Source organism: Drosophila rhopaloa, unplaced genomic scaffold (assembly GCF_018152115.1).
Source record: "Drosophila rhopaloa isolate 14029-0021.01 unplaced genomic scaffold, ASM1815211v1 contig_3, whole genome shotgun sequence".
NCBI lineage: Eukaryota > Metazoa > Arthropoda > Insecta > Diptera > Drosophilidae > Drosophila > Drosophila rhopaloa.
In genome coordinates this window covers 1765086-2008739 of record NW_025335123.1, presented here as the reverse complement: position 1 = coordinate 2008739, position 243654 = coordinate 1765086, and the positions used below count along the sequence as shown (strand labels likewise).

General features: G+C 39.1%; 35 protein-coding genes across 58 annotated transcripts in view; 15 read left to right on the top strand and 20 right to left on the bottom strand.

Annotated features, from left to right (window-relative positions):
* Nucleotides 1-4105: 4105 nt before the first annotated feature.
* Nucleotides 4106-12059, top strand: LOC108044475 (phospholipid-transporting ATPase IF). The gene is made up of 7 exons (XM_044460986.1): nucleotides 4106-4424; nucleotides 4493-4618; nucleotides 5787-6333; nucleotides 7483-7897; nucleotides 8410-9001; nucleotides 10156-10948; nucleotides 11410-12059. Exons 1-7 carry the CDS (start codon nucleotides 4223-4225, stop codon nucleotides 11894-11896), a joined length of 3162 nt encoding a protein of 1053 aa, XP_044316921.1. The 5' UTR covers nucleotides 4106-4222; the 3' UTR covers nucleotides 11897-12059.
* A 39-nt stretch (nucleotides 12060-12098) lies between these two features.
* Nucleotides 12099-20640, bottom strand: LOC108044478 (serine/threonine-protein kinase ATR). Its single transcript, XM_017123506.2, has 5 exons — nucleotides 20357-20640; nucleotides 18089-20291; nucleotides 17740-18033; nucleotides 12719-17422; nucleotides 12099-12354 (listed from the first exon to the last, which is right to left on the bottom strand). Exons 1-5 carry the CDS (start codon nucleotides 20581-20583, stop codon nucleotides 12229-12231), a joined length of 7554 nt encoding a protein of 2517 aa, XP_016978995.2. The 5' UTR covers nucleotides 20584-20640; the 3' UTR covers nucleotides 12099-12228.
* Nucleotides 20641-21178: 538 nt separating this feature from the next.
* Nucleotides 21179-25274, top strand: LOC108044479 (negative elongation factor D). The gene is made up of 5 exons (XM_017123507.2): nucleotides 21179-21332; nucleotides 21447-22159; nucleotides 22904-23350; nucleotides 23419-23900; nucleotides 23970-25274. The coding sequence occupies exons 1-5, from the start codon at nucleotides 21270-21272 to the stop codon at nucleotides 23999-24001; spliced, it is 1737 nt and encodes a 578-aa protein (XP_016978996.1). The 5' UTR covers nucleotides 21179-21269; the 3' UTR covers nucleotides 24002-25274.
* A 602-nt stretch (nucleotides 25275-25876) lies between these two features.
* LOC108044480 (trimeric intracellular cation channel type 1B.1) lies at nucleotides 25877-31009 on the bottom strand. 3 transcript variants are annotated; one of them, XM_017123510.2, is made up of 4 exons: nucleotides 30988-31009; nucleotides 27226-27544; nucleotides 26891-27163; nucleotides 25877-26822 (listed from the first exon to the last, which is right to left on the bottom strand). In XM_017123510.2, exons 2-4 carry the CDS (start codon nucleotides 27501-27503, stop codon nucleotides 26543-26545), a joined length of 831 nt encoding a protein of 276 aa, XP_016978999.1. In that variant the 5' UTR covers nucleotides 27504-27544; nucleotides 30988-31009; the 3' UTR covers nucleotides 25877-26542. The 3 variants fall into 3 exon arrangements, with proteins under 3 accessions (XP_016978999.1, XP_016978998.1, XP_016978997.1); XM_017123509.2 differs by lacking the exon at nucleotides 30988-31009 and adding an exon at nucleotides 30642-30771; XM_017123508.2 differs by lacking the exon at nucleotides 30988-31009 and adding an exon at nucleotides 30638-30767.
* Nucleotides 31010-31694: 685 nt separating this feature from the next.
* On the top strand, nucleotides 31695-35609 carry LOC108044481. Of its 3 annotated transcripts, none has more exons than XM_017123511.2 (5): nucleotides 31695-32031; nucleotides 34045-34232; nucleotides 34399-34657; nucleotides 34710-34922; nucleotides 34989-35609. In XM_017123511.2, the coding sequence occupies exons 2-5, from the start codon at nucleotides 34045-34047 to the stop codon at nucleotides 35283-35285; spliced, it is 957 nt and encodes a 318-aa protein (XP_016979000.2). In that variant the 5' UTR covers nucleotides 31695-32031; the 3' UTR covers nucleotides 35286-35609. The 3 variants fall into 3 exon arrangements, with proteins under 3 accessions (XP_016979000.2, XP_016979001.2, XP_016979002.1); XM_017123512.2 differs by having other exon boundaries at nucleotides 34031-34232; XM_017123513.2 differs by lacking the exon at nucleotides 34045-34232 and having other exon boundaries at nucleotides 31696-32031.
* Nucleotides 35610-36462: 853 nt separating this feature from the next.
* On the bottom strand, nucleotides 36463-47461 carry LOC108044477 (furin-like protease 2). 6 transcript variants are annotated; one of them, XM_017123504.2, is made up of 17 exons: nucleotides 47340-47454; nucleotides 44762-45580; nucleotides 43758-43862; nucleotides 43629-43704; nucleotides 43447-43556; nucleotides 42929-43063; nucleotides 42352-42511; nucleotides 41993-42296; nucleotides 40713-41927; nucleotides 40461-40648; nucleotides 40138-40294; nucleotides 39806-40080; nucleotides 39118-39403; nucleotides 38852-39051; nucleotides 38495-38782; nucleotides 37794-38023; nucleotides 36463-37339 (listed from the first exon to the last, which is right to left on the bottom strand). In XM_017123504.2, exons 2-17 carry the CDS (start codon nucleotides 45455-45457, stop codon nucleotides 36932-36934), a joined length of 4833 nt encoding a protein of 1610 aa, XP_016978993.1. In that variant the 5' UTR covers nucleotides 45458-45580; nucleotides 47340-47454; the 3' UTR covers nucleotides 36463-36931. The 6 variants fall into 6 exon arrangements, with proteins under 6 accessions (XP_016978993.1, XP_016978994.1, XP_016978989.1 ...); XM_017123505.2 differs by having other exon boundaries at nucleotides 43456-43556; XM_017123500.2 differs by having other exon boundaries at nucleotides 43447-43704; nucleotides 47349-47461.
* An 11276-nt stretch (nucleotides 47462-58737) lies between these two features.
* On the bottom strand, nucleotides 58738-67083 carry LOC108045761 (protein no-on-transient A). Its single transcript, XM_017125179.2, has 5 exons — nucleotides 66665-67083; nucleotides 62612-63812; nucleotides 61406-61717; nucleotides 61281-61345; nucleotides 58738-59312 (listed from the first exon to the last, which is right to left on the bottom strand). Exons 1-5 carry the CDS (start codon nucleotides 66989-66991, stop codon nucleotides 59205-59207), a joined length of 2013 nt encoding a protein of 670 aa, XP_016980668.2. The 5' UTR covers nucleotides 66992-67083; the 3' UTR covers nucleotides 58738-59204.
* Nucleotides 67084-68411: 1328 nt separating this feature from the next.
* Nucleotides 68412-70843, bottom strand: LOC108045763. The gene is made up of 8 exons (XM_017125181.2): nucleotides 70131-70843; nucleotides 69943-70051; nucleotides 69752-69887; nucleotides 69101-69245; nucleotides 68956-69032; nucleotides 68777-68892; nucleotides 68607-68721; nucleotides 68412-68541 (listed from the first exon to the last, which is right to left on the bottom strand). The coding sequence occupies exons 1-8, from the start codon at nucleotides 70766-70768 to the stop codon at nucleotides 68423-68425; spliced, it is 1455 nt and encodes a 484-aa protein (XP_016980670.2). The 5' UTR covers nucleotides 70769-70843; the 3' UTR covers nucleotides 68412-68422.
* Nucleotides 70844-71109: 266 nt separating this feature from the next.
* LOC108045762 (splicing factor U2AF 50 kDa subunit) lies at nucleotides 71110-73521 on the top strand. The gene is made up of 5 exons (XM_017125180.2): nucleotides 71110-71277; nucleotides 71852-72415; nucleotides 72475-72563; nucleotides 72622-72744; nucleotides 72961-73521. The coding sequence occupies exons 1-5, from the start codon at nucleotides 71265-71267 to the stop codon at nucleotides 73420-73422; spliced, it is 1251 nt and encodes a 416-aa protein (XP_016980669.1). The 5' UTR covers nucleotides 71110-71264; the 3' UTR covers nucleotides 73423-73521.
* A 1475-nt stretch (nucleotides 73522-74996) lies between these two features.
* LOC108045760 (1-phosphatidylinositol 4,5-bisphosphate phosphodiesterase gamma-1) lies at nucleotides 74997-83992 on the bottom strand. Its single transcript, XM_017125178.2, has 4 exons — nucleotides 82404-83992; nucleotides 81412-81892; nucleotides 80074-80927; nucleotides 74997-79599 (listed from the first exon to the last, which is right to left on the bottom strand). Exons 1-4 carry the CDS (start codon nucleotides 83706-83708, stop codon nucleotides 78529-78531), a joined length of 3711 nt encoding a protein of 1236 aa, XP_016980667.2. The 5' UTR covers nucleotides 83709-83992; the 3' UTR covers nucleotides 74997-78528.
* A 4042-nt stretch (nucleotides 83993-88034) lies between these two features.
* On the bottom strand, nucleotides 88035-94023 carry LOC108039656 (high mobility group protein DSP1). 3 transcript variants are annotated; one of them, XM_017116725.2, is made up of 6 exons: nucleotides 93347-94023; nucleotides 90046-90531; nucleotides 89809-89967; nucleotides 89579-89742; nucleotides 89283-89457; nucleotides 88035-89220 (listed from the first exon to the last, which is right to left on the bottom strand). In XM_017116725.2, exons 1-6 carry the CDS (start codon nucleotides 93368-93370, stop codon nucleotides 89044-89046), a joined length of 1185 nt encoding a protein of 394 aa, XP_016972214.1. In that variant the 5' UTR covers nucleotides 93371-94023; the 3' UTR covers nucleotides 88035-89043. The 3 variants fall into 3 exon arrangements, with proteins under 3 accessions (XP_016972214.1, XP_016972216.1, XP_016972215.1); XM_017116727.2 differs by having other exon boundaries at nucleotides 90046-90507; XM_017116726.2 differs by having other exon boundaries at nucleotides 90046-90510; nucleotides 93347-94022.
* On the top strand, nucleotides 92492-96783 carry LOC108039657 (HIG1 domain family member 2A, mitochondrial). The gene is made up of 3 exons (XM_017116729.2): nucleotides 92492-92579; nucleotides 96055-96212; nucleotides 96299-96783. The coding sequence occupies exons 2-3, from the start codon at nucleotides 96068-96070 to the stop codon at nucleotides 96460-96462; spliced, it is 309 nt and encodes a 102-aa protein (XP_016972218.1). The 5' UTR covers nucleotides 92492-92579; nucleotides 96055-96067; the 3' UTR covers nucleotides 96463-96783.
* A 2554-nt stretch (nucleotides 96784-99337) lies between these two features.
* LOC108039663 lies at nucleotides 99338-103442 on the top strand. Of its 2 annotated transcripts, none has more exons than XM_017116737.2 (4): nucleotides 99338-99381; nucleotides 99838-100182; nucleotides 100259-100571; nucleotides 102662-103442. In XM_017116737.2, the coding sequence occupies exons 2-4, from the start codon at nucleotides 99845-99847 to the stop codon at nucleotides 102920-102922; spliced, it is 912 nt and encodes a 303-aa protein (XP_016972226.1). In that variant the 5' UTR covers nucleotides 99338-99381; nucleotides 99838-99844; the 3' UTR covers nucleotides 102923-103442. The 2 variants fall into 2 exon arrangements, with proteins under 2 accessions (XP_016972226.1, XP_016972225.1); XM_017116736.2 differs by having other exon boundaries at nucleotides 100256-100571.
* A 103-nt stretch (nucleotides 103443-103545) lies between these two features.
* LOC108039655 (calpain-C) lies at nucleotides 103546-107253 on the bottom strand. Its single transcript, XM_044461197.1, has 2 exons — nucleotides 106129-107253; nucleotides 103546-105226 (listed from the first exon to the last, which is right to left on the bottom strand). Exons 1-2 carry the CDS (start codon nucleotides 106875-106877, stop codon nucleotides 103912-103914), a joined length of 2064 nt encoding a protein of 687 aa, XP_044317132.1. The 5' UTR covers nucleotides 106878-107253; the 3' UTR covers nucleotides 103546-103911.
* Nucleotides 107254-108526: 1273 nt separating this feature from the next.
* LOC108039664 (XK-related protein 6) lies at nucleotides 108527-110476 on the bottom strand. The gene is made up of 5 exons (XM_017116738.2): nucleotides 110040-110476; nucleotides 109829-109984; nucleotides 109527-109657; nucleotides 109050-109202; nucleotides 108527-108991 (listed from the first exon to the last, which is right to left on the bottom strand). The coding sequence occupies exons 1-5, from the start codon at nucleotides 110264-110266 to the stop codon at nucleotides 108603-108605; spliced, it is 1056 nt and encodes a 351-aa protein (XP_016972227.2). The 5' UTR covers nucleotides 110267-110476; the 3' UTR covers nucleotides 108527-108602.
* Nucleotides 110477-110873: 397 nt separating this feature from the next.
* Nucleotides 110874-112381, top strand: LOC108039665 (27 kDa glycoprotein). The gene has a single exon (XM_017116740.2). The coding sequence runs from the start codon at nucleotides 111114-111116 to the stop codon at nucleotides 112023-112025; it is 912 nt and encodes a 303-aa protein (XP_016972229.1). The 5' UTR covers nucleotides 110874-111113; the 3' UTR covers nucleotides 112026-112381.
* Nucleotides 112382-114832: 2451 nt separating this feature from the next.
* Nucleotides 114833-117506, top strand: LOC108039659 (peptidyl-prolyl cis-trans isomerase). The gene is made up of 2 exons (XM_017116730.2): nucleotides 114833-115113; nucleotides 116560-117506. The coding sequence occupies exons 1-2, from the start codon at nucleotides 114856-114858 to the stop codon at nucleotides 116983-116985; spliced, it is 684 nt and encodes a 227-aa protein (XP_016972219.1). The 5' UTR covers nucleotides 114833-114855; the 3' UTR covers nucleotides 116986-117506.
* Nucleotides 117507-117523: 17 nt separating this feature from the next.
* LOC108039660 (WASH complex subunit 4) lies at nucleotides 117524-122389 on the bottom strand. Of its 2 annotated transcripts, none has more exons than XM_017116731.2 (9): nucleotides 122302-122389; nucleotides 121728-122236; nucleotides 121438-121662; nucleotides 120281-121381; nucleotides 119977-120229; nucleotides 118939-119093; nucleotides 118449-118875; nucleotides 118041-118246; nucleotides 117524-117983 (listed from the first exon to the last, which is right to left on the bottom strand). In XM_017116731.2, exons 1-9 carry the CDS (start codon nucleotides 122324-122326, stop codon nucleotides 117543-117545), a joined length of 3342 nt encoding a protein of 1113 aa, XP_016972220.2. In that variant the 5' UTR covers nucleotides 122327-122389; the 3' UTR covers nucleotides 117524-117542. The 2 variants fall into 2 exon arrangements, with proteins under 2 accessions (XP_016972220.2, XP_016972221.2); XM_017116732.2 differs by having other exon boundaries at nucleotides 117826-117983; nucleotides 118037-118246.
* A 1073-nt stretch (nucleotides 122390-123462) lies between these two features.
* LOC108039666 (IWS1-like protein) lies at nucleotides 123463-126546 on the top strand. The gene is made up of 6 exons (XM_017116741.2): nucleotides 123463-123673; nucleotides 123739-124845; nucleotides 124903-125059; nucleotides 125121-125484; nucleotides 125862-126269; nucleotides 126341-126546. The coding sequence occupies exons 1-6, from the start codon at nucleotides 123655-123657 to the stop codon at nucleotides 126461-126463; spliced, it is 2178 nt and encodes a 725-aa protein (XP_016972230.1). The 5' UTR covers nucleotides 123463-123654; the 3' UTR covers nucleotides 126464-126546.
* Nucleotides 126547-130388: 3842 nt separating this feature from the next.
* Nucleotides 130389-131931, top strand: LOC108039662 (lambda-crystallin homolog). The gene is made up of 3 exons (XM_017116735.2): nucleotides 130389-130540; nucleotides 130599-130977; nucleotides 131331-131931. Exons 1-3 carry the CDS (start codon nucleotides 130500-130502, stop codon nucleotides 131859-131861), a joined length of 951 nt encoding a protein of 316 aa, XP_016972224.1. The 5' UTR covers nucleotides 130389-130499; the 3' UTR covers nucleotides 131862-131931.
* A 200-nt stretch (nucleotides 131932-132131) lies between these two features.
* On the bottom strand, nucleotides 132132-134915 carry LOC108039661. The gene is given in 4 exon segments (XM_017116734.2): nucleotides 132132-133019; nucleotides 133022-133625; nucleotides 133774-134463; nucleotides 134698-134915. Coding segments are annotated over 4 exon segments (1869 nt in total). The 5' UTR covers nucleotides 134848-134915; the 3' UTR covers nucleotides 132132-132594.
* A 1400-nt stretch (nucleotides 134916-136315) lies between these two features.
* On the bottom strand, nucleotides 136316-145744 carry LOC108042796 (myotubularin-related protein 4). Of its 4 annotated transcripts, none has more exons than XM_044461057.1 (15): nucleotides 145620-145744; nucleotides 144700-144823; nucleotides 143660-144639; nucleotides 142855-143045; nucleotides 142594-142789; nucleotides 141726-141911; nucleotides 141507-141671; nucleotides 141318-141444; nucleotides 141152-141257; nucleotides 140762-141084; nucleotides 139430-139997; nucleotides 138847-138997; nucleotides 138681-138785; nucleotides 138097-138299; nucleotides 136316-136724 (listed from the first exon to the last, which is right to left on the bottom strand). In XM_044461057.1, the coding sequence occupies exons 1-15, from the start codon at nucleotides 145632-145634 to the stop codon at nucleotides 136535-136537; spliced, it is 3630 nt and encodes a 1209-aa protein (XP_044316992.1). In that variant the 5' UTR covers nucleotides 145635-145744; the 3' UTR covers nucleotides 136316-136534. The 4 variants fall into 4 exon arrangements, with proteins under 4 accessions (XP_044316992.1, XP_044316993.1, XP_044316994.1 ...); XM_044461058.1 differs by having other exon boundaries at nucleotides 145504-145714; XM_044461059.1 differs by lacking the exon at nucleotides 145620-145744 and adding an exon at nucleotides 145266-145366.
* An 88-nt stretch (nucleotides 145745-145832) lies between these two features.
* Nucleotides 145833-149014, top strand: LOC108042801 (endoplasmic reticulum resident protein 44). Its single transcript, XM_017121256.2, has 7 exons — nucleotides 145833-146076; nucleotides 146248-146329; nucleotides 147540-147631; nucleotides 147752-148145; nucleotides 148211-148477; nucleotides 148551-148749; nucleotides 148810-149014. The coding sequence occupies exons 1-7, from the start codon at nucleotides 146020-146022 to the stop codon at nucleotides 148952-148954; spliced, it is 1236 nt and encodes a 411-aa protein (XP_016976745.1). The 5' UTR covers nucleotides 145833-146019; the 3' UTR covers nucleotides 148955-149014.
* Nucleotides 149015-149387: 373 nt separating this feature from the next.
* Nucleotides 149388-153926, bottom strand: LOC108042798 (RNA-binding protein cabeza). Of its 2 annotated transcripts, XM_017121252.2 has the most exons (7): nucleotides 153757-153926; nucleotides 153553-153696; nucleotides 153400-153490; nucleotides 151600-151634; nucleotides 150624-150781; nucleotides 150088-150545; nucleotides 149392-149972 (listed from the first exon to the last, which is right to left on the bottom strand). In XM_017121252.2, the coding sequence occupies exons 1-7, from the start codon at nucleotides 153761-153763 to the stop codon at nucleotides 149657-149659; spliced, it is 1209 nt and encodes a 402-aa protein (XP_016976741.2). In that variant the 5' UTR covers nucleotides 153764-153926; the 3' UTR covers nucleotides 149392-149656. The 2 variants fall into 2 exon arrangements, with proteins under 2 accessions (XP_016976742.2, XP_016976741.2); XM_017121253.2 differs by lacking the exon at nucleotides 153553-153696 and having other exon boundaries at nucleotides 149388-149972.
* A 253-nt stretch (nucleotides 153927-154179) lies between these two features.
* On the top strand, nucleotides 154180-157311 carry LOC108042799 (vesicle transport protein GOT1B). Its single transcript, XM_017121254.2, has 5 exons — nucleotides 154180-154344; nucleotides 154408-154499; nucleotides 154565-154743; nucleotides 156006-156087; nucleotides 157125-157311. Exons 1-5 carry the CDS (start codon nucleotides 154320-154322, stop codon nucleotides 157167-157169), a joined length of 423 nt encoding a protein of 140 aa, XP_016976743.1. The 5' UTR covers nucleotides 154180-154319; the 3' UTR covers nucleotides 157170-157311.
* On the bottom strand, nucleotides 156239-156908 carry LOC108042800 (cytochrome b-c1 complex subunit 7). The gene is made up of 3 exons (XM_017121255.2): nucleotides 156767-156908; nucleotides 156613-156660; nucleotides 156239-156550 (listed from the first exon to the last, which is right to left on the bottom strand). The coding sequence occupies exons 1-3, from the start codon at nucleotides 156804-156806 to the stop codon at nucleotides 156303-156305; spliced, it is 336 nt and encodes a 111-aa protein (XP_016976744.1). The 5' UTR covers nucleotides 156807-156908; the 3' UTR covers nucleotides 156239-156302.
* Nucleotides 157312-159291: 1980 nt separating the features above from the next.
* Nucleotides 159292-167561, bottom strand: LOC108042797 (ethanolamine kinase). 3 transcript variants are annotated; one of them, XM_017121250.2, is made up of 5 exons: nucleotides 167314-167561; nucleotides 164409-164766; nucleotides 160904-161463; nucleotides 160393-160842; nucleotides 159292-159881 (listed from the first exon to the last, which is right to left on the bottom strand). In XM_017121250.2, exons 2-5 carry the CDS (start codon nucleotides 164763-164765, stop codon nucleotides 159800-159802), a joined length of 1449 nt encoding a protein of 482 aa, XP_016976739.1. In that variant the 5' UTR covers nucleotide 164766; nucleotides 167314-167561; the 3' UTR covers nucleotides 159292-159799. The 3 variants fall into 3 exon arrangements, with proteins under 3 accessions (XP_016976739.1, XP_016976738.1, XP_044317033.1); XM_017121249.2 differs by having other exon boundaries at nucleotides 167382-167561; XM_044461098.1 differs by lacking the exons at nucleotides 159292-159881; nucleotides 160393-160842; nucleotides 167314-167561 and adding an exon at nucleotides 164191-164246 and having other exon boundaries at nucleotides 161400-161461; nucleotides 164404-164766.
* Nucleotides 167562-168641: 1080 nt separating this feature from the next.
* On the bottom strand, nucleotides 168642-169904 carry LOC108043569 (proteasome subunit alpha type-7-1). The gene is made up of 3 exons (XM_017122332.2): nucleotides 169680-169904; nucleotides 169385-169614; nucleotides 168642-169324 (listed from the first exon to the last, which is right to left on the bottom strand). The coding sequence occupies exons 1-3, from the start codon at nucleotides 169779-169781 to the stop codon at nucleotides 168907-168909; spliced, it is 750 nt and encodes a 249-aa protein (XP_016977821.1). The 5' UTR covers nucleotides 169782-169904; the 3' UTR covers nucleotides 168642-168906.
* Nucleotides 169905-170517: 613 nt separating this feature from the next.
* LOC108040301 (katanin p80 WD40 repeat-containing subunit B1) lies at nucleotides 170518-181699 on the top strand. Of its 3 annotated transcripts, none has more exons than XM_044461078.1 (10): nucleotides 170518-170865; nucleotides 171668-171795; nucleotides 171860-172077; nucleotides 178252-178593; nucleotides 178872-179007; nucleotides 179084-180148; nucleotides 180215-180339; nucleotides 180716-180805; nucleotides 180861-180935; nucleotides 180995-181699. In XM_044461078.1, the coding sequence occupies exons 1-10, from the start codon at nucleotides 170832-170834 to the stop codon at nucleotides 181227-181229; spliced, it is 2448 nt and encodes an 815-aa protein (XP_044317013.1). In that variant the 5' UTR covers nucleotides 170518-170831; the 3' UTR covers nucleotides 181230-181699. The 3 variants fall into 3 exon arrangements, with proteins under 3 accessions (XP_044317013.1, XP_044317012.1, XP_044317011.1); XM_044461077.1 differs by having other exon boundaries at nucleotides 180212-180339; XM_044461076.1 differs by having other exon boundaries at nucleotides 179084-180339.
* Nucleotides 174029-177201, bottom strand: LOC108040299 (peroxisomal multifunctional enzyme type 2). Its single transcript, XM_044461079.1, has 3 exons — nucleotides 177057-177201; nucleotides 175928-176723; nucleotides 174029-175269 (listed from the first exon to the last, which is right to left on the bottom strand). Exons 2-3 carry the CDS (start codon nucleotides 176634-176636, stop codon nucleotides 174182-174184), a joined length of 1797 nt encoding a protein of 598 aa, XP_044317014.1. The 5' UTR covers nucleotides 176637-176723; nucleotides 177057-177201; the 3' UTR covers nucleotides 174029-174181.
* Nucleotides 181700-182442: 743 nt separating the features above from the next.
* LOC108040300 lies at nucleotides 182443-185408 on the top strand. 2 transcript variants are annotated; one of them, XM_017117715.2, is made up of 2 exons: nucleotides 182443-182915; nucleotides 184814-185408. In XM_017117715.2, exons 1-2 carry the CDS (start codon nucleotides 182473-182475, stop codon nucleotides 185259-185261), a joined length of 891 nt encoding a protein of 296 aa, XP_016973204.2. In that variant the 5' UTR covers nucleotides 182443-182472; the 3' UTR covers nucleotides 185262-185408. The 2 variants fall into 2 exon arrangements, with proteins under 2 accessions (XP_016973204.2, XP_016973203.2); XM_017117714.2 differs by having other exon boundaries at nucleotides 182446-182906.
* A 21410-nt stretch (nucleotides 185409-206818) lies between these two features.
* Nucleotides 206819-210993, top strand: LOC108047527 (CLIP domain-containing serine protease B15-like). The gene is made up of 5 exons (XM_044461457.1): nucleotides 206819-206884; nucleotides 206940-206985; nucleotides 207039-207202; nucleotides 207989-208483; nucleotides 210854-210993. Exons 3-5 carry the CDS (start codon nucleotides 207055-207057, stop codon nucleotides 210991-210993), a joined length of 783 nt encoding a protein of 260 aa, XP_044317392.1. The 5' UTR covers nucleotides 206819-206884; nucleotides 206940-206985; nucleotides 207039-207054.
* Nucleotides 210994-219070: 8077 nt separating this feature from the next.
* On the bottom strand, nucleotides 219071-223226 carry LOC108038347 (polyserase-2-like). Its single transcript, XM_044461067.1, has 8 exons — nucleotides 223022-223226; nucleotides 222921-222966; nucleotides 222704-222867; nucleotides 220274-220781; nucleotides 220184-220212; nucleotides 220077-220125; nucleotides 219517-219650; nucleotides 219071-219458 (listed from the first exon to the last, which is right to left on the bottom strand). Exons 1-8 carry the CDS (start codon nucleotides 223224-223226, stop codon nucleotides 219100-219102), a joined length of 1494 nt encoding a protein of 497 aa, XP_044317002.1. The 3' UTR covers nucleotides 219071-219099.
* Nucleotides 223227-226880: 3654 nt separating this feature from the next.
* LOC108046090 (prostasin-like) lies at nucleotides 226881-231851 on the bottom strand. 2 transcript variants are annotated; one of them, XM_044461065.1, is made up of 8 exons: nucleotides 231645-231851; nucleotides 231544-231589; nucleotides 231327-231490; nucleotides 228051-228548; nucleotides 227945-227992; nucleotides 227838-227886; nucleotides 227324-227457; nucleotides 226881-227265 (listed from the first exon to the last, which is right to left on the bottom strand). In XM_044461065.1, the coding sequence occupies exons 1-8, from the start codon at nucleotides 231847-231849 to the stop codon at nucleotides 226910-226912; spliced, it is 1500 nt and encodes a 499-aa protein (XP_044317000.1). In that variant the 5' UTR covers nucleotides 231850-231851; the 3' UTR covers nucleotides 226881-226909. The 2 variants fall into 2 exon arrangements, with proteins under 2 accessions (XP_044317000.1, XP_044317001.1); XM_044461066.1 differs by lacking the exon at nucleotides 227945-227992.
* Nucleotides 231852-243255: 11404 nt separating this feature from the next.
* The window catches only part of LOC108039147, a 9290-nt gene continuing 8891 nt past the window's right edge, over nucleotides 243256-243654 (bottom strand). The window contains exon 5 of the mRNA XM_017116070.1: nucleotides 243256-243542. Coding sequence (XP_016971559.1) covers nucleotides 243256-243542 — 287 coding nt within the window. The remainder of the gene's footprint in view (nucleotides 243543-243654) is intronic.

Here is a 243654-nt window from a genome sequence, read left to right as displayed (position 1 = left end):
GACAATTGGAAAGACCACGGCCATCGCATGTTTCCGAAAGGGTTGGGCAGCCCATTTGGCCTAATCAAAGCCAGTATCTATCCTTTCCTCACCATGATAGGGCTATTTCTCTTCTCAATTTTGCATCTCCCCGCAGTTCGCAGTCCACGAATTCCGATGAGTTCCAGAGAGCCAGAGAAGCGTTTCTGTTTCCCCACATTCATCACCGAGCACTCCAAAGACCCAGGGGCCCAGGCACTATCAAAACCGCTTTATTGCCTTGATTTCACAATTGAAAGAGCTTTTTCTGGGTGCAAATGTAGTTGATAAACGGTTCTCCGTATTTATTTCGCCAGATATGCAGGATTTCGTCCATTCCATTCATAATCTTTATACATTTAAATTGATTCCTAATTTTAATTGCTTTAATTCCGATATTTACGGAACATATAATAATATAATTTAATTAATTTCCGACAAAACTCAAAAAAAAAAAAAAAAAAAATTAATTAATTTCCAATAATTCCTTTTCATTGTACTATCACATGCGATCCATGAATCACCTTAGATTATGCTAATTTTACGCAGTATGTGCAAATGTTGAAATGAATGAAGGTGGATCTTAGCCCCGAGGAAGTGTTGGATATGTGATATCTGGTCGATGGGTGGACATACCATATTTCTGGCGACCGGACTGTGTTTGAATAGTTGAAGTACTGAGATGTCTTTCCGCGCTCTGATTGCACCCGAGATCCTTGCCAAACAAACCGGTAAACAAAGAGCAAACTTTATTGGCCGAATAATATATATTAGACCGCTATGGATCACATACACATAAAGCCTTGTATTATTGCACACTGAACGAAGGAAAGAGAGACCTTCCACGCGCAAACTGATCTATCGGCAAACTGTCGAAGAATTGTTGATACCGATACCACTAACAAAGCCGCCATACATATGGGCTAGCCTGACGGACCTTTCATGCATGCTCTTACATATATGCCAAACCCCAACCCATACCCATACCCATACCCCTACCCCTACCCATTCCCATTCCCACAGTCATATAAAGAGCCATGCCATACCATACCCTCTCCACGCCCAGACTACCAGGTCTTACCAACTCGGAGATATCCCTAAATACGTGCATGCCAAGTGCATCGCACTCTCCAATAATTGGCATTACCGCTGGCGAATACGATCCTCCCACTAGTCGGAGTACTCGGAGTAGTTGGAGCACCCGGAGCCACTCTCTCGGAGGCTCCACCTGGGGCTCTCGGAAGGGGCTCTCGCATTTGTCGGGGAGATAGTGTCGATAACAATATCTTATCGTTCAGCATTGAACGGACGCACCACACACACGCTCGGCGGGCTTACGGACAAACCAATCTGGCTGAACTGCCACCTCCACTCACTCATCCGGGTAAACATGTCGACGGAGTCCGTGGTGTCCGTGGTCTCCATTGACGCTGGCCAGACCATATCCGCCTGCTGGTATGAATCAAAGGTGGTGACTATTAGCAAATAAGTGGGCAGAAGTTCAACCTTTGCCCTTATAGATATGTACACATGACCGATGTGAGTCAGTGCTGGGATTTCAAACAAATTGGAGAACAGGTCAACACTCCAGACTTTTAGAATATGCCATCAAATTGAATTATTAATTTCTAAAGCAGTTTCAGCCTTAACAACAAATGGATTTTTATTATTATTCCGTGATTTTAGCATTTTAAGTTTGTTTTAAATGGGATTCATGAAAATATTTTAGCGGAATTCCTATACTTGCCATCCCGACACGTAAGTAAACATATTAAATTGTTTAATACAATAATTAAATTGTTTAATACAATAATTTAATAGTCGGACCTGAAAAATACCTCCCACCAACAAAAGCGACTTAAGTGAAGCAGGCAGTTGCAATAAGGACAATGGCCAAAACAAAGGACAGTGTACGGCGTGATATCTTAGGACGAAATGATTTTAACTCATAATCAACATAGTGAAGAAAGGGAAATTAGGCAAGAATGGCTTACAGAAGAGTTACTCTAAACTGTTATTCTGGTGCCAATAGCTCTAAGTCCATGTTCAAATACGACTTCAAAGTGGAAATGCTTTATACTATTAAGTTTCGGTCAATTTTAATGCAAGCAACTTATAGGACTATTTGGATTAGTTGGCATAACTTACTGTCGATTTATCATACCTTTTTACATTTTATTAAAATCTAACGACTTTATTATATAGGTGCCCTAGAATGTATCTTTCCAAATAGGTATATTGAATAATTCAAAATTTGAATGGCCCTTATTTGACATATTGATTGACTTAATTAAGCTATAGAGCTACAAATGTAGGTGAACATAGACTTGTGCAACAAAATATACAACACCAACACGGCGTATTACATATTTCCAGAAGCTTTCATATTTTGCTTAGGGGTTAAAAGGAATTCCCCGTTAAATAAAAAAGTGCACTTTTAAATCATTATCTATTATACTGTGTTAGCCCACAAGTGATATAATAATTTTGGGAACATTACACTAATGGTTGGAAGAATGGCTTTAAGTATTTTTGAACCTCAATATTTGGCTTTCGAATAATGTTAAAACTCATATTACGGTACATGTGTGGTATAACAGTGTACTTATTGAATATCGGCTAAGTTAGTGTCTAGTGTTTTTTGACTAGCATTTTGGTGCTTTTTAGGAACCTAAATTCCTTAAACTTTACTTGGCTTAGAATGTCCTCCAATAAGTACTTATACTGTTTTGTTTTATATATATTATATATCCTTATATATGTATATCTGGGTGCATCGAAAAACGCATAATTCCTGTAACTAATTTTTGTTAAATAAAAAATATGCAACCATTAATAACACTTTCTTTAAATTATATATTTTAGCCACAAATCAAACAGAAGTTCAAAACTTTTGTTTTTATAGGGATTTGCTGCAAATAAAAATGCGTGGGTGATTTCATCACGCAGGGGTCTGTTTCGCCCCACTCTCATCTAGGACACATGTAATTATAGATATTCAGTTGAATTTCCATATATTTAATTTCTGTAATTCTAGTCTCCATTAGGAATTCGAATAAATCTATTCCAAACAATGTGTTTAACCCAAAATCAATCTCGGGATATCCGTAACAGATTTGGGGATTTTAAAACTCGAAAAGCATTATTTACGAAACGGTACGCAAAGTTTCAGTAAAAATTTAAGAAATCGATTCAAGATTTTGCACAAAATATAAAATGGAAATTAAATTTATTTTTAAAAAGCAAATAAAAAATGTAGTTAAAAAGTCAATAATAAAAAATGTTCACATATATAATTTTATTCCCAGTAGTAAATTATACGTATTAGTATCTTATTACGTATAAAACTTGTGCTAACGAACTCAGTATACCCTCTTTCTCTACGGATAACTAGGTATATAAGAATAGAATTTCATCTATGACATCTGCTGGAAAATTTGAAAAACAAATAAGAAATAGATAGAAATTGGATAATAGATGAACTCTCTCTCACCTTCGTACCTTTTTCTTTTTCTAATAAAGGCAATGAGTAGTGGGTATCTGATAGTCGATTAATACGTTTTTCTCTGTGTACAGAAGCAAGGAGTCCAAAACTCAAAGACCTTAATTTATTTTTAAAAACAGCTCCAAGTGCCATTGGTATAATCGAAGTGTTGTGCTGATTACACCGTTGATTAGGGAAGTGTGAAAACAGGTATTAGGTGGATTAGATATTGGAATTTTAAACAGGCGATAGTATTAATCAGTTAATGGTAAGCGCTGATATAAAAGGTTTGTTTGTTGCTGTGAAGTAATCTTACAATTTTTGGCAGTTAAAAGGAGTAGCTGAATTAGAGACATGGGAATTCAAATTCATCACTAATCTGACATGAAGAGTGCATCTAATCTGAGCATGTGTTGGACTAATCGACCACGCCGGAATAGAGATTTCGAAGCTAGTGTCCAGCCATTTAATGGGATACCTCTATGACAGGGCCACTCAAAACCAACATCGCTTTATATAAGCGGAAATGGAAAATTATCTTTATCATACGCCAATTTATGTGGCTATTTCGCTTCGAAATTCAGTCTAACTTTTGCTCCGAAAGGCATCGCGCGTGCGCACCTCCATTCGGTTCCCAGCTACGATGAACCACTGCCAGCGTTTCTGAGCGAACTACAGAGATCGTATTCCTTATAGACAGGGTCCTGAACAGCAGTGCCAATGGGAGCGGGCCAGAAGAAGAAGGGCGATCCCTTGCGGATTCAGATCGGCGGCATTGAGGGCCGGCAAAAGCAGCCCCTTAACCGGGTGACCACCACCAAGTACACTTGGCTCACCTTCCTGCCCCTCAACTTCTACGAGCAGTTCCGGCGAGCCGTCTACTTTTACTTTTTGATCATCACAATCGTTTCCTTCTTCGTGAGTAAGTATGGCTGCCCCAACGATATTGTTCCCCAAAGGGTCGATGCTCACCGCGCACCATTCACACAGATGAAACCATATCGCCGTATGTCTCGCTGATTCCCCTGCTGTTCGTCATGGTCATCACGGCTCTAAAAGAGGGCTTGGAGGACCTATCGAGGTCGAAAAGTGACAAGCTCGTAAACACAGCCAGAGGTAAGAAATCACATGTAATTAAGCCAAAGACCGTAACGAATTTATCATTAAAATTGGAAAATAAAGATTGCTTTTAAATAATTGTTATATATATTAGAAATTATAAATTTGAGTTATATATTATATATATTATCTTATGAAAGTTGACCAGCGAAATTTATTTTTATAGTTTAGGAAAAACAAGAAGAAGATTGCTTCGGCAAGCCGAAGTTTAAATACCCTTGCAGTTATTACAAAACGACTACATTTCGATTTCTATGCCTATATTACTAAAAACAATGAAGCCCTGTCGATTTTGCGCTGCATTTTGCCATCGCTTCTATGTCAGATATATGATATTATTGTCTAATTTTAACAAAACTAAAGGCGTAATTCTGATATAGTAAATAATAACTATATCTCGAGGGAATATTTTGATAAATAGAAAAACAGCAAAATAAAAATGTTGTTTCACATAAATTGTTTTTAATTTTTGATTTTTTTATGGGAGCTAGGGACGGACGGACAGACGAACGGACAGACGGACATGCTAGATTGACTCTTGACCGAAATTACTCTTATCTGATATCTGAATAGCTATTTTTACTCCCTAATGCTGCTGATCAGGAATATATATAGGGTAATATATATAAAGGGTAAAACCCAACCAAAGGGTCTTATAATTTTGATAATAAGTTTGTAACTCAGTAAAGGAGACATTGGCACCCTAAAGCATATATTCCTGATCAGCATCAGGGGGTTAATTTCAAGTTCATTTCGCTGTGCAGATTACAGGTTTAGATTTGTAAATGCCAAGGATCGGACGGGTATATCCTATTCTATATCCTATAGAAACTATTGGTTCCAGCTTGGTAAATATCTATTTTTAAGAATATGTTGGCATATGTTTTGGTGAACTACGATATTAGGGAATAAAGGGAATAACCCTTTTTGTATTAATACCATGAGTTTTATCAAGTCATTCTGGCTATAAGGTTCTTTGCACCTCATTCGCGCAGTATAAAGCTATACAGATCATGTTCATGATATAGCGGCCATAGGAACCAAAGTCTGGCCGATTGGCATTGATCACCTATAAGTTTACGGTATTACTTTGCATTAACACTTCGGATTGCCGAAGATATCTTCCGATGTCGTTTTCTATATATCAAACCCATTCCGTTTCCAGTCACTGTCATCCGAAATGGAAAAGAAGAGGTCATAAACTCCCAGTTTATCGTACCAGGCGACCTTGTGGTTGTGCGAAACGATGGCGATTTGCCGTGCGACCTCGTGCTGCTCCAATCATCTGGAGCGGATGGCAAATGCTTCGTGACGACGGCCAATCTGGATGGGGAGACCAACCTGAAGACCATATCCGTGCCGCCGAACTACGTGCTTTCGCCCAAGGACGGACTCCCGGGCAAGGACTTCATCGTGTGCGAGCCTTCCACCAGCGATCTCTACAGCTTCAATGGCCGTCTGGAGCTGGGAGCTGGAGCTAGCGACGCCCTGCCCCTCACCATCGAGAACCTCCTGCTGCGCGGAGTCCGGGTGAAGGGCACCGACCGAGTGGTCGGATGCGCCATCTACACCGGAATGCACACGAAGCTTCAGCTGAACAGCCGCTACACGGGCAACAAGTCGGCCTCGAGTGAGAAGTACATCAACAGGTTCATGGTGGCACTCATCGTGGGCATGGTGGTGGTGGTGGTCGTCTTGTACCTCATCGAACGGTGAGTGGAGTTCCAGCCCTGGTTATATCTGCCACATTTATAGTGCAGTCCATGATTATAGTATAGTAATATCAAACTTTGGTCTCCCTTGCCAAAACAAACCATCTCCATTTGCTTTTAATCCCTTAGTAACACCTCTAGACCAAACAAATATTGCATATAATATTAAATATAAATATTTAATATTACATAAAACGGCAGAATAAATACAACTAGCCATCATAAGAAGCCGACAATTGAAGAACAAAAAAATCAGGATGATCAATAATTTTGTCTGCCGCTTTTTTGAAAGTAAATAGATTCTTGCGATCAAAAGATATTGGAATCTATGTTGTCGCAAGATCAAAAGGCAAATCAGAAATGAAAAATATAAGCAATTTGAGACTAGGCCTGGTGGGATAAGTCGTAAGGAGTAACCTAATATTACAATAGTCAACAAGATTAATAACTATTACCATTACTACAAATGCAAAAGTAAAAACGTTATAATGCTAGAGCTAGTTAGAAGAAAGAAACAAGATACGTCTTTAGACTATCTATTAATATGCATTTTCGCGCTGACAACATACAACATAGTGTAATTTTTCTAAACAGTCGTTTTCTCATTTACAAAAATTCGATCTAAAAAAAAGCTGATTGTTAAAATTAATAGATTGTTGGCTTAGGCTAAAGTTCCACCTTTGAGTAAAAACAATAGAATTTATTTCCGTTTTTCTTCGATGGTGCAATTTATGGTGGCGGTTCTTCAATTTACCAACGCTTTTTTCAATTCTGTCGTGATCTTAAAGAACCAATCTCTATAAGGTCTATGGAAAAGTTAAAGGAGGTTCTAGAAAATGAGTTCTCAATGACCGATCGCTTAGCCAAAACTGGAGATAAAAAATATGATTGAAATGAAAACATTTAAAAACGAGAATGCACTTTTAACAAATGATACCATCTACGAGTTGTTTTCAAAATCATAGAGTTAAACTGCAATCGAAAATCAAAATTTTTGTTTCTACTGTTTCTAAATCGATAAAAAAAAACCTAGATTCAAAATGAGTTTTATTTTGAGCAACAAAAAAAGATTATGGTTGTTAAAATAACATAAAACAATGGATTATATCTTTCTTCCGTGTTTATTTTAAAACATATTTGTTCCTACAGTCACAAGGAGACGAAGGTTGTGCCAACCATGCCCTATCTGGGTCCTCCCACCAATTTCAACTCCGCGTTGCAAATTTTCGAGGACTTCCTCTCGTTTCTGCTGCTCTTTAACTACATGGTGCCCATCTCCGCCTACATGAACATCGAACTGTACCGCATCTTTGGGATGTACTTCATGCACAACGACCTGAAGCTCTACGACGAGGACACCGACCAGCCTTGCCGAGTCAACGCGTCCAATCTGAACGAGGAGCTGGGCCAGGTCAACATCCTCTTCTCCGACAAAACCGGCACTCTCACCAAGAACCTCATGAAGTTCGTGAATTGCTTTGTGTCGGACAAGGATTTTCAACTGCAGAATACCCATCTCCTCTGCGAAGCCACAGGCGAACAGTTTGACCTGGAAAAGCTAGATGTGAGTACGTCTGAAGCACCACTGACTAATAATGTGTATTTTCATTAGGTTAGCAATCGTAGTTTCAGACCACCAGATTTTATTTAACTACAGTTATGTAAAAATGAAATGGATTTAAACTAAGTATAGTCCCTGATTTAAGTATTTTTAAACAAAAGGTTATTGAAATTGTAGGCATTGCGCAGTGGCGGAACAATTTCTGCCCGATAAAGTATTTTTCCCATATCCTAATATAATATAAACTATCAGGTTTTGTTGCTTTTAAATCAGATAATGGGGTTTCAAATAACAATGTCTAACACTCCTAATTCATTTGTTTAAAGTGGCAGATAGTATTTTTAATTGGTAAGCGACAAAGTGAAACATAAAACTATATTAATGTGTCCATCCATAAGGAACTGTACTATATGATCGTGATAGAATCAATTTCTTTGAAACTTTAATTATAAGCATTTGAAAATCTTGTGATAATATAGTATTCAAACCAAGTTTTCCGTTTCTCTTTACATCAGACGGAAGCAACAGTATTCTTCGAGGCGCTGGCCGTGTGTCACACCGTGGAAGTGCTCCAGGAAGTGGGGGAAAAGGCTTTGGAGCCGCCAGAGACCGTATCAGAACGAAGCCACCTCATGAGTAACAGCATTGTGGACCGGTATCAGGCGTCCAGTCCGGACGAAAAGGCGCTGCTCGAGGGCTGCGCCAACCTTGGTCTTCTGTACAAAGGACGAGACAATAATATCCTGCGCATCTGCCGGTATCCAAGTGCTGAGGAGCTGCAGTTCGAGCGACTCCACGTCCTGGAGTTCAGTTCGGAGCGGAAGCGGATGAGCGTCGTACTTAGGGATCGGAGTGGCACCATCTGGCTTTACTCCAAGGGAGCGGAGAATGCCATCTTTCCGCGGTGCAAGGCGTGTCCTCTTCTGAAGCAAGCCGACGAGCAGATAACCAAGTATGCCCAGAAGGGTCTTCGCACTCTGGCCGTGGCCCGACGCACCCTGACCGAGGAAGAGTTCGGAAACTTCGAGGTGCTCTACCGGAGGGCCAACACCCAGCTAAGCAACCGCAATGAACTAATAAGGGAATGCTACGAAACGGTTGAGATTGGTAAGTCCTTCTTTTGAATAAGGACTCAAGTTGATTTGGGCAGTCAGAAGCTCAACTTTAAGTATTCCGTACAAAAGCACACTGTCGAAAAATTATAAAAGAAAGCGATAAGACGGACATAAAGATATAAGTTTGATGCATAATACTACTGTGCTTAATCAGGTATCGGCCAGGAAACGGTATATTTCAGCAAAACAAACTGTTTATGGTCCTTCAAGCCGAATACAAAATTTCTTAAGTTTTTTAATTATACCCTTGCAGAAGTATTATCAGTTTGGTCAGAAGTTTGTAACGCAGTCAATTTAAAGACACGATATTTAAAACTATTGCGATCTTCTTTAATGTGTGTAATCAGATTAACTTTTTAAAAACCGCTGAACGGACACCTATATCCTAAAGTTGCCATAGGAACATTGGGGTCAAACTATTAAAATTTACTGTTTGTGAAGAAATGTACGTATATCTCCCAGATTTTGTTTAACATAATGTTTTTATTTAATGTTCCAAACAATAACTCAAATCTGATTACAATTGGATTTATACATCCTATATCTGTCTTATACCTACCAATCCGATGGAAAGGGAATGATCTATCCCCATTTTGTTGTATTTTACCAATTAAAGATAATGACATATGGCTAGATCAATACTTTTGTATTTCTTCGTTTTCTACATTCTTCTATACTTTCTACTCATGGCCTTCAATTTAAACTACCATTTATCAAAAAATAGCGCTTTAAGTTTCAGACAAGTTCATTAAAATATAAGGGATCTCGTTCCCTTAGGGCCAAGGATAGTCTTATTTAAATCTTTACCAATTTAAACACAAATTTTTGAATCTTTTGAGTTTTACTCACAATCAAAGCAGTTTTCGTTTGATTATATCATTGCTAATATCAAAATGTTTACAATTTATGCAGTTTAGAAAACGATTTTACTGATTTTTAATCATCAGAAAAAGTGTGCTAGCTTAAATACATGGTTTCCAGAGTCTTTTTTTATAAAATGATTTTGAATGATAAGCACATATTTTCAATTTTTATAATTTTAAATAATATATATTATTCTGTTCTCGTGATCATAGCTTATATGATCGAGTTAGAATGTGATTTTTTGAGCACCTTAAGTCGCCTGAAATACTGTCCCTTTCGCAGAGCTTGACCTGCTCGGCGCCACTGCCCTGGAAGACGCTCTGCAGGAGAAGGTGGGCGAGACCCTGGAGGCTCTGCAAGCGGCTGGTCTGAAGATCTGGGTGCTCACCGGGGACAAAGTGGAGACGGCCTACAACATCGGCCTCGCCTGCCGACACATCCCGCCGGGATCGAAGCAGCACTTCATCGTCGACGTCACTGGGCCGGAGGAGCTGCTGGCCCGCCTGCAGGAGATAGACGCCGCTGATCCGGAGGTCCTGGTGGTGGACGGGACGTCGATCACCGCCCTCCTCACACACACGCCCAGTCAGTTCGCCGATCTCGCCCTGCGCTGCCGGGCGGTACTCTGCTGCCGGCTGAGTCCGCTGCAGAAGAGCGAGATCGTGACGCTGGTCAAGCGCCGCAAGAAGCACATCACGGCGGCCATCGGCGACGGGGCCAACGACGTGTCCATGATCCAGGAGGCCCACATCGGCATCGGGATAGCGGGCCGCGAGGGAAAGCAGGCCGCCCGGTGTGCCGACTTCGCCATCGCCCGCTTCGAGATGCTGCGCCGGCTGCTCCTCGTCCACGGGCACTACAACTCACGGCGGCTGGCGTTCCTGGTGCTCTTCTACTGCTACAAGAACATCATCATCACCGGCTGCATGGCACTCTTCCAGCTGTACAACCTCTTCTCCGCCACCAACGTCTACAATTCGCTCTACCTCTGGCTCTTCGACTTGGTCTACATCTCGTTCAGCTTCACATACCTGGCCTTTTCCGATAAGAAGTACAGCGAGGAGACGCTGCTCAGGTCAGTGAAAGTAGTATGCTACCTAGCCCTAGTGATTATTGCCTTAATGTATTACTGACTGGTCTAAATCATCAGTAGAAACGTTGATAATTGTGGAAGCCTCAATGCTGCCTACTCAACATTTCTAGTAGTCGTAACTATAAAGCATTTAGTGGTCAAGATAAATATGTGTGGAACAATTACCAAACATGTTTTATCTTATACTCGGTGACCACAGTTAATAATAATAATATTAATGAGCTTTCATCAGATTTTCTTTAAATCATTAGTTGTTTACGAGTGGTAACTTTTTGACATCAGACGACTAAATTCTACAACTGTCAGATAATGAGCTTATCAATGAAGTTAGTTATAACTCCAAGCGTAGACTCATTTAAGCTTAATTAATTGCCTTTCTCATTTTTACTGCTTATTTCTTATTCCTTTTTCTTATTTCTTATTTTCTCGATTTGTATTTTTAGCCATCCGGAGCTATACAAGCGAATCGCCCACAACCGACAAGCGTCGATGGGGGTTTTCTGCCTTTGGATCCTCAACGGGTTTGTCCAGTGCTTCACAATCTTTTACTTCACCTACGCCGTGCTCAACGACCAGAACGTCCTCTTCAACATGGGACAGCCTGCCAGCTTCCAGACCTTCGGCACCATGCTCATCACTGTTATCGTGATCGTGGGCAACCTGAAGCTGCTCCTGGTGGCTCGCTACATGTCCTATCTGAACCTCGCCCTGATCTTCGCCTCCATTGCCGCCTTCATGTTGACCACATACCTCTACAACCTGGTCCAGAGTGGGGAGCTCTACGACGTCTACAACCAGTTCCTGGCCTCGCTCCCCTTGTGGCTGTTCACGATAGTCTGCTCGGCGGCTTGTCTGCTGCCCGACTTGGTCGTTAGGGTCGCAAAGGAAGTGTTTAGGAAAACGCCGCCCGCAGGCAAGTCAGCAGCATAAGAAATGTATCCCGAAAATTAACCACTCGAGTTTATAGAAGCAATAAAAACAAGTACAAAAACCGGGTAAAATGCTAATAGTTACAAACAAACTTGTTAAGAACTTTAATAAAAGCATCTAGTTTAAAAATGGGGTAAAAATCGGTGTCTTTGGTGAAGTTTAAGGTGCATAACTAGACACCAGTTAGTTCCTTTTACAAGTAGTATGGTTTTATTAACTTCAAAAATTTGTGTTTCATCCAAAAAAAACAAGAGTGGAACCAGTATTTGTACAACAATCCGTAGAAATAAGAGTATTTGTTGCGAACCCTCGACAGATCGCAACACTTACGACTAAAGAAACGCCCCCCAACCAATGTACATGACAGCCAAATTGTCCACCTTGGTGGCTTCGTTGATGAGGAAGTTGACTTGTCCCTCGGGCGAAAGAGGAATACTGTTGGCCTGCTGCAGCTTAACCTGTAGAAAGATAGTGAAACATAAGTTAAATTCATTTAAATTGGTTGTTTACGTGGTTCAGAGTTTTCTTGATAAATTTCAAATGTAGATGAAGACGCTACCATTTGCACTTCATTGTTTTTACTTTAAACTCAAACTGTAATGTAATCAATTGGATATTGTAGCCTGATCCAAACTATTTTTGAACTTGATTTTAATTCGATACAGAGGTCTGTCGATTTGATTGGCTCAAATTATGGTGATGATCATAAATATAATGTTCGCAAATATCTGCTTTCCTCTGACAGACTATTCAACTAAGTTATAAAATGATTCATTTTGAAATCTCTGAGAAAACATCTGACCACCGAGAAAAGTTGCTTACGTGTCCTTGCAGGCGATCGGCGATGCGCTGCACATCCCTTGTAATCTTGGAGGTTGCGGCGCCAGTTCGGGTCTGGGCTCCCACGTCGTAGACGAAGGGCCTCAGCATGGACATCAGGGTCTTGGTCTCCTGCTTCAGCAGGCGCAGCGTGATCTCGCAGCACTTGCGGTAGCTGCCCTCCACGCCCAGCGGACCCATGGCGGCGATCATGTTCTGGGTGAGCCGGAAGGGGACCACCTCGGGGTAGGCGAGCAGCTCGCCCTGGTTGAACAGGCAGTTGAAGTCCACGTGGACCGCGTCGCCGCTGCCCTCGGCGAACAGGATGTTCTCTCCGTGCCGGTCGCCGAGTCCCAGGATGTACCCCACCATGGACATGACGGCCACGGTGCGGATGTAGGTGTTCCTCGCCTCGTACCAACTGTGCAGGGTAACGAATCGCTGGCGCAGCCACTCCTGGAAGACCGGCGGATGGGCGGGCAGCAGCTTCTTGGTGAAGATCTCCCGCTTGCGCTCGATGGGGTCGTTCAGGGGCACGGCCAGCTGGTGCAGCTGTCGGCTGGACATCACCAGGCCGCGCTGAGCGTACAGGCCCATGCAGATGCTGCGGTACGAGGCCAGGTTGGGCAGCCACTCGACCAGGCCGCACTCCTCGTTGAACGGCAGCACGGCGTAGGTGCGGATGTGGAGTCGCCGCTGTCTGGCAGGTGCATTCTGGTGCAGATAACGCTTGACCAGGCCGTTGAACTCCATCAGACGAGCGTCTCGGCGCAGATCGTCCTTGGGCTTGACCAAAACATCGTAGTCCTGGCCATCGCTGCAGCGAATGGTCAGCTTCTTGGGCTTCGCCGCCGAGCGCAGGATCAGCACCGACTCCTGGAAGCCACTGATGTATATCTGCTGGTAGGGAAACCAGTTTGCCTTCGCCGAGCTCGACGGAATGTGCGACAGCGTCGATGTGTGGCTGTCCGAGTTGAGCGGCAGTGTTGGTTGCATGTACTTCTCAAAGGGAAGGAGTATATTCGAGAACTCCGGCTGTTTGCACAGTTTGCTGAGGCGGGTGTCCAGGTCACTCAACTTGTATGTCCGGTCCAGGGCCACCTCCTTGTTGGTGAGGTCCATGAGGCGCTCCGTCAGCGAGTTAAAGTCGTTCAGCAGTTTCTGGAAAGCGGAGTTCTGCAGGCGGCTGTCCGTGAGCACGAGCTTGCAGCGCTTGATCCTGCTCGACTTGGCCGACTTGAAGTGCGGCAGCAGCATCCACAGGGACTGCTGGGGATACTCCTCCACCAGTTTGATTATCACGTTGCGGAGGACCGAGAACACCTCCGGCAGGGGATGGCAGAGCCGACTCAGCATCTGGGAGTACACCGTGTAGAACATGGCCGTGGGCAACGCGGTGCAGCAGTTCGTCAGCAGATCGTTCATCTTCTTCACCTGCTCGGAGTTCGTGGAGGACTCGGCCGTGTCCAGCCAAAGGCTGATCAGTCGAGGCATAGACTGGTAGACATGCTCGCTGCCGTAGCGCAGGGACCTCGCATAGTTCACCATCACATTGATCAGCATGTCGTCCAACTCGCCGGTGGGCACCGACGGACTGCCCTGCCTGGCCTCGCGCATCTTCTCCAGGAACTGCGCCAGCTGTACGTAGCAGCCCTCCGACTGGCGGTGCACGGCAATGGCCTCCTCGAAGTACTTGAGGACGGCATCCGCGCACAGGTGCATTGACTCGGCGCTGTACACGGCCTGCAAGTACTTTCCCTGAAAGAAGAGGTGGCGTTGCTCCGGTTCCAGCTGCTTGACGTTGCCGTGGCACGCCACGCGCATGATGGACAGCTGCTCCTCCAGGTAGTTCATGGCCATCACCTGGTCGCCCTTTTGCCAGAGCAGCTTGGCGCGCTCGATGAAGAGGCCCGTCGGCTTGTACTCCGCCGCCTTCAGAATGTAGAGTTGGGCGCGCTGCAGTTGGCCAGCGTTGCGGTTGATTTGCGCGCTGTTGAGCCAGATCCTGGCCAGTTCCGTCTGCAAGTGGGGGAGCAGGTGGTCGCGATCCGAGAGGCGGCGCTGAAGCTCCGCCAGCAGATTCCGGCGGAAGCTGTAAATGGACTCCTGAACCCGTACTTGCGGCTGTATGACCTGCAGGCGGTACTGCCAGTCCTCGAAGTACTTCTTCATGAGCTGCTCCTGACTGTCCCGGTCGCGATCCTGTTCGAGCTGCTCTACGAGCTGCTGGCTGCACTGCAGTTCATGGACCAGGTGCAGCTTCAGCACAGCATCGTAGGCATTGGCGTACGAGTGTTGCTGGACTGCAGAGCAGCTGCGCAGCTGCTCCAGCACCGATCCCCGCATCCCGTCCAGCTGCGAGTTGAACTCGGTGCGCGTGGTGAGTGGCCTGCGCAGCTTCAGACAGCCCTGGGAGCACTGAGCCGGCCAGTTGGACTGCATCTCCTCCAGCTCGTCGTAGCTTCCCAGGCGCCAGAGCAACTCCGACTTGCACTCAGCGAAGCACTGCTCCGAGTACTGGTCAGGCAGCCGCTGCCAGAGCCCGTCGGCGATCAGCTGGGCGGTCTTCGGAGTGTCCCTCAAATAGGCGTCGACCATGGCGCGGACGTGCTCCGGCTGCATCTGGTCCGTGCTGGAGAGCAGCTGCTCGTAGGAGGTGATCATGTCCTGCTGCCGCTCCACCAACCGATTAACGACGATGTCCTGCATGACGCTCATGTCGCAACTGCGCACCTGCACCGCTCCCTCCACCGAATCGGGGTCCCTGAGTGAGCCGTACACCTCCACCAGGAACGTAAACTGCTCCAGCAGCCTCTTGGATTTGTCCTCGCCCTCCTCCAAATAACTCTCCAGGTAGCTAAGGGCCCGAGCGTACTCGCCACAATTGTAGCTGGCGCGAGACACCAACAGCTTGGGTATCTGGTTCAGGAACTCGTGGATCTTTCGGTAGTTAGCATCTATCGTTTCCGGCGGCTTTCCGCCGGTGCTACGGCCATGGATTCGCTGCCATTCCCTGAGCCAGCGCTGCAGGAATTCCAGGAGCTCGGCGCACAACTTGCCAGCCAGGCGAGGAACACGACTGGAGTCCTCCTTGCGCTCCAAAACAGAGCTAGTCACGGATGGCTTGATGCCCGCGGCGTACTTACGGGATTCGAATTGCTTGAAGGCGTTTTCCTTAATGGCCCCCAGCTCCTGGCGACTCCTGACTGAGCTCGAGCTCTCCTCGTTGGCGCGCAGGACGACCATGAACTCCTCCTGGATGTGGCTTCGCTGCTCCTCCGTGCACTCGAGCAGTGCGTGCAGGAGTATGTATGGGTAGAAGGTGCTTAGCATATTACCATCCCGCTTGATGCACGGCTTGTAGGAGCTCAGCAGGTGGCGCGTGTCCGCGGATTGGATGTAGTCGATCAGTCGGCTGGCCCAGAGGAAGGCCCACTCCTCATAAAAGTTGTGGGAGTAGTGGCTGCCGAAGAGCGGCTGCTGCAGGCAGGTGCTTGGGCGCTGGCAACTGGTGTAGCAGGAGTGGAGTAGGGGCTCCATCACCTGGCGCATTCGAGCCGGCAGCGACTGCCAGAGCTGTACCTTCTTCTGCTCCTTGGGCGAGATGCCACAAACGGCCAGCGTCTCCTGGATGGCCAGCGAGAAGCTGTCGACGTGCTTCGTCTTCTGCTGGAACTGATAGCCACGGCACAGCGAGGTCAGGGCTAAAACGGCAAAGTCGTCGGACAGAATGTTTAACGGCAGCTGTTGGGGACTGGCGAAGTTGTAGTTCGAGAGTAGGTAGCTGGCATCAATGGCTCCCAGTTCCCCGAGGCACTTGGCCGAGGCCATTTGCAGTTGACGATCATCGTGCTGGCAGCCGGCCATCAGGACGTTCAAAATCTGCTCCAGCAGCGGCTCCAGAGGCAGTTCATTCAGGATCGTGCTGTTAAGCTCGGGTCGTCGCCTCCCAAACAGTTCGCCAAGATGCTGCAGGGCGTACACGCGCACCTGCAAGCATTCGTCGGTGATGTGCTTTTGCAGGAAGCGCAACTGTTCGACCAGTTGCGGCGCCGAATATGATTGTCCCTCCTCCTCCCCCGATCCCTTCAGGTCCAGGTGGGCTGTGTGCCTTCTGACGCACCGTTGAATGGTGGGCGAGACGTTCTCCATGCGCTCCAGGAAGTACAGGTCCGTCATAAAGCTGCCCAGCATTGAGGCGTTGCGCAGGATTATAAACTCATACAGGTCATTGACTTGCTTCACGCTCTCGCTGTCCGCCAGCAGCGGCTGCAAGGTGGCCACAATTCGTCCCAACGACGGTCCCAGCTCCTGCACATTTACAACATGCAGGAATATGTGCCAGATCTTCAGGCAAATGCGCTGGAGGCGATGCTCCTGCAATGTGTGCACAAAGCTCAGCATGGCGATGATCTTGAACCGAAACTGCGTGACGTGCTGAGAGCCCACGAATCGCATAATCTGCCCCAAGCTGTACAGAGTCTCCTCCTTCAACGGCTTTTCAAAAGACGGTTCGCTCAGACAGCTCTCGAAGTATGTGATCACACCCAGGAATCGCTCAGCAATAAAATTGGCAAACTCCGCGTTGGCCGTCTGACTTGAGAGTTCCTCCTCGGAACCGACCGTTAACTGCAGCAGGCTCTGGAAGGATCGCATCACGAACGTGGGGTTCCGGTTGAAATAAATAAGCAGTTCAGCCACCGTTTGCTAGGGATACAAAAAATTATAATATTATCGGATACGCTTGCGTGAAATATACAAAGTGGAGCTTAAATAGTCTGAAATTTGATATTTGAACTTGGCCAGATCGTTTCTAATTTAGTCGTACCAACCGCGAGATCTAGAAACTTAAACACAATTGGGAATGTTTAGTACTGATAGTTTTTACACTGCGAGAATAAGTTGAAAGAACCGGACGGTTGATTTGAAAGATATATGACAGCTTTGATGGGATCGAAAAATAGCGGCGTTACAAACCTCTAGCCAAAATCAAAATACCCTACATAATAAAAACTGCAGCTAACCTTCACATCGGCATTCATTAACTGCTGCAGGCTAGACTGGGTGCAGCTGACCACCAGCTCAATGCAACTGTTGGCCAGCTCCGGTTCCTCGGTGAGGTAGACGTGGGTGTAGAGCCGCAGAAAAGAGGTGGAAAACAAAGTTGCAATGGGTTTCCGCAACTGTTTGGCTATCAGTACCAGAACTCCCTTAGAACGCGGCTCAATAATGCAGTGCGGCAGGACCATGGCAGTCAAAAGACGATGATATTTGCAGGTGAACTCTTGGACGCAAGTGAATCCCAACATTTTGGTAAGCTGAAAACAGAGACGAGGTCAAATGTGTTGGTTGATACGGCGTCAAATTACTCACCGCCCTTAGGGATCGGGTGAAGCGAACGCCATCCGCAAGATATCCGGTCAATGCCAGGCGAACAGCCAGGTCGAGAGCATCGCGCTTGTACCAGTTCCACAGATTGATCGTCTGCAGACCATGGTTGGCACACATCTCAGTGGCCGCCAGTATGGCCTCCTGAGCCACCAGAGAACGAGTGTGCACCAAAAAAAAGAACGTCATTTTGAACCAGTGGAAGAGCCATATTTCATCGACTTCCGTGTGGGCAATGGCGACTAGTATGTGCAGCACACCCCTCTGCTGCACCACGTTTTGCTCTAGGACCGGTTTGTCCAGCATGACTTTGATAGCACCAAGGACCAGGTTGGCCAATTTCTCCATGAAATCTGGCGAAAGGGAACGCATCGCAGGGACCAGGAGCTGGAAGCCTTTCACGCTAACCCTTTGCAGTAATTCAGCTTCCTTAAGCAGCCCCAGAATCACGTTGGGTTCAAAGCACAGCAGATTCAAGTGGTGGGAAATGAAGGCAAAATCGGGATTAAACAATAAATCATTTGCTATCATCAGGATAGAGGCGCTTGAAAAGTCCAGGTTTACCAGTTGCTGCTTGCATTTTCCGAGGTAAATGCCTGGGAGTGTCTCAGGCAGTGGTCTGCATTTCGGGCAGTATAAATCAATGTGGTCCTGGACTTTAAAGACACTTAAAGTACCTGCCTGGGAGCACAGCAGTAATCGGATAACATGAGCGCGCCCCCTTCGACTTACAATAAAGGGCAGGGCTTTCAACAGCTGCTCCGGCTTTATGTATCCTGCTATGTACAACTGCGGAAGGTTGTCACAGAATACCTCCTGTGTCTCGTCCGATTGAATGAGTCTCATGTACTGCTGGGCATAGAAGCTTTGCATTTGAGTATGAGCACTCGAAGGGGTCTCCAAGCGAATGGCGCAAAGGTACGATAATTCCATGAGCCGCTGAAGAATTGCCAGCAGCTGGTGTTGCGTTTGCGACTTCAGGAAGTGTCTGATAAAGGTGACCTGCATCAGGAGCGAGCAGATTTCCAAGTATATGTGGCTCTTGTCTGGGGGGCATTTTGACTCCTGCTCGATCAGCTGCATCGCAAGATTATTCCAGTTAGTGTCCGTCCCATTTATAAGTTCGCACTGCAGCGGCAACTTGGCCAATACTGAGGAATTAATATGGCCTTCGTGCTCAGCTATCTTATGCTGGCTCTGTGAAAAGACGCGCTGCTCCAGCTGTTTGAAGGTACGTAAAATGGCAACCAATTCCGTCCATTTTTTGGGCAATAATTCCTTTTTATCCATTATTTGAACAAGGCCATGGGTCAGGGCTTGCACCACGGCTGTGCGTATCTCAGTCTGTTTGACAGCCATGAGAGGTAGGATCGGCAGTAAATGGGAGTTCCAATGGCCTAACAAAAGCTGCTGCAAGTGAACTAGTTGCTCCAGCGAAGTTACCGAACACTCTAGCTGGCCTTGGACAAAGTCACTTAAAGTTTCCAATAGGCCATCATCTAGATCAATGCCTGCGGGCAAACTAAGAATCTCATTTAGAAGGAGATAGCCAAGCTGCAGAGCCGGACGGCCACGCTGCTGTAGAACGAGCAACAGTTGTTTGGTGGTTTCATTCAGCCGTTTGAGGTCCGGGCGCGTCATACAACTCATCTCCAGCCACTTGGGAACCATAGACCACATGATTGTCGTTGCCTCCAGCGTCTGCTCCGCATAATGGGCAACGTCCGGATTTGTGAGCCAGCTGTTGGCCGACTGCGACCGCAGGACATTGTGGCAGTAGGTTAAGCTGGCCAGTTTTGTGTCCATGTCGCACTCCTTCAGGATTAGCAGGGCCTGATGCAGGCTGGCCGAGAATATGTCTCCGTGCGTGGCATATCCGATGTGATGCGCATGCTGCAGGACCTCCAGAAGACTCTTGGCATACACGTCCGCCTGCTCAATGGGAACCTTGATGTCCTCGAACGCGCACTGCGGATCGAACTCCTGAAGGCAGGCCACATCGCACTGGAAGATGCTCAAGCATATGGTGCGCGAATGCTTGTCGCACCCCTGACTGAAGTCAAGGGCACTCAGCTGCAGGTGAGTCTCCTCCAGGGCTTCGACATAGGCCAGCACCAGACGCTCGTACAGCTTGGGGTGATTGGAACAGCAGGAGCTGAGTATTTTCCTCTGCAGATTGATGCACTGACTGCGGCAGAACAAAGGTGTGCATTATGCTTATAGCTTTTGGCCAATCTGGACTGAGGCTCTCACCTGCCATCTCTGGGCTCACTCAGGCACTTGGCCAGTTTGTTGATCAGCCAAAGCAGGAACGTGTCCTGGAATTTGTTGTGCAGCTCTCGCACCAACGAGCAACTTATCAGGCTCGGCTCCTGGCACAGGATCTCCTCGATCACAGTGTACACCCGGGACAAGTTGCTCCCGTTTCGGTTTACGTGATTGTAAAGGAGCTTCCACATGTCCTTCCGTTGGTTCGACATTTTGCCAATTTTATTTCAAATTCACAACCGCGAGACATTTGTTTACCAATACCGCCATCCGTGGCAGCGATGACACTTTCAATCCCTTTTCTCTCAGCCGATATATATCGCTACCTTACAAAGAACCACAAGAACTGGAACCTTAAATTAATAGCCAAATTCCGCCTACATATGCACATTATACACGCATTATACACAGCCCAGCGGAGCTGTTGGGCTTTTGAAACAGTCAAATGTGCTATGAATCCCTAACTAAATTCCCTGTTTTAAAGAATATCGCTTGGCATGGGGACAACTTCGGAACCAGTTCATACATTAAGCTCAATACAATAAATTAACGGTAGCGTCGTTCACGGAGCGTGTCCTAAAATGCTGAATTTATGGGTCTCTCTGGGTCTAATGATTTGAGAAATTTCATAAAAAATATCACACACTGTTTTACAGAAAATCACCTAATATATTATTTAATTTAATATTTAGAAAGGAAACCACGAGTCCCGTTGTACAAATTTTCTAAAAAATTTGGTGGCATAAAGCAGAGAAGCAATCATGGTGTGTACGGGGCATAACATACTCATTTAGGGATTTTGGAGTTTGCACTTTACAGCCACACTAAAACCTCACGGAATTAATCAAAATAAAAAAAATATTATTATATGTTATTGTAAATAAGTTTTTGAGTGAAAATGGAAGTAGAATACGACGACTCCGGCTGGCAGGGCCGCGCCAAAGCACAGTCAAACCCGGAGGTAACTGGAAATTCGGCGATGCAGGCTATCCCGGTTTCGATGACGCGGTTTAGTGAGACTCGGCATAAACAAATTGATACGTACTAATCCTCGTTATCCCCGTCTCAATTATAGGAAATGCTGGAGGACAACCCCCAGAAAACGATTCAGGAGTGCCTGGAGAAGTTCCTGACACCCGACTACATCATGGAGCCGGGCATATTCACGCAGCTGAAGCGCTATTTCCAGTCCGGAGGCTCTCCAGAGGAGGTTATATCGATGCTATCGGAGAACTATAAGGCGGTGGCCCAGATGGCCAACCTGCTCGCCGAGTGGCTCATCCTGGCCGGCGTCAAGGTGACCGAGGTGCAGGCCATGGTGGAGAACCACCTCAAGGAGATGATACTGAAGTCCTTCGACCCAAAGAAAGCGGACACCATCTTCACCGAGGAAGGTGAGACGCCTGACTGGCTCACAGAGATGATCGACCACTACACGTGGCGCTCACTGATCTACCGCCTGGCCGAGGAGTACCCCGACTGCTTGATGCTCAACTTTACGATCAAGTTGATCTCGGACGCGGGATTCCAGAGCGAGATCACATCCATTTCGACGGCGGCTCAGCAGATCGAGGTCTTTTCGCGGGTGCTCAAGACGTCGATTGTCAAGTTTCTGAACAATCCGGACGACGTGCATGGCGCGATTCAAGAGTGCGCCCGCATGGTCTGCCACGGCCAGCACACCTACGTCTACTCTCAGGTGCTGATCCAGGTACTCAGCCAGGAACAGAAGGGCGGATTCAATATGAAGCGTCTCTCCCAGGAAATCATTAAATACGCCTTGCAAAAGTAAGAGAAGTGATCAAAATATGTGTAGAAAAGTGTAAATTAAGCAGATGTGTGGTTATAAGCGAAGATCGGACGTCTATATCTTATCCTATATCTGACATATAACAGTTATACGCGGATTATTCACGCTGTGTAAAAGATAGATTCTTGAAACTATCCAAATCAATAATGGGTGCACTGCTGATACAAAATTTAGCATAGAACAAATCTATAGGTGCCATAGGAACGATCAGGTCAATTTAAATGTTTTTTTTAATATACAAAAATATAATTTATTTAATGTTGTAAATGGTTTTTAAGATCGTTTTCCGTTTTTACATTTACTAACTAGCACAAATGCCAAGATAGCACTATTAATTTGTGATATAGGTATTGTAATACATTTCCTTAGTACGCCAATTTTGATTTTAAACTAATTCGTGGGCCTCAAGTGAATAAAATTAAGGCCTTTTTGTGATTATTTCAAGATAAAGTTGTTAAGTATGATGCAGATTTGTTTTTACAGATATAACATAAAATATTGTGCGCTCCAAAAAATTTTTTTAAAAATCGATTGGGAATTCTTTGGGTTCTTGCTCTTCTTAAACGCAGTCCACGGACTTTTGATGATAGAATGATTTTGTTAAAGTACTTTCCTTAAACTTTTAATCTTCCACAATAAATTCATCCCTAAGAAAACCTTCACTTTCCCATAAATAACTATTTGTTTTACATAACTGATTATTTGCCTTCTTTTTCGTACAGCAATCAAAATGTGACGCCTATAACAATGGCCCTAAATGGTTCGGCGGTCTACCCACAGGCATGTCAAGCCCTAACCTCCATGCTCACCCGCAACACACTGAACCCCGCTGATATCACCGTGCTTTTCCGGAACTACTCTGGATCCGATCCGCCGCCTATCGACTTAATACGGAACCCTCAGTTCCTAGAGCTGTTAGTAGACGCCCTTTTCCGTTCCGGTGTTAAGATTAACCCCGAGCACAAGCCGAAGTACATGTTTCTGCTCGCCTACGCGTCAGCGGTTATTGACCAGCCAGCCAAAAAGCGGCCCATGACTGAACGCATGCTAAACAAGGAGGAGCTGAAGAGCACCATCCAAGCTATCGAAAAGGCTCACACCATCTGCAACGTGGACCAGGGTTCCACAGAGCTGATCGCCGAGTTGCAGACGCTGTACAATTGTATCAAGTGAGTATGCAGACACTCTAAAGTCCGTAACTGCATCGCTCAAATGTGTACTTTGTTTTTGCATTCAGATATCCAGTGGTGGGCGTTGGTGTGATTCGGTGGATCGAAAACGTGGTAATGGAGCCGTCCTACTTTAAGCTTTCCACCGACAGCTGTCCCACGCACTTGGCGGTCCTCGACGAGGTGGCGGCCGTGCATCCCACCCTGCAGCAGCAGATCCTATTCCTGCTCATTCGCCTGTTCGAGTCCAAGCAGGATGAGTTGGAGATTCTCGTGCAACTAGAGATGAAGAAGATGATCTTGGACCGGATGGTTAACTTGCTAACACGCGGCTGCGTTGTTCCCGTTCTCCGATACATTAAGCAATGCTGTGCCATAGAGGACACAGACATTTCCTTAATCCGGTATTTTGTCACCGAGGTGCTCGAGACCATCACACACCCATATTCGCCGGAGTTCGTGCAACTTTTCCTGCCAATGGTTGAAAACGAGGAGATCACAGGCACAATGCGCGGCGAGGGCGACAACGATCCTGTGTCCGAGTTTATTGGTAAGCTTTTGGTAGACCACTTGTTCGTTTATTCCTTCCTAACCACCTTCGATTTTCTATATATTTCAGTTCACTGTAAGGCGCATTACACGACTGTATAGAATGTAATGTCAAAAAGTGTTTTAAGGCGACTTCCGTTCAAAGGTCTCCAAAAATGTTTCATTTTGAAAAAATAGTTTTTCTAGAAATTGCAAATTAAGAACTATTGAGGGTTTTTAGACGTGCGCCGTGTGTCTTTCTGCCTCGGGCAATGATCTTAATTGAACCCAAAAGATTTATACAAAAATATATACAAAATTATAAGAGCCCTGACAAGAAAACAATCTAAGAAACAACAAAGAAAGCTAACTTAGGCATGCCGAAGTTTACATACCCTTGCAGCCTTCAAAAAAATTAAATATTCTATAAAACGACTATATTTCGATTTTTATGCGTTTGAATAAACATAAGTCGATTTTTCGATCTGCTTTTGATCTTTCTCATATCAGTTAAATGTATATGTCGTCCGATTTTTTTTTAAATTTAAACTGAAACTGTTTGATATTTTTATGTCTAATAATCTAGACTTCTAATATAATTTCGACTTATACCTGCAATAGAAAGAAGACTTTTAATGTGCATTACATAGCTTTAAAACTAAGAGACTGTTTGCGTAGAAGCGGACAGAAAGGAATGCTAGATCGACCCTCCTGTGGTTGCTGATAAAAAATATATATACTTTATGGGCTCAAAAATGCCTTCTCCACTGCAATATTTTGACTTAAACTACAATACCTCTGCAAGGGTATAATGAGATATTAAAACGCGCTTAGTCAGAGTCTCTTACATCAAATTTAATTCATCTTGAGACACCATTTGCAATTGGTTGATTGCCCAAACCTATAAAAGGTGCGGCTTCAAAGCGTTAAAAAAATACCTAAATTATATTTAATTCTTAAATTTTCTTTTAATTATTGTTCATCACCAATTTAATATCTTCGAATCTACAAAACTTAAGTGGTAACATGGAAATCGCGGGCCGAAAACCAGCACTTCCAATCGTTTTTTAAAAAATAATTAAAATCCAAATTGATGTTAAGCCAATTTGGTCTTAAAGTAATTTGTATTTCCAAATTTGCCCATTATTTCCCAAGTCTACAAAAAAAATACAAAAACCATCCGGTGGATTTCATAACTGGTGATGGATTTTACCAATCTATAAAAATTTAATGAACAAAGGACAAGTTTACCCATTAATTTGTCTGATTTTTTCATTTTGAAAGTTAGCTAAGATTATAAAATCCTTTGTTCAATTAGTGATGTAATCTTAAATATGTTTAAAGAATTTAATAAAATTGGTTTAAATCTTTTTGATTGAAAGTGTCCTCCGGCTAATAGTTATGAGAAAAGCACGATTAAAATAATAATAAGGCATTAATCCGATCGAGGCATATTTAACTAATTAAAAAAAAATAGTTTTTATTTTATTCAAAATCCATGTAACCCCTAATATTTCTCAGGAAAAAATTAGGCTTAAAAATCTGTAATTGGTGAGAATCCTAAAAAAGCAAAACATCTGATTCATTAATGCTAAATAAGAAATATAATTGTAAAATAAGAATGTGACAATAGAAAAAATAAATTAATTGTACAATGTAGGCATTAGGATACAATTTTTTGTATATTTCTGAAAAGGTCTTTTATTTCTTTTGGCAAAAAAAGGAGAAAACCAGAGAAATAACAAACTGTTATGATTTCCCTCTTCAGATTTACATACATCATTATAACCTAAATTTTTGATATTTCCATTTAATTACCGCTACATTTCGTGATTGATGTTATACTTGCAATTTTATAAAGAATGCAAATAATTGATGTCTTACAAAAAACACAAAATCCCTTTCCTTGAAAAACAATTTTGTAACAATTCAGGGGCATTAGCTAAGACTGTTCTGCTCATAGCTATTGTTCCCCATTCATGCAAACAAGACAATCAATCAAAATCATAGTTTAATTTTATTGCAAACAATAAACATTCACACCTCTTACAATAGCCTTAAGTTCAGCTTGAATACGTGTTTACAATCTTCAATTATTGATCTATCATTCAGTTTTCGAATGGGTCTTCGGCAAAAACTCTTAAAATGTATTAAAAAAAAAAGCAATGAAACGACTTCAGTGTGAGGCATCAATCCACACTTGTTTTGCACCTCCAATATTTACACATTTCGTTCGTTAAGCAGGCCGCTTTTGCAGCTGCTTCTTTAGGTTACTGACTAAAATCGTTTTTGGCTGTCGTATTAGTTATAGATAAGCTGTATTGGCCAAGATAAGAACTCTTAAATATGGCATCTAAATAAGTCTGTGGTTTCTGCTGTTCGTAAATCCTACCAATTGTAAAACAATACAAATTTTTGAGGGCTAACACTCGGCGTGAAATCGGAGTCGAGGAACAGCTGGCACACCCACCAAGTGCTGTTCCTCAAGAGTAATTTTCACGCCTCACAAAATGTCTTTGGCTTGCGCTTCCGAATCGAATCGAATCGAACCGCAGTAGAAGATCGTTCGACGTCAGTAGTTATGTTATGTTATGTCTATGTGTGCGTTAAGGCGTTAGCTTTGGTTGGCAGCGTTAAGTACTTTTGGGGCTGACTACAAATAGTTTAGTTGTTCTTTTTAACATCTTTGCTGTCGCCGTCCTTGGCCTGCCCGCGGCCCAGGATCTTGGCCAGGCTGTCCCAAATTCCGCCGAAGAAGATGGCGCAACAAAGGTTCTCGAGCGGCAAGAAGGGGTCGTGGATGCCCAGCAGGATGGAAGACAGCTTAAAGTAAACCAGGAATATGACGATGCCGAAGTAAACCAGTGCATGTGGTGCTGAGATCCAGTCGGTCTTCTTGTCCAGCACAAAGATGATCGAGGCCAGCAAGGAAGCCTTGGTGTAGCTGGGGGTACGAACAGGATTGGTCAAGTCAGGATGGCAACGATCACGCGGATATGCCGTAATACTCACAAGGATGGCTGCATGAATTCCATGGCTGTCGGAGTCCATGCTCCCCGGATGAGGCGCTCGATCAGCTTGGTGAATCCCGCTCCGTTGCCCTTCAGAGTGCCAATGATGATCATGATTATCCAGGCGTTCGGATACAACTTGGCCGCATGTCCGACTCCGTCGTAGACCTTTTTTGCCCGGTAGATCTCCTTCATGGCACTGGCGACTATCTTGACGGGCAGGAACTTGGCCACCTTGTAGCCGATGTCGAACGGCGTGTAGAAGACCACGTACCTGCGCGAGGATTGAGAATGGTTTGAATTGATCCTGGATCACCGATCACTGCATTTACGTACCACACAGCTGTGCCCACGAGCAGCTGGCCTGTGTTCTTCAGGGGAGCCAGAATTGGCTCGCCCAGAAGACCGTTGGCCACCATGCCGCCGGCGAAGATCACCAGCATGGTGGAGAGCCAGCAGGCCAGCGGGTGCTTCCGGGAAAACGCCTGCGCGTTGGCGCCCAAGTCCTCACGCACGGCCAGCGCGGCAAGTAGACTGTGAGCGATGTCGAAGAACGGAAACATTTTCAGCTTGATGACCTGGTTGGCCACATCCAAAAATGCTTCGGGGTCCATGATCACAGCGGATCTTGTGTCCTGCCTTCACGGATGAAAATCTATTACAAGAAATTAATATCGTTATCATTTTGTATAGCGACTACGTTCAAGTTTACATATGTATTTTATGAAAGGCTAAATGTTATATTAATAAATAGTGACAGCCAAAATTGTATTAACAACTGTAATGGTTACCGTTGATTGGGTTACCGTTGCAGTTTAATTTATCTCCGTTTTATACTAAATACTAAATTCTATCCATAATCCTATTGCAACAATCTTAAACCCAAATTAATTGTATATTCGAAATTTTGTAATGAAGTAATGGTCATTTTCTCGTCTTCATTGCAAGCTAAAGCTAAAAGTAGATTTTAAACTGCAAAATTCCATACAAATCTGGCCTAAATGTTACATAACTGAAAAGTACAAGTTCTGGTTGTTGATATTCTTTTGTAATTTTTGGGATGATACCCACGAGAGTGTGTAACAGGATCTCAAGACACTCTTACATTCCCGAGATTGCAGATGCGAATATTGACGAATTGGCGGGTTTATTTTCAAATGCTGTTTGAACTGCAGACAGTGCACGCAGAAGATGTGATGTAGAAGTTGTCAGATTGTGTGTTCATGCAGACGAAACATAGAACAAATCCGAATAAAAATTGCGCTGTTTTTGCCGCACCTCCAAAAATAAATTTCACCATGAGGGCTGTTAAAAGAAGCGCGCCGGGTCGGGCCTGACACATGTATATGTACTTATAGACGTAAGATTGTTTATATTAACAATGGTGGTCGGGATAATAGCACTTCGGTTCTGTAATTTATTTTTAAATTGTTCTTTCGGCTCGAACCAATGTGTGTAACAAGGAATAGAAATAGTTTCAGACCCTATAAATAAGGCGTTTTTGGCTCCATAAATAATGGAGCGAAAACAATAATTATCTGTTTAAGATTTGTTTTATTTTTAATTCACTTTATGGGTAAGTGTGATTAGAGTTATATTTTTTTCCAATTCGATTGATTTTCTATTCTTTCAGTGGAAAATAAAACGATTTTTATTTTTACGTTAATAAATGATTACTTTCGCCCCTGCCATAAAAAAACCATATGGGAACACAAGGTATAAGGTATACCAGGTCCTTTCTTGATTTTAATTTCAAATTTTAACTGAAATTTAATTTGCGATTATTTAAATATTCAGGAGTGTCCCTGAAAGCAACTGTTGCGTTCTTTGAAATTTTCTTCTACATTTTATTTTGGAAAATATATACATTTTATATAAATCTACCTATCTTACCTAAATAAATCATTTGAAACCAAAAAGAATATTTAAACTACCGGAATATTTAATTCTGATTTTTGACATAAACATGTAGGCAGGAACAATAGAAAGCCTACTCAACTCCTTTCGATTTATTATTTTTATACCCTTGCAGAGGGTATTATAATTTTGGTCAAAAGTGTGCAACGCAGTGAAGGAGACATCTCCGACCCTATAAAGTATATATATTCTTGATCAGGATCACCTCCTGAGTTGATATAGCCATGTCCGTCTGTCCGTCTGTCCGTCTGTCCGTCTGTCTGTCCGTCTGTCTGTCCGTCTGTCTGTTTCTACGCGAACTAGTCTCTCAGTTTTAAAGATATCGAATTGAAACTTTGCACACACCCTTCTTTCCTTTGCACGCAGTATATAAGTCGGAACGGCCGGGATCGGCCGACTATATCCTATAGCTGCCATATAACTGAACGATCGGAAATGCCATAACTTTGGTGTTTGTAAAGTTAGGAAGTTGGGATTTTCTATGGGTTTTGTATTTGGCTAATCAATCCGACATGCCGAATTTCATAAGGATCGGCCGACTATATCCTATAGCTTCCATATAACTGATTGATCGGAAATGCCATAACTTTGGTGTTTGTAAAGTTAGAATGTTGGGATTTTCTATGGGTTTTATATTTGGCTAATCAATCCGACATGCCGAATTTCATAAGGATCGGCCGACTATATCCTATAGCTGCCATATAACTGATTGATCGGAAATGCCATAACTTTGGTGTTTGTAAAGTTAGGAAGTCGGCATTTTCTATGGGTGTTATATTTGGCCAGCCAATCCGACCTACCAAATTTCATAAGGATCGGCCGATTATATCCTATAGCTGCCATATAACTGAACGATTGGAAATGTCATAACTTTGGTGTTTTTAAAGTTAGGAAGTTGGGATTTTTTATGAGTATTAAGAATGCATCATATGAATAATTTTGGAGAATATAATTTACAGAGTATTCTGCAAGGGTGTATCAACTTCGGCTCCGCCCGAAGTTAGCTTTCCTTTCTTGTTTTGATCTATATTTAAAAAATGTAATTAAAAGGCCTTTAAGACAAAATATTTTCCATTTTAATAATACATTTTAACATGGTCAAAGCCCATTAATGTGTAATAATTGGTAATGTTATGCATACCTTAAGCTTCATTTTACAATTATGTTTTAAATGTTTGATTCAAAAGAACAATTGCGTTTCGCAATTTTATATTTTTTCTTTTCTAAAAGTTCAAAAAAAAATAATCTTAATACACTTATTTTTTAGGAATTATTTGTTATTTGTTCGGAAAGTACACGTGTTTCCTAGATTTTTTGCGATTTAATAACTTTCTTGATCATTAACTGAAATGTGTATACATTTTTAATCAATTGTCTACTCGATATTGTCTTTACAAACAAAAAGATTATACAATCATTAAGATTGTTTAAGCAGAAAAAGCAATGAAGCTCTGAACAAGAGTTTTCAGTTGTTATTCTGGAAGCTCACAAATATTTTATCAGAACCGTTAATAGACCCAATCAATCTTGTATTTGATAAGCCGGATTTACTGTACTAGTATTTTAGCCACAGCTGTGTCTATTATGTAGATATGTACAAACATACATATACTATAAATTATATGGCAAGTGCTGCTCTGCCTGCCTCCTGGCTATTTTTGACCGGCGTAAATTGAAAGATATTTGTCGGTACAGGTACGTACATATGTACGGCCGCGTTTACGTATAATAAAACTATATGTACGTTTGCGGTACGTCAACGAGAGTTATCGGCTAGCATCCTGCGTACACGCGCGGGGAAATATGTAAAAGTAACCAACCAGCAAATTACCTACGTCTAACACGCGAGCAACGGATAGCGGATAGCAGAGTGCAGCACGAACACTGGGAGACTGGGCCTGGTCGGTGGGTCGTATATTACTGCTGCTCTCGAGAACTTGTTATATATTTAGAATATCCGATTTTTTAGAGAACCAGGCTCTCTCTGCCGTCCCTGTGTGAGCAAAATGCCATTATCAAAACCGCCGGGAGTTGGCGTTTTAAACTTAACGGGCAAATGCCCACAAACGTGCAGCATTACGATCGATGTAGAAAACATTAAGAAATAGGCCCTCCTACGGTTTATGCCGCTTGTTTGAGTTATTAATAGGAAGTTACTGTTTACTCTGGTTGGCTTCTTACATAAATTATTTGATTGCGGATGGAGGTAAACAAAGCTCCGCAAAGCTAAACAACTAGATATTAAGTGTGACCGTGGAAAAGCAAATATTTTATAAAAATATACCATTTACACCATAAATGGTGTATTGAAACGAAATATTTAAAAATAAGTCAAATATAGATGAATCTTTAATAAATTTCATCCATAAATAATAATTCGCAAACAAAGGCTGGAGGACATGAAATTTTTTTTTTCCGGAACCTAAAAATTTTGGCGCGAAACAATTTAAATTTACATGCCGGCCATCTTAATTTCTGTGAACCAGAGGCGTAGTTGTAAGAAACGTGAGAATTTGGAAGGCCCAATTAAAAACCTCCATAAAAAATTCTGATCACGTTACTGTTGACTCTTGTCGGTTTTTTTGGAATGATGGATGCTCGATGGTGGCAAGGTGGGAGCACGAGTTTCACATCTGTCAATAATTCTAGCCATTTCACAACATGTGATCTGTGGGATTTGGTTATCAATTTTGGAATCAATTTTACTTCCAGCTCGGTTGTGCAAAAAATCATTCCGATCTTGGTATTTTTGCACTGAAAATGCTTAAGGGTCCATACTGAATTCGATAACACATGCGGCAGTGTACATAATACATTAGACCGTGGAGTGTTGTGTTATCGGTCACAAAGAGAAAGCTATTCGTTACATGTAGTGCATTTTCCAACACTGGTTTTGATTGAGTTCAGTTTTTTGTTTATTCGATATATGTATACAGCATGGTCTGCGCTCGGTCCTTAAATAAAAACTAAATAATGTAATGTTATCATAGACATTCGCTACCCCCTCCACATGTGTAAAGTTCCCGCAGAAAAAAAACACAGCTTAAAAGAAGTTAGCGACTTTTGAGCAGCGAATCTCTACCATATCACGGATTTGATTTATACAAAAAACCCACTCTTACATACGAAAGTATATGTTTATGTATGTACGTACTACTTGGCTTACACAAATGCGTTATTTGCACAAAACCTTGTGATATTAAGGTCAAGATCTGAGGAGAAAAGGTAAGCGATTCAGGTTTTGTTGTGATTTTAAATAGTCTAATCTCTGTTTTAATGACTAACACCTAGGGAAGACATTTTGTTGTACTAGTACTTGTTTGTCACCAAAAAATATATATGTATGTATGTATGTAAATATATATATGTGCTTAAATGCGTGGTGTTTTGAATCTTACGTATGTAGTTGTTAAACCACTTTTAATATTATTCACGTCAACGCGATGAGCATATTTATTCCGTAATTCCACCAACAAATTCCTATTGTGAAAATACCTTTTCGAGCGACTTATGTATGTATTTGTGCCGTATATTGTCTTCGTTCATGAGAGCCAATTTGTCAATAGGCAAAAGTCAACAGTTAATTCTTCTAAGTAGTTGATATTATCACATTACGTGCTGTCCCAGAAATCTCTGTGTTGTATGTATGTACGTAAGATAAATATTTACTCCTTGTATGCTATAAAATAAATCAATCTGAAAAGATGTCCCATATGTATATGTTAAATATATGTATATATAAGTATTAAGTATTTTATACCCGTTGCTTGAAAAGTAAAAGTTGATATGTATTCCGCGAAAATATTTTGCCGGGTAGAGGTTAAAGTATGTATATAGTCAGCAAATCCTGCACCCATCACTAACAATTTCGAAAGCTCGTAACTTCGTAGGTATATAGTAACAAATAAGGAAAATAAGATATAAAAATATATAAATATAGAGGGTATGTATGTAAGTTAATCCCTAATCACTGATTAGTAATCAGGTGCTGATAACCATTGTCTATGTGTTTATATACATATTATACATGCTATTTACAAGCCAAGTTCAAAAGCAACATAACACCTTGTCCAGATCAAGATCAAAAACTCTTCAGATTGTAGCTCTATTTTGTACAGCTTCTATAGAAACTATTTTGTCAAACTAGGTAAATTTCATTGGTCTCAAAATAATTATCTGCAGAAATTCAATAATCAATTTTCGATATGCTGAAAGGATATACAGTGGTGAGCAAATATAAAAACAAGCTCTTTATTATTGAATTTCTAAGCCCATAAAATTAAAACGGATACATTAAGAAAAGTATGTATTTTTATTGTATTATTATATTACTTATTTTATTGTTAGCAAATAAAAGTATACAGCTAAATAAAATAAAAAAAATAAATTTTAAAGAAAAAAAAATTATATAAAACCAAAATAATTCTGCTTGCTCAAATCTCTTAGAAATGCGATTACATTTACATTTAGATCCATATTAGGAAGAGAAAGATAACTTAGAATTATCGAAGCAGATTTGTTAAATTTAATACGTATAGTATAATTTGTGTCTGAAAATGAAAAAATACCTCTAGACATCGATAATAGCATTTGGAGCCTTACTAAAAATGGCTTTTCGACGCGTAATATTGCTAAAAACAGTAAACGGGAGTAGCATAGTTTTAGTATATATGTATATGGTCAGGCGCCCAACTTTTGTTCCCATTTCAAAGCCTAGTAGATCGTATTTAGCTTGCAACTTGTTTTCTAAAACTGATTGGACCTGTTTAAATACACTTGCAATCATCCGATTTCGAATGGAAATAAATTTAAGTGAAGTTAGAGACTTAAAATCGTTGTCTCTCTTTTTTTTGTTAAACTCGAAATACATACAGCTATCACATGAACACGTACTTTGAGTTTTGAATAAACAAATTTACAAAGTGACGAGCAATACGCCTTTAAAGTTTTGAAATTATTATTAAGTAATAGGATTATTCCCCTTAAAGCCAATTTGCCCTATAGACAAATCCGATCTTTTTTTGCAACACTTCGATTTATTAAGTGAATTAAATCCGTTCTTCAAGTTATAATAATAAAAATTTATAAATTTAATTGCTAATGAACATCTGGCAACAATTCGGCAATTCAGTACTGAGTTTCTTTGACAGTTGGTGTTTTATAAAAAGAAAAGCATGTGTCAAGTCGGCTATGTGTATATTTTTCATTTAATTTCTGAACTTAGTGTACGATTTTCAGATGGCTTCCAACTCAACAAAGAAAAGCAAATCCTCTGGTATGCGCATATTGTGGATACCAGGCCGAAAGTCCCATTCCAAGGGCCGATTTAGTACTACCAACAAACACATATCGTACTCGAGTCCTCAAAAAAAAAGCGAAGTATGGTCTTTGGGAGGCAGCAAGGCACAGACCGAACTGATTGACTTGTAAGTAAGGTGGAAAGCTCTATTAAGATAAGCAGTACACTCACACGAACGACCACGAATTTATGTATTATGATTAAAACGAATGTATTAACAATTTGTTTAATACCGCTTAACGCTAAAAGATATGAGAAAAATAAACCTAAAGAAACAACACTTTTATTTTTAGCCCTTCTCCCGAGTTGTCAGGCAATACTCCCTCATCGTCACTGAGCATTGTGGCCACCTGCTCGATGGTTCAAGGCGCAAACAGCGAAGTAGCGTCCTCTGATGACTTGGCTATCGCTTCGGAGTCTGCCACTTTGCCAGCCACACCTGTGAGCATGAACTCACCGATTTTGAATAGCCCCACTTCCGAAACTGGATCTGCATCTACGCGAGCCATGACTTCTCCTAACGTCATTACCACCGTTGTAATACAGGACTTGGTAAGTTGTGCGGTCTTTAATTCGATTGAGTCGAACCTTTGTCTTGTTTTAGCACAACTTTATGAGCCCTGATGACTTGCCCAAAGTGCCCGCTTTGACAGTAGGCGATAGCGAGGTGGTGCTAAACAGCTCATCGGGAACCACAGCCTCAGTAGCAACTACTTCTTCGCCAATGGCCAACCACAAGCCGGGATCCCAGCCAGCCTCCCTTTCCCAGCAAACCACGCCACAGAAGAGTAGATATAAGAATCACAACAACAACCAGGTAATTTGTTGAGACTAAGGGACTAATCTAGTAATTTAACTTATTGTCTCCATCGTACTTAAACAGGAGGATATAAATTCTATCGAAAGCATTTCCAGTTTCCCACGGTTCCAGGGCAACGCCACTGACTTCGAATGGATCGACGAAATGGTGCAACAGCGGAACTGCAATGAACTGATGCATAAAAATAAGCGGAAAAAGTCAAAGAAAGTCGAGGGCATGGAAGCCGATCAACTAGACGGCAAACTCTTTGCCTACAGTAATGACAAGGCTAAATTGAATGGCAAGGGTGATGAAGACGACGAAAAAGTTGTGAAATGCTTGTACTACTCACTTATGTGCTGCGACTGTACTATATCGTAAAGGGTCGTACGAACGAATCCGCGTCCATGTAAAATACCTCTCAACCACCTATGTAAAAATATATTTGATTTTTATTTTATAACTTAGAATAGTCATTGTATCCCGACATAAGACAGAAGAAAAACAGAAGTATTACCCGAATTTATAATGACTTACACGGAACTAACATTATGAACATTCGAATAAACGTCGAAATCTAAATCCAACTACAGCCTTATGTAGTTGATTCTTAGTTTGAATTTGAATAAGTGATCAACACATATGTATATTGAATATGTAGATATTTTCTATTTTTGTAAATAAAACATTTTCTACAAACTTGTACTTTCTATTTAACTTAACTATTTGGATCCAATTATTCATTAAAGCGTAAAAGGCATATAGGTATATAGTACAAGAATTAAATAAACGTTTCCATTTTACCTTAAATCTATAAAAACTACCATATACGCTTAAAATCTTGTTAAATATTATTTCGCTATCAAGTGTGCGAAGACTTTTTTTTTAGTTTTTTATTTCCGCTTTTATGTACGTATTTGGGAATTACAAGGGGTCGCTAACGTTGGCTTACGCGCTTTGAATTTTGAACAATCGCGTTTAAATTTAATGTCGCTTGACCTTGCTGACCTATTTGTGGAAATGCCCATTTGTAGTTTGGCTTTATTAGTAATGTATAGTTTAGCTTAGCTTTAGAGGAACTTGGGCTGTATGGCGATCCACAACCGCAATCAACAAAGCAAATAGAACACCGGAGCTATACGATAAGACGAAAAAAGGTCGCAAGTCAAAAACTAAATTATTAAGAATTATTTGCATTCTTGATCAGTTTCAATAGCCGAGTCTGACCGTTCGTCAGTATGAACGTCGACATCTCGGGAAGTATAAGAATTCAGCATGCAGATTCCACTGCAAATTGGGGCCAAGTCCACGATGGCGCATTTTTCATATCTATGAAATGATTTAGCGGAGCTTGAATGTTTGTTTTGTAGTCTTATCATTAGGTCCATGGAGGCCTGCCGCTAACAAGATTTGAATCCTGTAGTGCGAGTTCTTCAGCTGTAATAAAATATACAAAATATGTTTGGTTTTTTGATAAGCGGATCTACGTGAAGAAGCGCAGACTGATATTGCTATCTCTCCCATTGCGGTGTGGCCAGAAATAATTCGATTACAACAATTGCAAAATAGGATCTGAAGCAAGATCCTTTAAAAGTGTTTGCATTTATTTAAAAAAAATATTAAACTGAAAACATTAAGCCTAAGTGTAAATGTTTATCAAATGCAACGTTTTCCCTGGATTGGATTGCCGATAAATGATCAAATTTGATTTTGGTGTTATCTCCAAACCTTTATTTCTATCCTTTCTATTTAAAAAAGGCTGGAACAGTAAAAACGACATTGTCATTATTCAACTTGACATAACATTTTTCATAAAAATTTAATACAAACATTAAATTTACAAATATATATATAAAAACAATTCACAATCACATATAAATTTTTATCATTTTCAGATGTTAAATATTTCGATTCGCTATATTCCTCAAAGCAAGGTTACAATTTACTAGTCCAGAGCAAAAAAGCCAAGATCAAAGTTCTTGTTGGTACAATTATGTTCGCTGTCGCGTTGTCCATTGATCAATCAATCAGCTACGGATGTTTGTACGGCTTGTTGACGGATTCCTCTCCGTTTTCGTGTTAGAAAGAATATCATCATCAGCGTTCTCATTGCACCTTCTCGGTTGGAACTCTGCTTTCTGCGCTCCTTTGCAGTGAAACTCGATCGCATCAATATCATTTGTACTCTCAATGTAAAATTCGTGTCCATGATCTTTGCCTTTGCGGTCGTAGACTATCCTGTTTATATCTGTGCCCACGTTATCGTCCAGTTCATCAAAGGAATTATCCCCATCTGTATCTTCGTCCTCGCCAATGTTAAAAATGAATCGTGCATCGCTGGTGGGCTTGGCGGACATGTTCTTTCGTCTGCTCGACGACGTGTTCGCTATTTTTCTATACCGTACTGAATTTCTAGATACATGGTTGCTATTACGCTGCAGAAAAAATAGACATTAAAAATCATTAATTTTTTTAAATTCAGCAGATTTAAAAATTGATTTTTATGGTTTTTGGTTTAAAAGAAACAATTTTTTGTTCACTTTTAAATACATTAAAATAAAATCATTTTTTTGCTTAATATTGAGACGATTCAACGATTAGTATAAATCAAAGCAATACAGTCAATTATTTTCTAAGGCTTTTAGTGCAAAGGTTAATAATCAGTTAAGTAATTGTTTAAATTATTAAGCGTCACAAGAATACTTAAACTGTTAATTATGACGCTTAATAATTTAAATAATTACCTATTAAGAATGCTTGAACTGTTAATTATCAGAATTTAAAACGTAACTTGCGCGATAAATGTAAGTTTTGAATTGTAACGAAAGAACAAATTGGAAATGAAATTGAAATTGCCAGTAGAACTGGGACTAAACCTTTGTTTCTAACCTGTAAAACAGCAAAGATGATAGAGAATATCGTGATGATCAAGAGGCAGATGGCCACAGCAATAGCCGTGATTGCCGTCAACGGGGAGTCCAGTCGCAGAACAAACTCCCCCCCGCCATTGCCATTGCCCTCGAATGCTCCGTGCTCAGCGGGACTGCTTTTGAACGACGCACTGCCGCTGCCGATAACAGTACGGCGCTTGCCGCCTGTTGAGGTAGCCTTGCACTCGCCTGGAAGGAAAAATTGACGCAAGATTAAGATTGGATCTAGACGAGAAAAGGAACATGACTAGACAATCTGAAGTTTATGTACCCCTGCAGATATAGTTAATACATTTCGTGTGGAGAGCTGTAGGCTATAATTGTTTCTTGTCCTAGCTTTTAAATTGAGTACACAGAAACAGACACTCATGTCTAAACCAAATTGTGTGGTCATTCTGGTTAATAAAATTAATACAAATGGTTTATCTGACCGTATTAAGTAAAATCCATTTATGCAAAAAATATTTCTTATTAATTTTCTCGACCTCAGAAGTTTTTACTATATCTATAAAAATAGTGCTATATTTACATTAAAAAAGTATTATTATTATATAATAATAGCTAGTCTGTTTAACGAGGTAGGCTATAGAAGCTAAGGCAGACCTTAAACTAACTTCGAACAATGAATGGGCTTATTTGAAGGATAGATGTAATTCTCACCAGTTTCTCCGTCGCAGTTGCAGCAGGGTGCTGACGAGGTCTTTTCGGCGAGCGTCTGGTTCTGACAGCACGACACACACTGGCTGTTCAGCTGGTCCAAGTGGAGCGGAGAGGCGCAGGCTTTGCAGGAGAACTGGCCGGGTCCAAAGCAGGAGCGACACGAGTCGTGGCAATTTTTACAGGTTGCCGTTGTTGTATCATAATACTGTGAGCTCAGACACTCCATGCACAGACCTCCGTCGAGCATCGAGTGCGGCGGGCACGAAGTGCACGCCAACGGGCCAGCATCTTAATAGAAAAACAATGAAACACATTAACTACCATGCCAGTAAACAGCAGTAGGGCAGTAGGTCATACCATTGCACGTCTTGCAATAATGATGGCATTTCTGGCATCCGAAGTCCGACTTATAGAAGCCCTCGGGACACTCTGGATGACACTCGCCGGCGGCCAATTTCCATCCAGTCGGGCACTGGACGCACTGGTTACGCCTCGGCCCGCTGCAGGTGTGGCAGCTTAAATAACACTTGGCGCAGATGCCGCGATCGCTGTAGTAACTAGAATGACACAATCACATGGGATAAATCAAATTTGAATTGGGGGACATGTACGGATTAGCTTACCCATCGGCACAGGTGGTGCGGCATTCGCCGTTTTGCAGCTCCAGACCCTTTGAGCAGTTGCTGCAGTTCGTCCGGGAGACGCACTGGCTGCATGTATGCAAGCATGGGGAGCAGACGGAGCCCGCCTCCATGAAGAAGCCGTCCCGGCAGCCGCTCACGCACCGACTCTGTTCTAGCAGCCGACTAGGTGGGCAGGACATGCAGTTTGTTTCCGCCGGGCCGTTGCAGCTCCCGCACGATTCGTGGCACAAGCTGCAATGTCCCTCAATAAGGCTAAAGAACTCAGCTATAGGAGAAGAAAAATAAGATGAAATTTAATTTGAGATTTTGTATGGAAGACAGTCTTAATCCAATTAAAGGAAATCAATTTTACAACTGGCTCGACAGCAGGTACCGACTTAAAATGATAGAATTAAGCCCATATACAAAAACTACGAACTGAGAATCTAACAACGTTCAATCATTTAATTTAAATTTGATATTTTATCGTCTAATATTTGATAAGACTAAATATTGCCTTTGTCTTGGAAGCCCTGTTATATACATTCATTAATACAACTAAAAACCTTTTCCAATTCAATGGTCTTTTCATTTATATATATAAAAGATTGGAATTTCTGGTTCCAATTATCACACTGATATAGTAACAGAAAAAAATGCATTTAGTACATCCTTTCGGGTCGCTTACATTCACTGCAGCTCTCGCTTCCGGCCACGATGCACTTGTCTCTTTTGTTCAGCGTCCAGTTTTGAAGGCACTCGGAGCAGACTCCGTTGCTGGTGCAAGTCTTACATCCCTCCTGGCAGGGCATGCACTCCAGCCGTTTTTTGTCGGCGTAGAATCCGTCCGGACAGCTAATAAGGCATTTGTTTTGCCAGGCATATCGACTCGAGCGGCACGTGATGCAGTTTTGGTCCGTGGGGCCGTTGCAGGTGGCACAAGTCGAGTGGCAGAAGGCACATCTGGCGATAGCGTTGGTTTCAGAGTTTGTTATCTTCGAAATCAAGCTAATTACTCACTTGTTATCCTCCGTTTCGTACGTGTCCAAGGGACAAGCCGAGTAGCATTTGTGCTCATGCATGACCAAGTGGTGATCACAGCTAGTGCAGTACTCGGGATGGTCCTGGCACGAGGCACAGTTGGGTTCGCAGGGAACGCAGGTTCTGTTCCTGCTATCTGTAAAAGGAATTGGAAGAAAAAAGATTAATAATGTACTAAACTAAACTAACAAAATCGACTTAATCTCTTTCGTACTACCAACATTTGACCAAAAATGTGAATTTGAAAGGGCATGTAAAGGAATATAACAAATTAATTAGCTCTAAAATGTATCGGTTATTACTTTCAAAATACCCGTCCGGGCAAAATTGCAGGCAGACCGCGAGATCGATGACGTGCAGATGGGCCGGGGCACAGGTGAGACAGCTATCGGGTCCAGCGCCAGCGCACGTCTCGCAGGTGTCGTGGCAGGGCCAACAAATTCCAACTTGGTTTGGAAAGGATCGCGGAGGGCACCGACTCACGCAAGTACTGAAAAGAAGAAAAAGCCGTGTCAAACTTGTACATAAGTTTAAATTACTCCGGCGTCGCTTACTTGTCCAGGCGATAGTGACTGCAGGTTACGCACTGGGTGGGTCCACGACCATAGCAGCCCGAGGAGTCGCATTCGGTATCGCAAGAGTGCAGAATCAGCTTGTCGCCATCCCTCGTATCGGGTGCTGCTATCAGTTGCGCAGCGGAGGCGGTTAGTCCAGCGGATTCAGCGGATGCAATGGAAGCGGACACATTTTGGCCGTCGAGGGTAGCTGTTGCAGGTTCCGGATTGGAACCAGCGCTGCTAAATATATTCTGATAATTGAGGTAGCCGGCAAAGCTGTCCGTGTTGAAGTTTCCGCCCTCGTTGGCCGGCTGACCAATGTTTGAGGCTGATGGAATGAGGAATGGGTTAGAGCCGATAGGGCTGCGCAGCTGTGGACTACTGTTAAGCAACTCCGACTTGAGCCGCATTGGCTGACTTGAGGTGCCATAGAAAATTAGCTGCCACTTGGACAGAATGCCTGGTTGGTTGACCCGCCGTCTCCCGCCGTTGATCACCTGCAGGGTCCAGCGTCCCTCTGCCTTCTCTCCCCAAAAGTGGACACTCAGGAAGGGCCAATCGTCGAAGTTGGACTTGACGATGTCACGCGGCCGTTCGAACAGCAGGGTGCTGGTGGTACCCATCGGCGAGGTGAGCAAGATGCGCAGGTTTCCTCGTGGGAAAAATCGAAGCGTTATGCGACATTGCACGTGCTCCAGGTATCGCACCTCGTTGATGGTGCCTGCACACCCATTTACGTCCATATGCGTGGCCAGTGTATAGCCATACGCGCCGTCTATCTTCCGGTCCTCGTTGTTTTCCCGCGACTTGCAGATGTGCTGCGGCGGCACCGACGTCCATTGCTCCGCCAAAGACACCATTGCTCCGGCGTCCATCAATCCATAGCCAAACTTGTGACTGTACTTTCGTTTCACACCGTTTAAAGTCCATCCGCCCTCCTTCTCCAGCGGCGCAGGTCGTGAGGTGTATACCACCAAGTACTGCATGTCGCGCCAAGTCAGTTCCGGGTTTGCCTCCAGCGCCAAGGCGCAGATGCCGGCTGCCAGAGGCGCCGATGCGGAAGTGCCTGTATGTTCCACGGTGCATATGTGGTCAGGCCTCAAGTTGCCGTCCATGTCTACGGTTGCCACGCTCTTGTCATGACCCGGCGTCCCGGAGCTGTAGGTGGTTGCCAGCGTGGAGGAGCACTCCTCCAGGTACCACGGCTTGAAGCTGTAATAGTCCAGTCCAGTTCCCGAATCAAAATAAAATCTTTCAACGACGACTTTAAAGCTTACCCGGCTTGAGTCGCACTCGATATGGATAGCGTAAAGATCGAATTGGTGTAGCCATCGCAGTTGCAGGAGTCTGTATAGCGGCCGCCATTGCCGGAAGCCCACACAAAAATCGAGCCTTTGCCCTGTCGCCCGCTGGTCACTCCATAGATAAATGCTCGGCGCGCCAACGGTCCAGGACCATCGACAGTGGAACCGTCATCCTCTGGTCCCCAGGACGCGCTGTAGATATCGATGTGAGAGGGATTTAGACTTAATGCCTGCGCTTCCACTACATCATTGACCTTTCCGTCTAACATTCGGACTCCTTAATACAAACGATTATTAATACGAAGTTATTACAAGATCACAAGATCACTTACCCCCAATGCTGGCATTGTAGGCCACCCCCACACCGCAATAATTATTGAACGCCACCGCTGCCACTTCGCCGGCACACCTAGTTCCGTGCTTGTTATCGCCATTGTCCTGGGGCGTCGGATCCGAGTCGTTGCCATTTATGTCAAACGAGGCGTCTGGATCCTGTGATATTTTATTAATTATTATAAATAGGTAAACAGGAAACAGTGAATAAAGAAGCTCGACCATTGCTTAACAACATTTTGAGAAAGATTTCCTGATTTGTATTTAAATTGATCATGTTTATAATCAGAGTTTAACTAGATTATAATTTGAGCGAAAAAAAGAGCATTTTATTTCAAAAAATGTACACTGTTTTATGTCTTTATTCTAAAAAAAACACCTAAGACGAGAAATCGGGTCCAATGAAGAGTTTAATACAAAATATTTTTATAATTATCACAAAGACTACATACTCAAATTCCATTAAACACGATACCTTTTTAGTCATCGCTTTACCGTTAAACCTGATTATATATTTTTGGCTTCAATGAGTGTATGAGTGTCTATACATTTTTCAAACTTGTTTGCAATACTAACATAGTTTTGGGCCAAATCCGGGTGGTTTGTCTGGATGCCGTCGTCCAAAATGGACACGACCACGCCTTTTCCCGTGTAACCCTTCTGCCAGGCCGGACCCACATTCATGTCCAAGCCATCCTTGGCACCGCCATTCTTTGGAAACAGGGAATTTAAAGATGTATAAATTAATAGGAATTAGTTAAAAATATAGATATTCAGATAAAGGTTTCAAACAAGTACTAAGATTTTTGTATTTCAGATGAAATTTACAATTAAAAGCAAGAAACATCCCATTCGTTGTTTTTTTTTAAAGAAGGGCAGTTATTTGATATAGTGGTTTATTTTTATACATTTTATATGGACGTTAGGTTATTTGAGTGGATTATTATTTATATAGTTGAACAAATTAAATGTTTCAAAAGAAAATAAGATACTACTACAATGTGAAATTCAAATAAAACATATATAGGTTCAACAATGGACTATAACATATATGAATTCATGAGCATGCATTTAAGTGAGAGATGATTACATACTTTACTCACCAGATACCACTGTTCCTTAAACAACGGATCCGGAAAGATAAAATGAGAGCTGACGTCCCTGTACTCCATGCGCGGTGAGTGCGAGGCTAGCGAAATTGACTCTGGGGAGAATGAAAGATGCGGATTCGGATCGACAACGTAGCCGCCGGATTGGCGTAAAAGATTATACGGACTGTAGGTAGGTAAGTTCTGGTAGGGGCCGTCCCTCTTTCGGCGCACTTTTTCATGTTGCTGCTGCATCCATTTCACCTAAAATAAAATAATTTGTAATCGACTAATATAGCAGACGTTTTAAATCTTACCTCGTTCTCTGATCTAAGGGCTCCCTGATGCTTGCGGCTAGAGCGCAGCGATCTCTTCGACACGTGATGGTGCTGGAACAGGTAGTAGTTATCGAGTGATCCAATCTGAAATGAGAGCAATAAATCATGATTTGGTTGGCTCTTGTGCTCTTCGATTGCTGGGAAATGAGCAAACTAATAATTATACAAATTCGATAAAAATTTAACTTTAAATTATTTAAAGCTGCCATATTTGGTTACTTATTAATCGCAATTTTTTCCAATTTTGTACACCCTCGTAAAGATTTTTTTTATTTCAGTCAAAAGTTTAAACCCTTTCTGACCTTATAAAAAATATATATATTTTGGATCAGCATTACCAGGTTTCTGCAAGCTAGTCTCTTAGTTTCAAAGCTATCTGGTTGAAGATATCAAAAAAATCTTCTTTCTATTGCGGGTGGTATATATGTCGTAAATGGGCTGAATCGAACTTAATCATAACATATTTAACTACTTAACTAATAAATTTATATATGCATATAATCTTAGAGTATACTTTTTAAAATATATATATATGAAATAAAAACATTATCTATTTGTTGGTTCTTAACATGATATAACCGATTTTCATGTAGTTGTTATAGGAAATATACGATAATGAATAGATGTTATATGCGATTTTAAAAATAAATGTTCAATTCTATAAAAACTAAAGGGGTATAAAGCTGTCATAGGAACGATCGGAAAATTGATTGAAAAATCGAAATATGTTCATTGTTTTCAAAACGTAAACGAAAAAAATCGATATGGTCGTTTTTTGGTTATAGCTGCAAGAGCATATAATCTTCGGCTTAAAGGAAAAGAACGGGAACTAAGAGTGGAATCTGACAAATACTCATGCTAAATAAATACACTGAATAAAAATGATAGCTTTGTTCGGGGAGACAAAAGCAACGCGAATATTCACATTTCGTTGTTTTCAGTCACAAAGTTTGCATGGGTAAATATTGGGATAAATATCGTACCTGTCCCTTGTTGATAAATCCGTGTTTGTTAGCTATGACATCTGCGACATGCCTGCCAGCGGGAATGTTAACTGCGAACTCATTCGTGTATATCGCCTCCTCAGGAATACTGCAGGCGCCAAACATATCGACCCCGTCGAGTTCGAGGCTGTTTGGCTGCTGATGCGGGTCAGCATTTTCATCTTTCGCACTGGCATTTGTGTGAGTATTTTTATATTTGTTATCGTATTTGCCTCCACTAATGGTCTGTGCTTGACCTCTGTCACCTCCCAAGTCTGAGTCGACCTTGGAGGAGTTGTGGGAATCAGTTGAAAGGCTTGTTCTACTGTGCGGCACATATGTCGCGCTCTCGTTGCTGAGTATTCCGGCGTAATTCTGAGTCTCACCCGCACTACTCCGTAGAGCACAACTAGTATTTCGGCTTAGGATTACTAAAAATAATACAAAATATATACAGCTCTTTGCCATTTGGTTAAATGTACATAAATAGATTCTATTGAGTTTTGAATCCGGAGTCGCCGTGACCGTCGTTCCAGGGTCGTGGACGTGGATTTGGAGTATCTTTCTCCGCCCGATCTTTCGGTACGGAGGCTCTCCGAGAGAACTGGGGCGTCCACAGCAGGATCCCTTTTCTAGGGCAGACCATTGCTCTGTGGTTCTACCGATGGTTCCTCTGCTTGACCCTGTGTTTGACATATTTTACTAAGTTTAGCTATAGTATTAAGGTAGTTTGATTCTCCCGAAGAGTCCTTTTGCGACGTGTTCCTTTCCTGTTGTCGTACTCATGAATCTATTTTTGGGATCTGGTATCTGACGTATCTGCAAGAATAAGATAATATATTACTCGTATTTTTGTTAATTTTACTCGTATTTTGTTATTGTTTTGAGAGCCCCGAAAGCAACCTTGGGCGGGTAAACGTGGAGTTGCTGCTATAACCAAGATGACGAAGTGAATCATATTATACTGATACTTATGGCTGAAACGCTTCTGCTTACTTATTAATGAGGTGCCTATTTGCGATGTTCCTTTGTTCGACGGGTGACACAACAGAATCATCAGGGGGAACTACAAGTAATTGTTAACAATGACTGACCAACCAACAGCTATTTCTATTTATCAGTAGTTTTCAGCGGTAAATCGGGAATTACCCAAAACAGCTGGAAGATCGAAATGGGCTGCCATATGTTTATATAAACATATTAAGCAAGCCCCAAGTTGTAAAATTAAACTCAGATTCTGTCGGTTCACAATACTTAGATGAATCTGGATGGGTAGCAGACCAAACATTACCTAATCAATAAGTAAGACATTTAATATATGTAAACAGCTTAATTACATGTTCCCTTAAAACAAATATTGAATCTGGTTCTCAATTAAAAAAATGGTCAAAACAAAACAGAATCGATTCACATCAGAGTTGCAAGTAAACTCTTCCTTATTTCAATCGTAACAAGAAATATATACTTTTGTGGGGATAAACAAATGAAATCATTCCCACCACGAAAATAATATTGTATAAATGAACCGTTTGCATATTCCTTGTACTTCCGCAAATAAGAACTTATGTATGCATGTATGTACATACAATCGATGTATACATTTTTGGTCTCTTAATCTACATTTTATGTCTGCATTTGTTTCCCAAATAATATATGTATGTATTTATCCCATATACCGTTATACCGTTATATGACAGTGCAGTACATTAATGTATGTACGTGAGCACATGCATACATAGGTAGACATACATATATACACAAACGAAACTAAAGCAGGCTCGAAAATATTGGGTACTGTTTCATATCACTATTATAAATATATATACATATATATATAAATATATACGTTTATTCCGGTTTTTGTTTTACTGTGCCATTCGTTTATAAAACCTATATGTGTGTACATACATACTTTACTTAGCCGAATATGCACGTCGGTCTCTGAGCATGATTATGTGTACATATGTATGTATGTATGTATAAGCAACTTCAGCTTGTACATCTTCTATTTTCCTTTCTCAATTCATCGCGTGTTGCCAACATTTTTATAAAAACACACAACTCCATTTAATCACAAAATTTTACTGACACTAATTTCTCACTTTATGCACACAATCAACAAAAACAAAAATGAAGCCACATTATTTGGTTGTCCTGTGAAAGTATACATATACATAAATATGTTTTTATGTATTTGTTGCGTCTGATGAATGTATCATTGTGTGTGGCTTAATACACATTCGCAACACTATGCGTAAGAGTTGCCATTTCGATGGCACATACATATACACATATAAAAGAAATCACGTAATGCATGCATGCATTTGTATGCTTCTCTGTACATACATACATCACCATGCATCGGATATGGTAATAACGATTAATGCAATCCAAGCACAGCCAAAGTATTATTAACCATTGCAATGAGCGTATGTTAAATAAGATATTTTAAAATCACATTTATAACAGATATACGGACACGGTTGGTTTAGTATAGCTTTAATTTTATCAACGCTATCGAAACGACTGAAATTGGGACTAGGACTGAGATTGGAATCGAAAGAGAACGCGAGCTTACCATGCGTACATAACATAGGAACTAGCCGAAACGAGTGGACTAAAAGCCGACCGAACGAACAAACGACGCAACCTCGACTGCGCTCCAGCTTAAACTGAACTTTATTTTGAAGTTAATACATATAGCCAACGTTGGTTGTTTCTTTCTCGCTGGATTTGTGCTAACCGCATACACAAACACACGGCGCACGTCACAGTCATACAGAGGTGCAATCAAACATTCGTACATTGGTTTCGTTCGTAGCTTATGTATTAGTACATATTCAAGACCCACGAAAGCACAGCTTTTGAAGCTTTCAAAATAAAATGCAAAACATAACACGCAACCGTGCTGTAACAAAACTAATATGCAAGTATTACGTACGCACGCACACAGTGGAGCCCGTGTACCTGAGGGGTGATAAATACACATTTAAGACGTGTTTCAATAGGAAACGTCGCGCAAACCAAGTTGTACGCTTAAAGCATACATACAAACCAACTCGGTCTTGTTTATATTCATACAAACATACATACATACGTGCGAAGACGCTCTCTAAGCGCTGACATTCAAACTAAAGATAACATTTAGCGGTAGCATCCGTAGAGTAAGGTTTTTGTTGCTATTGGTTAGGCGAGATTAGCGTTTTGTATTTTGCAAATTTATAATGACCTAAAAAAAAATTAATGAAGACGTATGTACATACATGTATACAATCGCAAAATCAAATCCCACATATGTACATATGTATGTCGTATAAGCCTAAGATTTTGGCAAGTCCCATATGTACATTGGTAAAGCCCTGGTGTGCATATGTATATGTATGCATTTACACACATGCACAAATACGAATGTAGTAGAGACAAGAGCGCCGCTTTTAAAAATCTGCTTTACCATTAAACAATTATCAGTGGTTAGGACAGGTTATGGTTGTTTTCAATGGGAAGTAATATACAAACTTAAAGTAGGCACATTTTTAGAGTTTTTGGGTGTAACTGCAATTTGGACTTCGGATTCTAAAAGTAATCATCGAGACTAGCTTAGCTCGGCATCGGGTTTAATAGATTCAAAGTAAGAACTGACTATTTGTTAAGGGTCGATTGAAATTTAATGTTCATGACTTTAGCATTATTGTGTAGGTATGGACAAAAGAATATAAAATGCAAACAAAAATGTTCCTTAAAAACAATTTACCAATCGTGAAATAGGCTCAAAAATATAGGAAAAATTTTACATTTTATTTAATACATATGATATGATAATACCAAATGCTATGTTTTTACGATTTCAAAAATACGGTTTTAGTTTTATAATAGCTGCCATAAAAATCCGAAAGTAACTATGAAAATAGCAGGCAAATAAACTGAGCTTTGTTGTTTTTAAACTTCTCCGAGAATTAGTTTTTTTTATTGACATACTATTTAAATTAGAAGCAATATCCATAGAAAAGATCGGAAGATACTTGGAAAATCGACATAGCTTCGTTATTTTTTAACATATTCGCATATAGTCGTCACTACATAAATACGTTTTTTTTCTTATACAGTTTCAGTTATATATTTTTAATCTTACAAAAATCAGTCATCTATTTTACATAGAGCTGTCATAGATGCAATCGTTATAGGCAGCATCCAGCCCACGCGCAGGCAGTTTATTCGCTCTTTTTGCTTGACCCTGACTTTTTTGACCTTGCCTTTAAAACTGAACTTCTTATTTTAATACCCTTGCAGGTGGTATTATTTTTTAATAACTCCTTAAATAATAGATTGGAAACATAATTGTGTGTCGTTAGATGTTGAACGAATATATATATAACGACCAAAAACTTGTTGTAACTGCCAAATTGCCGAAGTCTTACTTTTTTAATGATCTTGTTACATCTGTATTTTGTATTTCACTGTTTAAAAAAATATATACGTTATACGTTTTACTTCTTCGTGTCTTTAGCTACAATATTGTTAAGGACGGGAAACTTACTCCACTTACTAGTTGTACTTTTAAGTATTTTCAGAATAGGAAATCTATAATTCACCTAAACAGTAAACTTCTTATGTTTTTTGTTTTTATATTTCTACAAAAAATGTAATCATAATCTTTAGCATTTGATATGTACATATATGTACATACATATATTTACCTACATTAGGGCGGTCCAACTTTGTATGAAAATTGTAAGGTCCAAATCCAGCCCGCGTATAATTTTTTGAAAAAAATATTATTTCAGAACTGTGCATTCTATATTTATCACTCATACGCACAGTTACCTATAATCAAAAAAATTAATTTTGACTGACGTGACATGCATTTTTATACCCTTGCAGAGGGTAATATAATTTCAGTCAAAAGTTTGCAACGCAGTGAAGGAGACATTTCCGACCCTATAAAGTATATATATTCTTGATCAGCATCACCAGGAGAGTCGATCTAGCCATGTCCGTCTGTCCGTCCGTCCGTCCGTTTCTACGCAAACTAGTCCCTCAGTTTTAAAGCTATCTGCTTGAAACTTTCCCAAAAGTTGTCTTTCTATTGCAGGTAGTATATAAGTCGGAACGAGCCGGATCGGGCGACTATATCATATAGCTGCCATAAAGTTAGGAAGTTCAGATTTTCTATGGGTTTTATTTTTGGCTAATCAATCCGACCTACCGAATTTCATAAGGATCGGACGACTATATCCTATAACCGCCATATAACTGATTGATCGGAAATGCCATAGCTTTGGTGTTTGTGAAGTTATGAAGTTGGGACTTTTTATGAGTATTAAGAATGCATCATATGAATAATTTTGGAGAATATAATTTATAGAATATTCTGCAAGGGTATATCAACTTCGGCTCCGCCCGAAGTTAGCTTTCCTTTCTTGTTATGGAAGCAATTGCACAACGCCTAAAACTTAAAATACATTTTTTTGTTTTCGACAGTCATATACATAAAAATATGTTTGTTTTGATAAAGGTCTTATTAAAGAAAATAACAAAAAACCAAAAGTTTTCAAAGAAACTTTCCTAATTTTTCGTATCAGGGTTCCCCAAAATACATAGATTCTGAAAATTTGAATATCCGAGGTTTGGCCTTTCTCGAAGTTTATATATATTTTTGGGGGGCTGTTGATTACACATCGAATATGATCTACATCAAAATTATGCAAAACATATCGAAAAGTAAATTCTACATATGTATATACATACATATTTTTCGTTTATTGAGAGAGGGCAGCTCGAAAATATTAATGTTTGGGTTGGGTTTTATACCTTTAATTGTGCCGTTTTTAATTGGTGTTTCAAGTATTTTTTAACATCTTGTGGTATTATTCCTTTAAATAATTAAAATATCTGAAACTAAAATAGCGGTTATGTTACAATTTAATTTAGTTATCACATTATATAGCTATTAAATGTATTTTCTTAGTTTGTTGTTATTTATTTGCATATTCAAAGAATCAAAAAAAACATTTTTGTCATTTTTATAATCTACTATGTCAGTTTATATAAAAATAATAAGTACTTTGTTGACCAAGCCTTTTTATATTTTTTATACATAATCGATATAAAATGTATAGTTGAAATGAAATTTTTTTAATCTGGACTATATCAGAAAACTATTAGTAGATTTGATTTTTCCTTTATATTAATAAAAAGGTTTACGATACGTGGATAACCCCGTATGAGGAGGTACTTATAATATATAAAAAACTATAATATATAAAACTTATAATATATATAAACTAAACGCACTTGGAAATTATATTTTAAAAATGAGTTTTGAAAGTTTGACAACAAATCTAGTTCGCCTCAATGAGATTTTAAGTTAGGGATGTTCGTCTTATGGGAGTTGGACTCAATTTATAATCATATTTAGTTTAAGCTGAAAACATGTAGTTAATTGGATATAGCAAGTTTACTTTTTATAGCTGAATATTTTTGTTGCATCTTCTTTACCTAAAATTCGACATTGTTTGGATTTGAACCCAAATCAATGCACAATTTTTTCGATTGTAACGAATTTTATTAGAAATATATATGAGGAAATAACATGTTTGACCATCTGGAACACAACAAATTTAAGGAAACGGTATGCAAATTAAGTCATAGGGGAGTTCTCGATCAAGATTCAAGTTTTAAAAAAATAGGAATACCTACGCAGCTTCATTTTCCTAAAACCCATTTTATCCAAATCCAAATCACCTAAAAAAATATTGAAGTCCAGAGATCTACTTCTTTGGTTCTACTTATATGGAATATATAAACTTTGACTCACTTTTAACCGTTTTTAGTAACACCCTTAACCACTTGACTTGAAATTTTCTTTTGGTAACGAAATTAGCCATTTTTTAAGCCTGTGCAGGGAAACAGCCCTAATATCTTAACCATCTTTACAAAAATGTCTCCCTTCTGCTCTTGCCAGTTTTTGTTTATTGAGGCTTGATGTTGTTATTAATGAAAGTGCCTCACGATATGCAAGCCACAGTTAAAAATCGAATCAATTCAAGACCAAAGTTGTTCACATTAACAAGAACGCAATGTAGTTTCATAACCGAATAGCGAGGTTTTATTTTTTATTTGCATTTATACCTTAAGTGGCTCACAGTTTTAAGTATGCAAAGTCGTATATTAAATAATGGGAAATAAAGCTGGTTTAACAAAGTTTGTAATTGTTTGTAACTTTATTAATTTTTGCTATTGTGTTGTTAGTAATTGGTCTTTAACTTGTTTCTCCTCTTGCTGATTTTAATGTTAGGAAAAAATCAAATCATACAACATTTTTAAGTAACAAAAACATATGTTTGTAGCTTCTCACCATTCAAATAAAAGAATTTTAATGATCTTTTGTCGAATTTTGAAAGAACTCAAAAAAAAAATTTTGTGTTGACTGTCAGGCAAAATCTGGCTTGAGCTTGCCTGGAAATTCTTTTTGTAAAATGGAAGTCATCAATAATTATTAATGAAAAAAAAAACCAATTTAATTTAAGCATTGACGGCTTCTCCACAAGTACTTATTGGCTTGAAAATATTGAACTACATTAATAAGGTTTATTTTATTGAAAACATTGTCAAACTCCTGAAATTCCAAATCATCGCTATGTCGCATTTAAGTCCAATAATTCCTAACGAAAACAGAAATGTTGTTATGTTTGGAAGAGTAATAATTCCTAAAAGTATGTATTACTATTGATATTCCAAAATAAACCAAAAAAAACAATTAGCTTTATTAAGTTTCATATTGATTTTTTTATTTACGTTTTGTTTTTCATTTAACTGTGTGCTCTTTTTAAAGTTGCCAAAAATATTTACAATTTTTGAATTAAACAAGTTAGTTGATATCTGTTCCAATACGAATGCCATTATATCCAAATGCACATTTGGAAGGGTTAGGTCCGTGGCAAAGTCGTGTGCGGGCTCGTCAAGGCGTTTGATCTCCTGCAAACATAAACTGGATTAGTCAAAATTGTTTAAATTGTTATTTTTTCAAATACAGCTTTTTTGGGGGATGGCTGCAAAAAAATCGGAAAATCGACAGCAAGCCCACGTTGATCGGTTCAAAAACCAAGCAACGTTGATCAGTAGTAATTTTAAGAAACACTTTGAAGCTTAAGTGTTCGTTACATATTAACATAGATTACCTGGTATATTTTAGCGCTTTGCTGTCAGTTGATTGGACTTCAGCTGCGAGCAAAGACACCATATTGCGATCTTGAAAATATTGCTTTGGCCAAAGCTCAAGAGTTTCGTCGAAAAAACGGCTAATCTCTGGCTCGACCCCCAAAATCCGCACGCATTTATTTTGGGAACGATCATCCATAAAACAACAAATGTTTTCAAAGATCAATTTGGTTACTTAAGCGGTTAGCTCTGTACCAATTCCAATTTTGTTTTGTTTCAAGTGGGCACAGGTGCCCAATTTTGCATAGAAAATCTTCAGTGGTTGGTCCCAAATGTGTACGTGTTGTGTTAATCATAAAATATACTTTTTCCAAGCAATTTCATTTTAACTAATTATACTTAGTCCAATCACAATAAATCAATTTTTAATGTTTGGATGACAATATAGTCCAACCTATATAATCTCACTTCGAAACGTCTTATTCAGTGGCTTTCTAGGCTGGGATTAAAACACTAAAATGTGAAAATTCTTTATTTCGATAAAATTATAATGTTTTAACGAGAAGTTAGGAATACAGTTTCTTTTGCAATAAAAATTTGAATATTTAAATAATTCATCTTTATATCGAAAAAAAACATGAGCATTTAGGAATTTAGCCAGATTTTTTGCTTTGGGAGCAACAGGATACAGTCTTCCCATTTTATCCAAATTGAAAATAGCATTCTACGCATAAAATGAATTTACCTGCATAATTTCTATGCATTTATAATCAAAAACATTGAAATGAAATTTGGCCTATCTGGCCAAATACCATATAGGTGGTCAATGGTTCATATAACAGCGCTTTATGTTTCAATTGTCTGATTCGGACCGATCCGATTACAAATTTGTTATAACCTTTTTTTTATATCTCAATTTTTTTTCCGTTGGGTTTTACTGTTTAGTATTACATAATTAATAAGAAAAACAAAAGGTATTTTTCTAAATTAATATTTGATAAGTTAAAGCTCAAACAATAAGATTTTTAAAATTGTTTCAAAAACCATTCTCTTCACTACCTACAAGGTGTGTTTTGAATCATTGAAGAATCTTTAGAAAATTGCAACAAAATTTTTTTATAGTATGTTATGTTTTCATTGGGATATTAACTCGATGGGATTAAAACTTTTGCTAGAAAAACATTGTAGATTAAAATGTATAATGTGGCTTGAAGGCATTTCTTATTGGTCTGCGTCTACGCTGAGTTACAAAATCAAAATTGAGGAGATTGGATTTTGTCTCATCCGACGATAATATGATATGCTTTGAAGTCACAAATTCCATCGAAGAGATGTAAATAAAATGTTCATTTTCGCCCACTGGACTTTCCTCAGTAATTATTGTATTGTCGTTCCGAATATCCATTGTTGAGAAGGTTTTTGTGTAAGCTAACTTTGGAGCTAAAATTCACTCCCTTTTCCATTCTGAAATGAATTTATTCATATACATATTCTTATAAAATTCAAAAACTAAATTTGTACGAATTGTAATTCCGATGACGTCAAAGTAGATATAAAAGTCATAAATAGGTAAAGGATTTTGATAGAATCGATGTGGACCTCCAGAAACAATAAATAACATACCTATACTTTACACTCATATTTAAGATAAGATCAAATCTAAGATAAATTGCAGATTAAAAGTAAATTTTCTCACCAAAACTGTAATAAAATATATACAGCGATTTTACTACATTTTTTTAACAAAAAAAATTTTAAGGATGTCTAGTTTGAATGATCGTTTCTATTCCGAAAATAAGATAAGATGTTTCCAACTCAAGTAGTTCCGATTCAAGAATTCGACAGAAGGTTGGAAAGAAGCCGCACAACTGCAAAACATATGTTCGATTTTTTAATTAAAAAAATTGGTACACCCTTATTTTGTTTCTACATGAGCATTAACATTTGTATCTTTCCACAATATAGTTTGCAAGGTATAGCAAGTAATTATCGCATCTTCCAAACCTGTGCGTTCAACGCTTTCTCAATCATTTGCATTAGTTTTTTATTAATAAAAGGATGTTTGAAGCATAGGCCAATGTACACCCCTAACCCCTTTTCTTCAAATCCAAATCAGATCTGGACAGATGCTCTTTGCTTCTCTTAACCGCATATATTTCTTCTGCAGGGTTTGACTCATGTGCATCGGACTTTGTGAAAAAGCCGAAGACAAAACAAACTTCGTGCTGATCTAAATAAACGGTGGAAAAGTCACAGAAAAGTTCCTGTTAGTGTAATTAAATAATGGCAGAGGCCATCCGATCCGATCCCTAAGTTTTTAATATGCCGTTAAGGACAATTTCCCGAACATCTTTAAACTTGAATTAAATTTTGGTTGTAGTTTATATATTATTCGCATTCGTAATATCAATCGAAATTGATCAAAGTTCCATCTAAAATGATTCCAACATTATTGTATATGATATACGATGCATGCCATCACATTCATTAAATAAACCTGTAAAAAAATTTGAATGTGAAAATAATTAAATTGTTGTATCTGTTGGAAGGTAAATTAATAAAATTTCACAAGGGCAGGCATTACCTTTTCCCATTCGCCATGGTATTGAAATATTCATCCTTCTCGAAGAGCACATTCTTTGAGAACGCGAAAGACGTTGTCATCCCACTTTGTTTATTACACGCCTCAATTTTTTCCCAACAACTCATAGTCAAATTTCCAATTCTTGGTGGTACGAAAAATGTTAAAGGATTTAAAACAATATATCTTAAGTAGATAAACGTTAATTTAACTAAAACTGCCGCTACTGTTAAGTTAACACAATCATATTGGTTATGCTCTATTATACCTAAAAGGTATTTTGTTTTCCATGTTTCAGATTTACTTCCAAAATGTATTTATTTATTGAGTGCTTAATGCTGAAAACTGAGTAAGCATGATATATTAATGAAATCCAAAAATTAATTCTACAGTACTAATGGTTGGCTTATCATCTAAGCGCTAGCAAAATTCAAGAATGAATAAAACGGCTTAGAAACTCATAAATGCCAAAATTGCAATTGCTAATAAGTCCAATACCCAATATGTATATGTTGCCAAAAAAAAAGTTAAATGTTGTTCAGGACTTTTGCAGATCCGAATATTAAAATATATAAACTATACGGCTTTCCCAGGGACCCAGATCCTAATTATTTTGTATTTAAAGGTTGTGCTTGGGTAACATTAATAAGGGTATCTCAACGAAAAGTCGACTTCAATAAAATAATTGCTTTCTCGGTCGGTACAACCACCTTATGCTTTTTCATTTTTTCGCCAGCAAAAATTTTTCCGCTATTTACCACTCAATCACTATGAACAGACGGTCTCGTAGTGACGAAACTTAACGACTTTGTAGGGAAGGAAACTAATACTGTAGAACCCCGTTTATCCGAGGAAATGTGGAGAAGGGGTGCCGGGGATAATTGAAAATTCGGATAGCACGGAAGACATAAAGGATTAAAAAAAATTCAATTATTTTCTACGTAGTTTGAAAGGTGAAATCAAGTTTAGTCGTACAGATATACAAAATGGAAAATGTATTGGCATAGTCTTATATTTGGTATACAAAACATGGCTGAATATAGAGGGCAGGTCACTGATGAGGTTTAGGAAAAACTGTTATTGACCCATTCAGTAACCCGGATAACACGGAGGTTCGGATAATCGAAGGCCGGATAACCGGGGCTCTACTGTATATGAAGCCACAGATTTGGAACTACACTAAAAAGAGTCTAATCAGTCTATGCTTTTTAAATTTTTATATTAACCCTTTTTAATTGTCGATTGACCCCAACATTTTTTAATCATTTACTAAGAAAAATAGTATTTTAAACATAGCTTACTAAAAAAGATTTCTGTTGGTGGTTTTAAACGAAGCGAACAAACTGTATAGCAACGGCAACATCTATGTGGAATCGTCTGATAATGTTAATAAAGTATTCGCATTTAAGGACCATAGTTGCCCCCATTGTCGCGATCAAACTTCTGATGAAAATATCTCTGCAAGCATAGTGTATTTAAATTTTAATAATATATTTAGTACAGATGAGCGCCAGTAAAAAAAGTCAAACTTCCCAAATATAAAACTGTTTGGTCCCTATTAGATTTCCCTATATAAGTTATATTATCCTTAAAAGTCCGTTACGGGTGACTTTCCTCCCAACACATTGAAAAAAGGAAAAAATAATACATGGTCAACATGAAAATTTCATCCATATTTTGAAAAGCCAATTTTTAAATGTTTAATAATTGCAATGTCAAAGCCCTACATTCGGAAATCAGAAAAATTGAATTAAATGAAAATATAACAATTTGAAGTCCAAATTTTCCAATTATAAAAATCTAAACAACATTTTCAAGTTCTCGAATAGTATTCCTAAAATCGAAAAAAGATTGTCAATGAAATGGGTCAGTAATACAGTAATCCTTGGCTAAAAATAAGCCTACATAAAGTTTATTGCAGAGCCGGAACGACCGCAGGAGTCAGAAATAAGTAATAGACAATAGTACCAAATGTTTTTTTCGGAGTATTGTGTATACCCACATTCTTATAAGGCCATTTATTAAATATTTGTCTGTATTTTTTTACGATAGTATTTATTACATTAGATTTTGTATGCTTAGGGTTTGTTTATGTTGATTTGACAAAATAGGAAAGTTGTAGGTATACGCGAGACACAAAAACGAGTTTATACTAAGGGGTTTGTTTGTTTTGGTTTAGGGTCTGCGCATTGGGTTCAAATTGTATTACTTATACCATTAATTTTATACAGGTTTCAAGAAAATTCCAAGTGTTATACGGTTTGTAAGAGAAAACTTTGAAACAAATGCGCAAAGCCTAAAACTTAAATTAAAATTGGTTGTTTTTAGATCGAATTCATTTCCCACCAAAATCTGAGAGTAAGGATTCGGATTTTACCTTACCCTGGACCTCCCCAAAAGTAGTAAGGCATGAAACCAACAAGCATGTTTGATTTAATTTGCAAAACAGTATATATGTATGCTGAAAAATAATTCTAAAATTCGTTTCATTTTCGTCGCATCAGCGTGTTTTAGGAATTATGGTAGGATTCTTATATTCGGACTGTCTAATAAAGAATTTATGAACCCGAATGCCCATATCTTGAAATTTGTTTTCTTCCAACAATCAAACACCATATAGCTATAATTCTTAATCATTTTAAAAATCAAACATAAATAAAACCACATTCTTCTGATTGATTTAGTCAAAAATATTTGACTAATTTGCAGTGTGCCCATCTTCATTAGAAAACAGCCGAACGGTCATTTTTAAAAAAGTAAACTAAAATATAACATTAAATAATATATTGAAATAGCTTAAAAAAATGCAAAACAAATTATTTTAAAAAACTTTTTAATAAAAATGAAAAAATAGAGTCATCAAGTTTTAAAAAAGACAAAAAATTAAATAGTCTGTTTTGGGAAAAACTTTCAAAGATTTAAAAAGCAATTCGGAGCAATTGAGTTTTAAAACTTTGGATTTGCACAAAGTGAAGGAAGATTTAACCCTAATATAATTTTGAAATCATACAATTCTTTAGAAATGGTTAAAATTATAACAAAATACAAACATATTTTTGTTGGGAAAACATCGAATTTTGTGATATTGTCTCTGTACACATTTGTCCTTTTGTGTACATAGAAGGAGACTAATCCAATTGAAAGATCCAGACCAGATGGAGCTTGGGGTCCATGCGCTCATCCGGAATACTCACCGTCGACTTGTTAATGGAATTAATAAAAGCTTTTCATCTTTAAATTCAATGGGCGATTATTTATGTTTCTCTATATATTTCATTTGAATGAAAAACAAAAAAAATTATCATATTACTGGAGAATGTAGTCACTACATACATATATCGAACATTATCGTTATGATTAAATAGATGTACGTAATGATTAAAATATTTGTTGTTTTTTTTTTTAGCAACCCTGCACTTTTAAGCACAAGCATTTTGGGATTCGGATTCTGTTTTTTTGTAAGGGTTTATCCTTTGTATGTCATTATCCATGGTTGACTCTTTATTGTGACCGATTGACGATTCAAATATTTGATAAAATATTTAATCATCGCATATTTGGGTGCATTCGATTAGACGATCCTTTTATGTTAGTTATTTTCTTTTTTCACATTTCGCTCGCGAACAAGCAAAAAGTCAAATGTAAAACGTACTCAATGAGTTAGAGAGTACGTTATTTTTCATCCGGAAATGTATGCTCCAGTGTCTAAAAACGTCGACGTCCCCATGGGACATTATTTCCTCCGCCATTATTTCCGCGTTGATTTCCGCCTTGGTTCATATTGTTTACCCCAAATTCAAAAGCGAAGGAGTCCTATTCAAGCAATGAAATACAATTGTTCAATTGAGAGAAAATGTAATTTATATTTAAGTCCACATCTGATTAAATATATGTGACTGTGCCCCACCATGCCCAAGGTAAAATATATAACCGCATATCCCCAAGACGCATGAAAACATTCCCACCTTCTGATTGGTATATAAAAGACCATTTTACTTCGTTTAAAAAGACTTCAATATTACGATTTCCAAAACATAAATAAATATCCTACAAAAATAGTGCCCCCAATCAAGTCCTAAATGCATCCCAATTTACACACATCTGTGAGAAAAACAGGGTGGCTGATGAAAGCAGCTACCAAAAAAAAAAAAATAGTAACGTAATCATGTTACACGTAGAGAATTCGTTTAAAAATATGTAACAGGTAGAAGAAATCGTTTATGACCCTATGAAATATATATATTCTTGATCAAGCCTCAAAAACCAAAAGTGCTAGAAAGTTGGTAGTATATAGCATGCAGATGAGATTCTGAAGACATGGAAGCAAAATGTATCTTCACACAAAAAAAAGGTCCAAATCGAACAGTCAGTTCAGAAGTTATAAAGAACTTCATTTTGCTGTGGTTGCTGCTGCCACACAAAACAATCATTGAGATTATCTACTCACAAGGCAAACAGCAAACAGTCGTTGTAGAAATTGCACATAGAAAATATTTCTTCGTAAAATTTAAGTGTTTTCCGAACTTAGCTGACTGGCCGATTCTCTTGGAATTTAGCAAAAGGTGTTTTGAATCAAAAGACGAAAACAAGCTTAAATGTGCCTTACCAGGCCCATCATAATCAAAACGGCAACGTAAACAAAACAAATATTCGAATATAGAATTTTTCCACCCTGCAAATAATTAAAGGTACGGAATATGCTCCAATTTGTGTCACAGTGTGGTGTTTAGTTGCAACACGAGGCATTGTCGAACTTAAATTCTTTAAGGAAGGTAACCACTTTAGAATTTCGACATTTTTTTGGACTGTGTAGGGGGATAGACACCTTTTTTTTAACTAGTTTGGTCTCAACAAACCCTCAGCCCAGCATTGTTTTTCAGAATTGCGACAAAATGTTTCCAAAAAGCTGATTTTGATGAATCCATTGCGTTAGCCACCAACTGCTTCGCCAGTTTCGACATTTAAGACACATTTGTGGCTTTCCTTTATATTTAAAACTTGATTTTATATAGCCAAGATTCCAACAATCTTTAGAAAGAATCCAATCCCCTGTTGTCGATTCTGGCGTTATTTTCGAAAGAGAACGGTCTTTCCACGGCTACCCGATCCACGAGTATAAGATCTTTATCCTCCCAATAATTTTGATATATTTTTTAAGCTGTCCAGTACGACTGGTTTGGTTATTCTTGCCCAGAGCTGCCACCTAGTCACATAAGGGTTTATCTTTTATGTGTGGAGGAGAAAATAAAACTCGATCTATCTGTTTACATTTATCCGCACTTTTCGGAAATTGTACTCCAACGATAGGACGAGAACACGCCCCTTAAATTAGCTATTCAAGTTATTTATTGTAGCAATATTCATCAGCCCCCCTGTATTTGAAAGAGAGACGGCTAACCCCTGCTGTTTTTAAAGTAATGTGCACTTCTCAGAAGAAATGGTTAGGTATGCATTCCCGGTTTCAGAATTTGATTTACAGAAGTAGATGCAAATGAAATTTGTTATCCTGGTGTAACTCAGTTCATCAGAAAAAATAAACTTTTGTATACCGTTAATGAAAATTTCTCCCACATTTGATTATTTGACTTCATCCCCATTTCCTATGCAAGGAAAAAAAATCGTATATGTGTCGGAAACAGACCTGAAGAATCGTTAGAGAGAAACTCTATTGTTTATGAATTATGTATTCGGTTATACTTTTATGAGAGCGGTAGACAGAAACTCTACCACAGATCTGGTAATCAAATATTTCGTGAAGAAGTAGTTACGACTTGAACATACCTGTGTATTGGGTCCTCCAGGACCAGAATTGTTTCCAATCATGGTGGAGTTGTTATTGTTATTGCCTATTGTGAAAGTTTTAAATTTCAGCGGGATCAAGGGAATAATGACATTTGTAATCTAACCTCTAAAAACTTCAAATGGTGAATTGCTGTTTCCCCCGAAGTTGTCAAAGCTAGAGTTGTTGCCGCCTCCACCGCTAATAAATCCTTCCTGCTGATCTAGCAAAGAATGAAGCTGCTGTGCCTGCATAAACAGGTTCTTCTTCTCCTGCCGACGGAGAATGTCCTCTTCCTGACGAAGCATGACGTTCTGCATCTCGCCCTGATGACGACGCATTGTTTCTTCCTCGCGCTTGCGCATCTCCTCGGCCTGCTTCTCGCGCATCTCCCATTCCAATTTCTTACGCTCGTTGTCCACTTCGCGCTTTCTCAACTCTGGAACAAAAAAGCATATGCAAATATTAGATAAGAAGAGATTGACTTGCGATCGTCACCTAGACGCCATCATCAACTGTTTAGGCAGAGCCGATGTATACACATTGGTAATGGTGTTACCATCTTATAATATAAAACTATGTAATATGCAACTAATTATTCAACGTAATTACATTCCCATCCATAATAAACCTAACTTTAGGATAAGAGTATGCAAAGAGTTTCAACATTCAAGTTGCTTAAGATTGATCACCCGCTTCATTGAAGACAAAATGAATTCATTAGTGTCTCTTTCAGGAAAATATCTTCTTGATCTTAAGAGACTGTACGCCGCAATGTACTGAATAAATAAATAAATTAAATACTGCGTATCGGATGTTTGTCTCTTCGACGATACAACTTTGTTTATCCTCAACTACCCAGATGATCCCCTACCAGAGAAAAGAAAGATACGCCAATTCCTGGAACCAATCGTGTTTGGTCCGTAAACATTTTTTTAAGCGATCAAAGCAAAGCAGTTCTAGAAATTGTCTCTGCAGATATTATGGCAGAAAATACACTATTATTATGTGGAGATAGTAAATCTCTGATTTGCAAAGTATTAATTCTTCTGCTGGAAAGCAAGCAACTAAATTTGTTCAAATAATATGTACTGTTTAGAATTTTTCTATACTTGACTTTTTTTTTAAAGACGATGTTAGATGGTGTCCCGATAGATAATTTGCCTCGATAATGTTGGGCTTTGTTAAAATCAAGTTTTAAAAGGCATAAATTATATGTGTACCTAAAGCCATTTTAACAATGATATTGATTTAACGTTGCAATCGCCTTAAATGTGAAATGTTAATATGGCTTTAGCTCACCGAAAGTCCGATTTATTCTTGACATACTAACCTTGACGCAAAAGTTCAGTTTCTTGCTCATTGCGAGTGTACTCCATCTGAGCCTCCAGTTTTTCCTCCTCCATTTTAAGCTCTCGCTTAAGAGCGTCCTGCTTGCTTTTGAACAGATTATGCAGCTGCTTCCAGCGCGAACCGTACTCGTGTTCAAAGGAGCTAAGATCGGCAAAACGCGGACCAATGCTTCGCTCCTGGTTAAAGTCCGGCATCTTCTTGTTAAACGCCTTCTCCGGCAGCCCGTCATTGTCGTCATTCACTTCCATCGGGTCCACCAGACACGGACGCAGAGAAGCCGTCAGGAAGAAGCATTTCTCATTGCACAGCCGCAGACAGGCGCTGGCGGACGACTTCTTGGCAAACTCAACTATGCCTTCGCCTGTATGCTTGCCACGATCGTCGACGGTGATGCTGGCCCTCTCGAGGGGACCGAATATTTCGAAGGACTTATACAGCAGCTCGTTCGACACGAACGGGGTGAGATTGCTCACGCGCAAAATGGTAGCGTTGGGTGCAAAACGAACGCGCAACTGGCGCCCCTTTCGCATCGAGCCATCTAGGGCGCGTTTGGCCTTCTCGGCGTTAGGATGGTAGTCGACCTTTAGGAATGTGAAGTTCTTCTCGAGGTTTGAGAATATCTCGCTGATCTCTCCATACGGCTTGAACATTTCGCGCAGCTCATCGTCTGTGATGTCTCCGGTGAGGTTGCCCACGTACAGGCGGTTTCGTCCAGAGAATTTCGTCTCGGTCGGCACATCAACCGGTTCCAGTTCAAACGTGGGTCCAGCTATGCTCCGCAACCGTTGGGCAATGAAGAAGTCTTCCCCGCCACGCGGACCACCGCCTCCGCCGCCACCCATGTTGGAGCTGTTCATACCTCCTGGACCTCCCGAGCGTGGACCCCGGTTTCTGTTGTCGCGCTGCTGATATTGTTGCTGCTGCTGGTGCTGGTGCTGGAGTGCTCCGCCACCACCGCCAACATTTCCACCTTGGTTGTAGCCAACGCCACGACCCCTGAATCCTTGATTATTTCCCGGACCTCCTTGATTTCCATGACCCTGACCCTGTCCTTGGTCTTGATTTGAGCCTTTATTAGCATTCTGTTTCGGTTGGTTTTGGCTTGCAGTTTCAGATTCGTTGTTCTTTGCAGGTACAATGATAACGTCCGGTGTTTTTGGTTTTTCATTATTGGGCTTTTGCTATATGTGTATTATACATTTTAATCAGTACAAAAAATTGATATGTAAGCCACATCTGCAGTACTGCCGATCCAGTTAAACCCACATGGATGCGTCCAAGAACTTGGCATTTTTTGACGTTCTAGTTCACATTTTGCATGGGTACACATTGATCCAATGACTGAATCGGCGCTACAGACGGACCATTTAAATATAGATATACACTTTCCCCTTTTTCCCCTAAAATCAAAGTAACAGTCTTTTAACACAATACAAAAAATAAGCTACTTCTTGAGAGATATAGGATCTCTCTTGTAAGGCTGTATGTAACAAAAAACTGAAGAAAGAGTTTTCAAACACAATACTTTGTACAAACAAATCCATAATCATTAAACCCTATTAAAGCAAACTATTTATGCTGCTTACTTATTTTTTGAAACATGTTAATATGGCTGAATCAATAGAGTTACAAAATTAGTTTCTGAAAAACATTACCATAATGACAATTTTGCAATGTTTTGTTTTCAGAAGTACCAACTGATATTGAGTCCCTCAAATAATATTTAGCATGTTAAATCTTTAAAAAAAAAATGTCAACTTCATTTTAAAAACACCTATTTTGACTCAAACTAAAAAATTAGTCATTTAAACATCAACGAGCTTAGATAATCAATTAACGAAGATGAATAATATAAAACGTGTCAGCTTTGATTGTTCTTATTGCCATAGAATGCTCCTAAAATAAATGCAATTTAGTTATTTCTTTATACATTTTTTTTCATTTTAAGCTTGTTTTTAATAGGTTCCAGAAGGTTAACAAAGTTCTGTTTCTTTCACTGGATTAGTATTTTAGTCAGGAAAATTGATTTATTTGGAAGCTAAATTAAAAACTCAGGAAAAACCATAAATGCAAAATTAACCAAAACAAGACATTAAATCCATAATCTCCCGCCTTTTCTGGCCAGCTTTTTCAATAAAAGTGCCGGCAATTTAAAAAAGATGGACGGACCGATGGGCCGAAAATTCAGTATTAATTTGAAATGGATGTTTTTTTGGTCAAAAAAAAAAGATACAAAACCGAGACTACTTCCCTAATTTATAGGATTGGAGAAGGCTTCTAGTTAATTTAATTAATAGTTTTAAGTTGTTTTTGTTCTTTTCGGAGAAAAAGCCGTATTTTTGTTGTCGATTATTAGAACCCTAAACAATCTCGAGGGATCTTTTTCGAAAAATTATTTTTAATACAAAACATTTTTTTCTTGCAAAAAATTGTTTTTGTTTTTAATAATCATATGTGTATATACATATATACATTTAAATGGCACTAAAACTCATCGCTATGATGAGGTAGAACGTTTGCAGTACCCTTTTATTTTGTTTTGAAATGTTAGAATTTTTAAAAGCTGTAGGAGCTACGAGAAACGCAGTTAAAATTGTAAGCAGTAGTGCAGGTAACAGGTCCATCGACTAGATATCGAAAAATAATATCGAAATTAACTTTCTTCCACGGATTCTTAATATCTATAGTCCTGAACTGGAATCCATCCAAATCAAACACGTCTGCTTTCTTAACACAACAACGAGAAGACGCGACTCCGAACCAAACCATTGTAATAGAAACAACAAAAAGCTGATATCGAGACTCGACATATTAAAGTTCAATATTTGAACGTTCATAGGTCAACGAAATTCTTAGTTAGCTTAAAATGAATATAGGCATTTCCGTCAAGAGGTCAATCAAGCCAAAATTTGAATTATAACATATTTTGTTATGGTTTCGACAAAGAAATCAAAGAAACTTAACGGAAGTTATATATATAAATGAATTGTGCCACCAAATGTTGTATAAATATATATACACCCTTGCAGAGGGTACTATTTCAGTCAAACGTTTGCAAATCAGAAAAGAGACGTTTTCGACTATATAAAGTATATACATATAATATTCAAGATATGCATCACAAAGAGAGTAGAACAATTTAGTCCCTCAATTTTAAAGTTATTCGGATAAAACTTTACAGGTACGGATTGGGCCGGATCTACAGACTATATTATATAGCTTCCATTGAAACAATTGGGAATATAAATGAAAATGATTATATCTGCGTTGTTTTTTATATATACGAATATATATAACCGATTTTTAAACAATTTCTGAATATCGGCTTTAATTTTTTAAAAACCCTTCGACTATATCATTAAACTGCAATAGGAACGATAAAAAAAATTTATCGGAAAATCGACATAGCTTTATTACATGGAAGTTTTATTTATAAAAACTTCTGTTGCTTTAAATTTTTTTACACTAAGAGTTCAAACTTTGTCTGGAAATGCCCATATGTAAATTGATTAGATCAGTCCAGTTTCAAATGATTTATACTTTTTGAAAGAAATGCATATATTTACTAGTATGCTTTAATACACTGTTTATCAACTGGTTGAAATATAATCGTAACGAATTATTACAAAAATGTAATAAGAAAATTTAAAATTTCGACCAATAATGTGAGGTGGAAACCGTACAGAATGTACATACATACGTATGTATGTATGTATACATACGCAAATGCATTTTTAAGAGGATTTTACTGTTAATATTGTATGTATTCGGTAATTTATGTACATATGCCTGCATAAAGTGGGAATCGGGTAATGGTAACACATGTACATACATAAATAATTTTGCAACAGTAATCGGTCAAAGCAGTGTATGTATAGCATTGTACAAAAGTATAATGCGCACACTATCAGGGGCGTCCCGTTTGTATTATTAATAGGTGTATTTATGCGCAGCTGTACCCCAAAATCGTGCAAAGTTCAGAGCAATTGAACAACAATCTACCCAATCTGACACATCTACTAATTAAACTTACATTTACATTAACATTAGTTGCGCCTGGAAAATTCGTCCGGTTTTGATTTCCTCCGCGGTTGCGATTGCGGTTGGCAGCGAAACCACCCTTATTTCCAAAGTTCTTGTTTTGATTTTGATTGGGGCCACCACCACCACCCGTCACACCACCATTCTGGGTGTTTGGCCCAAATCGAGGCTTCTTTTCGGCCGGACTTCCATCAGAAGTATCATTTTGCTTTTGAGCATTATGCTTGCCAATGTTTTTGTTGGGTGGATTAACCCGTTGCTGGCGTTGTTGCAACGGAGTGGTGTTATTAGAATTGTCTAGTTTAACCGCACTCTCCATTTTTAAAATATGAATTTTTAATTAGACAAACAAGACTTTTTTGTTCAAACAACCGTCCTCCAAATCAAACTTGTATTAGATGATGTGAAAAAACATTTATGTTACACATCGATGATTTTAAATCATCGGTGATATCGATATTTGGCAGGCATCATTGCTGTTTTTTATTTTTCTAATAGCCTATTTCCACAGAACACCATATGGGAATAGTTTGAAAAAGCCGATATACCCTAACGCGAGTTTTCTATCGTTATCGGAGTTAACGCAATCACGCTGAACCACCGTTTTATACTAGGCTGTAGAAAAACAGCTGTTCATTGTTTTGATTTTTAAATAGGAGCTAAATAAATCTGGGGAATTATAGTAAAGCTAACAAAACGAGCCTATTACCATTATTATTGGAAGGTCAGCCTTGGAAACGGTTAATTGTATAATGTAATAGGATTATTTTCCCGAAATGTATCCAATATGCTATGGGTCTTCGAATGGCCGTACATTTTTAATTAAATCGTTGATCGTTACGAAGGTCTCAAGAGGTCAAAATCTTATAAAAATGATCTAAAAAGGCCCTCTTGGAAGAATGGGCAAATATTCCAAAAGATACCACAGATAAGTTGATTTCTTCGATGCAAACTCGATTAAAGGATGTCATCAAACAAAAGGGAGCCCGCACAAAGTATAACGTTATTTAATAGTCAATATATTTACATGAAGTTCCTTGCTCGAAATAAGCTTTGACACAAGTCAGTATTTTTAGTTATTCTTAGTTTTAAGTGAAGTTTAAAAATAATGAAGTGCCTTAATAAATGCCAAAATACTACTACTAAGTTTACGTCTGCACGAAATAAGCTGTGAGCTACTACATAACTGATTTCATAAAAATATGCTTTCACATTTTGCGAAGGTGTATTAGAATATTTTCAAAAACGTATTTTTTTAGTTTGGGTTAGGTGACATTTTAGGAAACAGCGAAAAAATAAAGAAAGAAAATTCTTCACCTCCGGTTGTATTGATTTTATTAAATCCCAATTCCTGAAATGGCAAATAACTGAGTATATGCGTATAAGTTCAGAAACAGCAAATCTTGCACATCTAATGAGATACGCACAACTGCGGTCAAAGCAATAACACCAAAAAGTTAGTTTTAAGTATTTTTTGGACAACTGTATGGCATCAAGTGAAAATGAGCGAGATGCAAGACTTGCTGGCAAATAAATATTGTTTCAACTTCTACATGGAGAGTAAGCGAGATGCAAGTCTTGCTGTTTTAAGCACAAACGCATATACATACTTCGAGATACATTCATTTTTAAGATTTAAGAAAAGCCAGATTTAATTTTATATAAATCGGACAGCTTATTTCGTGCACACTTTTACTTAAATTTTTAAGTTAAAAAGTCAATTGAAGATATTAACAAAATAGAGGTAAAATTATATATTTGGCTCGGATTGTATGGTTTGAATTTTGTATACAGACACGTCGATATTATAATGTTTGTGTTTTAAAAAAGCCTTGTCATTAGGTGAAACATCCTTGATTTGAAGGCAATCTGAAAAAATAGATAATTATAAAACTTCAACCATTTATGTCCCCATTTTTATTATATGTATGTACCTATTTCAACACATCCTTTTATAAACCATTTCATACATCCTTCAATCGGAAGATACAAAAGTTTTCTCCGGAAAAACTCAAATATGCTAAGAGTTGCAAAGGTTAGCACCTTAAGCTTTAAAGATTGTAATATTAAAATCACGTAATATTTGGGCAATGTGTAAACTTACAGCAGCAAAAACAATATAGTAGACAAGGGTAGTTGGAAACAAGAACAAAATGGCCGAGAAAAATATTGTTGCAAGATATAACTGCCGATTCATATAATTATGCGACTCTATGCGACCTGAAAGTAACACAATTTTAGAAATGAAAGTAATCCTTGTATCACCATAAGAATTAAACTTGCCTTTTAAAATATTGTAACGGTTGCCTCGAACTACTTGCCATAGTACTGACAGCCCTTTTCTTTCCACATTGTAGAGCCTGTTAAAATTAATGTTGATTTATAAGAAATTTATTTAATATATTTTCTAAATGATATGGTTACTTACACTTTGGTATAAATGTAAAAGCAATGAGAATGTAGCCCAATTATGGATATTAAATCCACTAGGAGCGCTATCTGGAATGTAAGACCCAAACAACCAAACACTCCAATCGCCAAAAAGACTTGTCGTACTAAAGGTTCGATAAAATCTATAAAAGTAAACAAATTATTAGTTGGAACAAAAAAAACGTTTATCAAGAAAGGTAAAATTGCTTCTTTCACCGACCAATAACAATAAAAAAGTATATGTATACATACATAATCGTATGTATTAACAACTTATAAATAGAAATAACATATTACCAACATTATATTGGAAGCACAATCGCCCAACACAAAAAACTCCCAAAACATTTTATAAAATAAATATATACAAAAAATTAAATGACAATTAACCACAAATAAACTTCTACTAAACTAAAAATATCGCAACTAAATAAATTAACTGACGAGCTGAATGGCCTCGAGTAGTTTTAATTATAGAATAGCATATATATTCTTGGTTATCTGCTTGACCAATTTCTTCTTTCTTTTGCAGTCATAAACTTATTATTATTTTTAATATATAATTTATTAGTTTGGATGTAAATTGATATGCTTGTTCTTATAATGATAATATCCTCCAAATGAGTGGTTAATTTTGATTAATGCTTACCCAAAAACGTTGACCACAACTCAATGTGATATTTAAAGCAGTCGAGAAAGAAATTATTTAAATGTATATTTAGCTTGAGACCAATAGGACTTCCTTCTAATACCTTTAGTAGGCTGTATAATTCGTCAATAACGTACTGACAAAATGGTAAATGTAACGTAACAAGTGACAACGTTAAGTGACAGACTTACGTGCGATATAGGTATAAGAAAATCTCCCGGCTGTGTCGCTAATGAAAAAAGTATTAGCATCACTATCATTCCCATTATTCTATCAAGTGCAATGTTAGCCTGGCGAGTTCTGCCAAGATAAGCAAAATAGTATATTTACAAACATTTAGTATCGATTAAATGAATATGGTTTTTTTTCCTTTTATTACCGATTATCACAGGTTGTTTGCCATTCCTTAAAGTGTTTGTAGATAGTCGTATGAATCATTATGATATTGACGAACGCATTTTCTACAATATATCTAAACATTGTAATTGGAGCGTCGGCAATGAGAGTTAGCAGATATAGGACACGCTTTTTTTTAGTATTAGTTGGCCCATGAGTATCAACTGTGGGCTGTGTCAATCTGGATAGCTCCAAGAAGTCGCAATCATTGCTCTCATTATATGCTTTAGGTCGGTTATTTACAGACTCCCCGCCAACCAACAAATTCCGTATAATTTGTTTATCATAGAGAATTAGTTTAATGTGTTTTAGATATTCTGGGGTAATCCCAATGTAAACCAGCGTTATATTAGCTTGACTGCTATTGTACGTAAAACACAGCCGCATATTGAATTTAAGATATTGATTTTGATCTGCATTGAAGTCCCCATTCAGGATAGAACCCAAGAATCGCGTATTGTCCGCTACATGGTTTATGGTTTTTTCACGAAATTCTAAATCTGAAGCTTCAAGGACGTAATACACTACGACATTATCTTCATTTATTTGCACATGGCCGTACAAATTTGTGAGTTTCTTAAGGTAATAGTAGTTGAATGGTAAATATATCTTAATGCTCATAGTAGTCTTAATGACAAAAACACCGGCCGTTTACGAGCAAAACAAAACAATCTGTGCATGACTGAGAAGGTGCGCAATTGCGCATGACGTCACAGTCGTTATTATCTTGCAAGAGCAATAAACGTTGTAATATTTGCATTTTTGAAATGCCAAGTTTTAGATCACTCTTGTGGTTTTTTTAAGTTATTTAAACAACTAGAATTGGATATTGCACCAAAATAAATTAGATCATGGGCTTTTTTCTTTAGCTACCTTACAAAGTGAAATCATGCCGATTAATCGTTGAACGATGTTTTTGAAAATGCAACTGTTCGATAAATCGGAGTACTCTATTCGTTCCATTCCATTGTTCTCCAGTTTTCACGTGTTCTGTTTTATATCGTTTCGCAGATATCTGCATTAATATACGCAATAAAGGGATACATTTTTCATCGGCATTTTATATAGTTAAAATTGTTGTCGTTTATAAAGATATTTATTTTATTTAAATATAACAATGGGATATGATGGTGAGTTAAATGAAGACTGAATACATGGCTCGCATTTAGATGCCCAAGTGTGCATAAATGGATGTATGCGTATACATACATACATACAAGCGTATTTTATTAAGTAAAGAAATGAAAAATGTGCAACCAGATTTGTTTGACAATGCAGAATTGCCTGCTTTGCAGAGTTTATTTTCGATTTATCACAGTTCAATTTCACTTAATGCACTCTGTTAACCGCTTGTAGTATTTGACCGGTTGTTTTTTTTTTACCCCGGCGGTTCACATACATGCATATCAATCTGTACACATGTATGTCTGTATGAATGTCTAACCATATTCGGATACTTTTCCCAGTAGTTTTATTCAACCCGGTGCATTTAACGAAATGATCGATCTTCAACAGCAAACAATTCGTTATTTGCAAAAAGGTGATGTTATCGCAAAGATGCAAGTAAGCGTTCGTTGAAAACATTTGAGTGTATGCGTGTGATATATATGTGAATGTACCAGAGTGTATGCTGAACGTCAAATGCAGTGATGCCTTCGGTTCTGATTAATTCGTAACATTTATTTATAATATCTATCCTTACAGATCGCGAACGTGACCGGGAGAGACGCCGCCATCGTTCCCGCTCCCGTGACCGCCATCGCGATCGCTCCAGGGACCGTCGCCATCATCGCAACTCTCGGCGCAAGCCGTCGCTCTACTGGGATGTGCCGCCGCCGGGATTCGAGCACATAACCCCAATGCAGTACAAAGCCATGCAGGCGTCCGGACAAATCCCGGCCAGCGTTGTGCCGGACACGCCCCAGACGGCGGTGCCAGTGGTCGGATCGACAATCACCCGACAGGCGCGTCGTCTGTACGTGGGCAACATTCCGTTTGGCGTCACCGAGGAGGAGATGATGGAGTTCTTTAACCAACAGATGCATTTAGTTGGCCTGGCACAAGCGGCCGGCAGTCCGGTGCTGGCCTGCCAGATAAATTTAGACAAAAACTTCGCTTTCCTTGAGTTCAGATCAATAGATGAAACCACCCAGGCGATGGCATTCGACGGCATCAATTTGAAGGGGCAGAGCTTGAAGATCAGGCGTCCGCATGATTATCAACCCATGCCAGGTATTACGGATACACCAGCAATTAAGCCCGCTGTTGGTAAGTCACTGCTTCAGTTTCCTAGTCAAAGCCAGCCATCTAACGCGCCCATTTCACAGTTTCGAGCGGAGTTATTTCGACAGTGGTTCCGGACTCCCCTCACAAAATCTTCATTGGAGGTCTGCCAAACTATTTAAATGACGATCAGGTTTGTAAAAAAGCATATATTGTTATTAACAAAATAAAATGACAACGTTTTCTTCAAGGTTAAGGAATTACTTTTGTCGTTTGGCAAGCTACGAGCATTTAACCTTGTTAAAGACGCTGCTACTGGATTAAGCAAAGGGTACGCATTCTGCGAATATGTGGATCTAAGTATCACTGATCAGGTAAGAAACGTACTCAATTGCATTGCAATTAAAGAAAAAAACAACATGGAAATACCGTAAAAATTACTTATAAATAAGTAAAATAAGAAAGATTCCCAGAAAGCGTTCAAGCGTTTTGCAGTGAAATAATTTTTGTTTTTGCTCAATTTTGATTAATATTTAGGAAAACTTTGTTCTAATGGTATTCTCTCTTTTTATTTATTTTATTATTGAAAGTCAATTGCTGGCTTGAATGGAATGCAGCTGGGTGACAAGAAACTGATTGTTCAACGTGCAAGCGTTGGCGCTAAGAATGCCCAGAACGCTGCCAACACCACTCAATCCGTAATGCTGCAAGTACCGGGTCTGTCAAACGTGGTAACTTCCGGACCACCGACAGAGGTGCTTTGCTTGCTCAACATGGTCACCCCTGATGAACTGCGGGACGAGGAGGAGTACGAGGATATATTGGAGGATATCAAGGAAGAGTGCACGAAGTACGGAGTCGTGCGAAGCGTGGAGATACCGCGTCCCATAGAAGGCGTGGAAGTCCCGGGATGTGGCAAAGTTTTTGTCGAATTTAACTCGGTTCTCGACTGTCAGAAGGCTCAGCAGGCACTTACTGGAAGAAAATTCAGCGATCGCGTTGTCGTTACATCATATTTCGACCCTGACAAATACCATAGACGCGAATTCTAAATACAAGTAAATCATATTTCTCACATTCACCGATTGTCCAATAAATATCACACAATAAAAGTAACAATTTACGATCTGACTACGAAAAAACATCAAATAGAAAGGGATAGACGCCTATATCTGCTGCCTTGTAGAGGACCTTGAGGACCAAATAAGAGTGCTCGTAATGGGGTGAAACTGTACACAATTTATGGGAATAGGCCATAAAAATGTGGGTGACATTTTAAAATAAAGAACTAGGTTCTCTTTCCAACTAATTGTTTAAGTGACTTAAGTGAGTTTCAAATATTTATTTTTTTTATTAGTTTGTTGTCTGGCCATTTATCGTTTGGTTTAAAAAAAAAAGTAGATCGATTTCGTACTCTAACCAAAGTTTTTAAATCAAAAAAGAGAAATTACCGGCCGAACCTTTATAAAATATCAAGTTTGTTCACCACGGCTCCTTACTGAAAACTTGGATCTTTGGCATCGTGCAGCTCTTTCCTTTATATCACTGGTCAACAAAAAAAACTAGACTTAACGCTTCTGATCCTGAAAAGAAGTTACTTGTAGATTAATAATTCGAAACAGGAAACTTTCTTTCACGTTATGAGAAAACTTGGTGAAACTATCAAATATTTAATTTTTACGTACTTTTTAATGGGTAATACCAACTAATTTGTATTTCGCCTGGTGCTAAACTTTACCTTAATTTATACTTTACACTTTAATGTTGAGCGAAAAAATTATAAGTGGATTGTTGGTAAATATACATTTTATTAAATTTATTTTAGTCACTTTTTATCATCTGATAATTTCAAAGATTAAGAAACTGGATCGAACTTATTTCTTTATAAACTATATCTATATTTACATAGGTCGGAACGTTACGGATCTGAGCAATAATTGAAAAAAATTATAGCCCTCCATACATACAACATATAGTGATATATGGTTTTAAGTTTATACAAGTTGGAGGCATCATACATAGATCTAAAAAATTTTGGCAAATTAAGAGAAAAACCGAATAATTTCGTTGGCTTTTAACATATACGCATAAAGCTTGATATATACATATAAAACGAATTCTTCAGATGAGGATTTCTAAACATGTCGCTTATAACAGAAAGATAAAGGGAAACAAATGATATTTCTTAGGATGAGGATGGCACACTTTAATTTTCACTACATTATTCCTAATAACTGACCGAATTATTACAACATCCTGTTTTATTCGCAAAATGGGAGTTTAGTGATTGCTAAAGATCTATAACTCTAAAGGTTTATAATACTATTCGTTTTATGCAAATGGCAGATCATAAACAAATGATGTCTCTTCCATAGTATACCTAAGATTTTCGGCAAGACTTACAAGTCTTCAAGTTGACAAACCAATTTCATTTTAGCACGAGTCGAATGAAAAGTTGCTACTCTCGACTGGATTTGCTTACAAAGTGATCACTTACAAGTTCACCCGTGTAGAGCTCTAAAATTTACACTAACATCGGTTGGTATGGATAAATATTTAATTCGATCTAGGGCTTACAGGTTGATGAACCAAAGGCAAATGCAAAAAATTAAAACAATGTAATATATATACATATACAGCTATCGCCGGAAAATATTTATTTGGCATTAAATATTGTATGTATGTACACATATTGTGTGTTTACTGAAAATATTGCGTTTACAAAATAGAGGAATATATATTTTAGACATACGGATACAGATACATACACTTAAAACGGAAAGGGCAATATAAATACATTTAGGGTACTTAAAATGATTAATCAAAAATGTCCGATTTAGATATATGGGTTAAATTAACTGCAAATGCATGACAATTAAATGTATAGAGAAGTATCTAAAAGCACGCATATGGAAATAAAATTCGATAATTTAAGCGCATTCATATGGAATACAGATCTGTTTTAGATTGTAAACCTGTCGATACCCATTTAACTCCGAGAGAATTAAATTCCCACTCATCAAATCGAGAAATGCTTGTAACCGATCTCATATATTTCCTAGCTTTTATATTTAAATTACCAAATACATAAAAGGAAGGCTGTAGTCGAGTGTACCGCCTTACTCATTTATGGCGCATTTTGAAAATTTTAGGTGGGGCCATCTGCCGGACTGCAGTGCCAACACCTCAAACTGAAAACGACCTGCGCCCCGCCCCCGCTAACAGTATTTCGCCCTTTTCCGCACTCTTAAATATTTGAATTTCGTTTTTGAAATATGCAGTGCGTCATAATTAACAGTTAATATGACCTATAACTTCCAAAGCAATTGTGCGATCTGAAACATTTTTGGAGTGTCGATAGATTTTGGGGGCGTGGCTGCGTATGAACCCTAAACTTATGACAGCCAGAGGGACATGGCTTAATTGACTTGTCTGTTGATCCCAATCAAGGATATATATACTTTATGGGGTCGGAAACGCTTATTTCTACCTGATACATACTTTCCAAAAATAAAATATAACCTTTAACTCTTAGAGTAATGGGTATAGTAATGGGTATCTAATTACGTTAGTCGGTTAAGTTTAGAATTGGTAAATCCCGCAGATTAGAGTCAAGCGCAAAGATTTTTTTAAACTAATTTGAGTGGATTGTATTCGTTTAAAAGTATGTATTCTTAATCCGGATCATCAGTAGAGTCGATCAAGTCATGTTTTTCCGTCTGTAAGAAGCGGAATTTAAATTTTTTTGGTTTTATAAGAATGAATGAATGGGAATGCTAAGTTAAATGAATAAATGAATTTAAAAACATCAATGTTCTATAAAGAACCTATAACCAAGTTTGTAATAACATGAATTTAAATAATCTTCTAAAAAATCTTCATATTTTTATCCTTGTGTTATTTAAGTGCAATTTCATTTCATGTAAGTCATCTTCTTCTTAAGAATCGTTTATTCTCCTCAACCAACGAAATTAGTTCTGATAGAGGAAAACCCAATTAACAACTCCATTTTCGAGTGAAAACTGTACCGGGACTGAATATGCTTTTTGTGTATATCTTGAAAACAGTTTATTGGAAATGAAACTTAATACTAGTTTTAGAATTAGAATGTCCAAGTTAATAGTTTGCATTTTAAGGCACTAGTTAACAACTATCACGGGTCAAAACAAGCCATTTTTAATTATTAAGAATTATTTAGAATAACATTTTTTGGTAAGCCAATTAAGAACATAATATATTAGAAGAAAATTAAAATTTGTGCGCGGGTTTTAAGTTGTGAAGGCTTTTCATGATCAGTAAACGAAATGTTATTGATTATTTCTTCTAAAAAAAATGCTGGAAAGAGCTTAGTAATTTTTTTCAAATTTTTTTTTTTTTAAATACGAGCAATGTTGACAGAGATATGACCTTAGAGCAACAAGAATCTGCTGAGTTTACCACTGAAGTTGAAACTGTTATCGCGATTTTCTCGAAAAATTTATATTCGATACAAATGACGATTGATAGTTTTGTCTGTAAAACTAAAGCTTTTAACTTTTTTTGGTAAAAAAATACAATTTTTTTAAACTGACAATCACTAGTTAAATTGGTCAAAATTGGTCACCGTAAAACGCGGTGTTTGTTAATTCAAAAATTCTAAGATATGTGAAATATAATGATATTGTTAAAAAAATGTATTAGTTTTCGTACCAGTAATACATTAAGAAAATGCCCTATTTTTGGAATTTCATTGGGGCTAATCCCTTTATCCCTGAATATATATCTAAATTTAATTTAGATAAAAATATTATATGGTCGGTTAAAGCCTTTGGATAAACAGAAGGTCATCAACACTCCAAGGAAATTGCTTTTTCAGTTATCATTTGGGAAGGGTGTTTACAAATGATATCCGAATCACCAAGCTTATTTCTTATTTTACTTAATTAAAATATAGTAAAGTCATAGTTAAAAATTTAAAGATTTTAAAGGAATTTCCCAAATTTTCTAAAACATAAATTAATTTCTTAGACTGAAAATAAAATGTTAAATAAATGCTTTTGATCTTCGAATCGTATGCTTGATATGTTTTGATTCATATTATACGATATATTCCCAAAATTTGTTCCAGTACAATTCAATTAAAATTGGATTGGAGTTTAGGTGGAAGAAATTAACTTTTAGATTTAAAAAAAATCATTTTAAAACTTTAAAGAATTTGGTTGTCGCAGTGCAACAAATTAATTATTCTTCGGTTCAAAATGAATATAAAACTTATTTAATGATGATCTAAAAAATAAAATTCAATAACTTTTAATAATTGTAGAGCAAATATTTAAAAAATAATTACAAATTTTGAATTTACTGGATCTATGCAAATTGAATGTGCATTGAGTAAGTAAAAGTAAAACTTTCCAAAGTCCATCAAGAATGTACTTGATTACTTCTGATTTTCTATTATTGAAAAGCTGAGTAGTGATTTTAAAACAAAACTCAGGGCTAAGCACCTCTACGGATAATTTTATCTTATCCTTAATATAGTTTGTTCTCCTGAATTAAAGTCTAAGCTGAAAAAGTAGATTTTCGTTTGCCATTTTAAAATTACATGATAAAATGTTGACATGAATTTTTTAAAATTAAAAATATTGTATAAAACGACTTTAGTGGAACTTCGGTTATGTATTTACTTTATATTTTATTTAATAAAACCATAGAAAAACTATAGATTGACGAAAAATAGATTTTAGTAAAAGACTTTCATTCAGATAAACCCTCACATTTAGGAAAAGTAAAACTCATTCGTAGAGATTACAACAATTTAGTTTATGTTTTGATTTGAATGATTTCGATTACTTCAATACTAATAGTATAGTATGCATTTTCATACTCAAGATGTGTATAGAAATAAATATAAATAAAATCAAAACACGTTTCAAGTTTCTTCCTTTTAAAACTAGTATAAGTCGGAGAATCAGGTCATAGTTTGATGGAATTATGTATGTACAGCGATTGACAAATTGCTTTTGCGAAATAGCTTTGCTTTCTTTTAGTTCACAATTGTTTTTCTAACCAATCGACTAATCCACACTTACATGTGGATTTGGAGTCATTGGCCGCACTCTAAATAGAAAGTACAATACACCCATCAATGATCCGATATACTTAACAAGACACGAATCCATTTATGAGGAAGTGGCATTTGCGATCTTGATGTTGACCAGCAAGGACGATAGTTCCAGCTCTTCGCTGAACTTGTTGCGCATGATGACGCTGCGATAGCCTTGCCGTATGCAGGTCAGTGGATAACAGGCCTGTGCGATGAAGTGCGTCTCAGCGAACATGTCCTCGTCCTGCACTTCGAAGCGAAGGATCGCGAATTGCGGATTGCGCACGTTGAACTCGCACGACTCGTTCCACACGGGATTGAACCCGTTTTCGTTGACTTTGGTGCGGTACTTGACGCCGGTGTCGTAGCTCGCGCCAATTATTTCAACCACGATCTGTGGATTGTTTGACTTTCCCCCCCGAAACAGGTGGCGGGCCGCGATAACGCGAATGCTTACATTCACCTCGCTGAAGTTGTCGGTCAAGGGATGGTTGGGGTTAAAGCCATCGGACTTCATGAACGCAGGCTTCAAGATGTAACCGCACTGCCCGTTGTTCCTAAACTTGGCCTGGTTCAGCTGCATGGCCTTGTCACCCGTCTGGTAGTTCAGAGCGATCATCTGTGATCCGATGTTCCAGAACGGCATGGGATTAAAGTTCGACGAGTCCAGCCGCTGACCCTTTGGGTACACTCGACTGATCTGGTTGCGGTGATAAGAGAGGAAGAGCTGCGTGTTCTGCTGGAAGAATTGCTTCTCCGCCTTCGTTTCAGGAAAACTGGACATTTCCTGAAATATCCACGAGTGTTCGCGGAAAGGCACGCTGCGGAAGTAAATGATCAGGTCGGACATCTCCTTGGCCACTCGGGCAGTGCGTTCCTTTTTCCGTCGCTCCGATGCCAGCTGGCTGGCGATGAGGGCCGCTTCCTGGATGGCCTTCACCCACTCGTAGGCCGTCTCTTGGTTGTCAAAACCGATTACGAAAGGATTCTGCATCGTTGGCGTTTGTATCTGCAGCTTGAAGATAATGCCTGGATCGTTAGACTCAAAAAGCGAGGCGACAGCTCCGAATATCTCAATGGAGTCGGTGCGCCCATCGGAACCTTCCTCGTTCAACGAGCTGTAGTCTTCCGTGGCGGAATCAATAACCTGAATAGTGAAAAGAAATAAAACAATTAAATATGCACTAATGGGGTCAGAGAACTTACTTACAAACTTACATTATCTTTATATACTTTTCATAAAACTGTTCTTAATACTAATATTATTTAATGTGACAATCTGGGGATGATGCATTTAGGGCCCATTTCTGAATGTTGGTTAAGATTTGACATTAATTTGCAATTAACATTTACATTCTCAATACAATGTTGGAGTTAATTCTGATTGTCGGTAATCACTTTTGACTTTTGACTTCTAGTTCTTGTTATTCTTTCTCTCAAAGATTGAGAAATCTTGCTAAACACCACAAATCGTATATTATTGAGTCTTATAACTCTAAAGCTGGTGTCTTTTTGATTGTTGGTTACTATAAAGAAGTTGGATATACATAAGTATTAAACGGACAAACAATATTGACTGCAGCTTCACAATTTTATTTTGAAGTATACTTGCAGATGTTACCTTAACGTAGTTTGCCGGCAGATGTTTCTTTATCATTCCGCCGTAGTCCCCAATCCACCACATCGAGTTGTCCCGCTGCACGTTCGTGATGATAGCGTGCTTGGGAAAAGAAAGCTCGTCGGGCTTGTTCGCTTTGTAGCTGTAGAGGGCCTTGCAGGTGACATACTCCTCCAGGTGGGAGCCCATGTAGTTGGAGGCCCCGTTGTCGTCGAGGCTGCCACTGTGGTCGCCCTGGGCGACCTCCGCTAGTGCTTGACGCAGCAGCTCCTGAGAGACCGGGTGGCTGAGTTTAACATTGCGGTAGAGCGGGTTGCGGGTGTAGTAGTTGATAAGCGAGACCAGAGACTCGAAGTTCATCGTGTCGATGCCGTACAGACGACCCTCCTGCATAATGCGACAGTGCTTTATCTTCCGATTGATAGTGAACGAGATCACAAACGCGTTGATGCTCTGCACCGACGGCCTCACAAGGAACGAGCCGATGTCCAGTCTAAATAGACCCTGCTCGGCCTGCTCCTTGGTGGTGTTTGGGTGGAACCACTCCTGGTCCTCGTGCTTCTTCGGCTGCGGAACAGGCTCCTTCAGTATAATCGAAAACTCTGAGCTTCGCAGCATGTTCTTTCGGTAGTAAACTATCAAGGAGTAAAGTGAATCGAAAACGAAATTCTCTACTAAATAGTACTTGATAGACCCATTTTCATGCTTCAACTTAATGCGGCAGTGATTGGGTCGATTTCGTCGCCAAAATGATAGACTATAGTCTCCTACAAATGTGGCCGATTCGCGTACTAAAAATGTTCCGTCCCCAAAATGTTTGTACTGCTTGAGTAGGTCGTCTGCTTCCTTCCTGCCACCTGAAACACATATATTAGATGTTAATCTAAAGATAAAATGAAAAATTCCAATAAATTGCAAATATAAATGAAGCATTCAGTTCTTTAAAAATGTTACTTGAATTACCATTTGTGAAATGGCAGACTAAATACACTACTCAACAGAATTAATTTTAAAAAATGTTAACCATTTTTTGGTGGAGTTTAACTCCATAATATTAACATGTCACTTTTTTTTTTTATATAGTTCGAGTTTTGGTTGACGATTAATTTTGCGAAATTATTGGACTCAAGAAGGGTTTAAGTAATCGATGTCTAAAGCAGAACAACCAAAGCACACCGTAACTTTGGAACAGATATAAAAAAGGAACTACGAATTATGTGTAATAAAATGAAATCGAAACAGGCCAGGGAAAGTAAAATCTGGTCAAAAATATAATAACTTATGCAACTTAACCCAAATACTTCGTTCCAAACAACTTTTTGATTGCTCGGATCAACGCACCTTCCAGCTTTCCATGGAACCAATTCTCGCCGAAGTGCAACTCGTCGTTGGCCGACGTATCCTTCTGTTTCTGCTGCATGTTGCTGTTCAGCGAACACGACGAGGAAAGCCCAAAGTCATCATCCTCCGAGTTCCCGTTCCGCGACTCATTAATCTCGGAGGAGTAGATTAGCTCCTGATGGGTAAGCACGAACTGGTAAAGATTCCAGGACTTGTCGACCGGGTCCTTAAAGTACAGCAATCCCTCCTTGAACACCTTGCGCACATTCTCGCCATCGTTCTCCCCGTGGGCTCCACCACCTCCGCTGGCCAATGAAGACCTGGGGCCCAACGACCCTGTGCCAGAAATCCCATTGCTGATATCGTCAAACTGCGGCAACTTCTTATGCTTTAGGATAATCTTGCGACGCAACTGGTATGGCGAGGGCAAGTGTTTCTCGTTCCGGTCACAAGGTTGGGAAAGAAGCATGTCCCCAAACACCTGAAAACATTGGTGCAATGATATGTGTGTTTTAAAATAAATTATTAGAAATGGTAATGTTAAATTTAAGACCGATTTTTCGTTCTAAAAATTGGCATTAAATTGGAAAGCAAATTAGTTTTACTCAACTGTGTAACTCCATGTCAACTTTAAGAAATCGGCATATAAGAGTTGAGATACATATAAAACTTAAAGACAAAATCGACAAGTGATATTTTTTAGAGTCCGTTGTTCTTGCTAGGAAAAAAAAGCGAAAATTTAAAATAAAGGACATTATTTTGATTAGGTAGTAGTATTAAAAACGGCTTTGATACCTTGGCGCCCAAGGTATTAATTTACTTGTTTTGACTGCTATAACTTGCAAAGATATTGGACAAATTTGAAACTACACATTCATGAATAACTATTTGCAAGTCTGTGAAAAAAAATTGTCGATTGTTTTATTCTATATGTATGTAGGATGGCATATAAAGCAAATATATAGGAAAAGTTCTAAGGAATGTGAGCTCACCTCGATCAAGGCCTGCGCCATGTTGCGCTGCTGCTCCAAAGAGCAGTTCTGCTCGATGGACAGTATCACTGGGTACTCGGAGGTGATGAAGGCGTGGTCCTTTATGGTCTTGATAACGTCCATGAACTTGATCTTGGAGGTCATGGTGTGGCCGTGGAAAATGTAGGGCAGGTTGTCGGGCCCGTTCCAGCAGTCCAGCTCGATGCAGCGGCAGCCCATTCGCAGGGCGCGCGCATAGGCCTCGCAGGAGGACTCGCTGGAGAACTGGTCGCCAGTTAGGTAGGTGTTGTGCGATGAGGCGATCCAGTAGGAGGACAGCGGAAGGTTCATGTCCATGAACACCGAGTCGAACTTGCTGTTCCATAGGTCGTTCTGCTTGGAGAACAGGAAGTCCACGAACTCGGGGAAGGTCAGGTAGGGCTCCTGCACATCGCGCTCCACATCCTGCACGAAGTCCCGAATGAAGGCGGCAATGGAGGCGTTACTGATTTCGCTTGTGCTGAGGTCGCGCTGCTCCGCCTCCAGGAACTGCTTCAGCTCCGCCGGCCGCACCACCAGCTGGTCCTCCGAGTACGGGAAGCCAGCCGCTCCCGATCCAGACAGGATGCTGGCAAAGCTGTTGGGCAACAGCAGCTTCTGGTAGAGCCGCGAGAAATCGTCGAACTTGAGGTCGTGCTTGCGGCGCACGTCCTCGGTGAAGTGCTCCATAAACTTTCCGGTAGTCATCTTGCAGCTGACCCCGGCCAAAAAGAGCTTAAAGTCCTTGATCGTCACCTGCGCCGGCGACTGCTCCGTGGCCTTGGCTGAGTGCGAGTTGACGTTCTCGATTTGGTAGTACTCCCGGCGCAGCCAGCGGTCAATCTGCAGAGGGTATGGAGCGGCCAGCGTGTCCCTGACCATGTAGCGCAGGCCCCTCACCCAGTTGTCCGCCTCGATCTCCGAAAGGGCCACCACCGAGAAGCTCTTCAGCTTGAAGTGGCTGCCGTGCAGGATGACGAAGCACTTGCTGCTCTCGAACCGCTGGCACTCGTCGGCGAACAAGCGGAACTCCTTGGAGTGCTTGCCCACCCGGATCTCCCGGATCTCGCGCAGCTGGATAGCTCCCTCGTAGTCGGTGCGAGGCGTCTGCGTGGCCACCGTGGCCCAGAGCAGCTGCCGCGTCTCCCGTATGAGCATCAGGTGGCGACGGTCCGGCCGCCGCTGCTTCCCGTACAGCTTGGTCACGATGGTCCCCCGCTCCAGCATCCCGATGGTCTGCTCCATCTCGCCGAGCAGTGGGGCACTCATCGCACTAAAGCAGCTCATCGTGTCCGTATCTGTATCCCTATCCCTATCCTATACTACAGGCTGCTACAGGTGGTGCCTTGCCAACCAATCGCCGATGCAAGCTATGGGTTCCAGCGTGTGGAACTGTTCGCAGATCAACTGCGCCCTCTTCCACCAATTTAACGCACAAAGAGCGAACTGCACACCCGAGTTTAACAGTGCAGTATTTTAAATGTACCCAAAAACACCACACAAATAAATAAGATAAGCCAGCTGCTGGAAGTCTGCCAGTGTTGCCAGGTGGCATGGCTCCACAACTACTAAACCAAGAAAAATCATATGGGGCATTCCCCACTCTTTTGAATTGCTATACCTTTGAGTTTTTAAAGAGTTTAAACAAAGTTGTTACAACCCATTCATAAAAACAGCTGATCGACCTACGGAAAGTAAACAAACCGAAATAAAAAAAAATTTTTAAATACATTAATACAATTTCCGCAGATAATGATAATATTGGCGAAATAGTACAGGATGCTTTTCATCATACCTTTGGTGGATGGATGTTGTGCTGACCACCACTCCTCATTAATATCAGTTTTTCCGCCTATGGTTTTCCTCATTGGTCATTATGACTATTTTTATCCTGGACGCTCCAAGATTCCATCCTTATCTTTGATGAAAAAATACTGGCATTGGTTTTAGTTTTTACTTTCGACAAATTACCTTTGAATCAGCTGACTCCTTCTCGATAAAATCCCAAAGAACCTTGCAGAACCTTTACCTGTGTGAATAGACTTGAATTTATTTACCAATCTCACAGCTGCGTTTAAAAATAATATAATTCTTAACAAAAAATAAATTAACACATTTTGAGGAAGGGACTATGGGTTCAATAGTTAATCTGCGTTAAGTCCCAGAGTTAATGACAAAACTCAGTTATTTTATATTGTTTTAGCGGCCTACTAGAAGGATCTTTGGGAATATTATACTTTTTCGCAAGACACAAAAACTGCATTTAAATTAAATCAAAGTACCAGAAAATTGGTATTAGAACGAAGAACAGCTAATGTGTAACTCTAGTTGTGGAATATTGTCAGTGTAAACGGTATTAGCAACAAAGCACCACCCTTTTGGAGGGTGGTCCACAAGGTTTTGTTTTCAAATTAGTCCTAGGCGGTTGATTTACGTTTCTAACCGCACGTACCTATCCAATACTTACCCCATTATTTGTCCGTGCAACCCTAAAATCTTGGCGCGAAACAATTTGAATTTACATGTCGACACATTAATTCTACGAAACAGAGGAGCGAAGTATTAAAGAAAGCGAAGGATTGGGAGGCAAACGCTCCCCAGGCAGCAATTTGTAAAGTTGTCTCATAACATTGAAAAAAAGCAGAAAATGTATTTTTTAAACAGTTTAACAGAGCTAAAATTCTGCTCAGCGGTCTGTTGACTGTTTCACATCCATCAAAAATCCCAGCCATTCCACTGGGATGGTGTTTGTGGGACTTGGCTATGTAATCTCTTCACTTGAAAATCGGTTGGATTGTACATATGATGTACACCGAAAATATTTCTGTGTACTTCCGAATATGATACTTTTAATTTCGGTGTCACTGTGGTACGATGACAGGGGCAAAAGGCTATTTTACAAAAGTCACATATATACACATACATTATATATTGACTTAAAAATAAACTATATGAAAAAATTAATTAATACTGCTGAAACGAATGCGTTTTTATTTTTTTCTAAAGAACAAATAAACATCAAAAAGTTATTGAACAAAAAAAATATGCACATTCTTTGATTATAACATGGTATTCTCTAAACGACTGAATCGCTGAAACCTTCGTTGTCTATCGTAATTCATTAAAAGGCCATGGAAACTCTGTAACATCCACTGATTATTAACTATGATATAAAATAGTCAATAATAGTTTTAACAATAAAATTAAACAAGTTTTGAAGTCCCAAAAAGTTGTTAATAATTCAGTTGTGCAGGTCAACTGTTTGACAACTGAATAGGTCCAATTTTGGATCGTTTCCTGAAAACCTAAAATGAAAATGTTTAAATTTTACCAATAAGCGATTCAGATGTTTAGGGGGAATAACCTTATATGACGAGCAAAAATCAGCCAGTCCCCCTCTCATCTAATATGTAAAAGACCGGAATAAAAGGGTTCCACACAGTAAGAGAGTGTAATATGATATGACCGGAGTTACTTTTCTTTTAAAGTTAATGCATTATATTTTATAAAAAGAAACTCCTCAAAAAATAAAAAAAAATCTTCGGCAAGCCGAAGTTTATATACCCTTTCAGTTTCAGTTGTAAGAAAAATTAAATATTCTATATTTCGATACTTTTGCGAATAGCTTAAAACTAATAAAGTTATGTCTATTTTCGGATACATTTTTCGATCGTTCCCATTGTAGCCCAATGACATAGTCGTAATATTTTTATAAAATTAAAACAGTAATTCTGAAATGATTAAATTTGTCTATATCGCGGAGTTAAGAAACAAAGAAGTTATAGTTGTATTTCATTGTTTGAACAATTGTATTATGTAGATATACGGTCAGGCGGAGAGACGGACAGACCGACATGTCTCTATAGATACTTTTAAATGTCTGATAGAAGAGCCTATGCACTATCCTCTTGGGATAGATACTTAAAACCACAGGGTTTCTATTTAAATGTTAGTTTGTTATGTACAGGTTAGAGAATAAAATCGCATCCTTTTTCAACAGAAAGTTAATGTTAAATACCACAAATTTTGGACAGCACGCGAATGCAAAGAAAGCTTCAGTTGTCCACTTGCAAACAGTATTATCACGCAACACCCTAAGGATCTAGGCGAAAGATTAGCTAAAAACGTATTGTATGACATAAACCATCTGATTGTGAATACAATTTTTTTTAAATACTTGGTTAATCCCCTGAAACCACTTTGGCACATAGCAGTACGCAAAACAACTCATAACAAATTTTCTCTGATTTGCCTTTACAAGCGTACATCTAGCTAAATTAAATTTATTTCAAACTATTTTTACAGTATTGTGTAAATTCTTAGGAAAAAAAAACAAATTCTTAGTGGCTACTACAGTATTGCTAAATTAATTCACACATTTTAAGTTTAGGAACTCGGTCAGGGTGTCTTCCGAGTGTTGTCTGTCTATCAAATATAAAAGCTAAAGCTGTTTATAGTGATTTAACATAAAAGTTCGTCATCTAATATGTACCAAGTATTACTCAAAACGAATAATAAAGACAAATGGATTTGAGAACATATCATTCCATCTAAAAGAATCTCATTTCTAAAAGTTTATTTTATATTAGTTAAGTTCTTATAACAAGCGCACGGGGAACTGGAATTTTCATAGTAATTATTATGAGGGGTTACCGTCAATTTGTAGAAAATTAGGAATTAAGGGTTTAGCCTAGACACTTCTATGAATATAATCTCGGTGGCGAGTTATTCTCTATCAAAATCATGCTAAAAATATATAAATACATACATATACATATGTCGCACTCATAACGTGGGGAGAGCGAAGTTAGGGGTACAGCTAGAAACGTCTAGGTTAACTGACCTTTGACGCATCCATAGTTATAGTTTCAGCTCCTCTCCTATCACGTTATAACCTACCACTACTTAGCTTATACACGCTGTATAAAGAAAAACATGCTTTCGACCAACGTAGATGGACTAACCTTCTATCATGGGCAGAAGCAAGTCGCTCTTTATCTGCATAAGCACATTCGGTGCCTGGAACCTTGGTTTCAAGGCCGACGTTAATCTATTTTTCACTTCGTCCTTCCAACTTTCTTCGTAATTTACATTACTTTACAGTCCTGTTGAATTATATTGTAATATACGGTTTTCTTTTAACATGCCTTCGATTCTCGTTAACTCCTGCGTAGTCTCATCTAATAATACTTCAAATAGTATGTACATGTACAAGTCAGCAATTGTTGCAATGTCCGACATCGTTTTAGTTGCTTCATCCATCAAAACGTTAGGCAACCTTAGATCAACTTTCAGAATCTTATGATCGTGGCTATTATAATTGATGTATATATTTACAAATGAACACAAACCCAAATCTCTCCAAGAATCTAAGTTCAAGAATCGCAAACTGAACTCGCAAATGAAAAAATAAAAATTGAATTTCAATACCTCTTTTAAATTACACGGTTTTAAAAAACGAATAAATACATGTGTAAAGTTAATTCACGCATGTAGAGGCAAAAATAAATAGATCGAGATATTACCCGCCACTGAGTTAAGTATTTAACATTATCACGTTTCATTAAGTTTTTTTTGTTGGGGACATATAAACTCGAATGAGTAAACACATTATTTGTAGTTTCATTATGGTGAATCTAACTTTAATAAATGGGAAATATGTACCAATATTTATAAATGTAGTGGTAACCTTCATAGTTGCTGAGAACGAATGACATCATGATGAATTTCTTCAATTTATAAAATAATTCTCTTATTACTTTAGGAGAAACTTAGCACTGAAGCACAAATAAGGTTTGCAAACAGATTAATGTCATTTTAATCTAACCATACTTAATCGTATTCATCTTAACATAGAACTTATAAAAGGTTTCTTTGTGATTTATCTTCATAATTCATGGAAATTTGATTACTTATATTAAAAAAAAAAATTATATATTATTTATATATATGCATTTACATATATATAATAAGTGTTTTTTAGAGGTTTCACTTCCCGATAACGATCAAATTCCCACAAAAAAACAATTTGTGCTCTGGTTTTCCAATCACAGAAATCTGTAGAGGTTTTCTTCAGTTGGTTTGCAAATCGCTTGAAAAATCCATTAGTGTCACAGAATCTCTTAAGAATTCGGAATACAGTTTTTCAGAGTTTAGGAACAATGTTTTCATAGCCTACTTCTCTTCGGTTAATTTTAAAACTTCTTCAGAAAGGGCAAGAGATTTATGTGGAACTTGGATTTATAGCTAGACTTTGGTTAAAAAAATTTCTGTTAGAGCCATCACACATTCGAGATTCACAAGACCGAAAACGCAATGTTCGGGCTTTTTATGGACCTGTGTTTGTTGTTTACTGCGTTAAAAATGAAAACCTTCCCACCATGATTGTTAGTCTATTTAATCAAAACACGACTGATAGAAGCGATGTCAGATCTGAACTATTTGTGACAGTTTTCTGTTACCGGAAAACGGAACCTCTAAAAAGAACACCCTTATATATATAAATATATATTCAACACACATTGGTCAACCTGATAATAGATCAACCAACGTTATCATTTATCATTTCTCCTTCGTGACAACGACTGTGTGTATAAATAGTGAAGAGTATTTACTGCTAAACCTATTGGTTCTCGTCATCATCTCCATCGCCGTCGTCGTCGTCGTGCTGCTCTTCCAGCTGTTGCTGCTGGGCAGCGGCGGCAAGTAACGCGGCTTTCTGTGCCTGCGCCTGCATCGACGCCTGCATCGACGGTGCGGACATGGCTATTTTCCCGCTCGTCTTGTACTCTGTCATCTCCTGCAATGGAAAAATCAGAGGTCATTTGGCTATCCAAATCACACATTTTGAATAAAACCTACGCGTTCATATCGAGCTTTGTCCCTCTCTGCCATCGACTCGTACTTCTGCTTAACTTCAGGATCCACATCCGACCACTTCCGTCCCAGCTCCTTAGCAATGTCGCCAACTCCGAACTCGGGGTTAAGTGCCTTAACCTTATTTCTTTCGTCATTGCAGAACCAGAAGAACGCAGACCTGTTTTTTTTTAAAGGTGGAAGATAAAAGAATTTAAATCATTATTGATCCATTGCTTCTTCGTCTCGCAGTCACTTCTGCACATTTGAAGATAAGGTAATTGATTTTGCTACGAACTCACAATGAACGTTTTGGAGCGTTTGGGTCCTTGATTTGTTTCCTCTTCTTGCCGCGTCCCACAACCGCCCCCTTGGGCGGCACATAGTTCTGCATTTCCGCCTCGTATCGCTGCTTGTCCTTCTCGGCCATTTCGTGGAAACGCTTCTTCTCCTTGTCCACCATTGTCTGAGGGGAGCACCGTCATTAAAAAAGGATACCCGTTCAGGCTTGCTGGCTAGTCGTGTTACTTACCTTCCACCTCTCGGCACACTTTCGTGAGAACTCTGCAAATATCACGGTCTCATCGGGATGCTTCTTTTTGTGCTCCTCTCTGCAAGTTTGTACAAAGTATGCGTAGGCGGTCATTCGGCCTCTGGGCTTTGCATCTGCCTTGCCCCTGATCATTGGGCTCTGTGGGGTGTACATTAAAATCATGTTAGATGATGGATTGAACCTATTCCGGTGAGAGCACCGCCGTTCCTAGCTTACCGCGGCAGAGTTGATGACGTTCTGTTGCTGTTGCTGCTGTTGCATCTGTTGTTGCTGCTGGTGCTGTTGCTGCTGCTGCTGTTGCTGTTGTTGCTGCTGTTGCTGCTGCTGTTGGTGCTGCAGTTGCGCGGCTGTATTGGCATCGACCTGGCCCTGATTGGCGGCCGAGTACCACCACTGGGAGCCGGGCACGGCGGCTGCTGCGGCGGCCTGGGCCATATTTAGACGGTAGTCATAGCCCGTGGTGCCGGCGGCGTTCGATGTGGCCACCACCTGGGCCATTGTCGTGGCCGGATTCGGAAAACTGCTGGCCATTTTGTATGTGAACAGCTGCTGGGTTCCAACGCCGGCTGTGGTGTTGGAGCTGTTCTGATGTGCCTGCTGCTGATTCTGCTGCACCACCACCTGGTGCTGTTGCAACTGTTGCTGTTGTACTTGTTGTTGTTGCTGAGCAGCCAGTTGCTGCTGATAGTGTTGAATTGTTTGCTGATCAATAGTTGGTTGGTGATGTTTATTATCATTAATAGTGCGATGCCAGTCTTTGAGTCTAAACTACAAATTTTCGAGTCTTAGCATTCTCCCCTCTCTAGCATCGCACTAATTATTAAGATAGTCCTTAATATTATTAATAGTGAGAATTGTAGTGAGTTTACGGGTGTGAATGGATTAGTAAAACATAACAAATAACAAAGGTAGGATGCATCAAAACAGGGCAATATCAATACGAGGGCTTAGCGGATATTTCTTGTCAACCGAAAAGTGGGAACCGGGCTGTTACTAACTCCCCTAAAATCAGGGTTCTGCACGTGAAGAGTTGACTGAGATTTTAAGAGCCAAGGGTCCATCCGAACGGACTAGGCGGAGATTTACAATATGTGACCCAAATGGAGACTACCTAAATCAAGGGTTCGAAGTATACTATAAAAATAACAAATGTCTAGCAGATAAAAGAAAAGTTTCTGCCCAGATGCAGCTAATTTCAAAGCAGTTTTTCCGATTATTCTAAGTCTTATAAAACTACCGAACTGCAAATGAAAGGAGACATTGTTTCCGATCTGCAACAATTCAAAACTTAAATGAATCGAGTTATATATGCATGTTCAGAAACTGTTTTAAACAGTTAAAATATATTATTTTTGTTAAGCTCGAGATTTAAAAAAGGTTTAAAACTGACTTGTTTTTGCGATGTCTCGACTTGGTAGTCAGCAGTTAAACCAACTTGAGGTCACGGTCGGCCTTGATTTAAAATAAATATAAGGCTCGACTTTATGTCAGCTAAGATATCTATGCATTTAAGATATAGGAAAGATAAATTAAACCGATACGAAATCTGCAGATACAGATTTGATATTTAATCATATACACAAATGTCTGTTTTTTTACAAAACCGAGGCTCGTAAGCATAAGTGTCTCCGTTCAAAAAAGCTTATTTTTGTACTCGGTACTCGTAGCTTTGAGGGTTTTAGATCCCATTTGTATTAACAACGAGCTAGCTTCGGCAAACCCTTGCACTCATATATATGGGTTCCAAAAGGTATAAAACAATTAAATTAAACAAAATAAACAGCGAGAATACTGATACTTCCTCATAAACAAAACAAACTTAGCTAATTTTTCCAGAGCGTTCGTATGGCAGATATATGATATAGTTGTCCGATCGGCATGATTTTTTAATCTACTGCGCTAGCAAACGGTTTAGAAACAGACGGGCATAGCTGGATCGACTCGCCTAGGAATGCTGATCAAAAATATAAATGTAGACAAACATACGTTATAAGGTCGCAAATATCAACATCACTGCGTTAAAATCTTCTAACCAAATGTATTTGAATTTTGAGCACATCAAAAATATACCAATTCCTTTTTGGAGGAGAGATTCGATTTAACTTATGGGCTTTAGTTATCCTTTCAATTTTGTATTTTTCAATGCCGTTGTCATCCATGTAAATAAACATGTAGATAATCCGTATACATGTACAATGTTCATCAATTTTATACATTAAACAAATGTATTAAACATTTTCATAGATATATCATATTTTGCGTTTAAATAATTGTCCAATTTTAAATCATTATCTTGGACCTTAGCGTTCTTACTTGATTTGTATACAAATTAAGTATCCTACCAGCTGTTTACGCCGAGATAAAAGCTTTTACATGAAACGGGCATGGAAATGGAACTAACTTTTGCGGAAGAAGAAGAAATCGCACTGGTTCCGCCTTGTGAATCGAATCGGCTTTTTGTTTTCGCACCAGGGCCTAGAGTTTAGAACCAGGGCGTCAGAGAAAAACCATGAATGGTCGATGGTGAATGAACCACACGCAATTATTTAAGCAACCTAAAAGCAGAAAATAGCTGTTTTTCTTGCCCATTTCCAAGACACTGCAGCTCAAAAGCAAAACAAAAATAATTTTCCTAGCATTACGGTATCTCCTTCTTGCAAAAAAAAGTACGTACATATCTGTATATATTGGAAAGGAAGACAACTGAGCAGTTATAATCTTATGTACACACATACATAAAAAATAAAAAGGTATGCGCATAAATATTTGCATGACCAAGTATTCGGTCGTACATTTTTATGTATACATATTTATGTACTTATGTATTTATGCACACATTGGGGAAAAATAGCCCATTTCAGATTACGCAAGCTGTGATTTGATTTGTATATTCAGGTTTTCACATATGTTGTACATACAAACATATACAAACAAACGTGCGTACATCACATTACGGCAACATTTGGCAAACAAAATATAATAAAATTTACAGCCAAGTGTTTGCAAGAATTCACGATTCTGGTATAAAAATATTGGTATATTTATACAAACTAATAAGAAAAATGGCGGACTTAGATGCGCACGCAAAATACAATTTTGATTGTACAGCGTCGTTTTTGTTTGTATGCATACTTACACACAGGAATACTCTTATTGCATTAGTTACTTATTACCTAAAAACAAAGCGACACGATGAAAATACGTTTAAGCATTTGTACATACATATATGTATGTATGTACTTATGTATTCATCATGTACACCGCCATAGGAGAGCGTTTCAAAAATTTCCACTGCAGCAAAGAGCCCAATCAGGTGCCGAAATATCCGCGTAATAGTTTAAGCTTCTTTAGTGTGAATACATGCATTGTAGTTATTAATTATACTGCCGTTTGGCGGGAAAATGATTAAGTTTGGCGAAAACGCGGCAACCCATACAACAACGCGGCTGTGACTGTGTTAGTACGTTTGAGTGTTGGTGTTTTAAATTAAACGCCGTATACCTGCACACAAGCTTACCTGTATTTGATGAAAGTGTTCCATAACTATAACTGTGAGGTATCGGATCTGGTCCGAACGGTTTACTCGTGGATTGGCTTTATTTAATTTCCTTTCTTATGCTGTCTATCACTGCCAGTCTTAAATAGTAACTCAATTGGCCACTCTTTCGTCCCTTCTTGCACAAATAATCGTATGAACGCACCGCACACCAACGCAAGTCGGAGTTGAGTCTTAAGCCAGTTTTAATACTGTTCTACGCAGTTTGTTGTAAGTCGTATTGTATTGATTATTGCACGTATGTACACGCACATATGTGTGTGTATGATAGTGGGAAGAAAAAGGAACACGGCACACGCTAATTTGAAATTCGAAATCTGAATTTTGAAACTCCCAACGCACGGCAACGAAACGAAACGCGTGTTTTTTTTGCAGCGCCAAGCAAACGCGAACGCGGACGGCTAGCTGATTTGTTTTGTCGTTTGTTTTTAGCTTGTAAAAAATAAACAAACAGCGCTGCATACGCTGCTTTATTGTATCGTATCGCTGTGTTTTGTTGGTATCGTATCAATGCGGAAAATATGAGGTTCGTTCGCGCGCCGCTCGCCTGATTGAAAACACACACAGAGAGTACCAACAACGAATGCAAAGGCTATTGAATTGAATAGCCGTCTCTGCCTTACTGTGCTTCAAAATCCAAACGAAACTTCTGTATGCGTTGAATTGTATGCGCAACGGTGTGTATGTGTGCGGGAGAGACCATGGGAGCGGGAGAGTGAGAGCACGGTTCATTCTGAATTGTTGGTGGACTGGGACTGGACTGGACGCGTTTCGTGAGAGCGCTTGCTTGGGCTTACTGTACACTCTCTCTGGGCGGAGGATACATACATATGTACATACACGTGGTGGAGGGAAAAGGCCTTATAAAATTTTGGCTTGTTACTTTCGTGCACACCTACAAACAAACACGAGTATGTACATAAACGCTTCGCACCCTCACCCCTCTTAACTTACATACAAACTATGGAGTGTGGGAAAAATACAAAACTGTATGTATGCATATGTACATACACGCAGTTGTTATACATACTATGTATGTGTGTATGTAGGTAAAGGCACCGAAATAAGTTTTGTTTTTACACAACCTGCAAGCGTACCTTTGAACAAAGCAATGGGAAATTTATTTTCAACATATTTTATTTTTATCTGAAGACTCATGTATGCACATAAGTTTGCACCCTAAATTCATTATTTTATGTATTATTCATGTACGCTTGACATACGAATTCTACAAAAACGATATGCATCAATGCAAACACATCGATACATACCAAGCATATATGTACGTATAGAACACACATAGCAGTGTCTGCTACATACACATTTTCATTTTGTATTGCCGTCTGACTGTACTTCCCAGGTCTCTCTCTCCATCTCTCTTTTTCTCTCGCTCTCTCCCGTTTTAAAAAGAGAGGCATGTTAAAATAATAATAATGCAGCTATGTGTAAACGTATTAGTGAGGGCACAGAAACCCAAAAAACAAATTTTGTAAATTGTTTTTTTTTGAGTAGCTAATTGCTTTAATTAATTAAATAAATTTAATTTTTCGAGATATACTTTTTTATATGTATGTATCTTATATTTAATATTTTTTAATATTGATTCTTAGACGTAGACGTAATGTAAACGTAATAAAAAATAACAGTTTTAAAAATTAAACATTTAAAATACAATTATGTTGCACAACAATAGTATCAATGTTCATATTCACCATACATACATAAGTACAAATATGTATGTACATATAAACCCGTTAGTTGTTATATGAGTTCGTAATTTAAAAAAAATACTTAGGGTATTCCCTAAACGACTAAATTGGTAAATTGTTAAAAATTCAACGAAAATATTCAACGTTAGTGGGAGCAACCATTAGTCTAGATAAATTATTAAATAGCTTACCCCTTGACTAAAATCTTAAAACATAAATTTTGGGACTTAAAAACATGTTTGACTTTATTTTTTATAGTTAGTTTAATTTAGTTTCTTAAACTATTGACAACCTTAGTTTTTTATGACATCATGAACCACATTTCCAAAAAAAAGGCTAAGTATTTATGGCCACTAAATCTTTAACAATATAAAACTTTAAATGAACCAAGAACGAACGCTATAGTACCCGTTACTTTGTCAACTAATTTAATAAAAAAAATGATGATTTTTGTTCACTTTACTATTGTTTTAAAATTTGTTGTTTTTCATATTTGAATCAAAGCAAAGAACAACTGTTTTTCTACAGAAATAAAAATTTTAAACGTAATAGGTTTAAAAACTTCTAAGCCAAATGTTTGATTCGGCTGTGTTCCAAAGATTTTCGTGAAATTTAATAATAAATATTAAAGGAACCGGAATAAAAATCGTTAAAAAATGTTTCTGCAAATTTAGTGAAATGGTTCCTTTTTTTTCTAAAAAAATATTACAAGGTAAGGCCTATTCGACTATTTCATTAAAGTTTATCTGGATTAGTATTACTTTCATAAGCAAGGCCCGTTATTGCGACTATTTCGATATTAATATTAGGTGGCTGCAGTGTGCAAACAAAATTACCACCGAAATCAGCTGCATTTGCGCAGGCTTGGTGTGAACGAACGGATTTTTGTTTGTGTCACGTGCTCATCTCTAATTCAACAATAGAATTCGACTTTGTAGTTGCCATCATTCTATTTACTAGTAATAACAGCAATATGTCGAACAAAATTCAAGTCTCCCTTCCTGAGGAGGAATTGGATTGGATTCAATTACGCCAAGACCTGGGACCTGTTATCGAGGTAGAAACAACGAAGGAAAAGCTTCAGCGCAAGATAAAAGAGAACCCGCTGGTTCCTCTGGGTAAGTTTCTGTCACGCAGCATAGCCGGGGTTATGTAAACAAAACAAATATTTATTTGTGTAATTGTGCATTTATTTTGCATGCAGGGTGCCTGGCGACCACTGCGGCTCTCACAGCTGGTTTATACAACTTTCGCACTGGAAATCGCAAGATGTCGCAGCTGATGATGCGCACTCGAATCGCGGCTCAGGGGTTTACCGTTTTTGCTCTGATTGTCGGCGTCGTTATGACTTACACCGACAAAAAATAGCACTTTTATAATGTTATGAACCAAAATATATAGGTTGAATTTAAATTCTGTTTCGTTATTCTAGCACGTTACAAAAGTTACCACCTACGAATACTAACTTATATATGTAAATGTATAAATATATGTTAACTTTATATATATAGTTTCTAAAAGATACCAACAAATCTTACTTTTGCAATGTGTCGATTATAATATGGGTACTTTATAGTTCGTGCTGTGATTAACCAATAGGTTTTAAGAGTTATACAAAACAAGCACATTAATAAATTGCATAAATCACCAATTAGTTTGACACTCAAAATGTCTCCAACTTATACTTGAGCCCTTGTCGAATTTATTGCAGTTTTCTAAATTCATAGTCTGTAGTCAAAATAATATAGTCTCCTTTAGCCCGATAGATTTAGCGATATTATTGTTTTAACTCCTTAAAAAAGTCTTCCGATTCGAGTTTAATTTCCTGGAGTAAAAATAGAACGCTTCCTTTTTTGATACATGTTGCATCAATTTTGAATTTGTCGTTTCTACGAATGTTGTGCGCAATGCTGTAATTTAGGTTGTGCATGGAAACGATTTGGCAACATGTGTTTTTAAGAGAAAAACTATTATTTAAAATACAATTTTCTGGCGGTAATGTATGTATATGATCCATCATCCAAATTCCATTGCATATGAGCACTAGCTTTTAACAGTTTTTTTAACAGCTGTTAAAATCAAACTGTTCGATATATATGTGTTTTCCTTCTTTGCACTTTTCAGCTGCTGGATCGGTTATATTCTAAAGCCTAGAATCCAGATCGACAAACGATTACGCTAGCGTAAAAACTTTAATCTTTCCAGTGTGACCAAAAGTTTGAGAGTTCATCAGATTTAAGCGTGCTACGGTCGTACTGTCAATCAGCTGGGTTTGTTGACAAGCAGTTAAAATTCAAATATCGTATTTGCGGGAAAGAGCCTTTAAAAGATATTATCAAATACCTTGGCAAGACAAGTCTGCCGCTGTACAAAGAAATTAAAAACAATACTATTTAAATTTAACAGTTGTTTATTTTAATTTACTGATAATTATTTACTAATTTAAAGTTCATAGCTGCACTTTTATTGTGTTTTTTCGTACATTCTGGACCTAAAAAACATTTTGCTCTGACAAGAGGCACCCCAGATAGTGTTAATGTTATTTTGTCCTCACATGTAAACACCTGCAATCGACTTTTGTGAGTTTTTTGAGTTTTTCCCTCCATTTCTTATAATGTTCAGTGAGAAGCGCACGCCAAAAGATTAAATTTTTTAATCTTTTCGCTAGGGTTCACCCAAAGTTAATTTCCGCTATGGAATTTTCTGGTATTTTTTTCGTCGATCAGGGGACCGACGTGAAAAAAAGGCCCGACGAAAAGTGAACGCCAGCTGTTTGCCTCTCGCTCTCTATCATGACTGGCGTACGGTTTTCGTCGATCTGGATACTAGGCTTTAACGCGGTAAATATGTCTACATTGGGGTAACTTAATAATTGGAATGTATCGTTATTTTATCGTATTTGCATTTAGTTTTTCGTTAATTTCCATTGAAAAAACTCTAGTTATGATGTTAGCCCAATGCGGAGAGGATAATCGAGTTAATCAATCGATAGGAAACTCGAGGCAGTGTGGAGAGTACTTAAAAGAGCTGATTGCAATTTACTAGGAGTCGGTTAAATACAGCGCTACCAGAAATGCTTTGGCAAAAGCACGACCAGGGTTCTGCCAGAGTTGCTTTGTAAAGAATTAGTTGATGGCGCGCAATAGATGAAATTATCCAAGTACTGCTCAATAAAATAAATAAGAAACAAATTAATAACTTATTTGTGACAAGATTTGTGTAAATGCTCGGAATTCTGTGGCAATCTAGAAATTTATTCGTTTAGTGGGTTTTCGCTGATTCCCAATCAGCAAGCCATATCTATATATTTTAATTGTCATTAACTTAAAGAAAGAAAGCTATTACTGACGTAGTAAAACAGTTGTATTTTATTTTTTAGTTTATCGACCGAAAACTTAAAAATATTTTTAAGCTCACGACTAAAACAGAAACTATGACTTTAGTAATAGGGTCTGGCATTACAATTTATTTTTACTTTGCAACCGCGCCGAAAAACTTTACTTAAAAATTTCTTGGTTTAATAAAAATTGAAAAAAAGTATGAAAATATTTTGTTTTTGAAAGATAATAAATCTAATTGATTTTTGTGCGCCAATTTCATTAAACTTAAGCAATCAAGACTGAAGTTATGAGTTTTCTAATTAGGAGGAGCTTAAAATTTTGGACCGTCATAAAAAATTTGTTTTTTTTATTTTTAAAAAGTTGTTGGCATGTTGACTCAAATACAGCAAGTGGCCGGAGATGTGAAATAACAAATAAATATATAATGTAATAAAAATGATGCGAGGTGGGCCTCACATAACACAGCCTAGATCTGAACCAAAAAGTGTCCTGATAAAGTCCGATTTTGGAAAAGCCTTTTGAATAAAAAGCTTTCAAGTTTTTAAAAAATATTTCAAAGTCTAAATTAATATTAAAACAATTGTTTTTCAAATCTCATTGAGCGGTATTTCACCCCGAAAATGTAATTGTAGCATTTTCCTACACTTTACAGATGGAAAAGCTGGAAAAGCGAAATCAATCTTATCAATGTTATTGGTTGTATTTTTATAGTGGTGTGTAAATGAAATAAATACTTTATGAAGAATGGATATGGATGAGCCTGGGTGTGTCCGACGGCACAGGAGTAACCGGCCACTGGCTTTAAAGTTTTGTAAGGTTACTGGTTACCTATGTCGGGGGAAGATGCGCGCGCATTTCTGATGGAGAGCCGTGTTTTTGGGATAGTTACTACCACTCAGTTCTGACTGGGATTTCCTTGACGCAAGTCTAGGCTGTGTGTTGAAAGGTTTGAAACTGTTTTTTAACTCAATTGTTCATCATTGTTACCCGTTAATGTGATTCCAAAGATTCTCACCTGCCACGCTTTATTTAAGCCACTGTGGGGGATAAGTGCCAAAATATCTATTTTCCCCAGGATGCAATGGAATTTTCTAGGAATGGTTGTGTTTGTACCTGCGTATCCTAGTGCTTCGGTTGGGGAAAGTCGGGAATTAGAAAATATTAGACTTTTAAGAGTGCTACGAAGTACGAAATGTTAAAATCGGCCGCAAGAGTTAATAGTTAGTCCCCTGCCGTTAGTAGATTCGTAGTTACTATAGGAAAACCTACCCCCAAAATAGTGTTGTGAATCCAAACACAACACAGATACACATGAATCCGAATAGAGGGGGTACATAGGTATTCGCCATTGATTCGTAGTACGCCAGGTGACAAATTATCGAGTCCGCTTGGATACTTTCAGCTTTGAAATGAACATACTCCTCGGAAATTGTGTGGGCAGCTGCGACCAGTTGGCGGGTCCGCCGCCGGACTTCATCCTCTCGATGCCGCCGCCACCGCTGCCGTCCTTCCTGATCTCGAAGCCGGCGACCGTGGACATCCTGGTGCCCTCCAATGAGTCCCAGCCGTGCTTCGCCGCCTTCATGTGCGGCCACGGGATGCAGCACAACGAGAGCGGCAACGCGCTGATGGAGCTGGTGAGGAGCGACTCCAAGAGCCTGGAGAACGTGTGGCTCTTCGTCTCGTCCTGCATTGGGATATTCGTGTTCGGCTGCTTCCTGGCCCTCATCGTGATCAGATGCAGAGAGTAAGTGTTCGGCTCCCACTCCCGTGGGCTCTCAGGGATCGGCCCCTAATCGCCACTTCCTCCTCCTGCCCAGCAGCTCCTTCTTTTCGTACCACGACGCCAACATCAAGCAGACGGCCATCAACGCCTTGGGCGAGGCCACCAAGTCGAACGCCTTCACCTCCGGCGGAATCCTCTATCCCTGCGCCACGGCCAACAGCCGGGACCTGCTCCAGAGCCAACTGGTCAACGACAGCCGTCTCCTGTGGGCCACCCTGACGCCCCACGGCACCCGGCACTTCATCATCGAGAACTCGCAGGACGGGCACTACGAGTCGGTGGACTACCGCGGCAAGTCCCACAGCCAGGTCTTCCGCGGCTACGAGAAGCACTCGCAGTCCTTTGTCAAGGTGAGCTTCGGGATACTTCCGGGGAAACGGAAACAGGGGCAGAAGTAATAGTCTTTTTTTTTTTTTTTTTTTATATATTGAAGTGCCTTCTGAACTTAACCTAGCGTAATTAACGAGAAAGAGTTTTATGGATACATAGTAGCCTTAAATAAAAAGTAATAGTCGAGTGCTCACTACTCACTGCCTTCTTACAAAATATGTTGCATAGCTCGAGGCGAGGCTGTTATTTTATATGATTCATTTATAAAAATTTTCATATTTTCACTTAAAACTCATATGCCAAAAAATGTCTTCCATATAAGGCAAGAAAACTTTTTAGAATCGGAAACGTTTTCTTTTACATTCTTCAAAATTTATTGCGAATACAATATACCATTTTCGCTTTTCTTTTAGTAAAATCATGTAGTAATTCTGTAATGTCAAATAATAGTCGTAATTTGTTCTTTGTTTCAAGTTAAGCGGTGAAGTTTCAATATGAACAAGAAATTTGTAAGAACAAGGGTGGAAGCAAATACAACAAAAATGCAATATCTATGAAACGACTATATATCGATTTCCACGCATATATGTACTTAACAATGAAGTTATGACGATTTTTCAAAAAGTTTTTGATCGTCCCTATGATAGCTTTGTGAAATGGTCCTTGCTGATAAAGAATATTTATACTTTATAGGATCGAAAATGTCTCATTCATTTGCAATGCAGTCAAAATGTTGTAGGCTATATACTTAGTTGTCCAGTTCCTATTTGTATAATTAAGATTGAGAACAACAAAGTTACGATGCTTACACAGATTATCATTGACCAATCGTTCCAATGACAGCTTTAAGGTATAGGTGTGATCCATTTCCATATATACGTGAATACTGTTTTCTTAGAAAAAGACCGACAATCATGATCGAACCGGCTGATGATCCTGGTCAATAAATGCATATATACTTTATATGGTCGGAAATGTCTCCGTCATTGCTTTGTAATCAGTTGACTAAAATTAAATTTGCCTCTGCGAGGGTATACAAATGCGTAGTTATACCCGTTACTCGTAGAGTAAAAGGGTATATTGTATTCGTGCAAAAGCATGTAACAGGTAGAAGGAAGCGTTTCCGACCCTATAAAGTATATATATTCTTGTTCAGGATCACTAGCCGAGTCGATCTAGCCATGTCCGTCTGTCCGTCTGTCTGTCCGTCTGTCCGTCTGTCTGTCCGTCTGTCCGTCCGTCTGTCTGTCCGTATGAACGCTGAGATCTCGGAAACTATAAAAGCTAGAAGATTGGCATTTTACATGTAGATTTTAGGAGTTCCTACGCAGCGCAAGTTTGTTTCAAAATGGTGCCACGCCCCCTCTGACGCCCACAAGCCACAAGCTGTGGCCACAGTTTTGATGCTATTATGAAGATTTTATTTGATATGTATTTGTTTCGTCAATACCTATCGATTGGCCTAATAAAAGTTTGCCACGCCCACTATAACGCCAAAAAACCCATTAAACGCTTAAGCCTGGCTAGCGCCTACATTTCCGCCTTTCATGGCCCGTGGTACCAATGTCTTGGGGTAGATGGCGCCATACAATAGCGGTGTTCCCTGGGTACAGATCTTAACATAAAAATCGGGAGCTAATTCGAGAGGCGAAAAACATACAAGAAGGCATATTTATATTAAGTTGTTTAGCTGAGTAACGGGTATCTAATAGTCGAGGCACTCGACTATAGCGTTCACTCTTGTTTTAAGTTCTATTACACCACTCGAGCGGGAAAACACCTTAAATAAGCTTTTTTTGAACGTCCATGATTTCTTAACGACTTGAGCTCGCACATGTTATACATATTATTTTATTAATCTCCACGTCCGACGGTGCAGACGTGTAAAATTAAATTCCCTGAAGACGGTTGCCGAAGTGCAACCGAAATATATTGGAAAGAACAAAAAATAAAATTTGAAAACTTTTAATTAAAACATTTTTCAATTGTTGACCTCGAGCCGGTAAAACTCAAAAAATTTTCCTTTAATATTTATAAATTTGTAGAAAATGTCTTTTCGGAGTTAATCTATATTAATTTTCCGTCAATAATGCCAACCCAATGTTTGCAGTCCTTTGATAACAATGGCTTCGTTGACTACGACTACGAGGACCCCACGCCGTTGATGGACTCCTACCACGATGATATGGACTCCGGATACCAAGAGCCCCATGAGGTCACCGGATCACTGAAACGGTCTGCGCTGCGGACCATGGACCCATCAAACGATACCCCGACCAATCAGAACGGCAATTCCAAGTCCATCAGCCGCAAGACGACGCTCTCCCGTCGCATTAGCGATGCCTCCTCCCAGAACGGAACGTCCATGTAAACGTAATGTCAATTGAGGAACACTTGAGTTGCGTCTTGTATATTTCAATTGGAGACACTTGGGAGGAGACCCGGTCATGTCGTCCACAACAAACTACGGATGTAGTGATTACCCGCTGATATTTCAGACTATTTTAAGAGGTGATGCGCATGTGTGGGTTTCTGCGGGGATCACGAGGCAGTTAGTCCGTGGATTGAGAGAAACTTTCCTATCTATCTGAATATGATAAAGACAGTTCCACGATTCAATCCAGACCAGAGTCAAGAAATTTCAAGAAAGAGGAATCACTTAATCTCCTCGATTATGAATATTAGGAATTTAAAACTGCCGCAGGACTCAATACCACTTTTACTATGAAGACCCACGCACATGCAATTACTTTTAAGCCTACTATGGATTACATCCGCTAGTGTACTATATGCACACATAATACTCGCGTCGCTAACAATTGCTTGTACACACTTCTTTTATAAATACTTAACTATACGTCAGATAATCCAACTAACCGCGCAATTCGATTTCGCAGATCGGAAAGGCCAACTATTGTATCTGCATACAGACTTACCTTGGAATCCTTATTCCCAAGCTGGGGAAAGTGAATAAACATACATACATTTTAAAAATACTCTGAACACGTCTCGCCTTTAGCGCTCGTTTAATTGTAGTAATAAGAACAATAAATAAAATTCTCAGTAGTACATAATTCTGCAGACGCAGAACATTACCGATTTCGCTTAATTCTGGCTAAATCGAAATTGAAAAGACAAAACGGATGAAAATATCAAAATATCAGACCAGTTTTTGGTTTTCTCTGATTAACAATTAAGTGGGATCATTTTGTAGTTGCCGTTGTTCCTGTCATGTTACTGAAAACTATTTTAAGTTATAGAAACTTTGATGTTAAAAAAAATTAGTGGTAAATAAAGGGGACGAAGTTCGGTTTAAGGGTTTGTAACCATACATATAAATCTAGCAAAAGCGCCGATCGCCTAGCAACTGAGTATGCTCTTTATCCAGTCGTGCAGGTGCACCTCTATGACGTTCACCTGGCTGTAGTTCTTCAGGTGGAACTGGTTGAAGGCTGTGGTCAGGTGGATGACGGCCGACACGAAGTCGCTCAGCCGCAGAGTGCCGTCCTTGCGGATGTACCGCTGGATCAGGCAGTTCATGATGTCCGTGCTCAGCTGGAACCCGATGTCGCAGAGGGCGTCGCGCAGGCGCTCGGCTCGCAGGATGCCGGCCTTCTCCTTGGTGTACATCTTGAAGACGCCCTGCCAGGCCTTCAGGTTGACCATGAAGGTCTTGAACTGCTGGAAGGTGATGCGCCCACTGCCGCTCCTGTCCTGCAGCGCGATCACCTGTCGGCAGATGTCGATGTTGGCGCAGCCCTTGATGTAGTCGTTGGGCAGGCAGGCCTCCAGCAGCTCATGCAGCTCGAAGCAGTTGATGGTCTTGTTCTCGTCGGCCAACTGCATGTAGACGGGCTCGTACTGGCACACGCTCTTCACCTTCTGCCCGCCGCCCCGCTCCGCCCCTTCCGAGCTCTTCAGCGCCGGAAAGGGGTCCAGCAGGATCATGGTCTGCGTCTCCAGGCAGGATAGCCGGAAGGCCCCCGTGCCCAGGATGCGGACTGTGAAGTGGGCCTCCTCCGCCGGCTCGTAGGTGGTGGGGATGAGCACGTAGTGGCCCGCATCCAGGTGCGTGTGGTAGCTGACGTGCCGCGTGTTGCCGTAGTCCGAGTTGAGGAAGCTCACGTGGTTCTTGAAGAAGTCCTTCTGCAGGCACTCGCTGAGCCCGTAGTCGCCGTCCCACGTGTACATGGTGAAGCCGATGACCTTGGGCTCCACGGCCGTGTGCTGGTTGAGGGCCACCACGAGATCCTGCTGCTCCTGCACGGATATCAGCAGCTGGGGGTTGATGTGGAAGGACTCGTGGTTGCGACAACCGCCGGCAGTGACGCCCCGCTTCCACTGGCCCTGGTGCATCTTCATCTTCCAGTGCAGCGGCCGACTCTTAAGCATCTCTTCGTCGTTGGCCGTCTCCGTGTCGAGGTACACCACCTCCATCATGGTGAAGATCTCCACAAAGTCGCAGAACGACATCCAAAACTCGCCGGGAGCCAGCAGACGCACTAGACGCGCCCGCTCCACCTGCGACACCCGCTCCCACGTCTTGGACGTCGGCGACCAGTCGCCGAGGAAGTGCGTCTTGTCGCCGAAGGGCTTGCTGGAGAACGTGTCCTTCAGGCAGATCAGCTGCACCAAGTCCCCCATCAGAGTCTTAACCTTGTCCAGGCTGGAAAGTCTGAAAGTGTTATGAAGTGTTAGATTTCTTGCTTTCGAATGTCGTGGATATATCAAATCACATGAGGTGCATATGTATGCATTGGCTTCAAATTTTGTATACCAGTTCAGGCTAACAATATCTACTGATGGAATGAAGCACATTGCTTGGTTGTAATTAAATATATAACAAAATAAATAAGTGAGTTTTTTCAGATCATTCCCGATCGGCAAGATTTTGATGAACCAGACAGATATTTTGATTTAACTCATGGGAAGGGGTCAAACTGGTACACACCCACCATTTTAAGCACAAAATAGAGAGATATGAATAATATATGTACATATGTTGGCCCCAAAATAGTATGATAACATCATATTAGGCAAAACCAGCGACATACATATAAGAAAATTTCTTAAAAGAATTCTTAATGTAGCTAATATGACCCGAAAGCAATAGCGAAAGTTTCTAGCCCCTAGCGTTTAAGCTGAGCAAGTTAATTGCACTGATTTTGACTAAAAATTAGAATACCCTCTGCAAAAATATTATTTAAATGTAATACAAAATTTTCTATTTTCAAAGTTTGGACAAATATTTAAATTAAATTTTTTTTTTGTTTTTTGATCTACCAATTAGTTTTGAGAAACACTATCGGGCAAATATTGATATCAAAATTGAGTTTATCCTAATCTATAGTAAACGGATCGGGGAAAATTTGGGGAATCGAAAAAAGTTTCCAGTCCTATACTTTAAAGTTTTTTATAAAAATTTTCCTTAAATTCCAAACGTGTCTCTACCTATATTTTAAATTGTTCAACCAAATGTGTTTTTTTTATGGAAACTGTTTTTGGCACATGAAACCCACACATGACATCTACCAACCAACTATAAAAATGGCCCTTGACAAGGGAACACATAGTTACCTATAGTTAACGTTCACCAGAATCCCGTTGGGCATTCGCTCGGCGACGTTCTTCTTGGCCACGGAGGCGCCCTTGTCCGCCAGGCAGGTGACGATGCACGTGGTGGTCAGCAGCTCCTTGAGCGTCTGCGGCCGGATGGTGTCCGCCAGGATGGGCATTTGCCGGACCACGCCGCCGAGGAGGTCGGTGAGGCCGTCGGAGCGCGTGCCGTACTTGAGGGCCTCGTAGGAGCCGTGCAGCTTGGCGATGGCCTTCTCGAGCAGGGCGGCCCAGAAGCAGTTGGACGCCTGCGGCTGCATGAAGGCCAACCGTCCGTTGATCGTGGGCAGGCGGTCGTCGACCAGGACCTCCACCCACTCCCCGCACCACCACAGGCGGAAGCGGAAGACGCCGTGGGCATTGGCCAGCGTCTGGTCGGCGGGCACCACCCGGTAGAAGAGGTTCCTCAGGGAGCTGAGCAGGCCGAGGCAGGAGACCAGCCAGCGGTCCCCCATCTTTCCGGGCACCACGTCAAACTCGGCCGTCTCGTTCAGGAAGACCGGTCCAGATGCAGATGCAGATGTGGATCCAGATCCCGATCCAGATGCAGATCCGTTGTCCGCTAGGTCCATTATCCGTTTCCATTGGAAGGTAAACGGGGGCGTCTGGTAGTAGAAGACGGACGACTGAATCGCGGGGAAATCGGGGTCTTCCCATAGCACGTTCCTCGCCCTGCAGTCACTCAATATGCGCTCGTATTTGGATGCCATTGTCTTTGCGTTATTGTTCACATCACTCCCGATTCCGATCCCAATTCCGATCCCGATTAGATCCTGCTGCTGCTGTAATAAGCCTTTGCCTTTGCCTTTGTCTCCGCCCCTTGTAACCGAAGTGAAAGTTAACGAGCTGCATGAAATATACAATGCCAACTAGCTGGGCTAAGTCTAGCTTCGAGTCCGAACCGGTTCGGTTCGGGAACCGCTTAATTGGACCCACTGGTTCCAGATACTTCGGTCGTTGCGCCTGCGCAATAAACTCAGCGACGATGCGATGAACCTGAACCCTAATTTATCTATTGATTGGATTTAATTGCTTATCCTGACGTCGCTTCACATGAGATTCACAAACACGTAATAAATCTATTCATATTAGAAACAAAATGTACCGTCATGTTATTTTAATGACTTTTTTTTTTGATCGTGAATAGTTTTTAATGTATATGTACGTGTTGAATAAGAGTTTTTAAATATATTAATAATTAATTAACTATGGTAGGATAGTACTTATGAACTCAACAATTTTAAGTTCACATACATATGTTTCTTTAATCAAAAGAGTTCAAATCATTTCCCGCGTCCAACAAAACCACACGATCACTAATCAATGAAGGATTTCCTCGGATATTTGAGGTGAGCAGGACATATCAAGGAGATGATGGAAAAAATTATTTTATTAAGATCAGTAAATATAACGCGTATAAAAAACGCTACCTCTTTGTGATACATGATCCATCGCTGCTTCAGTATATCGATGGTTAAAACATCGATAGAAATTTTAAAGAAAATTGGAAAAGCTTTTCATATTAACACTTTTGTATATTATTAAGTATTATCGACCTCCGATCTCGTTAAAATTTTCAGAATCCATATATTTGGTCGCCCTGATTACAAATAAATAGATCGAAGTAGGCGGTTTTCGGTTTCGGGGAAAAAAACGATATGAACCGTTTTAGCCATTATTGTCCAAAATATGAACTTAATCAAAAAATAAGCTCTTAAGTAAATGCCCTATATTGGAAGATAATGACAAACAAACCTAAAAAAATAACTTAATTACATCAAAGACCTAAAAAAAACATGGATTCATAAAAACTCCCCCAACGATCCCGTAAAATAACAAATGACTTAATTCAAAAACTGTTAAGTTGTTTTGAAATACCGGTGAACACAGAGTTTTAAAACGCAGTTTTGAGAAATCGGTGTTTTGAGCCTGTGCTTTTGTTTATGATTCTACGAATGCTTGAAAATCCATTGCTTGAAAAAACGTATTAAAGCGAATTAAAAACAATTATACAGTCTTGAATTTAATTTTTGATTTTTGCCAAGAATTTGTCGTTAAATATTGTTGCCAAATCTGTAGTTTGGAAAAAAGGGCACAACCTTGAATAAAAAACGAATATATGTTTAGGAAAATATATATTAGGAAAAAACCAGTAAGATATAGGCACAAATCGTAAAAACAAAGAAAATTAGCAGGTTTAACTCGATCAGCTGCTTAAAAAGTATCGGACAAATTTTATGTTGATACCCTTTGCTCCTGGCAAAATACATTGTCCATGAAACAGGTGTATGATAGTCATCAGATTACTTCGAAATCGTGCTTCAGGTACTTCCCCAATTAAAAACAAACTACATAGGACTTGAAATTCAATAAATTATTTATTTTTTTCTGTCACGAAAGAGTGTTTTGCGATACTACTATTGCGTAATACTACACTAGAAATAAGTTGGTATAGTACTAGGATGACAATTTGAGTAGTAAAATAATATAAGCATGATGCCGATAATATATAAGGCAATTATGGCAGTTGAAAGATATATGGGAATAAACAGGACGCAGGCGAAAATGTTTTGCAATAGGCAGAACGTAAGGTAAAATACATATTTACACTTGGTTGATGCATCCTTAACGGGGGTAAAAATAAATAAGTACACTATGCCAAAGCAAAGGCAGTACAGGTAGTTACAAATCCGCGATTCGGTGATCATTGGAAAGTCCACCAAAAACACGACAGAACCACACAAGCAAGCGTGCATCGCACAGATGATCAGTGTTTCCACAGGAAAAATACTGGCCACGTATGCAATGCAAAGCGTTCTCGAAACTACAAAATAAAATCAAATAACTAAATACTTGGCGTGCTGGGATCCACTACTACTAACCGGTAAGACAGAGCAGGAACAGAAACTGGACGAATCGCCCCTTTGCCGCAATATCATGTTTGTCAAGTTGGGCCAAGCGACTGGAGTGATTGTACGCCTGGATGCACCACGCAATGTTTCCGAAGTAGAAGACGAAGACAATCAGGCGATAGTCTGGAGAAATAAATAGGAAATATAGTTTTAGTTGGCTATCATTTAAATGCCTAGGTACATCGGAACTTGTCGTCATAAAAAAATTTCTGGCAATCTGCAAGATTGTCATAACTAAAATAAGGTTATTGGTATTGCAACATTTTCCTTCCATTTCTATACAGTTTTACGGTCGTTAATGTGAAGGTTGTCCTTATACAAATTTAAATGTTTAATGTTGTAAAGATACTAAGTGTTATGTATAAAACTATTGGTTTGACTCCGGAGTCAATCCGATTTTTTGATTTGATACATGAAACCAATTATTTAGTATTTTGTGCATGTTACATGTAAACTCCTTTATCGATCGTAGCACTATGACGAGCTGTAGTATTTTCTGCGGTGCGGATTCCAAGAATGAGTCAAAAAGCCGGACGAAGCCAACATTGCACTCTTCCGTTATAAGTATTTGATAATATCTAAAAATAAAAGATCTCATTAAAATGATTGTTTTTTCATTTGATAGGATCAGAAATTTCTCCTTCACTGGATTACAATCTTCTAGCGAAATACATTGATCAAGGGTAACAACTAAAGCCGATGTTTGGATATACAAGGCTGACAAGATCAGGTGAATTGCATTCACATACCTCATCTCCTCCTGTTTATCATTCCGTTTTTTTGCATCGGTGTATTTTAGCGCGTAATTCAGAGCGTAGACGTCGCGGAAAAGATACGAGATCGCGGCGTTTGAGTAGACGCCTCTGTCCAGGATGCGCTTTTGGCCCGAGGGAGCGGCCCTTAAACTGAAAATAGTCCATATTTCCTCTTAGGCCGATTGAGCTGCCGCCGATTTCTTACGTGTGTATGTATATAGCCGATGTGACTGCCATGGGCACCAATATCGAGCCCACTGTCCACGCACAGTATCCGTACGAATCTTCCATCCAAAAATGGTAGGCTAGGCCCCAGTTGATAAAGATGGAAACGAACCTCCATAGAATGGAAACACCTGTTAGCACCAAGCTTAATATGGAGATCGACTCCATAGTGAGGTCCCCCACTTCCGTCCTTTGTTCGGGGGCCATATCGTCATTAAAACTGCCCCCCTCCCCCTCAAAACTATTAAATCGCACGTCGCAACATCTTTTAATTGGTCAACTTGAACCAGGCTCACACGTAGATTCACGTAGTAAAATCTACATTATCTTGTTCGTTTGAACCAGCACCTTTATTCAATATCATCGAAAGCAAACAAAACAACGATAGTTTAATCGTTTCTGTTGATAAATATCGATCTATAAATATTTAGGGTATTCGCTAAACGATTAAGAAAGAGATTCTCCTCTTTTGCTGCACCCGCCTAATTGTATTAATACTCCTTTTTTATGAATAGGTTTACCATAGGAAACTAGTGATAGGTAAAAGTGAAATGAAGCAGAATTTCAGTCGATTTTGCTAGATATATTGACCTATTAGTTGGTATCACCACTAGCACAACTGTTTAATGATATGGCGGGTAAAATTTGACTGACCAACAACAACAGTTCCTTACCCTCCGCAGTTATTGAGTTATCTCAATATGGACGAGGTAATTGCGTTAAATAATCGATAGCTAACTCGAGGCTCTGTGTAGAGTACTTAACAAGATAATATCTATCTTATCGATGTCGCATCTAAACAGTGTCTGTGCTATCGATATTGTCATCGCTGTTTCTACACCTCTAGCCGACGGGAGGGATGGAATATAACTGTAGTCATAATTAAATTAATTTTTCCAATCGCTTTAATGAATTTTTTGTAATCACGATTTCCCAAACCAAATGATTTTGTTATGGTTGCTTAAACGAGAGATATCGTTTTAGTGCAAAACTCATTCGTCGGGAGTTGACCTTTACGAAGACAAGGGAAAAAAATAAACAGGAAAAACTCAAGATGAGCAGGACATTTTTGGCACATGCAATCGGCGCAGTATCGCTAATTCTCTTCTGTAATATTGGCATACGCGCCCAGCTGGAATTAGACCAAATCCAGACCCAACTTCCAGATCAGCTTAGCAAGTCGAACTTTAGCCTTAACGATGCCAAGGAATTAATCCGTAACAAATGCATCGAGGTGGCCGGCAAAGAGGCGGGTGGATTGGCGTATGATGAGATTGAATCCGGATTTATGGTCCTCGGTGAATGCCTAAACGGCATAGTCAACTATACGGTAATAAAGCAGGAAATCGAGGAGGCCAGCCCAAAAGGCGAGCTCGATGTGGTGTTCAATAAATACTGCATCAGGCGGTCCCTTGCCGTGGAATGCGTCAATGAGTTCTCGTCGAAGGTCGTGCCCTGCATGGTCGAGGAGGAACGGGAGGGCCAGGATATGATTAAGCGAATCATCCAGAGCCTGCTTAACTTCGTGTGTCACAAAGACGGCGACCAGATAGCCCTCTTCATCTCCGAGAGGGGTCCCGAGTGCATTGAGTCGCAGAAGGACAATATTCAACAGTGCGTGAACAGCACGTTTTCGGAGTATCTGAACTTCTCGGATCTGGAAGACAATCGGATCAAGTCGATCCCCAAGCTAACCGTAGGCCAAAAGCAGTGCGACGAAATGCTGACCCTCCAATCCTGCGTGGTCAGCCGACTGGAGCAGTGCGCGGACATTACTCCGGCCAATCTCGTCGAGTCCATGTTCAACTTTATCAGGAACCAAACAATGTGCCGCGACAACCAAAAATCTCCACTGGTCGCTGAAGCTAGCGGAAGCCGAGGGTCCCAACAAATGCCTCTAAACGTTTTTTATTATTTCTGTTTTTATTTGCTTATTTTGCGATTTGTTTTTCAAAAATCTCCTTAGCTTTAAGATGCATAATTTGTTCTCGAAGAGCAAGCCCTATATCTAAACTTTCTTTAATACTTTAGCTTTCCAACCCAAAGCGATTAATCAAAAAGTAAGGCTTTTGCTAATTATGTATCTGTGGAACCGGTGTCCATGATTCAACAGCTTTATCTTGATGCGCGTGTGAAAGTACCATTTGATTTTTTTTTGAGGGCAACTGATGGTAATCTCACTATTTCCTGGTGAGTAGGGTAAAGGGTCTGGCTAGAAGAAATACTCTACACTATGTATTAATAGTTTTATAAATGAATATACGTATCATTGTTGTAAAAATAAAGTGATAGATTTGAAAATAAAAATATTCTTGTTAATAATATTATTGACTGTCAGGGAGGCTGTAAATGAAACAAGCGTCTATCACTGTTGAGTTGATATTTCAAACTGATTTTATTTCTTAAAATCCTAGCTTAGGTAGCTAACATGAGAATTGAAAATCCTTATCTCTAGACCCGGGAAACCTTCGATCGCACTTATCTTTAAACATGTGGTGACCACTCCAAGCGTTCTAGGTACCTATTTGCAGGACATCTGCAGGCCAGACGCAACAATTTGGTGTAGTTACAATTTTATTGCCTAAACATAGACAGGCTCTTATCTCTCTGATATGTGTGTTCTTTCTGAACAAATATGTATTATTGACCATTCTAAGTTAACACCAACAAGAATTAAACAGCTGTTTGTCTGAAGAAAAGTTTAAGTTTTATAGCTTGCCTGAATATTTACCGCTCCGTGAAAAGATACACGGAGCGATAATTAAAGTTTAAAAAAATCATTCTAAGCCATATCTTAATACGGCCTAAAACGCGAAAACGTTAGGTGACATTTTCTTCATTATGTTGAAAAAAATAATATGCACCATTTTTATCTTGTGCCATGGTAAACGTGTCAATAATATATAGAAATAGAAATAATCGTGTCCACATTAAGCTAACTCTATATCTCGAGTTATGAAAAGCTGTTCTTTTCTAGTTTTGATTCGAAAGGTAAGCAATTGTTGTTCCTCGAAAGCCATATTTTGCCTGCCATTTTGAGTTTAGCTTGAAATAGTGGGTCTTCTTTACTGCGTCTTTGATTTGTCGACTTAACTTAACCACAGGAAATATATACATACGCATTTTAATTTTCAAAATCACAGCAAAAATTACATATATATTTATTTCCATACATTTTTGTTGTCCCAAACCGAGGTTATGTTATCATCAACCCTTGTATAAAATATTTAGCGATTTTTTTTAATTTGTTTTTCAGACGTTTTTCCCAACGACGATTCAAACATTTTACAACACTATAAATTATAGTCAAGAGTGGCCTAGTACACTTAATTTCAATAAAGAATTAATTGTAATTCAAAATACAAGTGTTGTTAGATAAAGAGAGATTAAGATCATTTATTTTATGGAAGGTCAAAGATCGATTGCAATTTGTATATTTAAAGTTACATATGTCACAGAACACCATTCAACATCCACTATCCATAAGGTTTTGCCAAAAAAGTCTCAGTTAGTCTTTGAATACAGAATAGTTTTAAGATTATATTTAAAAAGCTATTATAAGCTTTGAGCCATTATCCTATTTAAACAAATAAATAGTTTGAAAGAGTTAAAATAATCAGCTAAAAAATTTCCAACTGTTCCACTGGGAGTGCTATGTGGAATTTGGGTTTGGTGTTCTTCCTTAAAAATACAGCTTGCCAAATCGAATCAGCTGGCCACATGAGCTTGCTAGACGATGCTTAAGCCTAGATCATAGTACTATAAGAGAGAGCGAGAGCCAAACAGCTGGTCAATACTTTTCGTCGCCTGCAAGAACTTAGAGCTGATTTGACCTTTAAAAGCTCTTTTCTGCAAATAATTTGTTTGAATTTTAACTGTTTTTTAACACACCAAGCTGATTGATAGTATGTTTAATCTGCATAGAGAACTAAAGCTGGAAAAAAAGTTAAAGTTTAGTTTTTTTGAAATTCAGAGCCACCTTGATCTTTTTTGATTTCTTCTCGATGTTTGACCTATCGCTTAACTATCGACAGCCACTATCACTACAAACATCAAAAAATATGATAAAATTACATTTTTTTAAACTTTACAAATGTAAAAGCTTTTTGAACTTTTCCTAACTATACATTTTTTTCGGCTTAATAAAGGTTTTAAATTATAGCCCTTGCAATTAAAAATTATAATATTTTATATTTGATAGCCTTACTGTTGTTTACCCTGATTTTGTTAGTTTTCATTTGCAACAGAAAGAACAGCCTTTGTCCTACATCCAAACGCCCAAACTTGAGTTTGCTAACATCACGCAGACCTTCATGGTTGCGTTAACTTAGCAAATGATCGAAAATTCGTATGGTTAACTCGGCTATAAATGGGGTATTATTATAGTTTTATAAAAGGCTACTTAATTAAAAAATTTACTTGGCTACATTCATTTAAATACAAAGAAAAAGTAGATGATTCAAAATATTATTTGTAGGAAAACAATACAGTAAATTAAAAGTCTTGATCACTGCTAATGGTGACCGCAGATATTGTCCTTGTTCTGTTATATAAAATTAATTGTTTTTGTGAATTCATGTGCCTTTTTTTATTGTAAAGCACAAAAAACACGTAGCTTATTTCTAATAAATGATCGCAAGTTGCGGGCAGTAATAAATTGTGCCACAGTTCCGTTGGGGAAGGAACGGACCGAAAAGTGCGTTTGTAGCTGCCCCAAAGTGATGTAACAGCTCGCGATGGGTGGAATCGAAACCCCATCCATCGTGTATGTAGTATCATACACGCGGTCATACACGATGGTCTCTTTCGGTGCAACTCTGATTCGCCACTTTCGGTATAACTCGGCAGCGGCATTTCACATCGCAGAGTCCGCCATTTTAACTAAAAAATCTATAACCCTAGCTTCGTCAGCGTGCAGTGCGAATAGGGGTCAGTTGCAATTTGGATTTCAGATTGTTCGCGATTATTCGAAAGCGTCGAAGATGAGTACTTTACCTAAGGTATTTTTCGATATGACCGCCGATGGCGAGCCCCTCGGTAGGATTATAATGGAGGTAAGTTAATTAATTTTAAATGCAAAAGTACGTTTTTTTTTTGTGAAGATTATTGGAAAATTTGTGCAGAAAGTGGAGATAGTCAAGAACACGTGATTTTTAAATTGCTTATTTTTCGGCCACTTAACGCTGTAATTCATGAAAATGCTTATGCCGCAAGTGCTGTGTACATACATACATTCTTTTTTTAATCTGTGCTTGACAGGGATAAATATACTGCAAAAATTGGCCTTTTAAATAGCCTCACATATACATGTGTACAAAAGAGCCTAGAATTGCCTTATTTTCCATATTTGTACTCTCATGGCTGAGTAATTGCATGACGATGCACTCTCCGGTATACTTAGAACTTTAATCGCTTGGACAACCGCTTAAAAATTAATCTTTGTGGAGTGGAATTTTTTTTAAATTTAATTGACGTGTCGGCAAACGTTTGCGGGTGTGGTGCAATTTTTACCGGTATTTATATGTATATGGGTATTCAGCACATACATTTTCCTGGTGTATGCGTGCAGCCCATACTCACGCAGATCAATACAGATACCATAACCTCTAAGCGGTCACTCATGTATGTACAGTGTACACACAGAGATATTGGGGTGTGAATGCGCGAGTTCTGTAAACCCGTTTGAAAAATGAACTCAGTATTAATTTCGTTGATGATGTAATTTTCATTTGTCTATTAAATTAATGTTTGTATTGCATTAAATTTTATTTTTAGTAGCCGAGCCAAGTCATTGCCCGAATCGTAAAGAAACCCACATGTCTAAAACTTTCCAATAGGATACTCTTAAATAGAGTGGACAATAAAATCCAATTACTTATATTATCTAACTAAACGGGTTACAAGGGTTCGCAAAAGAATATTTTTTAGTTAATTTATTATGTCAAAACATACCTCCAAAAATTTAAATTACTTAAAACTTTTTTTTGTAAGTTTACCTTATAGGTAATGTTTAAAATTTTTAAAAACATGTTTAAATTTGTTAAATCATTGTTTTAACATACTGATACAATTTTATTTTATACTTATCGATATATAGACTTAAATCTAGAAATGTATATATATTGTTTAGGTACATATATGTATATATATATAAATTTATTTTTCATATAAGTGGTAAGGGTTTTGGGGGTTTTCTTAAGATTTAACATACTTTAAGGAGAGCACGAAAGTTTCTAAAAAAAAAAAGGGGATTTAAGGGTGTAAACAGCCAAGTTCCGAAATATCTGACCCAAAGTATTCTAGTTTTCATGGTAAGCTTAAAATAGGTTTTAAACTGTAAACTTAAATATGTTTTGTCAGTTTTAGTCTACCACCATAAAAGTGGAAAGTTATATTCCACAGGTTCAAACAGTTGAATATTTAAAATTTAAAGAGACCAACGATTTGTCATTTCCTGTTATACTAATCAAGATTTCTGTGCATTCGATTGTCCTTTCCAGCTGCGCTCCGACGTCGTGCCTAAGACCGCCGAGAACTTCCGCGCCTTGTGCACCGGCGAAAAGGGATTCGGCTACAAGGGCTCCATTTTCCACCGCGTCATCCCCAACTTCATGTGCCAGGGCGGCGACTTCACCAACCACAACGGCACTGGCGGCAAGTCCATCTACGGCAACAAGTTCCCCGACGAGAACTTCCAGCTGAAGCACACTGGCTCCGGAATCCTGTCGATGGCCAACGCTGGCGCCAACACGAACGGATCCCAGTTCTTCGTTTGCACTGTGAAGACCGCTTGGTTGGACAACAAGCACGTCGTCTTCGGCGAGGTCATCGAGGGCCTGGATGTGGTCAAGAAGATCGAATCTTACGGATCGCAGTCCGGCAAGACCTCCAAGAAGATCATGGTTGCTAACAGTGGTTCTCTTTAAGAATGCAAACAAAGCAAGATTACAAGAAGAAAAATCTGTTAAGACGAAAACCATTTGCATTTTCTCCAAACATTTTTTTTACCAATTACTGTAATATTACGAAATACAATACAACATATTTTCAATAGACATGTTTAAATATTCCCATTGGTGTTTTGGCCAGTAAATTGTATATGGGGGCCAAAATTCAATTCAAATATAGCCTCGTTATGTCAGTCCAGTGAGTTTTAAAATTACATGCGTGAGAACATTGTCTAAATTTTCAATGTTGCTTTCAATCGAATAGTGAAGTTCTTAGATCAGGCTATGTATGTAAATGGTTGAAACCTGTAACTTTCACATTTCTATTGAAAACAGACGACGAGACACATGCGCATTAATGAGGTGTTTAGCAAAATGTTTGATGTTTAATATTGGCAGACAAAACTAACGCTATATATACCAACGTTCTACGATATGTAACGGAACCGGAATTGTATTTTCGTCTTAATAAAAGTCAATAAACAGCACCCAACTACCAATCAGTGTGTTGTCATTATTTGGCTTGATAAACAAATTTATTGGAAAAATATTTCGGAGCTACTTAAGGTGGCGTAAAGCAGATTGTATTCATGTTCATAGGCATTCACATGTCGTTCGGTTATCGCCACGGTCTGTAAGAGCTTCTCGTCCAGCTGCTCCGTCGCAGTCTGCTGGCGTGTCAGGATGTCGCGGACCTTGGAGCGCTCTTCGTTCAGGTGCTGGGTGGTGGTTTGACTCCAGCCCAGCTCATAGAACTCCAACTGCTGGTTCAGCAAGTTTAGAATGTAGACCAGGCCGATGGCGAAGCCATCCTCGAACAGCGAGATCTTGGACTGGTCCTTCTTGTGGATCTTCAGTTTCTGCTTGACCCTGTAGTCAATGTAGTTCATTATGAGCGCAGGTGTGATGAGGTAGAAGGTTTTTAGGTGGTGGTTATGGGGGTTGCATAAGAAAGGCTGGAAACCTTGTAAGAGGAGCTAAAACAAATATTAATGAGAAGTTGTATTTTCGACCAGGTCATATCACTCACTCACCCTAAAGTAATTTGTGCTGTCAGAATAGCATTCCTTCATGTGGCCTAAGCTCTTTTCGTACTCCTTAATGGAGCCCTCTGTGACCTCATGCACTTTGGAGCCTCCGGAACTGAAGTTGCTGTCGAGCCTGGTCTTATATGAACGACTCCTAAAGTTCGCATTCTTGCTTCCTGCCTGCAGGAGGCGCACATAGCCCACGGCATTGCCTAATTTTGAAAGCATAATTATTTGTCGATAAAATCATAATATAATAATAAAAAATAAAATCAAATTTAATTTATATTTTTATAATGTATGATTTAAGAGCTTTAAAACCGGGATTTTATGCAGACAGATAGACAAGCTGACAACTGGTCAATTTTGAATCGAGTATCGGATTGGGGAGATTCTATATTTTATTTTACGTACCGACTTGGGTAATAACTTTTCTGAATAGGTCCATATAGGTCTCGCCGTTGCCAGAACAACCGAGTTTTCTGATCTTTTTAAGAAAGCTATCAGCGCGTTCATAAGGATACGATTGGTATTCTTTGCTGTGCTTGTGCTCTGAGTGAAATCGCAGCTCTTTGAGTAGTCGCGATTTTATCTGCTCGTCGTGCAGAAAAGTGGAAAAGGTGTAGAATTTCTGACGCAGGAACTGGTAAATAAAGTTGACAGTGGTGTTGATAATGCCGGTACCGTGCGTTTGCACCGAGTTGGCCACGTGCCGTGTGCCGATGATGTCCAGGTGCTTGCTCTTGCTGTGCGTCTCCACAAACAACTGTAGGTTCATATTGTAGGCATAGGAGGAGGCAAACGTGTGGATGTTGCGCATGATCTGGAGCACGTCTATACCCTGCCGATTAAATAAGAATGGATTAATGAGTAAATGGTACAATTGGGGAGTTTGGCTGATTACTTGGTCAATTATCTGTTTGGGCAGGTGATCATCCATTGGCCGCAGCTTCAACACCTTGTTGGCCAAATGACGCATCTTTTCGTACGACTTCCAGTCGTGCGGGGCGATTGTCGTAAGGTTGTAGAACGTTGCAGTGAAATAATTCTCTAGGTGATCTAAAAGAAACGTCAGATGTCAATTTCATTGCCCGAAAGCCATCGAAAGAAATGTGGCTCTTTAAAACAAGATGTTTTGCAATTTCGAACCAGGTGTATAAAAAGACGGTGTATAATTTTGCAAATATGTAAGTCTTTACCTCATTTTCGAGGTAACGATGTAGAATATTTTTTATAAAGAATTCGTTGAAAAGTATGTAAATGGTAGATGATAGCGTTCCCAACCCTACAATGATTACAAGCCAAGTCGATTTAACAGGCAGGTTCTAGCTATAACGCCCACAAATCGTGAAATTCGATTCGGTAGAGTAATGTTTATGTGCGGAATATAATTATTTGATAAATATTTATCAACACAGATAATTTGCTTGCGGCGCAAAGTAGCGCAATCTGTTAAGGGCATAATTATATTGAAATTAGACAATATTGTGTCACAGTCTTCTTTTCAAAAATCAAAAGTTAAAACTTTGAAAAATCGACATAGCTTCATTGTTTTTTAGCAAATACGCATAAAAATCAAAAATATAAAATATTTAATTTTTATCAAAAATAACCTTGGGAACTTGTTCTTAAACGCAGTTTTATTTTTTATCTGATTGTTCTGGGGTGAGTTCTGATATACCTTTAGGTATTGTTTAAAGAGGTATTGTTATATTGAAATTTCATTAATAAACTAACAATATCTGTAACGCCAAAGAAATATCTTAAATAGTTGCTTATTTTTAATCCAATCAACCTGCAATAAACCGTTCATCAATAATAAGGAGAAAATTAATTAAAAAAAAAACAATTTTGGAAAGATGTATACTCAAATATATTAACAAGATAAAATAAAATACACTCGAGGTTGTATTAGATCGAACAAATCTAAGTAAGCTCTTACCTCTTATAATATTGTAGTCACCACCATTTTCAGTAGACCCCGCATTAATGCAGAGGCGATAGTCTAAAGCACTTTGCTGGAATGGTTGGTCTTGATTCTGGAACAGGTGCGAAAGGGCCTCAACCCGCAGATAAAACTCTAAGTGGTTGCATAAAAACTTAATAATTAAATCGTTGGCCGACTGCTTGGGGCACCTTGATCCCCTAAATATAGCCATGCTCTTGTCCAGATTATGGCTTACTGACACAATGCTCTGCAGATGGAAGGTTGAAATAGAAGTCTAATTGTTTTAAGTAGGTTTTACCTGTAGGGAGAACGGATTACGCTGCATCTCGGTGTACTCCTTCTGCACCAAAGTGTTTATAAACCAGTAATTGTATATCAGACTCGACGAGTCGGACAAGTCCAGTTGCCCCCTGATATCGCGCATAAGGTTGCTGATATTATTAGCTCTAAGTATAATCGACCTGATCAGCTTCTGGTTGTCGGCAGGAAGAATACGATTATCGAGGAACTCGCCGAGAGCCAGATTTATAAAAGTTAGTCGGTTTTTGCTCGGAAAGCCAATAATGGACTTCTCAACCAGCTTCATTGTTGACAAGAAATTCATCTTGCGCTGCAGCAATTTGAGATCGACAATTTTCTTTTTTGTGGTGTGCAGTAAGTGCAGGACCTTCTGTTTCTGCCACTGTATCAGCGAGCTGATAAAACGCACGAAATTGATTTGGTTTGACTCAAAGGTATTCTGAAGAATCTTTAGGTACTGTAGCAATCGAGAGATCACGAACCAGTCGAATTTGGTCATGGGCGTCATGAGAGCCGCGTGGCGGTTGATCAGGGAGACCGCCAAGACAGTGACTTGGTTGGCATAAGACTGCCCAGTGAGAATCAGGTGAGAAAAGGTCTTTAGATGCCCGAAGACTCCAGCATCAAACACTCTCTGCATTCTAATCGACCACAGCGAGATCTGTGTGCCCAGCTGACGGCAACTCTTCTGGTCGCTGAGCTTGAATTTCTCCAGGACTGTGCTATGGATTTTCGGACCATGGGTATCTTGGGTTCGGGCTGGTGACTTCATCAGAGTTTTGGCATGTTGCGAAAGGAATGACGAAGGTGACCAGAACACACTTCGGTTGATGGACACCTGTTTATGCCTGGCCACCAAGTCGACAACACTTCTGACTAATTTTCCTTCCATTTGGATGCCAAACTCATGCACCACCGCAACGAAGGCAGTCAAGCGAATTATGTGCTTCGGATCTTCGTAGTTTCTATATTCGTTGCTCTGACTCACATCAATATCAAGAAGCTGTTTGCGAATGTAGGCATTGGAATGCTGGGTGATGTAGTTTACAACGTTCAGGCTCAATTGCTTTTTTAACTCCATCAGGCTATCTAGAAGAATCTATTCAAGAAAGTACATTAAGTCGGATGATATTCTCGTTTTGAAGTTTTCCATACCCGAAAGAAGTCGTTTGTGATGACATTCTCAATGTCAACTAGGGACACACTGAGGCCATTGAGCTCCATGCTGGTGAATCGGTCAGAGGATAGTCCACTGTTGTTGGACAACGTAACTAGCCACTTCTTGTAGAGAGACCACATGGCGGAAATCTTTGATTGGTTCGCTAGTTCATTAAAAACGACAACATGCTCCAATAATTCAGCCATAACATCAAAGACAGCCTATTGATTTAATCGGAACCGATTCAAATTTTCAACTCTTTTAAATTTCGAACTATTTTACTTACGAATATATGGACTTCATTAACGTCCACTGGTACACAGACCGATGCGGCTATTTGCCTCCACAGATTTTGGAGTATCACAATCATGCGTTTGAGCAAAAAGTAAACCTGACAGAAGAAATCCATGGAGTTACTCATCGAAACCAAGGCTCCTTCTAAAACGGCGCCCTCAAATGATTGGAACTGTGACGAATCATCCAGCCGAAAATCGGTAAACTGAAACGCCAACTGAAACCTCTTTGCTTTCCGGGACAAGTTTCTGCACTGGTTGCATAGATTCGCTAAGGTCGTCAGAGGTTTATTCGCCACAAGCTCCGATTCCTCAAAGTTCTTATCCGAAACGATGGAGTCGTTGCCTACAAAGTTTACCTCTATTACGGGAGCCATATATATACATGACGAGGGCTCTACAAAATCAGAATTTGGCACCTCATTCCTTAACAATTTTAATTTCCCATCGTGCTCTGACATAAACGACCCGTAATCCTTCAGGATATCCTCGGCAAACATAGCTATTGCAGGAGAGGTTCGGGTCAAGTTAAACACCAATTGTTTTCATTTGAAGTCCCATACGTACACATAGAGCTTTGCTCGTCCTTCATGTTTACCAATTTAAATTATGTTATTGTTTTGATTTTCTCATGAGTAATATAGGGATGGCACGTTTTGAGTGGGTGGCTCCTACTTCGATACCGATATTTTTGAAGCAAATTAAGCAACAAGTCGTAACCCTGAAGCCTATTCACACTGGCACGTTTCTGCAACAGCGACTAAATTCCGCAAAATAGTTATTTGAGCTGTGAGGCAAAACGCCAAGTCCGAAGTTTCATTGTTTTGCGTTTTTATCCATTTTACTGGTGGGAAAACTAATTTTTTTTTGCTGTGGGAGGACCGAATTTAAAAGGAACATTTCATCCAGCACAAAAATACTGATACTTATCGATATTTCATTCGTTTTAGAAGCGCCATCTTTTTGATCTTTGGCGCCCTCTTTAAATAACTAAATATTTTGTTCGATTATAATAAAATTTGTATTTGAACTTTAAGTTTGAGTGGCAACAACTGATTGGTTCGCTTTAAATTCGCAGCGTTAATATCATTGAAATAATCATATACAAAAATGCTACTCTTTAATACCATTTTAATTTCAAACAAAAAAAGAGATATATATTAATTGAATGTATATTAATACACTTCTCTTTATTTTGTTTGTTTATGTCTCTTCGGAATTCCTAATACGTTATCGTTTGTGTAATTTATATAAATGTATATCAAGGACATAAGCAAAACAATTATTTTATTTGAATTTGAAGAAGTTTGACGGTTATTTAAACTAATTCAAATATTGTTGATGATTTTAACGATACATCGAAGTTTGAAAACAACGATACTGAAATTTGCCATGTTCTCACAGCTTTGATCAGAACAGCAGTTATTTATTTTTCTATTGATGTCTAATGTGGTGGATAATGTTCCTAAATTAATATCCAGTATCGATAATTACACCTTAAACTTAAATTATTTTCTATTTCGGTCAAATGTATATATATACGTTTTCCTACTGTGCACGCAACGTTCTGTTTTTGTTTAAATGTAGTATATGATAAACTGAAGACTTAATAATTGGTGATCCCACTTATTATGAAATGTTTGTAATCGATTTCTGATGCGCTTGTCGTGTGTAACGGCCCCAAACAGCGTGCGGGCGGGTGTGTATGTGTACACATAGACTTTACTGTTTCACATTCATTTCGTTCCGTCGGCCTGTCAAATGCCGAGGAATCGCGTCGTATTCTATAAGTCATTGCAGGAATTATTTTTAACTAATACTTTTATGTATTTGCTCTAATTCCGCCAAGCCATTGCACAACTGGTTTCACAAATTTAGTTGTAAACGTGATTATTTTTTTGTTATTATAAGGTTCGCGGCATGGAAACGTGTGAAAAAGGTTGATTACAAAATTGATTATCTATTGGAATCGTCGGTATACCGTTTCAACAATTTATTTTGTAGAAAAAGCATGTAGCGACGACGCCGAGAGCTTACTCGGAGCACCCGAGGGGACATTAGACCCGGTCTCGGAGGTAGTGGTGAAGGAAAGTCAAGATGCTATTCCTGACGCGACCGATTCAGTATTGGCACCCAAGGGCAAGAGCAAGTCGCCTTCGCCCGCACCAAAGGAGGATGATGATGCTGTCGCCGCCCGCTCGAGAAGTCGCAGTCGCAGTGGCTCTAGGAGAAGTTCCCGCTCGCGAAGTGGATCGCGGAGGTCACACTCGGCAGCCAGTTCCCGGCGATCGCGCAGTCGGTCTAAGCAATCTTTGAATGATTCCCGGCGCTCCCGCAGCGGCTCCGCCCGCTCTCGCAGTGGATCCCGGCATTCTGACGCACCTCAGGCTTCGCCCAGTGGCTCAAGGCGTTCGCGTAGTGGCTCTAGGCGTTCCCGTAGTGGCTCCAGGCATTCCCACAGTGGCTCTAGGCGTTCGCGCAGTGGATCCAGGCGTTCCCGCAGTGGATCCAGGCGTTCCCGTAGTGGATCAAGACGCTCCCGCAGCGGATCTAAGCGGTCCCGAAGCAGATCCGGCTCTAGACGCTCCAGTAGGTCCCGGAGCGGCTCTCAACGGTCTCGAAGTGGCTCGGGGTCTAGAAGATCGCGCAGTGGATCTGGATCAAGGCGTTCTCGAAGTGGCTCCAGACGCTCCCGCAGTGGCTCGCGTCGCTCCCGTAGTGGCTCGCGACGTTCCCGTAGTGGATCAGCACGCTCACATAGTGGCTCTCGGCGGTCGCGTAGTGGTTCGAGGCGATCGCGTAGTGGATCAGGTTCCAGACGATCAAGAAGCGGATCAAGACGATCTAGAAGTGGGTCGCGACGATCCCGCAGCGGATCTAGACGCTCCAGAAGCGGATCCAGGCGCTCTAGAAGCGGATCCAGGCGGTCTAGGAGCGGATCCAGGCGGTCTAGGAGTGGTTCCAGGCGATCTAGGAGCGGTTCTCGGCGGTCCCGCTCCCGCAGTCGATCGAAAAGCGCTGGGTCTCGAAAGGGAACTCGATCTCGATCGGGTAGTGCCACATCCAAGGATGGTGCCAGACGTAAACGATTAGTCATAAGTGATTCCGAAGGTTAGTACCCTCCGAAAGCTTCTAAGAGTCGGATATTATTTTGTATTATCCCTGTAGATGAAGCGCCAAAGGTAATCAAGAAGCGCGTTAAAATCACAGACACGGATAACGAAGACGAAGAAGATCAGAATAATGGCCTGGGCAAAGAAAAATCACAAGATAAAATAACAGAGAGTTCTGACGATGAAAACACCCCAATTTCAAATGAACCAGAGTAAGATATTTCACTAATTAGAGTTATATATATCTCAAACTTACATGCCATTTTATTGCAGAAACAGTAACTTTATTTCGGACTTCGATGCAATGCTTTTGAGAAAGAAGGAAGAGAAGCGAGTGCGACGTCGCAAGCGAGATATCGATCTGATCAACGATAACGATGATCTGATTGATCAGCTTATCATAAGTATGAAGAACGCCTCCGATGACGACCGACAGCTGAACATGATGGGACAGCCGGCAACGAAGAAAATTTCAATGCTGAAGCAAGTGATGTCACAGCTCATTAAAAAGCACTTGCAGCTCGCCTTCTTGGAGCACAACATACTTAATGTACTTACAGATTGGCTAGCTCCCCTGCCCAACAAAAGCCTGCCATGTCTTCAGATACGCGAGAGTATTCTTCGACTTTTGTCAGATGTAAGTGTTTTTTCTAAAGTTTTACGCACAATTAAACCGGGGTTCCCACAATTGCAAATTATTTTGAACAGAAAAATCGTAAATTTGTATGAGTCTCTTTTAGTTTTTCGTATTTCTTATTTGGGCTTAACTAAAAAAAAAATTATTAGAGTGAAGCAAATAACAAAATAATTCAATTGTATTGAACAAACCTTTAAACCTAATATTACAGAAGATTAAGTTTTTTTTGCAATTAGTTTTAGGCACCAAAAGTAATCGTTGTAACGGATATTTTAGTTCTTTAAATAACAAACAAAATGACGATCACTTTCTGTCCCAGATTTTTTTCAGTAAAATTGCCACCTATAAATAATAATATCACGTTATTTTTTCTTTAGTTTCCAACTATTGAAAAGGGACTTCTGAAGCAGTCGGGCATTGGTAAGGCTGTAATGTACTTGTACAAACATCCCCAGGAGACAAAGACGAATCGCGACCGAGCAGGTCGTCTAATTTCCGAGTGGGCCCGCCCGATATTTAACCTGAGCTGTAACTTCTCGGCGATGAGCAAAGAGGAGCGTCAGGAACGTGATTTGGCGCAGATGTCGCGCAATCGCCACAAAAGTCCGGATCCACAACCATCCTCCACCAGCAAGTCCCGCTCATTGAATCAGACCTTCTCCAGTGAAGACAAGCTTCTTCGCCCTGGAGATCCCGGTTGGGTGGCCCGCGCTCGTGTTCCCATGCCCTCCAACAAGGACTACGTCATCCGCCCTAAATCAACCGTAGAGGGCGAAATCTCCACGGTGAGTGGCTCACCAGTTATATCTTTTGTCATTGTTATTGATTGTTATCATCATTATGTTTGTAATTTCAGTCAACAAAGCGAAAGCCGAACCGCTACGAAAAGCATATGAAACGATTTCTGGACTCAAAGCGGTTGAAGGAAAGTCGCAGGGCAGTCGAAATATCTATAGAGGGCCGCAAGATGGCACTGTAAGCAGCATTCTAGCTAACTTTAAATAAAATAAAATCGAAACCATAGAACAAAATTTAAAAATATATTTTTTGAATATAATAACACTCAAAAGCCTTTTAAATTAAATCGTTTGAGTAAGGTACCAAAGTCAAAAAGAAAGAGATGGAGGCACTGGGAAGATATAGGGTATGGTCTATTCGAATTTCAAAACTGCAATCTTATTAAGAAGCTATTAAGTTACTCGCAAGTTGAGTCTCCAGTTAAAAACATCATTTCGCGAGTAGCACCCGATGCCGACATCATCAACACGATTCAATAATTATAATCGAATAATTTGGCATTGTCAAATAACATCTCAAAAAACAGATTTGCGTGAACATTTTTATAAAAGTTACTTTGTAAAAACAATATCTAATAAAAAAACCTTTTCAATGTTCGTAATATAGTCTCTTCCGAGTTCACGTCCATTGGGATGGATTTTTTTGGTAATCATCGCGTATCGCGTACGGTATTCCAAAACATTTTTAAAAGAAAAATTCGTAAGCCATTTTATAAATTGAGTAATTTACGACGAGAACATTTTATAAAAGGGTATAATTATTAGTTTGCCTAAACAACGGCATGGTTAACGATAATGTCCAGGAGGGCAGAAGGAATATGCCATGATCGACGTGCAGAAGTCCGTCAACTGCACAACGGCGTTGTCACGGAGGAGATTACATCGCTGGAGCGCCACCCGACATCACAGATCCATCAGTTCTGGATGGTTCTGACCGCGCTTCAACACCTGTGTATCTTCGATTATTTGCACATTCCTTGGTTGAAATTTTGATCGGCATTGATAGAGTTAAGTTCTGAGAAACGTGCGACTACTGTTCCTTAATATGCGATCCAGTCATCCCCGCCCGAGATGGATACAAGTATAAAGGATTAAAGGATACATTTAATAGTTGTTATTGATTAAAGTCTTAATATCTGGCTTTGTCAGTTGCAGATCTACCTTTTCAAGCAATTGGCTGCGTTATCTTGAACCTTGCAGCTCCGGGAGCTCTTCATGGGAGCTCCTCCATGACAAAACTAGCCTGCTCATCTCGTCCGTGGCCCAGTCTGTGGGTCTGAAGTGGCACCGCCACGATGACTGTGCGCTAGACATTATAGCGCAAAGCCTTTGGTTTATGTTTTGGGTATAAAGACTTTTTATGTACCTACTGTTTAGTTTTCAGAGTGTCTTGGTACATTTAAAAAAAAATTGGTTGTGCATAGTTTATAAGTGCGATAAAGCAAAACTTTTTAAAAATCAAATTAAACCAAGCATCACCCATTTGATGTACAAACCGTATGGGAAAGTAAGTTATTAATCATCAAAAGTGCATTAAAAAAAATTGAATGCATTTTTAGACATAATTAACGATTGCTTTGCAAATGTCTGTAAAAACTTTTAAAAACAAATTTTGTGTCCCCAAGCAAACTGTAAAAGAAATGAAATCATTGTAAAATACATCTATTATATTTTAAGATACGTAAAGTAATTATTTTATACCAACTTAATACAGGCTTACAACCAATCCAAATGATTATTAAGTGTCTGAAACATATACAGATTTTATAATCAAATTTGGATTTAAAAATGGTGGATTCTTGGAGGAAATAAAAAATGAATAAACGGATGTATTCACTAGATGGCCCAGAATCAAGATGCTTGTTTAAGACGACGGTATTTTTTTATTTCGTATAGCTCCAATCAAACTAGGCTAACCTTCACGATAAACTATTGAGGCTAAAGATAAAGATTCGCAGTTTTTCACGCTTTGCATTAGAGTCCTTCTTTTTTGGGCTTGGTAGAAGAAGGGAAGGCTTCTTCTCAGAGGTATTTCCCACTTCGGCTCTTCTTGGTCATGGAATGGTTGCTCATGTCGTGTAATCCAATGCTTCCATCTTTTCGACCACCTGGGGCATGTTCATTCAAAAAATCCATTAGACCCATTAAAAAAGAACACAGACTTTAAAGATAATTTGTCTATGAATCTACTATATAAACCATTTTAGGTTATCAAACTAATTGGATTGACAATAGCTCCAACATCTCTAACTCAAAGCAATCCTAGGTACACTTGGAAAATTTGTCAATTTTTTATAAAAAAGAGGGAAATATGTTTAATACAAGTATAGTATAATGAAAAAATAAATCCAAAAAATAAAGCTTTTTAAGATTACTTGGTGCCTTTAGATGTATCATCCTTTTAAACTAGAAACTTATGGTGACCGCGACATCAATGTTTATAAAATTAAAATTTATTTAAGCTGCCTTGACTTTAAATTGATTTCCTAATTAAAACAAACAAGCGAATTAATTTTTATAGGAGTTTTTAGATACTACACGGTACTCACTTGATATAAAGCTAATAGATGTACAAATTTGGTAGGTTTTCAATGTCATTAAATTATTTACTTGGTACATTAATAGTTTCAGAAAGTTTCTTAATGCTGCTCTTTTTAAGGAGCCAAATAATTGTATTGAGATGCAATTAAAAAATTAAAGTTTTGATAATATCAAAAAACATTTTATTAGAAAAATTTTATTAACAATCAATAAACTTTTTCTGTTGAAATAAACAACTACTTTACTTAGCGTAGCTCATTTAAAATAATTCACAGAAGAATGTGTATGACGGTAAACGATAAATATTATTGTTATGTTTAACCTTCTAGAGCGTTTAGTCAAATAAATTTCTAGAGATTTAAAGTAAGCTTGGCAACATTAAAAATATGATTTACCACTTTTCAGTTTTAACAAGACAGTCCTATAATTCTTTCATAATAATGGTAAATAACTTTTTTCGGAAATTTTATGAGGAATAAAAAAGATAGAGTATTTAAAAAATCTGTTTTTATTACTAGTTTTCAACGCTTTTATTACATTGGTATGAATGCATTAATGCTTATATGTATATATATTTGTACATTTACAAATATTGTTTAATTGCGTATAGTAATACGTAGTGAGCTTAAAAAGCTTAGTTAACAATTTATTATTTTTTTGTCTATTTTTGTGCAAGTCAAATACATAAGTGCACAACAAACACATAAATACTCGTATAGTAGCTAACAGTATAAAAAGCATTATTAATAAAAGTCAAATTAAGGGCATCTTGGCAGAGTTTGGTCGACTGCCACCCAGTAGGAAATTGGTTGCTTGCCAAGAACTTTCCACGACGGATTTGGATTATCGTCAAAAAGTAAACACTTTTTGAGGAAGACAATGGTTTTTTCCACTTGGGTATGAGTACCAAATATGTACACAACTTTTCCCGTATCACGAAAATTAAATAAAAAACCTTTATTTAAGAATTTAACAACTTCAGCTCATCGATTTCAATCACAGAAATGTGAGAATATATCAAACAGATAAATAGATTTTATTATTAAATTTAAAATAGTAATTGTTAAATGAAATGCCACAGCTGCCCAATATGATTTTATATTTTATCAGTGTATAAACATAATTTTAATGGTTACATTTATACAAAATAAGTATTTGAAAACATAATGTTCTTACATTCTTACTTTTCTTTAGAATTTAAATGAATCAGTGGCAATCAGTAGGGTAATTGGAACGCATTTATTTAATAACTTAGGTAAGGTAAAAAGTAAAGTGTCAAGAGATGGTAAATATGTAACCGGGGTACAGGTACATACATCTGAACTTCTCAATGTGTACACACATACCGGCGTGGGCGTGGCAGCTGTAGCATTTGGTTCGGCATCGTCCAATTGTCCAGCGGGATGGCATTGTTATCGCACGGCCGTGTGTGCAGGCCCACTATCTCCTCGGAAATCTCCACCAACACCCATCAACAGCCGCAACACCCCACAAACACCCCACAAACACTTGGGTAGGGTTCACCTCTGCCGTTATCGCCCAATATTAAACCGGTTGCGCGGCCGTCCAATTGTTCAAACGCATGTACGCCGTGCCAAGTGGCAGTCGACAGCTCCAACTCCACTCCTCAGGAACTCCAACAGATACTCAACCGAGCACAGAAGTAAATAAACAAAGATGTCGCAGCTGAAGAACGAGAAAGTGGGCATCGTGGGCAGGTAAGAGGAGGAAAATCGATTCCGGATCCCATCCCGCTGAGCTCCATTTCCATTTCAGCGGGCTCATCGGCCGCTCCTGGGCCATGCTGTTCGCCTCGGTGGGCTATCAGGTGGCGCTGTTCGACATCCTGCCCGAGCAGGTGTCCACCGCCCTGACCGCCACCCAGAAGGAGCTGGAGGACCTCGAGGCCAAGGGCTTGCTGCGTGGCAAGCTGAACGCCGCCCAGCAGTTCGCCTGCATCTCGGGCACCAACGACCTCAAGGAGCTGGTCAAGGGCGCCGTCTTCGTCCAGGAGTGCATCCCCGAGCGCCTCGACCTGAAGAAAGCCCTGTACAAGCAGTTGGATGCGGTCGTCGGACCCAACACAATCCTGTCCAGCTCCACCAGCACTTTTCTGCCCTCCCTCTTCAGCGCGGACCTGAAAAACAAGGCCAACGTGAGTACAAGTCTTATGATTGGTTCGGAAACCACCATTTATCGGCTTCTTGGTGTCATTAACGTGATGTCGCGGTTAAGTTTAGATAAGTTCTTTTTCATAATAATGGGCATTGTTGAGATAGAATCCGTCTCTGAATTTGATCTTAAAATATCAGTATTTGTAAAGCAGAAGTAATATACAAGCAGTCCGTGCACACTAATGGATTCAAACATTGTTGCTATTTCGATCGTGACTTAACGCTCAACCGTCCTCGTCCCCGATTCCAATTGCCATGTACTAGTCTCTGTGAATCGAATTTATTTTTTTTGGTGAGAACGAATGACTCAAACTGCGCTTGATTTCGTGAACAGGTTTTGGTCTCGCATCCCGTCAACCCACCGTACTACGTGCCGTTGGTCGAGATCGTGCCAGCTCCCTGGACCAAACCGGAATGGGTGAAGAAGACCCGTGCCATCATGGAGGAGATCGGACAGAAACCAGTTACGTTGTCGCGCGAGATCGAGGGATTTGCCCTCAACCGCATCCAATATGCCATCCTCAACGAGACGTGGCGCCTTGTCGAGGCCGGCATCCTGAACGTTAAGGACATCGATAGCGTGATGAGCAACGGACTGGGACCCCGCTACGCCTTCCTGGGCCCGCTGGAGACGGCCCATCTGAACGCCGAGGGCATGGCCAACTACTTCGAGCGGTACTCGAAGACCATCTACGCGGTCAGCGAGACGATGGGACCAACCCCGAAAATGGAGGGTCCCGTCGCCGTCGAGGTGGCCAAGCAGCTGGGCGAGATGGTGCCGCTGGATCAGCTGGCCGCCCGCCGCAACTACCGCGACAACTGCCTCACCCAGTTAAGCATTCTCAAGAGCAAGCTCAACAAGTAGCTCATTATATTCGCCTTTTTTTTTTAATATGCCACATATGTTAAATATACGGATATTGTTGAACTGATAATCTCTTTTTATTGAATTTTTCTTCAGTGGGCATTCAAAACCATTACGTTATGGAGTTTAATTAAAAGGTTTAGCAGAGGTTGGGCTTTACAAGGCCCTATTCTTTGTGGCTCATTGGAGGTATTATTTTCAACCAGAAGCTCATTTATCTTTGTTTTCTCGTGATATGCATACGTCACACTTGTTGATAAGAATCTGAAATGTGATTTAACTTATAGTATCTTTTATTAAACTCGAATACAATGAGAGTGAGAGTGAACAGATTAAAAAAAAATAGTTTTGCAAGTGACTAATTTATGAGGATAGCCAATCCTAAGAGCAAGCTCATGTAACTAATGCAATCGATTTAACCACACGTTATTTACTTTACACTGAAAAAGAAAACATTACATTGGGTATTTGAGCATACTCTTGGAAATGCCTACCTAGTCAGATTGCGCACAGAGTACATATCAGTTTGCTTTATCTTGAGACGTTAAACAAAAATAAGTAAAACAAAAATATAGGGAGATAGCCAAGCCGTTTTCACACTGTTGGTTTATCTTCAAGGTTAAAAACTTGACCTCATAACTTGACATCACATTTGAATTCACTTTCAGGCGACATTGCGCCACCACCACGGGACAAGGAAGTGCTACCTATCTTGCTTTCTACGCAATGCACTCTATCCGGAACCGGTTTTCTTGGAGAAGCTCGGGCCCCTAAAACTTGGCGTCGAGTAGGAGGCATTAGACAGGGATGATCCTGCGGCCATGCCCAAAGGCTTGAGGGATTTACGCTGCTGGCAGCGCATTTGCGGTAGTGGCGTGCTAGTGCAGGATATCTTTTGAACGGGCTTGGTCCTCGAAGATATAGGCGTCTCTGGGACACGTGGGTGGACGGGATTGAGGTAGGTGGACTCGTTCGTCGCGGTCACTTTCATAATCGGAACCACCGGCTTAATAGGTTTCGTCGCCTTCATGGTTCCATTGGATTTTGCCACGGATTCCGTAATTGATGTGGTTTTCAAGCGGCTGCTCAGAAGGGTGCGTCTGCTTTCGTAGGCCTTTGTGGACGGATTGCTAGGCGTGGAAAAGGAGTTGCTCTTTTTCGAAACGAAGCTGGTCCATTTATTGGGCCTACAGTGGCTGTGCTTTTGGCTTCCTTGGGCGGCGGGAGATTTTCCACTTGGCGATCGGATTTCAGGACTTCCCTGGGTAGCTTGGACTTGTCCTGAATGGACAGTGAAGACGATCGTCGGCGCATTGAGCCTGCATCGTTGGAATCTTTTAATGGCATTGGATTCGGCTTCGCAATACAGCTGGAGGAGAATGCATGCTGACTGCCATAGCTACTGGGATTTACCAACAATATGACTGTCCTGGGATCGACACCTTGTGGTTCGTGATCGCCGATCGCCGTCTTTGAGAGTTTGTGCCGTTCCAGCAGCTCATTGATCTGCAGAGCGAGTCGTTCGTCGACCAACTCTGTCATATAAGGCTCGTTTCTGGTGACGGGTGAGAAAGATATCATCGGTGGAACTGGGTTCAAGTCGTTTTCAAATGGGTCTAGACGGGAGTCGGCGTCAAAGGTGGCTGCAGAGCAGACCATGACATCGGGAAAGTTTTGATCGTTGCTGCTAGGCGTCACTGATGGGCACCCGATCTCCTCCTCCGGTAGCTGCACAGTTTCAAAAGAACGCTTTGTTTTTGAACCCTTTAAATAGATAATAAAAACAGCATTTCTAAATTTAAATTGTTTAGAAGGCGTACAAATAAAATAACGTATTCCATTTTATAGGACTACGAAACAGTGATTCTAACGACTAGCGGAAGAACATTTTAGTCTTAAAGTAATTACGTACTTGAAGTTCGAGATCGAAAGTTCCCTGTCGGGTGTATGAGTAAGGCGACTGTAATGCTGGATCGGCTTTTCGGGCCTCCACACAAGCGTCACTGGGACCGAAGATGACTGCAGCAATTGATTCAATTGCAGTGTCAAACAGATGCCACTTGGTCCTCTGAACGTGTTCATGAGCTAAAATTTTCAGCTGTTTTAGGAGTTGGCTTAAATCTTTCGTCGGTGATTGATCAACTTCTGGTTCAGAACTTTCATGGGGTTTCGCATCAATTTCAGTAACTGGTGTTTTTTCATCGGCACTTGATTTGAGTTCCCCATTATTTAAGGCGTCTAGAATCGGTATACGTAACATTTTGAGGTCTTCCTCGAAACTGAGGCTGGAGGATAGCACGTCGTCGTCTTTAATAAGCTTCAGCGGCGACTCTGCTGCCAGCATCTGCAGATCGTCGTTTAGAATTGCCTTCTCGAAACACGCTTTGGACCGATTGTGAGGCGGCGTATTGGCCACGGATCGTGAGGCATTTAGTTTTAGCAGCTGCTTTTGGAACGAGCTGTTCGAGCGCCGTTTCTGGGAGTTTTCTCCGGACGCCGCATCCGTCTGCATGCAAACCGGGGGGCTCTCGTTATTGAGGTCCGGATATTGCCTTTCGGCGCTGGACACCTTTTCCGTGATCTGTGTCTTTAAAGTCATACCCTGAAACATTAATCAGTAAGTACATGCACAGATAGGTAATATGTATACATTACAAACCCGGTGGCCTTACCGGACCCTGTCTTGAAGGTTAAAGTTCAGAGATCAGGGGAGTGAAGAGGGAAACTTTTACCACCGACCGCACTTATTGCCCGTGTAAAAGCCAATGGCTTTTTCAGATATATGTAAGTTGCTTTCGCAAATGCCAACGACGTCGCTAATCCAACCTAACCTTACCTTGATGCTAGCCTCCTTCTCCATCAGATCGAAGGGGTCATAGGGACCTTGGAATTTCGCGGCGACCACCACGTCGTCCGTCTCCTCGAACGCCTCCTTGTTGGGCTCATCCCATTCGGTCAAGTCAATAAGATTTCGCACCTCACACATCTTCGCGCGAGCCAAATTGGCATCAAGTGAATAAAATATACTTCGAAACAACGCCGTGTTTGGCGCTACTATTGATGAGATAGTGGTAGTGCATCAAAAGTATCGATATAGGCTACCTGAGGATTTGCGTTAATTATAGTGGATTCACACCTACGACGGCCTACAGTCGTGCCCAATTCCACGATTTATTATTTATTAAATCAAGAAAACAAAAGTAATAGCCTGATTTTTTTAAGCAGTGAAAGAACCCCTAATTATGTAATATTTTTAAAGAAAATTGGAAGTAACAGTTTGATTGAGAACCTTCTATAAATCTAAAAATAATGTGTTCGCGGCGTTTACAGTATTTCAGCCAAAAAATATTGGACTAAATTCCATATTTAATATGTTTTTTGGGTTTCGAAAGTATAAACTTCTGTTTTTTGAAAATGACTGTAAGTAGGCAAAAGTTTTCATCATTTTTCTCGTAAAATATCAATTTTACGCCGAAAAACTTGTTTTTTTTTTGGTAATGTTCTTATTTTAGAAGATAATCCCACAAAAAGAAAAAAATGTGTATTTTGATGTTTCTTTCAAGAAGTTTTTTTGTCGCCAACTGCGACATGGGGGCCTGTCACACATTAATTCTACAAATGTGGAAATTTTCGGGGGTCGGGTTTCTTTGGGAGCTTGTCACATCTTACAATTTGATCTTATCTTTGCGCTTTAGTCAGGAAAGCAGATCAATCTTAAAAAGGTTTTGAGTCATTGGTTCGGGAACTAACTACTACTCTAATGGGTCACAGCAAATTCCGTTTTCACTTAATAGCCAATTCCCACATAGCACCATCTCTCATTCATTTAAAAGCTTAGTACTCAGATCGACAAACGATTACGCTAGCGTAAAAACTTTAATCTTTCCAGTGTGACCAAAATTTCGAGAGTTCATCAGAATTATGCGTGCTACGGTCGTACTGTGAATCAGCTGGGATTGTTGACAAGCAGCTAAAATTCAAATATCGTATTTGCCTTTAAAAGTATTTAAGAAGTAGTAGTTAGGCTTAACATGCCCAGCTGATTAACAGTAGGAGCGTAGCACAATTAATACTGATGAACTGTCAAAAATGCTGTCACACTGGGAAGATTAAAGTTTACCGCTGGCGAACTCGTTTTTCGATCTGAGTACTAGGCTTAAATAGGGGGCTGGGTATTTAAATAAAGATTGGTTGTAAGATATTATTTAAATTTATTAATTAAATCATTGAAGGTAGTTTCTAAGGGCTGCTCACGACACTGTTGGTACTTGGCGGGATTTAGTGCTCCAAATCTGTCAAAGTTCCAGACCTTCCAATGGGGTATTGCCCGAACGATGGAAAAGCAATCTGCAAAGACTGGTTTAACCGCATATAACGTGGTTGCCTATTTTTCTTTTAGAAATTTTGAAAGAAACGCAAAAAGCTGACCTGATTTAACCAGAGCCAAATATAAATTATTTGATACTTTTTTTAAAGGATTTATTTTAATTTACAATTGTTTCCATATATCCACATATATATTTCTAACAAAATTGTATAATTTCGTGTTCTATATAAACGCACAGATTAATATTTCGCTATTATGGTGCTAACACATATGCAATAAATATTTTTAGTAATAATATGTACATATTGATACAACAGAGGAGTCTTAAATTAATTGGGAAAAGCTCTTAGGAATTTGCAGAAGTCGTCGCTTCGCCCTTCATCTGGGATTCTGAAGGAACGGTAGCGTACTCGTGGACATTTGTTGTGACGGTCGTGTAGCATGATCCACATAGCCTAACTGGATTAAAAAGCTTTTCGTTTGGCAAAGGCGCCCAAAATTCCGAGCAGTCAGCACAAAAAATTTCTCCACATGATCTGCAAATGTATTAAATAAATAATGTATGTTAGCTTTATTAATTATTGAAAATAGTAAAAAAAAAATTTATTGTATTTCTTTAGGCATTGCATATTGTTTAATTGACTGAATGGAACTGTTTGTTGAAATACTAAGTGCATGCCAACCACGCCCTTAGATGCATTTTCAAGATAAACTTGGATTATATGTTTCTACACTTCACTTCAAATTATAGCATTTTCATATATGTATATCGTTTTTGTTTTAGTGTATCACCATGATAATTTTTCCAACTTAGCCTATTAAAAAAGGCCCATATCTTGAAGGGTTGCTCATGATCATAATCATCAGTAAATATGTCGGTGCCTAAGAACTTAACAAAAATTTAAATCAGAATTTCTAATACAAAGCCAACAATTCGGATAAATTAAAATAAACATAATCCAATTGTATCTGTTTATTTAGCATAAAAAGTGGAAAATAATAAAATTATGCGAAAACAGAGCGTCCGAATTTTATTAACTCCAGTAGCAGTCATTCAAAAAACTTTATTTTTGGTATAAAAAAACGTTTGAAAAACGTTCAATACTGAGACCGAGTTACTGTGAAAAGTTTGAAGTTAGTATTGCTAGTACTAATCAATAAGAAGAGCAAAAATCGAACAACGAAGTTGATTTGACGATCAGTTTTTTATAACTAGAATTCGAATGATCACTTGATCATTGTCACGACTTCAAATGTTGATCCCCAAAATTTGTAGTGGTTGTGACAACGGAAGTGCAGAAAAAATGATGTGTTATTCTTTACAAAAAATATATACCACCTGAATCAATCACTTGATATATAAAATTCTTTTAAAAAAACAACTCTAAATCTGCTGGACTTTAGTATTGTAAATCATTCCTGCCTTTTTTCATTTGTTTAGGAATTGTGTCAGTATGTGTGACTCAATAGATCAGGGACAAGTCCCGGATGCCAAAAACGGGCAGGTATGATTTGAATTGAAATAAATTCAAAATAATGGTTATTTGCTATATATATATTCTTGATTAGCATAGTTTACTTTGTTAGTATAGTCATGTGTACAAGTAAATTAACTAAAATGCGAACTGGAGACGCAGATATTTCAATAAAGTAAATAAAATACGATTTTAACATTAGTTTAAGGCTCAAACTACACGTATAAAACCTCAGGCTATCAAGTGTTAAGGCTAAAATTACAAAATAATCAATAAAGTAAGATAGTTTATTAATTTACTGACTATACGGGCTATGGTTTTAAAGTAGCTATAAAATATGATATCGTGTTAATATTCAACTCAAGTTAAAAATTAAACGAATGTTCAAAATCTTTAGAGTAAAACAGTAAGGTTTCTAATGTTGGATGCGCACCGACAATGATGTTTTCTTCGTCCAAGCCAGAACTCAGTTTGACAACTAGAGCAACGAGAAACTGCATGATCTGGTACCCAAAGGACACTGGAGGCTCTTTTCTCTTGGATCGAGGAAGGGGCAAACGATGAGGGACCGCTACGTTCTTCGACGGCTTCCCAGGAACATGTTGAAGCATTTTCAACGATATCCGATCCATTTTCCTAAAGAAGAGTTAAAAAATTAGACGACTGAAAGGATATGCACAACATTATTTACAATAAAATTACAATTTTTGCCTTGCTGACAAAATAATATCATGCTTCCATAATGCTCTTGCACCATAGCGAAATTTATTATTTTTTAAATATACGTTAGTCAAAGCTCTGCTTTGTCGAGAGTGTGCTTATTTCTACTGTCCAGTCGTGTCTGTGAAAAATCCGATGGCTAAGCCCTTGAACCCTGTATTTAACATATAAGCACACACCATGTTACTAATGGCTATATCTAACATCAACAACGCTTCTCAAGAATATATGCACGCAGATTTTATCTATAACGTTTGTGTTCTTAACGCGCTAACCAATTATTAAAACATTATTTACATGTTCCATATTTGTCGAAACGATGCTATTGCAGCTCGGGCAACCTTTTTCCAACAAAGCCAGTCGCATTCCGTGTATTTCCCGCAATAGCATTTCCTCTCGTAGCTAGAACAGTTTAAAAAGGTCAATAACTTCAAGAGAAATGGTAAAATGCGTTGATTTCTACCTTATGTTCTTGTACGATCTGGTGGAGTCTAATGTTTTGTTCGCTGAGTCCATGAGCAAGGCCATCTGGACAGGATATCGTAAACTGCGCCCTCTCCTGAAATGGTGTAGGGGGCAACGAAATGATCCCCGACAAAGGAAATTGGTGTGCGCTGAAAGAATAGATTTTTAATGGAGGTATTCAGTGGTTGAAAATATGCACACATAAATAAGTAAAGCATAAATCTTAATAGAAAAAGCATTGGCCTTAAAACAGAGCTTGCCATTAATTCACATTAAAAATTGTTAATGTTGTTCGGCAAAAGACTATTCTATTCACAGGTTTCATATGTGAAAATTTGTCGAACAATTTACTTTTCGTAGCATGTCTTCAAACGACCTTTTTTTTAACACACTATAAAAATAAATTAAATTTGTTTTTAATACTTTTTGTCGTATGTAAAAAATTACTTATTATTTTCAATGTTTTTTTAATCATGTTTGCCAAAAAAAAATTCCAAAACTAAAAATGGATTTAAAATCGGGAAAACGTTGAGGTAATTTGTTGGTAGTTAAGAAACATTTTAGAAGACCATGTTACACACCTGCCGTTTTCTGCTGTGAATTTTAAGTCGCGACTGTAGCTCGACCCAAAGGTGTTTCGACGTATTCGACCACCGGTAGAGGGTGCATCGAATGGCGACTGGCCCACAAATCTCTGGAGTTCGGGCGACAAAAGGAGACTCTCTTCAGCGTGGTAGCCATCTGCTACCAGCAGTGATCCATTTGCATTCGCATCTTTGGACAACTTATCCGGCTTGCAGCGGTTCGTGTTTCCCGTACATTCCCTTGGCACTTGTAGGTCCAGGTGATGCGGAAAAGCGTCTCCGCGCTGCGGAAATATCACGGCATTCGGTTTCATGTGAACCTTGGGCAAATTATTGTAGCTATGACTGATTTTACTGCTTTGGACAGCAGTAGTAGGCTCCGGTTTCGTATCACCACTGACCAGGTCGAGGGGAGGTGTATGGTCTCTACTGCTGTGGTCGCTGTTCGTCGATTGAACGGGCTCCGCAGGAATCAGAGTATCAGTGCTAGTATCGACTGCCCCATGCCACAAAGCGCGACAAATATCACTTGTGTCTTCAGATTTTGAAGGAACTGGAGTTTTATCTGCAAGCATACATAAATCACAATCTACATCATCTAAATGCCATTTTAAGTTTTTTAACTTTTGCAAAAAAAGGTCAACTTTTTAATTATAATTTCGAAAACATCACTATAATTTTATGACTCACTATTGATCATAAAACTGATTTTAAAAAATTATAGCTCCCTTGTTTATCATTTTTTTTCTTGGTGTTTCGATAGCCATTAATTTTTGAATTCAGTAATAGACACTTTACTTCCTATTTATCCAATATATTACAAGTCCCGTCGGTTTCAATCTTCATTACAAAATATTAACAAACACAAGAATTTAACATTTAAATTTTATGACCTTGAGCCAGCAAAACACACCATAGTAAAATTAACAGGTCACCAAAAATTATAAATATTAAATACAGTAGAATCCGGTTATAGCGACTTTCAAGGGCCCAACGATTTTACGTCGTTATACCCGGATGACGCACTAACCATAGTAGTTTGCATCATATAAGTTTGTATCATATAAGTTTGTATGGGGACCAACCAAACCATCGAGTTTTCGTCGCAATAACCGGACGGACACTATAAGCGGACTCGTTATAACCGGATTCTACTGTATCTACATAACGAAACTTTTCGGATAAGTTTCAGCTCGATAAAATTGAAAGGCTGAAATGATTTCCCGACCGCCTATTAAAAAAAAATTACTGAATAATCAATATGTTCGACAGCCTTACTCTACTCCTTTTTCGTTTTTTTCGAATTCTGTGCTAATAAAAATCGCTTACCGTTTTCAGAGTAACCCAAGACTGGGACAGATCGGCCAGGTCCAGGGATCGGTTGCTGTGAGGACACCATGGAACTGCGCAATAGCAATTGTGATTCTACTTCCAATATATCACGGTTAGAAGCTGTACTTTGGTCGTTATGGAACTCTAGAACGGGTTTATTTGAAAGCCCACAAGGACTTTCTTCAGTAGCATCCGTTACGTCCAGCTCAAGTTCTTTGGAGTCTTTAACACTTTCTCGGACATTTTCGCTTGCACTATTGTCGGTCTCAGATCGTATGTCAAACATGGAGTTGCTATTCGCATTGAAGCAATCTGTAACACTGAATCATAAAAGAAAGGGATTTCATACATTCGACCGCTCATTCGTATATCTTTAATTGGACATACATGGATTCAACTGTCAGGTTCGGATCACTTGATCTCCTCGAAATGGTACTTTGTCCCAACTCATTCGTTGTTAAGTCTTCAGAAGATCTTGTCTTCGCCATTAGGCCTATGTTGTGGGAAAACTCAGCTGAGCCAGGTCCGTTTTTTATTATATTTCAGAACTCACCGTTGTGTCCACTCTGTCTTTCATTACTCAGTAATGGCAGATCTGTTCCGTTTTTGTTGCCTAGACTACCAAGGTATACGTCAGACCAAAAATATAAAAACCGCACACTGTGCGCCGGCCAAAGAACCTAAAAAACGAAAGCAATATTATAATCTGTCATAATACAAGCCGGGACCAAATGATGTTTACCTTTTCAGTCTCATGCTTATAGAGAGGATTTCTATACATAGTTTCCGCTAAAAATGGCCACACTGAAAACGTTCGGTCGAAAACTGAATTTTCGATGCGTTCTCTGAGCGAATTACATAGGAACGTGCCAAATAGACAGGACAGTGAATGTTGCGCCAGTTTGATCTAAAGGGGGGGTGTTACTAGACAGGCCATGCGATATTCGATTGCATCTCTTACCAAATAGCTTATACTGAACTCAAAACTGCATGGATACTGTCTGTGTATTTGATGAACCAGGTCGAGCCACTGCAGAAAAACTGGGCATCGCTCGTTAACTTCATCGGAGTTGGGGCCGTTGCCGGAGCGATCGGCAAACTTGTGACCGAAATTTAGCCATTCACGCTCGACAAGGACGCGGAATCCCTGAAATATAATAAAATAAAATTTATAATTTTTTTTCCTAAGCAATCCAATAACGCAATTTTCTAAATTTTATAATAATTTAACAATGTGTAATCCGCTGATCCTTGGCAAATTGTCTTTCCTTTCCTGTTATTTCTACCTTTTTTATATCCTTTCTGAGGTTATTTTAATTATTAACATTGTAAATATTTTTGATCAGCTGCTAGGCAATCAGAATCGACCTGTCGGTTTCTCTTGTTTAATTCGCAGGCAGATCAGTCTTAAAGGGCCAACTGATCGGTGGTTTATATTTTATAGCTACAATTGGAACAATCCGGATAAATTTGCTGCATTTTTATAAGTAAAAGTAAAAGCTATCAACAAAAAAAAATGTATAAAATTTTCAAATCTATTGATTATAGCTCTCTTGGGAACGATTTGTTTACAAACCGACAGAAATTTAATCACTTATATGTATGAAGTCTAGACTCTTCTACCTAATGGTTGGTCGCAAAAAATCAATATACAATAAAATCGATGTATGTATATAAATGGCCAAGAATTTTCCACCAGGTTCGGGTCGCTAGCAGGCAAAAAATATTAAATCCTTACAGAATGGGAGATCTCTGCCTTCGTTTGTTGCGAATTTCAGTTTAAAATTTACACCATGAGCTACATAAAAATGTAAATTATATTAACTTACTTCAACAGTCCTGTAGTAGGGATCCAAACAGAGTTGCGCCGTCGCCACGATCTGCGGAGTCCGATCCCAGCCATCTGAGCAGTGAACAAGTACGGGCCGTCCATTCTTTTCGATTGTGTGCACAACGGTCATGGTGGCTCCTAACAGACCCGAAAGGTGCTGCATCCACATGGTCTTTTCCAGTTGTCCGAACCAACTATGAGTTATTTTTAAAAGATTTATTTCATTACACATATCAGTTGAATTTCCTAGTTAACTCACTTTGGATCATCAGGAGATGACGCGCAAAGCTGCCGGACAGCATGAAAGCTCTTGCGGATAGCGTGGATATTGCCCAGGTTCATAAACTCAATTTCTGCACAAGGGTAGTACTCAATGCACTCACAGCCGCCACCTCTGGCGCGATTTGTAACAGCGGATGTGTAGCTCCGAGCGTCCACAATAAGGATTTTCTAAAAATAAATAGTTATGTTGTTATTCAGGAAAATATTGCTAATAACAAAATAAATACACAAATAATCACATTGCATTACAAAAGTTATTCTTTGGTCACAAAACTGGTTTCAGTTCACACTTTAGATCTCTTACTGTTGCTCCTGCTTGGAATTAACGTCCTTAATTTTTCCGTCCGAATTTTTTTTAATTAATTAAGAGTTTCCCATTTTTACTGTATGAATTGATAATTTACCATTGTAATTTTTTTCATTTCGAGTTAATGACATTCGATTTCTTGGGTTAATACAAAGTAATAACCAATTATTTTTAACATAAACAGCTGTGTTTTGCAGTTCAATAATCTATTCTGTATGAAACATCAAAAATAATTATAATTTAAAACACATTAAAAAAATATGAGGCACGATAAATACAATACAAATTAAACCGAATCTCTCTACGACCTCTTGGGTTTATACAGTTTTTGAGATCTTGATTTTCGCACTATAAGGAATGTATGAACTTTATATGGAAATAATTATTTTCCTTTTCCAGTGTATACCCATTAAATTACCGCAAGCCTTTGTTATTTTTGCGCTGATACATATATTTCAAAAAGCCATAAACTCACCCGTATTTCATCGAGCGTGAGTTCCTCGTGCGAGGAATCTTCCAGTGATGGAGAACTTTTGCCGGATAAGCCCGATTGACCGTTGGTCTCCTTCGACCCTTTTGTTGGTTGCGTCTTTGTGCTGGCGAAGGTGGAATGCCTGGCATGCTCGCCCCTGTCAAAGGCACAGGCATCGGCCAGTGCCTTCAGGAGCTGCTCGTCCTTTGTGTTCCGCCAGCCGAGCCAACCGACCTCTGGCTGGCTGCAGCGGGCCAAAATAGCACCAGACTTCTGATGCCGCCAGACGACCGCCGGCAATCGGCGCGATCCCCTGAAGTTTGCCACGTTGTGTAACATCTCGTCTGTGATGCAGCAGGGCACAAGCAATTTGGGTGGATACGAGGGGCAAAGCTTGAAGTCGGCGTTGGCCGTGGAGATGCGCCAAGAGCCCTTCAGGTCGAATCCTAAGCGGGCCACCTCGTTCTTGAAGTCGCTCTCATATCGAACGGATCGTTGCAGGCGACTGCTCACCGGGGACACCGTCTCGCTGGCAGGATCAACCAATGGATTGGATGCTGTCGCTGCCATCGTGCTGGGTTTTGCCGATCCATTGGCCAGCGCTAAGGAGCGTTCCTTGGTCATCAGGCCGTTTCCGTTAGCATTAGCACTTCCGTTTCCGCTTCCGATCACATCGCAGGTCCAGGAGTAGAAGGGAAAGGCAAAGAGCGTCTCTAGGACCTCGGGCACCCCGATGAGCAGGTGGATGCGGCGCTGCCAGTCGGCACACTGCTCCGCCGACTGAAAGGAGCACCGCACCGTGCTGGCGTCCTTGCAGTTGACAATCAGCTGGAACAGGTCCCGCACCTGAACGGATTCGATTAGGCCCAGCGGTACGTAGGTCTCGTAGGCTGTTGACTTCTTGGAGAGAAATATCCGATAGTTGGACAGGGCGAGGACGCCGTCATCCGTGCGTCCCAGGTACTTAATCGATTCACCAGCCACTGTGCGGTGTATATTGGAGTATTAAATTATACATTTGCGCATTGATTACTACTACTTACGCTCTTGGAAGGGCACGAACAGCTGTGAGTCTTCCTTCTCCATTTGTGATTTCGGATACGATTCGGCGGCACGGATAAAGCAAATCGACGGAGGCGGTGATCCATCGGACATTGTGTGAATCGGCTAAGAGAATAATTTTGCGTTAATGTAACGATTACCAAATTACTTATTGGCTTATATTAAGTGTCATTGGAAATCCGGTTATCGCTCATATCCACAATCCGAATAAATAATTACATACAGATGTGTATGTATGTACATATGTATGTATATAGATGGTATTTGGGCTTCAATGGTAGGTTTGTAGAAGTATAGCCGTAAATAAATAAATAAAACAGTGTACATAGGACATGTGCATTTGAAAATGCACAAACAAAGCCAAATAAATATTATATGCATGATAATTCGAGCACAACCAACACTTTTAGAACAAATCGAAGTTAATATTTGAGTGTCGTGGTGGCAATATAGATAATGCGAATGCATATATGCACGTATTTATGTGAGCACACAGTTGCACTCCTAGAAGGTGCGCAATACAAATACATAGTATGTATATACATACTACCAGACTAGATTATCACAATTCCATAACCAATAAGTGAAAAACGGCCGATTATGGTACACGGAGGGACTCAACTGAGTCTTTATGTTGTCATAAACAGAGTAATTAAACATTTATGCATGTGTATGTTTGCATAAATTCATGTACATATATGTGTATCATCTGCATGTATGTACATATTCCGATATTCGAAGAGCATCAATAACACATTACAATCGTTACATATGTATGCACACACATTCGGGTTTCGGGGTCCACAAAACGTTTGAGCAGCAGCTTTTCGGGTATTTAGCTTAAAGACGAATTGCCGAATTGAAAACGCGCTTTGCTACTAGCTTTTCTCGCTCTATTTACCACCATAAAATCCATAAGCGTCAGCTATTATAAACAAAGATTTGCAAATGTTGTTGCACATACATATGTGTGCATATGTATTCATTTAGACACTTTTTGTTTCGTTTCCATTGTAATCGTTATCGATGTCACTAGCGATGATCATGTGACTATACTTCCGATAACACACACCGTACCGATAGTTCAGTACTGTAAAATACTGTGCTGGGCGAGAAAACACAACACTGGCCGGCCGATAATCAACCAAATTGTTAAAACTATATTGTGCGTACGTTTGCAGTGCGCCCAGCCAAGCAGGCATCCATTCCATTCCAGCTGATGTGCAACTGAATCGAAGCCGATCGCTTGGACTCTCCACCGGTGCACGCAAATCCACCTCCACACCACCCAACTCCTCAGAATGATTGGAGCCAGAAACGGAATCGGAAAGCTCGGGCCCTGTGTGGCCCTAGTTGCGGTGAGTCGACGTGTTCTGTTCTGTCTGGTCTGGTTCTCTACTCCCGCTGATTCATTTGGCGTTGGCAAAAAAGAGGCCGATTATGAGGCCGTAAAAGTCGAGCAGCCGGCTTTGAGCCCCATCGCAGATCGGAACTTGCACTAAGTCGCGCTGTTTTTCTTGCAACTCCAGGTTCTACAGCTCCTCCAGCAGCCCCAGCCGGCAGATTGCGGCGCCGTGCCCATGACCAGTGATAATATCGATATGACCCTAGGTGAGACACCAACCGATACGCAGCCAGCGAGGCTGGAAATCAATTAACTGACATCCATTGACGTGTCACTAAACAAAATCAGCGGCTCGTTCAATTCGGCACTGCCAACGTGGTAACTTGCGTTTAAGGCGATTTGCGAAAGGAGAAGATGAGAGAAGCTGAATAAAATTGTTTTGGGTTTAATTTCGATTGCACGGTGGATTGCGATCCGCCAAATTAAGCATTAGACATCTCAATGGCAGTAGAGCAGAGTGGTTCATTTCAGATCCGGGCCAAACGATAAGAGATACAGGTTGCACCTTGCAGTGCTAATTATTTGATTATCCCATGACTTGACTTTTGCTTAGTTTATGCCAATATAATTTTATACAAATTTTTCAAAACAATCTTTCATAACTCCGGAATTTATTAACAGAGTTAACAACCGTTTCCTAAACCTATTTAAAAATTTGTAGTTTGACAATGTTTAAGATTCAATCCTTATCAAATTGTAACACTCAGCGTTAAATTGGATTAGCTTACAATTTATTTCAACCAAGGAATAATTAATTTGTTGATTTCTGTGACTACCGAACCGAATTCAGATTAGGTTCCGACCTATAGTGTGAAACTATTTAAAATAACATTTTATAGGGTTTGTTGTCCTTTGATTTGATAGCTACGTTTTGCCTGACATTGCTTTTTATATGCATAGTTATATCTTTAAATGTTTTTATATTTAAACCTTTTTGGAAGTTTAACCAGTCCATATTTAAATATAGAAGGTAAATTAAAATAACAAAATGTGATCGATTCTATTTTATTATTTGAAACTATTTTTAAATTAAATTATTGTAGGATAATTTCAATAGCGTTAATTGAGTTTTTAGGAACTTTACGTTTTCTCAGGACTATATATGTCTACTATATCTCGTAGTATTTTATCTTAAGCATTTATTCTATCTTTTATAGTATTTTTAGGCTTTAATTACCTACTCCTTGAAGCTTGCCACACGTTCTGGGGAGTGCTATTAAAAACTTAAAGAATAACTATATTATGAAATGAAAAAAATCTAAACCTTTTAATTGAAAATGTATTTTATAAAATCGAAATTAAACTCTACAAATATGTAGAACACATATCGCCTTTAGTTTGCCGTATTTAGAATACACATAAAGTTTCATACACAATTTGGTGCTTATAAAATTAAACACGCTTTGTTTCTTCCAGCGTCTAATGAATTGGTTTTCCTTAATTTTTATGCGGAGTGGTGTCGGTTTAGTAATATTTTAGCGCCTATATTCGGGGAAGCGGCAGATAAGGTGAGTCAAATAGATCGGAAGTAAAAACTGAAATTAAATTGAATAAGATGAATGAATTTTATTTGAGCATAATTGAAGACTGTGTAAATTCATGACTAATAATTGAGTCTTCTTTTACAGATAAAAGAAGAGTTTCCAGAGGCTGGTAAGGTGGTGCTCGGAAAAGTTGATTGCGACAAGGAAACTGCAATCGCTTCCCGGTTTCACATAAACAAGTACCCGACGTTGAAAATTGTCCGCAATGGGCAGCTCAGCAAGCGCGAGTACCGGGGCCAGCGTTCTGCAGACGCCTTCCTCGAGTTCGTCAAGAAGCAGCTGGAAGACCCTATCCAGGAGTTCAAATCCCTCAAGGACTTGGAGAATCTGGACTCAAAGAAGCGCCTCATCCTGGGCTATTTTGACCGTAGAGACCAGCCTGAGTACGACATTTTCCGCAAAGTGGCTACAAATTTAAAGGAGGACTGCCAGTTCCACGTGGGCTTCGGAGATGCCGCCCAAGCCATGCATCCTCCTGGTAACCCCCAACTAATTTAAAAAGCGATGCCTTTCGATACTGACATCAAAATTTGGTTGATTTAGGCACACCCATCATAGTATTTAGACCCGATGTGGCCCTTTCTCATGAAAATGATGAGACATACACTGGAGGCCTGCAAAATTTCGACGAATTAAAAATTTGGGTCCAGGAAAAGTGTGTACCGCTTGTACGAGAAATTACCTTTGAGAATGCCGAAGAACTAACGGAGGAGGGACTGCCATTCCTCATTCTCTTCCACCGCCCAGATGATCTTAACTCTATTAAGGATTACAAATCAATAATTGAGCGTCAATTGTTGGATGAGAAACGTAAGATGAAAAACACTTCCTTCAATTCATTTACTTAAATTAAATCTTTTTTTGTATATATCAAACTTTGCAGAAAACGTCAACTTTTTGACTGCGGATGGCAAGCGATTTGCGCATCCTCTTCACCATCTGGGGAAATCTGAGGATGACTTGCCCTTGATTGCCATCGACTCGTTTAAGCACATGTATCTTTTCCCTCACTTCAGCGACATGTACTCACCAGGAAAGCTAAAGCAGTTTCTACAGGATCTCTACAACGGCAAGCTACACAGGTAATTGAACTGAAACTATCACTGTATATCCAAGAAAGCTTACCTGTCTCTTCTCTGCAGGGAGTTTCATTATGGGCCGGATCCCACAAATGAAATAGAACCTGACCCACACACCGGCAAAGGTACTTCACCGCCAGAGTCAAAATTCAAGGAACTTGGCCCATCCAAGCATCGCTACACCCTGCTAGAGAAAGATGAACTGTAATATAATTATGTATATTAAAAATAAAAGAAAATAATATAAAAACTGTATTAAAATACCTTATCTGAACTACGCGATTCCCCAATTCTGGTGTAAGGCAAATCAGACTAAAAAATCTCAAGTTAGTCATCACAGTGGATGAATCATACATAATTTTAACTCCTGACTTCCTAAAAAGCCTCTTTGTTTTTATAAAAAAAGTAATCATTGTTAAAGTTTTCTTATTACAATTTGCATATGAGAATATGCCTAAAAATAAAATTATTCGTTTTGTTAAAAACGACACTTTTAACGGAAACAGCTGCATATTGTTTGTCCCCAAAATGAAAAATAATATGGCTTACCATTATCGTTTTTATCATCATACGATTTCTTCGGATTCCAAGTCACCCAAAAATTCACCATATTCACGAATGACTTATTTTCCTGGTTTAAGTTATATATATATATATGAGCTATATATATATATATTTTATTTTTATGTACCATGTTACAATTACAATTGTTAAATTAGATTACAATATATATAAGTTCAGTCAAAACGAGCGATAACCGTGTCCGTGTTGGCTAGAAATCGGTTGAAATGAAAATGTGCTGGTATTTATATTTAGCTCTGACTGGTAAATTTAAAAGTACATTTAAAAGGGTACTCGCTACAATTAATACGTAAATGTGAAAAAATAGGTGCCGTCGGATTGCATGATCTTAATATGGTCTAGAACGCATGCCGCCGTCATTCCGCATGGGTCCGCCTCCTTCGCGGCGGTTTCCGCCGCCTCCTCCGCCACCTCGTCCACCACGTCCTCCTCCGCCACCACCGCCGTTGTCATTAAAGCGCGAATAGCCGCCGCCGCCGCCGCCTCCCTGGGAGTTGCCGCCGCGGTCCCTGTTTTGATATCCACCGCCGCCGGATCCGCGATCATTTCCGCGATCGTAGCCTCCGCCGCCGCCGCCACCTCCGTAGCCACCACCACCACCACCGCCGCTGGAACCTTCATCGTCGCCCTTGGGCGTCTTGCATCTGTAAATAAAATAGGGATCAGTCAAAATTATTAAAGATGCAACGTATTCGGTTCGGTATAAGCATTAAATGAACAATTTTACTACACGTGTTTAAATATCTTAGATCTGCTTACCGGTTGCACTCATTGCGCCATGCAAAGTTGGTGTTGTTGCAGCTATTACATTTCCAGTCGCCATCGCGGGGCTGCACGTTGCCACCGCCGCCGCCAGCTCCTCCTCCGCCGCCTCTTCCACCGCCACCCTCACGATCGAAGCGTCCGCCGCCGCCGCCACCGCCTCCGCGATCGAATCGACCGCCGCCGCCTCCTCCTCCGCCACCACCTCCGCCGCCACCGCCGCCCCGGCGACCACCGAATCCACCGCGACTTCCGCCGCCCTTATTCCAGTTGTTCTGGCGCTGGGCCAGCGAGACCTTGATCGCATTTCCGTTGAAGTCGCGGCCGTCGAACCATTCGATGGCGGACTGCGCCGCATTGGTGTCGTCGTAGGTCACAGTAGCCTCTCCCTTGGAGGCGCCGGTCTCCTTGTTCTTGTACAGCCAAATCTTTGGCTTCATTGTACGCTTGTCCTTCTGTTGAGCCAAAGTACAAAAAGAAACCAGTGGTCAAAAGAGCTGGCCGCCTGTGAGGACAGTCCCATGATTACTTGCCTTGATTATGCCAATAGCTCCGAAGTGAGTCTCAATATCCTGCTCTGTGGTGGATGGATCCATTCCAGAGACAAAAATAGTGTCCTCCTGGGTAATCATGTCGCCGCCGCTGGAACCGCCGCCTCCTCCACCGCCGCCGCCCGAGTATCCTCCGGGTCCTACAAAGGCGAACGGAACATTAGAACCCGCTGACAAGGCAGAGAACAGCTTAGAATGGGACATATTTTTTTTTCGGAATTTTTCCCCTCAGTTCAACCACCGAAAACGCAACGAAGGTGAAGACCGCAGATTTTTAAAGTACACGCCCGCGTAATGACGAATTCTATCCCTTAGCTGTTCCGTGATATTAACATATTAACCAGGACAGCGTCTCTGCGCTTGTACTTGTATTTGAAACCAGAATTTCGAGGTGTATTCCAAACCTTATTTGGCTCGGGGATAGACATGGTGACACTCTAAGTGGGTTTCGAGTTTTTAGAGCTAGACTGGTACTGGTGGTACATCGAACACAAACAGGTGACCCGGCCAATAGCAATGACCTCGAATTGCCAGGAGTAAGCCCGACCAATGCACCTTAAGCCCCTAATTCATGACAACGCTTTGACGTACACTTAACATTTCACAGAAATTTAAAATTAAGTAACCCTCGCAGACCAAGTCGGTCGTTAACCAAAATTGATCAAACAAGATCAACGAGTTTGAAGTACACTAAACACACTGTAAAGGCCACGCCATGTGGGCTTTTCGACGGATTTATAATGGGTAACCCCCACAAAGAATGCCGCCAGGAAAGGAACATTTTTGTTTGCTTATTTTTTGCTGCGATTTTTCATATTTTTTTTTGCGTTGGAGCTAGATTTTGTTTCATTCTGATCGGTTCGGTTTTTTCTTTTAGTTTTTAGGTTCAAGTTCAATATGTAGAAAAATATTGGTATACATTACTCGATATGATTGCAATTATTTGCATTATTTTTACCTTTGTTGTAGCTGTCCTTGCTGGCGCCTCCATTTCTAAAAGAGGATATTGAATAACTTATTTAATGCTTTGATTTTGGTTTTAATGCAGTATGGTGAGGTATACGCCTAGGATCCCTTTAATACATATTGCTTTTCGACATTATGGTATCTAATACCATCTTAATAGCACCCGACACAGTTCGTTCAGTGACGACAGTAAAACAGCGGATATTCATTTTTCCATCTTAATATCCAGAATCAAGTGTGACAGTCACTGATCAAACTGCTAAGGAGGACATCGTAGTTTATGTATACATATTTATTCTTAAACATTTACTCTATGACTCTTTATTTCTATTGTAAACAGTTTTCCTTAGAGAAATCCAAACGCATAGAAACGAAAGGGATGCAAGACAATCTCTCCTAAAACCCTTTCAAAAAGTCCAGCTTATGTCTTATACATAAATACGATCAATATTAAACACAATATTTATTGTGTTTTATAATGTACACTCTACAATAAAACCATAAGAAAAATTCATTAGTATTTCTTATGGTAGGTAGGCCTTAAAAAAATCTTTTTCGAAGTCAATGGGTGTTAGTACTAAAACTAAACAAAAAAGTAACATTAAAAAAGTAAACATAAAAAAATATAACTCCTAAACTGATAAATATGTGATAAAAGATTATAAACAACATATCTTAGACTACATTTATTATATATTATGCTATACCTTATATTCAACTTGTTATTTTCTCTTTTTATCTACTATATTATCAAGTATCTGTTAAAATTGATATAATATTATGGGACTATACGTAAATATTTTTAACAGATTACACAAAATCAGAAGTAAACCAGCCCCTCCGAACAATTTTATATGTATTTTATTCTAGTATTTGAGTAATTTCTTGTTTTTATTCGAGCTTTGGCATGAATAATAGTTATTTTGAGATAATTTTATGATCGATGGGAATTTCTTGGTTTATTTGATTTATTCATTATCTTCATATTTTTAGACAAAAGACATATTACTTTTCATGCCTTTTACACTTCTTTGTTTATTTTTAATTTTATTGGCCCACACTTTTTTTTTTGTGTATTTCAGAAATGTTTGTGCTTGTAATGTGTCATTGAAAATGTTCACAAAGGGGTGTATAATATGGTATAAGCGAAACAATAATAATTTAATGTGCGCCATTCTCTATGCAAGAACCAAGGAATTATTATAGATTTCATTGGGCCAACATTGTTTTACCGATTCCAACGGCTTAAACAGCCAACACTAGTTCATAGATTCTTCGATCCAGCCGTTATTTGTATACCCAGGGCGATTTACCATATAATACTTTTGCATGATCAAACCATTTTATAAAACCAGTTTCTAATGTTATGGTCGGCGTTTCAAAAAAAGAACATACATACATGAAATATACAGACATGCCGTGTTAATAATAAATAACCAAATTGGAGGATACTGTTTTTAGAACAGCTGTAGAGATAAAACACTCTGATTTTTTCTCTGCTTTTTTCACCAGTCCGAATTATTTCGCTCGAGTTGCAAATAGCAATTTCACACTTCGACGCAGGTTCGCATCGGTTGCATTCTTTCTGACGTTTTTTTTGTCAAAGCGGATTATCTTTAATTACATTACACATTATGTTTCAGACTTTGGCTCGGTTTTCGTTGATTAGGCTGATTTGATTCATAAATGTTTTAATTCGTACACTGCTTATAGCTCTTATAACCTCCGTGGAACGGAACTCTACCCGTGATTTGTATCTGTACCGATATACTAGCTATAGTTAATAACATACCCGTAGGAATTGCCTCCTCTGTCGTTCCATGAGCCGCCACCACCGCCGCCGCCTCCGCTGCCGCCAGAACCACGATGACCGGAATCATAACCTTAAACATAAATGTGTCGATATAGAGCAGCATTCGATGCTGGGAATAAGCGTACGCCTTACCACCGCCTTGTTTGCTGTAGTTCGGAGGTGGCTCGTTGTAGTTACCAGTTTTACTTGGCATTTGCTGGTAGTTTGGTGGAGGGACGGCGAAATTATTATACCCCTGTCCGGCACCACCGCCACCACCACCACCATAACCGCCACCTAAAGTGCACATATTTCAGTGTTTTCACGCACAACCAACGGATATACGGCTATACTTACGCTCCATGACAAATAAACGTTGGAAACGGTCTCTTTTCGATCGAAACGGTTGCAGGAGTTTCAATACTCCTTGTGCACAAACTGACTGAATGAATATAGCGTCAGATCCTTACAAATTTTATTGTAAAATGGCGTGTGAAAATAAATTAGAGATGTGACGACTGGGGCTGGTAAGGGACTATCGAAGAGTCTATCGAAATGTGTATATACGTGTTAAATATATCGCGGAACTAGTGAAAATAGAACACAAATTCGTCATCTGCTACATTGCTGTTTCATATATTTTACTCATTTTTAAAGAAATAGAAAAAACGTATATCCGACTTTGAAATTACACCGAAGCAAAGGAAATATTTTTCACTTCACACAATAATATTCATTTTAATTTATTGGTTCTACGCTCGCTTTACAACACTGCCCCAATTGCAGCCCTGCAATCATTGTTTACGTTCGTTTGCACGAAACTTTAAATGAAAGTGGAAATCAGCTGTTCGTGCTTTAAAATTGAATTGGTGTTTACGTGGATTTTTTTGCCATCAAATTAAAGCAGACCCAAACACAAAATGATTGAGATAACAGATCTGCAGAGTAAGTCGCCGGTGGCAATCCGGTCCTAAATTCAAACGTACGCTTATTGAAAACCTTCCACAGAAATTGGCATCGGCTTGGCTGGTTTTGGCATCTCGTTTCTGTTCCTTGGCATGCTGCTGCTGTTCGATAAAGGCTTGCTCGCCATAGGCAATGTACGTCCCCATCCGCATCGCATCGCCGTGAGCTGTATAATTATAGCAATTGCCTCTTCCCACAGATTCTATTCATATCGGGCCTGGGATGTGTCATTGGTGTGGAGCGCACCCTACGCTTTTTCTTCCAAAGGCACAAAGTCAAAGGAACTACAGCCTTCTTCGGAGGAATCGTAATCGTCCTACTGGGCTTCCCCATCATTGGCATGATTATTGAATCCTATGGATTTTTCGCCCTGTTCAGGTTAGCAACACTTAGGTTAAGTTTCATACTATCCGAAGTCCGCGGTCTTTCCACTTTGCGTGGTCTTGGCTATCAAGAACTTTTTTCAATCTCAGTTGGTTTGGTCTTAAAATTATGAGTTCATAGGTGAATTCTATTCAAAACTTAGGAAAGACATTTGTAGATCGGTAGTTTTTTGGTTCCGTCTCAAAATAGTGCTCTTTAAGCCGATTGGCTACGCCCTTGAATGTAATTTTAATATTTACATGGTATCTCTCTAAGAACAATGAAGTAATGCTGACAATTATTACAGATCATACGGGTATACCCTATTCTATAGCTTCCATAAAAACAAACACCCTTTATTTGGTTTTAAAGCTAATTACATACATAGGTATATTCAAAATGATCTTAAAGATCTTATAAGATTCCCATTCCACCTTTCGCAAAGTTCTTTAAAATTGCAGAGCGAATTATAATTGATTGGATGTCTGCAACAAAGAAAAGGAGACATTTCCCTTTTTATTATTGTTTATTATCAAGTTCAGTTAGCAGACTTGTCTGTCCGTCCGTCTTTTCCTACGCACTTTTTGCTTTGCCCTATAAATATAGCTATTAACATAACACATACCTAAACTTTGTTTGTATCATTACTAGCATCTTCATTTCTTTGTCTGTGATTTCGGAATCATAGTGACTTCTCACAAAAAAAGAAAAATCAAAAAGTCAAAATCAGTGTAGATTTTCAAAGATTAATTTACATTTATTGGTGTTCTTTTTTTCTTTTTGTGCGACTATTCTAAGTGACTGCCGCCAAAAAACAAACCAAACAATATTTTTTTTAGGTGGAAACCTAAAGACTGCGGAGGGAATTTTTTTTATATTTGCATTTTAACATCGAAAAATGTCTTAAGAGGTTATTTGTGTTTTACTACCTTTTTTTTTTCTATTTTGGTGAAAATATGATTGAATATTCATAAACGAAAGAGCACTACTGCTTTGGATTTTTGTCAAATTTTGACACAAAAATATCCTTTATTTATTTAAAAGTGACGCAAGAGTTGTGTGGCCAAACATACTCTGCTGGACCTTTGGGTAAAGAATATTGGCGGATTGGAGTGACTTAATCCTGACCATGAATAGATACCCAATTGGAATAGAAAAGATTGGCTCTTTTCAGCACAGTTTAAGACGTGAAAGATGGCCTTCCGAACACAATCTAGAAATCTAACATTTTACTTATAATCTCTCCCCGCTTAAATATTGTACTTGTTTCTTTGCAGCGGATTCTTCCCCGTGGCCATTAACTTCCTGGGACGAGTGCCAGTTTTAGGATCGCTGTTAAATTTACCATTTATGCAAAAGGTAAGGTAGCACGGAGCCTTGTATAAGAAATAAGTTTGTCATCGTCAGTAATACATCATTTTCCGAGCTCATCTTTGATTAACAAATCCCATTGAATAAACTAAAGGGTCCACTCCCAATCGACCAAGCAGAAATTAGATTTCATAGCCAATTTGGTATTTATCTAAGCTATGTATTTCAACATTTACAAGTCCAAAGAAGTGGGTGCAGAGAATTTAGTGAATCTTCTCCCAGTCCTCACGTTCCTCGCGCTCCTTCACGACCTCATTGAGATAGGGCTCCAGGTACTTGACGTCCTCCTCGTACTTGGTCCACTGCTCCTTGGGCAAGATCGTCTTGGTCATGGACAGATGGAGGGCACGCATGATGCGGTAGTTGCGCTCGTCGTACAACTTGCTGGGCAGGCGGCGCACGGCCTCTTTCACGTCCTCGTTCTCGTACAGACAATCGTCACGGTGCAGACCTGTAAAAGCCGTAGTCAGATGATGAGGGGCTAGAAATTTTGTGTCTATTTGCTTCTCCTACCGTATTGGTTGAATCCGGAAAGATTGTAGGCCCATCTACCCAGATTAGCTGCAGGGAAAAATCAACATTTTATATTTACGTAATCACATTCTGGCGCTGTGCCTTGCGGGTTTTAGCACATCGGGCGCGTGTATTTTTCCGAGCCAATACTTACAGAGAACTGCTGGGCCTTTCCTGGCAATATAGCTCGACATGATTTACGTAAAATTGGAAGTCAGGAAAGTGATTCCTCCAGTCCTTTTTATTTTAGGTATGAAAGCTGGTTATTGCTAGGGATGGGCTCGCGACTTATCGCACCTAGCTATCGATTCGCGTTCACATATGGCGTGTGGGCGAAATCGATTATTATTATACTCGAGGCACACTAGCGCACGTTTTCATTGATATCGATGTATCGCAAAAAAAAATGCCATACCGTGTTTCCCAAAATATAAAATTATAAATGCGTTATATTTAAGCATATGTACTAACGTATTAATCAACCTAACGTTTTTCCTTTTGTATTTATATAGATTGTTCAAAAACTTGGTGGAGACGGAAACCGAACAACAGTATAATTATATCTGTACATTTTACAATAATTATGCGAAGACTTTTGTATAAAATAAATAAAATCAATTGAAATTCATGTAAATCCTATTTAGCTCCATGTAAAAATCTGCCTTTATAAACAAAATACTTGTAGTTTATCAAACCGAATAATCAAGTTTCTTTTTTGGGGGTTTTGTTATTTAAGTCAATACGTTTTAAAAATACCATTAAAATGTTTTTTAAGATATTTGCATATACACATTGAAATGCATTACTAGGCTAAGAAGTGGATTTTTGTTTTGGATAGCTCTGAATCATCATTGCTTAGGTAAATCTATCGAGTAAGTTTTAGAAATAAACTAAACTGCATGCATTTTGGAAGGGACAAAAATGGCAAACTGCAATTTATAGAACTGCAGACAAACACAAAAGCATACGAATGCCAAACCGATTTTTACACCAAACAATAATAAATGATTTCGGACGCAACATAAAAACAAAAAATGCAATTTTTATTTTGATTATGCTACATTCTTTTTAAGTTTAAAATACGCTTTTCGCCCGCATTCATTATTCTATTTTTTACCAGTAAGGGCATATTTGGGAGAGCGGAAAAGAGCAAAAAACTGTTGTTTGCACTGCAGCTCGTTAGATGGCGCCTCCTAAAATTTTTGAAATGCGCCATTAGATGGAGTCATATTAATTTTGAAATTGGTGACCTGAGTAACGGGTATCTTACAGTCGAGGCCCTCGACTATAGGGTTTCTCCTTGATTTATCTTGAGTTCTGGTAGACCGATTTCGTCTATTAAGAACACATTTTTCTAGTAAAAGAATGTTCTTCAACTTATTCGTTGTAGGAATTCGTTGCTTTAATGTGTTATAGACGTTCAGTTATCTGGTCTTTGACATTTGGGTCACGTAACTAACTGAGAAATAAACTGGGGTTCGAGAAATTTTGTTTCTTTATCCTTTTCTTTGTATCCTCATGTCTAAAAATCTGTAAATAGAAGATATTTTTATGTATAATGTATTTCAAAACAACCTGCTTGTTATTTTCACTACCTTAAACGCAATTATTTCAGATATTGTTTAGAAATTATAGTCAAACAAAATTGCTACTGACGTCACCACAAACATTCAAATGTGTCTTCATGTATGTATGTTGCCCACACCAGAAAACGCTTTCGATTTTATGGTTTGCCGCCCCAGTAGAATTGCTGGCGCCATCCGACATCGCCTGATGCTTTCACACTAAATCAGCTATATCTTTCATTTTTGGGAATTTTCACTTAAAGTTGTCATGGTATATTTTTAAAGTTATAAAGGAAATTAAATAGAACATTTTAAAATTAGTTTTTTAAGTTATAGAACAAATTAAATACAAAATTTTAAAATCAATTTTTTTAAACCGAGAAGATAACACCTCTTTCTGGCTCACTTACTTTTTAGCAACCAATCACTACCCCAAACATACCAGATGGAAACAAAGGACACAAAACGGGAGGAGTGTTTCGACGCCCCGTTTGTTGCAAAAAATATTATTAATGAATTCGAAAAAAATTTAACATAATGGCTTCAGTCAGAGCTCCCCCATTTCTGTTTTTGCCAAGATTCGATATTGTCGCTGGAGGGGAAAACACCTTCTCCCATGAAACAGCAACAAATGTATCATTAATATTTCACTCCAGCACTTCATCCCTAGATTTCGAAGCAAATAATTCCGACTACAAAATGTCTTCGTCTCCCAAAAACAACTTAAAGGCTCGGAGACCCACTTCCCCCATTCTGCAGGAAAAATCGTCTTCTACTCTTCAAAAATGTTTCATCACGTCACCCAAGCTGCCCATTCCTCTTTAAAAAGTGGGAAAAGTTAGTACTCCTTCTTCCAACTTACATATGTATATATACATAAATTATATCTGGGGTGAACATGGCTGATATAGAAACGTAATTTGAATTAAATTAAAAACATTTCAAATAAATAAAACTTATTGTTTTTAGTACACATAAAAGCAAACTATTTTGATCATAAACGGAGTGCGCCAACATACGGAAATCCTTAATTCCCATTTAAAGATAATTTTATCTATTTTTGCGATACACTCCCGTTATCAGTAAAACCTTAAGTAAAATGATTGATAAATGCTTATATTTCATACCTTCGTTTTATTTATGGCTACAAAATATCAATTTATACAAATTAAAGAACATATACAAATTCTTTATATATACAGTGCTCTCCCTTAAGAGTGAACACTTGATTATGTGAACTTTTAGTAAAAGTGAACAATTTATTGATGAAATTTTAAAAATTTTCGTTTAAACTAAAAAAAAGAACTTTGTTGCTGAAAACGTGTTGTTGTTTAAAAATATGTTTATTTTTTTTGTGATTCGTTATAGTGAACAAATTCGATTCAGTGCACACCCTCTGTTTTTATTAGTTCACTGTTTCGAGTGAGCACTGTACATACACTAAGGCTGGCACGAACACGACACTAATTTAAGTTTGCTTTAGGTTTGGTTTCTGATTTCTGAACACACGTTATATATACATATGTATAACATTGAGACCCGTTCCAGCCTTAGTTTACACATATATCACTGGGCACATCATTTAGTTACTCCCAATGCGGTGAGTGGCCGGGAGAGAGAAATCACTTATTGTTCTTTACTGCAGTCAATGACAAAAACTCCACCTTTCGGGCCAAGTATTCATTGTATCGAAGAAATGCATAGCTAGAAGGGGCAAAAGAGAGTGGAAAGTGAGCATAAGTACTTATTAGTAATGGTAAATATCAAGAAAAAGTTGGATAAGTCTTTAAAAATATATTTAAGTTCCTATCTGAAATAATGTGACTGAACTGGGCACCACTTCAATAAATTGTAATCGTCTTGAGAGCAAAGCGTGTTTTCAGCCATCATGTTCGTCTAACTGAAACATTCACATTCTTTATCCATTTTCATAGTTCGACATTTTTGATTTCATAGAAACTAGGTAAAGCCCATTTGGGATTTCCATGACTTAGCACGCGTTTGGTGCATGTAATGGGAGTGTTTTCGACTCTATTTAGATATCTCAGTCTGTCCGTATGGATTGTAATTAAAATTAAACATGACTAAAGCGATGAAACCCGTTTTGCACACTCCGATCAATTTGTAATATTTTTTTTAGAAAATGGCATGTACATAAATAAGTAAGAAAATTCTGTTTTTAAATTTGAATGTTAGTTAGTTTCTGGCTACGTACCCGACATAATCAAAATCGATAGTGGAATGCTCAGCTTGCAGCAGGGACCACACCGTCCAGAAAATATGCGATGCCAGCGCAAACTGATTGACCTGGACGTAGAGCAGTTCGACTTCCTGGCTTTGGATGTGGCTGCGCTGGAGGTACTCCTCTAAGTATACCCGCAACCACTTCAGCTGGAACTCGCGCTTCGGGTAGCGGGAGTAGTCGACCTCGTCCACGCCGCACATCTCCGCGAAGTGGTTGCCAATGTCGAACGCCTGAAAGTTGTAGTCGGCATACTCGTAGTCGATAAAGTTCACGGTGTTCAGGCTCTGCGTGTAAATGACATTGCCCAGCAGAAGGTCGTTGTGGGAGAAGACAATCGGGCTGTCCAGAGCCTCAAGGTATTCATACAGCTTATTGAACTCCTCACGCAGGCGGCTAATAGGTAGAAACGTTTCTTTCACTCTGCAATTCGAGGGGATGCATTAAAACAAAGTACAGAGCAGCGATCGGAGAAGCTACGCACCTTTTGTGTTTTTCAGCATCACTAAAACGTTCAGGTACTAAATCAAGAAAGCTCTGCGTCTTCTTCCAAATCATAGGCAATGGCTTGGCCGCCGAGCTCTCCCCGTGCTTCCTCACCTTGCGATGCATCTCGGCCATGCGACGGGCAACCAAGGGCCAAATCTCTGGACAGAGCACACTGTCCGTTTTCAGGGTGGTTCCAGGTACGTATTCGTAGACGAGGCCGTTCTTGAACGTCGCATACAGCGAGGGCGCTAGGCCGTACGTATGCAGTAAAAGAAAGTTTTGCGTCTCCGCCTTGCGGTCTATCAGTAGGTCCGTTTTGTTTCCGTATATCCTGACCAGCACTACGTTATCGGAGTACTGTACAAGTGCCCCATCAGCCGCCAGATCGTCTGTGAACTCATCGTCCTTCTCGATGATGACTGGATCCTCGGACTGCACTGGCGACAGGCCCTGGGTCTTGATAGGTAGATACGATCCGCCGTTTTCATCTCTCAGTTTGGAAATTTCTTTATGGAAACATCCGACCAGCTTGTTTGTGATGCCATCGGTAAAACTCTAAAATTATCAAGAGCCAAAGTGTTACCCGTTAATCTGTGAACATCGCAAGCGGGGCAGGTGAAATGAGTTAGGACTAATTCTAATACTAGTCAGATGCCGCTACGTGATTTGTGTGCTTTAGTTATGTACGTGAAGTTATTGCATCACCTATTACCAATTGCTATAGGAAGATTTATTAGTAGTATTTAATGGAACTGTTTCAGGAATTCATTTCTTAAGCCCGAGCTCAAAAGCTACCGTAAATGGCTTACGGCACCTTTCTTATCGACTCCACATGCTTCTTATGTACGTATATTCAAGTTGGACGCACAGCACATGGTGTTGAGGCACAAAAAAGTACTTGTGTAATTGCGGTGATAAACTTTTTGACACTAGCTATTTCCGTGCGAAGCGTCTCTGAAAGACCCCTTCTTTATACCGCGATCCATACGTATACCGTGCGTTTCATAATGAAAACACAGATAAGATAAAGGAATATTAAGCAATTTAAACTTAAATATTCAAAGTAAAGATGGTAGAAACAAAGAAGTAATGTGTAGGGATGTACGTTGTACAAATGAGGTGTCCATGTATATAACAAGAAAAAAAACAATTGAATGCACTCTTGTGTTTAGTTTTACGATGTTTATAGTGAAACTGTAATAAAAGTCCACTTAAGATAATGGTACAGTGTACACTCGAACAAATAAAACCTTATATTTCATTGTATTTTGTTGACAAAAAGGATATCTTTAAGCAATTAATTATTCAATTATTTTAAATATCTTAAACAATTTGCTCACTGTCCTTTTTTATTATATACATTTTTATTTTGAAAATTAGGGGAACTTTCGGAATATTGTATTTTTGGAATTTTCTACGAAATTTTTTAAAAGTCCCTTACAAACTCAGGTTCTACAATAAATATCTAAGAGTACAGTATTTTGATGTTTCACTAAATATGTTGCCCAAAAAGTAAATTAACCTTTAAGGATTTTGTAAAAAAATTAACTCATACACATCGGCATTATACAAATAACTTATAAAACCGGACACTATGCGCAATCTATTCTACAAGTCTTTGTATCGAAAATAAAGCTTCAGTTTTTACACTGCGTGATGAAAACGGACAAAGTTGTCTAACCGTTTTCAAAAGTAAAGGGCTTCTTCTACATAAAATAGGATCCTATTTGCAAAAAAAATGGATGATCAACGATTCATTGTCATTTGATACCATTTTAGAACCTGGTTACTTTTAAAATAATTATTTTCTAACCCCAACTTAAGTTTAGCAAAAAAAAGTTACACAAAAAGCATATGTACATTGGGGCGGTCCAACTTAACTTTGGTGTAATTGCAAAAAAAATTCTTTTTAGCGTCTGCGCATTTCCTTTCAAATTTATCACCCCATCATACTATTGCCCATGATCAAAAAGTGTATATAATTATTTATTTATTTTACGGAAGCTTTGCGAAAATTAGGCCATCTCAAAAACTTAACGTAAAATTGGTTTGTTTTTGATTAGATCTATTTTGGACCACCCTAATGTACGTACATTGTCTGATTTTAATCAAGTTTGAAATTGTCGTATGTGGTTGAGAAATTGTGCTATTGGCGCCGTTGACATTTTGCTGAATCAACTTAAGTCTTTCCGTTTCTCAACCAATATTGTTAGTTTTTCAAAGTCGGGTCCCTTGACTACAGCGATCACGCTTGTATATTGTATATGGTATACACATCAAAACGAAACAACTCAGCCAACAACAGCTTTAACAAATACCCTATACCAGCGGGGCCCAAAGCCTTGCTCTTCCAAAAGGAATCTTTTGCATACTTAAATGCAAAATTAGGCATACTTCTAGATATAATATATAAACCTTAAACGATAGCAATCTCCACTCAAATAATGAACAGCATTTATTAGCCCACCAACGATTTGCCAACACTCAGCACTTAACAATTCTGACTGGAGCTGTTGGCTGATAAGTAATTCACGTACAAGCTGTGTACACCAATTAGACGTCATGCATACAGTGGTGTATACAGATAGTGAGGTCAAGACGTACGAGTAGGTTCAGATAAGGCAAGAACGACCCACTTCGAAGTGGAAAGATTAAAACAGCCTCAGCATTTTTACTTTCCTCTAACTCAACATGCGTCCCGCTATCAAATCGGGACCCAGAAAATCAAGCCCCTAAAAAACAGCCGCACGGTATCAGCTCTGGGTTTATTCCTTGAATTACGGACGGACGGACGGTTGAAAACACTCGAGTCAATGCACCTGTTTGCGCCGCCTTGTATATAAGAACTTGTGATTTCATTAGAACCTCCGACTAATTGGCGCGAAGGCCCATTTCTTGGCTCCTACCTTTCCGCCCTACTCCCCGCTCCCCACTTCACGGTAAGGAACAATTATTTCCAGCAGAGCCGAGGGCTAGATTAGCAAACTGGTTTATACTGCGTCTCGGTCTCGGCACTCAGAATTCGAAACTCTCGCAGTCCTAACACCAACACCAGCGTAAATAATGTTAATTTCGAATAACAATCCCATGGGTCTCCGTCTCCGTCTCCATTGATATAACAAAGTCTATTTACAATTATCAAGGCAGCGGCGAGTACGTTGTGTATATTATATAATTACTATTGGAAGGTGGGTTGTGCAATAACCCTGTTCAAACCGTGTTAGCCACTACGAATATCCCCCCGTTCCGCACACCAGTTAGTGATCGTAATAAATGATAAGCAAACATACATCATCACCATCATCTTTTGGGCCGGACAACGATCTGCGATCTGCGAACTACCCTGATCTGATGGAGTAGAGAATATGACATTGATGGTTTTGATTTTGCTATAATTTTTGAGGAGGAGTATGATATGGGGGCGGGGGGCGGTGGGTGGAGGTGGAGGTGGCAAGGGGGATTGAGTTTGGGGGATTTTTGGTGGATGAGGTTTACATTACCTTAAACTCGACGTGGCTGAGGTCCCAGGTCGGTCGAATAACCCTCAACAGTTCCTTGGCCCCTTGAATCACATCGGCCTCCTCAACAAATATGGGGACAAAGGGAACAATCGCCTGTTTTCTTGATTTATCCTCCTGATTTGGTCGAATATCACGCGTATTTTGGTCTTGTTCGTTATCGCTTTCGTTTGGATACGAATTGGAATTTGAATTCAATTGGTTCTGGACCTGGTTCGATTGCGAGTGCTGATTGACCGTCTGACGAACTAAGGATAAAGAATCTTTCATCACTTTGGGGTTGCCGCCACTTGTTGAAATCTGTCCTGTGTAACTGTTGCTCTTGGTTTCTGTGCCCATTCTATTGTATTATATATGTGAAATACGAAAGTGTCAGGTCGGGTCATACACATAAATCAACGATAACAACAGCAAGTATAATGAGTAAGTAGCGTTTAAAACTAATCCGAATACAAAACGAACCGAAAACCCGACCAGCAAGGTTCCCCCAACCCACAGCCCACCAGTAGCAGCATCCAGTAAGTATACTACGCCCATGTCCTCTCACTCATGCGCACCGGGACCAAAGGATTGGATGGAGGTGACCGCACCCAGTCAGTGGATCTGCAGTGAAAGAAGTCCGTAACTCATAACCAAGTTTATGTTAAATTTAAACCTGCTAATTTTGTTTGTAAATTATTTTAAATTTTTAAATACTATAAAATATTTTAAATAAGAATTTTATCTAATATCACAAAATAACGTTCTACCATAAGTTTTTTGATTATAATCGAATTACAACTGAAGGGATTCTTCGTCTACCCCGCAATTAATACATAGTAGTTATAATATATTTAAAATCAATAGAAACGTAATTACCAGATAGCAGAGTGGTAAAAACATAATTTGTTTTACCTAAAAAAGATTGCTAAAAAACAAACAGAACTTAACTATCACTATCACATAATAATGTTTCAAATTATTTGTTTATTCGTTTATGACTTAATTGTCCCAAAAATTGTAAATACCTAATTGTGATAGTCACCCCACAGCTAGGTTATATTCGCAGATTTTCCGAATATATGTTTTTTTTTAATTTTTCAAAGTGATTGTAAATTTTTTTAAACTCAAATAAACGTATCAATTATATTTAAATATAATGTAACCACTGTGAATCATAGGTTTTACATTTAATGAATTACTTATTAAAAAATGTGTGACAAGGGTTGCTTGCGAAGTGGAAATTATTGGATGACAATGTTTTAAATATTAAATTTTCCGTATTTAGATAAACCAATCAAATGGGAACTTTCTTTGCAAACAATATGTAGTTCCTGTGGTTTTTTAGTTTAGCACCGATGTATGACTATAACGATTTTGTACTTATATGCTTTATGGTGCCGGAGAGTATAGTTCAAAATAAAACCTATTGTTGTTTAATATTTAAACTTATAAAAGTAAAAATATATATAATTTGCTGATCACAAAGTTATAATATCCTAACAAAACAATGCCACTCACTCGGAGCTAAAATATAAGTTTTTTAAATAATTAATTAATGAGAACATTTTATTTAATTCCTCTAAAAACCATTATGTAGGATCGCTATAGTCGTATGCCACGACTATAAAAAACTAGTTACTCTCTTATCCGGCAAAAAAAAAAGATGTGGCGCCATCTGGCGTTAAGGAACATTTATCTTCTTTAGATGACGTCAATAACTAATTTGTAAAATAGTTTTTACCTTCTACCTGTTACATACTTTTCAACGAATACAATATACCCTTTTCCTCTACAAGTAACTGATATAATTATACATTTATTTTTTTTCCACAATATTGGCTAACGTTGCACAAAACGTATAATAAATGGTAATTCCAGACACAGGGAAACCTCTTGGGATCGAAAGGGTTAAATAATTAGAAAAAGCATTAGTTGAATTTGGCACAGCCGGACGGAAAGTACACGTAAACGTTAATGCGTAGGGTGGTGACTGAAACTCCGAAAATGTAGAGGGGTCGGAAGTGGTCAATAAGATCTCGAGGGTTAAGCCAACGTCTCAAAAGACAAAGTCGAATTCTGGGTCAGAACTCCTTATATGAAAAGATATTACATGTATTTTAGTGGGTGGAACCATTCCCCACGAATCCCCCTGGGTTCGGATCCGCTCCTGGAGCGGGGGAATGCAGGCACGCACTCGCAGAAATAAATAGGGCGTTAAATGCTAATCTTGTGAGTACACAGGCCATGTACTCCACGCAAATCATGTGTTGAGCAATGCAAGCCTACATATGTATTTGCTATGTGCGATCGGAACACAGGTGAAATCCCGGGGCCCACAGACAGGTGAGCGGTCGTTAGCACGCGACATTCGGTTTTGCTACGATATTAACATGTTTTTTTCGCACTCTTCTTGGCCAGGCCAAAATTTGTTTAAAGTTTATGCATACAGAGGCAATATGTGCGTGCCAGCGAAGGCTGCATGTGTGCATATTGGTGGTTAGGGCCTTTTCGCACGAGCCGAGTGCCCATCTCATTTTCCGGCAGGTCCTACATGGCGCTATCCCCTGTCCAGGGTTTGGAACTGGCACTCCCGATACAAGGTCGGAATTTAGGCAGCCACATATATACAACTTGTTCCTTTTTATCGCTCCCGTAAGCGATAAAATCGAAAACCCAGAAGATAACTCGGCTCGTGTAAGGCGGCCTTTTGCGCGTTCTGGGTTAAGAACCCCCGCCATTCCCCCCCCGACAAAAATCCAACAATCGAACCATCCTTTTTCAGACCCGTGGGATGCTGGTGGAATTCCAATTCCCAACTTTTGATTTCGATTCTGTTCTGATTCGATTCGCGTTCGCATGCAATTTTCAAAATGACAAACAAGGTAAAATAAAATAAAATGTGTACCAATATGTCAAGCGTCAACGAATGCAAACGCACACTGAGATGAATTGTTAGTTGCCTACACACGTTACCTTCGGGTATTGATTGTTTTTTAAAAGAAAACACAAAAAAAAAGCCGCGAAAATCACACAACCAGATTATTGATTTTGGCCCCCGCTGGATTTGGCGCACACAAAAATTTGACTGGGGAACAGCGGGCGATGTAGGCGATTCGGTTCCGACTTGGCGAATACAGTGAGGCCGCGGAGGGTTAGGCAAATATACCGTCTGGATCTGAAAATACTTTTTGTACAATTTTCGAATATACCATAAAACAGTCCGAGTTTCCAACGAGAAATATTAAGACACAGCGTTTTTCTAATAATCGCTTAGGCACACTAATAGCCAAGGCACACTAACAAGAGTTTCCTATCGATATCTGAGTTAACTCGATAGCTCCGAAACGGAGTGCACAAATCAGCAGTTTAAACGGTGAGTTTTTGAGTGTTAATACAAAATCAATGCCAATAGGGTTTTATCAATTTTAAATAAATAATAAAAATCAATAAGAACAGTCTCATGAACCTGTGGGTCGATAATCTGGATGACCCAGGAGCAGTTTGGATTAATAGATCAGGGAGTGATGGTCACCACATCATCCATCAAAAGGATATTTGGGATTTATGGGATTTAGTAGAGATAATTTTCGTTTGATATCGTTGTTTGCCAATATTTCTAATGCCATTTTCAGTAAGCCCGTCTAAGTAGAACTCGCCTCCACTAAAACGTTAACATAAGTGGATACAAAATTCGCTGCGGAAGACATTACACTTGCTAATGCTAAAATTGTATCAAGTTTTGCGTTATTATCCATTTTACTGATGAGAAAACTTAATTTCTATGTTCTTGTCTTCGTTTTGGTTTACTTACTTCCCGTACGCCGATCAGCTGCTTTTGTATCAGCGGGTGCCTGTCTAAATGGGTCGCAACAACCCTTTAACGGCTGTGTGACGACCGAAGAAGTAACAATTCGATATATTGTTAAAACAATCGATAGTTTTGCAGCGCTTAATAGACTTGAAAATTTATTTGAACCATAGTCCTTAATGTTTTAGGATCATTATTTCACAATCAAGTAAAATTTAATTAAATATTTAGTGCGTTAGTTGGTTTTGCCCCCCTTGTTTATGAAAAAACCTAATTGGTCCACGGGATTGTAGTCGACATATCCTTAGAAAATAAAAAAGGTTAAGAACCTAATCTTTTCAAAGTTTCATTTTGTTTTGTTCTGCCAATTCTCCCAGTAATCCTTTTCTTAAGTTAGTTTTAAAAATAAAATGCAAGGATCAAACTAATATTCCGTTCAATGAAAGATGACGCATGTATTTGATACATATCATACCGTTTCATACCGATATACAAAGTTCCGAAGATTAGAAAATGATTAATTAAAAAAAGTGTGCATTCGGGCTGCCGAAGCTAGGGTTTGAACCGTTTTCCAAGTCAAAGCCATCTGCTATAATTAGCAGGAATAATGGGGTCTTTACAACGGGGCCACCATATTGATTTGGAAAACAATTCAAAGAAGGCCTTCCATCGAAGTGTGCCAGCTGGGTGTTACTTTTTCTGTTTCTTCTTCTCGAGCTCCTCCTCCTTTTCCTTCTCGATGATCTTAACGTACTCGGCGATGACTTTGCTGTCCAGCATTTTCAGTGGCTTGCCGTTCTCCATGATGGCTACCTCCAGATTGTTCTGGCCCGACTGGGCTACTTCGAGGAGGGCGCGGATGGCCAGTTTGACGGCTCCGCGCTCGGTGCTTACTTCCTCCTCGCGGTAGGCCTTCTCGAAGAATTCGCGCACAACCTTCGCCGAGCGCCCGGTGGCGTTCGCCTTGTACTCGTAGAAAATTCCGGACGGTTCGGTCTGGAACAGATGTGCAGAGCCGTCGGCATCAAAGCCGCCGATAAGGCAGGATATCCCGAAGGGACGGCGGCCATTGCTCTGCGTGTACTTCTGCTTCAGCTGGGCAATGTATCTGCAAGGCAAGAGCTATGTAGAACCACTATGGGAGAACAGTTACCACTCCAATCCCTACCTGGTAATGTACTCGAGGGTCACAGGATCCTCGACGTTGAGGCGGTGGCTCTGGCACTCGACCTGAGCGCGGTTTATCAGGATGCGTGCGTCGGCCGTCAGACCGGCAAAGGCCATTGTAACGTGGTGGTCGAGCATGCAAATCTTGCGCACCGTGCGATCCTCCTGCAACTTGGCCACCGACTTCTTCTCCACGCCTAGCACCACGCAGTTGGCTCCTCGAACGCCGACCTGTGCGACAAGTCGAAATTTGAGTCGGCTTGCACGGGATTGTTTTGCGAAATGTCGGCACTTACCGCTGTCGAGCCCTTTCGGACCGCCTCCTGAGCGTACTCGACCTGCAGGAGGTGACCGTCCGGCGAGAATATGGTAACAGCCCGATCGTAGCGCGAGGACATCTTGTGGCTTTATTCAACAGCAGAGGAGTTTGCAAATATTCTTTACTCGGTTTTTCCCTTGTCGTCTCCGGCTGGTCAGGCAATGATGATGCTTTTTTGAGGAAATGCCGCAGTGTGACCGCAGCACGATCACCGCTTTAAAACATATCGTGATATCGGTTGGCAGTCAGTTAAGACTATCGGCTTAAAATAGCTAGATATTTTTACATATTAATTCTAGTTGTTTTTCGGTTGTTTTTTGTCGAATAAATATAATACAAGAAAACTAAATTAAAACGTGACAAAACTTTATTGATAAAATGCAATTTCGGTTTCTTGTCAGCAAGCAGTACAAAAGCAAGTGGTTGAAGTCGACCACTAATTTGTAAAGCAGTGTATCGTCATTAAGTTTTGAAAGTATCATAATAAACACATTTGTTTTATAAATCAATATGATAAATACTGTTAATAAATATACAATATTATTCTCTTATACAGGGGAATTCATTATACATATGTGTAGCAGTTTGGTTTTATAAAATATCAATTATGTACTTGAGGCAGCCGTTTGCACGGAGTTGATGCGAAAAGATAAATAGACCGTGGAAGAAGCAGAACAATTACAGCGCTCTCTCTCCAAAGACAAACATTTAATTATTTTAAATTTTCATTTCATATGTCTTATTCCTTAATTTGTGGCTCAACTATTGCAGCTCGAGGCCCTGGCAGCGGTGTTTATCGATAGTTGCTGTAGCCCTCGTCGTCGCTGTAATTACAATGTGCATTTGTTTTTGTTCACCAGCATTGTCCGAATTTACAGTTAGTTTATATGTTTTTGTAAAATGCGATCGCGGTGATATCGGCTAATAAAGGTGTTGTGCCCAATGTGATTTTGTTTAAGTGCGTTTCGTGTTCGTTTAGAAGTTGAGTGGGTTTTGCGTAAAATACCAGACAGCTGATCACAGAACAGCTCACACCTGCTACAAAAAGATAATAATTATTTGAAAGCCTGGCATTTAAAGGAAATTAACCAGCTGCCATCATATTTATATAACTACAATTTGATTGATTATGGCGCTGCCAAGAAAACTGATATCGAAGATCTGTAAGTAAATCGAATGTTCGAAAGTACCGTTGTGTATTCCCACACGTACAATAAGCCTCTGCTTTTGTTGTGTGCGGCGTACGTGAATTTGTCTAGTGTGTGTGTGTTTTATATAGTACCGTAGTAGATTCTAATGTTGCATGAATCTTCTGCACATTTGAAAACATTACCACCCGTTCTTGTAACAAAGGCCAACCATTGGAAGCCAATTGGAATATGGCTAATATGCGAGCAGCTGCAGGCGAAATTTCAGCGTTAAAGTAACACAATATCTAGTTTTACCTGGCAATATCAATGACAAGTTTACCAAGAAGTCAACATTACATATATATTTAGACCCGATTCGGTTTTTATTTATTTTATCTTTTCTATGAATCTATGGCAGATCCAATCTATTCAAATTTGTAACTCAATTATTTCGGTGACTAAATCCATAGACGTACATATGTAAGTATGTCTCAATATAAGTCCGTTTAAATAATATTTAATAAGGCGGTCAAATAGACCATAGCAGTAGTTACATGTTCCTGTTGAATTGAATGATTTTACATATTTTATTTCTTATCACTAGTGAATTCTGTAGAAAAATGCGAACCATTTTTAATTTCTTCTAACATATCTATTTAATCAGTTCAATGCCCTTTTGTCGAGGGTCGAAGATGAGAATTTTGTATAAGGTAAAATTAGACAAAACCCAATCATAGCTAAAGTTGTAATACGTTTTAGGACTAAAGATAGTCTAATCCAAGATGTTCTTTCAAGAACATTTAAAATTAATAGACTTTATTTTCATTTTTTGCAGACGATATAAAGGCACACGATAGCAGAGTCACGAGCCTTGATTTGGGGGAAACGGGTCGAGTGCTGGTCACAGGAGGAGAGGATCGCAATGTAAACCTTTGGGCAATCGGCCAGAATGAGTGCTTCATGGTTCGTTCAAACTCCCCATACCCATCCACCCATCAAATGCTCATCTAGTTCCCTTTTCTTTTAGTCCCTGACGGGCCACAATCGCTCCATCGATTGCGTCCGTTTTGCGTATAAGGATAACTTTGTCTACTCCGCCGACGACATCGGAATAATCCGCAGATGGGACCTAAACTCCCAGAAAATTTACTCCACCTTAAATGGCCACATGAAGAGTGTTCGCACTCTGGACTTTAATCCGTCCGGAGAATATGTGGTGTCCGGGAGCAACGATACGACCGTGAGGTGAGCTAAAACTCGATATAAATAATCATACCCACCCATGAGTCAAGAGCAATGTTTGCTTATCAAGTATGGCCATAAAAATGTATTTCTCGCAGTTTGAAAAGAGAAGGCGATATTTCACTGTCTCCCTCATTCGGATGTTGATAATAGAGGGGATGAAAAAGCTTAACAATCTACAAACAAGAAAGATCTAGTTGTGGGAGCCAGAGATTCCTCTTGAAATGTTGTATGCAAACATCCGGTAATACAATGAGTCATACAATTTTTAATGAAACTTTAACCGGCTAAACTTTGATTAGATTTTCAGGTAATAGGCAGGTTATTCTCTGACAACTAAAGAATTTTATCAAATTCATATTGTTCCTTTAATTGACAAGATCATTGAAATGGCAGCCATACGAATTTGATCAAATAAAATTTTTCTGTAATCGTATAAAATCAATAATACTAAAATAAAAAAAAATTCTCAAATTGGCCCGACGTTACTATGCAAGAAATATTACGAAGTATTGAAACAAAATGAATGCAAAGAAAAAATAAGTTTTCAAATTTGTTTTTAAAAATGAGAGCAACTTCGGCGACTTTGTAAAAATTTGAAATATCGTATAAAGCATGCACAATTTATACTTTGTTTTTTTGTTAAAAAATACCAATATTGTGTCTTTCCGACTACAGCTGTTACAATCAATTAGAGCCAAGAGTACTTTTTTACACCATTACGATGGCAAAATCTACTCTAATGTATAAACATGAATTTTTAGTAAATAGAACATTTTAAAATTATGATTCTTAAGAAGAAATCATTGCTTGGCGCTCATTCGTAACGTGACCGAGACAGCTTAATAACATTTGGATTAACAGATGATTTTAAGTGTTATAATATTTTAGATAAGTATATTACTCTTCATTTGCCTAATAAGTCTTAAACATGATTCCAAACTCACCACTCATGCTTAAATCAGTTTTAAGCTTTAAAAGTTCAGAAGCATTTCTTTGGAAAGTTATAATTGGGTGCCTCGACCCTAAGATACTGGTTAGTCAGCAACCAATTTTAAAATAAATATGTCTCAGCTTATGGCGCATTTCGAGAATTTTGAGTGGCGCCACCTACCCAACTAGAGTGTCAACATCTAAAGCTGAGAGAGAGCAGCTCGCCCCCGCTAACTGTTCTTTCACTCTCTTTCGCTATTTCAAATATATAGTAAAATTGCTTATAACTTTTAAAATAATGGTTCGATTTAAAAAATTGTGTGTGTGTTGATAGATTTTGACAAAATCATTTTTTAAGTGCGGTGCCAACGCATACCACGCAGTAACTGTCCACTATCATGACCACAAAGTTTTTCGATTTCTGGGCGTTAGAGTCAGCGCTGCATGTCAAATCCCAAATCTCTAGCTCTTGTAGATTCCGAGATCTCGATGGACTCAGCTGATCCTGATCAAGAATATGTATACTTTATATGATCGGAAACGCTTTCTTCTACCTGTTACATATTTTTCAACGAATAAGAAGAAAGAGTGCTATAGTACAGTACCACGACTACCAGAAACCCGGTAATCTGATAATTATTTTCAAAGAAATATGCCTCCAGCTGATGGAGCCGTGTGCAATTCTATTAAGTTACTGATCGTATTATGTTTTACCTTTTAATTCTTAATAACTTCTCGTGGGTGTCGGATTGTTATAGTTCCCGAAATTTCGACGGTCATACGGACTGACAGACGGTTTTGGCTAGATAGGCTTTTGATCCAGATCAGGAATATTTGGTTTTATGAACTAAAAAAGTAGTGATAAAATCAAGCAGATTGGGTTGTTCTCTCCGATCTTATAAATCTCGAGAACTGTCAGACAGCTGGACATGCTACGTTGAATCCCCTGGTGATACTGATAAAGAATATACGTATATAGAGTAGGAGTTCTCTTTATCCATTTTGTAAAGTTACAATCATGTTGGTGTTTTATAATTGTCAGGTCAAGTTTATTTGGAATATTAAAACGTTTTACAAAAAATACTTCTTTCACCACGGGTGTTTAAACAATAGCATAAGTATGAACATTTTACTATATGTACATAGTTATCGGACGCGATACAGAGGGGTCATCTTACAGCTTGGCCGGTGCGCTCTTGAGGTCCACGTAGGCGCCGGATATGACCTCCTTTCCAGTCTCCACAACGACAGTGCGGAAGTTGATGCGGGTGCCCTGCTTCCACATGTCCACGCGCAGGCTCTGGCCTGGAATCACGGGTCCGGAGAAACGGACTTTGACGGCCTTAAATATGGCCGGGTTATTGTCCGCGAACTGCGAAAGAACGGCGCGTACGGAGAAGCCCAGTGTGCAGAGTCCATGTAGAATAGGTGTCTTAAATCCGGCCAACAGGGCCATCTGGGGATCGATGTGCAGGGGGTTACTGTCGCCGGAGAGGCGGTAGAGCGCCGCCTGGTCCTCGCTCGTGACGTACTGAATGGTTGCGTCCGGCTGGCGACTGGGTGCCGGCTGGAGCGGAACGACTCCGGCGATGGGCTCCTTCTTGCCGCCGAATTTGCCAGCGCCGACCACGAACGTGCTGCTCTGGTTGCGCACCAACAGACGGCCGCTCTCGTCATATGAGTCGGTATTGGTGACGACCACGGCGCCGGATCCCTTGTCCATCACATCGAACACCTTGCCGCTGGTCAGCAGAGTGCCGCTGGTGGGCAGGTCGTCGACGATCTCCAGGTACTGCTCGCCGTGCAGAATGTTGGAGAAATCAACCTGGGTGTTGGGCAGGGCCTTGCTGATCAGCTTGTCGGTGGACATGGCCAGCAGGAGGCCGGGCAAAACGAAGAACGATGGAATGGCGGCGAAGTCGGCATCGTTCTCATACAGGAAGCGCATGTCCTTGGCGTTTTTGATAGATGCCCCGATGCCCAGGGCGTAGGTGATGAGCGCCTTGCTGTTGAACTCGAAGGTGTCCTCCACGGCGTCGCCGCCGCCCGCCTTCAGCTTCTCCAGCACTTCCAGCAGGGTGCCGGAGGCCTCTGCGATGGCGCCCAAGTGCTTGGCCTTGGACATGTCCGTCACCTTCGACCACACATCCTTCACGTACTCAATGGTCACGGGCTCGTCCAGCGTGGGGCGCAGCACGGCGCCCTGGCCTCGCACAGTGTGCACCTTGGTGGCCCAGCCGGCGGCGCTCTCGATATAACTGCCTGTGGATCGGAAAAGAAGATAAAGCTGTAAGTTGAAGTCTTTTAGGTAAACAACACAAGTGATACGGAAGGGACAAATTCACTTTACACATATTAACCTAAAAATAGAACAGGGTTTCAAAGGAACCCGGTTTAGTACCCAATACAATTGCTTTCCACCATTTAATATAATAGTTGAACTTTTGTCGAGTATGTCAAAGGGTATTATAATGTTGTTCAGAAGTTTTCATTTCGCTATCAATATATAAATTCCTGATAAGCTAATCCGGCAAGCCGATATATAAATAGGCATCGTCGTAGATTTAACTGCTCAGTTAGATCGCTATCAACATGAGACTTTCTTTAATCTTACATGTTCGCATATTAAGTTAAAAAACCAATCGTATTGAACTGCAGTTTAGTTGTCATAGGAACGACGTAATTATACTATTTAAATTTATAGTTGTGTAACACCAGTGTGCCAGTGGCAAAACAAAAGCTTAGATACATTTTAAGACCGTTTTCTCATCTTGATGCTAAGCTAATCTTGGGGATATACACATGGAATTTTGTAGATTAGTGACTGGTCATAGCGTGACATAAAGATGGGAAAACGGAGGAAGTATGGGAGAATGGGACCGAAAGTGAGGGACTCCTAGGGACTCGACATTGCACTCACCATTGTCCTCGCAGGACTCGTGGCACAGGTAGGCCACCACGGGGGCGATCAGCTTGGGCTTCAGCTCGTTGAAGAGGATGTCGGGGAGGATGCCCTCGGTCATGCGGCTGGCGGCCGTGGGCACGATGACGTTGCACAGGATGTTGTTGCGGGCGCCCTCGATGGCCACCGTGTTGGCCAGGCCGACGAGGCCCATCTTTGCCGCCGAGTAGTTGGCCTGGCCAAAGTTGCCGTAGATGCCCGAGTTGGACGAGGTCATGATGATGCGGCCGTAGTTCTGCTTCTTCATGTGCGCGAATGCGGCCTGGGTGCACTTGAAGCTGCCCTTCAGATGGACGTCGTTGACCAGGTTCCAGTCCTGTTCGCTGGTCTTCACCAGGCTGCGGTCGCGCAGGATGCCGGCGTTGTTGACCAGGATGTCCACGCGTCCGAAGGCGTTCACCGCCGTCTCGATGACCTTTGCCCCCTCGATCACGGAGTTGTAGTCGGCCACCGCCTCACCGCCGGCCTTCCGGATCTCCTCCACCACAATGTCGGCGGCCCGCTGCGAGGCGCCCTCGCCGGAGTGGGTGCCCCCCAGGTCGTTGACCACCACCTTGGCGCCCCGTTCCGCCAGCAGGAGGGCGTACTCCCGGCCCAGTCCGGCGCCAGCTCCCGTCACCACCGCCACACGGCCATCGTAACGCAGTTTTCCATCGGAGGAGGACATTGTCGTGTTTCGGGTTTCGGGAACACTCAAATCTGGTTTCGTTGCACAAATCGTCGTCGTCGCTACGGCACCGCTCTCGTCTGCGAACTACGAATGGAATGAAAAGAAACGGGTTGGCTGGGAGTTAATCAACGGCAGAGCAGTTTCCAATCGCCTTAATCTTAAGCGACCAGCGATAATGCTATCGCCTTAAGTGTGTGGGTAAACGGGGTTCTTGGGCTGAAGAACCCGTCGTTTAATCGGCTCCCTGGTGGCATGGTCCAAGTCCAGGGGTTCATGGTTCACGAACATTTGTTATGTCGATGGCACAACAACTGAGATACAAGATACATTTCGGCGTATCAAGCGCATATGCAGTGCGAAAGAGAGCGAAGACTGCAGGCGGCACCTTGCCAGTTACAATAACAATACTCCACTTACAGTTCTCGACGGTTGTACGTTGGTATGCGCCCGAATGCAAAGATTACCCCAATATCACAGGTACAAAGTGCATCACTGTTTGATACCCAGATAAGTTTACAGTCGTTCGTTCACTCCTGCGCTGAGTATCCCGATAATTTACTAAAATATACGCCCATACTTGTTTGGAAACATTTCACAAATATACCATGAAAATACCAGATTCTGGTTTTCATCGCAGACGCAAACCTGGGCTCGGTATTTTGCTAAAATCTAGCAATGGCTCAACCCATTCGATGGCATATCTATTGATTTTGAAAATTCAAGTCACGAGAGTGTCCCTTGTACCTATATAGCCGCATAAGGGAAATTTAGCTACGGTATTGTTATGAGTCCCAAAATTCTATTGGAAAAATGGTACCAATTCGATGCTGAAATAATGATATTTATTTTATAAGATATTTAAACCATTTATACAATAAGCAGATTAAATTTAATGAAGTGTCTTTAACTGATCTGATATGTATTTAGTTCTAGTAAATGACAAAGGAAGTGAACTAATAGAACTATTAGGATATCCGATACGAATTTATCAAGTAAAAGTTTATTGGATTCGTCATTAAATTATTTTATAGTTGAACCAAAAACCTTAAAAAAGTTAAATTTTTTTTTAATTTCCGAAAATTTTTAGAATTTCTCACTTTTTGTTCAATTTTTTTTGGTTTAACTTGGCTTATAGTTAAATCAAAAGAAATTTAATTTAACTTAGCTTCTAGTTAAACAAAAAAATTTAACAAAAAGTAGAAATTCTAACATTTTTCGGAAATTAAAAAAAATTATTTTTTTTACTAGTGAAAATAGAAATTTTTTTTAAATTTATCTTTCTGATGGGAATTGCGACCTGCATTTTTTCCGCCGCACGACACAAATGCTCCCCCAGTTTGCAAGTCTAAATAAAAACTTAACCCTTAAATTCCACTTAAATTAAACTATTAACATTTAATTTTATTGTTAGCCAAAAAAACCCGAAAGTATAGTTTATTCGTTAAAATGCATTTACTAAGATGTTTAGAATTCATTAGAAATATTTTCCAAATTTTTCGAAAAATAGTTTTTTTTTTTGCGCGCCAGACTTTCCTCCTTATTCGGATAATATTATTAAATAGAAAGACAATTAAAAGCTAAACTAACTCTTCTTTTAATATTTGGAATTCAGGCTTTGGGACGTGCAGAATGAAAACAACTGCATTAAGGTGTGCCGCGGTCACATGTCCCACGTGAATTCCGTCAAGTTTTCCCCTGATGGACTTTGGATTGCCTCTGCTGGCTTGGAGGGCTCCATCCTCATCTGGGACATACGGAAGAGCAAACAGATAATGGAGTTCATAGCGGAACCGCCGGTTACGGCCATAACATGCGTTCAGTTTCATCCGTTCGAGTTCCTGCTGGCAGCCGGGCGTATAGATGGCACCGTGTCCATCTACGATCTGGAGCACCAGCAGCTCGTCTCGCAGACCACTCACTTCTATGGTCAAGCTATTAGATGTATAACCTTCAGGTGAGCTTGGGGAAATCTCTTGAAGAAATACGTAACTGCACACAAATGGATATAAAGAAGGCAGTACTCTGAATATATTTTATTGCTCTTCTTAAATTGCAATATATAAGACGATGGAAATTCTAACTTTAAACATATTTAACGGAAATAGTTTCTTCTTTCTAAGATGATGGAAAGTCTAACATGTTTTGAGTTAGACTACGGAAAATGTTTCTTTAAAACCACTTGAAAAAATCTGTAAATTGTCTTATTCTTGTCCTAATTTTGTTATATTTTAGCGAGAACGGGGAATGCCTCTTTGTCGGCAGTGCTTCCGGTATTTCGGTCATTGGCTGGGAGCCGGACCGTGAGCTAGACCACATAAAAAGCACCTGGTCCTCGTTGGGCGACATGAAAGTGGTCAACAATAAGCTGGTAAGTGAAGCAACTATTTGTCCTCACCCAAAATGAGTGAAAGTTTAATATAAATTCATCGCCTCTCTCCTTGCAGATATGTGGTTGCCATGAGATCGACACTGTTTCGATCAACACCATCAGTCTGGACCTCGTGATACCGTTCTACCAGCCGCCGAACTCTCTACCCAACTTCAAGCACAACTCAACGAACCGAAAGAGTTTCTCTCGCGGAAACCAGAAGTTCAGGCTGTCGCTGGGCGGCTCGAAGCCGGCCCAGGTTCAAGAAGAGCACGAGGACAACAAGAGCGATCTGTCGTCGCCCAACTTTAGTCTGGAGGTGGTGAACGAGGCGGTGCTGGAGTCCGCGGAAACGTCTCCGATGTCCTCTTTGCCGCCCGTCCACTTGGCCCCGACGGCGGGCTCGTCGGCGGACCTCGCCTCTCATCATGTCATGTACGGGGGGTCAACTGAGGCGTCTTTGCGGCAGGGAAAGTTTTCCAGGGTGCCCGACAATATGGCCGGCTATGCGAGTAGCTACGCCATCGATACCCGCCTGATGTCGATGAACGAACCCAGTTCGCTGCACAAGCCGGATATTTACAACATATACTCGCTGGGAAAGGACGAGGAGGCGGACGTGCAGCAGTTGGAATTCGGCCTGAACGATAGCAACCCGCCAATTCTGAACAACTATGACAACTACGAGATGGCTGAGGACTTTCCGGTCAATCAGAACCTGAACTACATTGCCAATAACTATAAGCAAGTGCCCGCCACCTCCACTATCAACGCCTCGTCCAAGTCGATCAAGAAGACTACCACCACTGCCCTGCACAAGCGGACCACGGGCAGCATGGGCAACTCCAAGCAGACGTCCACGGGCATCTTTGGTGGTAGCAAGCTCAGCCAGGTCTCCTCGGTTAGCTCCATGGAACTGCACAAGCTTGACGACAACATGGTCCTGAAAAAGTCGTCCTCCTCGAATGTCGTCAATAAGAACAAGCGTCCGATGGGCTCCGCCCAGAGCCAGTTCAGTAAGGAAAACAATCAACAGAAAAACATCAGCGTGGAAATCATTACAAAGCCCCCGATGCGATCTCGCACCACCCTGGACATGCGCACGTCGCACCATACCAAGACTCAGGAAAAACATATTCACGTAGGTATTCAGCACCCTTCACCCTTGACCAAGCATTCACGTTCGCTCAATTTATCCCTGCAGCAGCCACTAAACAATCGCATCATGTTAGACGATCACGACATTGATGTGCTGTCCAGATCGCATGAGGCTGTGCTGCAGGAACTAAGCAATCGCCAGTCCAGCCTAGACTTGCTGCGCCACGCCACACGGTGAGTATGGGTCGGCACTTGTGTTCTGTTTGAAACAGAATTCCATTTTGTATTAAGGAAGTACCCTAAAATAGCTTTTAAATTGGGCGATAGAGACACATTTCACTTGGTCCCACTGTCTGTAAATTGCTTTGCAATCTATTCTCTCAGTCTTAAAGTATCTGCCTTTAACGTTTACCATGAACTTATCGCTGTTGTAAGCATTTCTTACCTATAATATAATTATTATTCATCAATTTTAAAATTATTTCTGATGCATGTTTGTCCAAAAACCTTCAGGATAATCTAATACCAGGATTATAAAAGAGGCTTCCCAAATTTCCTCAAAGTGATTAGGGTCTGCCATTGAGTAATATTTATGTTTTGAATTTCTTAGATCGCACGATGTGCTTGGCGCCTTGAGGCAAGCGAAGAACTGCGGAAAATCTATTTTCATTGATCTGCTCGGAGCCATACTGGAGAAACCGTAAGATGCAATTTGTGTAATAAAAGCTAATAGTATAGGTCAAACCCGCTTTTAGGTCCTCTTGGAACTTGGATTTCTGCATGTTTGTGCTGCCAGAGATTTACGAACTGTTGCAAAGCCAACACAAGTTGTAAGTACAGATGAAACAAATCGACGGGGCCATCGAAATAATCCGAATTTTTAATTTAGCCACTTCACGAGAGCTTGTGACACACTTCGTATTATTCTGTCAAACTTCTTGCCAACCATTCAGGAAAACCTCGACTCCTGGGCTACGAATAACCTGGGCGTTGATGTGACTCGTGAGGATCGTCAGAGGAAGTGCGCGGAGTGCCAGCGGTGGTTGCTCCAAATCAAGAACCTGCCAGAAAGCACACATTTCGGGTCGACGCTGTCGCAACTGCAGAACATCATTATTTTCTAAGGGCTACGCATATCCAGCTTTGAAGTCTCCTCGGCGTTCAGATCAGCTCTTGAACGGTACAAAGATCGTCAACAAAAGAAAACCACCAGCTTCCCAAAACCTGATTCAAATACGGTGTTGTGGGGAGTGGCCTCATTTGTCGCTCTAAGCTGCCAAACTAAGGAATTAAAACAATCGTGTCAGGAACTGCTGCTCGGAAGCGAGCTCTTCCGAACCCTGTTTATCCAGCATTAACAACATTAGGGCCGTTTTTTCATCTCCATGTTGCGATTAAACGAGCTTTTAAACTGCGATATTCTGCGCGATTTCCTAGTTTACGACTGCTTTCAGCGAACCATGAAGATGTGAAAACAGGCCTTAGTCATTTAATGATTCATACTATTAATTTGTTATGGAAACTAATTTATAAAATTATTATTTACATAAACCTAAGTCTTAAAAATTTGAAAAAATATAAAAACACAAAAACACAAAAATGTATTTCTCAAAACCGTTTTAATGCGGTTATTTTGAAAATGTATATTTAGGTAAGTAAGAACGGTAGATAAATATATCTCTTCTCTCTCAAATATAATAATTAAATGATAGAAATGAAAAAGTTTAGACACGCAATGAGAATGATTTAAAATTATTACCCTGGATATTTTTGAAACAATTTTATACGAGTTTCTTTTAGAGTCCGATTCTAAAAGGTATAAAGGTATAATAGCATCATTCTTAATAAGTGATAATTCGATTAATCGTTTTTAATATCTTCATAGCGTTTCTACTTTTTTCACTGCTATGAGAAATATGGGAAAATATATTTGTAAAAATTGATTGCAGAATAAAATATATTTTTGAGATATACTTAACACAGTACCCAGTAGGGAATATAATGTTCTTTGAACGAAATATATGTAATTAGATTGTTCAAAGGAAACAGATTTATCTGTTTGTTGAGTTGTAACTAAATTTATGTTTTGCATGTATTTAGCACAGCGACCAGTACCGGAAAAAGTTCTGGAGGGGGCTTTTATTATGTCTTTTTGTGCAAGCGGTGAAATCGGGGAACGCACTACTGCGGTTGACTGCTCCAATAGAATGACCAGCAGGGCAGCCAGAACAATCCGCTTTGAAGTTCAACTTACCATGTCGCCGAATCATTGTAGCGTTTAATGCCCAACCTTTCAATAGAGTTTTGCAGCGATTAGTGGAGCACTTCTGTCTGGCACCCCAGAGGCATCGGCTGTACTTCTGCACCATGTCCGAGACCAAGTTCGTCCGGGAGCTGCTCTGCTATGTGCCACTGCTGCTGGCTGCCTGCGTGTCGGCGAACCCCGGGTTCGAGGACCTCCGCCGCACCCCGGACTTGGAGGCCAAGGACAGCGAGGTGGACACCGCGGGAGTGCTGGACCCGTCGCAGCACAAGCTCATGGCCTTCCAGAAGCCCCCCATCGGGTACAAGGACTACGAATACTTCCTGGGACCGCGTCGCACGGGAGATCTCTACGCCGACAACGACCTCGGGGCCACCTCGGCACTGAAGATCCACGGAGAGGGCAACTTGGCGGCCCTGAACAGGCCGGTCACTGGCGTCGCCCACAAGCCTCTGCCCTGGTACGGCGACTACTCCAGCAAGCTCCTGGCCAGTGCGCCCATGTACCCCTCCAGGTCCTATGATCCCTACATCCGCCGGTACGACAGGTGAGAGTGCATGTGATGCAACGATTGCAAAGGATGAAAACTGATGTAGCACTTAATATTAAAAAAGCAAGGAGAAAAATCAATAATTGATTAGCTAAAGGATATAGATTTAAATCACAGAGAGCAGGGGAAAAAGCATAATTGATGAGCTATAGGATATAGTTGCGCCCTGCGCGAGCTTATTATACGCTTGCAGGTTACAAATTATTTTATTATTATCCCCATGCAACAGAAATTTCCGATCCTATGAAGTATAGTAGTAGGATATGTATCCTAGCATATATCAGCATTAACAGGAGAGTCATTCTAGCCAAGTCGGTCCGTCCGTTGAAAATAGTCTCTCAGTTTGAAAGCTTTCTGGATAACATTTTTGAAACAGTCCTCCCTCCTGCAAGTAATAAAAAGTAGAAACTAGCCAAATCTGGGAAACTTTATAGCTGCCACAAGAAGCTGGAAAAATAATTTAAAAATAATATAACTTTGATTTCGACTTTAAATGATTTTACGGTTTTAGTTTCATAAACATCGGACCCACTATATCATACAGTTGTCAAGGGAAAGATTCAAAAATGGTATGAAACTTCGATAGATCTTCGTTGTTTTTAAAACTTAAGATATATGTATGTATAATAATTTTTTACTTTTTTTAAAATACATTTTTAATTTTAAAAAAATCTGAAAGATTTTATTTTAGCTTTCATAGAAATTATAGAAACATAGGCATGTGCAATGTTACAGTTTCAAAAGGTATTTTTTTTCTTGTTTATAACATTATTTGTATCCTTGCATGCGATAAGCAAATGTAATTATCGGTTTTTAATAAAGGTACCATGGCGATTTTAAAGAATGTAATCACCAAAAAAAATGTAAAATTATAGAGCGAATTCGCCCAAAAAAGTCTACAAGAAAAGCGGATAAACAATAAACCAGCAGTTTAAGTCAGTTTTAGCTATTAGGGCCGCTTTCTGAATGTCATGTTAGTTCTACATTGTAATCTGTCAGAGGAATTTACCATGAAGTCCAACACAACGACAAATCCTTAAAGAGTCTGTTTTCACACGAGAAAATAGTGGGAGAAGGTTTCGTAATCATTTTCGTTATCATTGCCTCGTAAAGAATTTCCAGGCAAAGTTTAAAGTTTATCTTTAAGAGAATATTGAGACAGTCAATTTTGTTGGCGAAGTAGCCCCACTCTCCCCAATAAATAAAAACATGGACGGTTATTAAAGTCATTAAATCTATATAATCCTAAAAAAAATTACTTTAGAAGTTTTTAAGAAATAAAGGTTAAACAAATGGTATGTAGGTTTTTACTACCATTTTCCAGCAGATGGCGGTAGCAACTTTATTGTTTTCGCGGCAGTGTGCACTTGTTGGATGCCATTTCTTAACATAACACTCCAGTCACATAACCAAAACTTGTATTCTTCTTTTAAAATATAATACATAAATATAATAAAGTCTCTCAAAGACTCCATAATAATTACGTTATTATATTATATTATATTACGTTAATTTCACAAAGCTTTCTCACTCTGTGACTACTAATTTTGTTATTTGTTCACTTCCTTCTTAATAAAAATCACTTAGAGCATTTAAAATGCCAACATGAAAAGAGTGATTTGGAATTTCAGACGGAACGATCATATTCGCCGCCATATTTTAAACGCTAAGATACCTTACACTTCCATATACTATTTTGTGATTCATTGACCATTACTTAGATGATAATACTTTTTCGTTGTCGCATATAGATGTTGTGAGTCAAATCAAAATAGGATAGTAATATGTGTAATAATTTAGCAAAGAAACATTTTGTCCAGTACATTTTACTCATCAATTATTATTGGCAAACTATGATTCCTTTCCTGATATTATTCAAATATTTTATTTTCCAGGTACGATGAGCAATACCACCGCAACTACCCGCAGTACTTTGAGGACATGTACATGCACCGCCAGCGCTTCGATCCGTACGACAGCTACAGTCCCCGGATGCCGCAGTATCCGGATCCGTACACCATGTATCCGGATCGGTATCCGGACTCGCCGTCAGTGCGGGACTATGCCAAAATGCGGCGCGGATTCATCGAGGAGCCCATGGCGCCGGTGGACTCCTACAGCAGCAGCAAGTACGGCTTCTCGAAGCAGTCGGATCTGGCCTTTCCGGCCCGGAACGAGCGGATCGTATACTATGCCCACCTGCCGGAGATCGTGCGGACACCCTATGATTCTGCGGCCCCCGAGGAGCGGAACTCCTCGCCGTACAAGCTGAACAAGAAAAAAATTAAAATCAACCAGCGACCTATTGCGAATAATGCTACCACCTATAAGATGACGTTGTAGAGGTCAAATAGAAATTACGACATTTTTTTTTATTCATTATACGACAGCACTTGCATCTGCGACCCATAGAGATAAGCACCACGTTCAGCGTTTGGAATATTTCATTACTTGTATGCAATCACAACATTAAATTAAAAATACCCATAAGTCAATGTGTGTGTATAGTTTCCTCAGACCATCTGCAACCGGATCACTGAATTGGTTCAGAACTGGTTATCTTTTCTAGTAGACATAGACATTACTCCACCAGATATACCTATTCTAAGCGGAGAGTCACCCAAACATAGATGCAATACCAAATATTTGGATCGGAAACCAATGAGTGGCTGCCCAAGGCCACAACAGCCCTATATAAATTCCGAAATGCCATCGGACTCAAGCAATTGTACGATGTATATATAACTATTTAACGTGTTATAACTATTAACTTGTCTATAATCATCTTATCCTTTTGGGGCTTTAGCCATTGTTTAGCTGGCTTAAGCTGGTTTTGTACTTCTGTTTGGTAATGTTGGCAACCCGTCTCTTATTATGGGATATAAGATTCCTTTGATTGCTGGTGTTGTGAGCGATTTGAGAACAATGGTTCGATTTTGATTACATAGATAAACCTGTTTCTATGGCGGATGTATGTTGGATGATGTGTGGTGAAGGATTGCTGTTTTATATTTGTGTGATGTGAATTATAGTTCTGTCTTTTGGGGGTGGCTATTTTGTTTAATCGTTGGTACTCTCGTTGACTTCGTTTGATTTGAACCTAATTGATTATATTTTTCTTATTTTTATTTCTCTTTTAAAAAGCGCATGTTTGTTTTTACGCCTATGTATTTTGTGTGCTCTCCGTTTGGAGTAGGTCTGGTAGGTTTTTATTCAATCTGAGACATTAAGTCGCCAGAAATGTGTTAACGTATTATATAACCTGTCCAAAAGATGGTGACCATTCAAAAACTGGAGTTGGCGAAGGAGAACAGATGGTTAATGTTGGTAAGAACGTAGTGCGTAGAGAAATGTGTTAGTGATTTATCGTAAAAGAGTGTAGGTAGTTTCTATAAAATTGACTTTTATTACTTTCAAATAATAAAATATTTGTATACCCTTGCAGAGGGTATTATAATTTCAGTCAAAAGTATTATATTATATTCTTGATCAGCATCACCACGAGAGTCGATCTAGCCATGTCCGTCTGTCCGTCCGTATGAGATAAATCAGATAGTTAAGATCTGGGCTATACAGGGTTGGAAAGTTATCCTGAGACAGGGTTTACTTTTAGGATAGACCAAGTGCACAATACCACTTAAGTATTTGTAAACTCATAACGATTTAGTACTAATTAACTGAATTACCTGAGAAAAAGTCCCTTCAAACAAAGAGTGGTTTAATGTGCCAAATTAATTATATTTTATTTATTTTGAATACATATTTCATGGTAATTTTGAATGCTCTGCAAGTCGACAAATTTGCTCTTTAAATCTCTCCCGAATCGGTGGTGTTGTCGGTAGAGTTATCAGTGGAACTATCACCACACACCAGTGTAGCCAATAGTCGGTATATTAGTGCAGCCATCATCATCTAAGGTATCCTCAAACGTTTCGAAATCTAAGACCTCCTCAAGTACTTCTTTAACTTCGTTAGCGACATTAGCCACTAGACCACCATCGCGTCCTCCAAGTCCTCCAAGTCCAAGTCCTCCGCCACCTCCTTCGACCACGACCACTGCCACAAGGGCCAGAAGGGTAATTGCAATGTAGGCACGCATTCTCAGACTTTGGCTCCAATCGAAACTGATGTCGATTCAGTCTACGCCAAGCCCCTTTTATACCAAAAACTCAAAACATCACCAGAATGCAGCCGAATCCCACCCGAGAATCCCCGTGACGTCAGCTTCATCTGTGTGCTTAGCTGGAATCTCCGAAGAATGGAGAATTGCTAGATTGGGGGTTATCGAGCTCAACTCGAATTGTTCGCCTCTAATTATTCGTTACATATTGTTTTCATCCATCGTTTGGCAACAGCTGGGCCATGTTTGAATTAAATCTATTGTGTCTATTTTAATCATAAATGTTTGAGTTTGAAATGACTGTGGGACTAAAGGGGAAGATTTGCTGACATCTGCGTCTATATTTGAAATAAATAATAATTTACCTTTATGGAAAAATAAGAAAAAAAAGTTTGCTAAATTTGTATTTTCCTGAAATAAACTGGCAGTAAAACAGAACATATTTTATATCAATTTTTGTTCTTAAAATTTAGCAGAAACAAAACTACCAATGAATATGGAACTAATTATTGGGAATACAAAGCTCTATACCCTTTGTAGCATGCAACCTGCAACAGGGTTGCCAATTCTTGCAACACGAGCTGATGTTGTGTGTATTCAAGGGGGTTCTGGGGTTCTATAAATCCTTAAGCTACTTGCTCGCAAATACTTTTAAATATTTAAATAAATAGTAGAACAATGCTTGGTACTATTTTTATGCAAAATCTTATAAGAGGTGATATTGATTCTGTAGAACTTGTAAACCGCCTAACTTTCAATTTTCCTGTTAGACTAACACGAAATTATATTCCTCTAAATTTGCCACGATGTACATCAACCTTTTCTCTGCACGAGCCCTTTCGCGTTCTATTTAAAAATTATAACAACCTTTATCATCTAATTTGCATTTCAACTTCTATCCCGTTATTAAAACTAATATTTTAACTCATTTGCTTTACTCTTAATTGTGCCTTTTATTTTCGCTTGTGTCTTGTCTCTATTTAATTAATGTATTTTCCTCGCGAACTCGCACTTGTTTGTACTGCTCGTAGTGCATCAACGTCCATCAGTAAAAAAAAAAAAAAAAAAAAAATTTTAAATCACTCCCGGAATTCCAAAATGTATATTAATTGGTGATCCCATTTAAAACCGGCAAAGCTACTTCATCTTCCCTTTACAGCATGACGCGTGACTCCCAAATATGAAGGGCTTAGGGATTCATTTCTATTTAATAATTATACCCTTGCAGAGTGTGTTATGATTTCAGTCAAAAGTTTGCAACGCAGTGAAGGACCCTATAAAGTGTATATATTCTTGATCAGCATCACCAGGAGATTCGATCTAGCCATGTCCGTCTGTTTCTACGCAAACTAGTCCCTCAGTTTTAAAACTATCTGCTTGAAACGTTCCCAAAATTTGTCTTTTATTGCAGGTAGTATATAAGTCGGAACGAGCCGGATCGGCTATATATATGATATATAGCTCCCATAGGAACAATCGGAAAAAACAATTCAAACAAATAATATGTCGATTTACGTAAATACGTAACAACTGCTTCCTTTCTTGTTAGAAAATAATTTTTTGAGACCAGAAAACTTTTTTTGGATAAAGAAGAAGTCAATTTTTTGTTGAATTTGTTAAATTTAGGGTAAGGGTGGTCTTAGATTGCTGTTGTTACTATGAAAACTATGAAAATACGTAATATAAATTGAAATGTAATAATTTGGAATACATCTTATTTTTATAGCTGAAGGACGCAAATCCAAATTAATCATAGAAAATAATACAAAAATCGCATTTTTTCGGAAAGTATATATATATTTTTCAAGGAGAATACTTCAATTTATTGTTATGGAAAGTTTTCGTTACGAGTTATACGGTTTTCATGAAGAGGTGCTAAAGACATTGCACGCAAATAAAAGCCATTCACAAGTTTTGTGTCCTTTGACCAAAGCATAAATGTTTCCTTTGCGGATATGGATTTATTGAGAACCCGGCAGAACAACGTTCATCGGTTCGAGTTCCCTGGAGTCTCGTTAATTACGCAAGGCCATTACTTTGGCTTCTGTTCAGACTAGGGTATATTAAAGTTTGCAATTTAACTTTTTTGCCGTCTCTGCAAGAAACAAGAAGCATTCGTAATTATGTACCAACATGCATGCATCCAGCGAATACGGCCACATACTCGTACGTACTCACATGGAAGGTCAGAAAGGACATTCGTCCTGGAGCTTTATGTGTGTTGGGGCTTTGTTCTCGTTTTCGTTTTGACACAAGAGGAGCAGAAGAGCTATTATGGTGCCCAACACCAGCGACACAAAATACTCGAGTAATGCCCGAACACGTACAGCTAATTAATGTGATTTTTTTGGGGCTAAATTTGTCAGAGCGACTCGAAAGATGTAATTGCCAATGCTGTAAGGCTTGTGTAGCTTTGTACGCCATAAGGGGAAAGCGATTTGTCAACGACGATGTGACGAACTTAAATAGTTTTATGAGATCCATCTAAACATGTCCAAAGGCACAGTTTAGCCAGAAAGAGCGTTGAAGTTGAGTTCCCCATTTGTTCTCATGCAAATGTCAACAAATGTATAATTTTAAGACTCAGTATTTGACTATATTGTTATCAAGACAAAACACTTTAACCAAAATGCTGAAGATTACTTTATCATCATAGCTTTTTACTAAAATTGGGAAGAGTTAGAAATCGTCAATATTTCAAGCAAAAAACTTTTTTGGTCCACTTTTTGGTGATTATAGTAAAATATAAAGCGAGTTTCAATCGAATTTGCTTGTTAGCTATTTAAATATCGTTTTCTTAAAAAAAACATATTTGTAAAAAATATTTGAAAATCATTTAAAAATTTTAATTTTTAATTTACTGGCACAAATTAAAAACTAACCAAACAAAATTTGATTTACAAAATAAAAAGAGTAAAATATCAAGATCAAAATGATTTAAACTTTTTTTTTGAAGATTTGCCAAGACTGTTGAATTTTTGTTGTTTTCTCGTTTGAATGCGAAAATTTAAAGTTTTCCATTTGATGTATTGTAGTTATGAAGAAGTAAATTTTTACACGCGGACCAAAACAAAATACGAACGTAAACCGAAATGAGATGCTGATTGGTTTAGGTAGGGTATTCCCAGGCCACAAGGATGTTTTCCCTGACTGTCTTCTTTACGAGCTGCGCTTTCGCTGTCCTTTTCCTTCGGCGTTTCCGTGTTATTACTCACAACTTGACACGGACATTTTCACAGGTCACAGCCACGCACACATGCACACGCCAGGACAATTGCTGACCGGCCTTGTGGGACATTTTGCATGACGATGCGAAGGACTCGCGAGGGGGGCGAGAGGGGCGAGAGGGGGCGAGAAGGGGCGGCCACCTAATGAGCGCGCTCCACCCATCGAATGAACGGTAACACACAAGGATGGATTCGCACAGCACCGGTCAACAGAATGTGGACTGCTCATAAAACGCTGAAGGAGAGTTATTTACTGCTGTTGAGAATATGTTGCATACCTAAAAGGTATGAAATTTGTGACATGAGAGTTGACTTTTTTTTTTTTTTTTAATATTATTTATTTGTAAACATAGAACCCGTACAATCTTTAAGTACCTTAACAATGTAGTTTTGTATATGGATTTGAACCAAACCTCATGCCTTCAGCAAAATGACTGTAAAGAGAGTTAACTAAAATGTATTTCTTTGTTCTAAAAAATTGTATACCGCCTAAATATTTTAACTGAATGAGCGAAAAAATAAAAGCAGTCATTATTAGATGTCCTCTGGTTTTTATTTTTATTTTTAATTTTCAGTTTTTTTTTTATCTTTTGACCCTGACAAGTTTATCAATTTGCGTGAGCCAACAACAATTAGGTTTTGATAGCTAAAAATATTGCGTATCAATTAGTTGGAGCACCTAAAAAGAAAACGCAGAGTTCTGCTTAAAAATCCAATCCCACAAATGAACAGATATCGAATTCTTTTTTGGCCACTCTTGTTTTTTCTTTTTAAAATATATAATAATAACTAAATTCTTGCCCGCTGCTGTACACCCACAGAACAAGGCAATTCGACTGCTTTGTGGATCTCGGGTTCGGTTCGGTAAGAAAAACAATAACAATGATGCACGCGATACTTAACAAACTTTTGCGCCGGGCGGCTCCATAATTAGAATCATTGAAATAGCCATTCAACGTTCATTTGCTCTGACAGGGAAGCCGGGCAGGATTGCAGGATGGGAGGATGGCAGGATGGAGGATGGAGGATGGCGGATGGCAAAATGGTCCTGGACCTTGGGGAAACGGGCGGGAGGACCTCGATGGCCGCCCGGCACGACATATGCCCGGTGATCCGGGGCGAGTGGGTGGATTCGGAGGTGTTGTGGCAAATGAGAAAACAATGCCCGAATAACGACTCTCCGATGTGCATTAAAAGATTTATTTCCCTCCGAATAAATGAAGTTTTTCTTTATGGCCCGGTCTCGCTGGCAGTTCCACATGGTTGCCGCTTCCGCCCCGGCATCCTCATCCTCGTCCTCGTCCTGGCCATCCTGAACGACCAACTCACCTCGTGGAGTAGGCGTACTTTGATGGGACATAAAGTACGGACGCAGCAATTCATTCTCTTTGTGGAGTGTTCCCGGCGAAGTCGCCGAATAGTTAAATTTGCTCTACTTACTTTGTGCGGGGGCAGTGGCGTAATGCCTTTTACTTTTCCTCCTCCGCATCCACATGTCAACAAATCACCGAAAATTTATTTGTCTGCCCTGAGTAGACTGGCGCGTAATTAGGAACCAAGGTATGGCCGCCATGAAGCAACCTATAAAGTTCCAGTTCCCTATTAGAGTGTCAACGCTGGAGTGCCCGAGTTCAATGCCTTTAATTGATGGGGTGGTGCCAAGTGGGAGGAAGGCCATTTTCCCAAGGAAGCTAATCATGGAGCCAAGGTTTCACGATAAGAAACTTACTAGAGAAGACATTCAGGAGTTCCATAGTTAACTTATTTTTGGAACACTCGTTGGTGGTGCCTTCCTTAATTACTTTCCATAATCATACAATGCAGAAAATAACTATTAACTTTATTACTAATAAAATCACATTTCAGACTTAAAACTAGAGTACCTATTAAATGTGATTGTTTAAAAATGTTGTTCTTTATAAGCTACAGCAACCGCACTAGGTTTTTATAAACTTACTTTTTCGAGCATGCACTATCTTATTTATACCCGCATTTTTTAATTTAAGGGTTGCATACCACGAATCGGCGACTATATCATATAACTCCCATAGGAACAATCGGAAAAAATTTAAATAATTATATCTTTGTTACTTCTAATTTTTTTTTGTTCTTTGGGATTTGGTAATATTTAAATTTTAAGTTTTAAGTTTTAATTAAATTAGATGGTACAATTTTTTTTTAAATTTTTTTTTAAATTTTTTTTTTTTGTTCTTCCATTTATCAAAATATTCCTTTGAGATATAGTAAGTATTTACTATATCAGAATTACGCTTTTCGTTTTGTCAAAATCGGACAACAATATATAGCAAAATCGACATAGCTTCATTGTTTTAAGTAATATAGGCATAAAAATCGAAGTGTAGTTTTGAAATAGCTACAAGGGTATATATGGTGGCTTATAAGGCTTTAATCTTATGGTGGAACTGGGTGCCTAAAAATAAGAGAGGTGCGTATTTAGGTACTCGTGCAATTTTAGATGTAAAGAATGCTAAATACGTTTAACTGGCACCCAAAATCCCGACGTAATTCAAGAAAATTACACGTATAGGTACGTGTACTATTACATTTTGAACGGAGCACAATATTTTTATGCAAAACTGTAAGTTTAGAAATTTTCAAATATTTTTACTTCTCACTGTATGTCTTGCTATCTAATCAAAGCTAAGCGGAAAGTTTTTAAAAGCTCGCGGCTGTGCGCGTTCTAAAGATCTTTGGAGTATGGGATAAATCAGATAGTTAAGATCTGGGCTTACTTTATATACAGAGTTGGAAAATTATCCTGAGACAGGGTTTACTTTTAGGATAGACCAAGCGCACTACAATACCACTCAAGTATTGGTAAAATTATCTTGGCTAGCGATCACATTTAATTACATAAATTAAAATCATAACCATTCAGTACTAATTATCTGAGAGAAAGTCCCTTCAAACAAAAAGTGGTTAATGTGCCAAATTAATTACATTCTATTTATTTTGAATACATATTTCATGGTAATTTTGAATGCTCTACAAATCGAAAAATTTGCTCTTTAAGACCCTCCGATTCGGTGGTGGTGTCCTATATGGTGGTTACCTATATACAATCAATCCGACCTACCAAATTTCATAAGGATCGGCCGACTATATCTTATAGCTGCCATATAACTGAACGATTGGAAATGCCATAACTTTGGTGTTTGTAAAGTTAGGAAGTTGAGATTTTTTATGAGTATTAAGAATGCATCAAATGAATAATTTTGGAAAATATAATTTAAAGAATATTCTGCAAGGGTATATCAACTTCGGCTCCGAAACCACAGCTGAAAGAAATCGGACGACTATATCATATAGCAGCCATAGAAAAGATGGGATAATAAATAGGAAAATAACACGCAAGTACACAGAACTTCGGAAATTTTCCGAGATATAGTTATAGTTTTACGACTATAGATAAATAAATACTTTTTATAAAAATCAGACGAATAGTAAAAATTATATCAATTGTATCAATTGTATCGTTTTAAAGTTGCAATGTATAGTTTTGTTTTAAAGCACATCATTTGGAATCTTACCACCAATTTTTGCAATTTTATTGAATTTATCTTAGCATCATTTAATGTCATAACCCACATCTTACTTTTATATATTCGGTAGAGTATCAGATATGCACAAGTATATATATGTATAGAATGGGTATGAAATTTTAAGTCACCATATTCTGAACAGAACTCAGTTCACTTTCTTCTCTCACTGAAGGAACACATATCAACGGGCTTACCTGTGTTTTTCAAGATAGTCTCTACAAATTCCCAGCTCCCAGTCAAAATTAAAAGTAGCACAATTTCTAATTCACACACTAGACTTTACACCATACACCACACAAACGATGAGTTAGTGATGAGTTCATTTGGGGGTACCGGCGGACCCGAATTCCGGCAATCCGTCATGCGTCCCCCGATACCGCCGCGTTTCGCCGATCCGTCGGTGACCAGCCAGCTGACCAACCAGGGCTTCCTTCCCAGGGGCCCATGTACGGACGGGATGGTCTCTCCCGGCCGGGTCGTCCTCCATACGCGGTACGCTAGTAACGAGTCCAACATGAACCGGTAAGCGGCTCTGAATTTACCAATTTTCATTAAATTTACCCATTTTCATAAAATTTAGCTAAGGATTTGAATATTTAATATTGTAATACGATTGTATTTAGTAAATGAGCGTTAGGAGCCTCCCAAAGTTATTATTTACTTTAAACCAAATTCAGTAAGAATGTATGTACATTAAGGTGGTCTCCCAAAGGCTTAAAAAAGATAAAGGTCTCTCATTGCGCCATGGCTCTAAAGATTCAGTAAATATGACTTTTACTACACATAGGTCTATTAGAAAACGCTTTTAAAAATATACTCTATGTGGTTTCGGTCGAATTAAAGCCTGAAGAAGGAGCTTGTGCAATGTCTTGTAACAGCTCGACGTGTTGGATTCTTGAAGCTTTCGTTTTTTTCCATTTTTTACCACCATATGCCTTTCACTTTGAGTCCCGGGGAGATAAATTTACTGCCCTAATGTAATGATGTACATACGAGTAGATAGAAACCAGCTTAATTTGGGTGGAAGATATTTTTGGCTAACCCTTGTAAATAAGTTTCCCCAATAACTATACTTTTTTCTATCTTTCGTCGGGTCCTCTAGCAATCCATCTGACCACATTCACAACGACGCACTGCGTCCAACGCTGAAGAAGGATGACGAAATGGATGCGACCGATTTCAAGGAACTGAAAGGGGAGCTACAAGAGCTGTCCGACCAGGGGGTCCAGAACCTGGAGAACCCATTGCTCTTCCCTCAGCAGTGCCTGTACGGGAGTCCTCGTGGATATCATTAATCTGACCAACTTCCGCGACCGCCTGAGCGGATTGCACGTCGAGATCGCGACTCAGGCGGTCGACAGCCGCGACGCCGAGGAGCAGCTCGTGGACGATATGACGCGGAAGGAGACCTCGATAGACGACAAACAAATCAGGTTGCGGGATCAATAAGTTTGAGCCCCACCTCGGCACCCAGCAATGGTCAGCATCAAGAACATCCGCCGGTGAGTCCTGTGGCCAGGGTCAATCACTTCATTGCCTAAAGATACATACACTTTGTTACATAAACTGCACCAAGGTACTTTAATTGTATAACTATAAAAGAATGAGAGTCTTAAATTACGATTACTTTTTTATACCCTTGCCGAGGGTATTATAATTTTGGTCAAAAGGAGACATTTCCGACCCTATCAAGTTAAAGATATAGCCATGTCCGTCTGTCTGTTTCTAAGCGAACTAGTCTCTCAGTTTTAAAGATATCGAATTGAAACACATCCTTCTTTCCTTTGCACGCAGTATATAAGTCGGAACGTCCGGGATCGGCCGCCTCTATCCTATAGCCTCCAAAAAACTGATTGATCGGAAATGCCATAACTTTGGTGTTTGTAAAGTTAGGAAGTTAGGATTTTCTAAGATAATTATTTGAAAAATGTGGTTAGGGCTTATTAATCATCCCAAGATAAACAAGAGAGAACGCTATAGTCGGGTGCCCCGACTATCAGATACCCGTTACTCAGGTAAAGGGAGTGCGAGGGAGATGGATATAGAAACTTTGATCTCGCATAACTTTTTAACGAATGGTCCGATTTGAAAAATTTCTTCTACATTTCGATAGGTATTGATAAACACAATAAAACTGCATTTTTACTTTTCCGAAATATTTAAATTTTTAAAATCGTATATAAGCGATTGTGGGCGTTAAAGGGGGCGTGGCACCTTTTTGAAACAAACTTGCGCTGCGTAGGAACTCCTAGAATCTGCATGCAAAATGCCAATCTTCTAGCTTTTATAGTTTCCGAGATCTCAGCGTTCATACGGACAGACAGACAGACAGACGGACAGACGGACAGACGGACATGGCTATATCGACTCGGCTAGTGACCCTGATCAAGAATATATATACTTTATAGGGTCGGAAACGCTTCCTTCTAGCTGTTACATACTTTTGCACGAATACAATATACCCTTTTACTCTACGAGTAACGGGTATAAATAGCATAGTATTTCTTAAAACGAAAATGTTTAGGCTCATGCTTTGTCAGTTTCTAAATGCTTATTACTTTCTTACTTTAAAAATAATTTGAAAATAAATTATAAATTATAAATTATAATCAGGCGGATTTACTACGAGATATAGGGATATTTCCATGTTTTTATAAATTCGATTTTATATAGCTGCCCAAGGAAGGGTCAAAGAATTAGTTGAAATTGTTAGTAAGCATATACGCAAAACAAATCTAAATAATTCGTTTTATTTCATTTTTGTAATAGCTGCAAGGGTATCTAAAATCTGACTTGCAGAAGCTTACTTCTGTTTTTGAGTGGACCAACATTATATACTACTACTAAATAAAAATTAAAAATAACACTTGATCGAGGATTTGTACACGGAGTGTATATGCGATTCGTGATATTAAAGCATATATAAAGCGTACATAATAACCAAAAAGAAACCGAAATTTTGATTGCAGGCTTGTTGTAAAATTTGTTTTTGAAATAACCCCAACTGATCAAGAAGAAAATCGATTCCTGTCAAAAACCCGAGAGTTGGATATATTGAAACAACCTATTTGGAAGTTGAAGTCCCCCAAAATTGGAAGATTTAATTGTATGCATTCCTGGCCGATAAAACAGGTCTTCTCAGATCCATTTACTCTATAAGACTTGGTTTTGACTTGCATTTTAAAATTGGCCCTTCAACACTTGAATAAATATATATTTTCTTTTTGTTTTCTTAAAATTTAACCTGATTTTGATTTTAAAAAAAAGCATCAAAAGTCGAATATAATCGAAAAGAAGAGAAAAAAACATGTTAATGCCACAAAACAAAATTAAAGACATTTCATTTTCACTTTCAAATTATTAAACTGGCGAAAAATCTTGGAACACACCTGATGAAGCCAGTATAGCCAAAAGATAAACAAAATGTATACCTGCCAGATTCGAGTGGAGTGGTCATTCCAACACATATGATTGACCTGCTGCACTTCGCCCAGCTCATTAATAATATTGTTCATTTGATAATATGGTTCATACGTGGGGTGGGCAGTTGTTTGGCTTTTGTAACTGCTGGATGAGTAACTGCTCACTTATTCTTGTTTGTAATTACCAGTCGGGCAGTCCGTCCCCGAGCACTGTCCCAGCTGGCTGGGTGGTGCGAATATGGCAGACATCCTTCGTCCTCCGATTCCGAGGGGGAGGGTGTAATTGTGGGAGGAGTGGTGCGTGCGGTGGGCAAATGCAAAACCTATAAATCTTTATCCAGTCCGCATTATTGATTGGCGATGGCCAGAACGCAGAACACGCAAATGGACATATGCTGGCCGATATTACGAATATGCATGCGAGGGAACGGTCAGCAGTGTCAAATTTGCGGGGCGTGGTGGCCCCAGAACTCCAGAACTCCGGAACTGAGGAACTGAGGAACGAAGTAACTACGGCACCACGGAACTCCACCCCACCGATGCCGCGCCAGATTACCACCCCAGGAGGAAACTTGCTCATCGACGACCAGGCCGTCCCCATAATAGGATAAATAAATAATTCAAATAAATAACGCCGAAATAAAATCAAATGCAATGACGAGTTATGATGGTGGGCCGGTGGCTGTGCGTCGGATGTGTCTTGTTGTTTGGTTATGTGTCCCGAATGATTGGGGCGCTCGTAAATCACCGACCAGGGGCAGATCGCATCCCTCGGCCCTTGATTAGAGCCATGGAGGACTGGAGACGATGTGTGAGCAAGTGGCAAGTGGCAAGTAGCACGGAGCAGGGAGCAGGGAACAGGGAGCAAAGAGCCCCTGGCCACTCGAGTGTCAAGTGCCTGGGGCATTCAGAATAAACAATACGAGGATATGTATCTTGTATCTCTGGTTTGTCATAAATATTCAGTCTGGGCTGGCGAAAAAATTTATCATTTGAGGCAAGTTTGTTAATTATTTATGTTGTCCATGCCTCATATTTTGCTCCTTTCCACTGATTTATGTGCCAGAAGTACACCCAAACTAACATGGGACATGTGACATTCCATGACAAGTGCTGCATACTGGAGCAGCGGCATTAATTTAGATAAACAAACTGATTTATGGTGGGGCCATCGCTCCACTCCACTCCACTCCCCTTGAATAGAGTCCAGTCCAGTCCTTTCGATTCGATGCGATTCGATTCGTCCTGTTTCACTCGCCAGAATGGAGAGTCGTTAGTCAGATTCGATTCGGTTTTGGGTTCGATCTCGGTGGAGTGCAATAAAGTCGAATTTAATTGCCCGTTTGAAATGAGCAAACTTAATGGACAATGACTCATTAACACTGACACGTCAAACAATAATGGCGTGTCTGGGATGTTTGCCGAAAAGAAAAGCGGACCATGGCGGAAAGGCGGAAATTGAAATAACGCTTCCTGCGAAAGTGCGACGATGGACGCACTGTGGAACACGTCCAGGTCCATGACAAAAGCAAAGCCCGCCTTCCATATTGCCACATCGCACATAGCACATAGCACATCGCACATCAAAAGGACTCGCACAAAAAAAGCAATTAAGCGTTGAAAGCAATCTTAAGCGCTACTGACGGTGACAGTAAAGACAAAAGGGAGTGTGTGGTGTCCTCCATGTGAACTCTGATGGCTGCGGAGTGGGCGGAGGTGGGCGAGGAGGTGGTCGAGGAGGTGGATATGGGAGCGGAGGCGGAGTGCGAGTGAGTGGAAGCCCTTAAGGATGTGACATGAAATGCTTATCAGCAGGCACAGGCACAGCACGCAGACACTGCGAGAAAAGAGGGCCTGCAATGCGAGGGTAAAGTCAGTCCTCTCAATCGTTGGTGGGTTCAAGAAGATTGAAGGTTTGGAGCAGGCCTGATCAGTGCTCCAAGTCCTCAAGAAGCCACCTACATCACATCTAGATTCGTCAAAATCCTTTTAAATTACTTTTAAATTATAACAGTTATTTTTGTTCCTAAGTAAGGCTAATGGGAATGTTAAGAGAGAAGCTAAAGGTGCTTTTCCTTAAATAAATTAGTTTATAAAAAAAGAGAATTAACCATTGTAGCAGGATTGCTACCTAATAATATGTATAAGCTACTGTATTCCTTAGTTGTTGTTCTTGTAGAGCTTGCTCTCGCTGTGCTCTCGCTGGGCTCTCTCTCTCTACCTTGTGCTCTCATCGCTCTCAAACTCTATGAGAGTTCTGAGCGGAGAGCGAGATCAGTTGATACACTCATAGCAAAATTAACCCTAAATTTTAGAAATTCGCCCTAAAACTTTATTTTTTCTAAATCCAAGAAAAGATTTCTATTTTCAAGAAATTTTTTTCTCAAAACAAGAAAACTTTTCTTAAATCAAGAAAGTGTTTCTCAAATGTAGAAATTGTCGCCATAAACTGAACTCACCCTAAATCCAAGAAAGAATTTCTATATTTTAGTAAAAATGGTACTTATTTTTATAAATTTTTTTCTTCAAATTAGAAATTCTGCCCTAAAAAATTATTTACCCTAAAAAATAGAAAAATTTTCTCAAATTAACCTTAAAAATTCGATAACCCTAAAAAATAGAAACGCTTTCTTAAATAAAGAAATATTTTCTTAAATATAGAAATATTTTCTTAAATATAGAAATATTTTCTAAAAAATAGAAATTAATCCCAAAATATAGAAATATTTTCTATAACATAGGAAACATTTTCTAAAATGACCATAAAATTGTTCTAACCCTGTCTGAGTAGCCTAGGGGTTAGAACGTCTGTCCAGAAATCTAAGCACCGCAAGTTCAATTGCAGCTGCCGACATCTTTCTTTTTTTCTTTTTTTACTTGTGTTATAATCACAGATGAGAAGTAATGCTTAGAACGACTAAAGGTTTTACCCTTTATGGAAAAGTAATTAAAATATTTTTTGTCATATGAAATATCATCTTAGAAAATTTGTTTTAAATATTTCGACTTTCACAGTTGCGACTTAACGAGTTCTAAAAACTTTTTTAACCTAATATTCTTCGCAAACGCCCCATCATATAGTCTTTGGTTTGCCATGCGCTCTTCGCGCGCGACCCTGGCTCCATTCAATGTCTTTGAACTCACGCGCGGGAGACCTGGGTTCGAATCCCACCGACGGACGAATAAAATTAAAAGTTTTTCGGATAAGATACTTATCGGATTTTATGTGTAAGAACTGAAATAAATCATAATTGTACTAATTTCTCTCTCTCTTCCCCCCATAGAATTACAGTTGAAATCGATATTGGCAATTCATTCATTAGTGCAATACTAATACAAAATTGGTGACTTTTCTGAATGAAAAGCGAAGTGCTTAAAAATCATATATGTACATATAATCCTGAATGAAAAATCACATACATCATGATGAATGTAGGCACATTTTTTCTAATTTTTAGAAAAAATACCCTACATTTAAGAAATATTTTTCTATTTTTTAGAAAAGTTTTTCTTGTTTTTAGGGCTCTTTGCCTTAGATTTTAGAAAGGAACGCCCTTAATTTTAGAAAAATTTACCCTAAAATTTAAGGTGCGATGCCATTGAAGTCAAAAATAAGGCGAATTTCTTGTTTTTAGGGTTAATTTTGGTATGAGTGTAGCCAGCAGTGATTGCGACCAGGACTTAAAACTAAATAAAAGCTATTAACTATTAAATTATATATTCAACGGTGTTAAATTATATCTTTGGGGATATCATATCATACCCCTACACCATTTATCATCTCTTGAAACTAACAAGCTAGCTAAAGTAGCTCACTATACTTATAATCATTTTTTCTGAGTGTAATCACCCTCCCCGCACACAGCACACCCAAGACAGTACGCCTCGGAAATTAGTTTTCCCACAGATAAAACTCTGTGTGTGTCAATTAAGCAGGCAATGGACAAGGGCCAACCCATCCACATCCACATTCACATCCTCATCCACATCCCCATCCCCATCCACATCCACATCCGCGTCGAATGGGTTCGATCAAAATGTAGCCGGCGTAGAGCTCTTTAAATGCTTCCCCCGAATGCTCCGATTGGGGCTACATATGTATTTGCCCGCTTTGTTTGTCCACAGAATTATTCGCCAGCCATCGATTGGCGGCGACTAATGAATAATGCCTGATTTCGCCTTCATTGCCTACGGGAATCTGCCGCCGTCCATACAAATGAGTACGGGGACTGCCAACTGCCAACTGGCAAGTGGCAAGTGGCAAGTGGCGGAATTGGCCAAGACAAGTGGCTGGGATTGCCATTCCGGCCATTCCACCCATTCGACCTTTGCGCATTTCAGCGCCGATATTTGCTCTATAACATACGGCTCGGCCACGTTTAATTGTAGTGCCATAAAGCCCAACGAGCAATTATCTGTTCCCTGCCAATTGAATGAAGGGTCGCGATTTATGGGAACCCCAAATGTCTGATCGGTAAATGCCAACGCTCTATTATTGTGCTATCATTACGAATTTATAATGCTAAAGTATTAGTAGGTCCTATCAATATTTATTGTTGTTATAAACAGGATATAGTGCTTCATATCTCTGTATTTCATGCTAATGCAGCTAATTTGCTCTGTGAATTGATAGTCCATAGGAGATCGTTTAGATCTTGATTTAGAAATTTGTTAGTCTAATGTTCATAATAACAATAGAATATTTGCATATTTGCACCCTTGCAAAGGGTTTAATAATTTTAGTCAAATGTTTGCACCGCAGTTAATGCCATATTTTCGTTCCAATAAATATCCTTCAATATCCAATATCCTTCATCACATCACTAGACATGTTGTCAAAACACACTGTCTCTCGCTGATTTTTTTAATGAAATGATTTCAATTTATTTTTCAATAAAAATCAGTTGACTATATATGACCATACGGCTCTGTGTCGTTTATTAAATCTGAGTTTTTACACCATGAACATAAAAGGTTGCAATTGTTATTTTTTGGTATGTATGCTAATCAACTTGGCGTTCAGCAGAATATGTACCCTGTCAAAGAAACAAGCGGTTAAAATTTACTTAATTTTATTGTTTTTGAATAAGCGTTTTAGGCACATTCCTTGAGTTAAAAAAAAACATAGTTCTTAGTTAAAACATTTCCTGATAGGTATAAAATTATTTTTATATTGAAATTGCTTGTTGTTTTATTTTTTGCGTTTATTTAGTGTCTATGTTAGTTTTTGACAAATTGAAATATGCAACAAACACTATCATTTCAGTCAATTTAAAAAAAAACAAGAGATCAGGAGATCTAGAGAGGGAATATAAAAATAGGAAAAGAGTAGGAATAGTACAAGTAGTAGAAGTCTTAGTAGTAAGACAACATTGTTGTAAAGCGTATGTAAAGTTTAATTCAAGGCGTTTGGTCATTGCTATGATTCAAATTATAAGTATGCAAACTATTCTGAAAATGTAATGTCATGCATAAACAAGAAAGGAAAGCTAACTTCGGGCGGAGCCGAAGTTGATATACCCTTGCAGAATACTCTGTAAATTATATTCTCCAAAATTATTCATATGATGCATTCTTAATACTCATAAAAAATCCCAACTTCCTAACTTTAAAAACACCAAAGTTATTGCATTTCCGATCAATCAGTTATATGGCAGCTATAGGATATAGTCGGCCGATCCTTATGAAATTCGGCATGTCGGATTGATTAGCCAAATATAAAACCCATAGAAAATCCCAACATTCTAACTTTACAAACACCAAAGTTATGGCATTTCCGATCAATCAGTTATATGGAAGCTATAGGATATAGTCGGCCGATCCTTATGAAATTCGGCATGTCGGATTGATTAGCCAAATACAAAACCCATAGAAAATCCCAACTTCCTAACTTTACAAACACCAAAGTTATGGCATTTCCGATCGTTCAGTTATATGGCAGCTATAGGATATAGTCGGCCGATCCTTATGAAATTCGGCATGTCGGATTGATTAGCCAAATACAAAACCCATAGAAAATCCCAACTTCCTTACTTTACAAACACCAAAGTTATGGCATTTCCGATCGTTCAGTTATATGGCAGCTATAGGATATAGTCGGCCGATCCCGGCCGTTCCGACTTATATACTGCGTGCAAAGGAAAGAAGGGTGTGTGCAAAGTTTCAGTTCGATATCTTTAAAACTGAGAGACTAGTTCGCGTAGAAACAGACAGACGGACAGACAGACGGACAGACGGACAGACGGACAGACGGACAGACGGACAGACGGACATGGCTATATCAACTCAGGAGGTGATCCTGATCAAGAATATATATACTTTATAGGGTCGGAGATGTCTCCTTCACTGCGTTGCACACTTTTGACCAAAATTATAATACCCTCTGCAAGGGTATAAAAAAGTATCAAATAGTAAGCCTTATTCCTACTTTTTCGAGGTGCGTTACTTACTACATCATGTACATCATGTGTTACAATGTTTGCTACATTAAGAACAAGCTTAATTAACTTTCGGAAAAACAAATCAATAGATATGCTTTTGACACAACATACTGTCACATAATTGAAGCCCTCGAACAGGTGATTTAAAACTACTTAGGCCACTAAGTATCCCAATGAAATTACAGGTGGTGCCCACGAGCTGACCGATCCAAAAAGCGTCGAAATCTGGGTGAAAAGAACGCCAAAAGAGAAGATATATTTCACAGCACATGCCCTGGTCACATCTGTCCCAAAATAAGGCCAAAATTACATTACGGAATCGTGGAGGGGAAAACATGCGGGGTGAGTTGCACATTTCCAGGGGACGGGCCATATTTTGGGTCGGAGTGGAGGGGATTTGGGTGTGGCTGCCCCAAAACAGCTTTAAAACGCCTTGTCCCAAGCTGTTAGAAGAAGGTAATTGCTATAAAATTGCTTTGTAATTGCTTACTAGAAACAAATAGCCGTCACATTAATAAAAACGAAGAGCAAAAAATGTGTTGCTCAAAAGCAGTGACGTGGGTCCAACGGCGATCTATTTGGTTGTTTGGCTATTTGGTTATTTTGTTATTTTGTTATTTGGTACCGGGCGCTGAACCGCTTTATTTAATTAGACGCTCACAAACCAATTAATCAATTTGCGCTTCAGCCCGCCCCCCGGCCCCTTTTAAGGACCTTCAGGAGCTTCAGGACCTTCAGGACCTTCAGGACTGGGTAACAACCACCCGCGCACTTGTCCCGTGTATTGTCAATGTCAAATTATGTACACTTTTATGCTAAAATAAAGTGATGCTGGCTGGCATTTTGTTGAAGCGTCAGGCGAACCGAAAAACGTAATGAAGAGTAACCTTGGCACAACACAGCGAAAAATAAATAGAATCCTGTTAAGACCATTTATCACTCGACAATTTGTACGCTCCCAATTTGGGCCTGCCTCCGATGTGAAATTATTTACAGAGGACTGATTTCACCCTCTTGAATTGTAAACCGCATTTTGCGTAATTCCCTCAGCTACGTGTTCCCTGTTACAGCAAAAATATTTACGCAGACCTCACGGATGGACGGCTCGGCCATCAAAAATATCATTAGGAAATCTGCCTCTGATTTATTTTGCACTGGCGGTCTGAGATGGGGCACCCTGACCCCCAGGAATCGCTGGGATGACGAAATATTAGGTGTCTTGACTGTCACCTTCCCGTCAGTTACTGCATCAAATTGCCATTTATAATTAATTTCCTTTGCTCGCAATCCCTTGCAAGCGTTAATAGTTGGCACAAAAACTCCAAGAGGAGCAGATGAATGAATGCTTTGGCTAGAGCTTGCATAAAAGTGGTAACATGATTAAATAAGATATTTAAAAATTAAGTTAAGTGTTGACCAAAGTACATGAGGGAAACTAGGAGGAAAACATCTACTTTATAAAAAGGTAATTATTGATTAAGCTAGAAATAACTGGGTGACAATTATGTATGCTATTATTAGTTTTTATTTAAATTTTCTCTTTTTGTACGAACACTTGATTGTTATTCCAAACTTTTGGAGAAAGTCTTCTTTTTAAAAAATGTGCAAAAAGGAGAAAAAATGTCCTAGTAAATTGAAACATATTTAAACTTAAGTCGGTAAAAAATCAAATTCAATTTTGTTATACCCTTGCTGAGGGTATTTATTTATTCAGATGTTTGTAACGGGGTGAACGAGAAATGTTCTACCCTTTAAAGCCCATATATATATGAGAATATATTCTTGATCAGCAATAGCTAGACCAGTTGATTTATAGAGTTTGAAAGCTAGCCCCCTTCGCAATATAAATTTTTTTTGTGTTCGCAGATCAAGTTTGAAAATATCACTAATCGGATGTCATGTCAAGTATGTTAAATTTACTGTTTTTGAAGCATTTTTTTTATTTTTCGATGTTGTTGTCTAATATATTGTTTGTATCCCATTTTTGGACCAATATCTTGAGTTTTATCAAACTCGGGTGGCAGTATGGTTCTATCCTGTTTATTCGCCCGGTGTCTCAAAATAAAACTTTTTCGAACGACTATATCTTAAAGGTTGACTAAAATTAGGTTGTTATACCCTTGCAGAGGGTATTATAATTTTGGTAAAAAGTGTGCAACGCAGTGAAGGAGACATCTCCGACCCTATAAAGTGTATATATTCTTGGGTGATCCTGACCTCCTGAGTTGATATAAGCATGTCCGTCTGTCCGTCTGTCCGTCTGTCTGTTTCTACGCGAACTAGTTGCTCAGTTTTAAAGATATCCAATTGAAACTTTGCAGACACTCTCCATTCCTTTGCATACAGTATATAAGTAGGAACGGCTGGGATCGGCCGACTATATCCTATAGCTGCCATACAACTGATTGATCGGAAATGCTATAACTGGTGTTTGTTAAGTTAGGAAGTTGGGATTTTCTATGGGTTTTATATTTGGCCAATCAATCCGACCTACCAAATTTCATAAGGATCGGCTTACTATATTCTGTTGCCGCCATATAACTGGTATATGAATAATTTTGGAGAATATAATGTACAGAATATTCTGCAAGGGTATATCAACTTCGGCTCCGCCCGAAATTAGCTTACCTTTCTTGTTTTTATTAAACAATTTTTTGGTCGAAGATTGCTACTTAATTTTCGTAAAAATATTTTAAACGTTGATAAATACCCAAAAACATATAAATTATAGACATTTTTAATCAAAATTAATTACCGGAAATATCTCCAAAACTTGTTTTTTCCACAGACATTAACATACAAGATTTTTAATTATAAGAAATTATGAAGAATTATAAAGAATAACAAACCACCATTAAAATTAATTATCAGCAGTGCCAAATAATCTACTAGCCTTAAATTTAAGAGCTGTTGATAAGCCTCCCTATAAGTTCTCGTTTCGAAAAAAATTGGAGATAGCATTTAGTAATTTCAAATATCTTCTCTAGGAATGACGTCTTTTGTGATTTTCTTAGGACTGTTTGTCTTGGTATTCTGCCACGATGAAATGCGTCAACTTTTGGATAGTAATTGTGACGATTACCTCGAAGAAAGAGTAACTTCAGGAACTAATGCACGCCCGGGTACTACTCCTTGGATTGCTGCCATAAGCAATGGAACTAATTTTTTTTGCGCAGGCACGCTCGTTCATCCACGTACGTACACTTATTTCATATTAAACTGGCAATCATTTAATCGCATTCATTCCAGGTTTCGTCTTGACAGCCGCCCACTGCATTAAAAATAATCAACAATTGTAAGTACCCTGCCGACGCAGAAAAAACTGTTTGTCTAATCTTTTTCGCTTAGTCTGGTGAGCTTAGGGATGTACGACATAACCTGCCCAGAAGAAAAGTGCCCAGAAATAAAAAATTATGATGTGATTAAGGCCATACATCATCCCCATTTTAACGACTTTACCAACGAAAATGATATCGCTATTTTAAAATTGAGCGTTGAAGTGGTTTACAATGGTAAGATAATAATAACCATAGGAAATTATATAACCTTTCTTAAAAACACTTACAATAAGGAGATATTCTGACGATTTTTTGCATTACTATTTTTTTATTAATTTGTTTTTTACGTTTTAACTCCTTAAATTTGTTTTTGGAATTGAATCGGTAAAAAACATTACTCGTGCTATAATAATGAATATTATAAATAGATACGTTTTATATCCTTGCAGAGGGTATTATAATTTCAGTCAAAAGTTTGCAACGAGGTATATAAAGTATATATATTCGTGATCAGCATCACCAGGAGAGTCAATATAGCCATGTCCGTCTGTCCGTCTGTCCGTTTCTACGCAAACTAGTCCCTCAGTTTTAAAGCTAACATATCTGCTTGAAACTTTCCCAAAAGTTGTCTTTCTATTGCAGGTAGTATATAGGTCGGAACAAGCGGGATCGGGCGACTATATCATATAGCTGCCATATAACTGATTAATCGGAAATGCCATAACTTTGGTGTTTTTAAAGATAGGAAGTTGCGACTTTTTATGAGTATTAAGAATATAATTTACAGAATATTCAGCAAGGGTATATATATCGGCTCCGCCCGAAGTTAGCTTTCCTTTCTTGTTTGATTTAAATTAAATTTCAGATTTCTTAAGCCCTAGCACAGTGCATACTTGATTATTTAATGCAATTCAATTTCCGTTTTAATAGTCTATATTTAAAAGAATTCCGTATATGTAAGATGAGATCGTTCAATGTGGAGTAATACTTTTTTTAAATTTATTTAATGTTGTTGATTAGAATATATCCGTTCGATCTGCATTGTCACTGGTGACGGGCTTAAAACGTCGTCAATCGTGAATTTCTCGGCATATGGCTGGGGTGCAACGGAGAACCTTTACTTAAGCCCAATCCTTAAGACCATCAATCTTTCCCACACACCGCAATCTTGCTTAAAGTTTCACGAGGAATCGCAGATCTGCGCTGGTGCCGAAAGAGGCGACACTTGCCATGGTGACTCAGGTGGTCCACTGGTCGCCAATATCACATATCGGGGATTCGTATTCCCCACATTGATTGGGATCACTAGCGTTGGTTCCAGATTCTGCAACGCTAGTGCCAACTACGCGAACGTTACGTTCTACAGACAATGGATCAAAGATACCATTTTGGCTAACAATTACGATCAGGATCAGGAGCCCTTGTTGGATGAGAACTGCAGCAACAGTCGGGATAAACATGGAGATGTTGACGTATCCTGGAAAGTACTATTATTATATTGCACCACCATAACGGGTAATTATTTTCAATGGTAAACTTAATAGTCGATAATATTTTAATTTACGTTTTCTAGGCTGTTTTGTTAATATCCAAATGCCTTCATGCTCCTTAATCACAAATCGTAATTATTTTCAATCGTAAACATAATACTCGATAACATTTTAATTTACGTTTTCTAGGATTTGTTCTTACTGTTGCAAGTAATTTGCTCACAGATTTAGAGATGTAAGTACCAATTAACAATGAAATAATATCAACCTATTTGAGATTTTTATTGAAATCGCTCGAAGTTATTATTTGTGAAGTTATTATTTGATTGCGTGGATCATAAAATGGACTTAGGATCTTAATACAAATGCATCGACATTATCTGATCAAATAGGACCTTGACACGAACTGTTATGGATCAAAAATAATCAAGAGTTTTTAAATTTATTGAAGTGTGTTCTCCCTTCAACTTAAACTAAAATAAGTTTGATTATTTTAGTTAGATAAGAATATATACTATACCAATGCCCTGTTATAAACAATATTTATACCCGTTACTCGTAGAGTAAAAGGTTATATTGTATTCGTGCAAAAGTATGTAACAGCTAGAAGGAAGCGTTTCCGACCCTATAAAGTATATATATTCTTGATCAGGGTCACTAGCCGAGTCGATCTAGCCATGTCCGTCTGTCCGTCTGTCTGTCCGTCTGTCTGTCTGTCTATCTGTCCGTATGAACGCTGAGATCTCGGAAACTATAAAAGCTAGAAGATTGGCATTTTGCATGTAGATTTTAGGAGTTCCTACGCAGCGCAAGTTTGTTTCAAACTGGTGCCACGCCCCCTTTAACGCCCACAGTCGCTAATATACGATTTTAAAAATTTAAATATTTCGGAAAAGTAAAAATGCAGTTTTATTGTGTTTATCAATACCTATCGAAATGTAGAAGAAATTTTTCAAATCAGACCATTCGTTAAAAAGTTATGCGTGTTCAAGGTTTTTATCTCCATCTCCCTCGCACTCCCTTTACCTGAGTAACGGGTATCTGATAGTCGGGGCACCCGACTATAGCGTTCTCTCTTGTTTTATTATCTTATTTTTCATCAGTTACTAAACTGTCAAGCACAGAAAGAGAGAACCATATAAGATAATTATTACAAATTTATTTACAATTTGTTGTTTATATTTTTGATGCAGACAACTTAGAACGCCCGACGGTAACAACTTTACCGCTAAATCTATACACAAACATCCCGAATTCACCGACTTCAAAATGAGTTTTGCAAATGATATAGCTTTGATTGAACTTGATCGAAATGCGCGTTATTCTGGTAAGTTAATTTATTTTACTAAACTCATTTTTTTTTAACTTTCGTTACCTTGCTTCAGAAAATCTGGCACCGATCTGCTTCCGCCCAACTCTTCAGAAGTCGGAAAACCCACGAACATTGCTTATCGCCCTTCCTTATGCTTATTATAAATTTGATTTTTGGAACTTCACCGTCATTGATCGTTACCATTGCTCTATTACCATTGGACATCTCATATATGAAGATCAAATTTGTGTGAAAGAACCTTTCTCCATTTTTAATTCAGGTGGCGTATTTGGTGCCAACGAATACACGTCGTCGGGCGAAAAGTTTTTTCTCTACGGCATTATGAGCTTTGTGAAGAACGGTGTGCTTATTCTTACAAATATTACATCATACGCGGGTTGGATAACGGAAACTGTAAATTTTAAATAATAAAATGACATCAATATCACCCAGAGAAAAGGACATATTCGACTAATTTCTTTTTATAATAATACATACTATGCTTGATTTAATTCTACATACTTAAATATAAGTACAAAATTGTGGATTCACATAAAGACTTAGAATTCCACTGTAATTATACCCTTGCAGAGGGTATTATAATTTCAGTGAGAAGTTTGCAACGCAGTGAAGGAGACATTTCCGACCCTATAAAGTATATATATTCTTGATCAGGATCACCAGGAGAGTCGATATAGCCATGTCCGTCCGTCCGTTTCTACGCAAACTAGTCCCTCAGTTTTAAAGCTATCTGCTTGAAACTTTCCCAAAAGTTGTCTTTCTATTGCAGGTAGTTTATAAGTCGGAACGAGCCGGATCGGGCGACTATATCATATAGCTGCCATATAACTGAACGATCGGAAATGCCATAACTTTGGTGTTTTTAAAGATAGGAAGTTGGTATTTATTGGTTTTATTTTTGGCCAACCAATATAATTTACAGAATATTCAGCAAGGGTATATCAACTTCGGCTCCTTTCTTGTTTTTAGTTCATTTATCCAATTGATATTTTCGAGTGCAGCAAAATTACATCCCGCCTCATGGGGCGACACCTTTGAGAAATGTTACGAAATGAATTCCAGAGGCCTGTAACGACAGTCCCCAAGAAGGCAGTCGTCTGGAGTTCAGGTCCCAGTCCCAGTCGCAGTCTCATCCGGACATCCTGACATCCGGATCTCATCCACATCCCCCAGGAATCCCGACGACTTACGGTCGCAGTTAGAGCCACCTTAATGTGTGACTGGCCATTTGTGTGCAATAATGCCGTGTACGAACAACAATAACGGAATAAAATATGCAGCACAAGTGCAAATGAAATGCCAAAGGTGGGCTCGACAGCCCTCAACCGAAATTTGCATATTAAAAATTTAGCACATGCACTTACCAAAGTCGAGGGGGCAATAAACGCGTGTAGTCGATGCTAATGTGCCCATTAGCGTCGCGTGAAATTCATGATCTGATGCAAATCTAGAAACCACATGCCGCGCACACATCCGGCCGATAAAATTCACAACTTTGGTGACAAGCGGATTCGTCCTCGTCCTCGTCCTCGTAATCGTCCTTCGCAGGCGGAAGCGGATGGGGAGCGGATGGCGCTTAATCGCAGCCAGTGCCATTGGCAACGGCTGCCCACCAGAAAGAAGGTGTCATAAAAATCCTATTACGCGCATTACAATATCAAAGGAACAGGCCCGATGCCCCGGAATCCCAGAGGAAATCCGTAATATGCGGGCCACGCGGGGACGCGATGTTGCTGTTTTTGCTCTTGTTGCCTTTGTTGCGGCATCCAGACACACACACAGCGGGGCTTCTTCCTTCTGCACTGAGAGAAACATTTCGAACATTTATCCGGCCAGAAAGGATGGATCTGAGAAAAAAAGACTCCACGGAAGGCGCAGTTGAATCGGGATGGGGTCACCAAAATCGGACAACTTGGCCATGGGAACAATCGGGTTATATTTTAATAACTTTAAGCATGGCTTTGACATAAAGATACAAACAAAATTAAAAAATATATATATATTCGCATAAACGGTGAGTTATTTTTATATAACTTGGTCTTGGAAACTTGTAATGATTAAGCACCTTATTTCAGAAGCAAAGTGTCAAGTTTATCAAGAAAGTTTGACGAAAATAGTCTTCTTATTTTTAAGTTGATGACTTAAAATTAAATAAATAAAATTGAAATGTAAATGTTTATGTTTAAGCTATTAAATTTCACTATTTTGTATACACAAAATAAATTCTTTAGTCATGAAAAAAATTTGTAAAAATAAGCCGATAAGGTTTTTTATCAAATTCAGTTTAATACTACCTTAAAAACCAAAGCACGTTACATCAATTACAATAATTAAAAACCGGAAATAATAAAAATTATACAAAAATGTTATCGAAAACTTGCAACGCAGGAAAGTAAATATTTGTATGCAGATAAATCTATTTTCGATTAATTGTATCATATAAGCATTATTTAAAAATACTAATATAAAGAAATAAAACATAAATGGTTATCGAAATGGTACTTCTGTCCAGAGATATTAACAATTTTAATTTATATTTCGGATCATATTTGTTAAAATTAATTAGAATCAATGCTGAATAAAATCATGATCATAATTAAATCTTAACAAAACAAAATCATACGGCATAGAACAAAATGATTGCTGTAAAATATTTGCCAGGGTATTTGGTTAATGGGTAACAACTAGAAAATATTTGAATATAGGAAGCTTGTCTCCGGCAATGAAACAGTCTTCACAAAAAGATTTTAATTTTTGAGTTTTGTTCACATTCACAGCAGTTGTCGTTGGATAAAACCATTGCTTATTCTAAATGATCAAAATCCATAATTTAATCTTAAGCCTCGAAAGCAACATACGATTAAACTAATTTGTAATAAAATTTTGTAAAATTAGTTTGTCTGACAGGGAAAAAAAAGGTTTGGTTTTTTTAAAGTCTCTACTAAAATTGGTATGAAGATCTGAAATGTGGTAACTATTTTCGGTTTTAAATGCAAGGGTACACTGACTTCGATTCGACGATGCCAGCCTCCTCTCTTGTTCTGAGTGTGAATTCGTCGACTTATCGCAACTCTGTCGAACACGCACTTGCATCGTCATTTGACAGATATGCCGTAATAAAAAGTATCTGGCGGAAGAATTTTAATAAATTTGCGAGCACATCAACCACTGCCGAGAAGGTGTTTGGGTGCTGGAGCTGGAGTTGGAGTTGGAGTTGGAGCTGGTGCTGGTGCCATACACATGCCTTTGGCCCGGAAACAGATCCAGAAGCCGGCGCAGGGCGACATAAATTATGGCTGAATATGAACCGCCGAGGGTTCGGGCCATGACCACAGGGGCTTCGCTTCCACCCTCGATTGGCACTGGAAATGGGGCTGGAGTCGGGGGAGGGTGCTCCTGGGTGCCAGGAAATGTGGCGAAACATAAAAGTGAGCAGCATCGAGCGCATAATAAGCGAATTATGGAACGTTTAGAAGGGTCACAGTGGAGCCGAGTTCAGCCCGTTTCCCGGCAAAATATTATATATACATCCCCTTGGTACATCTCGCCGCGGCCCTGGCCAATGCAAATTTACATTAATTTAGGCGGGGCACTGAGCCCAACATTCAATAAATGAGTTCTATTACGACAACGAAGCGGTAAAAACGAAATTTTATAGCCCAACCCAATTTACAAATGACTTGTCCTCCCCGGAATAGCCAAATCGGCTTGCCAATTGAATTAGGCCAAAGGCGGCTGGCAGATAACATCAAAGATGTTCGTTTGATTAGGCCTCGTCGGGGAGTTCAGCTTAAGGTGACCTCAACCAAACAGGGTCGCAAGTAATTGACGCGAAATGGGTAACCTTGATAAAGATAAGCCAACGGAACTGTGGCTGCTTATCAATTCAATTTAGTTAAAGAATCTTATTAACAATTTCCAATATATATTGAACTGGTATACCGTGTGGTTACCGATAGAACCCGAAAACCCGAAAATAAATATCGCCTGTGGTAATTCAGGACTCTTTCCTATAATTTTCAATATTGGAATATAAATTCTGAAGACCGTAGGCTGTAATAGTTTAAAAATGTTCCCTTTATTTCTGGTCTCCTGGGCACCTGGCTGCCTTTCCATATCTCATATCTCATATCCATTTATCCCATTTCCGCGTGTGTGACCCGCATGCTAAGCATTCTGCCTGTGATTCCGATGCAAGATTTATACTTAACAGAAGGCGATTCGCAGACCCTCGATGCCGGGAATTTGGGTGGATAATGGCTGTCGGGGTAGATGTCGCTAACTGACCAACACCAATTTCCCTGGGGTGTCGTAACTTTCGAGATATGAATGTAAAATAATTTCTCGCCTCGAAACTGTCGAAGATGGGTTGGTTTGTAATTTGTTACTCTCTCGATAAATTCGGGCCGCAATCAATATCGAGCACTGAGTCAAAGCGTTATTCAGCATACGAGCATTTTATTAAATTCACACACACAAAAAGTTTTCTTAGTCAAATTTACCAATGGTCATAGTTTTTGGGCTATTAAAAATAGTTTTACTATTATAGTAGGTTTACTATGTTTTGTATTACGTAATGTGTGTATTTAGTTATAGTCTTATACTCTTTTGAAATAGTTATTTTACTTTGAAAAATAGTTTCGCTAACGTAAGTATTTTAATATATTTGGTTGTTGCGTGATAACTTGCAAAGTAACTTTTAAAATGGTTGCCTTTTTAATTTACTCTGTCTGTTTATAATTTCCAACTGGTTCTGGCCCTCCACAAGTAAGACACTGATAAGTAGACATTACATTAAAGGATATTGTCTATTGAAAGACTTTACATACTTCGATACTAGCTAAAAGCCTTTCAAATGATGTTGGTAAAACTTACTTTTGAAAATAGTAATTTGATAATTTAAAAAAGTAAATCAGTTTTTAACAGAAATACTATTTTATAGTAATAAACAGTGCATAGTTGATTCAACATTTTCGAGGTAAAGGCAATTTACTATAAACATAGTAAATTAACCAGTATGCATGGGCTGTTGATTTCTAGCTTTTTTTAATTAAATAACCATTTTTGATGGTAAGCCTTTCGTAAACGTATTACATAACGTCTTACTCAAAAGTAAATATTTCACAGTCAATGAACCATCTTCAATCTGCAACTATTTTATTGGTAAATATGACCAAAGGCTGTTTTTTTTAATTTTATGTTTTTCAAGCTTATTCAATTTGCATCCCCAGCTTTGTAGACCTCCGAGCGAATGAATCAAATGAAAATCAATTATCAGCGAAAGAGGCTAAGCAAATTCCTCAGCAGACACGTGACCCAAAAATCACAATAAATCCGTTAAAACTCCACGGAAATACTTAACCCAAGGCTTTCCGGACGCAGCGAAATTTCAATAAGAAAAAACAAGAGGCGTGCCGGCATTTATCTGATGCCGTGGGTTGTGATGCGGGGGCGGATGCGGATACGGATGCGGAATCCACATAGCCACCCCAGTGGGCCGCCCATGGGCATCAGGTCCATCCTTGAAGGACGGCGCCTGGACTGACACATTATTAACTTGTCATACGAAGATAAAAACGCGCTGTTTCGCTGCACGAGATCAACATAAACGTCGGCGGCTTTGTGCCGCCGTAAGACCCTGCTCATCCAACTCCTTCCACAGTCCTTCCACCCCCTCCCCCCTTCCCCTCTGAACACCCCGCCGAATCTCCGGCGGGATGTGAGGTATTTGGGGGCAGACCGTCGAAAAGATGAAAAATTACTATAAAACGTTTTGTGGCATTTTAATGTCCACAAAACTCGCTTCTGTTCCTTTATGAAAAATTCAAAAGAAAAACAAAAGTTGGGAATGGAAATGAAAATCGGAGTGGAAGTGGGTCGAGATTTTATTGTACGCTTTCCTGCGGATATGCTTTGTGAGAGTTTTCCTGTTTGATGACATGGCGATTGTGAAAGCCACTGGATTCAATTTTCATCCTCAGCCTCAGCGTATGAAAGTTGGGGTTTGTGTCATTTGTCAGTGAGCAGACGGCCAGCGAAACAATGCTCTGAATATTGTTCAGTTCTTTGTGGTCAAACGAAACTATCTTATAACATACTACATAAGTTAAAACATTTAACAGGAAATTCCTAAGCTCCCTAAACAAAAAGGATGGCCAAAAAGAAGTGAAACAAAATCAATAATGAACGCCATTGTCTACATAGGCCTACAAAAAGCCATCCAAAAATAGAAACTATCTTAAAAAAAATACTTTAAAAAATCAGGAATTTTGAAAAAATACCTCTCATTTTACGCCATTCTCCTAAAGGGCCCAAAATCGGACAATCCGTTCACGTTTTAATTTCATTGTCAATGCTGTCCAGGCATCTGATTAACAAGCAGTTAAAATGGATAGGGAATTATCTCCTAAAAATGTACATCCAAAATACAGAATGAATTTTAATCGCTTCCGTAATGGTTAATAATTTCCTATCTGAGATGTACCCCATAATCCCAAGAAAAACCAAAAAATGTTATAATATTTTGCATTCACTTAATTTATACGGTTGGATGGAACATCAGTGGTCCTTATCCATACTGACTTCCAATTCAACCGTGCCAGATTTAATCGTAGTTTTTGTTTTTAAAACTTTTTTAAATACTTCAATTTAATTATTATGGCCCTCCATCTTGCTTTTATTATACCCTTGCAGAGGGTATTATAATTTTGGTCAAAAGTGTGCAACGCAGTGAAGGAGACATCTCCGACCATATAAAGTATATATATTCTTGATCAGGATCACCTCCTGAGTTGATATAGCCATGTCCGTCTGTCCGTCTGTCCGTCTGTCCGTCTGTCCGTCTGTCCGTCTGTCCGTCTGTCCGTCTGTCTGTCCGTCTGTCTGTTTCTACGCGAACTAGTCTCTCAGTTTTAAAGATATCGAATTGAAACTTTGCACACACCCTTCTTTCCTTTGCACGCAGTATATAAGTCGGAACGGCCGGGATCGGCCGACTATATCCTATAGCTGCCATATAACTGAACGATCGGAAATGCCATAACTTTGGTGTTTGTAAAGTTAGGAAGTTGGGATTTTCTATGGGTTTTACATTTGGCCAATAAATTTTACGTACCAAATTTTATAAGGATCGGCCGACTATATCCTATAGCTGCCATATAACTGAACGATCGGAAATGCCGCAACTTTGGTGTTTGTAAAGTTAGAAAGTTGGGATTTTCTATGGGTTTTACATTTGGCCAATCAATTTGACGTACCAAATTTTATAAGGATCGGCCGACTATATCCTATAGCTGCCATATAACTGATTGATCGGAAATGACATAACTTTGGTGTTTGTAAAGTTAGGAAGTTGGGATTTTCTATGGGTTTTATTTTTGGCCAATCAATCCGACCTACCAAACTTCATAAGGATCGGCCGACTATATCTTATAGCTGCCATATAACTGAACGATTGGAAATGCCATAACCTTGGTGTTTTTAAAGTTAGGAAGTTGGGATTTTATATGAGTATTTAGAATGCATCATATGAATAATTTTGGAGAATATAATTTACAGAGTATTCTGCAAGGGTATATCAACTTCGGCTCCGCCCGAAGTTAGCTTTCCTTTCTTGTTTTAAGTGGTAAGTAGTCCATGTTCGTTTGTCCTGTTCTACGCAAACAAGTCTCTCAGTTTTAAAGCTATCCATAAAACATTGTTTTTATACCCTTGCAGAGGGTATTATAATTTTGGTCAAAAGTGTGCAACGCAGTGAAGGAGACATCTCCGACCCTATAAAGTATATATATTCTTGATCAGGATCACCTCCTGAGTTGATATAGCCATGTCCGTCTGTCCGTCTGTCCGTCTGTCCGTCTGTCTGTCCGTCTGTCTGTCCGTCTGTCTGTCCGTCTGTCTGTTTCTACGCGAACTAGTCTCTCAGTTTTAAAGATATCGAATTGAAACTTTGCACACACCCTTCTTTCCTTTGCACGCAGTATATAAGTCGGAACGGCCGGGATCGGACGACTATATCCTATAGCTGCCATATAACTGATTGATCGGAAATGCCATAACTTTGGTGTTTGTAAAGTTAGGAAGTTGGAATTTTCTATGGGTTTTATATTTGGCCAATAAATCTGACCTACCAAATTTCATAAGGATCGGCCGACTATATCCTATAGCTGCCATATAACTGATTGATCGGAAATGCCATAACTTTGGTGTTTGTTAAGTTAGGAAGTTGGGATTTTCTATGGGTTTTATATTTGGCCAATCAATCCGACCTACCAAATTTCATAAGGATCAGCCGACTATATCCTATAGCCGCCATATAACTGATTGATCGGAAATGCCATAACTTTGGTGTTTGTTAAGTTAGGAAGTTGGGATTTTCTATGGGTTTTATTTTTGGCCAATCAATCCGACCTACCAAACTTCATAATAATCGGCCGACTATATCCTATAGCTGCTATATAACTGAACGATTGGAAATGCCATAACTTTGGTGTTTTTAATGTTAGGAAGTTGGGATTTTTTATGAGTATTAAGAATGCATCATATGAATAATTTTGGAGAATATAATTTACAGAGTATTCTGCAAGGGTATATCAACTTCGGCTCCGCCCGAAGTTAGCTTTCCTTTCTTGTTTTTCTGTTGAAAATAGTTTATTGACATACTGTATATACATAAGTGTTTTGGCAATGGAAAAATGCCATATTTCAAGTTTCTATGCCATAAAAAGTAAGTTCGCAGCGTTTTATCATTTTTTTTAGATTTTATTATGATTACATTGCTATCTTAGAAATGATTTATGAAACTTTTTTAGTTAACTTTCTTAAAAATAAATAAAAACAAGAAAGGAAGCCATAGTTTAGTATACCGTAGTTTATATACCCTTGCAGTTATTACAATTCGACTACATTTCGATTTTTATGCCTTTATTAATAAAAACAATCAAGCTATGCCGATTTTGCGCTGCATTTTGCCATCGTTTCTGACAAAACTATATATCAAAGGAATATTATGAAAAATAGAAAAACAGCAAAATAAATATATTAAAACGGACAGACGGACATGGCTAAATCGACTCTCCTGGTGATGCTGATCAAGAATATATATACTTTACAGGGTCGGAAAGGTCTCCTTCACTGCGTTGCAAACTTCTCACTAAAATTATAATACCCTCTGCAAGGGTATAATTACAGTGGAATTCTAAGTCTTAAGGTAAATTTTAAGTATGTAGAATTAAATTAAGCATAGTATGTATTATTATATAAAGAAATTAGTCGAATATGTTTCCCTGGGTGATATTGATGACATTTTATTATTTAAAATTTACAGTTTCCGTTATCCAATCCGCGTATGATGTAATATTTGTAAGAATGATCACATCGTTCTTCCTAAAGCTCACAATGCCGTGGAGAAAGAACTTGTCGCCCGACGACGTATATTCGTTGGCACCAAATACGCAACCTGCATATAAGCCGGAGGACGATTCATTCACACAGATTTGATTTTCATATATGACAAGTCCAATGGTAACACAGCAATGGTAACGATCAATGACGGTGAAGTTCTCATAATGAAGGGTATGACGCGCAGCAAAGGGAATGACAGTAAGCGATGTTGGTGGGTTCTCCGACATCTGAAGAGTTGGGCGGAAGCAGATCGGTGCCAGATTTTCTGAAGCAAGGTAACGAAAGTTATTAAGAAATGAAGTTGGTAAAATAAATTAACTTACGAGAATAACGCACATTTCGATCAAGTTCAAGCAAAGCTATATCATTTGCATAACTCGTGTTGAAGTCGGTGAATTGGGGATGCTTGTGTGCAGATTTAACGGTAAAGCTGACACCGCCGGACGCTCTAACAAGCCTGCATCAAATATATAAACAACTAATTGTAAATAAATTTGTAATAATTATCTTATATGATTCTTTTTTTAGTGCTTAACAGTTTAGTAACCGTTGCGAAATCAGATAATGAAAATATTGTTTATCATCAAAACAGTTCAAGTCATTGTTATAGTATATATTCTTATCTAACAAAAATAATTAAACTTATTTTAGTTTAAGTGGAAGGGAGAGCACACAAATTTAAAAACTCTTGATTATTTTTGATCCATAACAGTACGTGTCAAGGTCCTATTTGATCAGATAATGTCGATGCATTTGTATTAAGATCATAAGTCCATTTTAAGATCCACGCAATCAAATGATAACTTCACAAATAATAGCTTCGAGAAATTTCAATACAAATTTCAACTAGGTTGATATTATTTCATTGTTAATTGCTACTTACAATTTCTTTATATCTGTGGGCAAATTATGTACAATAGTAAGAACAAAGCCTAGAAATCGTTAATTAAAATGTTATCGAGTATTATGTTTATGATTGAAAATACTTACGATTTGTGATTAAGGTGGCAAAAGTAAACCTGGAATTTATAATACAGTCTAGAACACGTAAATTAAAATATAATCGACTATTAAGTTTACCAGTGAAAATCATTACTTCCATCAAAGCGAGTAGTTAATATTAGTTTCCAAGGTTCGTGAACAGATCCATTTTTATCCCAAGTGCTGCTGCAGTTCTCATCCAACAAGGACTCCTTATCCTCATCGTAATTGTAAGCCGAAATGGTATTTTTGATCCATTGTCTGAAGACCGTAACGTTCGCGTAGTTGGCACTAGCGTTGCAGAATTTGGAACCATAGCTAGTGACCCCGATCAATGTGGGGAATACGTGTCCCCGATATGTGATATTGGCGACCAGTGGACCACCTGAGTCACCATGGCAAGTGTCGCCTCTTTCGGCACCAGCGCAGATCTGCGATTCCTCGTAAAACCTTAAGCAAGATTGCGGTGTGTGGGAAAGATTGATGGTCTTAAGGATTGGACTTAAGTAAAGGTTCTCCGTTGCACCCCAGCCATATGCCGAGAAATTCACGATCGACGACGTTTTTAGCCCATCACCAGTGACAATGCAGATCGAACGGATATATTCTAATAGGGGGGGTATAGTATTAAATTTTTTTTTTTGCATTTTTTTTGTTTTAGTTAGTTTTAGATCGATCCGAGTAAAGCTTCCGAACTTAGGGGCAGTTGAACGTAGGTAAGTTAGCTCGTTTTGTATGGGTGTCCAAAACTTTAAAACGCTCTCCTGAAAAGTTGCCCGGATCGTTTTGAAATTTTGCACAGTTGTTCTCAACTAAATTCCTCAGGTAACGCTGTCAATTTTTTTTTTTTGAAATTTATTATTTTTAGAGCAACAAATATCTCGACGTTTAAGCCGAAAATCGGTGTTTTTGACTTCCAAGTGCCCTAAAAAATCGAAAAAAAAAAAAAAAAAATAAAAACTCGACAGCGTTACCTGAGGAATCTTGTTCTTTAACTAATGCAATTGGATTTTTTCATTTCGGATGATTCTGTGACCGGTTATCGTGTACATCGCAAAACATCTTTTCTTCGAGGCGCCGCCGGAGATTGCCTGTATCTCAGTCAATTGTTTTAATATTTTTGGAAGAATAAAATCACACATATTGTTTAAATGTTGCCCAATCACATGCAAAAAAAAAGAGCTGAGATTATCCGCATTGCCAATAAAATTTTTTTTAAAATATCAGATTTTTCACCGAATTAACTATACCCACCCCTTTAAGAAATTTGAAAACAATATTGCCCACAAGCTAGGCCGATAAAGGGTTAAAAAATCACTGAAATTTATATACAGTAGAATCCGTTTATATCGAATTTCAAGGGACCGAGGATTTTACGTCGTTATACCCGGAAGACGAACTAACCATATAAGTTAATTCAAACTTTGAAAGTATAAGTTTGTATGGGGAGCAACGAAGCCATTGAGTTTTCGTCGCAATAACCGGACGGACACTATAAGCGGACTCGTTATAACCGGATTCTACTGTATTTATAATATTCATTATTATAGCACGGGTAATGTTTCTTACCGATTCAATACTAAAAAAAAATATAGTGTATTTATGGGTTTAAAGTTATAAAACAAATTATTTAAAAAATAGTAATGTAAACGAGGACGAAAGTTAACCCTTTAATACCCTTGCAGACCTTGCCGAAATTGCTAATATTAAAAAAGTAGCGAAAAAAATAAGGTATACATAAATAAACTAGATTTGCATAGTTTCATGTCAATAGCTACTGCAAAAATGTCATGTATGTAAAAAAAAAAAAATGGAAATTTTCGCAGCCTTTAACAATTTTTCCCACGGAAGCTATAAGATATAGACGTCCGATCGGCAAGCGCTTTTACGCTGATCAAGGTATGCATAAATAAATAAGACTTGGAAAAATGTATGTCAATAGATTATACACTGCGCGAAATAACCTTAAAAAGATTAAGTTTTAACCGATTTCACACTATTGTTTCTATGGGAGCTATAGGATATAGACGTCCGATCGGCATGCGCTTTTACCCTTATCAAGGTACTATATGTACAAAAAAACGAGATTTGGAAAGTTGCATGACAATACCTTTTAAACTGCGCGAAATATCTTCAATTCTCGGAAGGTATATCCGATTGCTCCCATGGGAGCTATAGGATATAGACGTCCGATCGGGGGGCTTTTCAAACTTGATCTGCGTACACATGTTTTAGGACGGCTGTAAAAGTTTCAGATCGCTAGCTTTTAAGCTGAGCTCGCAAACGGTATTGAAAACGACAGACAGACGGACATGGTTATATCGACTCCCCTATTGATCCTGATCAAGAATATAAATACTTTATAGGGTCGGAAACGTCTCCTTCACTGCGTTGCAAACTTTTGACCAAAATTATAATACCCTCTGCAAGGGTATAAAAATAGTAATGCAAAAAATCCTCAAAATATCAACTTATTCTTAGTGTTTTTATGAAAGGTTATATATTTTCCTATGGTTATTATTAGCTTACCATTGTAAACCACTTCAACGCTCAATTTTAAAATAGCGATATCATTTTCGTTGGTAAAGTCGTTAAAATGGGGATGATGTATGGCCTTAATCACATCATAATTTTTTATTTCTGGGCACTTTTCTTCTGGGCAGGTTATGTCGTACATCCCTAAGCTCACCAGACTAAGCGAACAAGATTAGACAAACAGTTTTTTCTGCGTCGGCAGGGTACTTACAATTGTTGATTATTTTTAATGCAGTGGGCGGCTGTCAAGACGAAACCTGGAATGAATGCGATTAAATGATTGCCAGTTTACTATAAAACAAGTGTACGTACGTGGATGAACGAGCGTGCCTGCGCAAAAAAAATTAGTTCCATTGCTTATGGCAGCAATCCAAGGAGTAGTACCCGGGCGTGCATTGGTTCCTGAAGTTACTCTTTCTTCAAGGTAATCGTCACAATTACTATCCAAAAGTTGACGCATTTCATCGTGGCAGAATACCAAGAGAAACAGTCCCAAGAAAATCACAAAAGACGTCATTCCTAGTGAAGAGATCTGAAATTACTAAATGCAATCGGCAATTTTTTCGAAACGGAAGATTATGGGGAGGCTTATCAACTATTGATTCAAAGATTAATGTGTCATTTCTAAGGGAGCTATATGATATAGTCGCCCGATCCGGCTATAGAAAGAAAGTTTCAAGCTGACGGCGAGATGGACAGACTCTCCTGGTGATGCTGATCAAGAATATATTGGGTTGACCGAAAAGAAACCGGTGATTTTTTCAAAAAAAGTAGAAACATTTTTTTGAGTTTTAGAATGAACCTTAATCAATTATATATTTTCCATTTTGTTGGATGACCTTTCGCCACCTTTTCTTTAAATTCATTATTCCACGCTCATAGAAATTCTGGCCTTTAGCTGCAAAAAACTGAAGAAAGTGGGATTTTATGTCCTCGGCAAAGACCGAAACAAATGGTAGTCTGAGGGTGCAAGGTCAGGGCTATATGGTGGATGCATCAAAAGTTCCCAGCCAAGTTCACTCAGTTTTTGGCGACTGACCAAAGATGTGTGCGGTCTAGCGTTGTCCTGGTGGAATATGACACCTTTACGATTGACCAATTCTGGTCGCTTTTCCTTGATAGCTGTATTCAATTTGTACAGTTGCTTACAGTAGACATCCGAATTAATCGTTTTAAGGAGCTCAAAATATACCACACCCCTCCAATCCCACCAAACTGACAGCATAATCTTCTTTTGAAAAATCTCCCAAACGGAATTTGACAAACCAACATTGACACTGTGTTTTTTTAAGGCTTTGTCACTTTGTTACAGATCACGTAACTTTTTACCAACCTGAGCTGCATTTTTTCCTTTACGGAAATAATAAAGTAAAATATGACGAAAATGCTCCTTTATGGGCTTCATAGTAAAATTGCCGCCAAACAAATAAATATAAATAAAACAAGAGAGAACGCTATAGTCGAGTGCCCCAACTATCAGATACCCGTTACTCAGCTAGAGGGAGTGCGAGGGAGATGGAGATGGAAACTTTGATCACGCATAACTCTTTAACGAATGGTCCGATTTGAAAAATTTCTTCTACATTTCGATAGGTATTGATAAACACAATAAAACTGCATTTTTACTTTTCCGAAATATTTAAATTTTTTAAATCGTATATTAGCGATTGTGGGCGTTAAAGGGGGCGTGGCACCTTTTTGAAACAAACTTGCGCTGCGTAGGAACTCCTAGAATCTGCATGCAAAATGCCAATCTTCTAGCTTTTATAGTTTCCGAGATCTCAGCGTTCATACGGACAGACAGACAGACAGACGGACAGACGGACAGACGGACATGGCTATATCGACTCGGCTAGTGACCCTGATCAAGAATATATATACTTTATAGGGTCGGAAACGCTTCCTTCTAGCTGTTACATACTTTTGCACGAATACAATATACCCTTTTACTCTACGAGTAACGGGTATAAAAAGTTGCTAGAAATTGCTAAAAATTCGTCGAAAATAGCCAACAAAAAAATGGTAGATTAGTTAAATTCAACTTTTAAACTAATTATGCATATAAATGACCGCATGTCGCCAATGCCGTGTGTTTTGTAATGTATAGGCGTAGTGCCTTCTTGTTCCTTCGTTTTCGTGGACTTTTGAAGGAAGGGCAACTTATTTTTTTGTGTAACAGCGCCCATCGCAGCCACGTGTTTTTTTTCATGCGGCATGGTGTCGGATCTCGAAAAGTTTCGCGCCTATTGTCGATTTGCAATACGCACAATAGGCCCTGTTAGTGTCCGTCCAGTCCTTGCGAATCCACTCCTTAAACTCGTCGTCGCGTAGTCAGACATCCCGAAAATGTTGTTTTTAAATTTTTGGCATCTTTACCGACACAACACAGCACAAAAATGATCAAAAGTGTTCATATAATTGAACCACTTTTTTAAAAAATAATTCCGATGTCTTTGTGAACCATTTTCGATCGTAATTGGTTCAGTAAATTGGAATGGGTATAAAAAAGTTCAAAATGATGAAAAACAAGAAAGGAAAGCTAACTTCGGGCGGAGCCGAAGTTGAAATACCCTTGCAGAATATTCTGCAAATTATATTCTCCAAAATTTTTCATAAGATGCATTCTTAATACTCATAAAAAATCCCAACTTCCTAACTTTAAAAACACCAAAGTTATGGCATTTCCAATCGTTCAGTTATGTATATGGCAGCTATAGAATATAGTCGGCCGATCCTAATGAAATTTGATATGTCGGATTGATTGGGCAAAAATAAAACCCATAGAAAATCCCAACTTCCTAACTTAACAAACACCAAAGTTATGGCATTTCCGATCAATCAGTTATATAGCAGCTATAGGATATAGTCGGCCGATCCCTATGAAATTTGGTACGTCGGATTGATTGGCCAAATATAATACCCATAGAGGTCCCAACTTCCTAACTTAACAAACAGCAGAGTTATGGCATTTCCGATCAATCAGTTATATGGCAGCTATAGGATATAGTCGGCCGATCCCGGCCGTTCCGATTTATATACTGCGTGCAAAGGAAAGAAGGGTGTGTGCAAAGTTTCAATTCGATATCTTTAAAACTGAGAGACTAGTTCGCGTATAAACAGACAGACGGACAGACAGACGGACAGACGGACATGGCTATATCAACTCAGGGGGTGATCCTGATCAAGAATATATATACTTTATAGGGTCGGAAATGTCTCCTTCACTGCGTTGCAAACTTCTCACTGAACTTATAATATCCTCTGCAAGGGTATTTTTACAGTGGAATTCTAAGTCTTTAGGTAAATCCACAATTTTTATACCCTTGCAGAGGGTATTATAATTTCAGTCAAAAGTTTGCAACGCAGTGAAGGAGACATTTCCGACCCTATAAAGTATATATATTCTTGATCAGGATCACCTCCTGAGTTGATATAGCCATGTCCGTCTGTCCGTCTGTCCGTCCGTCTGTCCGTCCGTCTGTCCGTCTGTCCGTCTGTCCGTCCGTTTCTACGCAAACTAGTCCCTCAGTTTTAAAGCTATCTGCTTGAAACTTTCCCAAAAGTTGTCTTTCTATTGCAGGTAGTATATAAGTCGGAACGAGCCGGATCGGGCCACTATATCATATAGCTGCCATATAACTGAACGATCGGAAATGCCATAACTTTGGTGTTTTTTAAGTTTGGAAGTTGGGATTTTCTATGGGTCTTATTTTTGGCTAATCAATCCGACCTACCAAATTTCATAAGGATCGGACGACTATATCCTATAGCCGCCATATACCTGATTGATCGGAAATGCAATAGCTTTGGTGTTTGTAAAGTTAGGAAATTGGGATTTTCTATGGGTTTTATTTTTGGCCAATCAATCCGACCTACCAAATTTCATAAGGATCGGCCGACTATATCTTATAGCTGCCATATAACTGAACGATTGGAAATGACATAACTTTGGTGTTTTTAAAGTTGGGAAGTTGGGACTTTTTATGAGTATTAAGAATGCATCATATGAATAATTTTGGAGAATATAATTTATAGAATATTCTGCAAGGGTATATCAACTTCGGCTCCGCCCGAAGTTAGCTTTCCTTTCTTGTTTTTACTTATATTTTAAGTATGTAGAATTAAATCAAGCATAGTATGTATTATTCTAAAAAGAAATTAGTCGAATATGTTTCCCTGGGTGATATTAATGACATTTTATTATTTAAAATTTACAGTTTCCGTTATCCAATCCGCGTATGATGTAATATTTGTAAGAATGACCACACCGTTCTTCCTAAAGCTCGCAATGCCGTGGAGAAAGAACTTGTCGCCCGACGACGTAGATTCGCTGGCACCAAATACGCAACCTGAATGTAAAACGGTGGACGATTCTTTCACACAGATTTGATTTTCATATATGACAAGTCCAATGGTAACACGATCAATGACGGTGAAGTTCTCATATTCAAATTTGCAGTGATCATTTTTCGAAGAAGGAGTAATGGCAGTAAGCGATGTTGGTGGGTTCTCCGACATCTGAAGACTTGGGCGGAAGCAGATCGGTGCCAGATTTTCTACAGCAAGATAACGAAAGTTATTAAGAAATGAAGTTGGTAAAATAAATTAACTTACGAGAATAACGCACATTTCGATCAAGTTCAAGCAAAGCTATATCATTTGCATAACTCGTGTTGAAGTCGGTGAATTGGGGATGCTTGTGGGCAGATTTAACGGTAAAGCTGACACCGCCGGACGCTCTAACAAGTCTGCATCAAATATATAAACAACTAATTGTAAATAAATTTGTAATAATTATCTTATATGATTCTTTCTTTAGTGGTTGAGAGTTTAGTAACCGAAGCGAAATAAGATAATGAAAACATTGTTTATCATCAAAACAGTTCAAGTCATTGTTATAGTATATATTCTTATCTAACAAAAATAATCAAATTTATTTTAGCGAACACAATTCAATAAATTTAAAAACTCTTGATTATTTTTGATCCAAAACAGTACGATGCATTTGTATTAAGATCATAAGTCCATTTTAAGATCCACGCAATCAAATAATAATTTCACAAATAATAACTTCAAGAGATACCAATAAAAATTTCAAATAGGTTGATATTATTTCATTGCTACTTACATAAGCTTTACATTTGTGGGCAAACTACTTGCAGTAGTAAGAACAAAGCCTATAAAACGTAAATTGAAATGTTATCTAGTATTATGTTTACTATTAAAAATAATTACGATTTGTGATTAAGGAGCCAGAAGGCATTTGGGTACTACTAAGACAGCCTAGAAAACGTAAATTAAAATATTATCGACTATTAAGTTTACCATTGAAAATAATTACCATGGCCCATAGGAAGGTAGTAATATAATAATACTTTCCAGGGTTCGTGAACAGATCCATGTTTATCCCAAGTGCTGCTGCAGTTCTCATCCAACAAGGGCTCCTGATCCTGATCGTAATTGTTAGCCAAAATGGTATTTTTGATCCATTGTCTGAAGACCGTAACGTTCGCGTAGTTGGCACTAGCGTTGCAGAATTTGGAACCATAGCTAGTGACCCCGATCAATGTGGGGAATACGAATCCCCGATATGTGATGTTGGCGACCAGTGGACCACCTGAGTCACCATGGCAAGTGTCGCCTCTTTCGGCACCAGCGCAGATCTGCGATTCCTCGTAAAACCTTAAGCAAGATTGCGGTGTGTGGGAAAGATTGATGGTCTTAAGGATTGGACTTAAGTAAAGGTTCTCCGTTGCACCCCAGCCATATGCCGAGAAATTCACGATTGACGACGTTTTTAGCCCGTCACCAGTGACAATGCAGATCGAACGGATCCATTCTAATCAATAACATTAAATAAATTTCAAGAAAGTATTATTCCACATTGAACGATCTTATCTTAAAAATACAGAATTCTTATAAAAATATAGACTAGACTAAGTTGCATTAAAGAATCAAGTATGTACTGTGCTAGGGCTTAAGGGGGGTAAAGTATTAAAAATTTTTTTTTGCATTTTTTTTTTTTTTTCTGAATGCACAACATCTTGAGAAAATTGTGTTAAAGTTTTAGATCGGTCCGAGTAAAGCTTCCGAACATAGGGCCAGTTGAACGTAGGTAAGTTAGCTCGTTTTGTATGGGTGTCCAAAACTTTAAAACGCTCTCCTGAAAAGTTGCCCGGATCGTTTTGAAATTTTGCACAGTTGTTCTCAACTAAATTCCTCACGTAACGCTGTCGAGTTTTTTTTTTTTTTAATTTATTAATTTTACAGTAACAAATATCTCGACGTTTTAGGCGAAAATCGGTGTTTTTGCCTTAAAAAATCGAAAAAAAATAAAAAAAACAAGAAAGGCAAGCTAACTTCGGGCGGAGCCGAAGTTGATATACCCTTGCAGAATACTCTGTAAATTATATTCTCCAAAATTATTCATATGATGCATTCTTAATACTCATAAAAAATCCCAACATCCTAACTTTAAAAACACCAAAGTTATGGCATTTCCAATCGTTCAGTTATATGGCAGCTATAAGATATAGTCGGCCGATCCTTATGAACTTTGGTAGGTCGGATTGATTGGCCAAAAATAAAACCCATAGAAAATCCCAACTTCCTAACTTAACAAACACCAAAGTTATGGCATTTCAGATCAATCAGTTATATGGCGGCTATAGGATATAGTCGGCCGATCCTTATGAAATTTGGTAGGTCGGATTGATTGACCAAATATAAAACCGATAGAAAATCCCAACTTCCTAACTTTACAAACACCAAAGTTATGGCATTTCCGATCAATCAGTTATATGGCAGCTATAAGATATAGTCGGCCGATCCTTATGAAATTTGGTAGGTCGGATTGATTGGCCAAATATAAAGCCCATAGAAAATTCCAACTTCCTAACTTTACAAACACCAAAGTTATGGCATTTCCGATCAATCAGTTATATGGCAGCTATAGGATATAGTCGGCCGATCCCGGCCATTCCGACATATATACTGCGGGCAAAGGAAAGAAGGGTGTGTGCAAAGTTTGAATTCGATATTTTTAAAACTGAGAGACTAGTTCGCGTAGAAACAGACAGACGGACAGACAGACGGACAGACGGACATGGCTATATCAACTCAGGAGGTGATCCTGATCAAGAATATATATACTTTATAGGGTCGGAGATGTCTCCTTCACTGCGTTGCACACTTTTGACCAAAATTATAATACCCTCTGCAAGGGTATAAAAATTGAGCTGAGACTATCCGTATCGCCAATAAAAATTTTTTAAAATGTCAGATTTTTCAACGAATTAACTATACCCCCCTCTTAAGAAATTTGAAATTTAATATAAAACAAAAAATATTGAATTTACCTTTATTTTAACCTACAAGCTAGGCCGATAAAGGGTTAAAAAATCACTGAAATTTATATACAGTAAAATCCGGTTATAGCGACTTTCAAGGGACCGAGGATTTTACGTCGTTATACCCGGAAGAGGAACTAACCATATAAGTTAATTCAAACTTAGAAAGTATAAGTTTGTATGGGGACCAACGAAGTCTTTGAGTTTTCGTCGCAATAACCGGACGGACACTATAAGCGGACTCGTTATAACCGGATTCTACTGTATTTATAATATTCATTATTATAGCACGGGAAATGTTTCTTACCGATTCAATTCAAAAAAAAAATATTGTGTATTTAAGGGCTTAAAGTTATAAAACAAATTATTTAAAAAATAGTAATGTAAACGAGGACGGAAGCTAACCCTTTAATACCCTTGCAGACCTTGCCGAAATTGCTAATATTAAAAAAGTAGCGAAAAAAATAAGGTATACATAAATAAACTAGATTTGCATAGTTTCATGTCAATAGCTACTGCAAAAATGTCATGTATGTAAAAAAGAAAAAAATGGAAATTTTCGCAGCCTTTAACAATTTTTCCCACGGAAGCTATAAGATATAGACGTCCGATCGGCAAGCGCTTTTGCGCTGATCAAGGTATGCATAAATAAATAAGACTTGGAAAAATGTATGTCAATAGATTATACACTGCGCGAAATAACCTTAAAAAGATTAAGTTTTAACCGATTTCACACTATTGTTTCTATGGGAGCTATAAGATATAGACGTCCGATCGGCATGCGCTTTTACCCTTATCAAGGTACTATATGTACAAAAAAACGAGATTTGGAAAGCTGCATGACAATACCTTTTAAACTGCGCGAAATATCTTCAATTCTCGGAAGGTATATCCGATTGCTCCCATGGGAGCTATAGTATATAGACGTCCGATCGGGGGGCTTTTTAAACTTGATATGCGTACACATGTTTTAGGACGGCTGTAAAAGTTTCAGATCGCTAGCTTTTAAGCTGAGCTCGCAAACGGTATTGAAACAGACAGACAGACGGACATGGTTATATCGACTCCCCTATTGATCCTGATCAAGAATATATATACTTTATGGGGTCGGAGATGTCTCCTTCACTGCGTTGCAAACTTTTGACCAAAATTATAATACCCTCTGCAAGGGTATAAAAATAGTAATGCAAAAAATCCTCAAAATATCAACTTATTCTTAGTGTTTTTATGAAAGGTTATATATTTTCCTATGGTTATTATTAGCTTACCATTGTAAACCACTTCAACGCTCAATTTTAAAACGGCGATATCATTTTCGTTGGTAAAGTCGTTAAAATGGGGATGATGTATGGCCTTAATCACATCATAATTTTTTATTTCTGGGCACTTTTCTTCTGGGCAGGTCATGTCGTACATCCCTAAGCTCACCAGACTAAGCGAACAAGATTAGACAAACAGTTTTTTCTGCGTCGGCAGGGTACTTACAATTGTTGATTATTTTTAATGCAGTGGGCGGCTGTCAAGACGAAACCTGGAATGAATGCGATTAAATGATTGCCAGTTTACTATAAAACAAGTGTACGTACGTGGATGAACGAGCGTGCCTGCGCAAAAAAAATGAGTTCCATTGCTTATGGCAGCAATCCAAGGAGTAGTACCCGGGCGTGCATTAGTTCCTGAAGTTACTCTTTCTTCAAGGTAATCGTCACAATTACTATCCAAAAGTTGACGCATTTCATCGTGGCAGAATACCAAGACAAACAGTCCCAAGAAAATCACAAAAGACGTCATTCCTAGTGAAGAGATCTGAAATTACTAAATGCAATCGGCAATTTTTTCGAAACGGAAGCTTATGGGGAGGCTTATCAACTACTGATTCAAAGATTAATGTGTCATTTCTAAGGGAGCTATATGATATAGTCGCCCGATCCGGCGCGTTCCGACTTATATACTACCTGCAATATAAAGAAAGTTTCAAGCTGACGGCGAGATGGGCAGACTCTCCTGGTGATGCTGATCAAGAATATATTGGGTTGACCGAAAAGAAACCGGTGATTTTTTCAAAAAAAGTAGAAACATTTTTTTGAGTTTTAGAATGAACTTTAATCAATTATATATTTTCCATTTTGTTGGATGACCTTTCGCCACCTTTCCTTTAAATTCATTATTCCACGCTCATAAAAATGCTGGTCATTAGCTGCAAAAAACTGAAGAAAGTGGGATTTTATGTCCTCGTCCCTATCAAAAGTTTTGCCATTCCAAGAGGTTTGCGAAGACCGAAACAAATGGTAGTCTGAGGGTGCAAGGTCAGGGCTATATGGTGGATGCATTAAAAATTCCCAGCCAAGTTCACTCAGTTTTTGACGACTGACCAAAGATGTGTGCGGTCTAGCGTTGTCCTGGTGGAATATGACACCTTTACGATTGACCAATTCTGGTCGCTTCTCCTTGATAGCTGTATTCAATTTGTCCAGTTGCTTACAGTAGACATCCGAATTAATCGTTTGGTTCCTTTTAAGCAGCTCAAAATATACCACACCCTTCCAATCCCACCAAACTGACAGCAAAATCTTCTTTTGCAAAATCTCCCAAACGGAATTTGACAAACCAACATTGACCCTGTGTTTTTTTAAGGCTTTGTCACCATACACATCACGTAACTTTTTAGCAACCTGAGCTGCATTTTCTCCTTTACGGAACAAATAAAGTAAAATATGACGAAAATGCTCCTTTATGGGCTCAATAGTAAAATTGCCGCCAAACAAATAAATATAAATAAAATTACGCGCGTTTTTTTTCTAAAACAAGGTTAAAGTACCAGCTGATATTTGACAAAAGCAAAAATGCAATAACATAGTCATAAGCCGTTCAAAAAATTGTCAACGCCGTTTGTATGCAAAATCATCGGTTTCTTTTCGGTCAACCCAATATATACTTTATAGGGTCGGAAACGTCTCCCTTACTGCGTTACAAACTTCTGACCAAAATTATAATACCCTCTGCAAGGGTATAACAAGTGTACGTACGTGGATGAACGAGCGTGCCTCCACAATACAAATAATTTTTATAGCTAATGGCAGCAATCCAAGGAGTAGTACCCGACAGGGCTGCCAGTTTAGCTATTTAGTTGCTATTTTTAGCAACTTTTTTTTCGATTTGCTATTAGCAACAAATCTAGCAACTTTTCATATTTTTTTTTTTGCAATTTAAGCAACTTTATTACAAATCTAAACATTTTGTTATTTTTATACCCTTGCAGAGGGTATTATAATTTTGGTCAAAAGTGGGCAACGCAGTGAAGGAGACATCTCCGACCCTATAAAGTATATATATTCTTGATCAGGATCACCTCCTGAGTTGATATAGCCATGTCCGTCTGTCCGTCCGTCTGTCCGTCTGTCTGTTTCTACGCGAACTAGTCTCGCAGTTTTAAAGATATCGAATTGAAACTTTGCACACACCCTTCTTTCCTTTGTATATATGTCGGAATGGCCGGGATCGGCCGACTATATCCTATAGCTGCCATATACATAACTGATTGATCGGAAATGCCATAACTTTGGTGTTTGTAAAGTTAGGAAGTTGGGATTTTCTATGGGTTTTATATTTGGCCAATTAATCCGACCTACCAAATTTCATAAGGATCGGCCGACTATATTCTATTGCTGCCATATAACTGAACAATTGGAAATGCCATTACTTTGGTGTTTTTAAAGTTAGGAAGTTGGGATTTTTTATGAGTATTAAAAATGCATCATATGAATAATTTTGGAGAATATAATTTGCAGAATATTCTGCAAGGGTATTTCAAGTTCGGCTCCGCCCGAAGTTAGCTTTCCTTTCTTGTTTTTCATCATTTTGAACTTTTTTATACCCATTCCAATTTACTGAACCAATTACGATCGAAAATGGTTCACAAAGACATCGGAATTATTTTTTAAAAAAGTGGTTCAATTATATGAACACTTTTGATCATTTTTGTGCTGTGTTGTGTCGGTAAAGATGCCAAAAATTTAAAAACAACATTTTCGGGATGTCTGACTACGCGACGACGAGTTTAAGGAGTGGATTCGCAAGGACTGGACGGACACTAACAGGGCCTATTGTGCGTATTGCAAATCGACAATAGGCGCGAAACTTTTCGAGATCCGACACCATGCCGCATGAAAAAAAACACGTGGCTGCGATGGGCGCTGTTACACAAAAAAATAAGTTGCCCTTCCTTCAAAAGTCCACGAAAACGAAGGAACAAGAAGCGGCACTATGCCTATACATTGCAAAACACACGGCATTGGCGACAAGCGATATTTTCTATGCCTAATTAGTTTAAAAGTTAAATTTAACTAATCTACCATTTTTATACCCGTTACTCGTAGAGTAAAAGGGTATATTGTATTCGTGCAAAAGTATGTAACAGGAAGCGTTTCCGACCCTATAAAGTATATATATTCTTGATCAGGGTCACTAGCCGAGTCGATATAGCCATGTCCGTCTGTCCGTCTGTCTGTCCGTATGAACGCTGATATCTCGGAAACTATAAAAGTTAGAAAATTGTCATTTTGCATGCAGATTCTAGGAGTTCCTACGCAGCGCAAGTTTGTTTCAAACAGGTGCCACGCCCCCTTTAACGCCCACAATCGCTTATATACGATTTTAAAAATTTAAATATTTCGGAAAAGTAAAAATGCAGTTTTATTGTGTTTATCAATACCTATCGAAATGTAGAAGACCATTTGTTAACAAGAAAGAAAAGCTAACTTCGGGCGGAGCCGAAGTTGATATACCCTTGCAGAATACTCTGTAAATTATATTCTCCAAAATTATTCATATGATGCGTTCTTAATACTCATAAAAAATCCCAACTTCCTAACTTTAAAAACACCAAAGTTATAGCATTTCCAATCGTTCAGTTATATGGCAGCTATAAGATATAGTCGGCCGATCCTTATGAACTTTGGTAGGTCGGATTGATTGGCCAAAAATAAAACCCATAGAAAATCCCAACTTCCTAACTTTACAAACACCAAAGTTATGGCATTTCCGATCAATCAGTTATATGGCAGCTATAGGATATAGTCGGCCGATCCCGGCCGTTCCGACATATATACTGCGTGCAAAGGAAAGAAGGGTGTGTGCAAAGTTTGAACTCGATAGCTTTAAAACTGAGAGACTAGTTTGCGTAGAAACAGACAGACGGACAGACGGACAGACGGACATGGCTATATCAACTCAGGAGGTGATCCTGATCAAGAATATATATACTTTATAGGGTCGGAGATGTCTCCTTCACTGCGTTGCACACTTTTGACGAAAATTATAATACCCTCTGCAAGGGTATAAAAACAAATGGAAACTGATCTCACAGGCTTGTACTATATGTTAAATGTATTAATTGTTTAAATTATGTGTGTTTATACTAATATTTTGTCATTTTATAAATGCACCTTAAGCTGAATTTTGAGGAACAAATTTCAACTTTGGGAAGAGTTTTGAAATAGAAGTTTGCATTAGTTTTCAATGCGTCCAAGTGTATGTTGTAGCCTTGTCAATTCTGAGCAAAAATTTGTTAGTCTTATTGTGCACTTTTCCGCACTATTGGTGCAATTTTAATTTTTCTTAGATAACCTCACTTTCTCCAACGCCGACTTGGTTGCTGTTTAGAATAGCGAGAAGGGCCGGCGTGAGCAAGAAAAGGCTATACAATGTTTGATGAACAAATTATTTATAATATGAGGATCATTTTGATATGTTTGTCCTGTCAGTTGCCCGTCAATTTGGACAAATTCGAATCATTTTGCCTACAAATTGGCGAATTGTTAGTCGATATGTATCCGTGGCTGCCGATGAGTTTTGAGTTTGATGAAATTTTTTCTTTTTGCTTTTGTTGCACTTTTTATCATCCACTTTTATAGGCATGGAGCAACAAATTTCAGTTCCTTAAATTTCATTAATTATACCCTTGCAGAGGGTATTATAATTTTGGTCAAAAGTGTGCAACGCAGTGAAGGAGACATCTCCGACCCTATAAAGTATATATATTCTTGATCAGGATCACCTCCTGAGTTGATATAGCCATGTCCGTCTGTCCGTCTGTCCGTCTGTCCGTCTGTCCGTCTGTCTGTCCGTCTGTCTGTTTCTACGCGAACTAGTCTCTCAGTTTTAAAGATATCGAACTGAAACTTTGCACACACCCTTCTTTCCTTTGCACGCAGTATATAAGTCGGAACGGCCGGGATCGGCCGACTATATCCTATAGCTGCCATATAACTGAACGATCGGAAATGCCATAACTTTGGTGTTTGTAAAGTAAGGAAGTTGGGATTTTCTATGGGTTTTGTATTTGGCTAATCAATCCGACATGCCGAATTTCATAAGGATCGGCCGACTATATCCTATAGCTGCCATATAACTGAACGATCGGAAATGCCATAACTTTGGTGTTTGTAAAGTTAGGAAGTTGGGATTTTCTATGGGTTTTGTATTTGGCTAATCAATCCGACATGCCGAATTTCATAAGGATCGGCCGACTATATCCTATAGCTTCCATATAACTGATTGATCGGAAATGCCATAACTTTGGTGTTTGTAAAGTTAGAATGTTGGGATTTTCTATGGGTTTTATATTTGGCTAATCAATCCGACATGCCGAATTTCATAAGGATCGGCCGACTATATCCTATAGCTGCCATATAACTGATTGATCGGAAATGCAATAACTTTGGTGTTTTTAAAGTTAGGAAGTTGGGATTTTTTATGAGTATTAAGAATGCATCATATGAATAATTTTGGAGAATATAATTTACAGAGTATTCTGCAAGGGTATATCAACTTCGGCTCCGCCCGAAGTTAGCTTTCCTTTCTTGTTTTTTTTTAGTTTTAACCGATCGTTCCTATGGGAGCTATAGGATATTGTTTCCTGATGCAAACGATTTTCACACTATATGTGCCTAGGGACAAACAATGACGATTGATAAAATTTCATGTCGATATCTCCAAAACTGACCGAGTTATTAATTAATGCCACAAAAACAGGCCAAAAACCCCATAGTGGGCTGGAGTGTCCAGCACTTTTCCGCAACTGTATAGTAACGACATTCTCATCGTATTCGCCTTATGCTTAGTGTCATTGTCTTGATAAAATTTGAATTCGTAGTTAATTTATAGTTATTTTAGACAATTTTAGTACTACTGTTTTAACTTTATAATAAGAAAGGAAAGCTAACTTCGGGCGGAGCCGAAGTTGATATACCCTTGCAGAATACTCTGTAAATTTTATTCTCCAAAATTATTCATATGATGCATTCTTAATACTCATAAAAAATCCCAACTTCCTAACTTTAAAAGCACCAGAGTTAGGGTATATAAACGGTTTGCCGAAGTTTGCTTCCTTTTTTGTTAGGGGTAAGTTTAACTCGCAACTGTCGGTTGGATTATTTTAACGGTGAACTGATCGATTCCATAATTTTTAAGCTATGCATAAACATATAAATATATTTTGATACTATTGTAGTACGGTATATGCAAAGGAAAGAAGAAATTGGTTTGCCTGACGATGCTTCTTAAAAGATTGATTTCTTAAGGCAACTAATTAAAATTATAATATTCTATTTGTATTAACGATTTTTCACAATGATTCTGTTTGTAATTAAATTCGATTTGATTTCAATAAAAAATTAGACTTCCCTGGGCCCGCGGGGAACTGGGGTGATGGAAGTCCTGCCTTCGCTGGATGGTAATCAAAACAAGTTGATGGAGATAACATCTGAATACACTGCAATGAGCACAAATATTTTCTTTTGAAAAATCCTGGGCATTCCTTTGAAGTGTGTCGCGTTTAAAATCCACTCGAGTCTTTGTTTGCGTAACCTTCCAAACTTTTCATCCGCATTACTGCCCTGCCCTGCGGCCATATTTTGAAGTCGGGCAGTTTCCCGGCAAGAGTTTCCCGAGTTTCCATGTCCACTTGCTAAACGGCCGAAGGGCGGGAAAGCGGGCGGAAGTAACTGCGGACAGGAAGTTTTCTAAAAATTTGCCGATAATGCGTAAAATTCCATTAAATCGGGTGTAATTAAATGACATTTACTTTGGCCACATTAAAAAGGGCATAAATCAGCGACTTCTGCAGCAAGGCGTATTTGGCCCCCGGCGAAACCCGTGGGTTGGGGCATGCCAAGATGACAGGACGACAGGACGACCGCCGAAAGTCCTGTTTCCCCTACCCTCCACCCTCCATCCCCCATCCTCGCCTGCTCGTTTGCGTACAAAAAGCCAAAACAAATATGGGGTGAATTGCTTTACTTGGCCCGGCCCGTTCGGGAAAATGGACCGGGAAATGGGCAGAGGTGTGGGGCGAACGCGGCGAACGCGGAATCTGCTGAGAAACCTAATTTATTGAAAAATTGTTTCTCGGGGTGTGTCGGTTTGACTTGCTGTCGTTTTGCCGGGGGCATGCTGTGACCTTTTCGCCGGCGCTTTGTTTGTGTTCACAGTGTTATAAAGACAACATTCTACTACTTAATGTCCGTCGCACCATCTAGAACTCCGCCTCCAACTCCCCCATCTCCACCTCCACCACCATCCCCCCCCTCTTAAGCAGCTGCTGTGCCGCGACTACCGACTTCGGCGTTCCTTTGTAGAACGGAAAAAAATGTGCATCAAAGAACAAGTTTTGGCCATTCGCAACCACCATTCGGTGGCGCAGACTATAAAAGTTGGGCTGTTGGCCTGTCAGCCGCTAAAAGCCACAAAATCGTACATTAAAAAAATAAGCAAAATATTACTTTTGGGATGACCGCATTTCCTTACCTACGATTTAACTTTCCTGTTTTCATTAGAGGCCGCGGTAAATCACCGGCATTTTTTCCAAACTTGTATGCAGGTTTTGCGGGGCAAGGTTCGGATGTGAGCAGAGCTGAGCTGAGCTGGTGAAAATCGATACCGGGGACACTGTTCGCCAAGGGCCGGCAGGCAACCCTTTCAATCAGCTCGGAACATCCGTATTCTCCTCGCGTAACTGGCCATCATCAGCCGGAGGACTCTCAGGACACCAACTTCTGTCAATCGGGTAGTTTTCCATGACACACGTAAAGGCTTAATCCTCGCAAGTCTTGTTACAATACACACATATGCTATAGATTTCTGGGTTTCCTATTTCATTTTGACTATTTTTTTGTCCAACTATTTTCGAGCAATGTAGCCGTTTTCATTTCGAATTGTGACTTAGGTGAATGTTCAGCCGTTCAGCACGTTTAACAGGTAATGGCCATCTTTTTGTTTGTTTTGTCTGAAATGTACTAAGTTTTGACCTCTATATGGCTAAACCTCTCACCATTTCTTGATTTCATTGAATAAAGTGCTTACAATTTTTGGTGGCATCCAAAGTATATTATTTTGTCAATCAATTAATAAAATGGGTAAAATCAAGCAAAAGAGGCTTATTAATCAATAGCCTTTATTCCTTAAAGAATATATTAATACCTTCGAGTTAGTGTTATATTTGGAAACTAAAAATGGCAATCTGTCATTATTGATTTCAAAAGCAGGGGCAAAACTTGGCTGGTATTCCCCTTGTATTTGGGCATGCACAATTCCTCTGCCGCTGAAGTAATTCCGAGTAGACCATTCCGTGTAGTGAGATTGGAAGACACCCACATAAGAGCTTGGGAGTGGCTGAGGAAGGGAGTGGGGGCAGTCCTGGGAGGTCAAAGTGCATCGCATTCCCTGTGAGCTCCGGTCCCATTCGGGGATGGCAGGAACACGCAACTGAGGCGAACGCGGAAACAGGAGCAGCAGGATGGGGACACACCTTCAAGATTGATGGCTGTCGTGGCCATTTGGCGTTGGGACTTTTCAATTATTGGTTCGACATGGCAGTGGCTTGCGTGATTTGCATTGTTTCAGTCCTGTGTTTGCTTTGCCACATCATCGTGTCGCGGACACTCTGTCATTTGGTTTTGGTCGTGTGGTCGCCCAGAAGTGCAGGAATCCAGAAATCCCGAAATCCAGAAATCGAGAAATCCAGTCGCTAAGTGTTAGCAAACAATCTGTGTGCAAAATGGGGGGACTGTCTGAATATGCAATATGGATCCCTGCTCCACCCACTTGGTGATTTGTCAAAACTCCGATTGCTGCCCATGCACACTGGTACGAAAATGCCCCAAAAAAGTTCAGATGAGTGGGTCGTGACTTGGTCAATGGGATTTGAGGGTTTCAAAAGTTGCTGAGTTATTGGTTTAAAGGCCATTAATACAAAACGTACTCCACACTAATAAAGCTATGTTTGGGGTGAGCTTTATTAAATTAAGTTATATATTATTATTTGTACTTTATTCTTAATCGTAACTGGGTATTGTATAGGAAATGGAAATGACAAAACATAGAAATTCGAAAGATCTAATTTGAAATACATTTTACCAATAGATGTAACTTGGGTGCGGTGTTTGGCGTTGTCGGCCAGTGTGCAGTGGCAAATGCTGGACGCAGTAGTACAAGTCACTCTCATTAATTAAACCAGGAAGAGCCAGACTCAGTTGATTTAAGTTTCCACCTCGGAGGCCTCCCACTCACCACCGATGCAATTTCGCCGACTCATGTCTGTTGAGACCGAGGCTACTTACAATATGTATTTTGGAACGATATGTTTGATTACGGTCTTACATTTCACGGGACTCTGAATATTTCTCTTTTATTTTCTGAATTTAATAATTCATCCTTCATTTAATTTGCACAGACAACAAGTATTGGAAATATTAAAATGTTTCAGTTGTACATATCAGTTATAATCTCATTATACATCATTAATGGATCTCGTTATACACCATCAAATGATACTTAAAATGAATAGTGTTTTACATTTAAAAAGTAATTTATAGTAATTGTGTACCTTTGCAGGGTATATTTTAATTTCAGTCAATTTTTGCAACGCAGTGAAGGAAAGCCGAAGTTTATATACCTTGCCTATGTTACTAAAAACAATCAAGCTATGTCGTTTCTGACAAAACTAAAAGCGTAGTTCTGATATAGTAAATAATTACAATATTTCAAAGGAATATTTTGATAAATAGAGAAACAGAAAAATAAAACAAGAGAGAACGCTATAGTCGAGTGCCTCGACTATTAGATACCCGTTACTCAGCTAAACAACTTTAGATTTTGCATTAACATAATGTGAATTAGAGTGACCACAGGAAAAAAGGACAAAAAGTAAAAATTATCAATTTGAATTCGGCGATCTCTTAGAGCTAGCAGCTTTACAGCACGAGCATCAGCACCAGCGCTGCTTTAGCGCAGGCAGCTTTTGTCCTGCACCAGACCTCCAATTTGGCTAACTTGATTTGATTTGCATAGTTCTTGGGATATAGTTCGGTATTGACAAATGAAAACCATCGCAATTTCCTTTAATAGAAATCCTTATCGCGAATTAACGTTGACTCTGTTGAGCACCTTGGCCAGCTGTTCCAAAGTCATCCGTTAGATGGCGCCATGAAAGGCGGAAATGTAGGCGCTAGCCAGGCTTAAGCGTTTAATGGGTTTTTGGGCGTTAGAGTGGGCGTTGCAAACTTTTATTAGGCCAATCGATAGGTATTGACGAAACAAATACACATCAATTAAAATTTTCATAATAGCATCAAAACTGTGGCCACAGCTTGTGGGTTGTGGGCGTCAGAGGGGGCGTGGCACCATTTTGAAACAAACTTGCGCTGCGTAGGAACTCCTAAAATCTACATGCAAAATGCCAATCTTCTAGCTTTTATAGTTTCCGAGATCTCAGCGTTCATACGGACAGACAGACAGACAGACAGACGGACAGACAGACGGACATGGCTAGATCGACTCGGCTAGTGATCCTGAACAAGAATATATATACTTTAGAGGGTCGGAAACGCTTCCTTTTACCTGTTACATACTTTTGCACGAATACAATATACCTTTTTACTCTACGAGTAACGGGTATAAATATTAATACGGACAGACGGACGGACCGACATGGCTAGATCGACTCTCTTGGTGATCCTTGAATATCCAAGAATATATATACTTTAAAGGGTCGGAAATGTCTCCTTCACTGCGTTGCAAACCCTCTGCAAGGGTATAATTACAGTGGAATTCTAAGTCTTTATGTAAATCCACAATTTTGTACTTATATTTTAAGTAAATCAAGCATACTATGTATTTTTATAAAAATAAATTCTCTGGGAGATATTGATGTCAGTTTTTTATTTCAAATTTAAGGTTTCCGTTATCCAACCAGCGTAATATGTAATATTTGTAAGAATGACCACACCGTTCTTCCTAAAGCTCACAATGCCGTAGAGAAAGAACTTGTCGCCGAACGACGTATATTCCTCGGCACCAAATACCTGACCTGACCTTAAAACGGAGGACGATTCTTTAACACAGATTTGATTTTCATATATGAGATGTCCTATAGTAAAAAAGCAATTATGACGATCAATGACGGTGAAATTTTCATCAGAACAGGTAAGCGATGTTGGTGGGTTTTCCGACTTCTGAAGAGTTGGGCGGAAGCAGATCGGTGCAAGACGGTCTGAAGCAAGGGAACGAAAGTCATTAAGAAATGAAGTTGGTAAAATAAATTAACTTACCAGAATAACGCACATTTCGATCAAGTTCAAGCAAAGCTATCGTTTGCAAAACTAGTTTAGTTTATGATCCACGCAATCAAATAATAACTTCCCAACTAATAACTTCGAGAGATTTCAATAAAAATTTTAAATTGGTTCATATTATTTCATTGTCAATTGCTATTTACAAAATCTGTGAACTTGTGCGCAATTTACTTGCAGCAGTAAAAACAAAGCCTAGAAAACGTAAATAAAAATGTTATCGAATATTATGTTTACGATTGAAAATAATTACGATTTGTGATAAGGGTGCCAGCAACAAACTGAGTCGGACAGACTAGAAAAGGTAAATTAAATTATTATCGACTTTTAGGTTTAGCATTCAAAATACTTACTTATTGTGGTGAAGGGGTCACCAACGCAATAATAAAATTGTAGTTTCCAGGGTTCGTGAGCAGATCCATTTTTATCCCGAGTGTTGCTGCAGTTCTCATCCAACAAGGGCTCCTGGTCCTGATCGTAATTGTTAGCCAAAATGGTATTTTTGATCCATTGTCTGTAGAACGTAACGTTCGCGTAGCTGGCACTAGCGTTGCAGAATTTGGAACCATAGCTAGTCCCCGATCAATGTGGGGAATACGAATCCCCGATATGTGATGTTGGTGACCAGTGGACCACCTGAGTCACCATGGCAAGTGTCGCCTCTTTCGGCACCAGCACAGATCTGCGATTCCTCGTGAAAACTTAAGCAAGATTGCGGTGGGTGGGAAAGATTGATGGTCTGAAGGATTGGACTTAAGTAAAGGTTCTCCGTTGCACCCCAGCCATATGCCGAGAAATTCCCGATCGACGACGTTTTTAGCCCATCACCAGTGACAATGCAGATCGAACGGATATATTCTAATCAACAACATAAAATAAATTTCAAGAAAGTATTATTCCACATTGAACGATCTTATCTTACAACAAGAAAGGAAAGCTAACTTCGGGCGGAGCCGAAGTTGATATACCC

Bases quoted from the DNA above. Each gene is read 5' to 3' on its own strand.
- LOC108044475 (XM_044460986.1), top strand. From the start codon at position 4,223: ATGGGAGCGGGCCAGAAGAAGAAGGGCGATCCCTTGCGGATTCAGATC. The intron at 7,898-8,409 runs GTGAGTACGTCT...TCTTTACATCAG, and splicing joins TTGACCTGGAAAAGCTAGAT to ACGGAAGCAACAGTATTCTT. The intron at 9,002-10,155 runs GTAAGTCCTTCT...TCCCTTTCGCAG, and splicing joins CTACGAAACGGTTGAGATTG to AGCTTGACCTGCTCGGCGCC.
- LOC108044478 (XM_017123506.2), bottom strand. From the start codon at position 20,583: ATGTCGAACCAACGGAAGGACATGTGGAAGCTCCTTTACAATCACGTA. The intron at 18,034-18,088 runs GTGAGTAATTTG...CTCTGTTTTCAG, and splicing joins TCACCCGATCCCTAAGGGCG to CTTACCAAAATGTTGGGATT. The intron at 17,423-17,739 runs GTTAGCTGCAGT...TTGTATCCCTAG, and splicing joins TAATGAATGCCGATGTGAAG to CAAACGGTGGCTGAACTGCT.
- LOC108044479 (XM_017123507.2), top strand. From the start codon at position 21,270: ATGGAAGTAGAATACGACGACTCCGGCTGGCAGGGCCGCGCCAAAGCA. The intron at 21,333-21,446 runs GTAACTGGAAAT...TCTCAATTATAG, and splicing joins AAGCACAGTCAAACCCGGAG to GAAATGCTGGAGGACAACCC. The intron at 23,351-23,418 runs GTGAGTATGCAG...TTTTGCATTCAG, and splicing joins ACGCTGTACAATTGTATCAA to ATATCCAGTGGTGGGCGTTG.
- LOC108044480 (XM_017123510.2), bottom strand. From the start codon at position 27,503: ATGGACCCCGAAGCATTTTTGGATGTGGCCAACCAGGTCATCAAGCTG. The intron at 27,164-27,225 runs GTACGTAAATGC...ATCCTCGCGCAG, and splicing joins CTCGTGGGCACAGCTGTGTG to GTACGTGGTCTTCTACACGC. The intron at 26,823-26,890 runs GTGAGTATTACG...TCGTACCCCCAG, and splicing joins GAATTCATGCAGCCATCCTT to CTACACCAAGGCTTCCTTGC.
- LOC108044481 (XM_017123511.2), top strand. From the start codon at position 34,045: ATGGCTTCCAACTCAACAAAGAAAAGCAAATCCTCTGGTATGCGCATA. The intron at 34,658-34,709 runs GTAAGTTGTGCG...GTCTTGTTTTAG, and splicing joins CCGTTGTAATACAGGACTTG to CACAACTTTATGAGCCCTGA. The intron at 34,923-34,988 runs GTAATTTGTTGA...GTACTTAAACAG, and splicing joins AGAATCACAACAACAACCAG to GAGGATATAAATTCTATCGA.
- LOC108044477 (XM_017123500.2), bottom strand. From the start codon at position 45,457: ATGTCAAACACAGGGTCAAGCAGAGGAACCATCGGTAGAACCACAGAG. The intron at 42,512-42,928 runs GTTAGTATTGCA...AAAATATCACAG, and splicing joins CGGATTTGGCCCAAAACTAT to GATCCAGACGCCTCGTTTGA. The intron at 39,052-39,117 runs GTAAGCTAATCC...GTGTCATTCTAG, and splicing joins CGCACCACCTGTGCCGATGG to TTACTACAGCGATCGCGGCA.
- LOC108045761 (XM_017125179.2), bottom strand. From the start codon at position 66,991: ATGGAGAGTGCGGTTAAACTAGACAATTCTAATAACACCACTCCGTTG. The intron at 61,346-61,405 runs GTTAGATTACAA...CTTTCACAATAG, and splicing joins ACCATTTGAAGTTTTTAGAG to GCAATAACAATAACAACTCC. The intron at 59,313-61,280 runs GTATGTTCAAGT...TTGCTTGAATAG, and splicing joins CTGGAGGACCCAATACACAG to GACTCCTTCGCTTTTGAATT.
- LOC108045763 (XM_017125181.2), bottom strand. From the start codon at position 70,768: ATGAGCATTAAGATATATTTACCATTCAACTACTATTACCTTAAGAAA. The intron at 70,052-70,130 runs GTAATAAAAGGA...TTATCTTGGCAG, and splicing joins CAAACAACCTGTGATAATCG to AACTCGCCAGGCTAACATTG. The intron at 68,893-68,955 runs GCAAGTTTAATT...TGTTACTTTCAG, and splicing joins CCGTTACAATATTTTAAAAG to GTCGCATAGAGTCGCATAAT.
- LOC108045762 (XM_017125180.2), top strand. The intron at 72,416-72,474 runs GTAAGTCACTGC...CCCATTTCACAG, and splicing joins AGCAATTAAGCCCGCTGTTG to TTTCGAGCGGAGTTATTTCG. The intron at 72,564-72,621 runs GTTTGTAAAAAA...GTTTTCTTCAAG, and splicing joins ACTATTTAAATGACGATCAG to GTTAAGGAATTACTTTTGTC.
- LOC108045760 (XM_017125178.2), bottom strand. From the start codon at position 83,708: ATGAGCTGCTTTAGTGCGATGAGTGCCCCACTGCTCGGCGAGATGGAG. The intron at 81,893-82,403 runs GTGAGCTCACAT...CAATGTTTTCAG, and splicing joins TGGCGCAGGCCTTGATCGAG to GTGTTTGGGGACATGCTTCT. The intron at 80,928-81,411 runs GTGCGTTGATCC...TATGTGTTTCAG, and splicing joins GTTCCATGGAAAGCTGGAAG to GTGGCAGGAAGGAAGCAGAC.
- LOC108039656 (XM_017116725.2), bottom strand. From the start codon at position 93,370: ATGGAACACTTTCATCAAATACAG. The intron at 89,968-90,045 runs GTAAGCTAGGAA...TACACCCCACAG, and splicing joins ACGTCATCAACTCTGCCGCG to AGCCCAATGATCAGGGGCAA. The intron at 89,458-89,578 runs GTGAGTTCGTAG...AAAAAAAAACAG, and splicing joins AACGCTCCAAAACGTTCATT to GTCTGCGTTCTTCTGGTTCT.
- LOC108039657 (XM_017116729.2), top strand. From the start codon at position 96,068: ATGTCGAACAAAATTCAAGTCTCCCTTCCTGAGGAGGAATTGGATTGG. The intron at 96,213-96,298 runs GTAAGTTTCTGT...TTTTGCATGCAG, and splicing joins GAACCCGCTGGTTCCTCTGG to GGTGCCTGGCGACCACTGCG.
- LOC108039663 (XM_017116736.2), top strand. From the start codon at position 99,845: ATGAACATACTCCTCGGAAATTGTGTGGGCAGCTGCGACCAGTTGGCG. The intron at 100,183-100,255 runs GTAAGTGTTCGG...CCTCCTGCCCAG, and splicing joins ATCGTGATCAGATGCAGAGA to CAGCTCCTTCTTTTCGTACC. The intron at 100,572-102,661 runs GTGAGCTTCGGG...CAATGTTTGCAG, and splicing joins ACTCGCAGTCCTTTGTCAAG to TCCTTTGATAACAATGGCTT.
- LOC108039655 (XM_044461197.1), bottom strand. From the start codon at position 106,877: ATGGCATCCAAATACGAGCGCATATTGAGTGACTGCAGGGCGAGGAAC. The intron at 105,227-106,128 runs GTAACTATGTGT...TAACACTTTCAG, and splicing joins CTGGTGAACGTTAACTATAG to ACTTTCCAGCCTGGACAAGG.
- LOC108039664 (XM_017116738.2), bottom strand. From the start codon at position 110,266: ATGGCCCCCGAACAAAGGACGGAAGTGGGGGACCTCACTATGGAGTCG. The intron at 109,985-110,039 runs GTAAGAAATCGG...GACTATTTTCAG, and splicing joins TCGGCTATATACATACACAC to TTTAAGGGCCGCTCCCTCGG. The intron at 109,658-109,828 runs GTATGTGAATGC...TTTTATTTTTAG, and splicing joins GATAAACAGGAGGAGATGAG to ATATTATCAAATACTTATAA.
- LOC108039665 (XM_017116740.2), top strand. From the start codon at position 111,114: ATGAGCAGGACATTTTTGGCACATGCAATCGGCGCAGTATCGCTAATT.
- LOC108039659 (XM_017116730.2), top strand. From the start codon at position 114,856: ATGGTCTCTTTCGGTGCAACTCTGATTCGCCACTTTCGGTATAACTCG. The intron at 115,114-116,559 runs GTAAGTTAATTA...TGTCCTTTCCAG, and splicing joins TCGGTAGGATTATAATGGAG to CTGCGCTCCGACGTCGTGCC.
- LOC108039660 (XM_017116731.2), bottom strand. From the start codon at position 122,326: ATGAAGGACGAGCAAAGCTCTATGT. The intron at 121,382-121,437 runs GTATGGAAAACT...TTTCTTGAATAG, and splicing joins TCACAAACGACTTCTTTCGG to ATTCTTCTAGATAGCCTGAT. The intron at 119,094-119,976 runs GTAAGAGCTTAC...CGTTTCTTTTAG, and splicing joins TGACTACAATATTATAAGAG to ATCACCTAGAGAATTATTTC.
- LOC108039666 (XM_017116741.2), top strand. The intron at 124,846-124,902 runs GTTAGTACCCTC...TTATCCCTGTAG, and splicing joins AGTCATAAGTGATTCCGAAG to ATGAAGCGCCAAAGGTAATC. The intron at 126,270-126,340 runs GTGAGTGGCTCA...TTGTAATTTCAG, and splicing joins TAGAGGGCGAAATCTCCACG to TCAACAAAGCGAAAGCCGAA.
- LOC108039662 (XM_017116735.2), top strand. From the start codon at position 130,500: ATGTCGCAGCTGAAGAACGAGAAAGTGGGCATCGTGGGCAG. The intron at 130,541-130,598 runs GTAAGAGGAGGA...TTTCCATTTCAG, and splicing joins AAAGTGGGCATCGTGGGCAG to CGGGCTCATCGGCCGCTCCT. The intron at 130,978-131,330 runs GTGAGTACAAGT...TTTCGTGAACAG, and splicing joins ACCTGAAAAACAAGGCCAAC to GTTTTGGTCTCGCATCCCGT.
- LOC108042796 (XM_044461057.1), bottom strand. The intron at 141,912-142,593 runs GTAAGTTAATAT...ATTATATTTCAG, and splicing joins CCTACTACAGGACTGTTGAA to GGATTCCGCGTCCTTGTCGA. The intron at 141,258-141,317 runs GTGAGTTCTGAA...CCCACAACATAG, and splicing joins AAGACAGAGTGGACACAACG to GCCTAATGGCGAAGACAAGA.
- LOC108042801 (XM_017121256.2), top strand. From the start codon at position 146,020: ATGATTGGAGCCAGAAACGGAATCGGAAAGCTCGGGCCCTGTGTGGCC. The intron at 146,077-146,247 runs GTGAGTCGACGT...TTGCAACTCCAG, and splicing joins CCTGTGTGGCCCTAGTTGCG to GTTCTACAGCTCCTCCAGCA. The intron at 148,146-148,210 runs GTAACCCCCAAC...TGGTTGATTTAG, and splicing joins CCAAGCCATGCATCCTCCTG to GCACACCCATCATAGTATTT.
- LOC108042798 (XM_017121252.2), bottom strand. The intron at 153,491-153,552 runs GTAAGGCGTACG...TTTATGTTTAAG, and splicing joins CTACAGCAAACAAGGCGGTG to GTTATGATTCCGGTCATCGT. The intron at 151,635-153,399 runs GTATGTTATTAA...ATCCTCTTTTAG, and splicing joins AGAGGAGGCAATTCCTACGG to AAATGGAGGCGCCAGCAAGG.
- LOC108042799 (XM_017121254.2), top strand. From the start codon at position 154,320: ATGATTGAGATAACAGATCTGCAGA. The intron at 154,500-154,564 runs GTACGTCCCCAT...CTCTTCCCACAG, and splicing joins GCTTGCTCGCCATAGGCAAT to ATTCTATTCATATCGGGCCT. The intron at 156,088-157,124 runs GTAAGGTAGCAC...GTATTTATATAG, and splicing joins ATTTACCATTTATGCAAAAG to ATTGTTCAAAAACTTGGTGG.
- LOC108042800 (XM_017121255.2), bottom strand. From the start codon at position 156,806: ATGTCGAGCTATATTGCCAGGAAAGGCCCAGCAGTTCTCT. The intron at 156,661-156,766 runs GTAAGTATTGGC...TTTTCCCTGCAG, and splicing joins GAAAGGCCCAGCAGTTCTCT to CTAATCTGGGTAGATGGGCC. The intron at 156,551-156,612 runs GTAGGAGAAGCA...CGGCTTTTACAG, and splicing joins TTCCGGATTCAACCAATACG to GTCTGCACCGTGACGATTGT.
- LOC108042797 (XM_017121250.2), bottom strand. From the start codon at position 164,765: ATGGGCACAGAAACCAAGAGCAACAGTTACACAGGACAGATTTCAACA. The intron at 160,843-160,903 runs GTGCGTAGCTTC...CTCGAATTGCAG, and splicing joins GATGCTGAAAAACACAAAAG to AGTGAAAGAAACGTTTCTAC. The intron at 159,882-160,392 runs GTACGTAGCCAG...TGCCCCTTCTAG, and splicing joins ATCGATTTTGATTATGTCGG to CTATGCATTTCTTCGATACA.
- LOC108043569 (XM_017122332.2), bottom strand. From the start codon at position 169,781: ATGTCCTCGCGCTACGATCGGGCTGTTACCATATTCTCGCCGGACGGT. The intron at 169,615-169,679 runs GTAAGTGCCGAC...CTTGTCGCACAG, and splicing joins TCCGAAAGGGCTCGACAGCG to GTCGGCGTTCGAGGAGCCAA. The intron at 169,325-169,384 runs GTAGGGATTGGA...CTTGCCTTGCAG, and splicing joins ACCCTCGAGTACATTACCAG to ATACATTGCCCAGCTGAAGC.
- LOC108040301 (XM_044461076.1), top strand. From the start codon at position 170,832: ATGGCGCTGCCAAGAAAACTGATATCGAAGATCT. The intron at 178,594-178,871 runs GTGAGCTTGGGG...GTTATATTTTAG, and splicing joins ATTAGATGTATAACCTTCAG to CGAGAACGGGGAATGCCTCT. The intron at 180,340-180,715 runs GTGAGTATGGGT...TGAATTTCTTAG, and splicing joins TTGCTGCGCCACGCCACACG to ATCGCACGATGTGCTTGGCG.
- LOC108040299 (XM_044461079.1), bottom strand. From the start codon at position 176,636: ATGTCCTCCTCCGATGGAAAACTGCGTTACGATGGCCGTGTGGCGGTG. The intron at 175,270-175,927 runs GTGAGTGCAATG...TCCGATCCACAG, and splicing joins CGAGTCCTGCGAGGACAATG to GCAGTTATATCGAGAGCGCC.
- LOC108040300 (XM_017117715.2), top strand. From the start codon at position 182,473: ATGTCCGAGACCAAGTTCGTCCGGGAGCTGCTCTGCTATGTGCCACTG. The intron at 182,916-184,813 runs GTGAGAGTGCAT...TTTATTTTCCAG, and splicing joins TACATCCGCCGGTACGACAG to GTACGATGAGCAATACCACC.
- LOC108047527 (XM_044461457.1), top strand. From the start codon at position 207,055: ATGTACGACATAACCTGCCCAGAAGAAAAGTGCCCAGAAATAAAAAAT. The intron at 207,203-207,988 runs GTAAGATAATAA...GTTGTTGATTAG, and splicing joins CGTTGAAGTGGTTTACAATG to AATATATCCGTTCGATCTGC. The intron at 208,484-210,853 runs GTAATTATTTTC...AATGAATTCCAG, and splicing joins ATATTGCACCACCATAACGG to AGGCCTGTAACGACAGTCCC.
- LOC108038347 (XM_044461067.1), bottom strand. From the start codon at position 223,226: ATGACGTCTTTTGTGATTTTCTTGGGACTGTTTCTCTTGGTATTCTGC. The intron at 220,782-222,703 runs GTAAGCTAATAA...CCCCCCTATTAG, and splicing joins CGTTGAAGTGGTTTACAATG to AATATATCCGTTCGATCTGC. The intron at 220,213-220,273 runs GTAAACTTAATA...TATAAATTCCAG, and splicing joins GGAAGTAATGATTTTCACTG to GTTTACTTTTGCCACCTTAA.
- LOC108046090 (XM_044461065.1), bottom strand. From the start codon at position 231,849: ATGACGTCTTTTGTGATTTTCTTGGGACTGTTTGTCTTGGTATTCTGC. The intron at 227,993-228,050 runs GTAATTATTTTC...TACGTTTTCTAG, and splicing joins CTACCTTCCTATGGGCCATG to GCTGTCTTAGTAGTACCCAA. The intron at 227,266-227,323 runs GTAAGTTAATTT...ATCTTGCTGTAG, and splicing joins TCGAAATGTGCGTTATTCTC to AAAATCTGGCACCGATCTGC.